The 265287-nt window shown below is 49.3% G+C and overlaps 4 protein-coding genes and 3 long non-coding RNA genes across 20 annotated transcripts; all 7 read left to right on the top strand.

The window, feature by feature from the left end:
• The first annotated feature begins 4519 nt into the window (after positions 1-4519).
• Positions 4520-13141, top strand: LOC149347808 (uncharacterized). The gene is made up of 3 exons (XR_016292216.1): positions 4520-4680; positions 5960-6121; positions 13030-13141. It is a non-coding gene; the product is annotated as an uncharacterized LOC149347808 (long non-coding RNA).
• Positions 13142-23495: 10354 nt separating this feature from the next.
• LOC149347807 (uncharacterized) lies at positions 23496-29259 on the top strand. The gene is made up of 2 exons (XR_016292215.1): positions 23496-23573; positions 29004-29259. It is a non-coding gene; the product is annotated as an uncharacterized LOC149347807 (long non-coding RNA).
• Positions 29260-33793: 4534 nt separating this feature from the next.
• On the top strand, positions 33794-38135 carry LOC149347806 (uncharacterized). The gene is made up of 2 exons (XM_089587458.1): positions 33794-35415; positions 35721-38135. The coding sequence occupies exons 1-2, from the start codon at positions 34540-34542 to the stop codon at positions 37557-37559; spliced, it is 2715 nt and encodes a 904-aa protein (XP_089443584.1). The 5' UTR covers positions 33794-34539; the 3' UTR covers positions 37560-38135.
• Positions 38136-47928: 9793 nt separating this feature from the next.
• LOC149347802 (uncharacterized) lies at positions 47929-214097 on the top strand. 10 transcript variants are annotated; one of them, XM_089587467.1, is made up of 14 exons: positions 154967-155366; positions 158631-158806; positions 162382-162472; positions 166585-166717; positions 170264-170358; positions 171751-171946; positions 173317-173413; positions 184850-185064; positions 197108-197185; positions 203416-203518; positions 206879-206987; positions 210273-210394; positions 213317-213382; positions 213988-214097. In XM_089587467.1, the coding sequence occupies exons 6-13, from the start codon at positions 171847-171849 to the stop codon at positions 213339-213341; spliced, it is 849 nt and encodes a 282-aa protein (XP_089443593.1). In that variant the 5' UTR covers positions 154967-155366; positions 158631-158806; positions 162382-162472; positions 166585-166717; positions 170264-170358; positions 171751-171846; the 3' UTR covers positions 213342-213382; positions 213988-214097. The 10 variants fall into 10 exon arrangements, with proteins under 10 accessions (XP_089443586.1, XP_089443585.1, XP_089443587.1 ...); XM_089587460.1 differs by lacking the exons at positions 154967-155366; positions 158631-158806; positions 162382-162472; positions 166585-166717; positions 171751-171946 and adding exons at positions 47929-48357; positions 56066-56239; positions 56974-57064; positions 58385-58517; XM_089587459.1 differs by lacking the exons at positions 154967-155366; positions 158631-158806; positions 162382-162472; positions 166585-166717; positions 171751-171946 and adding exons at positions 47929-48357; positions 56066-56239; positions 56969-57064; positions 58385-58517.
• Positions 61431-69571, top strand: LOC149347805 (uncharacterized). Of its 2 annotated transcripts, none has more exons than XM_089587480.1 (5): positions 61431-62104; positions 63693-63798; positions 65823-66005; positions 67632-67683; positions 67797-69571. In XM_089587480.1, the coding sequence occupies exons 1-5, from the start codon at positions 62011-62013 to the stop codon at positions 67830-67832; spliced, it is 471 nt and encodes a 156-aa protein (XP_089443606.1). In that variant the 5' UTR covers positions 61431-62010; the 3' UTR covers positions 67833-69571. The 2 variants fall into 2 exon arrangements, with proteins under 2 accessions (XP_089443606.1, XP_089443607.1); XM_089587481.1 differs by having other exon boundaries at positions 61431-62399.
• On the top strand, positions 78975-116537 carry LOC149347804 (uncharacterized). 4 transcript variants are annotated; one of them, XM_089587483.1, is made up of 7 exons: positions 78975-79258; positions 80062-80149; positions 108989-109179; positions 111725-111820; positions 113230-113300; positions 115388-115473; positions 116331-116537. In XM_089587483.1, the coding sequence occupies exons 2-5, from the start codon at positions 80079-80081 to the stop codon at positions 113256-113258; spliced, it is 387 nt and encodes a 128-aa protein (XP_089443609.1). In that variant the 5' UTR covers positions 78975-79258; positions 80062-80078; the 3' UTR covers positions 113259-113300; positions 115388-115473; positions 116331-116537. The 4 variants fall into 4 exon arrangements, with proteins under 4 accessions (XP_089443609.1, XP_089443610.1, XP_089443608.1 ...); XM_089587482.1 differs by having other exon boundaries at positions 79065-79258; positions 113155-113300; XM_089587485.1 differs by lacking the exons at positions 78975-79258; positions 80062-80149 and adding exons at positions 106369-106477; positions 107408-107485 and having other exon boundaries at positions 108999-109179; positions 113155-113300.
• Positions 118621-122860, top strand: LOC149347803 (uncharacterized). The gene is made up of 2 exons (XR_016292214.1): positions 118621-118875; positions 122730-122860. It is a non-coding gene; the product is annotated as an uncharacterized LOC149347803 (long non-coding RNA).
• Positions 214098-265287: the final 51190 nt, after the last annotated feature.

The raw sequence follows: 265287 nt of genomic DNA, 5'->3' as shown, positions 1-265287 counted from the left end.
CATAGGCCGTCGGCGTGCATTGTGTGTTCATTGGCGTTGGCGGTGAAGGTTTACTCTCCGATCATTTTAAAAGGAAGTGAGCATAACTGGCTCCCTGGGTAAGTAAACGCCTGAATCGCGCTTAGAGGTACGTGAAGTGAGGAGCAAGGAATGTGGGCTCCATGCATAATTAGCACTGACAACGGTGAGCGAACTCTCGCGATCAACCATTAACTGCTGCCTGCCGGGGTGGCTGGGTGGGTGGGGACTTTAATGTCAATATAAAGACAAACAGGAATTCCTTACCACTTATGCGGGTGAACATCCCGCTCTTCTCACTCGTAACGGCTCCCACGGCTGTGACCTCCTCGTGAAATACTTGCTTAGACTTCCTCTTTGTGAACCAGGCATTGGTGCAGCAAGTCGAGCACATATCCATTTTTCTGACCAGCTTTCTTTATGATAATCATGATCTGTTAGTGTCTTGCGGAAGTTATATGTATGAAAAGCAACAACTTGCCTGTAATTCTACATCCATGTCTTGCTTGAATTTTTTGCCTCAATCGAAAGGCTGAAACAGCTGATGAGCAGCGCTCAAATTTCGCATTCAGAAGTAACGTAATCGTCGGCAATTTTTTCTTGCGCTGATTACCTCCGGCCGCTAACAGTCGAAAAACCATGTTTCTTTTTCCGGCATATCAGCTTAGCATATCAAAAAACTACCTGTGGTATCCTCGTTGAAGTGATCGAGTAGAAGCTGACCAGTCTCTATCTGAATGGAACCCAGCTATCTGCACAATTGGATCATGAATTCTTTCCTTTCGACAATACTTTGGAAAAGAGCTTTTGGGCCTTTCCCTTCAGTGAGCATAGTCAGCGTGATGATGCCCCTTGGAAGCACCATGCGGCTTCAGGTAGTGTATTCTTGTGCAGATGATGTGGCGCTGAACCCGGTCGTGTAAAACCCATTCGTCGCGCACCCGGAAGCCCTCCTCGCCGTCCCCAAGCAACAGTGACTCCTGCTCTTCAGGTAAGCGACAGTTGGTGTTACAAAAGTTGTGGGTTGCTGGATTCATTCATGCGTGCATGAAGGAAGTGGGAAAAGCAATAAGCAACGATGAGCGACGAGGCAGCGATCTACAAATTGCAACACATATAACACATTGGACACCTTTAGCATACCTTATCCCGTGTGAGCGGCACCGTTACTGGAGTACCGGGAGCCCGCGGCCAGTCAATGGGCACGCGCAAATCGCCTTGACGGCGCCAGATGTCGCCAGGTACCAGTCAGCTGCGCGTGCGCCTGCAGCATCACGACCAATCCGCGCGTGCTCACCGCCGGTGGTAGGCTCCCGGTACTCCGGTAACGGTAACACGGTACACGGTATGCTAAAGGTGTCTATTGTATTTGTCGCAAGACCTCTCTAGTCAGAAACTTTGGTGTTTCCATGTACAGCCAGTAAGTTAGCTGCCACAGTCTTATTTACCTTCATACTATTGTTTTTGTCGCAAGACCTCCCTAGTCAGAAACTTTGGTGTTTCCATGTACAGCCAGTAAGTTAGCTGCCACAGTCTTATTTACCTTCATACAAAGTCTGCGAACTCTTGTATACCGGATGTCACAGCTAAGTAACCAAGGTTTTAAACAAGGCGGAAATGCCGTAGACCATGTAAACCATGCGTGTCGTAATGAGACGCGTGGCCTAGTTTTCAGCAACATTCACATCTGCAGGCCACTCCAGATTCACTGTTCTATGGTAGTGTGATATGGGTGGATTGGCGGGGGATAAGAATCTCAGCGCGCGAGTCTGCAGTGCAGTGCCTCGGTCGCCAAAACGAGCGGCTGACGCTAACGGAAGATTGTCTAGAAGCTTCCCTCTTCTTTCAATCCCACTTCCTCCCTTCCTGTACGGTGAGGTTCGGGGGTCCACCGAGGTCACACTGACCGAGGTGGCAGAGAATTTCCTTTCCTCAAAGAGCGTTGCGTTCAAAGGGCAAGGCATCGTGCCATACGGGTGGTGGCGCTCCTCCCTTCCTGTGGTTCGGGTGTCCACCGAGATGACAGACAATTACTGCGCCGTGCCTTGCCCTTTGAACGCACCGCTTTTTGAGGAAAGAAAATGGCGCAGTAATTCTGTCACCTCGGTGGACACCCGAACCGACCGCTAAGCGCGCCGCGCGCGACAGGAGCGGGAGTTAGGCGTCGCTTGGTAGCTGCGGCCTCGCTACGCGACAGCGAAAGTTGGAGCCCCGCTCTGGCAGCTGTGACGTCAGACCGCTAAGCACGCCGCGCGTGGCAGGAGCAGGAGTTAGGCCACGCTGGGTAGCTGCGGCCTCGCTACGCGATGGCGCGAGTTGGGCCCCTGGTTTTTGCGGCAGATGGCATGACGTCACAGCAGGGGGTCATGCTAAAGCTAATTGGTATAGCTACCGGCCTCGCTACGCGACGGGCTGAAAGTGCAACTAGTATTGCTTTCGCAATAAAATATCCCGCTGCGGGTGATCTTTCGAGCTCTCCACTACTGGATCCCTGGTTGACTTCCAGCTCTTCGCTTATGCGTAACGTCTATTCGAAATATTCAAAGTCTCGGAGAGTGATAAGTATGACAAAAATGATTCCTTTTGAGTCAATGGCATTATACAGAGTATTGGAACACCTCAAACATATCTCCAGCTTTCCTAAAGAAAAAAAATTGAATAATGAAATATTGTAAGGTACTTTGTCGAAATATTGATGATGATGCCTCATTCTTCCAATGTTGTTTTTCCATTGCTCGCATTGAGTATTTAAGACTGCCAAAACAATCCAATGGGGTGAATTTTTCATGATAGCAAAAATATTATTAGCTAGAATGCAAGCCTGCAGAGGGGAGGTCTGCGGAAATATTTATACAGTGATATCTTTCAAAATAAGAAAACATTACTTTCATCACCTCTTTCCACTTTAAAAATGCCTTTGTCCAGATTTTCCGGGTGAGTGCGCTCAAGGCCCAAATGCTCAAGTAAAGCCGGGTGAAAAGGTACTGCGAAGGGCTAGTTTTTTTTAGCACGGCACAAAGGAACATCGCGAACACAAGTCAACGGAGATGGCCGACACAGGCTCTTAGTAACCAGTGAAGTTCATTGGAAGGTGCAAACACGATGTGTAGTCTCGCGGTAACTAATCAGCTGAGTCAACGTCAGGAACGGTAAACAGCCGAGTAAAAATTATAGATGCTTAAGTTTTTCCTTAAGTGATCCTTTCGCGGTGCCCCTAACACACAAGTGGAGGCGCTGATTCTCATTTGTTTAAATTTTACTTAACTCATTCTCTACTTTATTTAATGGTACGACGAAACTGCTTTGATGGACTGGACGGAAGAAGAGACAGGCACATGCGCTGAACTAAGAGCCAAATGGTTTATTGTGAAAAAAAGGAGGGGGGGGGGCTTATAAAGCAGCAGGTCAAGCCAAGGCTCAGAAGGGAAACAAATGCGGGACGAACATGATGTGACACATACGGGAGCTATCAACGCATTACAGATCAAGAAAGGCGAGCTCCTGTGGGAATACAGCCACCGATGGTTGGCTTACACATGAGTTACCAAACTCGTGAATGTGAAATGCCTCCGATATCAGGTGCAAGGTATCTCTATACTTCACGATGGTAGTGGTGTGGTTCAGAAATGTCTCACTCTTTGCAATGTGCGGAATGAATGACAATGTTATTTCGGCGTGACTGGTTTGTGATATCTTTCGTGTGTTCGCGTAGTCCTTCATTTACGCACCATCCGGTCTCTCCGATGTAAAAATGGCCGCATGACAGTGGGACCTTGTAGACTACACCACAGAAACAGCTGAGAAATTTATTTCGGTGTTTTTTTCTGACACGCTTTTTTTCCCCTTTCCTGGTTCACTCTCCTGCACAGGCCTCCCAACTTCAGAATAGCCAAAAAGTATCAAATGACGACATCACCAGCAGTCAGGATCACTAAAACATACCAAATGCTATTTTCAAGTCTTTACATATGATTTCGGCACGCTTGTGTCGCTTCTATCAGCCGAACTCTGGGTAACATTCCAAAGTTTGCGGAAAAACTTTCCATCAGTCATCCTTCCAGAATTCACTTTGTACGAACTCGCTACAAGCGTAAAAAATTCAGGCACCTCCCCACAATACACATCCAGTTGTTAGTAGCCAAAGTTGAAAAAAAAAATGCAGTAGTGCTACAGGCGCAGGCGCCGACCTTTTCGTGATGAATTTTTGGTGCTTATGAATAATTTTTATGAACAAAAATAATTGCAGATCCCCTCTTTCCAGTCATCAGGTAATGACATACAGAATTACTAGGTAAATCTAAAATGGTCGGTCGGTCGGTCGGTCGGTCGGTCGGTCGGTCGGTCGGTCGGTCGAAGAATCGAATCGGCGTTGGCAAAATAGCTCCCCCCCCCCCCCCCCTATTTGGTGACTGCGGTCTCTTTTTCTCTTTCTGTGGTATCGTGCAGGAGACGCCTAGCCGCTCCTCCGGACCCCTGCACCAGTTGTTGTTCGACCACCTTGAGTACATTCGGGGAGCGGCTCCGGTGGCTTGACCGGGCAGCGGGCGTCTTCCAACTACAATGGAGGCACATCTACACTTCGTCGCCCTCCAGGGATGAAGACTGTGCCATGTTCATGAAGCGGCTTTCTCTTCGTGCGCGTCTAGTGCTATGTGTGGAAAGGTAGGAAAATAATGATGACTTTGGCACTAACGATCACTGTAATAGAGATAACGTTCACTCATAACATGATAACATGCGTTGAACACGTACGGCGGAGTTTTTTTTAAGTAATGACGCTGAAACGTGGACAAATTGCCGACACGGCTGCCGACCCGGCTGTCGACACGACAGCCGACACGTCTGCTAACGACAGTGTGAGGCATTAAAGGCTTTCTCGTGAATAGAGATAACGTTAACTCATAACATGCGTTGAACACGTACGGCTGGTACGGGCCCATTTGCTCGTTACACGGGGTCCCAGCTGAAGGAAATCGAGGCTTTTAAAAAGGCAGGGCGCTCAGCACGAGCGAAATTGGCAGTACCGTAGGGAGTCAGTCCCTTGGCCTAGCCTGCCCAGTATATTTACAGCCAGCCTAGTTAATACTGAATAGCTAGCTTTTCATCTCTTGGAAGACTGAAGAGCATCTTTAGGGGAAGGAGATTTTTGTTCCACCTCCCGTAGACGCGCGATGCACATTTATGACCGCCGCTTCCGCTGCGGTCTGACAGCAACGCGTTACGCGGGTCCACTTTCGAAGCGCAACGCGTCAGCAGTTGCTGCCGCATCTCCCGCGGCAAACTCCAACGCCCGTCGTGGACAGCGCTTCTAAGATGGACTTCTTTGAAAGCGCGCATCGGAGCGATGCTGTCACGTGGTGTGTTTTTCTATTTCGCAGGCGGTTTCTTACAGGACGCAAAAAAAATAGCAACAGAAAGCATACCTTGCTGTAAACATTCCAGCTGTTTGTTTTCCAAGGTTGTCTACAACTTTCATACTGACACTTTCTTCCTGAAGCCAGTAGTTAAAAACTTTAGCTAATCACACTTAATAATGAGATATGCTGACTGAAAATAAAAATAATGTGGACATCTAACAGCGACTACTAACAGCACTCGGTTGGATGTAATCGCGTAGAATGCTCTTTGTTTTTAAACTTCATTTATTTTTAGCCGGAACACCCTGTATGCAACGCTTCGCTTCCACTCACAGACAGGCTTGTCCAAGCAGTTTTTTTTCTTTTCAGCAGATTCGAATGCAAATGAAACTCCTGAGGGAGTAATCGTGAAATAAAGAAGGCTAAGCAAGCAATAACTGAACAAACAATTGAGGACTCGTACCTTGCCGAACCGCAACCATATTTTGACATCAGTGTGGGGTGTCATGAGAGTCACGCAATGGTAGTGTTGTAAATAGCACATGTCTTCGGTGTGGCGTCCCTTGTACCCATCTTGTTTCCAGGCGTGGCAGGGCAGCAAGGAAGGCCGGATTAAGAACTGCCGTACGCGAAACAACGCTTTCGCGCTGCCTTGGCCACGACCAACATCATAGACCTGGACAGCTGGAGGGGCAAGCCTGCAGGCCACGGATTCAAGCTTAAGATGTTCCCAAAAGATGTCCTAGGTCAGTTGTGGGTACCTCAGCTATCTCCTCTTTTCTGCCAAAGCGCAATTCCTAAGCTACTCTGCCTAAACGCCATGATCGTCGTCATCATCATCATCAGCCTGGCTATGCGCACTCCAGGAGTAAAGATCACAGGTTCTTCTTCTTCTTCGTTGCACCAGGGGTGCCCCGTCGGAGACGGTTGGTTCCAACTGGAAGACTGAAGCTCTTCGCGCCAGGGGTGCCCCGTCAGAGACGGTCTTGTGTTCAGTTGAGACGCAGGGGTAAGGCGAACACTTCAAATTTTATGTACAGTATTTACAATAGATACAAGTTAAGGCACTAGAGACAAATTAAAACAGCAAAGGACAAACAACAAAAAGGTGGAACTGGCTAATACTAGGGGAGGCCCCTACTCGGCGTAGCCGAAGATGCGTAGCATCTCACCTTAGCGCAGAACCCCGCTTCCAGCTCCGGGGCCCGGTTTTAAAGACCTAAAGGCCCGGCCCACATTTGGTGGCTTCCAATCACGTTACGATGTTGACATGATTGGTTTATCGTGAGCCTGGCTAACCCTCCAGCTTCCGTAGGGCAAAACGCCCTTTCCACAAACACAAACGCACGGTCGTGCCAGTACGTGCAGAGAACATTCCCTCCACCACAAAATAAAAAAACAAACACAAATACACATCCGTGCCAGCACGTGTGCGAATCGGTACCGCGGTTGGGGGGACACCCGTATACTTGCCGGCGCGTTCGCGAGCGGCCGCGTTCCAAGAAAGGAGACGCTTCGCTTTGAGCACCCCCAGCTGCGTTCCGATGACCCCGCGTACACTAACGATCCCTTACACGCCCTTCCCAAGATTCTACAAAGGGCTCAAATGGCACTTTTAGAATTAAAAACAAAAGGGATCGGTGTCTGACACGAAACTACCCTTCGGGTGACATAACATAAACAAAACGTACACATTCAAATGCGCGTTTCACACCTGTAAATCCAGCGCATTCACCGAATTCCAAGCAGTCGCGCTGCGACCAGTTGCACCAACAAAACCAAAAACAAAAAAATGCACACGGGCACCAACACAACATTAAGAAAATGCACACTTAAATACACACAGTGGCATGCCTGCCGTGCGCCGTAACACAGCGTCCAAGTTGGTGCGTTGCACCCAGTTCACCACCTCCAATTGGACACCCTCGTCCTGCTCGCGAACGAGCACACACACACACACACACAGACACTCGCAACTTGAGCGTTCAGTAGCACTCGCACGACGTCCGTAAGTGGCCACGTGAGCCTCCTTAGTCGCACCGAGCGTCCTTGTGTGCGTTCGAGCCACTACGCGTCTCAACACAACGCCTAACTGCCACTCGGCTCATTAGGCTGGTGCCACAGCGGGGCAAGAGCTTAACAGCTGGTGCCCTCCAGGATCAAACACGTCATGATCCTCGATTGGTCCAAATATTTTACCATGCGACGCCCATAAGGGCACGCTCTCGTCGGCGCGCCTGTACGGACGGCGTGCTGCGTAAGGAACATATATCTTGCCCAGTTCAACTGTAACAGGGCGGCCGGCTTCGCTGCCCATAATTTGGCGTACCGCCGCACGGAACGTACTGTTCCAAACGCCGACTTTCAGTGGGAAAGCTATGTGCTTGTCTCCTGGTGCTTTGGAGCGTTTGGAGCTATTTGCACTGTTCCGGCACGGACAAACATTTAAATCGCCGCTCCCTGCTTGATAGGCGCTGTCCGGCTGCGTGGCATCATCTGCAGCACGAGCTGACTCGCCATCGCTTGACCCGAGCTTGCCTTGTGGCAAGTCGTCACGCATTGCCTTCTCCTCGAAGGACCTGGTCGGACGCCCATCGGGTGCGTTCGACAATTCCGTGGCGCTCTGCCCGATAGGCGCAACAGGCCCACCTCCGTTCTCTGCCTCAGATGAAAGGCTCTTGCCATCAGCAACGCTACGAGGCCCTTCATGCCCTATGACCGACACAGTGTGCCGTTCCAGCAACGTTAGCCTTTCTCCTGTCACTAGCTCCGTGTCACAGATCGCAATCTCATCCATAGAGCCTGCAGGAATTAGATCACTGTCCTGCTTGGTTTCGGACAATTTGGTCTCGATTGGCCCTAGACCATCAGAATTGGGCTGCTTTTTTTCTTTGCTAGCCGCCCGCAGTGGCGAAGCTGTGATCCCCTCAGAAATCTCGTTTTCGCTCTCTGCGGCATTTCCCAACAAAGAGGCGTCCGCGCATATCGGCTGACTACCTATAGCGACCTGACTGCTCTTTCCTCCACCTGTGTTTGAGCAGCATACGTCTTTTTCTTCCAGCACAGGCGGCCTCACCTCTGGGGACTCGGAGCAGTTCTCCCTGGCTGACTGACTGGCTCTTCTAATCTCCTTGATCTAAGAGATCTCGAGCTCTACCTGCTGGCGTCTTGCTTCTATAACCTTTATGACATACTTAACATCCTGAGGTTCTTCCTCGCGAAGCAGCGCCTTTCCGCCATTTACTTTCGCAAGTTTAGCCTGAAGGTCCGCTAAGCGCGCCTTCGCTAACTCAACCTGGTACCTCACATCGAGTGAGGGCCGGCATGGATAACCGTCCATACCGCCGTCTGTACCCCTCAACTGTCCTACCAGCTCGAACACAGGGACGTGAACAATGCGACCAAGGAAACTCACGGTTTCGATGCGTCGATCCGCATTGCCAGCTCCTTGGCGTCGGAGTCCACCTCCACTTTCACCGCACGCTGCGATGAGCTGTCGGACGCCGCTGGTCCTGTGCCCGCTGCTGTCGCCTTGCTTCGCGACGCCGGTGACTGTCCAGTTATCGACGCGCTGCTTTCCTGGACCGTATGCAGTCCCACGTCGCTGTACTACTGCCGTGGTCCTTGCATCCTTGCCGCCGTCTCTCCGCAGGTCCGTTCTCGAACGCTGACCTGTTACCTTGTCGTCGCCTTTCTCCCTGCCTTCAAGTCTTCTTCCTGCGCCGTCTTCCGATGGCCGCAGGATCCTGTCGACTGCGCCAGTAAATTTTCACAGGTTCTTCTTCTTCTTCTTTGCACCAGGGGTGCCCCGTCGGAGACGGTTGGTTCGAACTGGAAGACTGAAGCTCTTCGCACCAGGGGTGCCCCGTCAGAGACGGTCTTGTGTTCAGTTGAGACGCAGGGGTAAGGCGAACACTTCAAATTTTATGTACAGTATTTACAATAGATACACGTTAAGGCACTAGAGACAAATTAAAACAGCAAATGACAAACAACAAAAAGGTGGAACTGGCTAATACTAGGGGAGGCCCCTACTCGGCGTAGCCGAAGATGCGTAGCATCTCACCTTAGCGCAGAACCCCGCTTCCAGCTCCGGGGCCCGGTTTTAAAGACCTAAAGGCCCGGCCCACATTTGGTGGCTTCCAATCACGTTACGATGTTCACATGATTGGTTTATCGAGAGCCTGGCCAGCCCTCCAGCTTCCGTAGGGCAAAACGCCCTTTCCACAAACACAAACGCACGGTCGTGCCAGCACGTGCAGAGAACATTCCCTCCACCACAAAATAAAAATAAAACAAACACAGATACACATCCGTGCCAGCACGTGTGCGAATCGGTACCGCGGGTGGGGGGACACCCGTATACTTGCCGGCGCGTTCGCGAGCGGCCGCGTTCCAAGAAAGGAGACGCTTCGCTTTGAGCACCCCCAGCCGCGTTACGATGACCCCGCGTACACTAACGATCCCTTAAGCCAGGGCAAAGGCCTCTCTTGTGTCTCCCCAATTAACCCTGTTCTTTGTCAGCTGCAGCCACCGTATCCCTCGCAAACTGCTTAATCTCATCCGCCCATCTAACTTTCTGCCGTCCCCTGCTACGCTTGCCTTCCCTTGGAATCCGCTCCGTTACCCTTAAGGAACAGCCCTGTCCAAGCCCATTTTTTCCTCCTGATTTCGACTAGGATGTGATTAACCCGTGTTTGTTTCCTCACCCACTCTGACCTCTTGCGGTCTCTTAACGTTACAGCTCTCATTTTTCTTTACATAGCTCGCTGCGTTTTTCGTTAGCCTACACGTTACTGCCCCGTAGGTGAGTACCGGTAAGATACAGCTGTTATATACTTTTCTCTTTGGGGATACTGATAAATTGCCATCCATGATGTGAGAGGACCTGCCAAATGCGCTCCACCCCATTCTTATTCTTCTATCTATCCCCATCTCATGATCCGGATCAACAGCCACTACCTGCCCTAAGTGCCCGTATTCCCTTACCTCATCCGGCACTTCGCTACCAATTATAAACTGCTGTTCCTTGGCGGGACTGTTGAACATTCCTCTGATCTTCTGCATGTTAAACTCCTACCGTACTGCTCTGCCTGTCTAACTCATTGATCATGATGACGCTATGATCATGACAGTTTTAAAGGTTCTAACTATAAACGAGGCAAGCAATATTGGATGATGGTGAAGCTTAAACTTGTTATCATGACTCGCTTTCATTTGCAGTTTGTGGCTGAGTCATACCTTGATCCCTTGTACTTTTGGTTGTTGGATGTTTCTTGCGGACAATGTATTTTGCTCGTATTGCTTCTGTTTGCTTTGTTCTTTTTTTCCCTCGAGATTGTGTCCTATTTTGGCTGTCCTTAGTTTTGATGTCAGATGCTTGTCATTTATCTTGTTTCAAGACCCCTAATTGCGGTTTGCTTTGCCGCGCTGCATGCGTGAAAGTCACGAGTCCATGTCAGGCGCCCTTCGTCTCAGATGTTTGCAGCACTATGAAAGGTAGAGCTCTCTCATCCAATCAGGGCTCTGTGAACACGAGAAATAGTCCCTGGAATATTTGAGCAGTGTAGGACTATTAATCAAACAGTGAGCACAGAAACTGAAAACATAGTTTGGACTGGTAGATTTAGATGGTAGAGAGTGCTTCAATCACTGATGAAATGTACTGACATAGCCCGTACGTACACAGCTCTGCGGAGGCCTTCTGCGAGGTAGTGGTGCGTCGCCATTTTCCAGCATGGCGTCGGCCTAGTCAGTTGTCGCCTGTGTGCCCTACCTCGTCAGTGCGCTTGTTTTCCCAACCAAACGATCGCAGTTGGCTTCTTGAAGTGTTTCGCGTTGACAGCGGGGCAGTTAAAATACGAATGCGCTCATCAAGAGGACGGCAAAACTCACCCAGGTGAGCGAGCGAACGCTTTACCAGTGGGCAACACAGACGTTGAAGGCGGGTCGGATGTTGATCCCGAAGGCATCGTTACAGTGATTGACAACGCGCCGTGTCATTCTGTGAAGCAGGATAGAGTGCGTCGGGTGAGTAGCCTCAAAAAGGACGTACAGATTTGGCTGTCCGGACAAAGTGTCGCGTGGAGCAGTGACATGGTTAAGGCCGAGCTCATGAAGCTTGTCAACAACGTGAACACAGGTAGGGACCGATACTTTATGAACTGCATCGCCAGAGTTGCTGACCGTCTCGTTGTGCGCTTGCCACCCTACCACTGCCAAGTGAACCCGACAGAGCTTGTTTGGAGCCATGTCAAGCGTTTAGTGGCCAGTCAAAGCAAGACGTTTAAGCTCCAAGACGTGGAGCCTCTGGTTTGGCAAGGCATCATGGAAACGACTGCTGAGAAATAGAAGAATTACGAGCAGCATGTTATCAATGAGGAAAATGTGTTCAGGAAACTGGACCACGTCTTCGACGATGTAGTTGACCAAGGACTGGCTATTGTTGACAACCTAGAGGACGACACAACCAGCAGTGCTGAATAGAGTTGTGATGAGGACGATGAGATGAGCTCCATTAACGTGCTAACCAGCGCGCGAATGTCGGGACCATTCAGTACTGTCGCTGTAAGAGTAGCGAAAATGAGAACCACATCATCTTTCATGAGATGTGCTAGACGCCGTAATGGAGTGCTCCGAATTAATTTTGACCACTTGTGCGCTGGCTTTCGCGCAGCGCATGGGGTTGTTTTGCATTTCGCCACCATCGACATTCGGCTACCCCGGTCTGCATTTGAACTAGCATAAATAGTGTATTGACAACGCTGGAAGAAATAGATTTATATACACTAGGCAGGGACATTGAAAATAACCGTGACGTAACAACAGAGGAACCTATACAAAATGTGGCGGCAAAAAAAAGAAAAAATTGGGGCCAGTCAGTCCCTTTCGAACGGGTGTCCGCGGGTCCAAAAACAGCTGAAAGAATAAAAAGACATGAAGCGCACCTGCTCGAGGTAAAAACAAGCTAGCTACTAATACGCCATTTTTCACATGGATGGAGCCGCCTGTCAGCAAATGGCGGGGCGGCAGGCGCGTAGGAACACACTAATGTAGTCCGCACCATCCTGATTCGACGAGAGTGCACTACCTTTAGTAGTGCTGCAAGCATCTTTTGAGACGAGGTAATGACGCCTTTTGCCTCAGGAGTCTCAGCAGACCTAATCCCAAAAACTGTCACTTTTTACTACTTGTACTCCAATTTCTGCTGGAATGAAACCTTCAAGCCAAACCAGAACTTCCATTCAGAGTGCAATGCAATAGCACTAGAGATCTCTCCGGCGCAAGCACTCCTTCTGTTTGATAGATCGCGGGGAGTTTTCATACCAGTACGCGGCAGTGGTGCAGTTTAAGCGATGCGTCACTTTCCTTGCAGGGGGTTGTTTCATACGCAGCTACCGGTGGGGCTTATGATGTCCAGGTTAATGGTTCTGCGCGGATGGTTCTTCGGGACTCTGTCCATCTCTCGACCAGTGAACTGATGCGCAGTCACACGGTTCGTGCCGCTCGTAGGTTGCGCGGCACAAATGCTCTTGCCGCTGTATGTTGACAGTTTGAGGAACAGTCATTTTAATAGTAAGTTCTTAGCCTATCTCTGCTCCTTATCAAATGCTTTGCTTTAGACTTAAAACTCGCGCTTCGCTTGCCTTTGTAGCACTGCGGCTTTCCGTTGGATGTGGTACCTCTCGAGCTCTGTCATTCGGAAGCGAGACGGTGCAACTCGGCGAGACCGCAGATGCATCGAGAATCTTCTCGGTGAGTGCACAGCGGCGAAATATCGGACGTTAAACACTCATTAATCATGAGCTTCGTAAACGCTCACACAACGCAACGCTTGCAGAGCAAAGGAGCCTCTTGAACTTAAGCTAGCGGATGCAAACTTTTGTACAAAACTTGAGTTTCAGACAGAGTGGCGCAGTCTATCAGGATTAATGACAGACAGTGGTATAATGGTAGCGCGGTGGACCATATGACAGGTGTAACGTTAAGAGACGGGAAGCGGGAGGAGTGGGTGAGAGAAAAAACGCGGGTTAATGATATCCTAGTTGAAATCAAGATGAAGTGGGCTTCGGCAGGGCATGTAATGCGAAGGCAAGACAACCGCTGGTCCTTAAGGGTAACGGAGTGGATTCCAAGAGACGGCAAGCGTAGCAGGGGGCGGCCGAAAATTACGTGGGCGTATGAGATGAAGAAATTTGCGGGAATATGGTGACCGCGGCTGGCGAAGGACAAAGTTAATTGGGGAGACATGGGAGAGGCCTTTGCCCTGCAGTGGGCGTAGTCAGGCTGATGATGATGATGATGGTGGACCATATGGTCTCTAAGGGAAGAAATGGGACGGAGCAAGCTCTGCCTTCAACTCAGCTATGTTGCAGGAAGAGCGTAATTTATATGTGGCCAAGCTATAAAAAACAAACAACACTCTGCAATGCTTTTAACTAGCCATCAAGGCAGTGCACGTGTCTAAAAAGAAACTACATCATGCATCCCTGGCCTGAGGATGAATCCCCTCGCAAACTCTTTCCATAGTTATAAGCCGTGACAGGCACTGGCTATGAATTCACACAGTGGTTGTGCGACTGGCGCAGGCTTCTTTGCTGATAAGAATTCAATATGCTTCGACTGTTTCTCTGGCCAGCTGGTTCTTATGCCTGAAATAAATGACAGTGCGTGAAAAAAAGGGGGTGCATTTGCACTAACGATGGCACAAGGGGAGATGTCTGGACGAATTCGAAGAATCACTGTCGCATGAACCGATGTTTGAGTGTTAGGAAGGCTGGGTACCATGACATCCTGCGCGATTCGAAACGGTAGAAGACATGCGAAACCTTCGCTCATTTCGCTGAAACCTTTGGTTGTGAAGCTGCATTATCGCATTCAGCAACTGTGCCTCGTGCGTGTAACGGGATGACAGCCAAAACACTAAATCCTATGTAAGCCATCGCTTAACGTACACAGGACTCCTAACTGTAGTTACCCCACTGCGTTCCGTAGAAACCGTTCCTTGACCTTCCAGCCGAGGTCTCGCTCACCCCGCTCAGTAAGGACACTGCTATCAAATCCAAATACGCACATAAGCATCGAAATGGCGTTGGCAAAATAGCTTCCCCTCCCTCTTTGGTGTCTGAAGTCTCTTTTTCTCTTTCTCTGGTATCGTTCAGAAGATGCCTAGCCGCTCCACCGGCCCGCTGTACCAGTTCTTGTTCGGCCATTTTGAAAACGGTGCATTCGGGGAGCGGCTCCGGTGGCGGGCAGCGGGCGTCTTCCAGCTAGAAAGGAAGGCACGGCAACGCTCGGACAGCCTCCAGGGAAGAAGACTGCGCCATGTTCGTGGTGCGGCTTTTTCTTCGTGCGCGTCTATGTGTGGAAAGGTAGAAAAATAATGATGACTGTGACACTAACGGTCACTGTAAAAAAATTCAGGGGGCACTTAGGCTCTCTAAAGTGCTGCAAGGCGAAAGTGTTTCCTGGTGCACTTTTTTTTTTTACTTTTTATTTTTCATATTTTATTTTTATTTTTGCTCCTTTTCCCATTTAATTGTTTCTTTTTTATATTTGTTTATTTTCTTATTTTAATTCTTTATTTTTTATTTTGTTGATTATATTTCTTTATACTTTTTATTTTTTTTATGAAACCCATGCATTCACTAGATGCGCCTTTATTCATGCTCGAACCTTGAGCCTTCGTGGCGAAGTGGTAGCGTCTTCGCTTCAAATGCCAAAGGCCCTAGTTCGAACTCCCACATTTGGCGCAGTTTCTTTTTAAGCAGTGACGCCGAAAGGCGGACAAATCAGCCGACACGGCTGCCGACGCGTCTGTCGACACGGCTGCCAACGCGGCTGCTAACGGCAGTATGAGGCATTAAAGGCTTTCGACTCAATAGAGATAACGTTAACTCATTACATGCCTTGAACACGTAAGGCCTGTACCGGCCCATTTGCTCGTTACCCGGGGATCCCAGCTGAAGGAAATCGAGGCTTTTAAAAAGACGGGGTGTTCAGCACGAGCGAAATTGACAGTACCGTAGGGAGTCAGTCGCTTGGCCTAGCCTGCCAGTGTATTTCCAACCAGCCTAGTTAATACTGAATAGCTAGCTTTTCATCTCTTGGAAGACTGAAGAGCATCTTTTGGGGAAGGAGATTTTTGTTCCACCTCCCGTAGACGCGCGATGCACATTTATGACCGCCACTTCCGCTGCGGTCTGACAGCAAACCGTTCCGCGGGTTCTCTTTCGAAACACAACGCATCACCCGTGGCCACCTCAAACTCCAACGCCGTCATGCCCAGCGCTTCTGAGATGGACAATCTACTTCTTTGAGAGCGCGCGTGGGGGCTATGCTGTCACGTGGTGTGTTTTTCTATTTCGCAGGCGGTTTCTTACAGGACGAGAGAGAGAGAGAGAGACTCTTTAATGAAGAGCAGAGAATTTAGCCGGCGTTTTAAAAATCGCTGGCATGCTACTCTGCGTAGGGAGGGGAATTTGGGAGATAAAGACAGAAGGAGAGCAGAGTGGAAGAGGTAAAAAAAAACGAAGATAAAATGCGGCCATGAAATGGGTACTAAGGATGCAATGGCGAGTATTGATGTAACCTATGGAGTGATGGAGTGCATAGTCCGTCAAATGGGCTGACGAAGTTCACTGCATGAAGAATGCATGAAGGTGACGTGCAAGTGAATTTAAAGCTTATCGAGATGTGCAATGTCTTTTAAATATGTGAATAGAAAAGTCATTGCAAGTCTCTGTTGCCTAAGGCAGGCTAAGGGACCTAAAACTTTGTCCATTGTAAGGGGCACTGAGCAGAGCTTCTGCATGCAATGTTCATAGTACGCACGCTCGTTAGCATATGCAGGGCACTCAAGCAAGATATGCTCCACAGTTTCTATCGCGGCACAGTTGTCACAGTGCGGACTGTCCATTTGTCTAAAACGGTATCGTAAGCCGTTTGTATATGCAGCATTAAGACGAAGTCGATGATAAAGTGTTTCCAGATGTCGAGGAATTCTGGGTGAGAGTCTTGATCTAAGATGTGGGTCGATTGAGTGAAGAAATTGGTACTGATATGTCGGCAAACTCCAAAGCCGATACATTTCTTCGGAAGCAAAACTTTTGGCCACCTGGGACGCATCAGATTTTGTAAAAAAAGTTCTAATGTATCTCCGATGTTGATGGCCCTTACGGGCCGCTTCATCTGCTTTTTCATTAGCCTGAATGCCACAGTGAGCAGGTACCCACTGAAATGTTATGCAGTGGCCTGCGGCAATGCTAAATGATGTAGATATCCGATGTCCAGGGAAACTGGCTGGTGATTCGTTTTCTTCAGCAGGTTGGCCAGGATCTGGAGAGATGCTTTCGAATCGGTGAAGATAACCCAACGGTCGGCGGTTCGGCGCAGGATGTAAGAAACAGCTTCCTTAATGCCGTGAAGCTCAGCTGTCGTAGAGGATGTCCTCCGCTGCAGCCGGTAAGAAAGGGCATGGCCTGTTGAGGGCACATAAAGGCCACATGAAGAGGTTTCTTTAGTAGTTGAACCATCGGTGAAGATATGGGTGTGCTGCCTATATTCCTCCGTTAAGTAGGCGAGAGTAGTTTGCAGAAGCGCTGCATGTGGCATGCGGCTCTTTGCATTCACACCTGGAACAAACTTCTTCACCTTTAGAGGAGAGAGTGTCCATGGAGGAAAGGCCAGAGGTAGTAGTTTCTGTGGCTGATTAATAGTAGGGATGGGCAGGAGAGCTGCACTGCCTGGCCAAAGCTAGAGTTGCTGTGAGTTAGGTGGACACGGTGCAGGAAGTGCTTCTTCCCTTGAAGAACGTGGCGGAGATGGGTACGCATAGTTTCCTGGGCGGCAATCACCTCTAGTGGGAAACATCCTGCCTCCGCTACTGTTCCTGATGCAGAGGAACCCTTTGGGAGGCCAAGGCATATTCGCAGGCAGTTGTTCCGTGCGGCAACGAGAGACTTATTGCTTGATGTAGATAATCTTTGAAACACTGGTAGACAGTAGCGCAAGGTTCCTTCAACGTAGGCTTTTTCAAGCAGAAGCATTGATCGGCAGTTGCTACCCCACCTTGTTCCCGCCATGAACCTAAACACTTGCGATGCTGCAGTGATCCTCTCGCGGAGTTTTTTGATCTGAGGTGTCCATGACAGATTATAGTCGATTACAACTCCCAGGAATCGCTGAGATCGTACATATGGTAGCGATCGTCCGCCTAGGAGCAGCGGATATCGGGTCATCGTTTTTCTTGTAAACGCCATTGCAACACTCTTTTCTGGCGAGAGACGAAGACCTCTGGAAGCCAGGTACATCGAAATGTGCAATAGCGCTCTCTGTAGACGTTGCTGGGTGATATAGCGCGAGCGTGATGCGGTCCAGATGCAGATATCATCAGCATAAATTGTTATACGGACCCCTCGCGGAAGGTTTCTTCTTATGTGTATAAGGGCAATATTGAACAGGAGAGGGCTGAGCACCGCTATCTGTGGTACGCCCCTCTCTACTGCGTGAAAGCGCGTTGGACCGCTTGGAGTGGTCATAAAAATTTGCCGTTCTTTCAAATAATGCCCAATCCATTTGTATAGCTTTCCTCCAAGGCCAAGACTGGCAAAGGCGGCGAGAATTGCATGATGAAAGACATAGTCAAAGGCGGCCTTGATGTCTAGGAAAACGGCTGTCGGGATGTACCCAGCATGAAGGTACTCCTCAATTGATGAGACGAGGGCGATGATATTGTCAGTCGCAGACCTGTTTTGACGGAACCCGTTCATTTCTTGGGGGAACTCATTTCGGCTTTCTAGGAACCAAGTTATGCGTTTGCAGATCATGCGCTCCATGAGCTTACCTACGCAGCTCAGTAGGGCAATGGGCCGGAATGATGCGTAGCTTGTTGGCTGCTTACAGGGTTTCAAAACAGGCACAATTTTCGCCAGCTTCCATTCCGTGGGGACCTCACCAGTCATCCAGGAAGATTTGTAATACTCCAGGAGTCGAAGACGGGAGGTGTGGGGTAGCTTTGCAATGGCTTCATAAGTCACCTCATCATGACCCGGAGACGTGTGTCTATTTGTCTCCGCGATAGCTGTGGATAGTTCTTCCATTGTGAAAGGCAGGTCTAACGCTGGCACTGCCGCCTTTGGGATGCCTGATTGACCATTTGCGGAGAGTGTCGAATGCCCTGACCCTGCCGACAGTAGCCTGCAGTATTCTTCTGAGACTTCTTTTATAGATTTTTGTTCGTGAAGGGAGAGTGCAGCGAAGGGGTGGAGTTGTTGAGGCGGCGTGCGCATACCTCTAACTATCCGCCAAATATTGGTTACTGGTTGGCGCACATCCAGCGTGGAACAAAAGTCACGCCACTTTTGCCGACTGAGTTTATCCATATAGCGTCGAATGTGACGTTGTGCCCGTCGGCATGTACGTAGGTCATCGAGGCTTTTTGTGCGCAGAGCTTTCCTTTCAGCTCGCCTGCGTATAGCGCAGAGCCTTTGAAATGTGTCATCATTTGAAGGTAGGCTATTATTTTTAGTTGTAATTTGTGTACTCGCTCTCAGGCAATACGCCATTGTTGATGCTAATTCCTCATTGCGAGTTGCCGCAGTAATTCCTCTGCTTACAGCGCCCTTGTATGCGTCCCAGTCTGTAGATTTTGTAAGGAATTTCTTTGGGTTCCTCTGCGCATGGAAAGCCGATATGAGGATTGGGTAATGGTCGCTTCCGCGTGTCTCCAAATCAGTGCACCAGCCAAAGTTGTGGGCGAATGAACTTGTGACAAATGTCACGTCAATGCTGCTGGTAGTCGTCGGGCCTCGGAGGTAGGTGATGCTGCCATCATTCAATGGCTGAACTGAATGCTTGGAGAGAAGTTTTGCAAGCTTGGCACCTCGGGCACATGTATGTGAGCTGCCCCAAATTTCATTATGAGCATTGAAGTCTCCGCAAATAATATGCGGTGAGGGCGTCCTTGCTATCAAGTTATCAAGTCTCATAGCATCAAATGGCGTGCCTGGCTCAATATATACTCCAATCAGAATGTACTGTTGTCCGGCAATAACTGTGACAGCGCACACGTATTTGTTGTCGCTGTGAGGCGGGACATCAACCGATGAGGCCGGGATATCCTTGCGAAAGCCTATCAGCAATCTGCTGATGTTATCTGGTCGTTGTGAATGATGGAAATAGTATCCGTGGAGTCGGAAAGTTTCCTCGACGCGTGATTCACAGATGACTATGAAGGGGAAGCGGTACGCTCGCACGAGCTGTCGGAAATATGAGAGTTTAGAGCGTAGCCCGCGAGCGTTCCACTGGAAAATGGTGCATGTACGAAAGATGTTGTGGATTGTCAGCTGCGGCGAACTTCTCGCTGTTGAAGCCATGATTACTGAAGTGTGGTATTACGCCCCTGCGGAGCGTAGGAGACCGACACCAACGGCTCCATTGCAAGGACAGCTTCTACTTCTGGGAGTCCTCCTGACGAGGGGTTTGCACGGATAAGAGCCTTGATGGCTGCAAACAGCATCGGAATGAGTAGGCTTGTGATATCTTGTTCAGAGTTTCCGGTTTGCTTGTCGCTGATCTTCCTGTTATGTTGTGGCGCCTTAGGCTCAGAGCGAGCGACGCTGTTTGTCGGGTCTTGTGCAGTGCGCTGCAGCAGCTTTGATGAAGGAGAAGAACCAACGGACTTCCCACGCTTCTTTTTTACTGCATCTGCGTAGGTCTTGTCAGGTGCTTTCCCACGCTGTGTTGACTGATTCTCGGAAAGAGCTTGCGTAGTCGTGAAAACCACGTCGGGGTTAGGTGGTGGTTCATGGCGCTTAGGGGGTTTCCCTTGTGTTTGCTCTGCCGTGCGAGCAACTGTGGCTGCTTTCTTTTTATAACACCCACCATAGGAAGCAGGGTGAGGGCCACCGCAGTTAGCGCATTTAGGTTGTGCTCTCGAAGTGCATTCTTTGTGCGAGTGGGGGCCAGCACACACTTTGCAGCGCACGGGACCGTTACAATATCTTGATATGTGGCCATGCCTCTGACATTTATAGCACTGAGTTGCTGCTCCGACGTATTCAGTTACAGGGTAACTACAGAACCCAAGCGTTACTCTTTTTGGTAGCGGCGCATCTTTTGCGAATTTCAATATAACTGCGCGACGGCGTACCTCTTTGATCTTTCCACCATCCTCAGGAGTGTAGGCGGTTAGCCTCCTTGCTGAAAGGACACCTTGGTCATGTAGATATTCCTTCAGATCTTCGTCTGTGTAGGTGACAGGTACATCTTGTATTTTGCCATAGCTTGCCATGTAAGAGTATGGGACTCGGGCCTCTACGGCCACTCCAGCCAGCTTAGTTACCGTGAGTAGACGGTTGGCGGCGGGCAGCGTCGATACTGTAACCATCAGGCTCCCATCCTTGTGAATGCGATGGCTGAGGACTTTTTCTTGTGCCGATGCTACAACCGCCGAAGCCACAGTGTTGGGGTTGGCTTTCCATAGGCTTCCACCTTCCTCGGTGGGCCTGAAGACTACAGGAACACCGGTAGCTCTCTTTTTCTTGTACGAGACAACTGTGAACGATGCTTGGTCCATGTCCTCTGGATGGTCGGTCAGAGGCTCGTTGCTGGCTTGGTCGTCACGCAGCCTCTTGTTTGCCGGGCCCTGGTCTGTAGCCGCAACTACAGGGGCCGCTGGACCCGCCGCTGCCGCTGCTGCCATCAGTGCAGCATGGAGTTCAGCTGGTGGTGATGTTACGTGTCGGCGTTGATACGGCGCACAGCGCCGAGGAGGTCGCTTGACGTGCTTTTGCAGGCGGCCAGGGACCCCCAGGTCGTCGCACGTCGAGAACACACGCCACAAAAAAGTGAAAAACCTCTGAAGTGAGAAAATAAAGCCGAAAATTACGGACCGGTGTCAGCCAGCCGGCCCACTAATCATCGTCTTCCTTACAGTACGCAAAAAAAGCAACGTAAAGCATACCGTGCTGTAAACATTCCAGCTGTTTGTTTTTCAAGGTTGTCTACAACTTTCATACTGACACTTTGTTCCTGAAGCCAGTGGTTAAAAATTTAGCTAATCACACCTAATGATGAGATATGCTGACTGAAAAAAAAAATGTGGACATCCAACAGCGACTACTAACAGCACTCGGTTGGATGTATTCGCGTAGAATGCTCTTTGTTTTTAAACTTCATTTATATTTAGCTGGAACACCCTGTATGCAAGGCTTAGCTTCCACCCGCAGAGAGACTTGTCCAAGCAGTTTTTTTTCTGGAGATTCGAATGCAAATGAAACTCCTGAGGGAGTAATCGTAAAATAAAGAAGACTAAGCAAGTAATAACTGAACAAACGATTGAAGACTCGTACCTTGCCGAACTGCAACCATATTTTCACATCAGTGTGAGGTGTAATGAGGGTCATGCAAGGGCAGTGTTGTAAATAGCACATGTCTGTAAATGCACATGTTGTAAATAGCACATGTCAATGCCAACGTGCTCAAACGGGGCTGTTGGAGGTGTGATTGGCCGCAGTTTGCCCGGTGGAGTTGAAGTCGGCAGCTTAAAGCGCTGGCATTGCACACAGCTGTCTACATAGTGCTGGATGGTTGAACGCATGTTAGGCCAGTAAAATCGTTGTTGTGTGCGGTGGAGTGCGCGTGTCACTCCCAAGTGCCCAGACGTAGCGTCGTCGCGCATCATTTCAAGAACTGTGATGCGTAGGCTTTCGGGTACAACAAGAAGCATGCGTGCTCCTCAAGAAGCGAAATTCTTCTTATAAAGCAAACCGTCGCGAATGCAAAAAGTATTCTTTACAGAATCTTGAGCGGCATCAAACAAAGAGGTTAATGTTTGGTCTTTGTGTTGCTCAGTTCGGAAAACTTGAAAATCGGGGAAGGCTTGTGAAAGTGACGCCAAGTATTCATCAAGGTTGTCTGCGTCGTCATCAGTCGTTTGAAGCGGCAAACCGGAAAGACAATCGGCTAGTGTTGCAATGCATACATACATAACCATGTGTAGTCCACTTAGTGGACCACCTTTCACCTTCAACTTTGACCCTTACATTTGACCTTGAACTACGACATTGAATTTTCGCTTTGAAGTTGTCGACAGACGTAGTAAGAAAGCCAGGTGGTAATCACGTTGTCACGTGATTGAGTTCACAGTTGTGACACCACGTATGGGGCGCATATAACCAGAGCTGTGCGCTTTACTTAGACTGTGGAGGAAGGAGAGCGCGCTGAGGAGCGTACGTGTAGTGAACTACATCTTCGAACATTCCGGCAACCCACTCCTGACCATCCGGCAGACCACTGGCTTATCTAGCTTTCGCTACGTGAAACTCGTTTCGGCAGAGTTGAACCGCTGCCTAACTTTTAGTATCCGATTGTAATCCGCATGCTATTTCGAGACTTTTCTCATTAAAAAAAAGGCATTGAATTCCGGTAATTACGGTAAGTGATCAGTGCGTGTGTCACTAAGTACCGAGATATACCATTTCCTGATAAGTCGTTTGAAATAGGCATTAATGATGAGTGCTCAGTATATAGCGGGCAATTTTTTTAACGTTCACAGATTTCCTTTGAAAATGATACACATCGGTACGGTCTGTGCATGTCCATTGTACATCAGGATGGACATTACGTGCGTCAAGATAATAGTGCAAAACTGAAGGACGTCGGCATCGAAGATGAGCACAGTTTTTAATATTTTTTTTTATTGGCAATAACGTTCGAGATATATGTCAAAAATACATATTTGAAAGCTCACTGAGTTGTATTTCTCGCGTCGCACATTTATATAATGGTGTGACCAGAATTTATAAAGCAACAAATAGAAACACCACTTACGTATTTTGTGACGTAAAAGTAGTTAACATGATATCGGCGATGGTGCTACGCGCACGGAAATTTTATAAATATGCGTGAAAGGCTATCCATCAAGCATTGAGATGCATAAGTTTTGATGTTCGACATTTCGAACCCCACTGGCCTCTATGGAAAATGAACAAACTCTGCTCACCTTCGCGGTATAATCTTACCGTTTAATCAAACAATAAAAGGTTATTAGTTAATTTGCTACTTAATCATCTAAAGATTGGGCTGTGTCTTTCTCTGTGTCCGCCTTGTTGCTGCACAATCCAGCGCTATCCTCTGGACGTGGTACCCTCGGTTCGGCGAGTCGTGCTTGGCGTTGCCTTCCGCTGAAATGCGAAGGTGAGTTTGCAGCTACTTTTGCAATCCACCATTGTAGGCTACTACAGCGTGTTAGCAGTCGCTTATCTTTCAGCTGGGCATGCTTTCATGTATGTGCCACATCCAGTGTTGAACATCGTGGCATTTTTTCATGCACTGTAAACAGGAATACGCCTGTATGAGAGTAAAGCTCCTTCCATACGCTGTCCTCCCATATGCTGTCCTTCCATACGCGCAAATATCTAATGGGAACGCCGCACTACTTTTTTAAAGGATGCTGGAAACAAATTTATTGATGTCCAGCATGCTTAATGTTTCCAGTCACGTTTCGAAAAATTTCGTTCACAAATAAGTTCTGGACAAGTGAGTGGTTTCAGCCAATTAGACTTTCAGCAACCACCGTGGTGGCGGCTGCCTATCTCAAGGTCTCGGGTTCGATCCCGCTTGCAGTACGGCGTAAGTACACGTTGAAGAGCCTCTGATGATCGAAATCAATCCGGAGCTCTCCATTACAGCGCTCCTCGCCCATGTGTCACTTCGGGACTAAACACTGCATATATCAAGGCCGTTCAGGAGCAGCAGCTGTCTTGCATGTGTTTGCCACTTCATCTGCATTCGTGTAATAGGTTCTGTTTGTGAAGTTAAATACCATTAAACCAAGTCATTGACGCGTGTACAACTGCTTCGGTGTTCGTGTTTCGATGCAGATAAGCGACCTTAGGCCTCACTCGCTATCATTTAACTCACTTTTCAGTCACACTTCGGAATTAACCTGGATAATAGTAACGACCAGTCTGTCTTAGTAAGCTTGCACTCTATTTGCACTGTTTATGCAGTTTAATCGGGCTGTATACACTGTATACATGTAGGTCGTGCCGTCACTGCCGCAGCCGTTGGTCCCCGCCACCTCGCCTCTACTCCTTCGTCGACCGCCGCAACGACTACGGCCCGCGCCGCTTCACACCACGTCCCGATCCGCTCCGTGACGAGCCCGCTCCGTACGCTCGTGGGTCCAGCCGCTCACCTTCCCCATTAGGCCGCCGCTCCCGTTCTCCTACCACACGCCGCAGCCCTTCTCCTTCGACCTCCCGCCACTTCTCGGAAAACTAGCCGATGCAGCCCCCGGAGGTGACGCTGCATCATTGACCCGGCCTGAAAATCCTCTCTTGACCCCCGCTGCCCAACGTAATCTCCTGAATGTTCTCGTGGATGGTGTCCCGGTCCTTGCCCTCATTGATACTGGCGCCCAAGTGTCTGTCCTGAGCTCTTCTTTGCGCCGCCGTCTGAAGAAAGTTTTAACGCCTGCCGCCATGTCCACGGTTCGCGTCACCGATGGCAGCCCCGCTGCCGTGATTGGAATGTGCACTGCGAGAGTCAGCACTGCCGGCCGTCGTATACCCGTTCTGTTCACCGTCCTGACCAGGTGCCCTCAGGATATAATCCTTGGCCTTGACTTTTTAACTGCCCATTCAGCTCTTATTGACTGTTCCTCAGGCCTTCTCCGATTGGATCTGCCCCTGTGCAATGACGACTCCACCAGCTCACCTCGCCTTCAATCCACCGAGTTTGCTCGTCTCCCGCCACAAGGTGCTGTCTACATCCCTATGTCGCCTTCTCCTCCCGTCCCTGATGGGGACTAAGTCGCCTGCCCTCTCACCGCTGTCATTCTGAATCGTAACGTCCTCTTTCCCCACACCATTGTCCACATCACCAACAACTGCACCTGCCTCCCTGTCCTCAAATTCAGCCTGTCCCCTCAGGTACTTCCGACCGGCATTTCACTTGCTGATCTGTCCCCATTGACCGATTGCACAGTTTCTATCCTGGGTCCTGACCCAACGACTGCCGTCTCCAATGTCCCTACATCGCAGCCCTCCTGTGAGGATTCTATTTCCCGGATGATAGCGGCCGATCTGCCTTCTGCTGATTCTACAGCTCTTCACAGCCTCTTGTCCTCCTACAGTGATATTTTTGACTTTGATGACCGTCCCTTGGGTCAAACCTCTGTTGTCGCCCACCACATTGACACGGGCGAGGCCCCCCCTATTCACAGACGGCCCTATAGGGTCTCCCTCGCAGAGCGCCGTGTTATTCAGGCAGAGGTGGACAAGATGCTGGCCCGCAACATCATCGAGCCTTCGAGTAGTCCTTGGGCGTCCCCTGTCGTGCTTGTTAAAAAGAAAGATCAAACCTGGCGATTCTGCGTCGATTACCGCCATCTGAATGCCGTCACAAAGAAAGACGTCTACCCTTTGCCCCGAATTGACGACGCTCTCGACTGCTTGCACGGCGCCAGTTACTTTTCCTCCATCGATCTTCGCTCAGGGTACTGGCAGATCGCTGTCGATGAACGGGTTCGGGAGAAAACCGCCTTTGTCACCCCGGACGGCCTGTACCAATTTAAAGTCATGCCTTTCGGCCTGTGCAATGCCCCTGCGACCTTCGAGCGCATGATGGACTCCCTCCTGCGCGGTTTTAAGTGGACGACATGCCTCAGCTACTTAGCTGACGTGATTGTTTTTTCGTCCACATTCCAAAGCCACCTCCATCGCCTTTCAGCCATCTTTGCCGTCTTCCGCCGCGCTGGTCTTCAGCTGAACTCGAAGAAATGTACCTTCGGCCGCCGTCAGCTCAAGGTCCTTGGCCACTTGGTCGATTCTGCTGGGATCCGACCCGACCCCGACAAAGTCCGCGCCGTGCGTTCATTTCCTACTCCGCGCTCCTCCGGTGATGTGCGCAGCTTCCTCGGCCTATGTTCCTATTTCCGCCGGTTCATCAAGGACTTTGCGGAAATAACCCGACCTCTTAATACGCTCCTCAAGAAGGACATCCCGTTCTCTTGGGGACCCCCCCAAGCTGACGCCTTCAGAGCCCTTATCAGTGCCCTCACTGCTCCACCTGTGTTGGCGCACTTTGATCCTTCAGCCCCTACGGAACTTCGCACCGATGCGAGCGCCCATGGCATTGGTGCCCTACTTGCTCAGCGGCAACGCAACAAGCTTCGGGTTACTGCGTACGCCAGCCGTCTCCTTTCTGTGTCAGAGTGCAACTATTCTATTACCGAGCGGGAATGCCTCGCCCTGGTTTGGGCTATTGCAAAATTCCGCCCTTACTTGCTTGGGCACCCTTTCTCTGTTATCACGGATCACCATGCCTTATGCTGGCTTTCTTCGCTCAAAGACCCTACTGGCCGGCTGGGGCGCTGGGCTCTTCGCCTACAAGAGTACACATTTTGTGTCGTCCACAAGTCCGGCCGCTTGCACCAGGACGCGGATTGCTTGTCCCGTTACCCTGTCGATGCGCCCTCCTCCAACGAATGCGAGGCTGACGCCTGCGTCTTATCCATCTCGGCCTTCCGCAACATTGCACAAGAACAGCGCTTGGATTCTTCGCTACGTTCCCTCATCGACCGCCTCACTGCCAACCGCTGTGATGCGTCCCTCACCCCGTTTGCTCTCCATGAGAACGTCCTCTACCGGCGCAATATGCGGCCTGACGGCGCTGACCTCTTGCTCGTGGTCTCTCAACATCTGCGCAGCAGCGTCCTTGAGCAGCTTCATGACGTTCCCACGGCCGGTCATCTACGCGTGTGCCGCCGTGCGTGCGGTGCCGCTTCTTTTGGCCCGGTCTTTACCGTTCTGTCCGCCGTTATGTGGCCGCTTGCGAGCTGTGCCAACGACGGAAGACGCCCTCGGTTCTTCCTCCCGGACACCGTCAGCCGATTCCAATCCCCGTAGACCCGTTTTCCCGTGTCGGCCTCGACCTGCTCGGCCCTTTTCCAGTGTCTGCTATGGGAAACAAATGGACCGCGGTCGCGACGGACTACTCCACGCGCTGCGCTATTACTCGAGCGATCCCAACCAGCTGCGCAACTGATGTCGCTGACTTTCTTCTACACGACGTCATACTCCACCACGGTGCTCCCCGTCACCTGCTCACCGATCGCGGCCTCTGCTTTCTTTCCAAAGTGGTCGCCGAACACCTCCGCTCCTGCTCCGTCCGTCATCAGTTCGCCACGGCCTACCATCCGCAGACGAACGGCCTCACTGAACGTCTGAACCGTACCCTCGCCAACATGATTTCCATGTACGTCTCAGACCATCACCGCGACTGGGATATTAGCCTCCCATTTGTTACATTCGTCTACAATTCTAAGCGTCACGATACAGCCGGTTTCTCCCCTGTTTACCTTCTTATTGGCCGCGATCCTTTGCTGCCCTTCGACAGTGTACTGCCCGCCACCGCCTCCACGAGCCCTTACGCTCGGGACGCCATCGCTCGCGCCGACGCTGCCCGTCTTGTCGCCCGCCAGCGGCTGTCGGCCTCCCAAGTCAATCAGAAACGACGTCATGACTGTCGCCGTCGTGAAGACACCTACTCTCCTGGCTCCCTTGTGTTATTCTGGGTCCCTTCCCGCCGTGTGGGCCTTTGTGAAAAACTGCTCCCCCGATATACAGGCCCTTTTCGGGTCGTACGTCCGGTGACCGCGGTGACGTACGAGATCACCCCGCTACATCCGCCATCCCCGGCCGCTGCACCCCGCACCGACATCGTCCGCGTGTCCCGCCTCAAACCTTACAACTCGCCGTCTAGCAGGCCTGTGTAGTGCGCACCGGGACAGTGCTTTTGCCGCGAGGGGGGGTCATGCTACGGACGCTGGAAGGACGACGAAGTGTTTTGTAACGACGACGACGCTGAGGTGCGCGCTTGTGTGCTGAGAGACTACTCCAAGCCGTCGGTCCCTTGCGTAGCAGGCTACCTCTGCTGTTTCTACTGCTGCTTGTAGCCGCCACGTATCATTATGAGAAAGTTTCAGCATTCCTTTTATTCCTTCCTACATAATATGCGTGGCAAGCGGACCTTTTCTGTTAAACTAGTTTTCATCTTTGCCTATAATATCTAAACGTTTACCAGATTTACCGAAGATGTAACCAGAAATCAATTCTTGTGCATAAAATTTCTTTGCTTCTCATTTTTCTCAACTACTGTACACAGCACACATGACCGCGTTATGTGATCTTGGTAATAAAACTGGTTAGAATGTCCAATGAGCTGCAGCTTTTCTCAACACCCAACTTATAAATTGCTTATATGGAGGCCCTATAGATGTACAAAGGTGGTCAAAAGTTCCCAGGCCACAGGGTCTGCTTTGTACAGTCAGGCCCTTAACACCGCTTTGAATCTAGCAAGGTTGTGAAAGGTGAGAATGATGGTTCTCCTACCCCGTATAGATATATTCATCTTCATGGACGACGTAAATGCCCAGCTATGTAGCTCAAAACCAGACCATGTGGCCTGGAAACTTCTGACCAATCACGTACATAAGGTGGAGTACAAGTGCTTCTACGGGCAGTTTGTGGGAAGGCGTATCTTTTGCTGCAGCAATGTTCTTTTTAGTGTTTCCCGTTCTAATAATCCTCATTTCATCCTCGACGACGACGTGGTGTCCAGGACGAGCTTCAGCAGCCGAGAAGCACGTGCAACAGCGACAGCCGGTGTACAGTGTGCAGAAGAGTGCGAGCAAGTTGCTTCCGCCAGCAGTCCTCTCATCTCGAGGAACACCACAAGCCGATGAAGGCCCACGAGTGCCTCACATTCTCATTTAAAAGCCGCCTTTCACAACGTGCAGTCGTAGGGGTGTCTACAGCAATGCAGTGTTGAACTTACTGCCAATCAAGCATGGCATAATAAAGGGCGTGCTAAACGGCGTGTCGTACTGAATCTTGGTTTTGACATTACGGCGGCCGGGAACCCATCATCCGAAAGAAGCCCTGGTGACCTATTATGCTGAGAACACTAACTAGATGTGCTGAAGGCTGATCATAGCCTGAAATTGCCCATCTTCCTGCACAACGGCAGTCTTCACTAATGCCACTTCGAATAAAAAATATGGCGGATACTGCTATACCGGGCCTGCAGCACACACAGTGCCAGCACCAGATAATTTTTGGCAAGTATTCTTAGCACCAAACTACCTTTCTGAAAGCCATTGTTCCTCCCATTCTACGCACTTTTGCCACCATGGATACTAGATAGGGCACAAACAAGCCTGCGGTGCAGTCAACGAGGCAGCGGTTTGGAATGTGCTCTTGAACATCGCCGAAACTCTATACCGCCTAGCTTTGCTCCTGCGCATGCTGTACGGTCTCAATTTTTTAGTCTACAGAGATGAAAATTGACTTTGGGAAGGGCGCAGTCTCATTTTCGCAGGCAGTGGAAGAGTGGATTTGGGCACGTTGGATTTGGGGGAGTATGGTGAAAGCTTGGAAGCACCCAGTCTTTAGTGATCGCCATGTAAGGCTTAGCATGCCACAGCGCCACTTGGACCCATAGGGACACCTACGGTGCATAAACGTACGTACGCTGACAGCACACTGGCGCCTTTTTGAGCTTCGCTTCCAACGAAATGCGGTGCCTGCGACAGAGATCAAACCAGAGACCTTAGGATCAGCAGCAGATATGGACTTACAACTTTCAACCACAGTAGGCGGGTCCACCAATTGTGTAGATACCGTGATGTCGCAACACTGTGGGCACCCCTGAAGAATGCTAATAGACCGATTTCACAAAGCCTACTGCGCATGCGCGCGTTTACGGGAAGTAGCCAGCCGCCATCTTGGTTGTAGTCCTTCGTGGCGTCGTCTGCACGACAGCCCACATTACTTTGCGCCTTGACAAGCATTATACCCGGCCGCACTTTCCGCAGTTTCGTTTATTGTGTTGAGCTCTACAAAGGAAACAGAGGCTCCACGACGGAGTTTCGAGGGGTGCAATGCTGATCGCGGTAGGAGCAGCGCAGAGAGGGTGGTCAGTTCCCCCTTGAAGTGGAGTGAACGTGGTGGCGACGCTGCGCTTGTTACTAGAACCTTGCTTTGGAAAATGCGGCAGGTGACGATGCAAATGCGCTTGACCGCCGCTTTCGTTAATTTTGTCAGGAGAATATTTCAACGCATAGCGATGCACGCGATTTTATTAACGTCTTCGGACAGTATTTACATTTCTTGCCACCACATTTAGCTGTTCCAGTAATCGCTGTATTCATCTAGGCATTCGCTATAGACGTGTCACACAGCGTTTGTTGTGTTTATTTTTTCGTCATAGCCCTTGCTGAAAACTGGCCATGCGATAGTTTTTTTTATTCACATAAACACATAAGTGTATTCACGACGTGCTCGGCGGGTCACCAGCAGGAAAGATGAGCATTCGAGCGAGCTATGCCGTTTTTCTAAATGGAGATGTGACAAATGCTTGTGTTCAGTACAAAATGAGAAAAAGACAAGCCAATCGGGGAGGTTTTGAGTACGCTTAATTAGGGTTTAGGGGTTTTTAATTTCGTGACCAACAGTTTTATTTTGATTATTGCTACACTAATTACTTTTTTATTTAGGTTAATATAATCTTCTGCCAGGGCGTCTCCCGTACGACTCACTCTCGCTATTTTCGCAGTACGAGTACAGTAGATGGCCTTTTTTTTCGAAAACAACGGGCAAAATGTGGATGATATCCCGGCATAAATGGTATGTGGCTGATACTGGAATGCCACTTATGCTCAACGAGCAGTGAGCTGGAATTATTCCACATTTCTACAGTTTTATAGCCTCGCTTTCTCATTCCGTGAAATAGAGAAAGCATTATCGCTAGTATGGCAGCTCGAGACATAAGGAGTGAATATGTGTATCAAAAGAACATTGTGGGTTCCTGAATATGACAATAAATCTGAGCACACTTGTTCCCTTACAACCTTGCACCGGGCAGAAATCTCTGCAAGGACGGCTTGACGACGCAGCACGAAGGCAAATCCGATCGCCTTCTTTTTAACAATTTAAGGGACCGCCTCAAAGCTGAGCGGCGCGTAGAAGACATTTCATAGAGCTTCAGAACTTGAAAATTTTTCAATGTCCACTGATCAACAGGGACAATACGGCTAAATGCACTGAACAGGACTTCTTCCCCTGCCTTTCGTGAACAGCTTCTACGCAATGTCTTGGGTACTTTTTCTCTTCTATAAAACAGAAAATCCGGGACCCTCTGCTTCGCACAGTTGTCGGAGCTCATGACACCCCTCAGGTGTCTACAGTGCCGCAAATCTAGCATTCATGCAGAGAAACATAGTGTGGCGACGCAAACAGGGCTGCTTCTTGCGCGTGCGCCACGCACCGCGCCGACGCGGCCGCCGGCCGGAGTACCACAACTCCCAGAGTGCATCGCGGCGGCGGTGGCGTAGCGAAACTGCTTGTGAAATCGGTCTATTGAAGTTCATGGCTGCTCGGCCGAGATATCCTGCCTTTTAATGAAATTTCAATGAATACTCTTCCATAGTATGTTGTGCGGAACCTTCCCTAAGCGGCGTACAATGTATAAGTGTTCTACCCTGTATACAAGCTCATATTTTCATTTGTCACAAGAATAAACAATTAAGCTTCCTCATGCTCAGCCAGTCTCTGCTTCAGCGATTGTCATCCGATTCCAAAAACCCCAGGTGGTAGAATTTTCCGCAGCCCTTCACTAAGGCGTCTCTCATAGATTGAGAGTCTTTGGGATGTTGAACCCTATAAACCAACCAACCAAACCGCAACGGCTCGATGTGTCACCTGATGAACGCTGCTCTATCAATCCACTGTGGCTCGCGTACAAGTTCATCCAGCGGTGTGCAATAAGTCCTTGCTCCGTCACAATCAATGAAGCCGCAATACCTCCAAACGCAAGCGAAACGAAAAGCCATTGGCCTGAACACTTTACATAAAAGCAGCCAACTGCACTAAGTGCCCCTGTTTGGCTCCAAATGGTAAGATGACCGTATCAAAGCCGCTCTCTCTGGTTGCAATAAACAAGAGGGCGACATAGGGTGTATTGCAGAATAGTGGATACCAGTGAACGTGCAGAGAGCAGTTACTCTAGCGGAAATTTTAAGCGCATGCACACTGATGCCAGATATATCCCTGTTCCCCTAACCGATAGGTCCCTTATTCTAATACACCCTAAAGACTGTCTTACCCTAAAGACTGTCTTAACATACTGAATTGGGGATCACAGTCGTTAATCACCACTCATTTTTCCTTCTGTGCTAAGAAGGCAGGTACACCCGGCCGGCTCTTGGAATACTTGAGATACTTCGAGAAGGAGGTCGCTAGGAGGGAGATGAAAAAATTATGGGAGTTGCGTAATCTTACGTCCAGTATGCAGGCATCTTTGCTCCCCCCTGCAGACCATCGCAAGACCGGGTGACACATTATGCGATGACGGCGCGCTCTGCAGCAGCCGGGGTTTCCGCCTTTGGCCAATCCCTTCGTCGCCAGCTCGCCGGCCACTCCTAACCATTTCGTACACAGCTCTGTGGCACAGCGCCTGTCACTATGCGAACCCTCACGCACGCATCTACACGTGAGGCTCCTTCTTGTAGCTGTTTGGCCTTTACTCTTCGTCTTCCAGACGTCGGTCTGCTGGTCCCCACACTACTGAGCACTCTTCTACAGGGTCTTTCTTTCGTCCATATGCGGGGCTGATCGGTGGGCAGGAACGACAACCTACTATAAGGCCTCAGAGTCGTGACAGGCTCGATATGGTCGGTGTTGAAGTGACGGCACTTCATAACTGCGCGCAGCAGCTGCAAGCAGCACCTTTGCCAAGGCAGATGCGGGACGGTTGGGTCGGAGGGCGGGCCCAACCCAACCCGGGAGGACTGGGAGGCGACCCTGCTTGGCTGCCACGACTTACAGGCTCAACAAGCCTTCGTCGGGCGCGCCCGGGCGGCGGCCACCGCGACTGGGGTCCCGTACTAGGGACCTCCAACTAGTGTTTGTAAGGATCAGTCTCTTAAGAGGGCTCACCAGCTACAAGGCAACTCAGATTTGAACTTTTTCTGTCGATAGATGGCAGCACCTGAGTACCCCAAAAAGGAGGGAAGTTCTATTCCCCCTCCAGGTGTGTAAACTACACCGCGACACGAAAAAAAGTATTCGTTCTTCCGCGTACACAAAGTAGAGCCCAGAACTATCTGTAGGTATGCGGCCAAGGTTCCAGAGACCGAAGCACAAAAAAGTTGACCCCCCTCTCAAGCCATTGAGCACAGAAGGATGTGGGGGTCATACAATGGACCATTTCCCAGTAACCCACCAATTTAGCGTTTCTGGTTTGGGTCGCCTAAGCTTCCTTCAGTCTTTTCTGCGAAAATTCTTTTACAATGGTAAGGTGGGGTGACTGGTTTCGCCTGAGCAGACAGGTGTGGTCTAATGGCTTGGTGCATCCGCAGGACATTACCCGGAAAAGGTTCCATTGTGTTGAACACCTATGTAGTCAGTCTCTAAATAAAAGGAAAGAAAGGAGCTCCTAGCACTGTAACGGACACGTGTCGTGTTCGTATCAGTGCCGCGCATCAGTGATTGCATCGCGCCGATGCGCAACAGTAATGCGCAGTAGGTTACAGCGTCCCGCTCGGCTCGCCCAGAACGCCGGCGCGCGTCCCGCTCGGCTTGCCCAGAACGCCGGCGCGCGTCCCGCTCGGCTTGCCCAGAACGCCGGCACGCGTCCCGCTCGGCTCGCCCAGAACGCCGGCGCGCGTCCCACTCGGCTGGCCCAGAACGCCGGCAAGCGTCGTCCCTCCGGTACAGCGCTCTTGCTCGTGCCTATAAAAGCTGTGCCTTCAATAAACAGTGGTTCATTCTTGCACTGACCATGCTGCTGTAAGCGTCGTCCCTCCGGCTGGTTACAAGCACAAGGCTCATGGCTGGTCTTCTTCCCTTTCTCGCGTAGCCTTCTAGCTGCAGAAGGATGTCCTCGATTGTAGTGACAGCGTGCAGCTTACTTTGCCTAGTCTCGTACGAGCGTTCCCAGGGCCGGACACCCATCTTCCGCTTCTCAGCACCAACAAGGCTTGAGTTTGGCTTGTTCTGACGGTAGCCATCATCTTGTGGCACTTTTGTGCGCCATACTTTGTTCCCTGATTTGTCTCAAGGTGCTTGAATACCAGTAGGCAACAAGTCAGCAGAAAATGCCAGCAAAGAATTTCAGGTACGGGAAGCGTAAACGTGCAGGTGCACTGATTGCGAACACCAGAAAGAGGCAAGCTCGTGATAACGAACCTCCTACGTGCAAAACACACTATCCCCTCTATGGTGGCGACCTTGCCCACCCTGCTGAAGATTCTGCGTCCCCAGAAGTCAACGAGCACAACCCAAGGCCGGCAGACGTTGAAGCCCCCATCAAAGAATCCGAGGTGTCAGGAAGTGCCCTGTCATCTTCAGTGATGAGCACAACAGAGTCGTGCGACGAAGATATTGCTAATGGAGGTCCCGCGATCACCACCGTAAAGAGCGGCAGTGCAAATGCTGGAATTCAAGGGCGGCGCATTGTTAGCCTTCAGTACCTGTTGACCAGCTTGCAAAAGACCGCCCTCCATGTTCCCTTCAACTGCACTTTGGCGGATATGGACTGTGTGTCTGAAAGAAAGCAAGGTCTACGAAGCACGTTGACTCTTGTATGCAGGATGTGCCGAAGGAAGGATGTCATCCACACAGACCCGCCATCTGATGCGCAAGCTTCCAGCGGCTGCGGCGATATAAACACATCAGCGGTGTATGGAATAATGTCAATTGGCTGTGGCTTCTCAAACCTTAACGAACTGCTTGCGTCTATGAACATCCCAAGAATGTCATCGGACACTTACACGAAAATAGAGGACGACGTTGGCAACATTATCAATCAAGCCGCCTGGGAGGAAATGGAAACAGCGGGCGCAGAGGAGGCAAGGCTGGCAAGAGAATGCGGCGACATTGACAGTGACGGTACACCCACGATAGCAGTCATCGCAGATGGTGCGTGGTCAAAGAGATCCTACAGGAACAAATATGACGCTCCGTCAGGCGTGGTGAGTGCACGAATTTATTTAGTTGCCATAGCGGTAAAAAGCGCTGCATTTTGTACTTGAAATATTTCACACTTGTTCTTTCGGCTAATTGGGGAGGTATGGAAAAGATCCGCGCTTTCATAACCTAGCTGCATGTACACGGGGCTATGTACCGTTGTGATCGAAAGGCATCAAACTGCCTAGAGGTAGTTTTAAAGTAGCACTTGAATAGCAGGCATGATAAGCTGAAATACCTATATGTTCGAGCGATTAGCAGTGCAGCCAGTAGGGCAGCTTCTTGACTAATATTGGTCTTACTCTTTCAGGCTGCTATCGTTGGTCACAGAACTGGAAAGGTCCTGTACCTTGGCGTGAAAAACAAGATATGCGCAATGTGTGGCCGGACTCCACAAGGTGCCACCCCGAAACAGCATCAGTGCCACAAGAACTGGCAGGGAAGCTCAACAAGCATGGAGCAAGCTATTGTGGTGGAATGCTTCAAGAAAAGCGTTGAGCTACATGGCATCAAATATACAAAACTTATTGCTGATGGCGATTCCAGCACTTACAGATCTATCGTAGCAGCAGCACCGTATGGCAACCAGCGGGTTGAAAAAATTGAGTGCAGGAACCACCTACTTCGAAACTATGCAGCAAAAATAAGAGAGATCGCTCAGAAGAAGCGCCTAGAAAAAATTCCTCCTAAATTAAAGAACTCTATTCTCCAAGCAGCTGTTCGCCTACGGCATGGAGTTGCAACAGCAATAAAAGTTAGAAGCTCTGAAGAGGCATCGTTTTCTGAAAAAATAGACCGTCTTGCTCATGACATAAAGAACGGCCCAAATCATGTGTTCGGAGACCACGCTAACTGCGCTGATTACTTCTGTTCCGGAAGCAAAGCGGGAGAAGAAAATATATTTCCTGAAATAGTTCAAAAAGGCATCTTTGAAGAAATTTGTGTTGCCATGAGCAGAGTGGTTGCAAACACGGCGAGCCTAATAATGGACGTCGATAACAATGCTGCCGAACATTACAACTCCATTGTGGCGAAATTTGTAGGAGGAAAGAGGATAAACTATTGTTTGAAAAGATCCTACGAGACAAGGTGTTTTGCAGCCTCCTTATCGCTCAACTGCCGAGGAACATACCACGAAAAAATCGCGCGCAGGATTTCGGGAGGGCAGCTTGGAGGATGCACAGAATCATTTGTGAAGGCGATAGTTTCTAGGAGGAATTCAAAGCGAAAGCTACCGAAAAAGAAGATACCAACCACTTCACGCTGCAAGCGCAGAGAAAAGGAGCGACATACTGGTGCCGATGCTGATTACGGCTTACCAGACATGGAGCCAGGTGCTTTTCAATCTACTTCCGACACCTTCCTGAAATCGCTTTCGCTATCAGCAACCAACATCGAAGACCTGCAGCGAGCAACGTCGAAGCAGAGTGGATGCACTCTGTGGAAACAAGAAAGGCGAAAGAGATTGACAGCATCATTGTTTGGTGCTATTTGTAAAATGAAACCAACGACGGGATGTGGGCGGACAGTTGGCGACATCCTGTACAAGGAAATAACTTCCGAAGCGATTCGGTATGGAAAAGACCACGAGTGCTTAGCACTCAAGCAAATCGAAAATGAGTGCAACGTCGTGGTGAAGGAGTGCGGCCTGTTTGTTGACCAGGAGAACCCCTTTCTTGGCGCTTCCCCGGACGGACTCATTGGGGAGGACGTTCTTGTTGAAGTCAAGTGTCCTTACTCAGCGAGGGACCTTACTCCACTAGAAGGAGTTCGCGCCAAAAAAATAGTCTGCTGTGAGGAAAACAAGAGCGGGAGATTGCAGCTGAAGACAAAAAGTAATTACTGGTACCAAGTGCAAGGACAGCTGAATATTGCTCGCCGTAAAAAGTGCTTGTTTGTGCTGTGGACCAAAAAAGGCATCAGCACTGAAGCAATTTCCAGGAATCAATCGTTTTGGGAGGACGAGATGTTGCCGCGGCTCAAAAAATTTTATATGTACTGCTTGCTGCCTGAGCTCGTGGACCCAAGGAGGAGCCGTGGCCTTCCAATTCGTGAGCCTGATTACATTCTCGAAGCACAAAAGGCTCGCTCGCTCAAGCGACCTTTGAAGGAAACGTCGGAAAATGACGATAGCCAAGAAACCGCCTAGAACACCCATTCTGGCTACAGCGTGTGTTTCGCTTTTCCTTCTTTCACTGTGTCCCGCGCGACACACACGAACTGCGTTCACTGTGCAGCTGACGCAAGCCATCCTGCGCTACAGTATAGGTGCCGTCGGACGATGACGCGTTTCATCCACAGATGAACGGCCACATGCAGCGCTTGAACAAAACCATTGCAGACGAGCTCGGCATGCATGCCGACGCAGAACACAAGGCCTGGGATGTCTTCCTTCCGTACGTCATGTTCGTCTACTACAGCGCACTTATTGAGACCAGTACTATGTGACACATTTTAGGCTCATTTACGGCAAAAAGTAACCACAACGCTGGACGCCATGCTGCCAAACGTCACCAATGAGGACATACTTGACGTCACCGCCTGCTTGCAGCGTGCAGAAGCTCTACGAGTTGCCCGGCTACGCATTACAGACCAAGAGCGAACGTACGCCCAACGCTGCAATCTCCGCCGTCTCCACGCACAATACAAGCCAGGTGACCGTGTGTGGGTGGAGACGCCTATTCTACGGCAGCCCAATAAAGAGCTTGTTTCAGTACCACGTTAATCTGCTCGTCTGTGTTTTCACGTCATTTTCACCACCTCGTGAAAATATTTAAATTATAACAGATTTACTTGCTTTGATACCTCCTTCCCTGCTTATAATTCCACAAAGAAATAAATCAGAGTTAGAGAAAACTGAAGAGGACGGGAAGTGTGGCTCGCAAAAGCACCGAGAGCGTCCTGCAGCTATGCATGGTGGCCGGACGCAAACTTTGTCATTGCATAAGCGAGTTCTTGCTTAGCCCTGTTTACATGAACCAATAACGTCAGGTTGAGTCGGGCTGCGCAAGGTCAACCCAACTCGACCAACGCGTGTTGTTAGTGGCTATTTATTGGCAGTGTTGTCAGTAACGCGTTACAAGTAACGGCGTTACCGGCAACGCGTTACTTTTTTCGGTAACATAGTAACGTACTCGTTACCATTTCGAAATTGTTACGGGTAACGTACTTACGTTAACATTTTTCGGTAATTAGAGGTGTCATGTTACTGGTTACTTCTTAATTCAATTGTCCCTCTCCGCCTCTCTTTCAGAAAAAAAAAACGCCAAAAATAGTATTGCAAATGAACAAAATCTACCGGTGTTCTTGACGACCCTTGTTGCGGCTCGCATGCATGCCAAAAAAAAACCTGGGCCGGCTTGCACGAAACAAATAAGACCGGCTTATTTCCAGTCTAATCTTATTCGCGGTCTAAAAGCTCTCTCGATTTTGAGAAAAGAAAATGCGCATTGATGGTTCACTTTGTCGGTGAGTGCCTCAAGTGCGCACGAACGCCGACTAAAACATTGAGTTACTGAACTTTCAGTCGGAGTTCGTGGTGCATTTGAGGTGTCCACTGACAAAATGAACCAGCTATGCGCCTTTCCTTTCTTCAAAACCGAGAGAGCTTTTAGACCGCGAATAAGATTAGACTGGAAATAAGCCGGTCTTATTTGTTTCGTGCAAGCCGGCCCTGCCCTTGACGACGCACTCAACTAAAAAAAAGCACGAACACGCAGTCACAAACTTGTCTTCGCCCCCAAACCACTCACACACACATCTCTCTAAAGAGTGGACGCATGCCAAGCCACCAATGAACCATTTGCAGAAATCTGTAAGTCAGTGTCTCGTTCCCAGGTGACACTCTCGCATTCTTTGTGGAAGAAGTTCCCTCTTCTGAGAAAACTCAGGAATGTCGCCAGTTTACTTCAAGATGGCCCTAAGAGAGCCGTGGAAAGAGTACAATGGTACAGCACACAAAAGGGGATCGCAGTCAACCAGCTGTTTCTATCTGCAACTCCGGCTACGTTTCTCGTTATTGAGCTCCTAAGCGAGCGAAGCTGACCTTGAACACCTTGACGTAAACACTCGCATTTTTGCGATAATTACGAAGGTTCAAGTAAAAAAAAAATTTTTTATGTGCGCAAATATATTTTTTCAGGAACTATGACATTAACATTTCTTTGTTGCTACACAATTTCCGCGTAATTTCGTAAGCAGAAGCACACCAGAATTACTGTAAATTTGCTCAGTTCAGCTATGTTTTCTTTGTGAAGTTGGAATTATATGAGGTATGAGCTTTATAAAACTGTTATCTTGAGTTCTTACAGCAAAGACGCACTGATTAAAATTTATGGCCATGGAGTGACGGCAAAGTAACGTGCGATACTTTTTTTCGGTAACGGTAACGCGTTCCTTTTTTTTAGTGTAACGAGTAACGTATTTAGTTACTTTTTTTCGGTAACGCCTACAACACTGTAATTATTAAGGCGGAAGCCTTTAATGTCTCATCGTTGTAAGCAGCAGTTGTCGACAGAAAATGTCACGCTTTTCAATTGGTGGCAACGGTCGTGACGTCACAGTGCGCGAATTTCAAACCGGGCCAATTGTACTTTGGCTAGTAACAACCATGCAACCAATTGAAGGCATCGTATAGTGATGCTCCAAGTAAGGGACTGAGCTTAGTTAATTGCTTAATTGCCCAATTAGCCCAATTAGCTTTACTAGTCAGGCCATATAAATAAATAAAACCGATTAAGAAATTGGTCGAGCTCAGGAATCGAACCCCGGTCTTCGGCGTGAGAGACGAGCATGCTACCCACTCCGCCATGCCTGCTCGATGGTTTGGAATGAACAAAGGCGCGTCTAGTGAATACGGTGTCTTCACTCACTCTCATCCTCCTCCATTCCCTTCCCGCGAGGTTTAGGTGTCCACCGACAAATGCGAGACAGATACATTTCCTTTCCTCAAAAACCAATTTACTGACGAGCGATGCGTAGAACCAAATGGGCGATGGCGTTCTATGGACTCCTTGGCAGCGTTGCAAGACGCTGTCGCGTTCCACTCTTAGGGGCATCAGTGACCACACACTAGGTCAAAAAAGTGCCCCCCTGAATTTTGTGAGACAGTTACTGCGTAATTTCCTTTCCTCAAATACAATTTTCATTTTCTTCATTACGGCTCCTCTTTATCTTCTTTCACTCCCACTTCCTCCCTTCCTCTACGGTGCGGTTCAGGTGTCCACCGAGATGACAGAGAATTACTGCGCCATTTCCTTTCCTCAAAAAGCGTTGCGTTCAAAGGGCAAGGCATCGCGCCGGGTGGTGTTCCGTGGACTCCCTGGCAGCGCTACAACGCGCTGTCGCGTTCCACTCCTAAAGGCGAAGCCTCATTAATTAGCAGTTGATTAGTATTCAGGCATTAATCAGTAATTAACCATTAATAAGTGATTTGTCATCACTTAGTAATTAGTACTCAATTATATGTGACGCCACCGGTGCCACAGAAACAGCGAGGGTGGTGCGGAAAACGCTTCCGCCTCTACCCACTTTAGACAGTCAAAGTGCCCCCTGAAATTTTTGGTAATAAGAAAGTAAAAAGAAGGACCAGACGTCGCGTGTTTGCATAAACTCGATTTTAGCGAGTGAAGACCGGTTCAACTGCAGCGACACCAAGCTTCGAGCCTCGCATTGCAAGCGAGCAGTGGTAACATATCCAAGATTGAGGCACGCCACCGCTGCTTCGGAGATGCGACGGTGCAAGCAAAAACAATTTCGCGCTTATCCTTTCCCCTCCGTTTTTTCGGCTCGACAGCGTTTACAAGCACATCGGGGCAGGGAGGAGTTGAGTCAACCTACCCCTTTGCGCGGAGTTGACTGGTCCCGACTCCTGACCCGACACGGCGCGTTTACATGAACCCAGTAACCGGTTTTTGGCCGGATAACTCGACACACCTGCGTTTTGGTGCAAACAGTGCCTTACTGTGTGTGTGTGTGGGGGGGGGGGGGGGTAGCTTGTAGGTGTGGCCTTGCATCTCACTTCTTTTTAGCACCACCAGCTCGAGAAAAAAAGAAAAGCAGGAATCTTTTAGAAATACAGCCCAAGCAAGAAAAAAGGAAAGAAAGAAATGAAGTTCGTCCGGGTTCTAAGAAAAACGCATGCGCACGAACACAGACAAGCAAGAAGTTGGTGGTAGAGTGCAGTAGCGACAAAATATTCTGTCGCCAGATGGAGCCACGCCGCGCTAGTAAATTTTGGCGCGAAATTCAAATCCCCTCAGAAAATACATACACAACTTTCAGAGCCTGTAAAAGGCTAACACTAACTTCGATATGGATAAAAATTGTGTCTTAACAATCAAGAAAGAAAAAGGGAGGAAATGTTGCGGACGAAATTTTGATTTTTGGCTTGGTTTTTTCACGAGATGACATGAAAGACCTACATATCTAAAAGCACCATTTTTCTGGAACTTTGCGTCTAATTGGTAAAAAAGTGAAACTTAAACAATAAAATCTGCCCGCAACATTTCCTTTATTCATTCAAGAAGAAAACGCTGCCACAAACCTCATGAAAATCGAGCCATATTTAGACACGGTATAGCGTCTGAAAGTTCCCATGTATTTCCTATGGACACTGCCACTGGTGAACCCTCTTAAGGGCTGCTCCAAACATACCTCCTGTCCCTCTTTAATAAATTTTTTTACCACCAACACCACCCCACCGTCAGACCAACCGCAGTTGGCAGCCAAGATTCGGTGTGCCCGTAGGATAAAGCGTCACCGACGGCTTAACAAAGCTGTAGATGAAGCAGAAGGCGAAGCCAGCAGGCTTCATCATAAGAAAGAACACCGCTGTCAGCCCAAGGCTGCTCACAAATGCAAGAAGGAGGCTTCTGACCCAGCTGTGCCCAGTCACGCCATCGCAGCTGCGGGAACAGCTTTTCGCCGAGATGTTTGCGTTATTCAATACCTTAGCCGATGCAATTTTTTTTTGCTGAGTAAGAGTTCACACGGATCCATACAAAAAAAGAAAAACAGGTGTTTTACTTTTTCGGAGCACTTCTTCAGTGGTGGCAGCATTAGGTGACAAGAACGCACACTCTACTTTTTCCCTGTAAGGAGACCAAAACAAGAAATCAGGAAGCGATAACAAAACACAATATCTGTCAAATAGAACAAAGAATATCAATCCTAGGACAGCTTCATATCAGGAAAGCCATTATGAAAATGATAGAATAGCTATGCATGCATTAGTAATGACTGCTACAGCCTTATGTACCGCACAGTGTCACTATCAGTGCTGTCATAATTATAGAATTAATAGTTACCACAAACTACCCGCACCGAACAGTGTTTTAGGCAACCCTGACACCTCAACTGTGCTCCTCTTGGAAATATTGACTCACTGGCGGGGGTGAACCCACCGCGGTGGCTGTGTTTGCTTGTTCGACTGCTGAGCAGGACGACGCAGGTTCAGTCCCTGCCACGGTGGCCGCGCTTCGATTGAAGCGGAATACAAAAGACTCCGTATGCTGTACGCTGTCAGTGGTCGTTCCTCGGTGGGCCAACTTCATTGCATTTATTAACCCGAAATTAATCCGAAACCGTCTCTTCCTGGTTCTATTCCCTCACTCCTCAATTACATTTCCACACGGATTAGTTTAGGCGTCCACCCCTAGCGCGTGTATTTTTGCGAACCGCTTGTTTTTTTTTTTTGTTCTGCAGGAACTTCATCATCTCGCTTCCTACTTCAGCACGCATTGTGCACACACCCACGTTTCTATATGGCGACTGCGAGGCGACTGAAAAACTTCGAACGCTTTGGGATGGAGGCGAAACGAACTCCCGTGTTCTCAGCGTTTTTAGCGCTTAAGAGCCGCGGTTGGTGCTATTAATCCGAAACCCTGCAGTGCGGTGTACCTCAAAGAGTGTATGTTGCTTCTGCACGTTAATCCCAACGCTGCAATTTTTTTAAAGCATAAGCTTTACTACGTCCTGATACACGTTTCGCCGACTCCTTGACCTTAAGCCGCTCCGATGAAGAATGGACGCTTCGAAAGGAAAGGTAACGAGCATCACTGACCCTCTGGAGCAGTGGGCACCTCAGTCGCTCTTTAAGGTACGTGGCGGTAGTGACAGATGTGCGCTGCATGCGTTGGCGTTGGCATCACTATACGATCCCTTTAATTAGTTGCATGGTTACTAGCCAAAGTACAATTGGCCCCGTTTGAAATTCGCGCACTGTGACGTCACGACCGTTTCGACCAATTGAAAAGCGTGAAATTTCTGTCGACAGCCCCTGCTTACAATGATGAGGCATTAAAGGCTTCCGCCTTAAACAAATTGGCTTCCTGGTTGGGCCCTTTCATATCGGAGGGAGTTTTACAGGTGCTCACAATGTGAGCTGCAACATTGACAACATTGTGCCAGGAACTCGGCGATGACGCTACAGGCCTTGGGCTTTCGTTGTGTTCATTGGCGTGTACAGCGTTTTACACTCCGATCATTTTAGGGAAAGGGACTGCACATAACTGGCTCCCTGGGACAGTGGAGGCCTGAATCGCGATTACGTGGGGTGTTGAGAAAGATATGGGCTCTATGCGTTAGCGCTGACAACGGTGAGCGAACTCTCGCGATCAACCAGGGCCCCCTTCCAGGGTGGCAGGGTGGGTGGGGGCTTGTGTAGATCAGAAGACAAATAGGAATTCCTTAATACTCACGTGGCAGAGCATCCCGTTCCTCTCGATCGTAACGCCTCCCAAGGCTGTGACAACCTCGCGAAATACTTGCATAGACCTTCTCTTTGAGAATCAAGCATTGGTGCAGCAAGTCGAGCGCATATATTTATGTGTTTCTCCGACCACAAAGCTTCCTTCATGAACATAAATAACTGTTAGCGGAGTGTTCCGTGAGGAATGAATATGTGTGAAAAGTAACAAGCTGTCTGTCTTGCTCGAATTCTTTGCCTCAATATATCGAAAAGCTGAAACGGCAAATGTGCTGCGCGCAAATTTCCCATTAGAAAGTAACGTAAACGACGGCATATTGTTAAAGCAAAAGCTTTACAGAGCCATGTTATGCGTTTCCACGACTCCTTGAACTTCAGCCGCTCCAAAACGGCGCCGAAAGCGATGAACGGGAGCTTCGAAAGGAAACAAAATGAGCATGACTGGCCCCCTGGAACAGTGGGCACCTCAGTCGCTCTTTGAGCCACGTGGTGGTAGTCACAGATGTCTGCTGCATGCGCTGGCATTGTCAGCGTTGTGGCGGGAAGGCAGCACTGAAGCCATAGGCCATCGGCGTTCATTGTGGTGTTGGCGTTATATATAGCAGAGGTCTCGTGACTAACGACAAAAGTATCTGTCCTCGCTTCGGCGACCGCGGCTTCGGCATAAATTGGTAAATTGGTAAATTGGTTTTTGAGGAAAGGAAATGGAGCAGTAACTGTCTCACATATCTCGGCGGACACCTGAACCGCGCCGTAAGGGAAGGGAGGAAGGTGGGAGTGAAAGAAGAAAGAGAGAAAGAGGTGCCGTAGTGGAGGTCTCCGGAATAATTTCGACCACCTGGGGATCTTTAACGTGCACTGACATCGCACAGCACACGGGCGCCTCTTGCGTTTCGCCTCCATCGAAACGCGGCCGCCGCGGTCGGGTTCGAACCCGGGAACTCCGGCTCGGTTTTAGAGCGCAGCTCTTTGGCGTCCGTTCCTGGGTTTCGCGTCGGCGTCGGCGTCGGCGTCGGCCTCGTAACCAGCGCCGCCCCCAATGTAACGCTTTTCAATTGGTCGAAATGCTCGTGACGTCACAGTGCGCGAATTTCTAATGGGGCCAATTGTACTTTGGCTAGTAACCATGCAACCAATCAAAGGGATCGTATAGTGATGCTGCAACTAAGTTGGACTGAGTTTAGTTAATTGCTTAATTAATCAATTAGCCTAATTAATATAGAGGAGAATGAAGAGGTCAGAAGAAAAGAAAAGAAAGACGCGCGCCGCAGCGACAACAGCGTCCGCGGAAGGAGACGCTGCTGAAAAAAACAAGTACGAAGCCGCGTTCCCTCCACCACCACGCACTTCCCCACTCAGTAAGACGTTGCTCGTTTCATATACGTTGTGTCGAACATCCTAGACAGTTCCAACAATTGACAGGTTAATGACAGAACACGATGGATAGACATGCAATAATATAAATATGAAATAGCCTAATTAACCTTTCTAGTTAGACCGCATAAATCAATAAAACCGAGAACGAAATTGGTCGAGTTGGGGAATCGAACCAGGGTCTCCGGAGTGCGATACGACCACGCTAGCCACTCCGTAATGCCAGCTGAATGGTTTGGAATGAACAAAGGCGCGTCTAGCTAATACGGCGTCTTCGTTCACTCCCATCTTCCCCCTTTCCCTTACGGCGAGGTGCAGGTGTCCACCCAGATATGCGAGAGAGATACATTTCCTTTCCTCAAAAAATAAATTTACCGTCCAGCAAGGCGTACAGCCGAATTGGCGATGGCGTTCTGTGGACTCCCTGGCAGCGTTGCAAGACGCTGTCGCGTTCCACTCTTACAGGCGAAGCTTAACATGTTAACCACACATCAGTAACACACACAGACAGCCAATGGACGCGTCATTCGCTGGCAGCACTTGATTCATCATTCACAACCACATTCTTAACGTACGCTCCCTTGCCGCTCATGCCAAGGACGTACACCACGATCACATTCTGCGCCATTCCTCTGTACTTTGCTTTGCTGAAACCTGGATGGATCCCGAAGAGCCTCTCGAAATCAGAGATTTCCTATACTGCTGTGGTGCTCGCAGAGACCACAACAGAGCGGCGGGAGTCGCTATCTACTTGCGCACAGGTCTCTCTGCAATACCAGTCGAAATGTTTGGCACGTCACATGAAGTTGGCGAACTGTGCGCCGGAAAGTTGCCCAACGGCTTGCTGGTAGTAGCTGCCTACTTCGCCCCTACCGCACTCACGAAAGACGTCGTGCACTTCCTGCAACTCGCATTAACCGTCCATCGATGCACACCGATGTTAGTGGTGGGAGACTTTAATGTTGACATAAAGACAAACAGCAATTTCCTAACACTTATGCGGGAGAACATCCCGTTCCTCTCGCTCGTAACGCGTCCCACGGCTGTGACAACCTCGCGAGGCACTTGTATAGATCTCGTCTTTGAGAATCAAGCATTGGTGTACCAAGTCGAACATATATCAGTCTATTTATCCGACCACAAAGCTTCCTTCATGACTGTCAAGAACTGTTAGTGGAGTCTGTGTTAAAGTAATACGTGTGAAAAATAAAAAAAAATTCTGTGATAGCGCATACTTGTGTTGCTCGATTTCTTTGCCTCAATCTATCGAAAAGGTGAAACAGCTTATTTGCTGCGCTCAAATTTCGCATTAGGAAGTAACGTAATCGTCGGTAATTTTTTTTAAGGCGGAAGCCTTTAATGCCTCATCGTTGTAAGCAGGAGTTGTCGACAGAAAATGTCACGCTTTTCAATTGGTCGAAATGCTCGTGACGTCACAGTGCGCGAATTTCAAATGGGGCCAATTGTACTTTGGCTAGTAACCATGCAACCAATGAAAGGGATCGTATAGTGATGCTCCAACTAAGTGGGACTGAGTTTAGTTAATTGCTTAATTAATCAACTAGCCTAATTAAGACAGAGGAAAAGAAAAGAAAGACGCGCGTCGCAGCGACAACAGCGTCCGCGGAAGGAGACGCTGCTGAAAAAAACAGATAAGTACGAAGCCGCGTTCGCTCCACCACCGCGCACTTCCCTACTCAGTTTGACGTTGCTCGTTTCATATACGTTGTGTCGAACATCCTAGACAGTTCCAACATTTGACAGGTGAATGACAGAACACGATGGATAGAAATACAATGATATAAATATGAAATAGCCTAATTAACCTTTCTAGTTAGACCGCATAAATCAATAAAACCGAGAACGAAATTGGTCGAGTTGGGGAATCGAACCAGGGTCTCCGGAGTGCGATACGAGCACTCTAGCCACTCCGTAATGCCAGCTGAATGGTTTGGAATGAACAAAGGCGCGTCTAGCTAATACGGCGTCTTCGTTCACTCCCATCTTCCCCCTTTCCCTTACGGCGTGGTGCAGGTGTCCAGCCAGATATGCGAGAGAGATACATTTCCTTTCCTCAAAAAATAAATTTACCGTCCAGCAAGGCGTACAGCCGAATTGGCGATGGCGTTCTGTGGACTCCCTGGCAGCGTTGCAAGACGCTGTCGCGTTCCACACTTACAGGCGAAGTTTAACATGTTAACCACACATCAGTAACACACGCAGACAGCCAATGGACGCGTCATTTGCTGGTAGCACTTGAATCATCATTCACAACCACATTCGTGGCAGAATGCTGTACTCAGGCTTTCGCCTTGCACCACTTTAGTCGCCAAGGTGACTCCTAATTTTTTTTAGCAGCGTCCGCTCCGGGGACGCCGTTGTTGCTGCGACGCACGTCTTTTCTTTCCTTTTTCTCTTTGCTCTGGTCTTTTAACTCTCCTCTATCTGCCCGTGGCAGCGGCGGTGGCTTGGCTCGAGCCAGTAAGCAGGCCCGTGCAATTTCCTCTTCATCCTTCTCTCAGTCACAACAACAACAACACAACAACGCTAACGACAAAGATATCATCGCCAGGGGGAGCACGAGACCAGTGAGCGGAGAGAATTGAGAGCGCGTGCATGAGCGTGAGTGGCTCTGGTGACGTGACCTTGCGCCAAACACGACGTGTCTCCCGCATCAGTGCAAGAGAAGCAGAGTGCCGGGTGTCCATGGCCCAGATAGATCTTCATGAGAAGGCTCTGTAGGGGTCTCCTTGAAGTTATCGTCGGCGCTTTGGAGGCCCTCTGGCATTTTACTGGAACAATCGCGACCGACAGCTGGTTTCCACAGCGGCGGCCTCTCCGGGCGATCAACACATCATAGCACAAGGTGAGGCATGTAGTCCACTTATACATTACAACGCTATTGCGTCTCCGAGGACAGGGAGGGATAGTGCGTCTCCGAGGGCAGGGATGGTAGTCGGGCAATTTTATGGCCAGGCAAGGTTTCTGACGCGAAGTCTAACAGGAATTTTCGGCCAGTAATGGGACTTCTGGGCATCTTCGCAGCGGTCACAGCGTTCTACTGCGTTCGGCAATTACAATCGCAAATTACAATCGTTCCCTGTCAGTTTTGTCGATGGACTATCTACATTCGAGGATTTGCCAATGAACGAGCCTTTCCGTGCGCGAGCTGGTTCTCGATTTCTAGGCGATATGTAACTACACACGAACCTAACTGCCAGCGTCTTCCAAGCTTAGTTCCGAAACGGGTTCGTCCCGAGCGTAGCCTCCTGGAAGACTGGCTCGTGACACACCAAGTCTACCTCGCACAAGGCCTTCGAGCCACAGAGGTGACTCACTGGCTGAAGTACACCCACTGCCGTGGCTGCGTTTGCGTGTTCGACTGTTGATCAGAACGGCGCAGGTAGTACAACCCCTGCCATGGCGGCCGCGTTTCATCTGAGGTGGAATACAAAAGACGCCGTATGCGGTACGCTGTGAGGGTTCGCTCCCCGGTGGGCCTATTTCAATGCATTTATTAACCCTAAATTAATCATCAACCGTGCTTCCTGGTTCTCTCCATTCACTCCTCAATTTCATTTCCACGCAGATTAGTTCAGGCGTCCACCCTGAACGCGTATATTTTTGCGAACCGCTTGCTTTTCTTTTTATTCTGCAGGAACTCCATCTGGCTTGCTACTTAGCACGCGTTGTGGACACACCCGCGCTTCTGTATTGCCTTTTTTTCGTTGGTATATCGATGGTTCCGAGGAGGCGACTGGAAAAATCCTCGAACGCATTTCGCTGGAGGCGAAATGGACGCCCGAGTGCTGAGCGTTCTTAGCGCTTATGAGCCCCGTGTGGTCTAATTGATCCGAAACCCTCCAGTGCGGTGTACCTCAAAGAGGGTGTGTTGCGTTCCTTCGTGACGTTAATCCGGAGACAGCAATTTTTTTCAAGCATAAGCTTTACTACATCCTGTTACACGCTCCGACAAGTAGACCTTCAACCGCTCCGAGGCTGCGCCGAAACCGATGAACGGGAGCTTCGAAAGGAAAGGAGCAAAACTGGCCCCCTGGTAGAGTGGTGACCACAGTCGCGCTTTAAGCTACGTGGCGGTAGTGACAGACGTGTGCCGCATGCGTTGGCATTCACAACGTTGTGGCAGGAACGCGGCACCGAAGCCTTAGCCCATCGGCGTTCGTTGTGTTATTGGCGTCGGCGTTGACATCGTTCTAGACTCGCATCGCTGGCTTCCTGGATCAATGGACGCCGCAATAGCGTTTTCAAGTACATGGCGGTGGTGAGAGGTAGATGTGGGCTCCATGCGTTAGCACTGACGACGCTGTGGCAGACAAGTGGCATTGCAGGAATAGGCCGCAGCGTTCATTCGGTGAGTAAACTCGCGATCAGCTATTGACTTCCACCTGCCAGGGTGGGCGCGCTTTCTATCCAGTGTCCGGAACGCATTTAACGTTACTGACGCCAAGGCGCGTCTAGTTGCCGGATACGTCATAGCTTTCGCTCTCTAACCGGGTTCAACATTAGTTAAACCGCAGCTATTAGGGCGAAAGCCTTTAATGGTTAATTCTCCCGTCCGTCCGCCGGCGTTACATCCAGCGCCTGGGGTGACTCATCACTCCCACTTCCTCCCACCCTGTACAAACAGATGACGGGTATTCACCGAGATATGCGAGACAGCTACTGCGTAATTTCTTTTCCTCAAATACAATTTTCCGTCCCCTGTTTCATCTTTCACACCCACGTCCTCCCTTGCTATTCGGTGCGGGTGTCAACCGAGAATTATTACACCAATTCCTTTCCTCAAAAAGTATTGCGTTTAGGGGTGCTTCCAACCGGCAAGGCATCGCGCCGAACGGGTGCTGTCGTTCCGTTCGGTGGACTCCCTGGCAGCGCTACAACACCCTGCCGCGTTCCACTCCTAAAGGCGAAGCTTAAGTAATTAACTAGCAGTATATTCATATTTTATCATTAATCAACAATTAGCCTTTAAATAGTAATTGCCATTACTAAGAAATTACACATTTTTTCTGATGTCATCCAGAGGTGACGTCACCAGTGCCACAGAGGCAGTCAAAGGGGTGCGAAAAACCTTTCGATCACGGCCGCGGAGGCCCAATTTTGATGGAGGCAAAATTCTAGAGGCACGTGTACTGTGCAATATCACTGCACGTTAACTCCAGGTGGTCAATATTTCCGGAGTCCTTCACAACAGCGTCCCTCATAGCCTGAGTTGCTTTTGCACGTTAAACCCCAATAAAGCAACCAACATTTCGCCTCTACACGCTTTAGACAGTCAAAATGCGACCTGAATTTTTTCCCTCTGTCACTGGCATCAGTACGTGTTCATGGCCTCCTTCCCGTATCGTTTATGGCAGAGTTTTACCCCGCAATGTGCCTCAGGCTATGAGGGACGCCGTAGTGAAGGGCTGCGGAGAATTCGACCATCTGGGGTTCTTTATCGTGGAACTACATCGCGCAGTACACGGCCTTCTAGAATTTCACCTCCACCGAAATTCGACCCCCGCGGCCGGGATGTAACCCGCGTATTTCGGGAATGAAGCCCAGTGCCATAACCAATGAGGCACCGCGGCGGCCGAGGGCGCTCGACTAAGCCGGAGTTACATGGTTCGAACCCGGCCGCGGTGGCTGCGTTTTGGTGAAGGCGAAATACAAGAGGCGCTCACGTGCTGTGCGACATAAATGAACGTTAAAGATCCCCAGGTGGTCGAAATTATTCCGGACCACAACCCTCTCCCCTCTCACTAAGGCACACCTTTCTTCCTTTCTCTCTCACTCTCTTGTTTATGCCTTTCGTTACGGCGCAGTTGATGTCCACCGAGATGCTAGTTACCACGTGGTTTCCTTCCCTCAAAACAATTAGCAGTGGCTTAGCTCTGCTATGCAAGGATATAATTAGCATGAGGTGAGGTCGAGGTGTCCAGCATGAGGTGAGGGCGAGGTGTCCACATCTCGGTGGACTCCTGAACCAGAGGGAAGGCGCATAACTGACCTCTCGGAACAGTGGACACTTCAACCATGCTTTAAGCTAAGTGGTGGTAGTGACAGGTGTGCGCAGCGGGCGTTCGCATTGATAACGTTGTGCCAGACACGCGGCGCTGTAGCCATAGGCGTTCGTTGTGTTCATTGGCGTTGGCGTTGACGTCTTACACTCCGATCATTTTAAGGCAAGGAATTACGCATAATGGCTCCCTGTGTCAATGGATGCATGAATCGTGCTTATAGGGGCGTGGGGTAATGAGAGTGAAATGTGGTCTGCAGGCATTGACAAGGTTGTGCCAGAAAAGCAGCGCTGAAGCCATGGGCCGTCGGCGTTCATTGTGTTCATTGGTGTTGGCGTTGACAACGTTTTACACTCCGGTTACTTTAACCCGCCGGGGTGGCTCAGTGGTTATGGTGGACGGCTGCTGACCCGAAAGACGCGGGTTCGATCCCGGCCGCGGCGGCTGAATTACGATGAAGGCGAAATTCTAAAGGCCCGTGTACTGTGCGAAGTCAGTGCACGTTAAAGAACCTCAGGTGGTCTAACTTATTCCAGGGCACCCCCCCGTTTTCCAACTCACTACGGCACCTTTTTCTTCCTTTGTCACTCCCTCGTTTATCCCTTTCGTTAGGGCGCAGTTCAGATCTCCACCGACATGCGACAGTTACTGCGCCGTTTCCTTTCCTAAAAAAAATGGCTGAGGCTTAGCTTAGGTTAAGCCTAGTCAGATGCGAAGCATGTTGTCGCCGAGTTGCATATCGAGCACGCCGCTTGGCTAGACGTTCTTCACGCTCTTCATCAGTCTCTAGCACGCCGCAACTTTTGCTTCTCATTCCAACGAGCAGCCCTGTCTCCAGGAGGCATCTCTATCCCGTGTAGGCCTAGCAGAGGCAGGCGCACCCCCTTGTATACCGCCGCTCGAGCATCACGTGTTCACTACAGCGCACCTAGCGGCAGAAGCAGGAAACACATTCCTCGCGACGCCCCCGTTTCTTCTATGTCATTATGTCATGCATCACGTGGTCCTCCTTGGTCGCGACGCCTCGCGCGACGGCGCGAGCTGGGCCCCCGTTTCTCATCTGCTGTGACGTCACGCACCACGTGGTCAACCTTGGTCACGACGCCTCGCGCGATGGCGCGAGTTGGGCCCCCGTTTTTCATCTGCTGTGACGTCACGCATCACGTGGTATGACATGGAGGTCACGAAAGGTCAATGGTAACGACACCGCCGCGCTCGAGGAGCTGGGTTGGGCTATTTTAGTATGCTTGGCATAATATCAGACGTCTCGTGACAAATGAAGATATCGATGCCAGAGGGAGCACGAGACCAGTGAGCGGAGAGAAGGAAGAGCGCGTGCGTTGCGTGAGTGGCTCTGGTGAGGTGCCCTTTGCGCCGAACACGACGCATCTCCGGGTTCAGTGCAAGCGATGCAGAGTGCCCGGTGTCCATGCCCCAAGCAAGGTCTTTATGAAAAGGCTCAGTAGGGGACTCCTTTGAAGTTATCGTCGCGACCGACAGCTGGTTTCCACAGCGACGGCCTCTCCTGGCGATCGACACGTCATAGAATAATGTGAGGCCTGTGGACCACTTATAAAATGAGAAGCGATGGCGTCTCCGAGGGCAGCGAGGGTAGCCAGGTAATGCAGACAGGGTTTCGGCCGGTAATGGGGATTCTGGGCATCTTCGCAGCGGTTGTAGCGTTCTACGTTCGGCAGTCGAAGCGTTCTCTGCTCTGCCATCGCAAACTGTAAGCGTTCCATGTCGGTTTTGTCGATGTACTGCCTACATTCGAGGCTTTCCCAATGAATTAGCATTTGCGTGCTGGAGCCGCTTCCCGATTTCTAGGCGATGTGCAACTACATACGAACCAAACTGCCTGCTTCTTCTAAGCTCTTTGCTTCAGTTTCGTAACAGGATCGTCCCGAGTGTAGCGTTCCATAAGACTGCCTCGGGACACAGCAAGTCCACCTCGCAGAAGGCCTTTGAGCCACACTCTATGCCACACTGGTGACTGACTGGCTTAGGTAAACCCACCACTGTGGCTTTATGTTTTGCGCATTAAGGCGAAAGCCTTTAATGGCTCATACTGTCGTGACCAAGACGTGTTAGCGAATTTCTCCGCTTTTCAGGTTGGTCGAAATGGTCGTGACATCAGTGCGCGCGAATTTTGACGGGTGTCCACCGATATATGAGACAGCTACTGCGTAATTTCCTTTCCTCAAATACAATTTTCATTTTCTTTATTACGGCCCCTCTTTCTCTTTCTTCTTTCACTCCACTTCCTCCCTTCCTGTACGGTGCCGTTCAGGTGTCCACCGAGATGACAGAGAATTACAGCGCCATTTCCTATCCTCAGAAAGCGTTTCGTTCAAAGGGCAACGCATCGCGACGAACGGGTGGTGGCGTTCCGTTGACTCCCTGGCAGCGCTACAACACGCTGTCGCGTTCTACTCCTAAAGGGAAAGATTAAGCGTCATTAATTGGCAGTTAATTAATGCACCAAAAGAATGTGAAGTTAACAATCGCGTAGCAGAACGCAGCACTCAGGCTATCGCCTTTCACCAATTTAGCCGCTAAAGTTCCTCGTAATTTTTTCGACTGCTGAGCAGCACGACGCAGGTTCAGTTCCTGCCACGGCGGCCAGGTTTCGATTCGGGCGCAATGCCGAAGACGCCGTATGCTGTCGGCTGTCAGTGCTTGTTAAAGGAATGCACAGGAGGGGCACTTTGATTGCATTTATTATCCCGATATTAATCAGAGGCACATATTTGTTTCTCTTCATTATAGCTCCTCCATTCTTTTGCCCCAGGGATATGTTCAGGGGTCCACCCTGAACACGTATTTTACGTGAACCGCTTGCCGTTCTTTTTATTCTGCAGGAACCCCTTTTTCTCACTTTCTTGAATAGCATTTCAGCTCGTGTTTTGGACGCACCCTTGTTTCTGTGGGCTTTTTTTCGCTGCCGTTTGTATGCCACTGAGGAGGCAACTTCATTTTTTTGCGGCAACCGCATTTTGATGGAGGCGAAATGGACGCCCGTGTCCCGTAGTACTTAATCGTACCTCATAGTGCATGTTACTTAATCGTACCTCATAGTGCATGTTACTTAATCGTACCTCATAGTGCATGTGTCGCTGCCGGACATTAAACCCGGCATTACATTTTTTAATCTGATTAATATGGCAGTCTGTTTCTTCATGGAGCGTCCCAGAAATATGTGCGCATTTTTTCCACGAACGGGGACGCGTATAGGCAACCTTTGCTGTCCTTGCCTGTCAGATAGCCAGTGTCAGATGTTCACCGAGATGCGACAGTTACTTCGCCGTTTCCTCTCCTCCTCCAAAAAAAAAAACAGCTGAGGTCTCGTGACAAATGACGAAGACCCGTGCACCTTTCTACGCCTTGCTAGCAGGAGCACTGCTGCCGGCGTGGCAAGGAGTTTAAGCCAAGATTAGGAAACCGGAAATAGGGGGTCAACAGGCGCCAGGCAGCTGTCCCTCCGCTTTTCTGCGTCCAGCCAATCGATGAGGACCTCTCAGTTGGCGGTTCTAGAGTTACAGGCTTAGGTGTGGATGCCGCTGCCTCGCGCTCGTAGCTTCCGATCGACGGCGAAGAATCCGTGACTGACCTTCAGTAATGTGTTCGTGGCGGAGACGGGGGCGCGTCACAAACGTTGTATATAGATGGCGAGCCGATATACAACCTTTGCCGCAGAATAGGTGGCAGCATAGAAAGCTTCGCAGAGCAGCCGCTGTGTTTGCAGGACCCGTGCAGCACATTCCAGGAAGGATTATACCCACTCAGCCGGGATTTTCTTCATCGGCCTTAGCGCTGCTGTCAGCAGCCTTCTCGCTTCTATGTGCATGCAACCACCATTGCCGATAAGATGGGGCGCTTGGTTCTTCTATTCCTAAACCCTTCCACCTTTATACGTGTTGCTGGTAGGAGCGCTGCTGCCGCCGTACAGAATGACCATAGGAGGCACGAAGCGCCGTCATGGATTACCAGTATTCCGGCCTTAAACCTCTTGGTGTAAGCACGTATCGTCGCCTGTGCTTCAGGAGACCATGACGACCGGCACTGTAAATTCTTAAATTTAGAAAGCGTATAAGACTTGATTTGAATGTGAAAGCATGATTTTTAGCTTTTTTTTCTGATTGCCATTAGCATGTTGTCGTAAGGCAACACATACAATAGGTTGTTTTGTTCGCCAAAACGCAGCGCTATTTTGTTGCCTATGAGCTGCGGGCTCGCCTAACAATCTGAGAGTCCTGGGTTCATAGCCCCGCACCTACGGAAAATCGCTCTTCATTGATACCGCGTGGACATCTACGATTTTTCGGACCTCTGATGCAGGTCTACGCCGACACCGGGTTCCGTTGCCGATGAGGCGTATAGTAATGCTTTCGCATTAATAGTGGCCGATGTTTACACAATGGCAATGTCCAAATCAAACCCTCCGGCATTGCTCCAAGACGCCGAACGCAGGGACTTCACATTGCCAGCGAAGGGATACGCCTGCATCTGTCTCATGATCGTTGCTGAGCGCGATTTCTTGTCAACCTGCAGGCGGCTGATCCCGTCTCTCGTCAGGCTCGTGCGATCCCAGCGTCACTGAAAGATGCGGAGGAATCGGGAGGCTGAAGAAGCGCAGTGAACGTCTGCAGCGCTTTCGCCGCGTGGGTGTCAGCTGCGTCGACGCACCAGCTTGGTCAGAGGAGACAAGGTGCGGGCACGGAACAGGTATGTATGTACCCTGTGAGGAAGCAGACCGCAACCAGCGTTACGCTGAAGTAGATGCACTGGCGCTGCACTGTGTGGGTATCCTGCAGGAAAAATTGGACGCTTTTAAGCTTCCTTTAGTATTCGAACGCGACAGCGCGTTTCCGTGCTGCCAGAGAGTCCACGGAACGACATCGCCCGGACGGCGCGACGCCTTGCCCTCTGGAAACACCTTTGAACGCAACGCCTGTACAGTACTTTTCTCACACATCTCGATGGACACCCGAACTGCACCGTAAGGGAAGGGAGGAAGGTGGGAGAGAAAGAAGAGAGATGTGCCGTAATGCTTAGCTATAACAGTTCAGCAACTGGCTTGTTGGTGAGTGAGACATGAGTCAGTGCGTGGTTTGTGCTTTTTTTTTTGTGCATATTTGCACGGAATGACTGCTAGTTGGCTACTTCCAGCGTACATTGAGATGGTGGTGAAAATATTTTAATGAAATGGTTTAGGAGGTAGTAGCGGTGGTTGGAGCCCTCAGTCCGGAACCCCATTGGCGTAGGCTGCTGTCCGGGCTCTTTCGATGAGTTGCTTTTGACTCTTTTCGTCCGAGCTGGACAGAGTTGCGAGCGCAGAGACAAGGTTCGCTCAAGCGAAACGTGACATTAATTAAACCAATGCAGACATCGGTAAGCTTGCCTGAGCGTTGTACGCCGCTTACTAAATGCAAAATCATCTTCCCCTCCTTGCAGAGCAGAGCACGTGCTCTCCGTGTATTGTGGTACTTCTGAGGACCCTCACGCTACTGACGAGTGGTGTCCAGCGGTGCCTCTGGCTGAAATGCAAGGGTGAGCTCGCAGCTATATCTTCAAATAAGTATCCAGGCTAGTTCAGTGAAACTTGCCGCTAATCTAGCCGCCGCGGTGGCTCAGTGGCTATGGCACTCGGCTTCTGACCCGAAAGACACGGCTTCAATCCCGGCCGCGGCGGTCGAATTTCTTTGGAGGCGAAATTCTAGAGGCCCGTGTACGGTGCGATGTCAGTGCCCAGGTGGTCGAAATTTCCGGAGCGCTTCAGTAAGGTATCCCTCATAGCCTGAGTCGCTTTGTGACATTAAACCCTAATAAACCAAACCTAATCTAGTATAGCAGCCCGGGCAGTGACACGTCGGGGGGCATATACAACAGGTTGCGCAAATAAATGCGCGCCCTAGACATCCCATCTATAGTAGGATAAAATATATAAAAACGGCAGTTGCTAACACTAGGCCGCGGTTCTCTGCGTCCCGTATTACTACGCTTGCCAATAGCAACGGTAAACGAAATCATTTCTTTAATGTTTGACTATATTGTCACAGACAGAATCGGAATCAGAAGGGCTAGGTACAGGCCATATCAAAGAATCCACACATCAAAAGTCTAGAGCTCATCATTTTTTTCTTGGGATAAGCTTCTTGCTTATGTAACAAGAAATATTTATGCAACCGACCACTTTTTCTTCATGGAGGAATTATGTGCATGAAGGCTGATGTGGGCGGAGCTTCACTGCACACTTACGTTGTAACTGACTATAAACGGGCACATTGTTCGAGCGAAAATTTCGCACAGAAATGGCATTTGGGCGGCAAAATTCTTTTATACCACGTTGGTCTGGGTTACTTACCTGATTCGATCAGAAGTCATATATTCACACCGTCTGCGGCAACAACGAAGGAAATTAAACCTCTCTGTCAGCGATCGCACCGGTGGCGCCATCTCGTTTTTCGGCCGAGGAGATTTGCTATGGAGGGGAGTCCGGTTGTTTTCCGAAAGGTTTCAAGACGCTTTTTCAACTGCTTTATCGATGATCATAATAAACGTAGTTTGGCCAAAACCCCACTACATTTCAAGTCTTCGGTGGAGTCTTCAAGCAATCTGCACGGTCAACAAACGAGATGGCCCCACCGGTGCGATCGCTGACAGAACGGCTTGATTTCCTTTGTCGTCGCTCTTGCTCGTCGTCAACCCCATTGGTCTTGCACAATGGGGTCGACCGGCACACGCACTACACATGAGGATGAACCTCGAGCCTCTCGGGCCCAGGTGCGCATGCGTGGCACGGCCGCCAACAGGTGTGAGTGGTGGCACTATGCGTTGTGCTGAAGCTCTCCGGTGTATGCATTTTTTCAGTCTAAAGAACGCAAGGAGCCTCAGCCACGTGATGAGTCACTCGTCGTGTGGGTGTCTGCGATGTCCTCAACGCCAGCATGCCCCTCGTCCCGACCGAGCGGATGGGGCAGGAGACGGAGAAGCGCCGCCGCAGGTGAGGGAGACTGCTGGAAGAGCGCACGTTAATTCACCTTCGCATTCTATCAGAATCACTGGTGCCTGACCATGCGTACAAACCTGCTAGCAAGCAAATCACTATTGAACGCCTGTGGCGAAAAGTGGTCGTGTGTGTGTGTTTTTGTGTGTGTGTGCATATTTGTACGTAATTCCCGGTAGTTGGTTGCTTCCAGTGTACACTGTGGAGTGCAGAGACAAGGTTTGCTCAAAGGAAAAGTGGGAAAAGTAATTTTTATTAGACACGGACAGTGATCAGTAATCTTGCATATGTGCAAAATCTCCTTCCCGTCCTTGCAGAGCAAGAGCTCTCCTTGTATTGTGGTACTTCTCTGAGGACCCTCAGGCTACCGGCTGAGTGGTGTCCAGCGGTGCCTCCTGGCTGAAATGGAAGGGTGAGCTCGCAACTATATCCTCAAATAAGAATCCAGGCTGGTTCAGTGAAACTTGCCCCTAATCGAGCATACCAGCTTGGCGCAGTGCCACGTTGGTGGCCATATACATATGGTCATTCGTACACTTTCGATCCAGGCCCAGGTAGTGCGATCGAATACCGGACTCGGCGGCTGGATTTCGATGGGGCAGAAATGCAAAAGCGCCCATGGGCTCCGCTATATGTCAGTGCATTATAAAGAAGACCATGTGGGGTGAAATTAATACGGAGTCTGTAATTGACGACCTCTAGTCTGATGGCCTTGAATCTCGCACAATATATAACATGCAAATAGACTTTTACTGGCAGGGTGTGACGACTGTGCGCACCTGGTTTTCCCTCCAACTGGGTTTCTATGCTATCACATAATAAAAGCATAGAGTGTGAGATGCCTAGCACTATGTTTTGAATCACTGCCTTTTTTCTGTCTAAACAGGAGAGTAAAGATGGCAAAACTGGGAAGACTTACTAATGCAACGCAATAAACAATGGAACCATGAAAGTACAGGCTTTGTCACAAGTTTATAGCTGAGGGGTTTGCCTTCTAAGCTGTGTAGTGGGGCTCCTGTAGCGTTCGTGGGATTCGTACCCATCGGAGTGGCCAGAACCAGAAATCGTCTTACCTTCAGGCGTGTTGCAACGCTGGGGATAGAATACGAGCCACACGGTGCAGCTAGGAAGAATACGTTTGACAAAAGTTTTATGTATTCTGCCCCACTGACCATGAATACGTCCTTCTCTAGACAACCTTTTACGAAGCAACGGTATAAAATTGTCGAACATTCACACATTAACGCTGTTCGGCAGTGTTGTCACGAACTGTATATCGTTCATGTCTTGCATCTCCTTTTTGTTAGTTCAATATTTTATCACTTGCATTGGCACATGCAATCAACAGCTCGAGTACAGCCGACCGTTTTGTAATTTCCGTTCGGCTTTTTTTGGCGAGCATAGCTTTCGCACCACTATGCCATACAAACGGTCATTCTGCTTGCGTGGCGTCTTTTCGGCTTCTCCCAAAAATCATGGGCGGCTGCACCTCCTGCCGAGGACTCGATGCTTAATGTATTCTTGCGTGCGAATGTAACAAAACACACCTCACTGGATGGCTCATTGTGCTAGGGTTGTAGCAAGGTGTCAAAATGCAGGACATTGACCGTGGCAAGAGAGGGACACTGTCGCACCTGTTCTGTGTCAAACTGCAGGGTGCCCGCTACTGTCTCCCGTCAGGCTCGCACATTCCTCGCCGCAGAAGCACGGGGCGACTCATAAAACTGGAGAAACCCCGGTGAGCGCCTGGGATGCATTCGTCGCGTGGGCGTCAGCCACGACGCCGACGAGCCCACGTTTTTCGCCCAGACAGCGTGGGTCGGGCGGCGAAGTGGAAGCCATTCCTTGCAGGTAGGACTGCCACCTTTGTTGCGCACGTGACCTACCCACGCTATTCGAAGCTTCAGTGGACCCACTTTTCCCCATCACTGTTTCAGAGCGCAGCTCCTTGGCTCCCGTTTCTGGGTTTCGCGGCGTCGCAGTTTACTGTTGTCCTTCGTAACCAGTTTCGTAGTTATTTCACCCTTGTGATTCAGATCTGGGGCCACTACCTGCCCTGAGTAGACTTAATTCCTTGTCAATTTCAGCTCCTCACTACCAACTGTGAACTCATTTGTGTTTTTACTAGGGGGCGGCTCAAAGTTAAGGTGGGCAGATGAGATTAAGTTTCTGGGGACGGCATGGCCGCAGCTTGCACAGGACAGGGTTAATTGGAGAGATATGGGAGGGGCCTTTTTCCTGCACTAAGCATATTGAGGCTGATGATGATGATGAGGTGCAGTGGTTTGGAAAAGCAGCCATTGCGAGCACCAAACGGGCGAGTGGAGTGGTGCCACTCTACAGCGCCGAAAAATTTTTAGTTGAGAATTTCTCGAGGGATTATGTGCTTTCGGCGTATTCGCAGCCCACTTAGGCTCAAAAGGCCGGGCGAAATTTGGAATCTGTTCGCTCGTACGCTGCAATGTGCTTCCTTTTCTTCCAAGAGATTTGGTAGGTTGGTGTTCCACTACAGGCTGGAAATTGCATATTGCTCTCGCGAAAATTGTTTCGATTCAGAAGTGGGCAGTAATCATCAGTAAGAGTTGAGATATGCTTCTGTACCACGTACCTTTACTTGGACGCTGTATCTCGCTGCCTTCTATTTACCTCCCAAATGGACAAGTGGTATCTTTCGCTTCAGTTACTAATAACTGACTGTTTTCACAGCTGTTTAGGTTAGGTTAGGTTACGTTACGTTACGTTAGGTTAGGTTAGGTTACGTTAGGTTAGGTTATGTTATGTTAGGTTAGGTTAGGTTAGGTTATGTTAGGTTAGGTCAGGTCAGGTCAGGTCAGGTCAGGTCAGGTTAGGTCAGGTTAGGTTAGGTCAGGTTAGGTTAGGTTAGGTTGTGTTAAATTGGGTTGGGTTGGGTTACGTTGGGTTGGGTTAGGTTAGGAAGTGGCATCTTTCGCCTCAATTTCTAATAAGTGGCTGAGTGGCGAAAATTCATCAGCTACTTGTTGATAACAACACACTTGAGAGACGCAGGTGCGGTCTGGTTCTACAAGGAGCCAGCTGCGCGTGTGAAATGGAAGGAGTGTGCGTTCTTGGCAGCTACCGCCATCTGTCGCATGAGCCTGTCACTAGCTAGAACTGGGCATGCGCAGTAGGAGCTGGTGGTTTTCTATTCAACCAGTGGAGCTGGAGGAGAGGAGGAGCGCAGGCGCAAAGTGGTATTGTGGAAACGACGGACTCTGCTCAGTTTTTGTCATGTCTTGAAATCATGCCATTGAGCCCATAATGCATTCTTGTTAACTGCAATGCTTTGGGGGTGATCAGCAGGGCAGATATGGTTGTTGTTGATGTTTGAACATGATGCCATTGCTTATCACGTTCGCACTGATGCTCCCAGTAAGTTTCAATATCCTCGTGCACTTGATATGCGATTTTACCGACGGATTGGCATTGTCGCTGGCGTACGTTTGCTGCTAAAAGCGCAAGGTTTGTAAGCATGATGCTTCACACTCCAACTCTCCCTTCGCTTGCACTTGCAGGCCCCTGGCGCTCCTTCGGAAATGAAATGGTGCAGCTTGCCGAGAGTACAGGTGCATTCCTAAGACCGGTTTTATTGTCCGCTTCGCGGTTAAACAGAGTTAAGCAGTAGTTTGTCTCCGCCTCCATAGAGGTGACATCTGCGATTGTCGTGGCTTTTTTTCTGGCAACAGTGGATAAAGTTAGTAAGTCTGTTTTTGTCATCAATCCCAGTTGCTAATTACCTCGATGTGCACTTCGCCTTTGCAGCGGAGCTATCAGCGCATTGGATGTGGCACCACGTCGGAGGCGGCCAGGAAGTCGGACCATCCTGGCCGCAGCTCCGGAGCCTCTGGGCAGGCCAGGAAGGTTGGCACAAATCAGCCTCTCTGATACCTCCCCACGTATCCTGAAACCACGAAGTAAACAAATGAGAACATTATGTGTGCCATTCGGGGACTCCACACTGGGGCGCCCAGAAGTACACTAAACGCAGGCGACTTAGTTGAGGTGCCCTTGGGCTGCCTGTATTGTTCAGGCCCGCGGTTACCGGCTCGGAATGATGGTGTCGGACTTCGTTACGAACAAGACTGTTCAGTATATATATATATATATATATATATATATATATTACATTTTTATAGGAGTGAATCGGCAGCAGAGTAACAGAGCATCAGCCCGTTGAATACATTTAGTATTCCCTAGATCCCCTGCTGGGGAATAAAGTTTTCTGAACGATGTCCAATCAGGTGTGCTGTTGACACTTGGGTAACCTCCTGCCCTTCTGATGCACTCTCGCAGCCCGGTAGACTGACGTATGGGATAACGGTAGGGGATTTTCTAGGGATCTAGGGGTCTGTAAAACTCTAAATAATTATGCATTATGAAATTGTGCCTGTCTCTCTCGACCTTGGGCTCACAAGCCGAACGCGAGAACCATTGAGCCATGGGGGCGTCCCATCAGGAATCGGTACTAAGCTGTAGTAGTTAGTACAGGAGTCCGGCTGTTGACTGTTAGCTCGCTATTTCCATCGCAGCATCTCACTGAAAGTGAAATTAAAAAACGGCTGAGCAGGAAGATTTCAGAGCACCTTTAGCATCTTGTGCTGAGTACCAGCGTCTGTTATTACCTTATTTGCACGATTATATACTGCGTATACGGCACAAGTTATTACCGATTACATGTGATGCGTTGGTATTCTCACTCACTGATGCCAGATTAGGCTCTCTTTCCTCATTTCTCCCTGCACTAGAACTGAGTTCTAAGGTGCCCATGTACTTTGCAGTCTCATGTACTGTAAAATGTCATGGCACGTTAATGTACCCCAGGTGCTCGAAATTTTCCGAGCCCATCACTACGGCGTCCCTCATAGCCTGTGTTGCTTTGTGACGTTAAAACCCATAAACCAACCAACCAAAAAATGTAGACGCGAAGCGACATCTAAAAATTCCTCCTAAATACAAATCATGAGCCAACAGCTGGTCCGCACTTGATCGGAGATTGTGGAAGTGTAGAGGGCTTGATTGTTCACGATACAACTGGGCATTTTCTTGTGATGGCATTTGATAACTTTAGCCACAAAATGCCACCTGATGGCTCTTTGAAGCCTTAATTTCGAACTGAATCATGGTGTAGGCTGACATAACATTCTCCATGCGCAGGCCGGCAGGCGTCCAAGCACACCGGGTCGCATGAAATTCCTTCGTCGCGTCGCGAGTGGAGAATCGCGGAGCCAGTCCAACGCCGAAGCCTTCTTTTCACTACGCGGTAAGTTGTCATTGTCGAGCGAAGGGACTGCTGGCGTGGCATGTCGGTGATAGCAGTGGTCAGTCCATGAGCACTAGGTCGCGCGTTCGACCGTTTCAACGGCAATGGGACTTTGAGATGCAAAAACGCCCGCGCAGTGGGATTTTCGGTGTACTCTTTTATAGTAACCAACACATTAAAGTCATAAATGTGTATTGTAATCTGGAAACGGGAGTGAGAATTACAAGAGAAGCTTCTGTGGTTTTGTTCTATTGCTTTTTCTCCACTTCCTTATTCGTGGCTGAAATAAAAATACTGATTGATTTACATGCCCTGCAGCCAAGGTGCCTATAAATCACAAGTATAAACCTCTGCGCACAAAATGAGAGTACAGCAATACAATCTTTTAACATGCTAAAAGGAGGTAAAAAAATCCCGCTGGGAGTGATCTTTCGAGCACAACACAACTGGATTCCTCATTGACTTCCGACCCTTCGCTTATGCGTAACGTCTATTCAAAATAGTCAAACTCCGAGCGTGACAAGTATGACAAAAATTTCTTTTTGAGTCAGCGGCATTGTAATCAGTAGCGGAACGCCTTGACCACATCTGCAGCTTTCATAGAAAACAAATTTGAATATTGGAATATTGTGAGGTGCTGTTGTCGGAATATTGATGATGGTTCATACTTCCGATGTGGTTTTTCCAATGCATCGAGTATTTAAGCCAAGGGAGTATTTAAGGCCGCCAAAATATCCAGTGGGGCGAATTTTTGATGATAGCAAAAACATTATTAGCGGAAATGCAAGCCAGCTGAGGGGAGGTCTGCAGACACATTTTTACAGCGATAGCTTTTGAAATAAGGAAACATTATGTTTATCACCTCTTTCCTGTTTAAAAATGCTTTGGTCAAGGTTTTCCGGGTGTGCGCGCTCAAGACGCAAATGCGCAAATGAGTAAAGCAGGGTAACCAGATACTGCGAAGGGCTAGTTTGTTTAGCACGGCAGAAAGGAACATCGCGAACACAGGTCAACGGGGATGACAGACACAGGCTCTTAATAACCAGTGAAGTTCATTCGAAGGTGCACACACAATATCTAGTCTCGCAGTAACTAATCAGCTGAGTCAAAATCAGGACCGGTGTAAACGCCGAAAAAAATTAAAGACGCTTAAGTTTCTCTTTAACTGATCCTTTCTCGGCGCCCCTTAACAAACAAGTGGAGATCATGATTATCATTTGTTTCAATTTTACTTAATTTATTCTCTATTTTAATTTAATGGTACGACGAAACAGCGTTGACGGACGGGACGAAAGAAGAAGAGACAAGCACATGCGCTGAACTAAGAACCAAATGGTTTATTGTGAAAAAAGGGAGGGGGGGGGGGGCAATATAAAGCAGCAGGTCAAGCCAAAGCTCATACGGGAAGCAAATGCGGGACAAACAAGATGTGACATACATACGGGAGCTATCAACGCATCCCAGATTAAGTAAGGCGAGCTCGTGTGCGAATACAACCACCGAAAGGCTGGCTTACACATGAGTTAACAATTTCGTGAATGTGAAAAGCTTCCAATATCAGGTGCAAGGTTTCTCTATACTTCGCGATGATAGTGGTGTGGTTCAGAAATACCTCAGTCTTCACAACCTGCGGTATGAATGACAATGTTATTTCGGCGTGACTGGTTTGGAATATCTTAGCGATGTTCGCGTAGTCGTTCCTTTACGCACCGTCCGGTCTCTCCGATGTAAAAACGGCCGCATGACAGTGAGACATTGTAGACTACACCACAGCAACAGTTGACAGATCTATTTCGTTGTTTCTTCTGACACGCTTTCTTTCCACTTTCCTGGTTCACTCTCCTGCACAGGCCTCCCAACTTCAGAATCGCCAATAAAGTATCAAATGACAGCATCACCAGGAGTCAGGATCACTAAAACATACCAAATGTTAATTTTCAAGTCTTTACATATGATTTCGGCACGCCTGTGCCGCTACTTTTAGCCGAACTGTGGGTAACATCCCCCTTGTTCTGCCGCTGCAGGGTAGTTTTCCGCTGGTCAGTGGCATGGCACTGGAGCCTTGTTTCCACTGCCCGAGTGGCTACACCGCACGTCGACCTGGCCAGCACCTCTCCACAGACATGCTTCGTGTGGCACACTTGCATCGCGTGTGGACGCCTGCCTGGTGATGGTTGTGCCGTCCACGTTTCCAGTGCAGTGGCGAGGTGAGAGATATTTGCTGACAGGATAGTTTTATGGTTTTATGGGGTTTGGCATCCTAAAGTCACTCGGGCTATAAGGGACGCCATAGTGAAGGGACCCGGAAATTTCTATCACCTGGGAGGATAACCTGTATCAATATATTTATACTCTATGCCTGTATGGGTAACCTGTATGGATACCTGTATTGGCAGCCTCTATAGGGGACCTGTGGGGATGAATGGGGTCCAGAAAGCAGTATAAAAATCTTTAAACAGGAACCTAACCGGCCGTATTGGTTTTTTTTTTTGTGCCGATTGGATGTTACATAAACCATGGTGTGTTAAACAACTGCATTAAACGATTTGGTTACGCGGGTGCAGAAAGGTGCTACGATATTTAATTTTTTAGGCTTACTCGGGTATGGTGCTCGGCTGCTCACCTGAAAGACGCCGGTTCCATCCCGGCCGGCGCGGTCGCATTTCGGTGTATGTACTGCGCAATCTCAGTACGCGTTAACGAGCTCCGGGGTCGAAAAGCCCCCCACTATGGCGTCCCTCATATCCCGAGTACCCCATTAACACATAAACCATAAACATCTTATCTGCCCCAGTGTTCTTTAGAAAGGAGCTCTGATATATATTCGTTCCAAGCCATTTATTTTGTTTTCGATGAAATTATCGCCACATTCCACAGCCACTTATTCACTGTATAGGTCTTCAGCAAGACAAACATGAAATCGTGTGCACAGATCTTGTGCCCCGCGGTGGCGCAGTGACTTTTCGGCTGCGCCAGTTTCGAAACAGTGAAAGCCACAGCACCGGGGGGCACTGTGGCTTTAACACCACCACCTAGAGGAAAACTACGTTTTTGGGAGAACGGACAATAATGTAAAACGGCGAGTTGACCGAGTTGGTACATCCTGAGCGCCTGTCCCGTCGTCTTGTTTTTTTGTGTCCCTGTTCCTGCGCTGTTTTTTTTCTCAGGACAATAATGTGTTTAAGGAGTGTACGTTTCCATTGCTTCTGTTGCACAACAGATTGGTGTTTCCATTTCCAATGCAAAAGACAGCAGTTAAAAACCCTAATCTCGGTCACGGAGTTTCGATGACGGCGAAACGTGAAAGGCGCTAGCGCACATTCACGAACCGAAGTTGGCCTAAATTATTCCGGAGTCCTCCACTGTGGTGTTCCCACACAGCCCATTTGTCGCTTCGAGATTGAACCCCGCAATTTACGGTTTTTTTCTTTCCGCAAAAAAATATTCGTTTCCACTTGGTGTGTACTATATTTTTTAGATTGCATGGCAAGATGTTTTTACTCCATTGTTTTTCATAACAATAGTTACCAGCACGCAAAGCATTTGCAATTCACTTTGAGTGCCTGCTACCCTGTTACCTCGCACACTGAAGTTTCAAAGCTCACACAGAAGCTGGGACGTTACACCGGAAGTAGCTGCTATATAAAGCGGCAATAGGAAGAGAATACAGTCGCCAACCAAAAAGATGTGGCTGTTTGAAAGCAAAGTCGAGGTAAAAATCCATGCTCTCCTAAAAAATAATGCAAAGGAAATGCCTTTATCACTGCAACGAATGGATTCCCTTCGATTTGTTTATATCATCGCTGACCGCCGTCTCGCATGTCAACTTGCAGGCAGCTGCCCTGTCTGCCGTCAGGCTCGCACATTGATCCCTCACCAAAGCAGGTATGTGGATGATTTCAGAGAAATCGAGAGCCGCTGGCTTTTAGCGGGGCAGCAGATGACGGAAAGGCCGTACAGCACATTGTCCCCGTTCTCCTTCTGTCTCTTTTATGAAGTGGAAAGAAGAGGCGTCCAGGCAGTGCCCATGGTAGCCTTGCGAAGAGAGCGGCCAAGGCCTCCGACCACCGCGTCTGAAGTGCGTTCGTCGCGTGGGTGTAGCAACCAAGCCGCCCGCACTCAGCCTCTTCTACTCTGCAGCGGGGAAGGGAAGAAATGGTATGTGACACCTGGAAGAGGAACTACCCTCCAAAATGGCGCATACTTTGTACCGGTCGCTGTGACTGAGCAAGCGAAAAAAGAAAAAAGTGCTAGTGTTTTAACGTATTTAAGAAGAGTATCACGTGCGAAAGGACTCGAGGCAACACTGGCTCAAAGGCAACCGCATGCAAGATCAAGGTCAAAAGTTCAAGGGTCAGAGGTTAAGGCTAAAGGTCAAAGGTTGAGGCTTCAAAAGCTCCACGTTTTTAACGCGATAGCGTTAAAGGCCCCATTACGCAGAAAATCTGGCGTCGGCGTTGTGAGCGAAAAATCACGAGCATCAATGTCACGTGGTGCCCAGAGAGCAACATTGGAGGCAGGTTGGCCACCTAGGTGGCGTTACCTTGCAGTGTCATCACAACCTGCCCACCGTGGCAGGTGGCAGATAAATTAACGATTGGCCGCTCGGGAAGAGCAACCTGGGTCGTACAAAGGCCCACCGCAGGGAAAACCTGCCATCGAAGGGCTTAACCACTGCACCAATGCGCCAGGAGAGCTGCAAGGCCTCTCAAGGGACCTATGAATGTAGAGAATGATCTTTTGCATATATGGGAACTAAAACACTACGCTATCGCATCATAGCCTTAATGCGGAGCGTAAGTGTCCCCTCCAATGTTTTTCAGCTTTTGTTGTGAAGGATCGCTTTCACAATAGAACATATTTCTGTAACACGTTAAATTGCCAGGGCACCTCCAAGTTTCCAACTGTTGTCACACGCCAGGGCTACCTTCTTTAACTCATGGACTCTGCCTCTTGATGAGTGCGGGTTAGAAGTGGTTCTGCATGTCGTTTTACTTGTCATAGGATTTCATAACCATCTGGACTGGGTAATATGATGCCTCTTCAAAGCCCAAAGCCTAAATGCAGCCTTTGGTTTGGTTTGGTTCGGTTTTGTTCATGGGGGTTTAACGTCCGAAAGCGACCGAGGCAATGAGGAACACTGTAGTGGATTGCTCCGGATAATTTCTTTCAGCTGGGGTTCTGTGACTTGCACTGACATCACAAAGTACACGGTTCTGTAGAATCTTGCCTCCATCGAAATTCGACCTCCACGCCCGGGATCGGACCCGCGTCTTTCGGGTCAGCAGCCAAGCATCATAACCACACATAAATACGAAACGTACCGAACCTAACTTAAAATCTAACCTAACCTAACCACTCTGGTGGTTCTCATGGGTTTTTGCGATCTCTCCCACGTACGCGTACTGTGCGATGTCGGCGCACTTAAAAGAACCCAGGTTGGTTGGTTAGTTGGTAGCAACTTTATAGTCTTGCAGAGCTTTCTTCGACGGGGCCTTATGTCTCCCACGTGGGGACATCGAGGCGTTGCCTCGCCGTCGCCTTGCTGGCCTGCTGGACGGCGCAAAGTTCGTCACAGAGGCTGGGGTCTGCGCAGGGCAGCGGCCAACCGCGGCGAGAGGGTTGCAGAATTATCACCATGCATGCAGGTTTTTGTTACAGTGCCAGAGCATGTGAGTTAAAGTGGTTATATTGCCATTGCAGACCTTGCATATATTTGTCGGGTATGTACCGAGGTAGAGCCTGTGTATAGTTTCGGGTTGGGTACGTGAGCGTCTGCAGCTGTCTGAGGGTCACCGCGTGCGCCCTGTCCAACTTATTTATATTTATTTATTTATTTATACACAGTACCTACAGCGCCCTCACTGGGGCATTATTGTAGGGGGGAAACATCATAAATAAGAACAAACATCTAGTACACAATAAATTAGGCAAATGATGCGGTCTACAGAGAAAATACAGAAAACCATTGTAGAAAGGCAAACATACCGTAATCACACACACACACACACAAAAAAGATACATTTTAAAATACAGCACTGCTTAAAGAATAAAGCTTTAGGAATAATCAACTTTGTAAAAATTTCAAAAAAAAAAGCAGCATGATACACTCGGACAAGAATTATTGCACTTATATTGACAGGTGGCTTTGCAAATCGGCCAGAAACGATGTAGGAGGAGCGGTAGCGACCCGAGAAGGGAGACAGTTCCAGTCATGCACTGTTCGTGGGAAAAAACTATATTTGAATACGTTTATACGGCTATTGTACTCGCGCACCTTAAGTGGGTGGTCAGTGCGGGCGGAAATGTAGCTGGGTTCATTAATGTATTTCTCTTTTGGAATTCCAGTTTTATTCCAGGGAAAGTTCGGCGGGCCACGCAGAGGTCCTTGGTAATTTCGTTGTAGCTGGTCAAGCAGTCTGGTGCTATTCCACGAACGACGGTCGCCGGCGCGGTTCGCGAGCTCGCGCGCCTTGGCGTGTGCCGTCTCGTTTCGGTTGCGATACGTCTTCGATACTTCTCCCATGTGCGCCGGTAACCACTGAATTCTGGTTTGAAATTCTACCTTCTGCTGGACTTGTCGATTGCTCAGGTCTCGGGCCGCTTTCTGCGATATCCATCCTTTGGCGAAGTTTCTGACCGTCTGACGCGAGTCGCAGAGAAGCATGGTGCACGTCGGATCAATGAGGGCGAGTGCCACCGCCGCTTCTTCCGCCTCTTCAGCACGGTCTCACGCTACACTTGGGTTGCCGTTAAGCACGTTTTTACACACGAATTGACGCCCAATGGGTAGGGCGTTCCCTGGTCTCCCCGGCATCGCGTCAAGACGCTGTCGCATTCCACTATTCAAGGCGAAGCTTAAGCGTCCTCCAAAATTATTCTTGCTTCTTTTCTTTTCCTTTCTAAGGACAGGCCTAGTCTTTAGCATACAGCCGTTAGTCAGTGCGTATGCTATGTTCAGCTTTGTTCGACAAGAAGCAACGTGGTTTTGCGCCCCATGAGTTGCTTGCCCGCCTCGCAGAACGAAAGTGCTTGTTAACCTCCTCGCGCCTTCCGAAGAAATTTAAATTTTCATTAACGGCGCGGTGACGACATCTGGGATTTTCGAGACACCAGCTGCTGGTCAGAGCCGACGCCGCGTTTTGTTAGCGATGGGCCATGCACAGAATGCTTTCGCATTAAAATGTGGCGTCGATTTCAAAGAGAAGGCTTCAGTGCGCCATGTTGCGCGAGTTTCGCCGACTCCGTCGATTTGACCTTCAGCCGCTCAAGAGCTGTGCCGAAACCGATGATGAGCTACTGAGCCGGAGGACCCAGGTTCGAACACCTCTTCCGGTTTTTTTCCACTGCCTCCTTTATTCTTCTTTCTTACGGCTCGGTTTGGGTGCCCACTGAGATATGTGCGACAGTTACTGCGGCATTTCCTTTCCTCGAAAAAGTTGTCATTTTCAGCAAGAGTTTCGAAAGCAAAGGAAAGGCCCATAACTGGCCCCCTTTGACAGTGGACACCTCAATCGCGCTTCAAACTACGTGGCGGTAGTGACGTCAGCTGCGTGCTAGCATTGGCAACGTTGTGGCAGAAATGCGGCCCTGAACCTATAAGCCGTCGGCGTTCATTTATTGGCGTTGGTAGCGTTCGAGACTCCGGTGATATTGAGGAAAGGAAGGGCGCATAACTGGCTCCCCGGGTCAGTGGCCCCCTCAATCGTGCTTTGAGGCACGTGGCGTGGTGAGAGATATGGGTTGCATGCGTTAGCGATGACAACGTTGTGGCAGACACGCGGCACTGCAGCAATAAGTTCAATAGTAGTTAAACCGCAGTTACTTTTACACCTAAATTACGGTTGGAAATCGATTTTCATCCAAATCGGCCAGGGTCAATTTTCGGGGTTGTACTGGGCAAAATTTTTACAATGGGCCGGGTCACATTTGGAGGTCGCCGTCATGTCGGGCAGGCCCAATTATGGTTGAACATCGATATTTGTCCAATTGGCCGAGGTCAAATTTGGTGGGTTTCCCGGGCTAAATTCTGACCGCTTGACGTCAGAGTTGCTATGGCAACGAGCGATGCACAAGCAAGGTGCCCAAGTAAGATGACAGTGCTTGACCGCGCCCGACACGATGGCTAACAGGAAAATTTGACCCCGGTCATTTCCAAAGATTTTGTTCCGGGCTACCTCTGAAAAAGTTTTAGTTCGCAGATTTGAGATTTGTGCCATCTCGTTGTTGTGGTGTCGCTTGTGGCGTTACCATTTATTTCGTCACAGCACTTTCGCACGTCACACATCGATTTAAATGGAGTTAAATCCCGGCAAACTTTTTTACGCGTAAGGCCCCCCTCACCTGATCTCAGGTCTTTTTTGAATAAGTTCCTCGCCTACTCCGCCTATACGTCCCTTATTTTGGCTCACTGGAGCCGCTATGCAGAGATAATGATGACTGGCCCTCACTGCGCGATGCAACATATCCCACCATCAGCGCTGCTGCCCTGGCTTTGTCACGGCACTTTCCGAGACCTCACCCTGCCGTTTCAGCCATACCTCGGCACCATGACAGGTGGCTCAATCATACTGATACGCATGGCCATTCGCACTCACACACACACTCACTCACTCACTCACTCACACTCGTGTCCACTCGCATTCACAGACGTCAGTGTGAGTGAGGTGAATATGAGTACAGTCATGAGTGAGTGTGCCGACTTATGGTTTCAACTAGCACTCATGTCCAAATGGTGTTCGCAAGATGTGGCTCCCATGGTGACCCGATCAGAGAACCGTGAAGTGACTGACAATCGCGCAAACATGGAAGACTGTGTCTGTTCCTCGTTACCCCCTCCCATTACCATGCGACTTCCCTAACTAATAAAAAAAATCTCCAACTCAACTTAGATCTTTGTTAATCGTCGAGACGAAGACAATACCGTGGAGCTTAACCCACTCCTTTAATTTCAGCACTCCTCTAGGGCCGGAAGATGATGCCGCTTCGTCGTTGTCATGGAAACAGCCGACAGAGCCGCCTGGTGGATCGCCGTTCGCTGGTACGTTTTTGCGACGGCCACTTCACGACACCGGAGGCATTAGCAACGTTCTGTCGCTCCAAGTTGCCCAGCACGAATAACATGTCCGAAGGCACCAGTCCCGAACGCCCACTCAAGAGCTAAGCACAGCGTCGCCGGTGGTGAGTACTTGGATCACTAGACAAATAGGCAAGGTGTTTGACCTCAAACTCTACACAGTTTTTATAAGTAGGCTTTTTGTGTTAGAACAGCGCTTTTTGACATTGCATTGTCAGCAGCGTAGAACATCAGTATGCAGCTAACCCATGCTAATTGTCAGGCAGGTTAACAAATATTGAATAGTTACCCTTTTAAGTGTTACTGTTAGGCGTCATAATTTAATGAGAGGCGTGTAGCCCATCGTAAGTAATATCCATATCACTTTTTAGAAAATTACCCGCCGCGGTGGCTCAGTGGTTACAGCGCTCGGCTGCTGACCCTAAAGACGGCGGTTCGATTCCGGCCGCGGCGGCTGAATTTCCATGAAGGCGAAATTCTAGAGGCACGTGCACTGTGGGATGTCAGTGCACGTTAAAGAACCCCAGGGTGTTTAAATGATTCGGAACCCTTCATTACGGCGTCCCTCATAGCCTGAGTTCTTTTGAGATGTTATACCCCGATAAACCAAACTTCTTAGAAATTTGAAAACCCGGTTATCCCCGGCGCAGTGGCCCAACAAACTTTGGCTGATTTGACGAGTTACACCCACTGGTGAGGTTGATTTCCCTGCAAGCTTCTCGAAAGCACAGGTAGTTTGGCGCGTTTTCTATTGTAAGCGCCGAAACTCTTTTGTTCTTGCGGGACTGGCCCTTCTTTGGATGCAGTATATCCCCATCGACCAATCAGTGCTCGCAGACCGTGAAACCGGCGTCTCAGGCTACACCTCGTGCGTGAGCTCGCTACAATTCCTGCTGTCATACATTCGTGCAGGGCTGCAAAACGCAAACCTAGCAAAAGTATCTCGCAGCTTGTTAACCAGGCGCTCATGCCGTGCATTGTACCAGAGTCACTGTCTGAGAGGCGCATTAATGGTTAGATTTTCTGATGTAGTTCCTTGAATTGCTAAATTGCACAAGTGTACGTTTGAGAAGTGGAGCTATTTTAAATCTATCTTTTCGCCGTTCTAAAATTGCCCTGTTTGAGGCGTCAAAGATACTTTCTATTTAAGGCTCTGTGAGAGTGCTTGAATTAGATCATCCTGATTTAACAAAAGAGGTGGCATTTACCGGGCATTTTTTTTTTCACACGAAACACACGGTGAAACACATTTTTATTTCTTTTATTATTTCTTTCTCGTGTCCCACCCAGGAAGAGGTTCACTATGCTTTAACTGGACTGCATGTGTTGCAGCTGAAATGTCACCTCGCAGCAATTTGACAGCGTAAGAAGCCGTCATAATATTGCCACGCGCCTAACGCGCCGCGCGGCCTCCGCGCTGAGTCGAAGACGACGACGAAGCGGCGGTGGGCTCTCGTGGCGCGCTGTTCTGTTCTGTGTCGTGGAACCTGGCTCGATAATTAAAAGAAGGCTCCCAGTCTTGGGTTCTTCCCGACGTCTACCTTCACGGCTCCTCTGGTCGTGATACTGGTGGAGGTGCGACCGATGCTCCCTACTCCTGAGGACGACTCGACGCGCCCGCCTCTTGTGACCACCCCTGTCTATCGTGCCAGCCGGAGGATCCGAGGCCTGTCCCCCGAGGCCCTCCCTATTGTCAGCGCGCCTTCAAATACCACTCCACTCATGGCGACGCCACTGCCCGCCCTGCCTACGACTGTCCCTGCAGCCAGCCCCACCTATCTCACCCTTCAGACCCCACGCTCGCCTAAGCCCTTTCACGGTGACCTGTTTGAAGATGCCGAAGACTGGTTGGCTCACTACGAACGGGTCGCAACCTTTAACTGCTGGGACGACGCTAAAAAGCTGCGTAACGTGTACTTCAGCCTTGAAGACTCTGCACGCACGTGGTTCGAAAACCATGAGACTACTTTCTCTACGTGGCCGGACTTTCGACGTCAGCTCCTGAGTACGTACGCCAACAGCGACCGCCGGGAGAGCGCAGAGCGTACCCTGTCCTCTAGAATTCAGCTCCCCAACGAGGGCGTTGCCATGTACGTCGAGGATGTGACGCGTCTTTGCCATCGCGCCGATCCGGCCATGCCTGAAGAAAAAAAGCTGCGGCACCTGATGCGCGCCGTAAAAGAACAGCTCTTTTCCGGCCTCGTGCCTAACCTGTCCAATACCGTCGCGGAGTCTCTGGCCGACGCCGTGCACATGGAGAAATTGCTGCAGCAGAGATACCATCAGTACGACCGGCAACTGCGTCCAACGTCGACTCTGTCAACGTTGGAGCGGTTCGACCATGATTCCAGGACGAATCCGGACTCCCTTCGCGAAATTATCCGTTCCGTGGTCTGCGAGGAGCTGCAGCACCTTCAAGCAACCTTTGCCCCCTCGCGTCGATTCCATCACCAGCGTCATCAGCGAGGAAGTCCGGCAGGCACTCAGGGCACAAGACGCTGCAGTTGCGCCGGCGCCGCAACCGACTCCATACGATCCCTCGCCGTACCCGACTCCTGTCCAGCCAGTCACGTACGCGGACGTCGTGCGCCACGCGGCCCCACCTCCTGGGCCTTCGCCTTACACCGCACCATTGGTCGCGGTGCACTCTGCCCAGCCGACTCCTTACTGGGCGGATCGGCGCCAGGCACCGCGGAAGACTGACCTCTGGCGCACTCCGGATCAACGACCGCTCTGCTGCCACTGTGGTGAGGCCGTCCATCTCTACCGGCGGTGCCCCTATCGCGAAATGGGACTACGCGGCTTTTCTATCGACAGACCCCGTCCACGCCCTGGAGAGCGCCCTCAAGACATCGCCGAGTATGTCACCCGTCAGCGTAGTTCACCGTCTCCTCCGCGCCGCGAGTCGCGATCGCCCTCTCCACGCCGGTCTTCGCCCTCTGGGTCCCGTTTCGTCTCAGGACAACGTGGTTCCTCGAGCCCTCGTCGGGAAAACTAGCTCCGGCGGCCTTTGGAGGCCAGGCCGCCGAACGCCGTTCCGACGCAAAGCTTCCACCGCCGCAGCAACTGAATCGCCCCGACGTCGCACGCCGCATCGCTGCACAGTTTTCCCCGACGCGTCTCTCGTAACGCCGCGATGCCGCAACCCCAATCGCCGACCCGCTTCCGCCGCCGCACCGATCCAATCGCCCCGACGCCGAACGCCGCATCGCCGAAGAGTTTTCCCCAACGCGCCGCTTGAATCGCTCCGACAACGCAACCCCAGTCGCCGACCAGCCTCCGCCGCCGCACCGCTCGGCGCAGTAATATGCTTCGCAGTAATATGCTTCGTGTAGTACGAATCTATTAACAGCACGCTCATTTAGAAAAGAAGTATCTACGCATACTTTAGGCGTCAAGTTGGAACAATTCACATATTCAAACCAAATACGTATGACAACGTAGAGGCGCTTTTAAAGTTTCTGTGCTTATCAAGTGCCCAAAAGAGAGGCGTGGATTCTGTGCTGTCAGAGACAGCCTCGGGTGGCATCACGTGGGCTTGGGCGCACCGCATTATTCCTGGTATTAGGGCAGGTAGTGAGCGCTGATCCGGATCTTGAGAGGGAAATAACTGGAAGAATAAGAATGGGGTGGAGCGCATATGGCCGCTTCTCTCAGATCATGAATGGCAGTTTACCAATATCCCTCAAGAGAAAAGCATGCAGTAGCTGCATCTTACCGGTACTCACCTATGGGGCAGAAACGTGGAGGCTAACAAAGAGTGTTAAGCTTAAGTTAAGAACAACGCAGCGAGCATGGAAAGGAAAATGATAGGTGTAACGTTAAGAGATCGGAAGTTGGCGGAGTGAGTGAGGTTACAACCGCTGGTTAATGAAAACCTAGTTGAGATCAAGTGGAAGAAATGGGCGTGGGCAGGGCATGTAATGCAAATGCAAGATAACCGCTGGTCCTTAAAGGTGCACTGAAGAGGAATCTGAACTCGTCTTTTTACCGCGGGAACTCAATCTGCACGTTCCGAGCATACTTAGAAACTTCGATTTACTGCCCTGTGTGGCCGATTTCCCTAATTAAATCGAATTAACGCCCGGCTCCCGCCTTTTTTTTTTAATTCTGCCTCGTACGGTGGGCGGAGTCGACCAACGCGGGGAGTGCCTTTCACCCAGTCCCGTGGCGGCTTGCCGCTCTGCCATCGGCGGAGTAATACGTAGTAGTCCGTGGAAACAAATAGTCCGCGCGTATTTTTATTTCTGCGGGCTTATTTCGCGGTTATATTATCTACAAATGAAACTATTTATTCACGGAAACCTAAAAAACAATATGAAGCGAAAGCAAAGCCTCCACGGAGCTGGCTGAAAGGCACTCCCCGCGTTGGTCGACTCCGCCCACCGTACGAGGCAGAATTAAAAAATAAAGGCGCGAGCCGGGCGTTAATTCGATTTAATTAGGGAAATCGGCCACACAGGGCAATAAGTCGCAGTTTCTGAGAATGATAGGAACGTGTAGATCAAGTTCCCGCGGCAAAAAGACGAGTTCAGATTCCTCTTCAGTGCCCCTTTAAGTATAACGGAGGGGATTCCAAGAGAAGGCAAACGTAGCAGGGCGCGGCAGAAAGTTAGGTGTGCAGATGGGATTAAGAAGTGTGCGGGAATACGGTGGCCGCAACTGGTAAAGCACAGGGTTAATTGTTGAGAATTAGGAGAGGCCTTTGCCCTGCAGTGGGCTTAGACAGGCTGATGGCGATTATACCTGGTCTTTTCCAGGGGTGTTTGGGATGGTGTCATTGTTGCCAGCACAGCACGATCAGCATGTCAACAGAAGAGCAAAGTCCTGAATAAAAGGTGGTTCACATGGTGAGTATGTAGCAAGCGAAGTGAAGAACAGATACGTGCGTTTTAATTCTTGGAGAACTAATCTGTATACACCAAATGGAGGAAAATGTGGATGAAGTTAGAACACCGTAAAAAGATGTTCGTGGCGTATCACCTATAGAGAGGAGAATGAGGAGATGCCAAGGACTTCTGCTGTTTTCTCAAGCCTGGTACATGCTGACAGTTTTACTACTGAGCGGGCAGCTTTGCGTGAAAGCGAACAACTATTTCTAATTGGATGCAGACAGTCGTCAAATAGCATGGAGCAGCCATAAAGAGTATAATCAACTTATCCTCCTGAACTAAATTTGGCGTCCAGGCATAGCGTCCATTACTGCACAGGTCATCTGAACATTCTGGGTCCAAGCTCGATAAGATAATAAACACCACACACGGCTTTATGAGCGCAGGCTGCGTACATCGCCATTTATAGCGCCCAGTGCGTGCATTGCCGTATACATGAAAGTACGGGTTATACTTGGTAGAATGGATAAGCTTCTTTGGCCAACTGGCAGCAATCCTGCGGAAGTTACACCGACTGCTTGGCGTCTGTATGTGCAATGTCATTTTCCTTTCAGTACATATTTCGCTCTGGTAACGAGATCGCGGGTTAAGCGAAAGGTGGTAAGCGGTCGTAGATGATTTATCTCGGTTACTTCATGACTGCTTCTAGGTCTTTCCTGCTTCCTGATCCGACTGCACTGAGTTTGCATACGTGTGATGTCTCAGTGGTGGTTGCCTATTGATGCTGTTTGAACAGATGGGAGGGCATTTGGTTATCACCGAATAGATTAAGGACTGCTAGGCAAAATAAACCCTTAGAGATCTCACACAGCTGCTCATATCAGCCAACCAAGGTCACCTCCTTTAAAAAAATTTCAGAATCTCACTCGTCCTTGTTAGCCATGTCCACCAATAAGATATGCTTTATTTCCCCACAAATGCGTTTCGCTAATCTATCACATGATCATTTTTCACTTCACATCGCACGCCACACACATCTTGCGAGGCACATTTTTTAAATAAATTTCTCCACAAAATTAATACCTCAAACTTACAAGATTCATATTTGTGTCATATACTGCGGTTTATGGACAATTTTCTCGTGTGGCCCCTGCCGCTCCTTGCAGCTGAAGTTTTTCCTTACAGCGCAATGTTGTTGGTTCACGAAGCGCACTGTAGGCATCATTGTCGTAATAGCAGGATTTTCTGCAGTATTAAGCAGTCTCCTGTCGTAACGACAAAGACAGTTCTGTCGCAAAAATACACAGCTTCGCAATACTGCAGAAAAATCTGTCGCAATGACAGGACGACCGAAATCTCAGTCATATTTTTCGCCCGGATAAAGTTCAAGTTCTGTGCCAACGGAGACTTTTTCTTTCTGTACTGCAGTGCCTTCCTGGCGGGTTGCGCCGCAGACGCAGTGATGGCGTTTTGGCGCTAAACGTAGCGGCCACTTTGCTCGTCTCGTGCACCGAACCAGCACCCAACCACATTCAGTCAGTCGGGCCCCTAGGTACGTACTGGAAGGAACGACAGTGCGTTGTTCTCGGCGACCTGGAGCGAGTCATAAAAACGGTTTAAGCGGCGTAAGCCTAACGCTGGCAACAAACTAGCTTTTTTCTCCAAAAAGCACCAAAAAGGCGTGCTTACTATCGATAACTGTTTCTACTCCTTGCGCTATTAAACATCTATTGTAGGATGCAATTTAAAAGCGAGCACATGCTAAGGCTGTGTCACGGTCCGTGGCGAACTTTGTTACTCCACTGGCCAGTGACAATCGTAAGTGAAATCAACTATTTAATGCTTCACTCTATTAATCATGTCAGGTATCAGATTTGTAGAGCTTGTAATCTTTTTCTTGTGTTTGGCTACTTGTTTAGGTAACAAAGATTTAACAATGGTCTCCTTTTTTGTCGTGGTGGAATACTGACCGGCGGTCTTAAACGTTTGCAGAGCTCCGCTACAGACTTAAGTTTTATCAGACTACACATTTACGGGTTTTCCATATTTAAGCGTAGAGGTCGGTTTATCTGCAAGGCATCTTCGTTGTGCCATGCTTCTGTGGGTACAAAACATGTTGGGGCCAATGGCTCACCCAAAGTTTGACGCTCAGTATTATGACTCACCTGTTGACGAATAAGATCGTGAATTCAATCATGTCATCTGTAAATATAGAGCTCGGAAATGCTCCTAAAAGATTATTTTCAAGCAATTACCTGTTAACACAAGGTATACGATGTTCAGTAAGCTTATACAAGCAGAGATCTTCGACGTACACGGAAAAACGTTTGCCGACGTCCTTTCTTTATTTTCAAGCGTCGCTGTTTCTTTGGATGCGGTACTTCCCAAACCACCACTGCGCGGCTCAAGAGGGGCTTCCTGCGCCTGAATCCAGCCATCGTGGGTGAGTTGATTTATAATGAGTCAGTGAAGCTACGAGAGCCTAGCACCCACACCTGCAGTGCCTGAGAAAATTTTACAGCTTTCCTCTGCAGCCGTACGGGTGGGTTGAGGTTTACGCTAAAAATAAGCACCTTTCTTGAATAAATAAATAGCAGCGCAAGGAGACAAGGACAAGAAGAGACAACAAGGACGGCGCTGAACTTCCAACTTTTATTTCTAACGAATCGTGCGAGCATATATGCACTCTGAACAATCCGGCGTCATCGTCAGTGCATGCGCAGATATTCCAGCTCTTTATCAGAAAGAGTGATAGAAGCGGAGCTAACACATGCTTCTCCCCGATTATAAATCAACTCTGATTCAATGATTTCCCGCGTTACACGTTGATTATTCTTTTTTCTAATGACGGTGCTAGCAAGGTCTGGGGAACATTCTTCACAGGTAAGACAGTGGGCGGCCAGAAGTCCTTCAAAATCTTTTCCTTTCAGGGCATTATCTACATTTTTGGCATGTTCCCTCAACCTGTCATTCACGCATCTCCCAGTTTGGCCGACATAAGTTTTGCCACAGATTAAAGGAATTTCGTATACCACGCCTTCTGCGCATTCAACAAAGGGCCGCCGATGCTTCTTCCCACAGTTCTTTTGCTTCGCTGTCTCGGGATCTGTCATCTTGCACAGCTTTGACAGCTTGTGAGGAGCAGAGAAGACGACTTGCACGTCGTACCGCTGCGCTACCTTTTTCAGATTGTGTGACAGCTTGTGAATGTAAGGTATCACAGCTACCTTATGCCTACGCTGCGCGTGGGCGTCACAATTACTCACGTCAGTGCGTAACTTGTTGAGTAGGCCTTCAACTGCTGCTAGAGAGATATTGGGCACCTTTGGAACAGTGATGAGGCCTCTTGACCTAACCCACGAACTCCCAGTGAACGGCCAAATTAGATTTTTAGATATTAGGCTTCACTTTAAAGATGATGGTGTCTGCTGGGGCTATGATCCGCGCGCCAATAAACCGCTTCTGCCTTTCAACTCTGCGCACTCAAAGCTCGTTAAGCGAGCCATCGCCACCTCCTGCTTTAAAAACGCCCTTAGCAAAAGTTGCCCGCATCTCGCCGCAGAAGCGTTCAACCATCAAGCCGATAGGCTGAGCAGTGCCGGGTATCCGCAGCACCTTCTCATTTCGGTTGCTGAAGGCCTACTCAACAAGTTACGCACTGACGTGAGTAATTGTGACGCCCACGCGCAGCGTAGGCATAAGGTAGCTGTGATACCTTACATTCACAAGCTGTCACACAATCTGAAAAAGGTAGCGCAGCGGTACGACGTGCAAGTCGTCTTCTCTGCTCCTCACAAGCTGTCAAAGCTGTGCAAGATGACAGATCCCGAGACAGCGAAGCAAAAGAACTGTGGGAAGAAGCATCGGCGGCCCTTTGTTGAATGCGCAGAAGGCGTGGTATACGAAATTCCTTTAATCTGTGGCAAAACTTATGTCGGCCAAACTGGGAGATGCGTGAATGACAGGTTGAGGGAACATGCCAAAAATGTAGATAATGCCCTGAAAGGAAAAGATTTTGAAGGACTTCTGGCCGCCCACTGTCTTACCTGTGAAGAATGTTCCCCAGACCTTGCTAGCACCGTCATTAGAAAAAAGAATAATCAACGTGTAACGCGGGAAATCATTGAATCAGAGTTGATTTATAATCGGGGAGAAGCATGTGTTAGCTCCGCTTCTATCACTCTTTCTGATAAAGAGCTGGAATATCTGCGCATGCACTGACGATGACGCCGGATTGTTCAGAGTGCATATATGCTCGCACGATTCGTTAGAAATAAAAGTTGGAAGTTCAGCGCCGTCCTTGTTGTCTCTTCTTGTCCTTGTCTCCTTGCGCTGCTATTTATTTATTCAAGTCATGTACCAACACGCCCAATTTTCCGCGTTAATCAAGCACCTTTCCTTTTGAAAATTGTCTAGAGAGTGCATGGATTTATTATAGGCTCTATTGCCTTATTATAGATATTTCTCTTTGTCTATACATAATCTATAAACTGCATATTTCTCTTTGTCTATACAGAATCTATAGACTGTCTATATGTTAAAAGTGTATGTCCATAAATCTGTAGATTGTCTATAGACTGTCTACAGCAATTAAATTGCCTATAGGCCGTTCCTTAGGATTTGTCTATAGAGAGTCTAAGACTTTATAGACAAAAGTCTATGGACATTATATAGAGTGTATACAAAAATTCTGAGGGTTAATTGAGATCTACTGCACCTTGCGGCTTGCTCCACTTTCCTGAGTCCGTCGCATCGAATGTTTAAATTTACTGCACATGTGCACAAGCGATCTGAGTCAGTTGCAAACTATTTTAAACATTCGAAATGAGCAGTAAGAAGTTACCACGAACTAAACATTTCACCTTTCACTGCTTGCTCGCGCTGACTTATGTACTGTGCGCACTGCACAGAGACTTGTAACTCCTGGCCCTATACCTGTGCTCTTACTTTGATTTAGCGCCATGTTTTTGCCCTGCGTTTCCTTGTTTTCAAAGTTTTAAAGTTTGTTCAGAAGTAATTAAATATACTATGTTTATACAGAACGTAACAATGAGCACTATGTTTCCCATATGCTGCTGATTGTTACCATTTGGATCACATTGTTATCCCCACTTCTTTTAATTCCTGCGAGGCTGCGCTATGTAAAAACGAAGAAACACTGGACCTCGTAGCGCTGTGTAAAAAAACGCAGCATAACTGCCCTAATGAATGTCGGGTGCTTGAGCTATCCTGCGGACGATAAAGAAGACGCGAACAAGAGGTCGAACTTGACGCTTTGCACATGAGTCGCCCGACGCCCCGAGCTAGCGAGGGCAACATTAGCTTCGGGACAGAAAGCATGTGAAGTGCGCATAATGCGCATATAGATAGAGAGGTGCGCGAGCTACTAACAACTTAATATTTTGGTGCACATGGGTCCGCCAAGTTGCGAAAAAAAGCAAGGCAACAGGATGAAAACGTTTACCTTTATGCGCGAGCAATGGCATGAGGACTCCCGAGGTACTGTGAATATGTAAACTTGACAATGGAAAATTCCGCATATAGGGGTATTAACTCTAACTCCATCGCGTCGTGCCCTTAAGGTGGAGCTTAAGTGTCCAGTTTTTTTCACGAAGCTTGGAGAATTTAGCCATTTTGGTAGAGATGAATTGCCTTGCAGATTTCTGGCTCATACAACAGTACAATAGAAAAGTGGTCTCCCTTTTCTAAACTTACTAGAACGCCTATACTAGTAAAAAGGTTTTCACTCCAAGCCGCCCATGTTATAGGTGTTTTCGGGGCAGTCGGCGCTTCTTCGCTGTCATGGAGACAAGCAACATGAGTACTTGGCACCAGCAGAGTGCCGCTGAGACTCGCGAGCTCTTGTGCCTCCCCGTTGACGCTCCACTCAGTCCAGTGCGAACAACGTGTCCAAGTGGACCCGCCACGGCAGCCAAGCCAACTACGACTCGATGAAGAAAGCAAACGGTGAGTACGTGGCTCCTTCTTGAGGAATAGACCACCATGCTCTCGCATCTCTTCAGCAATATACACAAGGAAGAAAACGGTGGCTACTTGCTGACAGGTGGCAGTAACAGGTGACAAACATGCTGTAGCATTCACATGAACAGGACAGGGCATGGGAATTTGCTTCTCTGTCGCACTGATGCCAAGCAGTATTTGGCTTGAGGGTGTTCACTTGTTGACGAATAGGAAGGGCGCATTAACAGCCTGATTTCTTGTTGGACCCCTTAACTGCGCACAGAAGGAAGTGAACGAAGGGAAACATTTTCACACTTTAGTTGGTTCATGATCTTTGAAATAAGTGTGCGCTTGAATAGAGGAAGGATGTTGCTCCCACGGTACGTCGTTTCTGTTCCTTTTATGTCTTCGTAGTGGAGGGACCCGGGATAATTTCGATCACCTGGGGATCTTTAACCTGCTCTGATACCGCCCAGCATACGGGCACCTTTTGCGTTTCGCCTCCGTCGAAACGCGGTTGCCGCGGCCGGAAACGAACCCTGGTACTCCCGATCAGTAATCGATCACCCTAACTGTCCCAGCTGAGCGTCACTGAGCCACCGCTCTAGGTGAACTTTATTTCGTTGATCGCCGCGTTGCCCAGATCGCCGCGGAGAAGGACAGGAGTTGTGCATTGGAACACGCTCACCGTAGCAGCCTCGCTCGCATTAGGAATTCTTCGTGCACAACATTAAGTTCTTTATCTTTCTTCTCTGGTTGCTCTGGAACGCTTATGACTAAACGATGCGGCCTTAATGCAGGGTACGTGTCTTTGAGAGCAGGGTCCACTGGCAAGGGCCCACATATCGAAAACCACAACTGAAAATTGCCTGTTGTCATAACATACTTTTCTGGAGTATTTTGGCACCTGACGACAGAAATCCTTGTCGTAACAACAGGATTTTCTGTAGTATTAAGCAGTCTCCTGTCGTAACGACCGAGCCAGTTCTTTCGCAACGATACACAGCTTCGCAATACTTCAGAAAAATCTGCCGCAACGACAGGAAGACCGAAATTTCAGTCATATTTTCCGACCGGATCAAGTTCTGTGCCGACGGAGACTTTTTTCTTTCTGTGCCCCAGTGCTTTCCTAGGAAGTTGCGCTGCAGACGCGGTGATGGCTTTCGGCGCTAAACGTAGCGACTAACAGAACCACCTCGTGCAGTCGGGCCCCTAGGTACGCAGTGGAAGGGCAGTCCATTTATCTCGGCTACCTGGAACCGGTCATAAAAACGGTTTAAGCAACGTAAGCCTAATGCTGGCAACAAAGCATTTTTTTTTTCTTGAAAAAGCACCAGAAAGGGGCGCTTATTATCGATAACTGTTTCTACTCCTTGCGTTATTGGACATGTATTGTAGGATACAACTTAAAAAAGAGCAGTTGCTAAGACTGGGTCGCGGTCTGTGGTGAACTGTATTATTCCACTGCCCAGTGACAATAGTAAATGAAATCAACTTTCTAATGTTTCACTATATTAATCAAGTCAAGTATCAGAATTCTAAAGCTTATAATCTTGTGTTTAGCTTCTTGTTTAGGTAACAAAGTTTTAACAATGGACTACTTTTTTGTCGTTGAGGATTTCTGTGCGGCGGTCTTGAACGTGGGTGGAGCTCCGCTGCAGACAAGTTTTATCCGACTACGCCTTTACGGGTTTTGCATACTTAAGCGTAGAGGTCGGTTTATGTGCAAGGCATCTTCGTTGTGCCATGCTTCTGTGGGTACAAAACATGTTGGGGCCAATGGCTCACCAAATGTTTGACGCTGAGTATTATGACTGACCTGTTTACGAATAAGATCGTGAATTCATTCATGTCATCTCTAAATATGGAGCTTGGAAATGCGCCTAAAAGATTATTTTCAAGCAATTACCTGTTCACACAAGGTATACGATGTTCAGTAAACTTATACAAGGAGAGATCTTCCACGTAGCCGGAAGAACGTTTGCCGACGTTCTTGTTTATTTTCAAGCGTCGCTGTTTCTTTGGATGCGGTACTTCCCCAACCACCACTGCGTGGCTTGGGCGGGGCTTCCTGCGCCTGAATCCAGCCATCGTGGGTGAGTTGATTTGCAATGAATCATTGAGGCTACGAGAGCCTAGCACCCACACCTACAGTGCCTGAGAAAATTGTACAGTTGTAATCTGCAGCACTATGGGCGCGTTCAGGTTTACGCTAAAAATAACCACATTTCCCTTTAAAAGGGGTCTACAGAGGGTGTATGAATTTATTATAGGCTCTATTGCCTTACTATAGAAATTTCTCTTTGTCTATACATGGTCTATAGACTGTCTATATACTGAAAGTGTTTGTTCATATAGAAAATCTATAGACTGTCTACAGCAATTTAAAATGCCTGTAGACTGTTGCCTAGGATTTGTCTATAGAGAGTCTAAGACTTGATAGACAGAAGTCTATGGACAGTCTATAGACTGTATAAAAAAATTGTGAGGGTTAATTGAGATCTACTGCACCTTGCGGCTTGCTGCACTTACCTGACGCCGTCGCATGGAATGTTTAAATTTACTGCACATATACACAAGCGATTTGAGTCAGTTGCAAACTATTTTCAACATTCAAAACCAGCAGTAAGAAGTTACCACGAACGAAACATTTCACCTTTCACTGCTCATAATGACTTCCGTATTGTGCACACTACAGAGATATTTGTAACTCCTGGCCGTATACTTGTGCCCATCCTGTGGTTTGGCGACATGTTTTTGCCATGCGTTTCCTGGTTTTGAATGTTTGAAAGTTTGTTAAAAAGTAATTACAATGCTATGTATAGACAGAAGATAACAATCAGCAGCTATGCTTCCCATATGCTGGTGATTGTTATAATTTATATGTACACTGTTATCCCCATTTGTCTTAATTCCTGCGAGGCTGCGCTATGTAAAAATAAAGAAACACTGGACCTCGTGGCGCTGTGTGAAAAAGGCACCGTAACTGCCTGAATTAATGGTGGCTGCTTGAGCTAACCTGTGGCCGATAAAGAACACGCGAACAAGGTGTCGCACTCGCAGCTTTACACATAAGTCGCCCGATGTCCTCCGCTAGCGAGGGCAACACTAGCTTCTGGACAGAATGCATGCACGCCAAGTGCGCATAATACGCATATAGACACAAAGATAGGCGAGCTACTAACAACAGAATATTTTGTTGCCCATGACTCCGCAAAAAAAGCAAGGCAACAGGATGAAGAAGTTTACCTTTATACGCGAACAATGGCACGAGGTCTTCCGGGCAACTATGAATGTGAACTTGACAATGAAAAGTTCGGCATATATGGGCATTAATTCTAACTCTGTCGCGTCGTACCCTTAAGGCGGAGCTTAAGTGTCCAGTTGTTTTCACGAGAGGCGCAGAATTTAGCCACTTTTTTAGAGATGAATTGCCTTGCAGCAGATTTCTGCCTCATACAACAGTACAATAGAAAATTGCTCTCCCTTTTCTGAACTTACTCGAACGTTTGTATGAGTAAAAAGGTTTTCACTACATGCCGCCCATGTTTTAGTTGGTTTCAGTCAAGATGTTGGTTCTTCGCTGTCATGGAGACAATCATCAGAGCCACTTGGTACCAGCAGAGTGCCGCTGAGACTCGCGAGCTCTTGTGCCTATCCGTAGACGCTCCACTCAGTCCAGTGCGAACAACATGTCCAAGGGGATATCCCGCAACAGCCAACTACGACCCGATGAAGAAAGCAAACGGTTAGTTCCTTGCTCCGTCTTCAAAAATGGACCACCATGCTCTCGCATATCTATAGCCAGATACACAAGGACGAGAAATGGTGACTACTTGCTGAGAGGTGCTAGTAACAGGTGACAAACATGCTGTAGCATTCATATGAACAGGAGGGGCCATAAGAATTTGCTTCTCTGTCGCACTGACGAAAAGTAGTGTATGCCTTATGGTGTGTTCACTTGTTAACGAGTAGGAAGGGCGCAGTAACAGCCTGATTTCTTGTTGGACGCCTTAACTACGCCGTGAAGGAAGTGAAGGAAGAGAAACTTTTTTATTCTAGTTGGTTCATGGTTTTTGAAACAAGTGTTCGCTTGAATAGACGAAGGAAGTTTGCTCCGAGACTACGTTGTTTCTGTTCCTTTTATGCCTTCGTAGTGGAGGGATCCGGGATAATTTCGACCCTCTGGGGATCTTTAACGTACACTCATACCGCACAGCACACAGCCGTCTTATGCGTTTCACCTGCATCAAAACGCGGCTGCCGCAGCCGGGAACGAACCCTGGTGCTCCGGTTCAGTAATCGAGGGCCTTAACTGTCCCAGCCGAGCGTCACTGAGCCACCGCTCTAGGTGAACTTTATTTCGTTGATCACCGCGTTGCCCAGATCGTTGCGGAGGAGGACGCGGGTTGTGCACGTGGACGCGCTCGCAGTCGCAGCCTCGCTGGCCTAAGGAAGTGTCGCTGTACTACATTGTTCTTTATCTTTCTTCGCTGGTGGTCGGGAACGCTCATGACTAAACGATGCGGCCTTAATACAGGGCCTTATACAGGGTACGTGTCTCTCAGAGCAGGGTCCACAGGCAAGAAACAAACAACACATTCTAGCTCTCAGCCTAGCCTTATTCGCGATATAAAGCGTCTCTTGGTTTAGAGGCAACAAGTCACAGAACTGGCTCACTTTGTAGGTGACCACATGAACCGCGCAATGAGGAAAAAAAGAAACTCTGAGTGCCATCTGAGACTTCTGTCTGCATTCGTTTCTTTTTTTCTAGCGATGGACGGGGGCAAATAGCTTAGGGAGAATCATGGGAATAGATCCTTTTTCTATAGTAGGCCCCGCCGCAGTGGCTAAGTGGTTACAGCACTCGGCTTCTGACCCGAAAGACGCGGGTTCGATCCCGGCAGCGGCGGCCGAATTTCGATGACGGCGAAATTCTAGAGGCCCGTTTACTGTGCGGTGTCAGTGCACGTTAAAGAACCCCAGGTGGTCGAAATTTCCGGAGCCCTTCACTAGGGCGTCCCTCATAGCCTGAGTCGCTTTGGTACGTTGAACCCCAATAAATCAAATCAAGTCAAATCAAATCCAATCAATCAAATCTTTTTCTATAGTAGCGACCTCAAAGCACCGAAAACTCTGACAAGATGGGTTGCGGCGACTTGCCGTATCTTTGGAAGGCATATCCACGATTGTTCTGGTGCCCTTTGTCCGCGTGATAGTGTTTGTAAGGGCAGAGTTTGGCTCGTTATGACCCATCGAACCACTAAATAGCGAGCGCTACAGTTCACTGAGAGAGGCATTGCAGGCGTTTTTATAATATATCCGTGCTATTTTCTTGTTTACATGTGCTCAAAATCTGTTGCTTTTTTCTAGTTTTGTCGTTTTTTTTTTGATGTAGTACAGCAGCACAAACCACTTCAGGTTTTCAGCGGTTGGTTCAAGTGATTACTAGCTTGCTTTTGCTGTTAATATTTACTAGGTAAACGCAAAAATCAAATGCGAATATCTTCTACCTTACACACATTTTTCCCACACACTTGAACAACTGATTAAGTACTGTTAGTGTGATTACTCGACAATGCCATCCGTCTTGCCCACATGGGCTTGACGCTAAAAGAAAAAAAATAGACCGGAGACTGCAGATGAAAAGTGTTGCGACTTCCGTTTTCAATTCATCCACAACCGGGACAGGCTGAAAACTGCTCATATCGCTTATGTTTAGCAATCTTGACAATCAGTATGAAACTCGCAGCGCCCTCAGAACTTAGAATCGAATAAAATTTAAGCCAAATGTATTTTATGCTTGTGCTGCCCACATCGCCTGTCTGCAAAATATGTCAGGCTATGAAATATTTCTAATATATTGCATCGTATGTTCTCTATTGGCGTGAGTTCTAATTTTTAACCAGTACTAAGCCGAGACGTATCCGTGGCTCCTTGTGGGGCCTTCTTTCTTCTCAGCCAGATTAAAGCGACCAATGCTACATTTTATGCGCGCTGCTGAACGCTTCCACATCCTGTTTTTGTTGGGAACTTCGGGAACGAGGGAGTCGACCATTTAGCCCGCGGTTTTATGAACCGAATTCGGGCCCCCGACGCGCCGTCCTCCCCGGATGGCCTGGCGGTAACTCCCGAGACTGCGCTGAAATTACCAGCCTCTACAAATAACAACGCCCGACATACCCTCCCCCCAACCTCCGCATCATGACCTCGACAGAGCCCTGGCCACCCTGCTCACTCGATTTGAAACTTATTCTCATCACGGTAACTCTCGTTGCCTTCACGGTAACTTTCATTCTCTTCACGGTAACTCCCGTTTGCCGCTTATCACCAACGGTGGCTTCGACCCTTCTAGCCCAAATTGTAACTACGGTCCCCCGGGAAAACGGGATCACACATTATGGGGATGCGCAAAACAACTTCCCCAACACACATATATTGCCAGCTTCCACTGAAGATGGATGGAATAGACTAGACTGCTGACAACCACTGACAAATCGTAACAAGTGGCTCTCACGTCGTGGGCCCAAGCAGTCGCCCCCGCCCCCCTCGGGTCCACGCCGCCCCACTATACTGCACTAATTCCAATTATGGAAATAATGTTGGTTCACTAACAGAACGCCCAGCAGATTCCTATCTCAGGTGACAGCAATTGGTGCATGCGGAAACATGGAAGTCAATCCATTCACTATTAGATTTTGCAGTATTCATATCGCTCAATGCTGCAACTTCATAAAATATTAAACAGACCTGTACTAGCTGGACGAAAGTCGACAAATATGCCCGAAATATGCCCGTGCCTCGACACTGGACTACGCTAAACGTGTGGGCCAATGCGTGCCAACAGGCTTAACCGCAAACAGCACTCAGAATCCTATTTCGAAAAGGATGGTAACGTGAGTGTCCACGCCATTTTATTGGACACTGGAGGATTGGAAGGCCGTGCGGAGCAGCGAATTCTTACACGTGGATTCATTCAAGGCTACATTCCTTCATCTTCAGCACGCTTTGAGTCTTGTCGATGTGGTTGATTTTAAAATACATCGGCGCGAACTGATAACTAGTTAATGGCGTCGTGCCGCACCATTAGGAGCAGCCCCGCCGTGGTGGCTCAGTGGTTACGGCGCTAGGCTGCTGACCCGAAAGACGCAGGTTCGAACCCGGCCGAGGCCGCCGAATTTTCATGAAGGCGAAGTTCTAGAGGCCCGTGTACTCTGCGATGCCAGTGCACGTTTGTGGTCGAAACTTCCGGAACCCTTCACTACGGCGTCCCTCATAGCCTGGGTTGCATTGTTACGTTAAATCCCACTAAACCAAACCAAACCATTAGGAGCGCTGCGTTTTGAAGAAAACTCTTTCAGTCCAACCATGCTGTTTATCAGTGAGAATAGATAAATACTGGTCTGTTTCACAGCCCTCGAAATTCTTTCAATCCTTTCTCGCAGGCGGCGTTCTTTTGGACGCGGTACTTGGTCCATCATGGCAGCCAATCACCACATGGCTGAGCAAGTAGCCGGGCTTCTGTGAACTTCATGGGTGAGTTCGCTGCTTTTAATTAATTTAATCAACGAGGCTTACAAATAAAACGACTATGGATGGTGCCATAAACAAGCTCGCCGCTTTTTCGAGCATGCTGCGAGCCGTAGTAATTTATCAAAGCTTGATTCTTCATGGTAGAGGAGCCATAATAACAAATGCAATATTAACTTATGCGTACAGAGCTGCCACCTACGAAGTTTCAGTGACGGCCTCTGAGTGTAACGTTATTTATATTACGTTCATCTTATGCTGGGGTGCATCTCAGACATTTGCATCCGTACACAACGAATAATGGGTATCGCAAGTGAAGCAAACCTCGTTATGTTTCTTTGTCTTTAAGGCAAAAAAAATGTGACAGGATACCTGACAGGCTACTTGCCGGCTTCGGAGGGGGTCGCGAACAGACGAACCTCTTGGGTCAGGAGTTTGAGCTCACGTGACTGGTGATGCTACGACGAGTTTAATGCGACGTTACGCAGCGCGCAGGTGGTGACTGAAATTGAAGGTTGTATAAAAATTGTGCGTTTAGTCTGCTGTACTGCTTTCTGGTTTATACACTCAGTTACGCCAACAGTTGAAATATTTGTCCATATTGCTGAAACGAACACAAGTATCTAAGCTCTATAGAACAGTAAGTTTAATTAGTTTAGAATGATAGTATAAATGCGTTTCGGCATGAAAATAACAAATTGTGAAAGACTAAACAATAGTAGCTTTCCCGTCGGTAACTTCAGGCATTCTACCAGTTTAGCTCCGGAATAGTTGCAATTTTCAGTGTTGTCTGCAGCAGAAGTGATGCGTTAAATCGCTCGTTCTGAATAGGCCTGCTGATATGTTGGGGCCTTTTATATGCTGGTGAAAATGAACAATAACCCGGTCAAAACTGACTTTCGAACTTCATGAAAACATTTCCGTCCTAACACAACTGTAGCACTCGTTGGAGTTTCAAGCCCATTTTTGAAATTCGAAAACTACAGAGGACTTTGTTTTGGGCTTGTTGTTCACTTCCCCAAACCATGCTAATTTTATCCTGGCAGCTGATGGCCACGAGTGTTCGTTATAGCTTCTAGACTGCCATGCTGCAATCGCTTATTTCAATGGGCTCAGAGTTGAATATTTGGATCTCTGCATTTCTAACGAAGAGAAAAAGACAGAAACACATAAATACAACAAAACGACAGATTTATATTTCTGTGGTCCTTAGCTGCGGTAACGGAACAAAACGCTGTTGTTACAAGTGCTTGGTCAAAAACACTAGACAAAATAAATTTTGACGACAGGAATTTTCACTCGCCCCTTTCTCAGTAGGCAGTTTCATTTGTCTAAGCAGAAATGAGTAAAATGAGTAAGTTCATATTTAGCGAGCTCAAAGGCACACATCAAAGGCACCATTACTGACAGTAATGTAATGCTTTAGGTTGTCGGTGTTTCTTCATCTACCTTAAACCTTCATATTGCAATGAACTGAGCAACCCAGAAGCATGAAGCATAATCGGGGATACGCACACCGTAAGTGATATCTATATCACTTTTTTAGAATTTCGAAAACACGGTTACCCTCAGCGCTGTGCCTTGACAGATTTGGGCTATTTCGACGAGTTACGTGTTCAAGAGTGGTTACTTCCCTGCAAGCTTCTGGGAAGCGCGCGTATTTTGGAACGATGTAGTGAAAATTTGTATGGCCACAGCGCCAGCGGTAACCCTGTTTTCGAAACTATAAACACTGATGTGGGTATTATTTACGGTAGGCTGCACGATTCTCAGTAATTGAGCAGCCTAACAGTAATAGTTATTAAAAAGCTAACTATTCAATATTGTTTTACCGTCGTGTTAGTTAGAACGTCTTATCTATATTCTAATGTGCTACAGAGCTGACCATGCTGTGCCAAAAAACTTTCCTTCTAACTCAAAAAGCCCATTTTTAAAAATTGTCCGCAGTCTTACGTAAAGCACCCTGTATATGGGCCGCATATATATGTATGTATGAACTCAGAAAGGCTATTTTTTAAAATTTCATAAAGTTAACGTCCCGAAGCAACTCAGGCAATGAGGGACGCCTTAGTAAAGGGCTCCGGAAATTTCGACCACCTGGGGTTCTTTAACGTGCGCTGACATCGCACAGCACACGGCCTGTAGAATTTCGCCCCCATCGAAATTCAGCCGCCACGGCCGGGATCGAACTCGCGTCCTTCGGGTCAGCAGCCGAGCGTCGTAACCACTGAGCCACTGCGGCTAGCTCGGATCCTCCCCTGCACGTACTTAATGTATACTGCTCCCCGAAACTGAAGCGAGTGACCTTCGAGGACCTCTTTAGCCGTGCACTTAAAGAGGCGGGTCGCGACCCCCTGCTGATTGTGGGCGACTTCAACGCCCCTAGCCAGCTATGGGGCTATCGTAAGGAGGAAGTGCGCGGACGCATGCTGGAGGAGTTGGCGTCCACACTGGGCCTCACCCTCCACACCGACCCGGCATTTCCTACTCGCGTAGGCAACTCGGTGACCCGAGACACATGCCCGGACCTCACATTCACTCGCAACATAAGACACGCAGACTGAATCAACACCGAGGATACCCTCGGCAGCGACCACTGCATCATCAACACCACTGTTTATACACGGCCCCTAAAGCGCCCTACTACACTAGCACGCATCCCCAATTGGACCACCTTTCGCCAAAATTTCCCGTCCGACACCAACACGAACATCACAGAGCAGGGATACCCAAACTGGTCCCGGTCAGTCATATCGCACCTTCGCTCCCACGAGAAGCAGATACAGCTCACCGAGGTGGTCACGGACGTGGACAACCACCTCCTCCACCTCTGGGAAGCGCGCCGCAGCCTCACGCGCCGCTGGAAGCGCCAGAAATACAACAAGAAGCTCAAAGCGCGCATTGCGGACCTCACCCGGCAGGCAGCAGAGTACGCGGCCCAACTCGCTGACTCAAACTGGGTAGACCGCTGCAACACGGCGGCGAGGCAGATGTCGAGCCGCAACACGTGGCGGCTCTTCCGAGCCCTCATCAACCCAACACATACCCGTACAGAAACGCAGAAGCAACTACACAAAGCCATGCACTCATTCCAAGGAAATACAACGCAGTTGGCACAGGCGCTCCGGGATCGCTACCTGTGCACAACTCAGGACGCCCGCAGATCGGCCTACTCCTACGCTGGCAGAGAAAACTCGGAGTTGGATAAGCCTTTCCAGCTTCACGATCTGCGGGCGGGTCTGGCCAAAATGAAGAGGGGCACCACGCCGGGCCGGGACAAGGTCACCGTCAAACTTTTGGCGAACCTTCCTGATTCAGCATACCAGTGCCTTCTAGAATACATCAATGCGATATGGACGGGGGAAACCCCGCTCCCCATTGACTGGAAAACGGCCCTTGTCACCTTCATCCCGAAGGCCGGAAAACCGATCGACACGGACAACCTCCGCCCCATCTCTCTAACCTCGTGTGTGGGCAAATTGATGGAGACGATGGTGCGGGATCGGCTGTCCGAGTATCTCGAACAACACAACACCTTCGCGGACACAATGTTCGGATTTCGCCCACATAGATCCGCACAGGATGTCCTGCTCCAACTCGACCGCGAAATCTTGAACCCCATTACACACCCCCAAAACGACAAATTAGTCCTTGCGCTCGACCTGAAAGGAGCGTTCGATAACGTAACTCACGAGATCATACTCACACATTTGAGTCAAACTCACTGCGGCACCAATACCTTCAATTACGTTAAACAATTTCTCACGGACAGACTATCCTACATCAGAATACAGGACGAAGAGCACGGACCTTTCCTGCTCGGCACGAGGGGGACTCCACAAGGCGCGGTGCTGTGCCCTCTGCTATTCAACATTGCCATGATGCGCCTACCCGCCCTACTGGGTGCGGTCGAAGGGGTCCAGCACGCGCTGTCCGCCGACAACATCACCATCTGGGCTACGCAAGGGCGCCTGGGGGATATGGAGACCAGCCTGCAAACGGCCGCTAGCATAGTGGACCGCTATGCTCGAGACTGTGGTCTGCAATGCTCCCCGCATAAATCGGAATTCGTGCATTTGCGTCCCTCGCGCACATGCTCGACCCAAATCAATCTCTCGTTGCAAAGCGGTCCCATTCGCGAATCCAAGGAAATCAGAGTCCTCGGACTTTTCATACACAACCAGCGACGCTGCGACACAACACTCGCCAAGCTCCGGCAGGTGGGGGACCAGGTGGGCCGCATGGTCCGCCGGGTTTCCAAACAAGCGCGGTGGGTTACGATGCAAAGACGCCTTGCGGCTGGCGAACGCATTCGTGACCAGTCGAATCTTGCATTCGACTCCCTATCTCCACCTGCGGAAACAGGAGGAGGATGCCCTCGAGGTCATCCTCCTCAAAATCATGAAACGAGCGCTGGACCTCCCGGTCTCTACCTCTACCAGCCGCCTTTTGGCACTGGGGATGGTTAACACTTTTAGGGAGCTTCGGGAGGCCCACCTCAACAACCAATACACTCGTCTCACAAAGACAGGGTCGGGTCGCCGCCTTTTAGCCCGACTTCACATCCAGCACACTCAATTGACAGAGGAGAGATGCCGCCTTCCCGTACACTGGAGACGCGCCCTCCACGTGCGGCCTCTCCCCACCAATATGTCCAAAGAGGATCATAATGGCAGGCGCCTGGCGCGGGCGGAAGCCTTGGACCGCCATTTTCGGAGCAAACCAGGAGTCTTCTACGTGGACGCGTCCGGCCCGGACCCCAGGGGATGGTACACGGCCGCGGTTGTCCACGAGGGTAAAACAGTAGACGCCCTTACTTTCAAGGCCCAGTCAGCAATTCACGCAGAAGAGGTTGCCATCGCTTTGGCAGCCTCTCACACCTCCTCCAAATACATAATCACCGACTCGCGAGGGGCTTGCCGTAACGTCACGCAAGGGTGGGTTACTCCCCTAGCTTATCGCATTTACCAAAATTGTAGCCGAGACTCGGATCCCGCGCACCGATCTCTCGTTTGGGCTCCAGGTCACCAAGGCGTCCACGGAAATGAGGCAGCCGACGCCGCCGCCCGCGCGCTCTCTCTCCGGGCATTTCCCACGGGACCCGACGCCGACCAGGACACTGATTTCAATCCGATTTATACTTTTAAAGAAATATACGAGTATTACAAATCCACGCACCAAACTCTTCCCACCCCGTGCAAAGGGCTGGGGAAGGTCAACGAGCGGGTACTCCTGCGCCTGCTCACCAACACGATGTTGTGCCCGGCAACTCTGCAACATTTCGATCCTCAATTCGACGGGCGGTGCTCACACTGTGGGGATATGTCTGACACTTACCACATGGTGTGGGCCTGCCAGCAGAACCCATCCCTACCCCCTATCCCAAACCCCACCCGAGAGGACTGGGAGGCCCAAAGGGCCCAAAGGGCCTTAACGCAGCGCGCCCGGGCTGCGGCAAACGCCAATGGGGTACCTGTCTAGGCATCCCACCTAGTGGTTGTAAGGGCGTGACCCTTCAGGTCACGACCCCCAACACCTCTCCCTATGATTTAATAAATGTTTTCACCACCAGCACCACCTAGCTATATATTGATACATGCATTCGAAGAGACAGCAGTAGTGCATGCACGCGAAGAGGAAGAAGTTAGTTGGCTCTCGCTCGCGCGCTCGGGCCACTGAGGGACCGCCGCAGTTTTGTCGTCTCAGCTCCGGTGTTCTATTTCGCGTTGCACGCTACAATATATTAAAATCCCCTGTGTTCCTTGGTTTCTATGGCTGTTCGCTTCACTTATATATGTATAAAAGAAGCCAAAAGCCATAGAAATCAAAAAACAGAGGGGATTTTATTCATATTCATTTGTTTTGTGGTTTTGGTCAGTGGAGAATGTTATTGAATATGTTATCACTTAACGATAATTGATTAGAAAAGAAGACGAAGTAACAATATGCTGCCCACGGGAACCGAACCCACGACCTGCGAATTACGCATCCGGTGCTCTTCCAACTGAGCTATATGTATGTATACAGAGTGTTTCATCTAAGACTTTCTGCAGTTGTTTAAAATAAGGTATTTGAATTAGATGCGCGCTTTTTCTGGCATAGCATTGTCAGTGGTGTAGTACATCATAAAGCAGCTAAGACGTGCTAACTAGCAGGCTTGTTAACCAATATTTAATAGTTAACTTTTAAACTATTACCGTTGGGCTCCTTAATTATTGAGAGGCATGTAGCCCACCGTAAGTAATGTCCATATCCGTTTTTCGAATTTCGAGAACGCGATTATCCTCGGCGCTGTGGCCCAACAAATTTTGGCAGTCTCGACGAGTTAGGTTCACTGGATAGGTTGCTTTGCCTGCAAGCTTCTCAAACCGCATGTATTTTGGCACGATGTAGGCGAAATTTGTTGGGCCACAGCGCCGAGGATAATCGCGTTCTCGAAATTCTAAAACCGGATATGGACATTACTTACGGTGGGCTACATGCCTCTCAATAATTAAGGAGCCCAACGGTAATAGTTTAAAAGTTAACTATTAAATATTGGCTAACAATCCTGCTAGTTAGCACGTCTTAGCTGCATTATGATGTACTACATCACTGACAATGCTATGCCAGAAAAAGCGCACATGTAATTCAAATAGCTTATTTTTAAAAATTGCAGAAAGTCTTAGGTGAAACACCATATATATATATACACACACAGAGAGAGAGGTATACCGGGTGTCCCAGCTAAAGGTAACCAAATCTTTAAAAAAAAAGAAAAGACCAGGTGTCCTAGTCCAGTGAAACCAACTCAGGGTTGTTTATAGTCGCCTGGCCTAGTCTTGATTATTTTTTTCGCTTTTTAAAGTTATTTTATTAGTTAAGTTCAATTAGCTAACTTTTTATTTATTGACTTCAGGAAGAAAGTGTCAATGAGAAAGTTTTAGATCGCCTCGAAAAACAGCTGGCAGTGACGTTTCCGTCAAGTTACGATGTACGTACCTTCATTTATTGGCCTTAAAAGAAAGTTATCACGTTACCAGCTGCTCGCTCACTTCTGTTTGTTTGTTTGTGTTGGGTTTATTGGCGCATAAGCAGCTAAGGCTATCATGCGCCAAGAACAAGGTATGGAAAAAATATGCTTGAGCAGAGTTTGAAAACAAAGTGGATGAAAACGTTGGTGTAAAGGGCCTAAAAGTTATTTTACTAACTACCTGATAAAAGACAAGAATTTTAAAAATGTCTGATCGAGCAACTTTTAAAGGTTGGGTTACCTCCGCAGACATCCTTGGCTCGGCAAGGATTTCGAGGCTCCCAACAACTCAGAAAAAGACCTCAGCCTCCTTCTCATGATTGAGAAAGTAGCTGAGGTGTATAACTGTATGCAGTGAAGAACAGGGTGAGTAAATTAGAGTTGATGAAGAATACTGGCTTCCCTTAAAAAGCTAAAAACACAAGGTATACTGACAAGTGCATCTTCGCCTAAAATCAATGCTGGATGAAAAGGAATGTGTTCTTTGTAAAAGGTAGTAAAATGTTTTTTCCTTAGTGATTCAAGTTCTGTACATGAGAATAATATGTGGTTTATTGTTAGATCATCTCCGCACTTTTCACAAAGAGGTTGGTCTTCTTTTGTAAGTAGGAAGTTGTGTGTGAGATGTGTGTGTCCAATACGGAGGCGGCATAAAATAACTTCGATGAAACGTTCTTGGTGGGAGCATGACTTCCATTCTTCTATAAATGGTTTTACTAAGTGGAGCTTATTATTACCTTCAATATTCCATTCAGACTGCCATTTATCTCTGAGCTTAAACTGTACTAACTTCATGCCATCTTTGTAGGGAATGTTCACTTTCTTTATTTCTTTGTTGCGAGCTTTTCCAGCACATTCATCTGCTTTCTCATTGCCAGCGATTCCAATGTGGCTGGGAACCCAGCAAAATTTTATGTCTTGTCCCTGTATTGTGGCGCTCGTTATGTTATGTATGATATCCCCGATTAGTGGTGTCACTGCATTTCTATGGTGAAGTGAGGTTAGTATGCTCAGAGAATCAGTGTAAATGATACTGCTCTGAATGTTCTCATTTATTATTTTTTCTAATGCCAGTAAGACTGCGTAACACTCGGCGGTGAAAATGGATGCACACTCAGGTAGCCGTACTATTTTTTCCCAATAATTCTGAACTACAGCACTTCCCACGTAGTGCGCCGATTTTGATCCATCGGTATAAAATGCTTCGTATTCTCCGTATTTTTCTTTGAGTGCTAAATATTCTTGTAATATCTGTTCATGTGGTGTATGTTTTTTCTGAAATTGTGTTAATGTGAAGTCGCACACAGATAGTAGGCAGTACCAAGGCGGGAGTGGATCAGGTTTGCGGGCAATATTAGGTAATATGTTCATTATGTCTAGTTCTTGGCATTTCTCTTCAAAGCGGAGAAGGAGTGGTCTGATTGCTAGAGGTTTGTTGGTAAATAGTGTTCGAGATGGACACTTTGTAACGAGTGGGTAACAGATGTGTTTAGGCTGGGAACGGATCTTTAAAATGTATGAGCATGTGAGCATTGTTCGTCTGTCTGCAAGTGGTGGTTCATTTGTTTCTACGTAAAGGCTTTTTATGGGTGATGTCCTGTAAGCACCAGTTGAAAGACGCAAACCCATATTGTGCACAGGGTCCAGTCGCTTCAAGTACGACGGCCTTGCTGATCCATACACTATGCAGCCATAATCTAAAACGGAACGTACTACAGAGCGATAAATCTGTAGAAGGCATACCCGATCAGAACCCCAGTGTTTGCGTGAAAGGACTTTAAGTATGTTCAGTGATAGCGACGCTTTCTTCTTTAGTGCATTTATGTGAGGCAGGAAATTAAGCTTTTTATCGAAGGTGATGCCTAGAAATTTGTGTTCCTTTTTTAAAGGCAGTGTGGTTTGGTTTAGGTGTAATGTGGGATCTGTGTGCAAGCCTCGTTTGAGTGAAAAAAGTAAGGCTACTGTTTTCTGTGGTGAGAACTGGAAACCATTCTTTTCTGCCCATGTTGCCAGTTTGTTGATTGTAAGTTGTACTTGTCTTTCGCATGTAGATATATTCGAAGATGTGCACGCTATCTGAAGATCGTCAACATAGACTGAATATGTTATGGACCTTGGTATAATTTTGTTAAGAGAATTCATTTTTACAATAAAAAGAGTTGGGCTTAAAATACACCCTTGAGGCACTCCATTTTCCTGAATAAAATCCCTTGAAAGGGTTGAGCCTAGACGAACTTTAAATGAGCGGTTAGTCAAAAAGTCTTTAATTGAGTTCAGCATTCTGCCACGGATGCCAAACTCAGCTAAGTCCTGGAGGATCCCGAACCTCCAGGTAGTATCATATGCTTTTTCTAAATCAAAAAAGACGCTAAGACAGTGTTGCTTGTGTATAAAAGCTTCTCTGACCGTATTTTCAAGGCGGACTAGGTGGTCTGTAGTGCAGCATCCCTTTTTAAATCCACACTGATGGATATCAAGAAGTTCACCAGATTGAAGAACAAAGGTTAGTCTTATATTTAGGACACTTTCGAAGGATTTGGCAAGGCAACTAGTCAGGGCTATGGGTCTATAACTGCTAGGAGAAGTTGGGGGTTTACTAGGCTTAAGAAGCGGTACAATAATAGCTTTCTTCCAGACTTCCGGTATTTTCCCAGACATGAATATTGTGTTAAAGAATCTTAAAAGTGCGTTCACGGCTGGCTCGGAAAGATGCGCAAGCATTTCATAGTGTATTTCGTCGGGTCCTGGAGCAGTTTTTTTGCCGGCAGATAGTACTTTATTGATTTCTTGGAGGGTAATTAGACAATTGTATTTTTCATTTGTGCCTCCACTTGTTGGGAGCCTCTGTTTTTCAGCTGTGTTTTTGTATTTTAAAAAAGACTGTGTATAGTGAGATGAACTTGAGACTGCAGCGAAATGTTCCCCTAGTATGTCTGCCTGTTCCTCTATGCTTGTTTGTGTGCCGGGTGTTGTTAAAAAAGGAATTGTGAAGGGTGAAAAGTTTCCATTTAATTTGCGAACCTGCTCCCACATTTTTTTAGATGTCATCTGACTGTTAATGGATGAAACATAACTCTGCCATGATGCTTTCTCGGCACTCCGACGGACGTACCGAGCTTTAGCTCTTGCCTTCTTAAAATTAACGAGATTTTCATGTGTCGGATACCGGCGAAATTTACCCCAAGCTCTGTTTTGTACTTTTTTTGCTTCCTTGCACTCTTTTGTCCACCATATTTTATGATTTTGTTGCACCACTCCCGACGACTGTGGAATAGCTGTGAGTGCAGCAGTTATGATACAATTAGTGAACTTTTCATTTATCTGGTCGATGGAGAGATTATCTAAAAGTATATTTTCTAAATTTGCCTTTGCTCTAAAAAGTGACCAGTCGGCGAGGTGAAGCTTCCAGCGCCGTGGCCTTGTGGGGATTATTTCGGGTGGGGATGTTAAAGTGATTAGTATAGGGAGGTGATCGCTGCCATATGGGTTGTCAATGACATCCCATATAAAATCATTAAAAACAGAAGGTGAGCTAAAAGACAAATCTAAAAAGGTCATTTTCCCCGAGGCAGGGGAGCAGTAGGTGGCTTTTCCTGTATTTAAAAGACATACATTGTTTGTGAGGATACAATCTTCGATTATTTGACCCCTAGAGTCACAGTGCTCGCTTCCCCAAAAGGGGGAGTGAGCGTTAAAGTCCCCAACTACTAGATACGGTTCTGGAAGTTCATTGATAAGTTCTTGTAAATCGGGGACTGTTAATGTAGAATGTGGAGGAATATATACAGAACAGAGAGAAATTGTTTTATGGCTGACGACACTGACCGCAACAGCTTCAAGCTTCGTTTTGAGTGCGATTTCTCGAGCAGGGACGCCGCTTTGCACGACAATCGCGACGCCTCCAGAGAGTCTATTTGCCTGTTCACGATCTCGTCTAAAAGTTTTATAATGCTTCAGGATGTTCATATGTTGCGGACCTAGATTGGTTTCCTGGAGACATAAGGCTACGGGTGACATTGACCCTAAAATGTTTTTTATGTCATCGTAATTTCTCAATATTCCTCTACAGTTCCACTGAACTAGAAAAGCCATGTTTATGTTTTGGGGTAGGAGCAACGAGAGGTTTACTTATGTTCTGGGGCCGTTATGGTAGCCCTGCCTTTTTTTCGCTCAAGAGAGCTGTTCCGCCGCTGTAGAGCAGGCGGGCTGGGAGTTTGGTCCATCACCTCGGAAGAGGTGCTGGACGACCGCGAAGAAGCCGCGGGTGTGTGGGTGTCAGGCCTCCCCCGACGGGGGGAAGTCCTGCGGGATGCTGACTTGTGGGTCGGCACTCCCTGGCTTGTAGTTGGCAGAGCAGCTTTCGCTGTCTCTGCCTGGGGCGTGGATGGCACTGCCACAGGCGCGGTGGAAGTGGCCGCGGCAGGTGCCGGAGCGCTGTGTGGTGCTACGCCCCCGCGCACCACATCAGCGAAGTTTGGTTTTGCTGTGAAGGAGAATGAATTGGTAAGCGCAAAACGCCTCCTCGCTTCTTTGAATGAAATGTTTTCTTTAGTCTTAATGGTGATGATTTCTTTTTCCTTTTTCCAGGACGGACACGCCCTGGAGTACGCAGCGTGGTCGCCTTCGCAGTTTGCGCAGCGTAGTGCTGCGTCGCATTCCTGAGACTGGTGGTCCTTCGATGCGCATTTCGCGCAGGTTTTGCGGCCGCGGCAGCTTTGTGAGCCGTGGCCAAACTTCTGGCAATTGAAACAGCGACGGGGATTGGGTATGTAATGCCTTACGGTGATTTTCAGGTATCCAACATCGATCGTTTCGGGCAAACTGCTGGTGTTAAACGTGAGGACCATGTGTTTGGTGTCTATTTCTTTGTTGTCTTTGCGGATTTTGATTCTGTGCACTTCAATTACATTTTGATCGGAAAGTCCTTCAAGCATTTCGGTTTCTGTTAGATGGATGAAGTCAGCCTCTGAGATTACGCCTTTGACTGTGTTGAGGGATCGGTGGGGAGTCACGGAGACAGAGATGTCCCCTATGGAAGCAATGTTTGAGAGTTTCGAGCATTGGATGCTCTCACGGAGTTCGAGGAGTAGGTCGCCGCTGGACATTTTGGATACCTTGTAGCCAGGCCCTAAGGTATCTGTTAAACATTTGGTTACAAGGAATGGGGATATTATTCGAGCTTGCTTTTCGTCACTGTTGCTATGTATCACATGAAACTTTGTGAATGTAGGTTTCTTTTTCGAAAAAAAGTCTGCTGCCTCGTTCCGTACTCTTTTAAGAGAGCGATCAGGTTTTGAAAGGGGGGGAGCCATAAAAAATTGAGGTTTTTCGGTCATGGTGCCAGCCACCCACCATGGAGTCCAACAAGGGGACGCGACAGGAACTTGCGAGCAAGTCCTGCCCACGCCAGCTGTACACCTTAACTATAACCTAATATGACTCAACTCAGGGTAGTTGGTCACACACGGTTAACCCTCGCCGCCAGGAAAAAGAGGAAAAAACGAAGAAAAGAGGAGGATACAGGAGAGTTGTAAGAAAGGAGATAGGAAAGTGAAAGATAGAGGGGAGGATAGGAAAAGGCGACTGCCGATTTCCCCCGGTCGGGTCAGGCCGGAGGTGCCGTCTACAGGAAGCTGGGGCCAAAGTGGTGTGTTGCCTCCGCCGAGGGGCCTTAAGGGTCCAAACGCTCGGCATCGGCTCAACCACCAGGATTCCCTTTTCCCCGGACACGGCGATGCCACGCACGGCTAAGCGCGGATGCTCGGGTCCGTGGTGACGCATTGTTCACCATCATCCCCCTGAGGGGATGTCCCTGCGGATGCTCGGGTTAACCCCGTGGTGTCGCCACTCACCAACGTCTGCATGCTGCAGACGCCTCCCTGCGGGGAGCTCGCTCACTTCTCTGCCCCAATGTGCACCCAAAGTCTCATCGAGGAGAGGACTTCAGAAAAAACGGATTTTATTCTTTAAGGCGCGTCTTGTGTCGTTGAAGTGGCACATTTGTCATGTGAAAGCTTTTTCTTATTGGGCGGGTTATGGTTAAAGGCAGGTAAAAAAATTACTTTACGTAAATATTACTTTGCTGCAAATGTCTCAGTACGCTGTTTCTCAAAGCGAACTACAACTTTTCCATTGGCACTTTGTTCCTCAAGTCAATAATTAAAAAGTTAGTTAATTAGTCAACCTTGAAGAACGAAAAAATACTACAGACTAGGTTACGCGACTCTAAACAACCCTTATTTGGTTTCAGACGGCTAGGACATCCCGCGTTTTTTAAAAGCTTGGTTACATTTAGCTGGGGCACCTGGTATATATATAGAGGACAGGCTCTGTCCGAAACATCGACTGGCAGTAAATGTTTACCTAACTGAATCGTGTTTGCAAGTAGCACTCCTTCATAGTGCAGGTAATGGACCTGCTCGATTGGGTCAGCATAGTAACGAGGTTTTGTACTTACTGCGTTGCTGATTCTAACCAGCCTTTCCCTTTGTCCCTTCATCCCGAAGCAAGCATGAGAACTGCATGGAACGAAGTCCTGCGGTAGCCTACGCCTCCTGGAGTGCCTTCGTAACGTGGGTGCCAGGCAGGCCTCCAAGAACCACACTCGGAGCGCCCGCGCACTCCGGGGTTGTCTTCGCAGACCGGTGTGGTGGGTGAGCAGAACTGCCACTTGGTTCGCTGGATTTACTGGCGCGCGCGGTTCGTCGCTGCTAGCAGCACCAGGCTGGTAACAAACAATCATTTTTTATTGCAAGAACGCGAGGACTTGGATACAAAGCTTCGGAAACATGAAAATACGCTTAAATATGGCCACAAAGTAAATCTCTTCCGCTATTTTTTCTACTAGCCCTAAAAAATGGCTTTCATTATCAAACTGCAAGAAATGGAACAATTAGCACCCTTGGGGGCTTGAAAAGGTGCACTCTTTTTCAAAAATTGCAGGATTCCACTTAAGTCTGCTCAAGAGCGGAAATGCGAGAATCTTTCCCTGTTCCTTTCTCTGCCTGCATTTTTTCCTATTATTTTTTAAAATTTTTATTCATTTCTTTTTCTTTGTTTTTACTCTTGTTTTCACCCGCATTGGAGCAGTGTGACAGCAAAGCATCCGCATACTATATCGACGACTTTGCTACTCTGACGTACAAGTGCTATATTGATGCCCATGGCTATTCCAACGTCTAAGTGTGTTTTTGGCGATTAATTAATTAATTACTCCGCATCAACAAAATTCGGAATATATCGAGATTCTTTCAACCACTCCCTAATGCAATCAAACTTTTTTCACATATCTTTATAGGACGACATGAACGTGCGGACACAATTTGCGGACACTTGTTGATGATGCGTAAATAGCCATATAATGCTCTCGCGTTAAAAATATACAGTCCAAGGTGCTTCGGCGTAAGCAGTGCAGTTGTACTCTCCAGCACCCGTACGAGTCTTAATCCATGCACGAGTGACGATGAGGGTTCTGACCTTCGAGAGATCTGTAAAACGTGGTGGTGGTAACAAGGTACACTGCACGACCCAGAAGCAAACCGAATGAGCTGATAATTTTTTTACAAAGGCGGCATCTAGTAAGCGCGCGCACTTAAGGGTAGACGGTGGCGCAGTTTTTGTCAGCATTTAATTAGATGCGTTCACACACTGTACCGTGGCGTTGCTTATAGCCTGGTTCATGCGCTGCGGTTAGCGGCATTCAAATTTACCAAACTTCACCTTGCTGAGACTCGGAACAGGAGTGGGTGTCTGAACGCACACGCATCTCCTGCAAAGAAAAGACACGAGGCACCGTTTTTTTTCGCCGTCGAATGAAATGTCGCCAACTTTGCACGCTAGCCTCTCAACTCGCAGATCACAGATACCTGTCGTATCGAAAAACACAACAGAAAATTTCCTGTTGTCATAACACATTTTCCTGCGGTAATTTCGAGCCTGACAACAGAAATTCTTTTGGTAGCAGCAAGAATTTTCGCAGTACGAAGCAATTTCCTGTCGTAATGACAGCGCCAGTTCTGTCGCAACGATGCGCACTGCAGCTTCGCAACACTACAGAAAAATATGTCGTAACGACAGAACCACCGATATTTCTGTCGTATTTTTTGCTCTGGATACAGTCCTGCGCCGACGAAGTCTTTTTCTTTGTCCACCGCAGTGCCTTCCTGGCAGGTCTCGTCGCAGACGCGGTGATGGCTTTCCTGCGCTCAGAGTCGCAACCACTTTGCCTGTCACCTGTACTGCAGCCCCTGCAGGCAGTCGGGTCCCTAGGTACGTATTGGAAGGAAAGAAAGAAAATCCGTTGTTCTCGGCGACAAAGAAAGAGTCATAAAATGCTTTAACCCACATAAGCCTAATGCCCGCGACAAAATGTAGATTTTTTTCTCCAAGAAGCAGCAAAATGGTCTTCTTACTATCAATAACTGTTTCTACTCCTTAGGCTGTGAAACATCTATTGTAGGATACAACATAAAAAAATGGCAGTTGCTAAAACTGGGCTATGTTCTACGGCGAACTGTGTTACTCCGCTGGCCAATCACGGCAATAAATGAACTCAACTTTTTATGTTTCACTAAACTAATCGAGTCAGGTATCAAATTATAAAACTAGTAATTTTTTGCTCGTGATGATCTTGTTGTTAAGGTAAGAGAGTTTTAACAACGCACTACTTTTTCTCATGGAGCAATTACGTGCGGGGGTCTTGAATGTGGGCGGAGCTTCGCTGCAGACTTGAGAAGTAGGCGACTATACACCTTTGCGAGTCTTCCTTATTTGCGCGTCCTTTACTTTTGATGAAGTAGTAACAGGTGTAAGTTTTTACTCTGAGTTTCTGACTGTGCGCTTCGCATGCTGTCTGAGTTAACCAAAAAGCAGCTGTCTCGGCACGTTCGATGTTGGTCATGTGCAAGGCATCTTCGCTGCGGCGTGCTTCTGTGGGTGGAAAACAAGTTGAGCCCAAAGTTTTACGCTGAGTATTATTACTGACCTGTTTACGAATATAACCATGAATACATAAATGTTGGCCTAAATATAAATGTGTTCACTAGTCTCTAAATATAAAGCTCGGAAATGCGTCTAACAAGATTATTTTCAAGCAAATACCTGTTTGTGCAAGGTATACGGTGTTCAGTAAATTTATACAAGCAGATATCTTCAACCTAGCCGAAAAAACATTTGGCGATGTTCTTGATTATTTTCAAGCGTTGCTGTTTCTTTGGGTGCGGTACTTCCAAGTGCGGCTTGGGCGGGGCTTCCTGCGCCTGAATCCAGCCATCGTGGGTGAGTTGACGGCAATTTTTGCAGTGAATCACTCAGGCTATAAGACCCTAGAGACCACACAATCAGTGCACTGAGAAAATTGTACAGCTTTCCTCTGCAGCCGTCCTGGTACGTTCAGGTTCACGCTAAAAATGAGGACCTTTCTCTTATAAAAATGGTCTACAGACAGTGTATTGATTTCTTGTAGACTCTGTTGCCTTATCATAAACATTTCTTTTCGTCTATTCATAGTCTATAGACTGTCTATGTACTAAATGTGTATGGCCATAAATCTATATATTGTCTGTAGACTGTCTATATCATTTGAACTACCTATAGACTGTTCTCTAGGATTGGTCTATTGAGAGTCTATAAACTTTATAGACAGAAGTCTATGGATGGTCTATATTTTTGAGGTTGATTGAGATCTACTGCACCTTGCGGCTTACTCCACTTTCCTGACACCATCGCATTGAATGTTTAATTTTATATTGCACATGTAATGAAGCGATTTGAGCCAGTGGCAAACTGTTTAATACTTTCTAAACCACCATTATGAAGCTATCATGAGCTAAACATTTCACCTTCACTGTTCGTATTGACTTCTATTTTTTTTTTTGCAGACTACAGAGATTTGTAACTCCTGGCCGTATACTGTGCTCTTCCTTAGGTATCTTTCTTAGATTCTGCGACTTTTTACGAGATGTTTTTGCATGCGTTTCTTTGTTTTGAAACTTTGAAAGTTTATTCAGAAGTATTACAAATGCTATGCTAATACTTAAGCTAACAAAAAGCAGCTACGTTATCGCAGCTGTGACCTGTGAGCTATGGGCTCTGTGCCCATCTGAGTCATTTGCAAGTCCACTGCTAAAGGACTCGCTGATTGCAGCTCTGCATCAAAAAGTTTCGCGCGTTCACGTAGACACACCGTGCAAGATCATTTGGGATTAATGGCTATGTACACACAATGTAGATTGAACGCGATGGCGTTAACGCTCCTGTTGTGCAGAAAATCTGGTGTTATCGGGCGTTGTGATCGAAAAATAGGGTGGCCCAGGTGGCGCCCCTAGGTCACGTGACCTTGTAGCGTCATCGCAACCTGCCAACCGGGCTGTGAGCAAACTGTCGGCCGTGGCAGGTGGCAGTCGATAATCGATCTCGAGAGGTTGCTCTGGAGGTGCAACAAGGGTCGCACAAGGCCCACCGGTGGCAGCCCCAGCCATCGCAGGCAATAGCACATTCCTTAACCACTGCACCACTGCGCAAGGAGTGGCATATGGACTCCCGGGCACTAATGAATGCAAAGTTGAGAATGACCAAATCTGCATATATGGGCATTAACTCATTAACTCCATCGCATCGTACCCTTAAGGCGGAGCTTAAGTGTCCAGTTTTTTTCAAGAGAGGTGCAGAATTTAGCCACTTCAGTATACATGCATTGCGTTGCAGCATATTTCTGTTTCATACAACAGTACAACAGAAAATTGCTCTCTATAATCTACTGACTCAACGCCTATGTTTTAGGTGGTTTCAGGGAAGACGCTGCTGCTTCGCTGTCATGCAGACAACCAGCCGAAGCACCTGGTACCAGCAGAGTGCCGCTGAGACTCGCGAGCTCTTGTGCCTCTCCGCTGTCCCTCCACTCAATACAGTACGAAAAACATGTTCAAGTGGGCGTGCCGCGGCAGCCCACTACGAGCTGAAGAAAACGAACGGTTAGTACCTGGCTCCGTCTTTGCAAATAAACCATCATGGTCTCCCGTCCATTCAGCGAGATACGCAACGGCGAGAAACGGTGACTACTTGCTGATAAGTGACGCTGTAGCATTGATATAAACAGGAGGGGCCTCGGGCTTTGGGGCTTTGCTTGTCTATCGCACTGACGTCATTGTGTATTTTGCTGATGAGTGTTCACTTCTCAATGAAAAGGAATGACGCAGTTAAAGTCCCATTTCTGGTAGGAGACTTTACTGCGCATTGAAGGAAAGGATTGAAAGAAGTTTGGTTTATTGGGATTTAACGTCTCAAAGCAACTCAGGCTATGAGGGACGCCGTAGTGAAGGGCTCCGGAAATTTCGATCACCTTGGCTTCTTTAACTTGCACCGACATCGCACAGCACACGGGCCTCTAGAATTTCACCGTCATCGAAATTCGGCCGCCGCGGCCGGAAAGAAAGAAGGAGGAAAGTTTGTTTGCTTCATTGAGGTTTAACGTCCCAAGGCTACTGAGGCTATGAGAGAGGTTTGGTTTGGTTTATGGGGTTTAACGTCCCAAAGCGACTAAGGCTATCAGAGAAGCTGTAGTGAAGGTCTCCGGATGTTTCGACCACCTGGGGTTCTTTAACGTGCACTGGCATCGCACAGCACACTGGCCTCTAGAATTTCACCTTCATCGAAATTCGGCCGCTGCGACAGGAATGAAAGGAGGAGTAAAATTGTGTTGGTTTATTAGGATTTAACGTCTCAAAGCGAATGAGGCTATGAGGAACACTGAATTGAAGGGCTCCGGAAATTTTACCACCTGGGGTTCTTTAACGTGCACTGACATCGCACAGCACACGGGCCTCTAGAATTTCGCCTTCATCGAAATTCGGCCGCCGCAGCCGGGATCGAACCCTCGTCTTTCGGGTCAGCAGCCGAGCGCCGTAACCACTGAGCCACTGCGACGAGGTGAAAAAGGGAAGGAATGAAAGAAGAGAACCATTTTCACCCTCTATTGTGTTCGTGATCTTTTAAAAAAGTACGTGGGCGCTGAATTGACGAAGGATGTTGTGCCCTTGTTTCCTCGTTTCTATCTCTTATATGTCCCTGTTTTCCTTTATTAGGAGCATACTTACTTCAAAAATAGTGGAAGGAGAAAGGAAGGAAAAGGTGCCTTAGTGGAGGGACATGAGATATTTTCGACCACCTGGGGTTCTTTAATAAAAAAATTGAAGCCAGGTGTATTTTATGGCTTGTACCGCGCACGTCACCCGTCTGCAAAGTAATCTCTCATCCTACGAAAAATGCGTATAACAGCGCACGCTAGTGAATAAATGTTTTTTTTGTTTTGTTTTTCCACCAGCACTAAGCACCGACCTATCCGTAGATCTGGCGGTGGCGCTTCTTTTTTCTCAGCCATAGATTGAAGCAACCAATGCTACATCCTTATGCGCTCGGCTGAACGCTTCCACAGCCTGGGCTCCTGCTCGTGCTGGGAGCTCGGGGAACAAAGGAGCCGAGCACTTGGCCCAAGGTTTTGCGAACGCATCCTCCTCCCTTAATGCCCCAGGCGGTGACTATCCAAACCTACAATGAAATTACCAACCTATAAAGAGAACACCGAATGTACCCCCCAACCCCCCGTTCCATCCTGACCTCGACAGACAACAAGCCACCCGAAATTTTCCGGAGCCCTGCATTATGAGGTCCCTCATAGCCTGAGTAGCTTTGGGACATTAAACCCCGTTAAGCAAACCAAACCTTCTTGCCAAATTGTCACAATGGTAGTCCCGGAAAACAGGCTCACATCTTATGCAGATGTGGGAAACAACCTCCCCACACACACCCTACAGCCAGCTCCCACTGAAGAGGGATGGAATGGAGTGCTGACAACCACAGACAAATCGCAACAAGTGGCCCTCACGTCCTGTGCCCCGGCAGTCGTCCCCACCTGGGGACCATGCCGCCCAAATACATCCCTCAGTATTTCGTATTCCGGCGATAAAGATTTGTTCACACGCAGAAAGCCCAGCAGATACCTTTCTCCGGTGTCGGCAATTGGCGCGGCAGTATAGAAATCAATCAACGCACTCTTTTATTTTGCACAATTCAGATCGCTGTATTCTGCAGCTTTAAATTTATAAAACGTTGGACTGCTCTGTGTGTGCCAACAAGCTTAACAGCAAACAGCACTCGCAATCCCAGTTCGGAAAGTATGGTAACGTGAGAGTAATGCTGGTTATGAAGCTCTATGCCATATCATTGCACTGTGAAGGATTGGAATGCCTTGCACTGCAGCAAGCCCTTACAGAAGCATTCAAAGCTGCATTCTTTTGTTTTCAGCACGTCTGTAGTGGTGGTCTTGTGGCTTCGTGATGTCGTTGATTTGAACATATTTAGGCGCGTAGCAATAATCAGTTACTGGCGTCGTGCCCCTGCATTACGAGCGCTGCGTTTTGACGACAACCCTTTCAGTAGAACCATGTTCTTTATCAGTAAGAATGAATAAACACTGGTCTGTTTCGCAGCCCTCAAAATTCTTTCAATTCTTTCTTGCAGCCTGTGTTCTTTTGGACGCGGTACATGGTCTGGCATGGCAGCCGACCACCACATGTAATGCAGAGATAGGTGGCCGGGCTTCTGTGAACTTCATGGGTGAGTTCGCTGCTTTTATTGAACTTAATCAATGAGGCTTATAAATTATAAAGCGACTACGGATGGTGCAGTAAACAAGCTCGCTACTTTTTCAAGCCTGCTGCGAGCCGTAGGAATTTATGAAAGCTTGATTCGGCAGAGGTGGAGACGCATATTGAACGGCATAGTTAACTTGTGCGTAGAGAGCTTCCACCTAAGAAGTTTTAGTGGCGGCCAATGAGTGTAACACAATTTATATTACCTTTATCTTTGGTCGGTGTGCACCTGATACTTTTACAACAAGAACTTCTGCATCCATAAACACCGTATACGGCGCACCCCAAGCGAAACAAACGTCGTGATTTTTCTCTGCTTGCAAGGCCGAAAATCTGACGCTATAAATGGCAGGCTACTTGCCGGCTCACGGAGGGGGTCGCGAACAGACGAATTTCTTGGGTGAGCAGTTTGAGCTCACGTGATTGCTGCTTCTAAGGCTAGTTTAATCTCACGTTACGCTGGAGCCGCGCACAGCTGGTGACCGAAATTGAAAGTTGTGGCAAGATTATCCGTGTTTAGTCTGCCGTACTGCTTTCTGGTTTCTATGCTTAGTTTGACCTATACTTGAAATATTTGTCCACATTGCGGAAGCAAACAGCAGCATCCAAGCTTTTTTGCCCAGTAAGTTTCGTTCGTTTCGAATGTTCATGTAAATAGGTGTCTACTTGAAAATAATAAATTGTGAAAGACCAAACGACAGCAGCTTTCCATTCTACCACTTCAGGCATTGTTCCTGTTTAGCACCGGCCAATAGCAGAAATTTTCAGCGTTGTCTACAGCATCGGTGATGCGTTAAATCGCTCGTTCTGAATGGACCTGTTCACCTGTTAGGGCGTCTTACATGCCGGGGAAAATGAACAACTGCCACGTCAAAACAGTCTGTCGGACTTTTCGTGAAACAACATCCATAACGCCTAGGCACTGGATTCCAAGGGAAGGGAATCTTAGCAGGGTGCTGCAGAAAGTTAGGTGGGTGGATGCGATTAAAAAGTTCGCAGGGATAGGGTCGCCGCAGCTGGCACTGGACAGGGTTAATTGGGGAGACATGGGAGAGACCATTGTCCTGCAGTGGCCGTAGTCAGGCTGATGATGGTGATTCGAGCAGTAATAATGAACCAATAAGCAGGCAGTGCCAGACCCTCTCAGTCCTTACAGCAACAATCGGGCGGAAAAAAGTAATGTGAGACTAGTACGACTGCAGCCCCGGAATTATTCGTAAATTGCCCATGTGCTAATTCACAATCTGTGGTATTTCTTCGTGCCGTGGTGCATGCTGATGCAAGATGCTCCTTGTGCAGAGCCAATCTGGAAGACCACCACTGCGCCTGGAATACCAGACACGAGAGTACACCGCAGCAATTTTTGCACTGCAGTGGCTGGGAAAGATTGCCCTGCTGAATGAGGGTGTTTATCCCGGCTGCTGTGTGGACGAAATGACGGAAAGGTACTTCATCCTAAATCATTCCCATAAATGTCGCCGCACAGCGTGATGCTTTGATGCTCGTTGCGGTAAATGTCCTCTGTGAAAACGTTGCTTGAAGTTGTCCTAACACCTAAGAAGGAATCAAGAGCTGCTAGGGGCGGAACGTTTTTAAACCGAGCAGAGGTGCGAAAGCAGGTGTTCATTCTTAAGCTTGGCCTTAAAGGTACGACGTGCTCTCGTTACTGGGTTAACGCCCATATATGCAGAATCGGTCATTGTCTACTGAACATTCTACAGATAGCAGCGAGTCCTAATATACCACTACAAGCGCAGTGGCGCAGCGGTTAAGCGATGCGCCACTGTACTGGCAGGTGGCTGTTTCTATTCCAGCCACCCGTTGGGGTTTTTCGACCAATGTTGCACTTCCCGTGCAGTCTCGCGCGCAGCTGGCCCGACGCTCCTTCGAACTAACCCGAGCCTACACGAATAACTCGGGCTAGATCGGTTAATAGCTCGGCTTGCTAGGCAACGAAGCAAGATCGTTCGTACGTACGGTGAATGTACATTCGGTGACAAGATTCTTGGCCGGTGTTCGGTTGGCCGGATGCGGGGTGTGTTGGGTGCTCGGCTGCGTACCCGAAGGACGCGGGTTCGGCCCAGATTTCAAAATATTTCAGAATACACCAAATACTCCAGTAACTAGTTGTTACATGAGAAATAGGGTTTATATATCAGTAATGATTTTTTCCGCGACAAGGGTATAAAGCTCGTTCGGTCAATAACCCGTCGGCGTAGTCGTAGATGTGAGCACCACGCGTCGGAAGAAGTCATATCATGCCAACCGTTTCCGCACAATATTTAGAATGGTGTCATACAATTCAGCGTTTCGTGCAGCATAAACGTTCTAGCTAAGTTAGAGCCCAGCTCTCTGCAGAGCTTTGAACCAGTGACCTATAATCGGGTCCTACCAGCGACCTATTATCGGGCCTCCAGCATGTGGGGTTAGCATGTCCACTACGACAAGTGCGACTGTTACTGTGTCATTTCCTTTCCTAAAAAATCCAATTCTCAATTTGTCTAACGGGCAAGGTGTCGTACCCAACGGGCGATGGCGTTCCGTGGACTCCCTGGAAGTGCTGCAACACGCTGTTGCGTTCAACTCTTAAAGGCGAAGCTTAAGCGTCCTTCCAATTTTTTTCCGATGGATGCGTGGCTTAAATATTTGGAGATTGACAAGGAGCATGGCTTTTACGGTAGGGCTATTCGTCTTTTATTGTCTAGATGAAAAATGTGAACAGGTGTTATACTCATTCGGCACGTCGTTGAGCATGAGTCCTCTAACAGTACCTTGAGGAACTCTGCACAAGACAGAGAACATTTGGAAAGAACACATGTTAATTTAAATAAACTGCTCTCTCGTGTTGAGAAGGAAAGCTCCGCAATTGATAAGCATTCATAAGCATAGAATGTCATAATGAGCCCCTCATTTCCCTTCTCTTGTCTACTCAATATCTGTACAAAAAGTTCGTCTTGCACATGCATTTAGAGCAGTGACTTGGCAAATGTAAAGCAGAGCTGCGTTTCTAAAGCACGATCCACCAACTTGTACGGAAATTCAATCAATTTAACCGCCTTTCCAGTGTGTGGCCCGCACTACCCCTTGATCTTGTCTCAGCGTCATTCATTGGCCTGCAACTGAGGACAATACTATGACGCAGACGCTGTTTGTTGTAATTCTCCTGTACTACGCGCGTAACGCGGCGAACTGCTGTGGAAGCCCCAAAGCAACTAACACATCTCCAGGCGTTCTCTTCAGGCTCCAAGGAATTCCGTGGCTGCTGTCACTGCCTATAATCATAGCAAAAGACTAAGCAGCACTCGAGGCTACGATAATGTTCTCAGACCGATTGCACCCCTCGTAGAGCACCTTCAAGATTTTATGATGTTCGTATATTTGGAAGGGCTTAAAGCTAATTGGTCGTGTCTTTGTAGAGAAGCAGAGCAGTGGCGTCATTCAGCTCCGCCATTAGTATTTCATAGCAACCCGGGTGATATTAACTGAGGATATGGGTGCACAAGCTGTGATATGAGCACGAAATTCTTCGCAGAGCCGGCTCTCCTCTGAACGTGGTACCTCGCCACCGACAAGAATTACTAGGAGAGTGGTTCCAGCACCTCAAGATTATATGCACTGGTAAGTTAGTAGCAATGTTCAGGATGAGTCAGTCAGGTTTATAGAATGAAAATCAGATATCTCTATCTCAGGTGCGAACAAGTGCTGTGGGCGCATGTCTCCTGTTCATTCATTCATATTTGTATACCTAAAAGGTAATTGATATGATGACACAATATATCGCTACTTATGCGCGAAAGCAAAACTGTTAAAGCAATATGCGAGAAAATTGCACTGTGTCTGTCTTAGATCGTGCCTAGCTTAGCTACACGCCTCTCAGTACCCACATATAGCCAATATTCTTAGACAAAGAGTTTGAAAATTAAAAAATTGTAAGATACTGTCGCAAAAATATTGAAGGTAAAGGTCCATTCTTGTGATATTTAGCAAATTACAGTTGAGAGTGCCATATGCAACCAACAGAGAAGGGTTTTGATGACAGAAAAAACGTTAACGGAAAAAAAAGCACACATTCACAGCGTATAAATTGTTATAGTGAAAACTTGCATTATATCAAAAGCTGCGTCAGTGAATCGTTTCCCGCTGAGAATGATTTTGTGCAAACTTGTTGGGCGTGATTCCTCAGGGAACATAACCCGGATTGCATCATCTATTTGAACGTAGCACATCATAAATTTTTATTGTTGGCAATGTCAGGAATATGCACTTTATGTTGTAGACGTTAACAGAAAGGAGTACAAAGGCAGAAGTCTGCCCTCTAGCGCACTTCCTTCCATAAAAGGGAGTTTGCAAGACGACAGCTCACTCTGTTTTATTCCCGCACAGGCGTATTCGTGTTTGTAGAGTGCAATGCACCTACGATCAATTCAGTCTCTTTGAATTCAACCCGAATATCTTGTCACTTCTCTCGAATCCAGCTTTCCCGAATCTTCAAACGGGGCTTCCCTCCGCGGTCACTCTGCTGTGGCACTGAAGAAGATTTGGAGGTGACCGCGTGTCTTGAACGAGCGCAAGGCTGGCCACGCATGCACTTAGTAGTGCCTTCGTCACGTGGGTGCAAGTCGGGTCGCCGACAGCCAGACCCGCCTTCTCCTTGCAGCGGGGATGCCTGTGTCAGATAGCAGTCACATGTGAGTAAATTTTCCGCCACTATTGCCTGTAACGGTCTGCTCTGCTTCTTTAACGTGGTACTGGAGAAGTAGCAAGCGCTTTTACGCGAGGAATGTTGATGTAAGCCTTTCGAGAGTTGCAAACACGCTCCAGTGTTGCCGTTGGTTTTTATTAGTCAAAAGCACTCTGCATGCGCTCACCAACATGAACCTCCTCAAGCGGTCTTCAGCATTTACCTAGCAACAGATGCCACGTAATTTATGTTCCTTGTGCGTGAAATAAATAAATGATAAAATAAATATTACCACGACAGGGATTCGAGCCTGCGGTGGCGGGAATAAACACATCAGTTTCGCTGGCCAGTGCATCAGACACGCCTCTGTTAAACTGCATGACACACTCGTGCTGTGCAATGCAAATCGTCGTCTTCATCAACTCCCGTCGGCAGCACGAATAACTTAACCTCGATCAGCGCTTAACCTGTCTAATATTAATCGTCGCCACGCGTGACGATGACCCAGCAAAGCAACACCATGAATCAACCAGGCCAAACACATGCTTTCGCACGTATACTCGGTTTAACCCCGTTAAAGCCTGCCATATTTTGTTCACTCCACTGTTTTTGTTCAGTCCACACTTGTATGCAAAAAAAGAACAATCAAGAAGAATAGTGGTCAGGTAGGTTTAAACTCTACCGAGTAGACTGAGGACGAACCGAGTAGACATTCGAAAGCGTGTGTTCATTCTTGAGTTGAACAGGGCATCTAAGCTCAGCCTCAAAGGTGTTACGTGGTGTCTTTAGTGTGGTAATGCCCATATATGCAGAATTGGACATCCTCTAGTTAACATTCATAGTTCGCGGTGAATCCTCGTTCCACTACCAGCGCACTGGTGCAGCGGTTAAACGATGCGCCACTGCCCTGGCAGGAGGCTGTTTCTACCCCGCAGCCACCGGTAGAGATTTTGTGGTACTTCACCACTGTGGGCTACTTAACCCTCTTATTTGCCTCATCAAATAGCTCTTCCACCGCAAGGTGTCAGTGGATGAAATCTACAAAGCCACCTGGAAGCAACTTGCATAAGTGTTTGTTTTAGTGTGCAAGCACGAAACACTATAGGTGCCTCCCTACCGTAAAAAGCCATCTTGTCTGCGGATGAAGCCCCGACTGACCAGCTGCCACCTGCAGCCGTTGTCAGGTTGAAACGTGGAGAGAGGGAAATTGCCCTCCACTTTCAGATTAGAGGGGAATGCAAGTGGAAGAGGCAAGGCGAGAAGCAGAGGAACAGGTGACGAATTCAGGGCGACAGTGTAGAGATAAATAAATACACCTTCTCCTCTTCCTGCGCTAGCACCACGTGGGTCACTAGCGAAAAAGCAGTTATGTGCCCTCGTGAAGTCTGGTGGTCAGCTGGTGAAGGAGGAAACCGGTTTCGCTCAGCCAAAAGGAAAAGATGAAACCCGTGCTTATCAGCTGCGGCCTAGTGAAAACACCGCGTCGCGCCAACTGCTGCTTACGCTGTCTGTAAACCTGTCATAACTTACGCGAATGGTTCGTAGGTTTTGTACTGGCGCATCTGCGTCGTCTTTAGTTTACCGAAGTAAATCGGGGGTTAATGTTTTTTGTTGCGAGTACACATCAAACCTTACCAATAGGCCGTTTGCTAGAATAAAAATACAGAATTCATCAGTATCAAACCTTACCAATAGACCGATGTGCTAGAATAAAAACACAGAATTCATCAGTGACGTCTGAAATTATCACCTGTAAGTTCGTGGAACGATGCATCTCTCTACATCCCCGGCTTTCGTCTTACGTTACATTGTATCGCGGCTATGAATGTAGCCGTTTTCAGCGGGAGGCATGCGTGAAATATGTGCCAAAAGAGTGAGCAGCAAACGCTCTCGCAGTCCCGGTTTGGTAAGGGTCGTTAATAACGGTAAACCTACCAACCTAACTCCTAGAAAATGGAGCTCGGAAAAAATCGGTGACGGTGGCGGTTGTCGGTGCCTAGAACGCCATTAAAAGGTTGAGCAACGCTAAATTTCGTAGTATAGCTGTGCTTTTGCCTCTGTTCGTTTGGTTTGGGCTCGCATGTGTGGGAATGCTTAGTGGCAGTTGATTACTGCAATTGAGCCACTGGAGAGTGAGCGCTGCGTTTACCTGAAACAAATTCATCTCTGCTAAACCTTAGCAGATCGTAGTAAAAGTATATGTAAGCCCCGGTGTACCTTGTAGCTGCAACATCCTTGTCTGGTGTCTTCGCAGAGCTTGCTCTCCTTCAGATGTGGTACCCAGCCGTCCATCGACAAGTGACACTCCCGGGCTTCCAGCGCCTGAATCAACTTCATAAGTGAGTTAGCACCTATTTTTTTGTTATTGAGGCAGGCTTAAGCACCCAAAACAAAAAAATCTAGCTTGCTCATCTACAAGCTCGCTGTTCGCGCTCTTGTGCACTTATTGAAACGACATCTTGGCAGTGTAGCTCTACATCTGAGTGCAAGGGCTGCACACAAAGGTTCGGCATACAAGCACAACACGCTGGAGGGGCACTTCTGAACATCGCCCTTCAATTGGTACACACCCGAGCGGTCGATTGGAATGGTTCATTTGTGCAGCTGCAGGGCATTGCATATATAGTTTATCACTTCACTCCACAGAGGCCATATACAATAAAAGGAAAATTATTTGAGTGTTAGTCTGCTCTGCAAAAACCTTCGGTGCGATTCCTTTAGTCCGAATGCAACTCTGATTCACTGTTGTGGCTCTGTGTTGAGGTGGCAACAGCGCATTCGTATTCAGAAATGTTCGAATGTCAGCTGTGCATTAGGACCGCTCTAAAAGGATGCTCTAGAGTCGCGCACTATTACGTGTTATAGGTCGGCTTGAAGTGTAGACACGCATGGTAACATGGAGAACCCAGTACAGGCGATCCCTGCCTTAAACAACTTCTACATCAAGCGCGCGGTTCTGTACATATACCGTGCATGGATCGGCGTTTTCGCGGGAATTACTTTCACGGTAGGCACACTTAACTGATTTGAGCGTTGCATCGATGCGATTGTCAAAATGTGGAGGTAACGACTTGTCCTCTGCTCAGTCACAATGATGGTTGCCTTTCTTGTGGACATGTTCAGCATTGTGAACCTTGTCGTATTTATTCTCGGAACTATTGTACTTGCCTTTCCACTGCCCACGCCACGTGGCCTTGTGGTTCTCACTTTAGGCTTAGCCTCGTCCCCTAGGGGCTCTAGAGAAATTTCAGTTACAGTTTCAGTTTACTTTCCACCACAAGTAGAGGACATGTACGAGGTGTGGCGAGGGTGACGGGATAAAAGCTGCGTCAAGGGCAGCTTGACTGGCCTCGTCTCCCCGGACAACATGGCAGCAAGCACGACAGTTCGGAAGTACAGTAAATATATATGATGGGAAGAAAAACAAGGAACAATCATTTCATATTGCAAAATAATATGCAGAACAAGATAAGTGCAAAAACGGTGAATCAGGGCATTAGTTAAAATACAATCAAATCGTACAGTATGGGTTAGTTAATAATGTCGAATAATTTTTTTTCTAGGTTAGAACCAAAACATTGGTTAGAACCAAGAACAACCGAAAAGAATTCTCGTGCTAACGGTGGGGCTGTCACTGCAGAAGCCTGCGTCGGATTCCCAGCGGGGTCTCTGGAACAGTCGAGTCTCGTGCGAACTTCTCTCTACTTCCAGCCGTGCTGCCTAGCTGCTGCAGAACAACATCAGTGAGGTAAGTGGGCATTGAGGAATGGGGAAAAACAGGCTGACATCGTAGCCATCTTGCACTTCAGCAAGTGAAAAGAAAGCTGCGAAATATTTCTTTTTCCTTTTCAAACCATGCTGTGTACTTTGAACACAGGAAACATTTTAAGACATTCTTATAATAAACTTGCACATCTCCAACAAAAAACTTTAATTTGAAACAAAACGCTTCGGAGCCGGCTCAGCTCCTTTAAGGATTGGCTGGGAGCAGTACCTATATTCTTTAAGTATGCATGGAGGGGAGCAGGAAGTCACAAGAGTGAAAACTGTGATGCGAATGGTGCGTGGGAGGGGGGGGGGGGGGGGTTAATGCTGTCAGTCACGTTGTCGGGCTTTGGGGAGGCGGACCGTGGCGACTTCTCTTTTTTGAGCTGCAGAGTGAAGTCCCTGGGCGTATACTCCGGGAAGGTGTCCCTTTGTGCAGTTGATGTTGTTCGGAATAGTTTGGAAGTGCCAGGATTCGAGTAAGAACCTTTTTTGGTAAATGGTTTTGGTTTCGAGAATGCTGATTTCGTCGAAGATGATTCTGTGGTCCCAGTCCTCCGAATGTTCGTCTACAGGATTGCGCTCGCTTGCGAAGTTACGGACGTCGTTTTTATGTTGGCGAATTCTTATTTTAGATGTTTGGACCGGCAGATCTGTAAAAATGATTAGTTTTCACTTTCAAGACCTTTAGTTTTCACTTCAAAGACCTTCTGTACTGAAGAGGTAGTCACACACGTTTTCCTGCTAGCTATGACGTCAAACCCTTTTACTGATTTTTGCTTGCAGAGCAGCTCCGTGAGGGTTCACAGATATCAAAAAGGAACCTGCGATTATTTCCTCGTCGATTATATAAAACTCTGTTCGCCTCATTGCGCAATCATTAATCTGCAATGGCGTGACATGAAAACTTCGTGCGCACCCATCATATCGAAAAGGAGGCAAAAGGAGGCAGGCGTACTCTGAGTTTCCCCTCTAGTCCTGATCAAACGAATGGATGCCACACATCTGGGCTTGAGGGCACCCCCTCAGAAACTGTACGCGAACTTCTTTAATAAGTATTAAAAAGCGTGTACCGAATTTTATATTGCACAGCTAATTTATAGACACGTGGGCGCTTTTTTCTAATTTTGTTAAGTAAAGGGGAAAAATTACCAGAGGCGAGCGCAAAAAAGTGCGTTCTAGCAGCACTGGCACACTGGCATCCGCCCACGCTGCCATTTTCTTTCGTCTTAGTTCACAACAGGCTTGCTAGCCACCGCCTGCAACAACAGACGACAGCTTGCATACGCCGCGGTGGCTCAGTGGTTGTGGTGCTCGGCTGCTGACCAGAAACGCGGGTGCGCTCCCGGCCGCGGCGGTTGAATTTCTTTGGAGGAGAAATTCTAGAGGCCCGTGTACTGTGCGATGTCAGTGCTTGTTAAAGAGCCCCAGCTGGTCGAAATTTCTGGAGCCCTCCACTACGGCGTCTTTCATCGCCTTAGTCGCTTTAGGACGTTAAACCCCATAAACCAACCAAACCAACCGGTCGTATGCGCAAATGAGAGTCACGTGGGGCAGGACTCAGGTAAAGCGTTCGTTGAGCGCCAGGAGGGAGACGTGAAGGTAGCTTCGAGTTCCTGACGCTGAACAACCATCAAGGTAGCCTTCACTTAGGGACGTCAGTAAGGAAGGAAGCTTTCAGACTGACATAAGGCAGCATCGCCGCAATGAAGGCTTCCAATAATTTAGCCGCTTTTGTAGGACTGTCGATTCTTAGGACGTGTGGTATTTGACCACGGTGAAATTTCTGAGCATACGTCTGGTTTTAAGCTCTTTAGACTAAATTTCATCGGGATCTTCAGATGTTCAATTCTATCTCGAACTGTAAGACGAACACTGCAAAATGAAGAAACATGGCCTAAAAACAAGTGAAGTCACTGACCCGTGCGGTATTTCGTTCACAACTGAACGAAAGAATAACAGCTGGCCGTATTTATACGTGCGGATCCCAAAACGTAATTTCTCGAAACGTCAAAACTCGGAACTTGCGTTTGTGGTTGGTGGTGTTTGCTGTTGGCGTGTAAAAAACAAAACGAAAACAACTGCTAAGTGTGAATACAATCGCACTATCCAGCACCATGAGAGAAAGAACTGTTGGCGAGTCGCAAAAGATAGATGAACCGTCGCTGAAACTTTGCAGGCTAGAACACCACCGTTGTGTGTACGACTATAAGAAATCCTGACTTGCCTTGAACAAAAAAGGTCGTGAAATATATACAAATCGCTGCAGATGTCATCGAGTGCAGCAGCGGTGCTAATGCCGGCGGTCCAGCTAAGAATTCCAACCCTTATTTTAGTTTCTCGGCCGTACTTCTAGCTTTTCCAACAATTCTAAGTAACATTCCTATTGTTGTATAACTAAGCAGCATTTTCATTTTTTCCTCCCCAGGATCAGCTCAACTGGAACCACCTGCCCACCTGCACAGTCTCCATCCGCGAACCACAAGCATCTAATCAGCTCTTCTGACCACTCCTACCTGTAATCCCTACAATGACAGTAAATAAAAAAAAATTACAGGATTCCACTTAAATCTGTGTAAGAAAGGGAATTCGAAAGCCATTGCTTGTCCTGTTTTTCTCCATTTTTTGCTGATTATTTTCGTCTTTCTTTACTTTCTGTATCCTGTGTTCGGTTTTGTTTCTTTTATTCTTGTTATTATTTATTTATTTTGTTGTTGTTTTTTCTCCTTGTTTCTAGACCACTGAGCGGAGCCGCATTAAAGCAATACGAAATCAAGACGTCCAAATACTTATCGACGTTCGTGGCTATTGTGATGTTCATGTACTATATTGACGTCCATGGCTATTTCGAAGTCCATATATGTAATTTTTCGTGTTTTCTCGCATTTAATTACACCCCATCAACCAAATGTTTCCCACAGCAACATTTTATCATACACTATCTCACACACAGACAGACTTTCACACATTTATCTTCAGAGAACTAGGTAATCGTGCGGACAAAATTGCGGACACACTTGAAGCGAAAAGCTTCACTAGGCTAGTCAACACCAAGGCTAGCGTGGGCCCCGTCGTCAGAAAAACCACAGGTGCAGATGCGCAAACTGCGTGACGTCACGGTGGACACCCGAACTGCGCCGAAGAAAAGGAAACGACGCCTGTCTCTCTCATATATCGGTGGATACCTTGAACCGCGCCGTAAGGGCCTTAAGGAAAATGAAATGAAAGAAAAGAAAATTGCTTTTAAGGAAAGCAAATGCCTGTCATATCTTTGTGTACACCCGAGAGGAATGCGCGCCACACTACATGTCTCTAAAGCAACCTTCTAAGACAGGACCGTATTCACTACACGCGCGGCTCCTCCTGCGCCTTGCCGCAGCTTTTCGCTCCGAGATATCCAGGCTTAACCTTAGCTAAGGCACAGCTATTTTTTTATGCGAAGCATACTATAGCCGCACAACCGAGCTCTTCCTTGCTGCGCCGCGCGCGGCCGCGTAGCTACCACTTGACCTACATCGGCGCACCACGTGATGACGTCACAACAGCTGTGAAAGCTGGAGCTGAACTCGTGCGCTCGCTTGCGGACGCGCAGCCTCCGCCGGCGTTATGCTTCGCATCCTAGGCTTAACCATAAGATAAGCCAGGCCATTTTTTTGCTTACGCGACAAAGCCATATAATAAATGACTGTACTCCACTGATTCCAACTCTTGCTTCGCAAAAGAAGGAGCGGTGCAGCTGGCACTATGCCCCAGGTGACCCGACGCCGAAGGAAAGCGCAAGTGCCGCCGCTCAGCGTCATAAATATTAAAAACAGCCTCAGTTTTCACAGTATCAGATAAATAGAGTGATGTGAAAGGGTACCTTCCAAAAGGTAACCTTGCCACAGGCAACCTTAAAAGAACCCGCTCTCGACAGCGAGAGAGCGGCTACCCAACTGCGCGGGAACGCGGACGTGCTCTGCATGGGCTCCGTGAATCGTCAGTGTTCTCGACCGGAAAACCCCACTTTAATGCAAAGTGTTCATTGGATGTGTTCCGTGAAGTTACGAGGACCATCTGGACACCAATTTTATCTCTGTGAGTAGAATATTTTTCCACTTACGGGACATTGAAATGTTGAGGCGGCGAGAGCCACGCTACACCTAACGCCGACGTAGCGTCGGCCGTGGCCGAAGCAGGAGACGCATGGGCTTCGCTGGCCCTACCGGGGCTGAGCAGCCTCGACGGCGGCATGGCATCAGCATCGACTGCGGCACATATTACGGCTCCGGTTATTGAAAATAACCCGGGTACGGACCAGCCCCAAGCCATGGAGCTTGCAAGCACCAACAACGCTGGAGCTACGAGGGGACCGCAAGAACAACCAAGAGTCTACCCAGTCAACGAGACCCCGTGGCGAGTGATGAAGGAATTAGTGGAGCGCAGAGCCCAGAAGGATAGGAAAGCTAACGGTCAGGCAAGTACACCTTCGGAGGCAAACAAGACTCCAGTGGGAACGAGCGAGCCACAGCAGCAGAAACCTGGGACGCCGGGACCGAACGCCATGGTCCCGAACGCGCCACCGGCGTCCGCTGCAAACAACCAACTGAAGACACTCCATGGTAACAGGCGAGATTTCGTACAGCTCCCGAAAGCAGGATACAAAATCGTATTCCGACAGAAGAGCCACAACCTAAGAGTGGGAGATTTCAAGCCCAGCGATTACATACAAGCCCTGGTGAAGGAATGCAACCTGGTATACATCGGCGACATGCTTGTCGCGGTGAAAGCCATCTCAAACATAATAATAGTCCGGACGCCAGATGGCGCGAAGACGAGGAAGTTGTGCCTCGGAGACAAACAATTCGAGTTCAATGCCTATTTGTTTAACCTATTTCAATTACACATTTGAGATCCTTTCATTTATTTCCTAATTGCTATTATTATCATGATTATTTTATTTTTCCCCACAATTATTTTCTTGTTTAACATTTTGTACACCTATCAGTTGCCGCCTGTGTCTTGGCCAATCCCCCGCAGTGGGTATGCGCCATTTTCTAGAGGACAACAACAACAACAACAACTGCTCCACGGCGGAGGGAACTGTCCGGGGTGTGGTGCATGGAGTGATGGCCGGCACCACGAAAGAAGTCCTAATGAACCACATCCAAGTAGCAACGCCGGGAATTCGTGCAGTCTACGCAAGAATGCTCGGGAAGTCAGAGTCAGCGCTCATCGCGTTCGACGGACCGAGGTTGCCCAAGACAGTCGCAGTGATGGGAGGACTGTGCAGAGTTTACCCTTACCAACCTACGAAGCAGGTGTGCTTCAGATGCCACCTGCAGGGGCACCGATCAGACGTCTGCCCGGAACCAGAACCCATTCCGCAGTGTCCTAGATGCAAACGTGCCAACGTCGACGGACACGAGTGTGGGGAGCCCAAGTGTGAGTGGTGCGGCGAAGCTCACGCCAAGGGCGATATAGGATGTAAGAGACGTCTCAAGCGGAAAGGCCAGCAGAACCAGCAAGGCAAGAAAAAAGAAAGCAGTTACCACGGTGGCCACAGGCCGCGGTGGTTCGACAGCGAGGAAGCCGAAACGAAAGAAAAGAACGGATCTTCGAGATCTGCGTCTCGGAACAGGCGCGACGGCAGCAGAAGCCGAACGCCGTTCTTCAAAGAGGGAGACTTTCCGGGGGTAGCAGACGCGAGAACCACCGACCACGGTGGCGACAACGCCTGGGTTCGAGGGAATGCTCATGGCGCTTCCGCATCTAAACAGAAGACCAAGCAGTCCAAGAAGGTGAGTCAGTCTAGGAGCGAGTCTCCAGTCTATCCCACTGCTCTAGACTATTCGATACAGGCTAGATTCGAAGCTCTAGAAAAAACAAACAGGGAACTTAGAGAGGAAAATAAACGACTAAAAAGGAGGCTCTCGTTTATAGAACAGCGACAACAAAGAGAACAAAATGATACAAACCGAGGAAAAGTACACGGAGTACAATCGCCCACGACGAAAACAAGCACGCAGGGGCCAGCAGCCGTACAACCGCAAGTAAGGGAAGAAATAGATGCTACTATACCACTACACCAAATACAGGAGCAACAGAAAACAGTCTTGACGACGCTGGAACAAATCATGAGCAGACTGAACGCGACCGATCAGAGATTGGCAGAACTGTTCAGGAGACAAAACAAGAGAGCACCGGAACAGGTCGACCTAAACGAAAGCGCGAAGATCTTCGCGGCGCAGCAGTAGTGTCACATGATGGCTAACGCAGAAGAAAAATTTACAATATGGCAATGGAACTGTAGAGGATTTCGAAAAAAAAAACGATTTCAACATACGTGTAATGCAGCATAAACACCCTCCCACTGTAATAGCGCTGCAAGAAACTAACACTTCGCCGAAGATAGTCGGCTACCACACCATAGTAGATAAAAGATTTAAAAAAGTGGCCATTTTATGTCAGAAGGGGGTCACTACGCACAAGCACACGACACCAGAAGAAGATATAGAACATATTTTAATAGAGGTAATACCTAAGAAGCGCGGGGAGAAGAGCCTATTCGTACTTAACATATATTCACCACCGCGCAAGAAGAGACATGACTTCAGAGAAATCATTAGAGCGGTGATCGGCCTGGTAAAACAAAACCACCTTGTGATTGTAGGAGATATCAATGCTCCGCACAAAGAGTGGGGCTACAAGATGAATACAAAGAAAGGAAAAACCATCCTAGATGGAGTGGACACGCACGGGCTGGAAATCGTTACCGATAGCAGATACCCTACTAGGGTCGGAAACAGCGTTTCAAGAGACACTAGCCCTGATTTGACCATAATAGGAAATATCCTAGACTACGAATGGTCTAACACCGGGGAGCAGTTCCGAAGTGACCACTACGTAATTCAAACGCAAATTAAACTTACAAGGTTCAGCACAATCTAGAGAAAGACAAAAATCACAGATTGAAAAAAATTCCGTGAACAGTTGGAGAATGAAGCCCGAAGAACTGCGATAACGGACATCGAAAAGTGGACCAAACGACTACGGGAGGTCCACAGAGACGATACTACGGAGCTAGAGGTCACCGATGAATTTCCACGTGCGGATAAACGATTGCTACATCTTTGGGAGGCTCGTAGGGGGCTGACGAAAAGATGGAAGAAACAAAAACATAACAGGAAATTGACTCAGAATAGCTCAAATCAATAAGGAGATAGAAGACCACACTGCAAACTTACTTAGAGATAATTGGCACCAAATTTGCAATGAACTAAACGGCAACTTGGGTAGCGCTAAAACATGGGCGCTGCTCAGGCACCTCATAGACCCGACAAAATCGAAAAGAGAAAACAGCAAAACGGTAGAACGTATCACGCACAATTTTCAGGGAACGGACGCCCAGATTACAGATTTTCTTTGGTCCAGGTACGTCGGAAGCACGCAGGTGCCACCCTGCACCATGGTATATTCAGGGACAAGGAACTCGAAGCTGGATGAACCGATAAAAGACTACGAGGTATACGCGGCTGCCAGGTCATTCACAAGGAACACAACACCGGGAAAAGATCAAGTAACAAATGCAATGATCAGAAACCTCAGTGATGACCAAATCGAAAGCCTGACTGGACTAATCAACGAGCACTGGGAAAGGGGCACGGTCCCGGCGGAGTGGAAACACGCTGAGATTATCGTGATACCTAAACCAGGGAAAACACCCAGTTTGGAGAACCTTAGGCCCAGTTCACTAACTTCATGCCTCGGTAAATTATACGAGAAAGTGGTCAAGACTAGACTGAGCATTTACATGGAGGACAACGGTCTGTTTCCGGAGACCATGTTCGGGTTCAGAACGGGGCTCTCCACGCAAGACGTGATGCTCCACTTAAGAGACACGGTACAAAACAAATATCGGGCACTCGAGAAGGCGTAATCTTGGCCGTAGACCTCAAGGGGGCCTTCGACAACATCGGCCACAATGCCATTCTCACAGAACTCTCGGCAACAAACTGTGGGGAGAGGATCTTCGCATACGTAAAGGCCTTCCTGTCTAACAGAACAGCAACGATCGGCATCAACAACATTAGGCCAGAAAAGAAGACGACGCCAAACAGAGGGACGCCACAAGGATCCATCATCTCACCTTTGCTCTTTAACATAGCAATGATTGGACTAACTAGGAGACTGAAAAACATCAAAGATGTAGAACATTCTATTTATGCGGACGACATAACAGTGTGGACGACAAAAGGATCGACGGGAAACAAGCAAGAAATACTGCAAAGAGCGGCGGATGAGATCGGTCAATTTGCTTTATTTAGCGGGATGCAGTGCTCCCCAGAAAAATCAGAATTTATTAGACTTCACAAAAATAAAGAGGACAGGGGGACGATAGAATTAGAGATAGGTGGACAACCCGTAAGAAGGACAAATAAGCTTCGCATCTTGGGAATGTGGCTGCAGGAGAAAGGCAAACGGGACCATACCATCCAGCCAATGGGAATATAGTTACTGGTGCATCAGTGCGCACAAGGACAACACAAACAGCGGAAGAGATCGCCATAGCTCTAGCCCTGACTGAAGCCAATCGGCAGGGACTGAGTTACTGGATAGCCACAGATTCTCAGGCTGCAGCAAGGGCATACAGAGATGGAAGGATCGGCCGAAAAGCCGCGAGTATTCTCTTCCAACAAAAACAACACAGACATGGATCAAACAATACAAACATTCAACACACCATCATTTGGGTCCCTGACACTGGGGTTGAGGGAAATCTCATGGCAGACACCGTTGTCCGAGGGTTCACGAACCGGAGGGCGGGTTTGCCTGTCGAACCCTTCAGCACGCCAGAATCTTATGGGGAGGCAATGAAGGCGTTGGGAGTGCGCAAGAAGTACTCGGCTCCGGCGGATATCCTCGACAGAGAGCAGGCCACCACGCTCAGACGACTACAAACAGACACCTACCCAAGCAGAGCCATGTATCACAAAATGTGGCCGAACAGATACGCGAAAGAGTGCGTTTGGTGTGGGGGCTACGCCACAACGTACCACGCCACCTGGGGCTGCGAAAAAAGCCCTTTACTACCAAAGGTAAATAGCCCTAGTCTAGAGCAGTGGGAGGCCCTCCTGGCTGACTCCGACCCGAGCACACAGCTTATGCTGGTGACGAGGGCCAAGGCAGCGGCGGAGGCCAACGGGATCCTGGACTAGGGAAGACCGACCACTGAAGCTCCACATCTATCTATCCCCATCCCCCTACTCCCTAACTCTTCCTTTTGAAAAAAAAAATAAATGTTTTCACTACTACTCGACAGCGAAACAAAAAGGAAACTTCCCGTGCGTTAAAACGATTTGTGAACTTCGACGAACATGCACCGCCTACAGCCAGCGAGTGGCAATGGCAAACAGAGTCACTCTGCACTTTATAAAAACATTGAATACAATTTTACGAGGCAATGTAGACTTAGAGAAAGCAGCTGACGAAGGGTGTCTTCTCCGGCGCCATGCTAAAACGCTGCTGAAGACAGAAAATGGACACTTCAGTCGTGAAAAATGTGGTGCTTATTATGAATAGACATGTGAATTTGTTCTTTCAAAATGCTTATTTCCTGCAAGCACACTTTTTAGGTCCTTACTTACACATCACTTCGAGCAGTCTTTGATGTTTAGTTTAGTTTATGGGAATTTAACGTCCCAAAGCGACTCTGGCTATGAGAGACGCCGTAGTGAAGGGCTCTGGAAACTTCGACGCGATTAAAGATATAGTAATTTGAGACAATCACATCGAGAAACCTATATTTTTACTCCAGCGCTTAATTGCTGCTCGCAGAACTAGACCGGATATTCTGTATTTGTACGTACTGTATATTGCCGCTCTACCGCTATCCAAATTTCAAGCACCTGAGAGAGACGCTTCGGGTGTCCACCGCGAGCGACGTGCTCCGCATGGGCTCCGCAAATTTTGACCAGCCAGGCCCGATCATCTCAACGGACCTCCAAAAGTTTTGTTGGAGCTTGAAGAGGAACAGAAGCGGACCACTTGGACAGCAAATTCGAAGAGGTGGGCCCATTTTTGGGTTTTCTACCGGACTTTGAATTTGCCGAGCGGCGGGGTGCGAGCTAAGCCTCGTTGGCCTAGCACGACTACGGGCGTTCGAGGACTCTCCGGCCTCGTCAAGAGCGACGACGACGATGGCAACGGTCCCCTACCCCGACAACCGACCCAACATCGAGAAGGCACAAGAAGATTCGCCAAAAGATTTCATGGAAACCCAGGAGATGGAAGAAGACTGCCACGTCAGCACTCGGCCAACGGCCGAGGCGGGAAGCGAGGCGGTTTTCGCGCCTCAAGAGGCCGCCATGCTGGGCCCGCAGGGAACGCAGGGCGGAATCGAGCAGGACGACGACCAAAACTGGGAATTAGCCACGTCGAAACGCAAGAAGAAACCCCGCAAGGAACGGAAAAACCCCGGAGACTTCCCGCCTTCCGCCCAGGTGGATTTTGGCGCGCAAATCCCGGGGAGCGCCTCGACGGCAGCTGGCGCGCCAGCTGCGCCGAAGCAAGACAAGAAGGAAGCGGCGCGTCGGCCGGGCCCGAGATTGCCGCCGCTCCCGAAAGACGATTTCAAGATAATCCTGAGGCCGAGGGGCCTCGTGGTACGATCGCTGCAAACTCATCAAGTCGCCCGAGCCGTGGTCGCGGCGACCAGTGCAAAGTGCAAAAGTGAAGACTTAATCATAAGACTACGAAACGGTTCGAACATCATCATAGTCAGCACGGACAATGAAGATGCAGCCCAGAACGTGAGACGCATTAACTATCTAGCGTTCGGTGACAAAGTGTACGAAGTCAACGCCTACGTGGCAGCCCCCGAGGGCACTCAGCGAGGCGTGATCCACGGCATAGAACCGGGGACATCATCCGCCGAGCTCAAAGCCAACTTAAGGGTGCGGACCCAGGGAGCCAAGATTCACAGCGCCCGAATGCTTGGAAACTCAAGCTCAGCCGTCATCACGTTCGACGGACCCACCACCCCAAGACAAGTACTATACTACGGAGGGGAGATGTGGTGCTACCCATACCGCCCAACGCGGCAGATTTGCTATATCTGCTGCCAACAAGGACATAGATCGGACGTCTGCCCCAACCCGGAGAGCAAGGGGGAGTACCAAGGAGCAGACAATCCCGCAATGGACAGGCCGATCACAAGAAAGGAAGTCCAGGCGGCGATAAGTGCGACAACAAGAAATACAGCAGCCGGCGCAGACAAGATCAAGAACGCCTTGATCCGCAACTTCAGCGACGAGGCGATCGACCAGCTCACGGCGTACCTCAACACGATGTGGGCAGAGGGAGTGGTGCCGAAGGAGTGGAAGCACGCTGTCGTGGTTATGATACCCAAATCCGGCAAGAAGCTTCAGATTGAGAACCTGAGACCCATTTCCCTCACGTCGTGCCTTGGCAAATTGTACGAGAGAATCGTCACCAGGCGAAGTCAACAATACCTGGAGGACGAAGAACAGTACCCGCACAGCATGTTCGGCTTCCGGGCGAACCTGTCGACGCAAGACGTCCTGCTGCAGATCAAGGAAAAGATCATAGACACGGCACCTAGAACTGGCGAAAACATTATCATGGCCCTGGACATCAAAGGGGCCTTCGACAATGTTAGCCACGAGGCCATTATGGAAGGCCTAAACAACGCCAACTGCGGAAGAACCCACGACTACGTAAGATCCTTCCTGTCAGAACTCACCGCGACAGTGGGATTGGGAGACCTGCGAAGCGACACGTTTACCACCCCACGTAAGGGCACGCCGCAAGGATCCGTAATCTCACCAGTGCTTTTTAACATTGCAATAATCGGACTGGCCAGAAGACTCAGCAAGATCGATGGCATCCAGCACGCGATGTACGCCGACGACATTACGGTCTGGGTGAATCGAGGCTCGCTAGGACAAAAGCAAGATAGACTCCAAGAAGCAGCAACGTGTGTAGAAGAGCACGTGAGGGAAAGGGGCCTAGCCTGCTCCACGGAAAAGTCGGAACTTCTTAGGGTAGGGTCCAACCCTACCAAGGAGGAACTGACAGTAAAGTTAGAAGGCCAAAATATACCAGAAAGGGATATGATACGCATCCTGGGCATGTGGATCCAAGGAAGCAGGAGATGTACCTACACAATTAGCCTACTCAAGAAGTCAACAGAACAAATAAGCCGCATGATAAAGAGGCTATCACAGAGCAGAAGCGGGATGAAAGAAAGCGACACGATCCAGCTCGTCAGAAGCCTGATAGTCAGCAGAGTCACGTACTCGTTGCCATACCACCGCATGACCAAGAAAGACAAAGAACAGACGGAGGCGCTGCTAAGAATGGCGTACAAGACGGCACTCCACCTGCCAAGAAACACATCAAATGAAAAGCTGCTACAAATGGGCCTAAACAACACATTCGAAGAACTAACGGAAGCCCAGCTAAGTGCGCAAATAGCCAGGCTCCAGCAGACAGCCACCGGCCGCAAGCTCCTAAAGAGATTAGGGCACAACGTAAAAGAGATCGTAGATAGAACAGCTAGCATTCCAGACGAGGTCCGCCAGACACTGGACATCAGCCCTCTGCCGAGAAACATGGATCCCAACCTCCATGCCGCTAGAAGGCAAGCCAGGGCAGACTATGTGAAGCGGAACCTAGCCACAATGGAAAACACAGTATACACAGACGCGGCCCTGTATCCATGGGACCACAGGACCAGAAAGTTCCGAGTCGCGGCAGCAGTGGTAGACCACATGGGGGAACCAATTAGCAGCGCGACATTAAGAAACTGTACGGTAACGGAGGGGGAGGAAGCTGCCGTAGCTCTAGCGGCGGCCGAAGGTTACCGTAGGAACAAGTCTTTGATAATCCTAACAGACTCCAAAGCAGCATGCAGGAACTACATACAGGGCAAAATAAGCAAGGAAGCGCTCAAATAAAACCTTAAGACACAGGATATTCTGGATACCGGCACACACCGAGATAGAGGGTAACTCGAGGGTAGACAGCCTAGTTCGCGAGATCACGAGCCGAGCAGGGCAGTCAGAAACCCTGGAGGACCCCATGACGGTGGAACCAACGTATGCAGAAATATTAAACTACTACAGAGGGCGGAGATTCAAATACCCACCACCCCACACGTCATTAACACAGCACGAGGCGGTCTGCTGGCGGAGACTGCAAGCAGGGACTTTCCACAATTTATACATACTACATAAGATGTTCCCTGCACAATACAGGGACACATGTCCGTGGTGCGGAGCAACCCCCACGCTATATCACATCACATGGGAATGCGAACGTAACAGAGCATTTCACAAACTAAATGACCCGAATGCGGAACAATGGGAGGGCCTGCTGACCAGCAGCGAGCTCACGGCCCAAAGGGCACTGGTGCAGCACGCCTGCGAAGCAGCAAGACTCAGCGGTGCCCTGGAATAGGGGCGCCGACCTTGTGAAGAGGCCGAAGACATGAAGACATCGGCCCACCGCTAAAACCTGATTTTTGGAGCATTAAATGTTTTTCACTCACTCAAGCACCTGAGCTGCGGCTACCGGGAATAAAAGGACAGGAAGAGGGAAGGAAAGGGGGAGCGTTAGTAAGGTTTGGTTTGGTTTGCTTTATTGAGGTTTAACGTACCAAAGCGACTCAGGCTATGAGGGATGCCGTAGTGAAGGGTTCCGGAAATTTTGACCACCCGGGATTCTTTAACGTGCGCTGACATCGCACAGTACACGCGCTTCTAGAATTTCGCCTCCATCGAAATTTTAGAGGCCCGCGTACTGTGCGTTGTTAGTCCACGTTAAAGAGCCCCACGTGGTCGAAATTTCCGGAGCTCTTCACTAGCGCTTAAGCTTCGCCTTTAGGAGTGGAACGCGACAGCGTGTTGTAGCGCTGCCAGGGAGTACACGGAACGCCACCAACCGTTCGGCGCGATGTCTTCCCCTTTGAACGCAACGCTTTTTGAGGAAAGGAAATGTTAGCATGGTCAGCTCTTGACGGGTCAGTGACACATCTCGTCCCGAATTTCAGCCTGCTGAAGATTTCCAGGTTTCAGCGGTTCCAACACATATCAGCCAGGTTACTCGAACTCTTACTAAATGACAGGGTCCGTAATGAAGAAACTGAAAATTGTGCTTGAGGAAAGGAAATTACGCAGTAACTGTCTCACATATCTCGGTGGACACCCGTCAAAACGCAGACACATCTGCCGACACATCTGTCGACACTGCTGCCGACACGGCTGCTAACTACAGTATGAGGCATTAAAGGTTTTCGCCTTAAAACATTGCCAGTAGAGAATCTTGGGAGATCCTGCTATGAAGCCCGGTCCCTGAGCCCCAGCGCACCACCATCCATGTGCCGAAAGAGGCCGCTACCAGTCAAGGACTGCCAGCCAGCCTCTAACTGCGGACGCGCAACTCCCCGCCTCCCAGGCCTCTGCGTGCCGGGGGGAAGGATAAGCGTATTTCATGATGGAAATAAAAATTCAGGGGGGCACTTTGTTGACCTAAAGTGCTATGAGGCCAAAGCCTTAAGCGCAGTGTTGCTACTTGTGTCACTGATGTGTGGTTAAGATGTTAAGCTTGGCCTCTAAGAGCGGAACGCGAAAGCGTCTTGCAACGCTGCCGGAGAGTGCACAGAACGCCGTCGCCCGTTCGGCTCTGCCCTTGCTCGACGGTTAATTGGTTTTTGTGGAAAGAAAATGTATCTGTCTCGCATATCTAGGTGGACACCTGAACCTCACTGAAACGGAAGGAAGGAAGATGGGAGTGAACAAAGACGCTGTATTAGCTAGACGCGCTTTTATTCATTCCAAACCATCGAGCTGGCATGGCGGAGTAATTAGGGTGCTCTTTTCGCACTCCTGAGACCTTGGTTCGATTCCCCAACTCGACCAATTTCGAAAGTACCTGGTTTTATTAATTTATCGGGTATGACTAGAAAGGTTAATTAGGCTAACTGGTCTTTACCATTGATCTAATGTCATCCATCATGTCCTGTCACTCACCTGTCATGTGACGGAACTCTCTAGAATGTTCGACCCAATGTGTAGGAAGCATCTAGAAACGTTTAACCAATAATGATGGTTAATTATAGTTCAGCATGACTCTCGTTATACTTGTTAATGTATGATTAGTGATAGCTAACGTCACCTTAACTAGTACACTGATTAATTGGTGTTAGTTAAGCTACAGGCGCAGTGCGCAGTCCCACATGCCACTTAACTACTGTCGAAATTTCCGGAGCCCTTAACTACGGCGTCCCTCATAGCCTGAGTTGCTTCAGGACGTTAAACCTCCATAAACCAAACCAAACCAAACCTCTAATTACCAATTAGTCATTTAGTCATTAACTACAATGATATAATCATGAAATCACTTTATATCATTTTCCGATGTCTTTCGATTGCACCCAATTAACTATCGATTGGCTTTTGATTGGCACATGCCCATATAAGGCTTGCATCCGAAACGCGGACACAATTGCTAACACGTCTTGGTGACTACAGTATGAGGCATTAAAGGCTTTCGCCTTAAAAGTTGCGCAATCATTCAAATTCTCTCACAGCGCGGTTGAGTTGTCCACCGATTAGAGAGAGGGCTGCTGCGCTTTTTGCGTCTCTCAAAATCAAAATTAATTTAAACGCTTTCCTCGGACGAGCGACGCCTCGCTGTGCTGGGATCTGACACTCATCGTATGTGTCGAATGGCAGTGCAGTATAAGAGGTTAAGCGTACTTTGTTAACAAGCTTTCGCTGACATTCATAGTCTCCTTTTCCTTAGCAACTGATAAAAATTACTGAGGCAAATTTCGAGATGAACCGATCCCTTTCAGAGTGTCCTATCCTGTAGCCTCTTTTAGCTGCCCGCCTAAGGATTGATTGTATAAGTGCTTTTTCATACGATGGATTGCTCTGATGTACGTACTGTGCGGTATTGGTGTAAGCTTGTTATTAGCTTGGTTTCCACCCTGTGAAACCTTCAAACTTGTAACTATGACTTAATGAAGACGAGGCAATGTGCAGTATGAATTGTGAAGCGTTTAATTATTTCGAATGGTTTCTGTTCTCCTCGTTGGTGGAGCCGTCGGCGTCGCTGAAGCCTTAGGCCGTCGGTGTTCGTTGCGTTCATTAGCGTTGACAACGTTTTACACTCCGATCATTTTAAGGAAAGAAAGTGTGCATAATGGCTGCCTGGGTCAGTGGGCGCCTGAATCGCGCTTATAATGACGTGGGGTGATAGAGAGATGTGGTCTGTAGGCACTGACAAGGTTGGGTTAGAAACACGGCGCTGAAGCCATAGGTCGTCAGCGTTGATTGTGTTCTTTGCCGTTCGCGTGTTGTTGCGAAAGCAACGCTACGCCAGCCATCTCGGCTCGTCGCGTGGTCGCCCTTCAGCCGTATGCCGTGGCCCACGAACGACCTTGAGCCGCCGTTGCCTAGCAACACCGCAGCCGCGCTCCAACAGATGGCGCGGCCGTCGACGCCGCTCCCTCCGCCAGATGTGCTCCGCTGGGGTAGAGGGAGAGGATGGTTTGGTTTGGTTTACAGGAGTTTAACGTCCCAAAGCGACTCAGGCTATGAGGGACGCCGTAGTGAAGCAGAGGAGGTGTCGCCTCATGGGATGTATATATAAATATATATATTGAAAGGGGGTTTCTGCACAAATGGTACAAGGCGTGGTGTTCACAGCGGGCGACACAGAACGGCGAGCAGACCGGCGGGCAGCGCAGAAGACGGCCAGTCCAACCCAAGCGATCTCGTGCAGCGCGGCGGCACTTTTGTCTTTCAGCGACGCTTCGTCGCCGTCGGCGCTCCGGCAGCGATCGGCCTAGGCGGTATCAGGCGCGACGTCGTGGTTCGCTACAATTGCCCCGGGAACGAAGATTAGCCATCCTGGCGACTTATGGCGAGGTCAAGAGGAGCGGGTCATAGTAAGTCTTGAGGCGGCTGATGTGGACGGTTTCTCGGCCGTGATGGCGCAGGTCCGAAGATGGTTTATGAAGATGGTTTACGGCGATGAGCGCCTTCCTGACTAGGGTTGTCGTTCTTCCTTTCTCTTGAGTCTCGTAGCACGTATATCCTGCGAGTGTTGGTGTTGTGCCCGTCTCTTGAAGCGCTATGATGTCGGGTGGTCTGTGTTGCGTATGGACGTGTTGTTGGAGTAGGCCCTGCTTGCTGCGGTAGCCTCTGCACTTCCATAGCCATATGTCTAGGCAGCCCTCGCCAACTCGTCCACAAACAACACTGAAGCTTAAATATGGCCAACAAAAACTTAGGCAAGCGCTGACGACGTTCTGGCAGACAGGCAGCACTGCAGCAATTTCCCGCAGCGTTCATGGGGCGAGTAAACTCTCCATCACCTATTAACTGTGGCCTGCTGGGGTGGCAGGGTGGGCACCCTGTCAATCCAGTGTCCTCGGAAAGCACTTAACGTTAAAGAGGCCCGTGTACTGTGCGATGTCAGTGCACATTAAAGAACCCCAGGTGCTTGAGGGGATGTTTGTAGCGCGACAAAAAATGACAAGGGACAGAGTGAGTGAGTGAAAACTTTATTAGCTCTAGATTCGGATTGTGTTCGGCGGTTTTGAGATGGCTTCGTCCATCTTGCTCAAAGGTCGGTTGCCCTTAGTCCAGGGCTCCGCTGGATGCTGCTGCCAGTTTTGCTCGCCGAATCAGACCTTCTTGGTCGACCCGACGATCGCTGGAGAGCACTCCTTCCCATTGCTCCGCACTCGGGTTTGTTATCACTGGTACCACGCTTATCCTCTGTCATGCCCACGTTATGTGGTACAGCGTGGGGGGTTCTTGGCACCAAGGGCATTTGTCATTGTATTGTGTTGGATATATTTTGTTGAGTACGTGTAGGTTCGGGTAGGAGCCCGTCTGTAGCTGTCTCCACGCGACAGAGTCCTCTCTGCTAAGGGAGTTGTCCGGTGGTGGATACCGCTTTCTGCAGCCCTTGTAATAATTTAGAATCGCCGAATAATCTTGGGGTACAGGTTCGTTCCCCTCGAGGTCGCCTACGTTGGATGCTCGGTAATAAGTTTACCCTCGAGCTATCCTGTCCGCCTCTTGGTTCCCTGTTACTCCCGTATGTCCCGGCGTCCATACTATCGTATGCCTGATTGGTTCTTCGTTTGTTTGTCGTTGTGTTATGTGGCCCCCAGAGCGGAGTATGCGGAGCGCTCTGTGCCCTATTCTGCCGCGTAGGTAGTTGCGGCATGCTGTTTGTGAGTCTGTAAGGATTTTTAGAGACCGTTTAGACCGATAGCCCTCCGCTGCCGCTAGAGCGACGGCCGCTTCCTCAGCCTCGACTATCGTACAGTCTTGTAGTGATGCGCTGGTGATCTCGCGTAGGGTTGAGTCAATCACCGTTGTTACCGCATTGCTGTTGTGCTGCCCCGCTGTTCTGGTGTATGTGGCTGCGTCCACGTATACCGTCGTTTCTTGTGGTGCTAATGTCTTTTGTAGGTATTCAGTCCTTGCCTCTCTGCGTGCTTTGTGTAGGTTGGGATCCATGTTCCGGGGTATTGGCGTTACTTTTAGTGTGTTGCGATATTCGTCCGGAATTGTTTCTGTCCTCTGTATTTCTTGAATTTGATCGGCGCGGCCCAGTTTCTTTAGGAGCTCCCTGCCAGATGGGGTCTGTTGTAGTCTGCGCAGTTGGGAGACTAGTTGTGCCTCTCTCAATTCATCGAAAGTGTTGTGTAGTCCTAGGGCTAGGAGGTTTTCAGTTGAAGTGCTGTGAGGAAGGTGGAGTGCGGTTTTGTAGGCTTTGCGTAGAATCACGCCCGCCTGTTGTACCTCACTCTTGATGGGATTATAGTAGGGGAGGCTGTATGTCACTCGGCTGACTACCAGGCTTCTGACCAACTTAAGTGTGTCCTCCTCTCGCATGCCATGACGTCTGTGTGAGATGCGCGTGATCATGCGGGCCACTTGTAGAGTGGATGCTTTGAGTAGGGCGAGAGTGTGAGTGCAGCGTTGGTTTGACTGTATCCACATCCCCAAGATTCTGATGAGTGTTTTTTCCGGTATCGACTTCCCGTCGAGGTAGACGTTCAACTTTAAGTCGTCGCTAGTGGGGACTGTGCGATTTTGTTTTCCTCTCCAAACTCTTAGGAGCTCTGATTTCTCGGTGGAGCATGCTAGCCCTCTTTCTCTGACGTAGTTCTCTACGCAGGTGGCTGCCTTTTGTAATTTCTCTTCTTTCTCTCCGAGCGAGCCTGTGTTGACCCAGATGGTGATGTCGTCGGCATACATGGCATGGTGTATGCCGTCGATTGCTTTTAACTGTTTTGCCAAGCCAATCATGGCTATGTTGAAGAGCGTAGGGGAGATGACCGATCCTTGAGGTGTTCCTTTATTTGGAGTAAGAAATTTGTCTGATCTGAGCTCCCCCAGGCCAATCGTTGCCGTTCTATTTGAGAGGAAGGCTTTGACGTAGCCGTAGATTCTCCTTCCGCAGTTCAGGTCGTTCATGCCCGTAAGGATAGCCTCTTGACTGACATTGTCAAAAGCCCCCTTGATGTCCAATGCCAGTATTATGTTTTCTCCGCTCTTGGGGACGTTCCCAAGTACTTCTTCTTTGATTTGAAGTAGTACATCTTGGGTCGATAGTTTTGCTCTGAAACCGAACATGCTGTGGGGATACAGTTCGTTGTCCTCCATGTACTGTTGTAATCTCAGCGTCACCACTCGTTCGTACAGTTTTCCTAGGCACGATGTGAGCGAGATCGGTCTGAGGTTCTCAATTTGTAGTTTCTTGCCTGGTTTAGGAATCATGACAACCTCCGCATGTTTCCACTCCTCGGGGACAGTCTCCGCTTCCCAGTGTTTGTTGAGAAAGTCCGTTAATTCTGCGACTAGCTCATCACTGAGGTTGCGGATGAGTGCGTTATTGATCTTATCTGCACCCGCGGCCGTATTTCTGGTTGTGTTTCGAATCGCTGCGTAGACCTCTTCTCGCGTGATGGGTCTGTCCAAGGTGTCGTTTTCACTTCCTCGATAGCGCTCTGCGTAAGCTGCTGGGTGTGTGTCCCCGAAGCACTTAACGCGTACTTTTTCCAGGAGTGCTGAATCTGGTCCCTTGAACTGGTGGATTAACCGGTAGATGGCTTTGTTGTTTTCTGCCTTGGTTTTTGTTGGATCTATGAGAGCCTTGAGTATATGCCACGTCCTCGATGTGCTCAAAGTTCCGTTGAGGGAGTCACCGAATTGTTGCCAGTTTTGCCTTGCCAATTGCGCCGCGTACTCTTCTGCTTTCGCTGTGACTTCTGCGATCTTAAGTTTTAGTTTTCTGTTGTACTTTTGTTTCTTCCACAGAAGACGAACGCGACAAGCGCTTCCCGTTCGTATTCTGTCCCTTGTCATTTTTTGTCGCGCTACAAACATCCCCTCAAGCAAAATGAACCAACTCACCAAGCAAAAAATTTTATTGAACCCCAGGTGGTCGAAATTTCCGGAGCTCTTCATTACGGTGTCCCTCATAGCCTGAGTTTCTTTGGGACGTTAAACCCCAAAAAACCAATACGCCAAGCCAAGGCGAGTCTACTCGGCCGATATGTCATAACTTTCGCTCTCTAACCAGATTCAACAGTGGTTAAACCGGAGCTAATTTTCCCCCTGTCACTCACTGTAGTACGTCGTACGTGTGTGCCACGCGTCCATATAGACCATATGCGAAATGCACTGCCATCTAGCGGTCGCCGCGCGCGTTCCGCCTTCAATATCCTCACATATTGCTCATTGCCTTGCTGCACGCAGAAGGGTCGCAAAGAAGCCCAGGGAGAAAAGGCTAGAGGGCTTGATTTGAGCGCATTTCTATTTTTGGACTGTGATCCCCGACGTCCGCGGCACAAATGTTGCAGAACCGTCGCTAGATGTCGAGACATCGCACAACACATTTCGTTATCACCATGTAGCAAATGAAATTAGAAATAAGCTTTGTAGGCACGAAGAAAATATCACACAAAAGCTGTTTTTCTGCTGCGATTTCTCGTGAAGTGCTGCAATTATCGGCCTCGCAAGAGAGTAATCGTGATCAGCTGTTCAGTGGTACGGGTCGCGCTTTGTGAGAACCGTCGCTCCTAGCGTTAACCGCTGCAGCGGTTACACGCGTTAGTTTTTAGTGCGAATATTTGTTTCGACGGAAACACTATCAAGGGTCAAGTGCCCGTGGCACAGAACGTTTGCGCTCTGTAAGTCAGTCAATTGTTTCTGTTAGACCAGGGAAAAATGCCTATTTTGTGGTGCTACGGCTTGTATGCGTGTAGCGATTTCACTGAACCGGCCGGTTTCCACGAAACCGTGTGTTGTGTAAAAAAAAAAAGAAAGGACCGTAAGGGCAGCCGCTCAAGCGGTACCACAGTTCCAACTAGTAGCGGGAATGCATAACGCGTGTAGAATCCTCCAAAAATACCAGTACACAACTGCTTGCTCGTCGTGGTAAAACCATAGACACTGCTGCATTCACGGGCTACGTGTTTTTAGCGGCGCGATAGTCCAAGAATGGTAAGCACTTGTGTAGTGGGGTCGTGCGGCGACCCAGGGGTCTATGTGCCCGGTAATAGTAATAAAATGTTTTCTCTCTCGGTCTAGGGCACTAGGGCAAACTAGGGGCTCTAGAGCACTACGGCAAACAAACAAATGCTGTATGAACTTTTCAAGGACAATGAAAAGCGTCGCATGTTGAGAGGCCACTTTTTCGACACTACCAACAAGAGCGTGAAGTTTACTATCGTTTGCTTTCGGCGCCTACACAACACACAGAAAACGCAACCGCAACAACAGCAATTCAAGCAGCACGCCCGCGCGCAAAAAGTATCGAACCAAATAAAAACTGATTCAAACTAGACCGAAATGCGCACATTTATAGCTGTAAACAGAAATTACACTTGCTTCATACATTTCTTGGTGTTCAGCGTCGGCAAACTGACGTAGGACTCCGTGAAAAACTTGTAGCTCCGTACTCGGTGGCTTTCGGAAAGTGGTTTGGACGCGTAGTAAGTGTCTGCGAAGTCACTTAGAAACTTGGGAAGCAGAAACACGTCGACTGACCATTCAGTCATGTTTACAGGCTCAAGTGACCGTAAATAAGATTTTCGAGCCAGCACAGCAGTAAGGAAGCTAACGCAGGGCACGCCTAAATCCAGACAGCAGAGGCGGAACGAGCTTCTGTCATCCTCCAACATGGCGCATTTCCACTGGTTCTTCTTTTCTCCAATAGATGGCAGCAATTTTGCATAAGGTCTTAGAGGCGGAACGCATATTAAGCCAGTCTCTAGGGCGATAGCAGTGCACGTCAAAGAACTTCGGGCGGTCGAAATTAATCCGCAACCCTTGACTGCTGCGAACTTTTGACTGCCTTTTTTAACCCTCCACCATTCTCACGCCGCGCTTTTGAAGCATCCTTTATGGCAGGGTTTTACCTGGCATAGCGACTCAGGCCATGAGGGGCGCCGTACTGAAGGGGTCCGTAAATTTCTATGATCTGGGGTTATTTACCGTGGAATGACGTCGCGCAGTATACGGTCCTCTAGAATTTCACCTCAATCGAAACTCGACTGCCGCGGCCGGGATCCAACCCGCCTCTTTAGCGCTTAACAGCCCCGGGTGGTCTAATACGAAACCCTCTAGTGCCAGTGCAATTTACCTCAAACAGCGTGTGTTGCGTTGCTTCAGGACGTTAATCCCGACACTGCAGTTTTTTACATGGCACGTCTTTGGTGCCCATTTCTGCGTTTCGCGGCGTTGCCGTTGTCCGTTGTAACCAGCAGCGGACACCTTTGTCGCGCGGCCATCACCAATGAGGTGCCGCTGTCTGAGGCGGAGTTCCCGGGTTCGAACCCGGCTGCGGCGGCCACGTTTTGATGAACGCCAAATTGTGCTGTACGATGTCAATGCACGTTAAAAATGCCCAGGTGGCTGACCGCCCACTACGGCACCCTCTTCCTTTCTTTCTCTCTCATTCCCTCGTTTATCCCTACGGTTACAGCACCGTTTAGGGGAGGCGCTAGCGTCGGTGACGGGAGCGGTCGCATACCGCGTCGGCTCCGTGACAAATCGCAATCAATTGCGATACACCAACTTTTTCCCCTGCAAGCCTGGTATTATCGTCGCCAGGAACCTCAGAGGCACCCGTCTAACCACGTTTGTTAAGGTGGGGCCAGTTTTTGACCACTTGTCGGTCATTTGAAGCTTTCGTCACGCCGCGGTGGTGCTAAGCCTAACGGCGCCGGGGCCTGCGATGGCCCCGGTCGGGGATCCCTCGGCTCTGGCGGCTCCAAATCAAGTCACCGGATACGACCCGCAGTCATTGCAGATCGTAACAATGGATACCCATCAATCCGAGGATACGACTCAAGGCGAAGATCAACCGAGGACGACTACCTACAAGATATGGTTCGCGTCTGGCGCGGAAAGAAGAACGCGGCAGCGGCAGCGAGGGACGCTGGTGCTGATGCCACCCAGCAACAGGCACCGGCTAGCTCTGCGCATACGCAGGGCGGAAGTGCGCTGAACGCAGCCTCGAAGCGCTCCAAGCAACTCCGGTGGCGGCCGCACAACACGCCGCGCATTGAAAAAGATGACATCGTTGTGGTGCTGAAACCAAGAAACACGGTCGACCTCAAGGCAACGTTTGGTCCTGGACAAGCCGGCGCTGCAGTCCGCAGCATCCTCGGGGACGACGCAAATGCTGGACTTGCGGTGTGGCCCGTTTGGGACCAAAACGTCCTTGTATGTCCACTGAAATCAGTCGACGCCGCGGAGAAGCTACTCCGGGATATTGTGCTGCGGGTAGGGGAACGCGAGCTACCGTTCCGGGGACACCCTAAACTCTCCGGTGCGTTCTGTCGAGGCGTCGTGACTGTTTCGCCAGACGAAACGTTTGAAAGCGTTAAAAGAAAACTCAGTGCGGAACAAAATGTGGTGTCTGTGCGCAAGCTAGGGGGAACCCCGGTTGCGGTGATCACCTTCGCGGGGACTAAGGTGCCACGGACGGTGTTGTACAGCTACGAACGGCTCCCTGTCGCCTGTACAAGAAAACAGTGCCAGCATGCCACCGCTGTGGCACAGTGGGCCATCGGGCCGATGCGTGCCCGCGACCGCAGCCGGGACGCTGCAAACGCTGCGGAGTGCAGGTTCCCGATGCCACTCCTGACGGCCTGGCGGAACATGACTGTTCCGAGCTGCCTCATCTGCGGAGGCGGCCACCCTACCGGAGCTCCTGGCTGTGCTGGGCGGTTCCGGAAAGCCATCAAACCGAGCTCCCCATCCGGATCGAAACCGAAGACAAAGGCGGAGCCCAAGCAGGCTCCTCCGCCCAAGGCCAAGAAAGCGCCAGCCGATCAGGAAATCAAGGCCAAACCCGGCACATCGAAACTTTTCAAGTCCGCGACCCAGGCGGTGCCCCCGGTCTTCAACGCCAGGGACTTCCCGCCCTTGGCACCCGTGCAATCACAGGTGAGCAGTTGGAGTAGGACAGTCTCTGGGCCCCCTACCCGTCCCTTCCCTACCGAAACCGCCCTACAGCAGCAGGTAGAGGAGCTCAGGCGCCAGAACCAAATTCTAGCGCGCAAAATTCAGGAATTAGAGCCCAAACAGGCCGGGTCATCTGAACCAATGCAAGAAGCTGAGCCAGATGACGAGGATGACGGATCATCCGTAACATCTTGCCTCACTAGCGTCTCGCGGCAGAGCGGGGACACGGTAGTTGGATCAGCTGGTCGCGTCGCCGGCCTAGAGGCACTGCAGCGCCAAACCGAGCAACTGGAGGAGCAAGTGGCGGCCCTACCGAATCAAATCATGCCAGCAGTCCGCGAGTCCTTCCAGGACATGTTCAAGGCAGCATTAACGCAAGCACTTCCCGACCTTATGGCCCAGGTCACTGACTCGGTCCTTAAAGCCGTGCAGCCCTGGGTCAGCACCCAAATTCTAAACGCCACTAGCTCCGATTCCCCTCACCTCAAACGTAAGACAGCCTCCCGCCAGGCAGAGAAGGAACACGGTTCAGGCTTGGCAGCTGTTGGGTCGGTGCGGCCCCTCGCTGGGGTTGCGCTGGCTCCCGGCCAGAGCTAGACTGCTCCCCCGTAAATAAATAGAACAAGATGGCTAGCACATCTAATAGGAATGATAAAAACCTTGAAAAATTCCAAATCATGCAATGGAACTGCAGGGGGTTCAGGGCTTGGAGAAAACGGTCACACCTCCAGCTCTACCTGCAGTCCCTAGGTGACATGCCGGCACTCGTTGCCCTGCAGGAGCCCTGCATAGACGCTAAATTATCAGGTTACAGCACCTTTCAGGGGGGCCCCTCTACGTGCATCCTGGTGAATAAGGCTTACACCGGGGTTCAGGCCGACTTAGACTTGAGTACCGAGCAAGAATATACAATGGTCCGGGTACTGCCTCTCAGACGCCGCGACCCGTCAATACATATCCTCAACATATACTGCCCTCCGCATAAGCCGCGCGTAACTTTTAATGAAATCTTCCTTCGCGCGATAAAAATGGCAGCCAAAGAGCCACTAATGATCGTTGGAGACTTCAATGCTCCCAGCCTTCATTGGGGCTACCACTTCGAACAGGCAAGAGGACGTAAGCTGGCGGAGCTCATCTCCACCTCAGCCTCGCGTTGCTCACGGACCCGGCGTATCCTACCCGAGTGGGGAATTCGGTAACCCGCGACACGTGTCCAGACCTTTCTCTCGTTAAAAATGCTAGAGCGGCTGCTTGGGAGAACTTCGGAGATTCTCTAGGCAGCGATCACCTCCTTCTCCGGATTACACTCATGGCAAGGCAGCGCGCAAAAAATGGGGTCAGGCCAAGCTGACCGATTGGCACAAATTCCGAAATCACACTATCCCTCCCGTACTATTTTCCGGCGGCTACGCGGAGTGGGCTAACCACATATACAACATTTAGAAACAACACGTCACAACACTACAAACCACCGAAGAGATCCCCGCAGTGGACACCCACCTCCTGCATTTGTGGGAGGCGCGCCGGAGATTAACTAAACGGTGGAAAAAGCAGAAAACTAATCGCAAATTACGCGACCGCATAGTCAAACTCACAGAGCAAGCTGCAGCGTATGCTGCCGAACTCTCAGATTCAAATTGGATAGCACGCTGCGACGCCGCAGCTCATCAGATGAGCTCGAAGGGGACGTGGCGTCTCTTTCGCAGTCTAATCGACCCCTCTCAAACGAGACGGGAGACGCAAAAGCAGCTCCGGCGGGCTCTGCAGGGGTATCAAGGTACGACGGCGCAACTTGCGGACACTCTGTGCGACAGATAACTTAGTCGTACGGAGGACCCGCCTGGGCCTGAGTACATGTACTCTGGCAGGCCTAATGAAACACTTGATGCCCCTTTTGAGTTGCACGACCTTAAGGCGGCCTTAGCAAAAATGCGCCGGGGTACGGCTCCGGGACGGGATCACATAACAGTGAACCTGTTGGCGAACCTACCGGACTCAGCCTACCTCCATTTATTAGAATACATCAACCAGATCTGGGACGGGTGTCCACTCCCTCCCGAGTGGAAAACGTCACTTGTGACGTTTATCCCTAAAACAGGTAAGGCCGTGAATACGGACAACCTGAGGCCCATATCACTGACCTCATGTGCGGGCAAGCTTATGAAGACGATGGTTCGGGATCGCCTCTCTCCATACCTGGAGAGTAAGGGCTTCTTTGCAGTCATCATTTTCGGGTTTCGCCCCCACATGTCTGCACAGGATGTCCTTCTCCAGCTGCACAGGGATGTAATACGACCCACAACTATGAAACACAGTGACAAAGCCATCCTCGCCCTTGATCTGAAAGGGGCTTTCGACAATGTTAAACACGGAAGCATCCTGGCCAACTTGAGTTCTACCGCTTTTGGGGCTAGGGCCTACGCGTATGTAAGAGATTTCTTGACTAATCGCCAGGCCTTTCTTCGGATTGAGGGCGAGGAATACGGCCTTCTACATGATGGGAACACGGGGTACCCCTCAGGGAGCGGGGTTATCACCGCTCCTGTTCAACATAGCTATGATGCACCTCCCAAGCCAACTGGCCCGGGTGGAAGGCATTCAACACGCGTTATATGCAGACGACATTACAATTTGGACCACTGAGGGGAGCCTTGGGGACATGGAGGCCCGCCTTCAGCAGGCCGCTTCCATAGTCGATGCGTATGCTATTGACTGTGGGCTCCAATGTGCTCCAGCGAAATCAGAGCTTTTGCATGTCAGAGCGAACACAAAGGATAGGACAGCAATTCATATCTCTCTGTCAGGAGGTCTTATTAGAGAGGTGGAGGAGCTCCGTATTCTGGGCATTTTCATTCACCACAGACTCAGACCGGACTCCACCATTCTGAAACTCAAGAGAGTAGGCGAACAGGTAGGGCGCATGATCCGCCGCGTTTCCAACAAGCGGGGCGGTCTGCGGGGCAGGGACGCGCTTCGGCTCGTCTATGCCTTCGTGACTAGCCGGATCCTCTACGCCGTGCCATATCTCCGCACTACTAAGCAAGACGAGGCGCGAATAGGCGCCGTCATCCGCAAGGCAACTAAGCGAGCCCTGGATCTCCCGGTGGCTACCTGTAATGCCAAACTCAAGGCATTGGGGGTGCTAAACTCCTACCAGGAGCTGCGGGAGGCCCACCCCGTGAACTAATACACGCGGCTCATGCAGACGGCCCCTGGGCGCCGCCTGCTAAACCGCTTACACATCCAACACGACTGCACTCCAGAGGAGGCGGAGCGTATCCAAGGACTGTGGCGCCATATGCTCTGGGTATCCCCGCTCCTCCGTAACATGGACACCGACATGCACGTAAACAGGCGACAAGCGCGGGCTCGGGCTCTTGAGAGACAACACGGCTCCCGACTTGGTGTATATTATGTAGACGTAGCAGGCCCATCGCCCACGGGATTTTACACGGCCGCTGTCGTTCACCAGGAAATGCACGTTGATGGACTCTCTTTTCGAGCCCCGAATTCAATGCGAGCCGAGGAAGTAGCGATAGCGCTTGCTGCCGCCCACGCCAATTCGAGAATCATCATTACGGACTCCCGAAAAGCATGTGATCAGTACTTGGCAGGGGAGATCTTCCCCTTAGCTGCTTGTATTCTAAGACGGACTGCCACTGATCCAACACCCAAAAGAATCATTGGGGCTCCTGGCCACCAGGGCTTACGAGGTAATGAGGCCGCTGACGCGGCTGCCCTAGCGCTTACTCACCGGGCTCCTCATCCCAGCTCTTCTGGCTCGGAGACTAACCAGCCGCTGCTGCGATTCAAGGAAATTATAACGCATTATAGCGACATCCACCGTCTTTTCCCGGCCCCTGCAAAGGGGCTGGGTAAGACGGAGGAGCGAACTTTAAGGCGCCTGCAGACAGGTACTCTACTCTGTCCTGCAATCTTAAAACATTACGATCCTAACACGGATGGGCGATGCCCATGCTGTGGGGAGACCTGTGATATCTTCCACATGGTGTGGGCATGCACTCAAAATCCCCACCTCCCCCCTTCCCCTACCCCTTCCAGAGAGGCATGGGAGACTGCCCTTCTCAACTGCTGCTCGCTTGAGTCCCAAAGGGCTCTGGTGAAACGGGTTAGAGACGGGGCATTGTCATGCGGTGTCCCGGACTAGGGACGCCGACCATGTAGCGGGGCCACTCTGTGGCTCCCAAACTCTATTTCAGTAATTAAAAGTTGACACCACCACCACCACCGTTTAGATGTCCACCGAGGCGCGATGGTCAATGCGCCGTTTCCTTTCCTCAAAAAAAGAAACAAAAAAATTACCGACGATTACGTTACTTCCTAATGCGAAATTTGAGCGCAGCAAATAAGCTGTTTCACCTTTTCGATAGATTGCGGCAAAGAAATCGAGCAACACATCTATGCGCTATCACAGATTTTTTTTTATTTTTCACACGTATTCCTTTAACAAAGACTCCACTAACAGTTCTTGACAGTCATGAAGGAAGCTTTGTGGTCGGAGAAATAGAGTGATATATGTTCGAATTGGTACACCAATGCTTGATTCTCAAAGACGAGATCTAAACAAGTCCCTCGCGAGGTTGTCACAGCCGTGGGACGCGTTACGAGCGAGAGGAACGGGATGTTCTCCCGCATAAGTGTTAGGAAATTGCTGTTTGTCTTTATGTCAACATTAAAGTCCCCCACTACTAACATCGGTGTGGATCGATGGACGGTTAATGCGAGTTGCAGGAAGTGCACGACGTCTTTCGTGAGTACGGTAGGGGCGAAGTAGGCAGCTACTACCAGCAAGCCGTTGGGCAACTTTGCGGCGCACAGTTCGCCAACTTCATGTGACGTGCCAAACATTTCGACTGGTATTGCAGAGAGACCTGTGCGCAAGTAGATAGCGACTCCCGCCGCTCTGCTGTGGTCTCTGCGAGCACCACAGCAGTATAGGAAATCTATGATTTCGAGAGGCTCTTCGGGATCCATCCAGGTTTCAGCAAATCAAAGTACAGAGGAATGACGCAGAATGTGATCGTGGTGTACGTCCTTGGCATGTGAGGCAAGGGAGCGTACGTTAAGAATGTGGTTGTGAATGATGAATCAAGTGCTGCCAGCGAATGACGCGTCCATTGGCTGTCTGCGTGTGTTACTGATGTGGGGTTAACATGTTAAGCTTCGCCTGTAAGAGTGGAACGCGACAGCGTCTTGCAACGCTGCCAGGGAGTCCACAGAACGCCATCGCCAATTCGGCTGTACGCCTTGCTGGACGGTAAATTTATTTTTTGAGGAAAGGAAATGTATCTCTCTCGCATATCTGGGTGGACACCTGCACCTCGCCGTAAGGGAAAGGGGGAAGATGGGAGTGAACGAAGACGCCGTATTAGCTAGACGCGCCTTTGTTCATTCCAAACCATTCAGCTGGCATTACGGAGTGGCTAGCGTGCTCGTATCGCACTCCGGAGACCCTGGTTCGATTCCCCAACTCGACCAATTCCGTTCTCGGTTTTAGTGATTTATGCGGTCTAACTAGAAAGTTTAATTAGGCTATTTCCTATTTATATTATTGTATTTCTATCCATCGTGTTCTGTCATTAACCTGTCAATTGTTGGAACTGTCTAGGATGTTCGAAACAACGTATATGAAACGAGCAACGTCTTACTGAGTGGGGAAGTGCGTGGTGGTGGAGGGAACGCGGCTTCGTACTTATCTGTTTTTTTTCAGCAGCGTCTCCTTCCGCGGACGCTGTTGTCGCTGCGGCGCGCGTCTTTCTTTTCTTCTGACCTCTTCATTCTCCTCTATATTAATTAGGCTAATTGATTAATTAACTAAACTCAGTCCAACTTAGTTGCAGCATCATTATACGATCCCTTTGATTGGTTGCATGGTTACTAGCCAAAGTACAATTGGCCCCATTTGAAATTCGCGCACTGTGACGTCACGAGCATTTCGACCAATTGAAAAGCGTGACATTGGGGGCGGAGCTGGTTACGAGGCCGACGACGACGCGAAACCCAGGAACGGACGCCAAAGAGCTGCGCTCTAAAAAATATAGCAGTGGTCTCGTGACTAATGACGAAGATATCGACGCGAGGGGGAGCACGAGATCAGTGAGCGGGGAGAAGGGAGAGCGCGCGCATCAGCGTGTTGCTCTGGTGACGTGACCATGCGCCAAACACGACGTATCTCCCGCATCAGTGCAAGAGACGCAAAGTGCCCGGTGTCCGCGCCCCATACAGATCTTCATGAGAAGGCTCGGTAGGGGACACCTTGAAGTTATCGTCGGCGCTCTGGAGGCCTTCTGGCATTTTCCTGGAAGAATCGCGACCCACAGCTGGTTTCCATAGCGGCGGCCTCTGCGGGCGATCGACACTCCATAGCATAAGGTGAGGCCTGTGGTGCGCTTATACAACGCAGCGCGATGGCGTCTCCGAGGACAGGAATGGTAGTCGGGCAATTTTTTGGCCAGGCAAGGGTTCTCACGGGAAGTCTAACAAGAATTTTCAGCCGGTAATGGGGATTCTTGGCATCTTCGCAGCGGTCGTAGCGTTCTACGTTCGGCAGTCGAAGTGTTCTCTGCTCTGCCACCGCTAACAGCAAGCGTTCCCTGTCGGTTTTGTCGATGGACTATCTACATTCGAGGCTTTGCCAGTGAACGAGCCTTTCCGTGCGCGAGCCGGCTCCCGATTTGTAGGCGATATGCAACTACATACCAACCTAACTACCGGCTTCTTCCAAGCTCTTTACGTGAGCTTCGAAATGGTTCGTCTCGAGCGTAGCGTCCTGAAAGACTGGCTCGGGACACACCAAGTGTACCTCGCACAAGGTGGTCTAGCCACAGACGTGACTCACTGGCTGAAATAAACCCACCGCCGTGGCTATGTTTGCGTCTCCGACTGTTGAGCACGACGACGCAGGTACTACATACATATAACTCCTGCCATGGTGGCCGCGTTTCGACTGAGGCTGGAATACAAAAGACGCCGTATGCTGTACGCTGTCAGTGGTCGTTGCCCGGCGGGCCTATTTAATTGCATTTATTAACCCGAAATTAATCCGCAAACGTGCCTCTTCCTGGTTCTCTCCATTCGCTCCTGAATTTCATTGCCACACAGATTAGTTGAGGCGTCCACCCTGAACGCGTATATTTTTGCGAACCGCTAGCTTCCTCAGCACGCGTTGTAGACACACCCGCGTTTCTGTATGGCCTTTTTTCGTTGACATTTCGATGGCACCGAGGAGGCGACTGGAAAAATGCTCTAACGCATTTCGATGGAGGCGAAATGGACGCCCCTGTGCTGAGCGTTCCTAGCGCTTATGAGCCCCGTGTGGTATAATTAATCCGAAACCCTCCAGTGCAGTGTACCTCTAAGAGGGTGTGTTGCGTTCCTTCGGGACGTTAATCCGGACACAGGAATTTTTTTCAAGCATAAGCTTTACTACGTCCTGTTACACGTTCCGACGACTCGACCTTCAGCCGCTCCGAGGCTGCGCCGAAACCGATGACGAACGGAAGCTTCGAAAGGAAAGGAAAAGAGAATAATTGGCCCCCTGGAACAGTGGGCCCCTCAGTCGCCCTTTAAGCTACGTGGCTGTAGTGATAGATTTGCGCTGTATGCGTTGGCATTGACAATGTTGTGGCAGGAACGCGGCACTGGAGCCCTACGCCGTCGGCGTTCGTTGTGTTACTGGTGTTGGCGTTGACACCATTCTAGACTCGGATGTTTTTTGGAAAGGAAGGCGCATAGCTGGCTTCCTAGATCAATGGACGCCGCAAAACGTTTTCAAGTAAACATGGCGGTGGTGAGAGGTAGATAAGGGCTCCATGCGTTAACGCTAACGACGTTGTGGCAGACAAGTGGCACTGTGGGAATAGGCCGCAGCGTTCATTAGGTGAGTAAACTCGCGATCAGCTATTGACTGCCACCTGCCAGGGTGGCAGGGTGGGCGCGCTGTCTATGCAGTGTCCGTAACGCACTTAACGTTACTGATGCCAAGGCCATTCTAGTTGCCCGTGTACTACGCCTTAGCTTTCGCTTTCTAACCAGGATCAACATTAGTTAAACCGCAGCTATTAAGGCGAAAGCCTTTAATGGTTAATTCTTCCGTCTGTCCGCCGGCTTTACATCCAGTGCCTGGGGTGACTCATCACTCCCACTTCCTCCCATCCTCTACAAACAGAAGACGGGTGTTCACCGAAATGTGTGTCAGCTACTGCGTAATTTCCTTTCCTCAAATACAATTTTCCGTCCCCTCTTTCACTTTCATCTTTCACTCCCAGTTCTTGCCTTCCTATGCCGTGCGGGTGTCCACCGAGATAACAAAGAATTACTGCACCAATTCCTTTCCTCAAAAAGCTTCGCGTTCAGAGGTGCTTCCAAGCGGCAAGGCATCCCGCCGAATGGGTGGTGGCGTTCTGTTCCGTGGACTCCCTGGCAGCGCTACAACACCCTTTCGCGTTCCACTCCTAAAGGCGAAGCTTACTAATCAGCAGTTAATTAGTGTTCTGTCATTAATCAACAATAGCCTTTAAATAGTAATTACACATTAATCATTATCTGTGATATCATCCAGAGGTGACGTCACCAGTGCCACAGAGGCATTCAAAGTCGTGCGAAAAACCTTTCGATCCCGGCCGCGGCGGCCGAATTTCGATGGAGGCAACATTCTAGAGGCCCGTGTACTGTGCAATGTCAGTGCACGTTAAAGAACTCTAGGTGGTCGAAATTTTCGGAGACCTTCACTACGGCGTCCCTCATAGCCTGAGTTGCTTAGGGACGTTAAACCCCAACAAACCAACCAACCTTTCGCCTCTACGCACTTTAGACAGTTAAAATGCCACCTGAATTTTTTTCGCCTGTCACTCGCTGTAGTACGTCGTACGTACCACGTGTACATGTCCTCCTACCAGTATCGTTTACGGCAGGGTTTTACCCCGCAATATGCGTCAGGCTATGAGGGACGCCGGAGTGAAGGGCTCCGGAAATTTCTACCATCTGGGGTTCTTTATCATGGAACTACATCGCGCAGTACACGGTCATCTAGAATTTCACCTCCATGGAAATTCAACCGCCCCGGTCGGGATCTAACCAGCGTCTTTCGCGAATGAAGCCCAGCGCCATAACCAGTGAGGCACCGTGGCGGCTGAGGGTGCTCGACTACTGAGCCGAGGTCAAAGGGTTCGAACCCGGCCGCGGCGGCCGCGTTTTGGTGAAAGCGAAATGCAAGAGGCGCTCATGTGCTGTGCGATGTATATGCACGTTAAAGATCCCCAGGTGGTCGAAATTATTCCGGACCACTCCCTCCCTCACTATGGCACATCTTTCTTCCTTTCTCTCTCACTCTGTCGGTTATCCCTTTCGTTACGGCGCAGTTCAAATGTCCACCGAGATGCTAATTACCACGCAGTTTCCTTCCATAAAAAAATTAGCAGTGGCTTCGCTCTGCTATGCCAGGATATACGTAGCATGAGGTGAGAGCGAGGTGTCCACATTTTGGTGGACTCTTGAGCCTGAGGGAAGTCGCATAACTGCCCTCTCGGAACAGTGGACACCTCAACCGTGCTTTAAGCTAAGTGGCGGTAGCGACAGGTGTGCGCTTCATGCATTGACAACGTTGGGCCAGAAACGCGGAGCTGAAGCCATAGACCGTCGGCGTTCGTTGTGTTCATTGGCGTTGGCGATGACAGCGTTTCACACTCTGGTCATTTTAAGGTAAGAAAGTGCGCATAATGGCTCCCTGCGTCAATGGACGCATGAATCGTGCTTATAGGTGCGTGGGGTGATGAGAGTGAGGTGTGGGCTGCAGGCGTTGACAAGGGTTGGCCAGAAACGCGGCGATGAAGCCATGGGTCGTCGGCGTTCATTGTGTTCATTGGCGTTGGCGTTGACAACGTTTTAAACTCCGGTTACTTTAACCCTGCGCGGTGGCTCAGTGGTTAAGGTGCTCGGCTGCTGACCCGAAAAACGTGGGTTCGATCCCGGCCGCGGCGGCTGAATTTCCGTGAAGGCGAAATTCTAGATGCCCGTGTACTGTGCGATGTCAGTGCACGTTAAAGAAACCCAGGTGGTCGAAATTATTCCAGAGGCCCCCCCCCCCCCCCCCCGTTCACTACGGCACCCCTTTCTCATTTCTCTCTCATGCGGTTCTCTCTCGTTAGGGCGCAGTCCACCGAGATTTGACAGTTACTGCGCCGTTTCCTTTCGTAAAAAAAAAAAAATCAGAGGTCTCGTGACAAATGATGATATCGACGCCAGGGGGAGCACGAGACCAGTGAGCGGAAAGAAGGGAGAGCGCGTGCGTGTGCGTGAGTGGCTCTGGTGACGTGCCCTTTGCGACCTACACGACGTGTCTCCGGCTTCAGTGCAAGAGATACAGAGTGCCCGGTCTCCATGCCCCAGACAAGGTCTTCATGAAAAGGCTCAGTAGGGGACTCCTTGAAGTTATCGTCGGCGGTTTGGTCCTTCAGTAATTTTCCTGGAAGAATCGTGACCGACAGCTGGTTTTCGCAGCGGAGCCTCTCCGGACGATCGACACGTCATACCATAAGGTGAGGCATGTGGCCCACTTATATAATGCGAAGCGATGCGTCTCCGAGGACAGCGAGGGTAGTCAGTTAAATGTTTATCCAGACAAGGTTTCGGCCGGTAATGGGGATTCTGGGAATCTTCGCAGCGGCCGTAGCGTTCTACGTTCGGCAGTCGAAGCGTTCTCTGCTTTGCCATCGCCAACTGCAAGCGTTCCCTGTCGGATTTGTCGATAGGCTATCTACATTCGAGGGTTTGCCAGTGAATTAGCCTTTGCGTGCAGGAGCCGCTTCCCGATTTCTAGGCGATATGTAACTACATACGAAACTAACTGCCTGCTTCTTCCAAGCTCTTGAGTTTTGAAACGGGTTCGTCCCGAGCGTAGCGTCCTGGAAGTGGCTCGGGACAGAACAATTCTACCTCGCACGAGGCCTTTGAGCCACACTCTTTGCCGCGGTGGTGACTCACTGGCTGAACTAAACCCACCACAGTGGCTTTGTGTTTGCGTGTTCGACTGCTGGGCAGTACGACGCAGGTTCAGTTCCTGTCACGGCTGCCGCGTTTCGATTCGGAGGCAATGCCGAAGACGCCGTATGATGTGGGCTGTCACTGCTCCTTAAAGGTTTTTATCGGTTTATTGAGTTTTAGCGTTCGATACCAACTCAGGCTATGAGAGACGCCGTAGTGAAGGGCTCCGGAAATTTCGACCACCTCGGGTTCTTTAACGTGCACTGACATCGCACAGTACACGGGCCTCTAGAATTTCGCCTCCATCGATATTCGGCCGCCGCGGCCGGGATCGAACGTTAAAGGAATGCACGGGAGGGGCGCATTGATTGCATTTATTAATCCGATATTAATCAGAGGCGCTTATTTCTTTCCCTTCATTATAGCTCCTCCGTTCCATTGCCACAGGGATTAGTTCAGGGGTCGACCCACCCTGAACGCGTATTTTACGTGAACCAATTGCTGTTATTTTAAAGGCGAAAGCCTTTAATGCCTCATGCTGTCGTTAGCAATCCGTGTCAGCAGCCGTGTCTGCGTCCGTGTCGGCAGCCGTGCCGACAGACTGTTACTGCGTAATTTCCTTTCCTCAAATACAATTTTCAGTTTCTTCATTACGGCCCCTATTTATTCTTTCACTGTCACTTCCTCCCTTCCTGTACGGTGCGGTTCGAGTGTCCACCGAGATGACATTTCCTTGACATTTCCATGACATTTCCTTGTCAGCGTTGCGTTCAAAGGGCAACGCATGGCGCCGAACGGATGGTGGCGTTCCGTGGACTCCCTGGCAGCATTACGCTGAGTAGCATGCCAGCGATTTTTAAACGCCGGCTAAATTCTCTGTATTTCATTAGTCTCTCTCTCTCTACAACACGCTGTCGCGTTTCACTCCTAAAGGCGAAGCTTAAGCGCCATTAATTAGCAGTCAATTAGTGCTGAGTGATTAAGCAGTAATGAATCGTTAATTAATAATTTGTCATTACTTCGTCATCAATTATGTGTAACATCATCCAGTGGTGATGTCACCAGTGTCACATAGATAAAGCGGTGCGGAAAACGCTTCCGCCTCTAGGTACTTAACTCAAAGTGCCCCTGAATTTTTTTATTCTACAGGAACCCCACCCCTTCTTCTCACTTTCTTGAAGAGCACTTCAGCACGTGTTTTAGACACACCCACGTTTATGTGTGTGCTTTTTTTCGCTGCCGTTTGGGTGGCACTGAGGAGGCAACTTGATTTTTTTGTGGCAACCGCATTTTCGTGGAGGCGAAGTGGACGCCCGTGTGTCCCGTTAGTACTTAATCGTACCTCATAGTGCATGTGTCGCTACCAGACATTAAACCCGACATTATAATTTTTTTATCTCATTACCACGGCAGTCTGTTTCTTCATGGAGCATCCCAAAAATATGGGCGCATTTTTTCCTCGAACGGGGACCGCGTACAGGGAACCTGTGCTGTCCAGCCTGGGCTGCGGATAACCAGTGTCACATGTTCACCGAGATGCGACAGTTACTTCGCCGTTTCCTTGCCTCAAAAAAAAAACAACAAAAAAACAGCTGAGGTCTCGTGACAAATGACGTAGACCCTTGCACCTTTCCACGCCTTGCTGGCAGGAACACTGCTGCCGCCGTGGCAAGAGGAGTTTGAGACAAGATAATGAAACCTTAAATATAGAGGGTCAGCAGATGCCAGGCAGCTGTCCCTCCGCTTTTCTGCGTCCAGCCAACCGAAGACGATCTCTCAGCTGGCGGTTCTAGAGTTACAGGCTTAGGCGTGGATGCCGCTGCCTCGCGCTTCTAGCTTCCAATCGACGGCGAAAAATCTGTCACTGACCCTCAGTAATGTGTTTGTGCCGGAGACGGGGGCGCGTCGCAAACCTTCTATATACATGGCGTGCCGATATGCAACCGTTGTAGCGGAATAGGTGGCAGCATAGAACGCTTCGCAGAAGAGCCGCTGTATCTGCAGGACCCGTGCGGCGCCATCCAGGAAGGATTATACCCACTTAGCCGTAATTTTCTTCATCGGCCTTAGCGCTGCTGCCCGCAGCCTCGATCCTCGCGTCAATGTGCGGCTGCATACAACCACCGTTGCCGATCAGGTGAGGTGCTGGGTTCTTGTATTGCAAAACCCTTCTACCTTTCTACGTCTTGCTGGCACGAGCACTGCTGCCGCCGTGCAGAATGACCATATCAGGCACGAAGCGCCATCACGGATTACCAGTATTCGGGCCTTAAACCTCTTGGTGTAAGCACGTATCGTCGCCTGTGCTTCAGGAGACCATGACGACCGGCACTGTAAATTCTAAAATTTGGAAGTCGTGTAACACTTGCTTTGAATGTGAAAGCATGATTTGTAGCTTGATTTTTTCTTTTCTAATTGCCATTATCATACAGTCGTAGGGCAACACATACAATAGGTTGTTTTGTTCTCCAAACCGAAGCGCGATTTTGTTGCCTATGAGCTGCGGGCTCGCCTCACAGTCTGAGAGTCCATGGTTCATGTCCCCGCACCTACGGAAGATCGCTCTTTTTTGATACCGCGGGGACACCTGGGATTTTTCGGGCCACTGATGCAGGGCTACGCCGACAGCGGGTTTTGTTGCCGATGAGGCGTATAGTAATGCTTTCGCATTAATAGTGGACGAAGTTTACAGAATGGCAGTGTCCAAATCAAACCCTACGGCATTGCTCCAAGAAGACGAACGCAGGGACTTGACATTGCCAGCGAAGGGCAATCTGTCTCATGATCGTTGCTGACCGCGATTTCTTGTTAACCTGCAGGCGGCTGATCCCGTCTCTCGCCACGCCAGGCTCGTGCGATCCCAGCGTCGCTGAAGTATGCGGAGGAATCTGGAGGCTGAACAACCGCAGTGAGCGTCTGCAGCGCTTTCGCCGCGTGGGTGTCAGCTGCATCGACGCACCAGCCTTTCAGCGGAGAGAGTGCGGGGACAGAACAGGTATGTACCCTCTGAGGAAGGAGACCGCCACCAGCGTTGCGCTGAAGTTGATGCACTGGCCCTGCACTGTATGGGTGTGCTTCCTTTAGGATTGGAACGCAACAGCGCGTTTCAGTGCTGCCAGGGAGTCCACGGAACGACATCGCCCGTTCGGCACGACGCCTTCCCTTTGGAAACACCTCTGAACGTAACGCATTTTTGTGGAAAGAAACTGGCTCAGTAATTTTCTCACACACCTCGGTGGACACCCGAACCGCACCGTATGGGAATGGAGGCAGGTGGGAAAGAAAGGAAGATGTACCGTAACTCTTAGCAATAATAGTTCAGGAGCTTACTTGTTGGTGCACCTTTGCTGAACAAATTATTAATGAAAATTTGATTTGAGGAAAGGAAAGAATGTAGTAACTGTCTCGCATATCTCGGTCAATACCCACAACCTCCGATTATAGGTCGCCGGTTCGAATTCCTGCCGCAAGCTGTGCTCAAACTTTGCCTGTAAGTTTATGCTGCACGAAGCGCTGAATCGTATCACAACGTCTGTAGCATTCTACAGCAAACTGGTGGCATAAGATTTTTTCTTACGCAGATTTTTTTTCCGTCCGTACGGCGTTACATTCAGCCCCCGGGGTGACTCATCGACGATAACGGGTGTCCACCGAGATGTGTGTGAGTTACTGCGTAATTTCCTTTCGTCAAATACAATTTTCATTTTCTTCATTACGTCCCCTCTTTCTCTTTCTTCTTTCACTCCCACTTCCTGCCTTCCTGTACGGTGCACTTCCGATGTCCACCGAGTACAGGGAATTATTGCGCCATTTTCTTTGTTAAAAAAGCATTGCGTTCAAAGGGCAAGGCATCGCGCCGAACGGGTGATGGCGTTCCGTGGACTCCCTGGCAGCGCTACAACACGCTGTCGCGTTCCACTCCTAAAGGCGAAGATTAAGCGTAATTAATTAGCCGTTGATTAGTATTACGCCGTTAATTGAAAATTAGCCATTAATTATAAAATTTGTCATTATGTGTGACGGCATCCAGTGTTGACATCAGCAGTGCCACAAAGGCAGTCAACGTGGTGCGGAAAACGCTTTCGCCTCTACGCACTTTAGACAGTCAAAGTACCCCCTGAATTTTTTAAGCCTCTGAATCGCCCCCAGCTAGGGGAGCGAGCAACACCTCCTTGTGGCAAGTGGTCCGATTTTATGCTATCCGTGACGCGTGATCATGGCGACCTTTTCATGAGTTTCGGTTAGAAAAATTTTGCGAGCGTTCCCTAAAGCACTCGCTTATCTTACAAATCCTATCTTCCGTTCTTAAGTTCCCATGCTACGCATCACGACCGGCTTTATTACTCTGCGTCTTAGGGATAAGGGAGAGAGTAAAAATTTGGGGGGGGGGGGGCTTTTCGCTAACCTAAAGTGCGGTTAGCGATATTCCTGTACTGCGTTCTTTCTGTACGCTCTCTACCCAGATTTTATGTCTGTCTTGCGGTATGTTTGTATCACATTTTATATGAGCAAGTTACTGGAATGCCAACTTCTGGCAAGCCGTGTCCAGATTCGACGCAATGTATGAGTTCCGTCGAAGATGCGCTCGATCTTGTTCGAGGGACGCTCAATGGATGGATGGTTGGATAGGAGCGTCCCCTTTGAAACGGGGTGGTGGCGATTGCCACCATACTCGCATCTGTACATGCAGCGCCCCCTGCTGTGCTCCTCGCGCTCTACCTCCTCTAGCTGCCACCCTGCTCCCACCAGATGTGTGCAATAAAGCCGGTCGTGCTACGCATAGTAGATGCGGGTGTGAACGCCAAGCAATTGCACACATCTGGTGGGAGCAGGGTGGCAGCTAGAGGAGGTAGAGCGCGAGGAGCACAGCAGGGGGCGCTGCAAGTACAGATGCGAGTATGGTGGCAATTGCCACCACCCCGTTTCAAAGGGGGCGCTCCTATCCATCCATCCATCCATTGAGCGTCCCTCGAACAAGATCGAGCGCATCTTCGCCGGAACTCATACATTGCGTCGAATCTGTACACGGCTTGCCAGAAGTTGGTATTCCAGTAACTTGCTCATATAAAATGTGATACAAACATACCGCAAGACAGACATAAAATCTGGGTAGACAGCGTACAGAAATAACGCAGTACAGGAATATCGCTAACCGCACTTTAGGTTAGCAAAGAGCCCCCCCCCCCCCCCCCCGAAATTTTTACTCTCTTGCTTACCCCTAAGACGCAGAGTTCCCTTGATAAGTGGGGCAAACACCCTTGGATGGTTAACCAACTACACAAAAGAACTAGTGAACACCCTTATGGTGTTAGTGGGTTAATGGAGAGCATAAGGGTGTTTATGAATACCCCACAAAATGCTAGCCCTGGGACACTCGGCAACAGATTTGTTAGACATTTATGCTCTACAATTTTCATGTTTTTCACGAGACGCCAATACCATGTCCACTCCCCGCGGCAGTCGATAATGCATTATTGGGTGCTAAATTAATGGCATTGTCTTGTCGACAGGGCCGCGTGCGGTGACGCCACAGCAGGAGTGCAGATCATCTCATTTTTTGAGGCACTGGCCGAAGCCAAACGTAACGTCCGTACGAACCATCAAAGCGCTGGCGGTCGAGCTTCAAGCCAACCATGAAATGGTCCTCAACAAGCAAAAGGCATTACAAGCAAAGGGTTCGCGTGAAAGACGCCAGGATCACCACATTTTCACCCTCGAGGCTGAAACCCCCCGTGAAAGACACAGAAAATGAAATTTTTTCGATTTCTACAAAACTCTGAATCACGACATCAGTATTCGGAAAAATCAAATCGCAGGGGAAACCAGCTAGCGGTCATAAGCCGCGTTATACCGTGAACTTCTAATCTTCATGTATTTCTTTCGAATGAACAGTTCTTTGTTGCCTTAGGCTTATTGCACACTCTTCGCGACGTCAAAATAGCACGTCTTGAAGCATCATGCTCAAAACAGCACAGCATAGCATACCATACCGTACAATGCTATACCATTTTTGAGACGGCGTCTTGAGAATGCTCGATAAATCAAGCTTAGTGTAGATGCCCTTAGTCGGCTAGTTTTTGAACAATTGTTTCCGGTACCGTGCATAACAGCGCAGTCAAGGATGTTGAACACAAAATATGTTCTGCGAAAGGTTCAATGCTTCGTTCAATGCTTGCGAAATTTGTTAAGTACTCAAAAATGGGCTAAAATTACAGCCGCGGGATTATTTAGGCACCTTTGGTTTTGCACAAAAACATTTTCCGCTGGTGCGCGGGCGAAAAGAAACCGGCTGACTTTGTTCCTGAAGAATACTCACTGATCACACGACCAGAATGAAATATTAAGCTGAGTAAGACATGAGTCAGTGCATGGTTTGTGCTTTTTTTTCTGTGTGCATATTTTCACGGTATTAGCGCTACTTGTTTACTTCCAGCGTACATTGAGCTGCGCAGAGACAAGGTTCGCTGAAGCGAAACGTGATTTTTATTAAACCCTGGCAGTCATTAGTAAGCTGGCCTAAGCGCTTGTAAGCGACTTAGTAAATGCAAAATCATCTTACCCTGCTTGCAGAGCATGAGCTCTCCTTGTGACGTAGTACTTCTGAGGACCCTCAGGCTACCGGCGAGTGGTGTCCAGCGGTGCCTCTGGCTGAAATGCAAGGGTGAGCTCCCAGCTATATCCTCAAATAAGTATCCAGGCTAGTTCAGTGAAACTTGCAGCTAATCAAACCACCGCGGTGGCTCAGTGGTTATGGCATTCGGCTGGTGACCCGAAAGACGCGGCTTCAATCCAGGCCGCGGCGGTCGAATTTCTTTGGAGGCGAAATTCTAGAGGCCCGTGTACTGTGCGATGTCAGTGCACGTTACAGAACCCCAGGTGGTCGAAATTTCCGGTGCCCTTCACTACGCTGTCCCTCATAGCCTGAGGCGCTTTGGGACATTAAACCCGAATAAACCAAACCTAATCTTGCATAACAGCTCGGGCAGTGGCACGTCGGTGGCCATATACAACATGTTGCGCAAATAAACACGCACCCTAGATATCCCATCTATAGTAGGATACAACTTGAAAAAACAGCAGTTGCCAACACTGGGCCGCGGTCCTCGGCGTCCTGTATTACTCCGCTGGCCAACCGCAACTGTAAACGAAATCAGGTCTTTAATCATGATTTTGTTCTCAGCACAAGTACGGGAAAGACGAAAGAGTGACACAAACAAGCGCTGATTATCAACTAGTTTTTATTGAAGAACTGAAGGGGTATTTATAGAAGCACTTATCAAACACACAAAAGTTTTCTGGAAGGCACGTGGGAGTTTAGATACCTCAATTCCCTCTCGGATAAGGCAATGGAAGGGCTGCTGATACATAAAGGGCCTTTCTGGTGAATATAAAAGGCCTCCATTATCTCGCGTGTTACCTTATCGCTGTGTCGGAACAGAATAAGCGTGTTCGTATAATCGGGTACGCATTTGCTCCCCTTGCATAGAAACCTGGCCTGGACAAGGAGGTCACCTTTTCCTCTCCTTTCTGCATGATCTTTTACATGCTTGCATTGGCAGTTGCTGCAAAGGGCGCCTGTGTGGGATAGATGTTCGTTTTTCCTCGTATTCTCATGCTCCAACAGGCGTTTTTTAATTTTTTTAAGTTTTGAAGCATGAAATGCTTTTAGCTCCCGTTGCCGGCAATGTGGTGACGACACGCCGAGACCGAGAGCCATCATCCGGGCACTGAATTCCACTCATCCGGGCTCTGAAACGAGAACATCCGGGCACCGTACGAGACTTATCGAGATTCAACGAGACTCTCTAAGCCCTTCTACGGGACCGTCATACAAGCGCCGGTTGCTCTCCAAACGAGTCACAAAAAATAACTGCTGCCGGTGTCTTCTCAATGTTTATCAAGATATCAGTCGAGCTGTGCATTTGATAATGCACGGAATTATAATTTCCGATTTCTAATAACGCGTGCAAAAATTTTAGCTCCCGTTGTCAGCAGTGTGGTGACGTCACGCCGAGACCGACCGCCAACATCAGGGCACTGAATTCCACTCATCCGGGCACTGAAACGAGAACATCCGGGCACCGTACGAGATTTAACGAGACTCTCTAAGCCCCCCTACAGAACCGGCATACAAGCGCCGGTAGCTTCACGCCGAACGGGTGGTGGCGTTCCTCCCTTCCTGCACCATGCGGTTCGGGTTTTCACAGAGATGACAGATTTACTGCGCCATTTCCTTTCCTCAAAAAGCGTTGCGTTCAAGGGGCAAGGCATCACGCCGAACGGTGGTGGCGTTCCTGCCTTTACGGGGCGGTTCGGCTGTCCACCAAGATGACAAAGAATAGGTGAGGTGCGTTTCCGCCGTCAACGCAGAGAGTCATGGGAAAATCGTCTGCTAGCTACTTCCGGTTCCAAGTTGCTCAACTGATTGCATGCATCGCCCTATTCACCGCGTAAGTTGACATCGTTTATGCGATAAATAACTCTTGGTACTAGTCACTGATTGCACTGAAGCATCGAACGAGAAGCCCGTACTACGTATCTGCATGACTGAGCGCAGAAATGGACAATCTAGAGAGGTAAGAGTATTTTTTCATGGTTGATATATGCCGGCCGCCGTAGTTCACGTCTGTTGTGCATATGCGCTGAGGGTGATTTCGTGTGCGTTTCCACATGATTAGCGCATAAGTCATTATACAGCCGTTTTTTGCGGCACTTTGGTAAACTGCAATCTGTGCAGCTGATTAGGCGACGCTCGTATTTTCCTGACAGCGTGTAGAGCCGCCAGTGTGCTAGCAGACGACCCATATATGCCACTGCGCGCGGCGCGCGTCTCAGCACATCGCATGGTGCAGTAATAAATCGCCTTGTCGCCTTTTTGTTATTCCAGATGAAGTGCAGGTGGTATTTAATGTGAGAACACGCAGGAACACGCCGCAAAGGAGAGTAGAGGCGTTAGATTATATATGCCACGCTGTGTTGTACGGAGCTGCGTGAATAAAATGAAATCATGGCTTGCCCGCGTGTTGTGGAGCAGAAATATTTTATCGAGCACTTACTGCTTTCAGTGATCCGTTGGAAATACGTTGCATGAAGTGAAGGTCACCACGTTACTTACTTCAATCGCATGTGTGATTAGCCCTGCGCTGCGCAACGTACCATATTAGAGCGAAAAGTGCGTTAGGTACCAGGCTCCCTTCGTCACCCTAAAATCACAACTGCGGCAGGCTACAAGGCGAATCAACTTGCAGACTGCTCATGAGGAGAAGTTGAATTTCTCTTTCGATGCCTTCAGTGTTATGCATTTCGATGCTTCAGAGTTATTTATCGCATAAACGATGTCAACTTACGCGGTGAATAGGGCGATGCATGCAATCAGTTGAGCAATTTGGAACCGGAAGTAGCAAGCAGACGATTTTCCCATGACTCTTTGCGTTGACGGCGGAAACGCACCTCACCTATTACTTCGCCATTTCCTTTCCTCAAACAGCCTTGCGTTCAAAGGGCAAGACATCGCGCCGAACGGGTGGTGGCGTTCCTCCCTTCCTGTACTGTGCGGTTCGGGTGTCCACCGAGATGATAGAGAATTACTACGTAATTTCCTTTCCTCAAAAAGCGTCGCGTTCGAAGGGCAAGGCGTCGCGCCGAACTGGTGGTGGCGTGGACTGCCTGGCAGCCCTACAAACACGCTGTCGCGTTCCACTCCTAAAGGCGAAGCTTAAACGTCATTAATTAGCAGTTAGTTAGTATTTAGTAATTATTCAGTAATTAGTCACTAATTAGTAATTTGTCATTACTTTGTCATCAATTATCTGTGACGTAATTGAGTGGTGACGTCACCAGTGTCACATAGACAAAGTGGCGCGGAAAACGCGTTCGCCTCTTCGCACTTTAGACAGTTTCGAACGCGCTGCATATACATTCTTGTCAGGCCTTCGTCTCGTCGTGTCCGCGTACACTTGTGTTATGCCCGTAAACATTTCATGCTTACTCTACTCTCGGTTACGGGAGAGGCAGAGATTTTTTTAATGTTTTGACTATATCAAAAAATGCACATATCAGAAGTCTAGAGCTCATATTTTTTTCTTGCGATAAGCTTCTTGGTTAGGTAACAAGAAACGTTATGCAACGGACTACTTTTTCGTCGTGGAGTAATTTTGTTCGTGTAGGCTGAATGTGGGCGGAGCTTCACTGCAGGCTTAAGTTGTCTCCGACCATAAACGAGCACATTGATCGGGCGCAGATTTCGCACAGAAATGGCATTTGGGCGGCAAAATTGTTTAATGCCACGTATGTTTGGGTTCCTTACCTGGTTCGATCAGAAGTCTGATATTCACATCGTCTGTTGCGACGACGAAGGAAATTAAACCGCTCTGTCAGCGATCGCACCGGTGGCGCCATCTCGTTTTTCGGCCGTGGAGATTCGGCACGGGAGCGGGTCGGGTTGTTTGAAGGCGCTTTTCAACTGTTTTATCGATGATCATAAGAAACGTAATTTGGCCGTACTCCACTGTATTTCTAGTCTTCGGTGGAGTCTTCATGCAGTCTGCACGGTCAACAAACGAGACGGCCCCACCGGTGCGATCGCTGACAGAACGGCTTGATTACCTTCGTCGTCGCTCTTGCACAGTGGGGTCGACCGGCCCGTGCACTCCACACGAGGATGCACCTGGAGCCTCTCGGGCCCAGGTGCGCATGCGTGGCACGGCCGCCGACAGGTGTCAATGGTGGCAGTATACGTTGTGCTAAAACTATCCGGTGTATGCGTTTTTTCAGTCCAAAGAAAACAAGGAGCCTCAGTCAACTGATGAGTCAGTCGTCGTGTGGGTGCCTGCGACGTCCTCAACGCCAGCATGCCCCTCGTCCCGACCGCGTGAATGGGGCAGGAGATGGAGAGGCGCCGCCGCAGGTGAGGGAGACTGCTGGAAGAGCACACGTTAATTGACCTTCGCATTCTATCGGAATCGCCGGTGCCTGACCATGCGTACAAACCTGCTAGCAAGCAAATCACTATTGAACGCCTGTGGCGAAAAGTGGTCGTAAAAGCCGAAAAATTACTCTAATGCACTTGTCTGCTGAAGAGCGGAAAATGCGAAGGCCTTTCTTTGCCTTTTCCTCTCTTTCTCCCTCCCGATGCGCGTTCGATGCCAGCCGAGGCGGTGCAATTTCGATGCAGGCCAAGTTCTAGAGGTCCGAATACTGTTCGAAATCAGTGCACGTAAAAGAACCACAGGTGGTCGAAATTTCCGGAGCCTTTCAGTATGGCATCTCTCATATCCTGAGTCGCTTTGGGACGTTAAATCCCCATAAACATTTTCAACCGGCTCGTGCGGCTGGATGAGGGCAAGGCTGAAGATGCGCGTAGGGCCAGGGGATCCAGGACGGCGCGCCCCGCCGAGCTCCACCGAATATTGTTGCGCATGGAATTGACTTATTATACAGATGAATACTGGGCCGGCCACGGGTAACGGACCAGCCAGCCAAGCGAACGTCCTTCGCGCGTCTTCAGCCTCGTCCTCTGTCAACTCTGTTTCTGCGTGGCGAAAAACAGTGCTCAATATATGTACTGAGTTAGAAAACTAGTCCGAAAATCTACCGTTGCCCTTTAAGGGAATGCGCATCTTTTGACTATCTTCTCATCCTTAACTTTACATAGCAAGCTGCAATAACTTTGTTATAATCCATTTAAGGGGCACAAACAGTGGCAGCCGTAACGCATTACGCGTAAGGTTACGCCATAAATAAATTGGTAAATTTGTTTTTGAGGAAAGCAACTTGTGCATTATCTGTTTCATATATTTTGGTGGACGCCTGAACCATGCCGTAAGGGAAGGGAGGAAGGTGGGAGTGAAAGAAGAAAGAGATGCCCTACTGGAGGTCTCCAGAATATTTTTGACCACCTGGGGATCTTTTTAATTTCTCATTGAGCGGTTCAAGCATCCTCACCTGCAAAGTGAGCCAGGATTGCTCCTTTTCCTCAAAACCAAGAAAGTGTTTAGACCACAAAAAAATTCTGAGGGAAACTTAAGTCTGCTTGCGTGGAGGAATGGAAAGCCTAAGTTTTCAGAGAAGGAAAGGTTTTTGAGGAAACGTAATGGTGCAATAGATCTCAAATCTATTCAGAACGCTTTAAATATCTTGAGAACGCATCATAAAACATATTAAAAGCTTTCTAAGCTGTCGTAGAGATGGCGGAAGGTGTCTAAAAAGTGCGAAATTACCGCGAGATTTAAATTACAAACGTTTTTTTAAGCTGCGCAAAAGTTGGACGCAATTATCCCACTGCCTCAAAAAGGGCTAGAGCAACTGAAGGTACATAGGTCATCGGAGCCCCTGTCACAAGCTAGCCTCAAACTTATCTCCACATCTCGGTGGACACCTCAATCGCACCTTAAGGAAAAATGTAGTCTCTGAAAGCATGCCATCGAAGGTGCATACGTAATTGACCCAAACCCCTGTGGCAAGCTAGCCTCCAACTTGACTACAAAATGAAAGCTATATGCAAAGACAAATACTTGACACACCACCCGAAATGCTGTAGGACGAACGGTTGCTGAAAGTTTGGTGACTGGTTTCGGAAAAAAACTCCCACCACAGTGAGTTCGACCAGTGGTGACATCGCTTGGATTTCGTCTGTACCTCCGATGTCTGTAGCTCAAGCCAGCGTCGTCGCTTCGGCGGTCGTGGTTTTGCGCCACACGTCTGTTTCCGTCGTTCTCTCCTATCTGAACGTGGCAGCGATCATGACTTAGCTCGTGTGTTAAGTCTTCACCCTCAAAATTTTAAGGCGAAAGCCTTTAATGGCTCATACTGTCGTTACCAAGATGTTTTAGCAAATTTGCAAGGGGTTCCATGGGCAGAGTGAACCTGTTAATAACCTCTCTAGCCCTCAAACCCAGCGGATAGTCAAGACCATTTCTGGCAGTGGGTCAGGACTGCGAAATGAGGGACGCCGTAGTGAGGGTCTCCGGAAATTTCGACTACCTGGGATTCTTTAACATCCACTGACATCGCACAGTACACGGGCCTCTGGAATTTCCGCTCAATCGGAATTCGACCGCCGCGGCTGGTATCGCACCCGCGTCTTTCGGGTCAGCAGCCGAGTGCCATAGGCACTCAGCCACCGCGGCGGCCGCAGTAGATACGAGTGCATTGGGTGTTAAATTAATGGCATGGCATTGTCGAAAGGACAGCGTGCGGTGACGCCACGGCAGGAGTGCAGATCGCTTTTTTTCAGAAGGCACTGGACCCACCATGAAATTATCAAGTAAAACGCAATGCAAGTAAAAGGTTCGCATGAAAGGTTCCCAACGTTCTCCCCCGCGAGGCTGAAACCCCCGTATGAGACACAAGTCAAATTTGTGGTTTAAACAAAACCCTGAGTCACAAGATCAGTAGAGAAAGCGCCGGGAAGCAAGCTAGCGATAATCATCCGCGCTACCGCAATCGTGTAATCTCCCATGTGTTTCTATCAAACGAACAATCACTCACTACTGCCTTAGGGTTATTGCAGACTGTTCCTGTTGTACTAGAGTGCAAAAATTTCTGTCCATCCATTGTTCGAGTCAGTGCCTCCCAAGTGCGCTGTTAATTTTTGAAGTCGCATGCTATAAACAGTGTCAACAAATCATAACATACCATACCATGCTATACCATTTTTGACACGAAGTCTAGAGGATGAGGCCGCCGCGGTGGCTCAGTGGTTATGGTGCTCGGCTGCTGACCCGAAATACGCGGGTTCGATCCCGGCCGCGGCGGTTGAATTTCTTTGGAGGAGAAATTCTAGAGGCCCGTGTAATGTGCGATGTCAGTGCACGTTAAAGAACCCCAGGTGGTCGAAATTTCCGGAGCCCTCCACTACGGCGTCTCTCATAGCATTTAGTCGCTTTGGGACGTTAAAACTCATAAACCAACCAACCAACCTAGAGGATGCTTGATGAATTAAGCTTAGTGCAGATGCCCTTAATGTCTACTTTTCGAGCAATGGCCTCCGGTAACGCGCCTAACAGCGTGGGCAAGGCTATCGGAACACAATATAGAATGTTCTGCCAAAGGTAACTCTTCGTGGAATGCTTGCCGATTTTGACACACAGCTCACAATACTCCAAAAATTAGAAAATCACACCCACAGAATTATTTATTCACCTTTGGCTTTGCACGAAGGCATTCACCGCTGGAGCGTGGGTGAAAATTAACCGGCTGAATTGGTTGCTCAAGAATACTCACAGATCACACAACTGAATCAAATATAAAGCTGAGTGAGATATGAGATTGTGTGTCATTTGTTTTTTGTGCGTATGCATGTTTGTACGCAATTAGCGCTAGTTGGCTGCTTCCAGTGTACACTGTGGAGTGCAGAGACAAGGTTTGCTCAAGGAAAAAGTGGGAAAAGTTTAGACATGGGCAGTGATCACTAAGCTTGCATATGTGCAAAATCATCTTCCCTTCCTTGCAGAGCACGAGCTCTCCTTGCATTGTGGTACTTCTCTGAGGACCCTCAGGCTACCGGCCGAGTGGTGTCCAGCGGTGCCTCATGGCTGAAATGCAAAGGTAAGCTCGCAGGTATATCCTCAAATAAGAATTAGGGCTAGTTCAGTGACACATGCCCCTAATCTAGCATACCAGCTTGGGACAGTGGCACGTTGGTGGCCATATACGTATGGTCATTTGTACACTTTCGATCCAGGCCAAAGTAGTGCGATCGAATACCGGACTCGGCGGCTGCATTTCGATGGGGCAGAAATGCAAAAGCGCCCATGGGCTCCGCTATATGTTAGTGCATTTTAAAGAAGCCCACGTGGGGAGAAATTAATACGGAGTCTCTAATTGTCGACCTGCAGTCCCATGGCCTTGAATCTAGTACAACATATAACATGCAAATGGAGTTTACGGAGTTTCACATTATTGTTTCCGGCAGGGTGTAATGACGGTGGGCACCTGGTTTTCCCTCCAACGCGATTTCTACGCTATCACATACAAAAGCATAAAATGTGAGAAGCCTAGCAAAATGTTTGGAATCACTGCCTTTTTTCTGTCCAAACAGGATAGTAAGGATGGCAAAACTTGGAAGACTTACTAATGCAACGCAATAAGCAAAGGAACCAAGAAAGCACAGGCTTTGTCACAAATTTATAGCTGAGGGGTTTATCTTCTAAGCCATTTAGTGGGGCTCCTGTAGCATTCGTGGGATTCGTACCCATCGGAGTGGCGAGAACCAGAAAGCTTACCCTCAGTAGTGTACTATGCGATATCAGTGCACGTTAAAGAACACAAGGTGGTCGAAATTTCCGGAGTCCTTCAATACGGCGTCTCTAATAGCCTGAGTTGCTTTGGGACGTTAACCCCAATAAACCAAACCAAGCCTTCAGGCGTCTTGCAACGCTGGGGACGCAATACGAGCAATACGGTGCAGCTCAGAAGCATACCTTTGACAAAAGTTGTATGTATTTTGCCCCACTGACCATGAATACTTTCTTCTCTAGACAATATTTTACGAAGCAATGACATAAAATTGTCGAACATGCACACATTAACGCTATTCGGCAGGGTTGTCACAAACTATCTCGTTCATGTCTTGCATCTCATTTTTATTGGTTCAACATCGTATCACTTGTCTTGGCACACGCACTCAACTGTTCGAGTACAGCCGATTATTTTGTAATCGGAATTAGACTTTTTTTGCCGAGCATAGCTTTCGCACCGCCGTGCCCGAGTGACGGTCATTCTGCTTGCGTCGCGTCTTGGCGACTCCTCCCAAAAATCGTGGGCGGCTGCACCTCCTTCCGAGGACTCAATGCTTAATGTATTCTTGCGTGCCATTGTAACAAAACAAACCTTAATGCATGGTTCATTGGGTTAATGTGGTTGCAAGGTGTCAAAATGCAGGACATTGACCGTGGCAAGAGAGGGACACTGTCGCACCTGTTCTGTGTCAAACTGCAGGGTGCCCGCTACTGTCTCCCGTCAGGCTCGCACATTCCTCGCTGCAGAAGCACGGGGCGACTCACAAAACTGAAGAAACCCCGCTGAGCGCCGGAAATGCATTCGTCGCGTGGGTGTCAGCCACGACGCCGACGAGCCCAGCTTTTTCGCCCAGACAGCGTGGGTCGGGCGGGGAAGAGGAAGCCATTCCTTGCAGGTAGGACTGCCACATTTGTTGCGCACGAGACCTACCCACGCCATTCGAAGCTTCAGTGGACCCACTTTCCCCCTTCACTGTCGCACGAGATGTACCCACGCAATTCGAAGCTTCAGTGGACCCACTTTCCCCTTCACTGTTTTAGAGCGCAGTTCCTTGGCGCCCGTTTCGCGGCGTCGAAGTCGCTGTTCTCCCTTGTAACCAGCAGTGGACACCTCAGTCGCCTTTTAAGCTCCAATGGAGCGGGAGCTAGAAAGCAGAGGAAAGGCGCATAACTGCCCTCTAGGAACAGTGGATACCTCTATCGTCCTTAGAGCTATGTGGTGGTAGTGACAGATGTGCGCTCCATACGTTGGCACTGACAACATTGTACCAGAAAGGCGGCGTTGAAACCGTGGGCCGCCGGCGTTCATTGTGTTCATTGGCGTTGCCATTGACGTTTTACACTGCGATCATTTTAAAACGAACTGAGCATAAATGGCTCCTTGGGTCAGTGGACGCCTGATTCGCGCTTATACGTTTGTGGGGTGATGAGCAAGAGATGTGGGCTCCATACGTAATTAGCACTGACAACGGTGTGCGAACTCTCGCGATCAACCATTAACTGCTGCCTGGCAGGGTGGCATTGTGGGTGGGGACTTTAATGTCGATATAAAGACAAACAGGAATTCCTTACCACTTATGCGGGTGAGCATCTCGTTCCTCTCGCTCGTAACGCCTCCCGCGGCTGTGACAACCTCGCGAAATACTTGCATAGACCTCGTCTTTCAGAACCAGGTATTGGTGCAGCAAGTCGAGCATATATCCATCTCTCCGACTACATAGCTTCCTTCATCACAATCAAGAACTGTTAGTGTCTTGAGGAAGGAATATGTATGAAAAGTGACAAGTTGCCTGTGATTCTACATACATGTCTTGCTTCAATTCTTTGCCTCAATCGAAAAGCTGAAACAGCTGATGAGCTGCGCTCAAATTTCCCATTGGGAAGTAACGTAATAGTCGGCAATTTTTTCTTGTGCTTATCACCTGTTCCCGCTAACAGTCGAAGAACCATATTTCCTTTTCCGGCATATCAGCTTGCGAGAGGCAATTCCTGATTGCACTCAGTGATATTCTTGTGCCGACAAAAACGGTGTCAAATGTCACCGCAAAAAACTGCCTGTGGTACCCTCGTTGAAGTGAGCGAGTACAAGCTGACCACTCTTTATCTGAATGGAACCCAGCTATCTGCAAAATCGGATCGTGAATTCTTTCCTTTCGACAATACTTTGGAAAAGAGCTTATGGGCCTTTGCCCTGCAGTGGGCGTAGTCAGCATGATGATGCCCCTGGGAAGCACCAAGCGGCTTTAAGTAGTCTATTCCTGTGCAGATGACGTGGCGCTGAACCGGTCGTGTAGAACCCCTTCGTCGCGTACGCGGGGGCCCTTCCTCGCCGTCCCCAAGCACCAGCGACTCCTGCTCTTCAGGTAAGCGACAATTGGTGTGAGAGAAGTTGCGGGTTGCTGGATTCATTCATGCGTGCATGAAGGAAGTGGGAAAAGCAGTAATCAACGATGAGCGACAAGGCAGCGATCAATAAAATAGGCAACAAATAACATATTGGACACCTTTAGCATGCCTTATACCATGTGAGCGGCACCGTCACAGGAGTACCGGGAGCCCGCGGCCAATCAATGCGCATGCGCAAATCACCTTGACGGCGCCAGATGGCGCCAGGTACCCGTTAGTTGCGCGTGCGCCTGCAGCATCACGACCAATCCGCGCGTGTTCACCGCCGGTGGGAGGGCTCCCGGTACTCCAGTAACGTTAACACGGTACACGGTATGCTAAAGGTGTCTATTGTTTTTGTCGCAAGATCTCTCTAGTCAGCAACTTTGGTTTAACCATGTACAGCCAGAAAGTTAGCTGCTACAGTCTTATTCATATAAGGTCTGCGAACTCTGGTACAACGGATGTCGCAGCTACTTAACGAAGGTTTTAGACAAGGCGGAAACGTCTTAGATCATGGAAACCATGCGTTTCGTATTGAGACGCGTGGCCTAGTCTTAAGCAACATTCGTGTCTGCAGGCGACTCCAGATTCACTGTTCTCTCGTAGTGAGAGATGGGTGGGGTGGCGGGTAGATGAAGATCTCAGCGCGCGACTCTGCAGTGAGATCAGCAGCTCAGTAGCGTTTATGCGATAGTTGGTAACAAAGTTTAATTCGGAAGATGATGATCATTAAAAAAACTGGCTGAAATGCTTGCACCAAGCTACCATTCACACATCTTTATTCCCTGGCCTTGCTAGAGAGCCCGTGAAATAAAGTTCCCACTAAGTACCTGGTGACTTATATCTCCCGCACACACGAAAAGCCCGGTCGGGAACAATGCTCGGGAAAACAGCCGGCTTAGTTTTGTGTTTAAACGCCTTGGGACGGTGAAGCAGCATTTTTTTTTTTCAACTCGAATGGTCTAGGCTTTCAAGACTGTGTACCCCTTCCCCAGTTCTGCTTTACTCGTGACATCAAAATTTAAAATTTTCGCTATTTCGTCTGGACTAATTAATTTTCCAGAACGAAAAATACTACTGCCTGGTCAATATGACTTCAAACCAGCTCTCATTTGGTCATGCTTGCCTAGGACGCTATTTTTAAACCAAGGTTACTTTCAGCTGCGACATCGATACATATATTCTCTGTTTTAGCTCCAAAACGCTGCTAAGAAAATGGTCCTTTGGTTCAAACCGCAAACTCGACCCCTAAGTATAGCATGGGCTGCTGACTGAACTGAACGCCAACATAATATTTTGTCGGGTTTTCGTGCACCCTGTAATGAAATTGACTATGTCGTTCGAAAGGGTGATCTTCCAGCACTGGGGCGGTCAGGCGAAGCTCTAGAAAATCACATTCTATTTAGTTCGTGTCGCCTTTTTGTCCTCTCTCTCGCCCCGCCGCGGTGGCTCAGTGGTTACGGCGCTCGGCTGCTGACCCGAAAGACGCGGGTTCGATCCCGGCCGCGGCGGCCGAATTTCGATGAAGGCGAAATTCTAGAGGCCCGTGTTCTGTGCGATGTCAGTGCACGTCAAGAACCCCAGGTGGCCGTAATTTCCGGTGCCCTTCACTACGTCGTCCCTCATAGCATGAGTTGCTTTGGGACGTTAAACCCCAATAAACCAAAAAACAAACTTTTGGTCCCCTCGTGAATTATTGCCAGATAATTGAAAACCTAAAGCGCTTTCGACACCTTGTGCTCAGATCTTTGGTCGTTGGACCCACCGCAGTTGCGCCGTTATGCCTCTGATGTCGCGATTGCAGGATCGAATCCTGCATTTCCCTTGGTTCAAAATGCTGAAACACCCGTGTGCTGTGTCATGTGAGTACATGTTAAAAGGACCTTATGCAGTCGAAATTAGTCAGGAGCCGTCGTCTGCAGCGCCTCTAGTTTCAGGGCGTTGCACCTCGCCGTCAGAGCTTCAAAAGTTGTGAACATCCCGTCGGAGACTTATGCAAGCGTGTGCAGCCGCCTATGACGGGGGTAGAAAATCAAGCGGGTGTACGGCAGTTTTCGTGCGTGCGTACGGCATGTCTGACAAGCGTCAACCGTGCGCACAGTTGTGACAGAGCGGCGGCGCGTGTTCACTCGTCCACACGCGCGTCGCTGTCAGGCCGGATCACCGACAGCGACCCTGTCGCCCGAGATGAATGTTCGCGAGGCAAGATGGCGCTCGCCACCTTTCTGAACTACCTCGCACACACGAGTAAACAATGCCTGGAGAGAATATGCAGAAAAATTCAGGGTGCACTTTGGCTCTCTAAAGTGCTGCAAGCTGAAAGCTTTTCCTGGCGCAGTGTTTGTTTTTATTTACTTTCTTATTTTCATTTTTTATTTTTTTATTATTGCTGTTTTTCTTATTTTTGTTTTATAGTTTTATATCATATTTATTTTGTTTTTATTTTTGTTTATTTTCTTTAATTTTTTTATTTTTCCTTTCCCTGACTTTATTCCTTTTATTCTATTTATGAAACCCATGCATTCACTCGATGGGCCTTTATTCATTCTCCAACCTCGAGCCTTCGTGGCGGAGTGGTAGCGTCTCCGCTTCAAATGCCATAGGCCCTGGTTCGATTCCCACCCTCGGCGCAGTTTCTTTTTAAGCAGTGACGCCGAAAGGCGGACAAATCTGCCTACGCGTCTGCCGACGCGTCTGCTAACGACAGTATGAGGCATTAAAGGCTTTCGCCTTAAAATGGCGCTAAAAATTCTCCTTATGTTCAATCATTACTTCCTGCCGCGTTGGCTCAGCGGCAATAGCGCTCGGCTGCTGTCCCGAGCTGGCGGGTTTCATCTCGGCTGCGCCAGCTTCGTTTCGATGGAGGGGAAAGACGAGACGCCCTGCGTTTTCTGCGATTTTAGTGCACCTTAAAAAACCCCAGGTGGTCGAAATTAATCTCGAGCCCCCCACCCTAATAGCCCATGTTACTTTGGAACGTTAAACCTCTTAAACCAACCCAGCGATTTTTTAATCATCCAATATCTTTGTTCTGTGGCTTCTTGAAGTTTGCACAATAATATTTCCTTATCTATAAAAGATATGTAGGGGAATCTTGTCTCAGTTAGTGGATTAGTTTGTGTAGAATGCCGCGTTGAATGTTTGTCGTTATAAGCCATTTCTTCTTTAATATAAAGACCCCCAAGGTTTGCGGAAAAACTTACCATGAATCATGCTTCCAGAATTCACTTTGTAAGAACTCGCTACAAGCGTAAAACTCCTGTAAAAAATTCAGGCACCTCCCGACAATACACATCCAGTTGTTAGTAGCCAAAGTTGAAAAAAAAATGCAGTAGTGCTATAGGCGCAGGCGCCGACCTTTTCGTGATGAGTTTTTGGTGCTTATGAATAATTTTTATGAACAAAAATAATTGCAGATCCCCTCTTTCCAGTCATCAGGTAATGACATACAGAATTACTAGGTAAATCTATGTCGACCAGCCACCCACTACATGATCTTTTCTAAAAGCACAGTCATAAGAGCGCACGCCTTACTTATTTTTCCTGAGCGTAGCGCAGAAATAAGTTTTAACGCTTTAATAAATGTGGTTTGATGTAGCATAGAGACTAATTAACTAGTGCAGCTCGAAATAATTGAATGAGCCGCTATAATGGTCAATTCAATGTGCACATTGAATTTAAGCCTGCCGCAGTGGCTGAGTGGCTAAACGGTCAGGCGAGCTACTAACGGTTTCCTGGAATTTCACCATACAGTTCTGGTAAGTGTTAGAACTGGTACAGGAAAACGCACGCACGCACACACACACGCACACACACACACACACACACACACTCACGCACGCACGCACACACACACACACACACACACACACACCACACACACACCACACACACACCACACACCACACACACACACACACACACACACGCACACAAACACACGCACGCACACACACACACAGTGCACTGCACGGGCTCGGGCCGGCCCGAAAGCCCGGGCCCGGCCCGGCCCGCACATGAACTGTGTTGCCGGGCCTGGGCCGGGCCCGGGCCTGAAGTTGCGGGCCCGGGCCGGGCTCGGGCTTAAAGCGGCGGACCCGAGTCGGGCTTGGGTCCGTAGAGAAACTGCTGGCGTCCGATTATTCATTCACTATTGCAGAGTGAAGTAAGTACACAACTGCGGCATTGGAGCAGCGACACGGATGAGCTATGGGTTATAGTACGCGCTGAGAAAAAAAAACTAAGCTTTACTACTTGACTTATTTATTTCCTTATTTCCACGCCGCGGTGGCTTAGTGGTCAAGGCGCTTGATTACTGAGCCGGGGAACCAGGGTTTGCTCCTAGCCTCGGCGGCCGCATTTCTATCCGGGCGGGCAGCATGACAGCCACGTACTTTGCAGTATCATATCTCGTTGAAGAAACCCAGATGGTCGAAATGATCCGGAGCCCTCTGCTTCGGTGTCTCTCACAGCCTGACTTCCCTTGGGCCCTTAAGCCCCAAAAACATAGCGTTTATGTTAGAGCTATATTTTTCTCATGCGAGAAAATTCACAAAGTAAAGCGCATTTGGTTTTAATTTTGATCAGCTGACCGGAACGTCTCGTAAATGAAATAGCCACAAAAGCTCGCGACAGTTTGTAAATCTCATCTCATATCCACATCTATCCCTCCTCGCTTCTTCAGCCTGGTTGTCATGACAAGTGTTTTGCCCTGTAAGTTATCACGTGGTTCGCGCGTTATCTTCTTCTCCACCAGTAAGAGTAAAATTCAACCGGTCTTAATTTCCCACTGATCGTTCGTCCTCCCAAAACATACCTATACACTATTCGAAATGCATTGGGGAAGAACATATTAGTTTACGATGCTTATAGTCTTCCAAACACACACCGTGAAATGCTCAGGCCTTTTAGCTTTTCGTTTCTGCTGAAAGGCGACCAGTTCGGTTATGAGTTCAACCTGTGAGATCGCGTGCACTAAAATTGTCATCCCACTGCTTGCTAGGCAGCTTTAATGTTTATACTTCCGGGCGGCAAAATACAGCTGATTAAAATCATGGGGGAATGCAAAGTAGTCTATCACGCGCGTATGCAGCCCTTTTTATTTGGCTCTCGGAACTTCCTAGTTTATCTTTGCGCACCAACACGAGATCACTGTCCAAAAGACGGGCCTGGCGAGCACTACTCTTAATCGCTTCCTTCTGGGTTAAAAAGAACCAACTTTCTGCAAGCCAAACTGTTTTCAGAACCTTTGTCGGCCAGTTTCTTACCGGTCTAGTAGCAGTCTACTTGCTCAGAGTAAGCAGTTTATCTCAAGCGTAAAGCCTGTTTCACATGCAAGCGAAAATGCTAGCGAATTCTGTCGCGGCGGCGGAAAAACCTGTTTTGAGTCGTCGCTGCGATGAGCGGGGAGGTTTCAACAAGTTGGAAATTTTCGCTGCGACGCGCCGCGCAGTGGCATATATGGGTCGTCCAAGGGCGTCCGCAGAATTTTTTGCAGGGGGGGGCCCATTGGTTGTTGGCGCCGGAGGGGGGGGGGGGGTATATTCGTAGCGAAAAGGCACTATTTGCGGAGTAAATTTATTTATTTATATATAAATAAAAAATAAGTAAAATACACACATGAAAGAAAATTACAAGCAGCAAATTAAAGCGCGGATTGTAGAGATACATTGGAGTTTATCAACAAAGAAACAATTCAAATTAATAAAAATGCAAAAAGATACTATCAATACTCGAAGTGCTCAGTCTTACTGCATACGGGTTCTCGACTCACCCGAATTGATGACCAGCACACAGCGCAATATGTTCACAAACACGCAACTACAGTCACTCAGTCAGTCTTCCTTGAACAGCAACTGTAGGCGCCTCGGATTTTTCTGGGCGAATTGCGTAGTTACACGGGTGATAAATTCATTTCTGTGCTTCATTACACGCTCTCAGTGCACAGTCATCATATATATTGATTGGAAAAATGGTTGAACGAGTACGCTGAAAACAAAAGATGACTATATATACAACGAAAACTTATTTACAAGATAAATGCACGCTCGCAGCTTCATACACCTCGCTCCATCTTGCTCGCGCATCCGCACAGTCGAGCAACCGCACACACACTGCTCGCCGCTCGTCGTTTTCTCGTCCGCTGTCTTGGTTGTTCTCACCTTCGTTGATAACCCGCCACTAAAAACACCGAAGCACAAACACAGAGGCGCGCACACGTGCAAGGGCTTACTTCCCACAATATCCACGAATGCGCACTTTTGGGGTGTAAGGAACGCCGCGCGACTTCCGAGGGGAAGGGACACCCGCAACTAATTCGGCCGGAAAATTTGTTTTTGTGCTTTTATGGGGTTCAGAGCCCCAAAACGACTCAGGCTATGAGGGACGGAGTAGTACAGAGTTTCGGATAATGTCGACCACCTGGGTCTCTTTACCATGCACTGACACGCACAGTACATGGGCGCTGTTGTGATTTGAGGCCCAGCCAGAGGTGACAGGCGAGCCAGGCAGGCGCCATCGGGCTGCGTTGACCAAAGGCGCTGGTTTTCGGAGAAGACGCAAGGAACGCTGGTGTGGGGGCGCCTCTGGAGACTGCGTCGCCGTGAACAAAAGCAGCTAATCCCCTTTGCCGAAGGTTCTGAAAGCGGCGCTTCTACCGCACCGAGCTCTCCCGTGGATCGGAGGAGACAGCGCGCGGCGGCGGCGCCAACTCGTCGCCCGCTTGCCCCTGAGCAGCCCGACAAAGCGGGGGTGGACACGGCTGATTTGTCCTTCCCCCCTCAAGAATTCATCGGTGGCCGCCCTGTGCACTGTCTGCCTCCGTGTCGCTATCTCTCTAGAGATCAAAGAAACAGACACCCATCTCGAAACACATGCTCGCCGGTGCCGCTGCATGTCTGCAACAGGTCGTCCTTCAGCAGAGCTGGCGGTGGCGTGGTTTGAAAACGGCGGAACGACGCGCGCCCGGACGCGGCATTTCGCAGATGTGACCAAGCGTCGAAGCGGGGCTGCTTTTACCCTTTTGGCTGAGCGCACCACCGCCCCTGGCGTGCGGCCATCACTCACGGTTCGAGTGAGTGATTTTCCAGGGGGGTGCAGCCGCCCCCCTTGGCCCCCCCTCCGGACGCCCATGGGGTCGTCTGCTAGCACACTGGCCCGCCGAACCTTCCCTCCGCCCAGCGACAAGCTGGACAGGGCGCACGCGGTGACCCTCAGACAACTGCAGACGCTCACGTACCCCAACCCGGAACTATACCACAGGCTTTACCCCGGTACATACCCGACAAATATATGCAAGGTCTGCAACGCCAATGTAGCCACTTTAACTCACATGCTCTGGGACTGCAACAAAAACCTTCACGGTGCTAATTCCGGAACCCTCCCGCCGCGGTTGGCCGCTGCCTTGCGCAGCCCCAGCCTCGGGGACCAACTCTGGGCCGTCCAGCAGGCCCGCGAGGCGACGGCGAGGCAGCGCCTCGACGTCCCCACGTGGGAGACCTAAGGCCCCGTCGGCGAAAGCTCTGCAGGACTATGAATAAAGTTGTTACCAACCAAACGCGCCGCTCAATCGCTCAGTCGCTTGCATGTGAACCGGCCTTAACTGTGAAACGGGCCGGGCCGGGCCCGGGCTGGGCTTCACTCGAGGATTCAAGGGCCGGGCCGGGCTCGCTAGAGCGATAATTTAGCGGGCCTGGGCCGGACCCGGCCTTAAAGACGCGGGCCTGGGCCGGGCTCGGGCTTCAGGTCTCGGGCCCGGGCTGGGCTCGGGCCTCAGATTGAGGCCCGTGCAGTGCTCCACACACACACACACACACACACACACACACACACACACACACACACACACACACACACACACACACACACACACACACACACACACACACACACACACACACACACACACACACACACACACACACACACACACACACACACACACACACACACACACACACACACACACACACACACACACACACACACACACACACACACACACACACACACACACACACACACACACACACACACACACACACACACACACACACACACACACACACACACACACACACACACACACACACACACACACACACACACACACACACACACACACACACACACACACACACACACACACACACACACACACACACACACACACACACACACACACACACACACACACACACACACACACACACACACACACACACACACACACACACACACACACACACACACACACACACACACACACACACACACACACACACACACACACACACACACACACACACACACACACACACACACACACACACACACACACACACACACACACACACACACACACACACACACACACACACACACACACACACACACACACACACACACACACACACACACACACACACACACACACACACACACACACACACACACACACACACACACACACACACACACACACACACACACACACACACACACACACACACACACACACACACACACACACACACACACACACACACACACACACACACACACACACACACACACACACACACAGTAATCTGCGCCATCGCAGAGTGCGGTCCTTGTTTATCCGTCCGCAAGTTTCCACCCGTTGTTGTGCCTGAACCCTCATTCCGCTGGCCTGTCTGGGAACCAGAGCCGTGCGCCCGCCGTCACGCAAAGCAAGCCCGGACTCTCCGCCATGGCACGGCTTGCAACGAATCATCCTGGCTCGCCGGCGCAGACCCTTCCAACACCTCCTAATTAGCGTCGGCTCGAGCCAATCCGAACGGTGGCCTGTGGAGTGACCTTATTGGAGCAGAGGAACGCCTGGTGCAGGGGAACGCAACGGTCACCGGCGGCTATAAGAACAGAGCCGCGCTGACACGCAGCAGCAGACGGGCAGCAGACGCGCCATCGTGCCAGAGAGACGCTCTCCGCAGGACCTCGTCCAAGCCCGTTGTGCTCTCGGCCCTTGTATATATGATGTAGAAAGCCTTGTAAATACTGTACATAGACGTCCGTTCACTCACCGTCGCATCGACCGTTCTTCGGTTAGCTCTACTCAACAGAGGTAGCAGGCTGAGACGCTCCATGTCACAGCACTGGTGGCAGCGGTGGGATGCCCAAATCACAACACCGTGCAGCCCACAGCGTCCTGTGATCTATTTAAACATAGCGTGGTGCCCTTCCTCTCGCGCAAAGGGTGAATGACAGGAGCAATAATATCGCGCCACGCAGTCAAGGATTTGTACCGCTGCTTTACAGTCACGAAATACGCACATAAGCATCGAATCGGCGTTGGCAAAATAGCTTCCCCTCCCTCTTTGGTGACTGAGGTCTCTTCTTCTCTTTCTCTGGTATCGTGCAGGAGATGCGTAGCCGCTCCACCGGCCCGCTGTACCAGTTCTTGTTCGACTGCCTTGAGTACATTCGGGGAGCGGCTCCGGTGGCTGGACCGGGCAGCGGGCGTCTTCCAGCTACAAAGGAAGGCACGGCAACGCTCGGACGCCCTCCAGGGAAGAAGACTGTGCCATGTTCATGGGGCGGCTTTCTCTTCGTGAGCATCTAGTGCAATGTGCGGAAAGGTAGGAAAATAATGATGACTTCGACACTACCGATCACTGTAATAGTGATAACGTTAACTCATAACATGCGTTGAACACGTGTTGAACACGTACGGCTGGTACCGGCCCATATGCTCGTCACACGGGGTCCCAGCTGAAGGAAATCAGGGCTTTTAAAAAGACTGGGCGTTCAGCACGAGCGAAATTGACAGTACCGTAGGGAGTCAGTCGCTTGGCCTAGCCTGCCCAGTATATTTCCAGCCAGCCTAGTTAATACTGAAAAGCTAGCTTTTCATCTCTTGGAAGACTGAAGAGCTTCCTTAGCGGAGGAAATTTTAAGGCGAAAGCCTTAAATGCCTCATACTGTCGTTAGCAGACGCGTCGGCAGCCGTGTCGGCAGATTTGTCCGCCTTGGTCAAATATTTAGGGGAATCCCCCAAGGGGAGTAGATTTGTAATAAGGGAGTAATTACTCATTGACATGCACCCGAGCGCAGCCATACGGCTACAAAGGAAATCTATACAGCTTTCGCAGAAACTTCGTAGTTAAAGAAAAATTCGTCCTGGTCCGGGGTTCGAACCCGGTACCAGCGCTTCACCGGAGCAGTCCCTCTACCAATAGAGCTAACTGGGACGGCAAGCTTATGGTAGGGCGAGAGCGAATTGATCAATAACTCGACGTTGGAACTTTGTTGGTCAAGTGCTTAGGGGAATCCCCCAAGGTGGAGTAGATTTGTAATAAGGGAGTAAATACCCATTGACATCCACCCGAGCGCAGCCATACCGCTACAAAGGAAAGCTATACAGCTTTTTTAGAAACTTCGTACTTAAAGGAAATTCGTCCTGGTCCGTGGTTTGAATCCGGGACCACCGCTTAACCGGAGCAGTCGCTCTACCAATTGAGCTAACCGGGACGGTAAGCTTATGGCAGGGCGAGAGCACGCACGCACGCACGCACACACGCACACGCACGCACACACACACACACATACACACACACACATACACACACGCACATCACACGAAGTAATCTGTGCGCCATCGCAGAGTGCGGCCCTTGTTTATCCGTCCGCAAGTTTGTACCCGTTGTTGTGCCTGAACCCTCATTCCGCTGGCCTGTCTGGGAACCAGAGCCGTGCGCCCGCCGTCGCGCAAAGCAAGCCCGGACTCGCCGCCAAGGCACGGCTTGCAACGAGTCACCCACCTCCACCTTACTAGCGTCGGCTCGAGCCAATTCGAACGGTGGCCCGAGGAGCGACCTTATTGAAGCAGAGGAACGCCTGGTGCAGAGGAACGCAACGGTCACCGTCGGCTATAAGAACAGAGCCGCGCTGAGAGGCAGTGGCAGACGGGCAGCAGACGCGCCATCGTGCCAGAGAGACGCTCTCAGCAGGTGCTCGTCCTAGCCCGTTGTGCTCTCGGCCCTTGTATGTATGATGTAAAAAGCCTCGTAAATACTGTACATAAACGTCCGTTCACGCACTGTCGCTTCCATCTTTCTTCGCTCACCCCTGCTCAACACAGACAGCGGGCTGTGACGCTCCATGTCACAACAGTGGCGGCAGGGGTGGGATGCCCAAGTCACAACAGCGCGCAGCCCACAGCGTCTTGTGATCTATTTAAACATAGCGTGGTGTCCTTCCTCTCGCGCAAAGGGCGAATGACAGGAACTATATCGCGACACGCAGTCAAGGATTTGTACCGCTGCTTTACAGTCACGAAATACGCACATAAGCATCGAATCGGCTTCGGCAAAATAGCTTCCCCTCCCTCTTTGGTGGCTGAGGTCTCTTTTTCTCTCTCTCGTATCGTGCAGGAGATCCCTAACCGCTCCACCGGCCCGCTGTACCAGTTCTTGTTCGACCATCTTGAAAGCGGTACATTCGGGGAGCGGCTCCGGTGGCGGGCAGCGGACGTCTTCCAGCTACTGTGGAGGCACGGCAAGGGTCGGACGCCCTCCAGGGAAGAAGAGTGTGCCATGTTCGTGGTGCGGCTTTCTCTTCAAGCGCGTCTACTGCCATGTGTGGAAAGGTAGAAAAATAACGACTGTGACACTAACGATCATTGTGACAGAGATAACGTTAACTCATAACATGCGTTGGACACGTAGGGCTGCTGCTGGCCCATTTGCTCGTTACACGGAGTCCCAGCTGAAGGAAATCAAGGCTTTAAAAAGACGGGCGCGTTCAGCCCGAGCGAAATTGGCAGTACCGCAGGGAGTCAGTCCCTGTGCCTAGCCTTCCCAGTATATTTCCAGCCAGCCTAGTTTTTCATCTCGTGGAAGACTGAAGAGCATCTTTAGGGGAAGGAGATTTTTGTCCCACCTCCCGTAGACGCGCGATGCACATTTATGACCGCCGCTTCCGCTGCGGTCTGGGAGCAACGCGCTACCCTGGTTCACTTTCGAAATACAACGCGTCAGCAGTTGCTGCCGCATCTCCCGCGGCAAACTCTAACGCCCGTCGTGGACAGCGCTTCTTAGATAGACTTCTTTGAGAGCGCGCATGGGGGCGATGCTGTCACGTGGTGTGTTTTTATTTCGCAGGAGGCTTCTTACAGGACGCAAAAAAAAGCAACGCAAAGCACACCTTGCTGTAAACATGCCAGCTGTTTGTTTTTCAAGGTCGTCTACAACGTTCATGCTGACACTTTATTCCTGAAGCCAGTAGTTAAAGGGACAGTGAGGAGAGCTCTATTAGTAATTTTTATAGCAAAATCTGATAGTTCGGCATTTCATGGCTTTGTTGGCACTTGGCCGGCAGCGAAAGATGCATTTATTTCTAAGAAATTTGGATTCGAAGTTGAAAAGTGTTTCACGCCGCTCTGATTCAAACTTAGGATTCTCCTATGACGACACAGGACTAATTGACGTGAAACATGACGTGCACATGACGTAACGCAGACTCCGTGATTTCTGACAACCAGCAGAGAGGCCTAGCAGCAGCCGAAGAGAAAGCTACCGCCGCCGGCACGTTGAAGGCATCTATCGGCTATAGCGGCCGTCGCTACCGTCGCTTCGTTTACGTTTGCACCGGCGTTTTGCCGGCGTTACGATGGATCCCGTTCTCGAAGTCGTCAACGAAGTTCTCGCAAATAGACAGCTTTAGCATACCGTGTACCTTGTTACCGTTAGCGTAATACCGGGAGCCCGCCTACCGCCGGTGAGCAGGCACTGATTGGTCCCAATGCTGCAGTCGCGCGCGTAGCTGCTGGGTACGTGGCGCCATCTGGCGACGTCAAGAAGATTTGCGCTTGCATTGGCTGCGCCTGAGTGATTCGTGGCTTCTCGTGTCCCAGTGTTACTAGAAGCATTGATTCTAGCAGCACTGTTTTGTCCTATTACGTCATCACGCTTGTACTTGCGAGTTTGGCCTGTGGCGGCGATACCTGTCTTTTGCGCCATCACCATTCAGCTACCGCGGGGGCGTCCGTGAAGTTCATATTATACACTTTATGAACAGTAATGAGAGCAATACGTAGCGTAATTGTTATATTTTTTGTTGGAAGAAACTTCAAATGCCTTAACCGCATGCCCTCGGTGGGATCCGAACCCAAGACCTCGAGATTTTGCATCCGATGCTATTGGTAGAGCACTGGACGTGAAAGTCGTTTCTCTTGCAAGTAACCGTTTCCTCTGCGTTTTCGCCGTGCTTTCTCATCATTTCTTCTAACGCTTCAAGAAAGGCAAGCTGCCACAGTGCTGCTAGTGGCGCGCCTCTGGTCAGTTTTATTTATTTGTTTGTTTCATTTGGTGGTCATCCCTGTTTCTTTGCGCTCCTATTTGCCATGATAAAAAACATACTTGCCCACACGAAGATATAACCACCCTCCAAGCAGTCCTAATTTGTACGTTGAGTGCTGGTAATGAAGTTTAATTGCTGCGCCATGCCCTTTCCTTGATAAGCAGCTTTCTCTTGATTTATCGGGAAGGAAATGCGCATAACTGGACAACTGAAACACTCAGTGAAAAAAAATGCACAAACGCTAGCTGGCTAGCTGACATCTCTTATTGCTGTAGGTTTTTTTTTTCTAAAGCCATACTTAAGGTGCCCTGCAAACGGATTCTGGCGGTTCAGGAAACCCCGCCAATTATTTTAGGCAGATACACGCTCTTCTCGGCATAGTGATACTACAGTGTTAGCGGATACCATAAAGAGGCGCATCATGTTATAAGGGCTCCGGAAATTTCGGCCAGGGTAAGGTCGCAGCTATATCCTCAAATAAGTATCCAGGCTAGTTCAGTGAAACTTGCCGCTAATCTAACCGCTGCGGTAGCTCAGTGGTTATGGCACTCGGCTGCTGACCCAAAAGACGCGGCTTCAATCCCGGCCGCGGCGGTCGAACTTCTTTGGAGACGAAATTCTAGAGGCCCGTGTACTCTACGATGTCAGTGTACGTTAAAGAACCCCAGGTTGTCGAAATTTCTGGTGCTTTTCCCTACGGCGTCCCTCATAGCCCGAGTCGCTTTGGGAGGTTAAACCCCCATGAACCAAACCAAGCTAATAAAATGAATAACTAATCCACAGATAAGTGAGAGTTACTGCGCCATGTCCTTTCCATGAAGACCAGCTTTCTCTTGATTTTGAGGAAAGGAAATGCACATAAGTGGACGCCAGAAGCACTGAGTGAAACAAAAAAACATAAATGCTAGCTGACATGTTTTAGGCAGCGGTACATGTTTTCTTTCTAAAGCCGTGCTTGAGGTGGCCTCCGGCCAAATCAGCCAGTTATCAAAAACTAGACTGTCATACATACTTAGTGCAAATGGGTACTGGCGTTTCAGGAAAGCCCGCCACTGATTTTCAAAAACAGTTTTTTTTTTAGGCAAATAGACGCTCTTCTCGGCACAGTGATACTGGTATTCGCGAACACCAGAAAAGCTGCACAATGTTATACTGCTAAAATGAATAATTCATCCACAGAAAAATGAGTTACTGCGCGGTGTCGTTTCCGCAGTTCTCTCTTGACATCCAGGCGCTCGTTGAGGAGAACGCGCATGAAATATCATCCATAACAAGCAGGCTTGACGATCAGGAGGACAGGGCACGTCGTTCTAACCTTTTGTTCTTTGGACTAACCGATGAAGAACAAGAAACGTGGTCGGAGTCTGAGGACTCAGTCGTAAATTTCTGTAGTACTAAACTGAACATTGAAACTACACCTACAGACAACGAACGGGCGCACCGGCTGGGAACATTTGATTCTAACAAAACTAGGCCTATTGTAGTAAAATTCGCACGCTTCAAGACTAAAGAACAGATACTTTCTAACGCAAACAAGCTGAAGAACACGGACTACCGCATAAGCCAGGACTACTCACTGAAAACCCGTACCGCACGGAAACATCTCGTCGAATATGGAAAGGCACAACCGAAAACATTTAAGCTGCGTCATAACAAACTCATTATCAAAAACAAAGCGTACATATTTAACCATACTATGCAGAAAGTCGTCCCAATAACCCCGTAGCTAGACCGCAACACCAGCACGACTCATAATACGAATGCCGTATCATTTCTGTACACTAACATAAGAAGTTTACTACCCAAGCTTGACACACTTCGTAGCCTAATGGGCACGACGGAAAGCAAGCTTATCATATTAACTGAAACATGGTTAAACTCAACCATCCACGACACAGAAATTCTTTCATTTCTTCCTGAATTCAATATCTTCCGGCGTGATCGCGAAAATAGGCGCGGCGGTGGTGTACTCATAGCTACCCACCACTCCCTCCACTGCACTCTAATTAACATCACTTATTCTTTAGAAGCCGTGTTTGTAATATGCAACATCTCATACCCACCCATTATTATCGGAACCTTCTTTCGAGCCCCAGACGCAGATCCCTCGTTTTCTGAACACTTCTACAACGCCGTTTACTTTTTAACATCGTCATACCGCCAAGCCTCCATTTTCCTGTTTGGTGATTTTAACTTTCCTGCCATCGCATGGTCTGACGTCACATTAACAACAGCTAAATATAACGCCGAAAGCGATTTCGTCAATTCATGCCTTACATTCGGGTTATCCCAGCTTGTTTCCATCCCTACTAGAGAAGATAACCATTCCGCGAACATACTAGACTTAGTGCTCACTTCCCACCCCGACAACATATCTTCCCTTACGTATCTACGTGGCATTAGTGATCGCAAAATAATATCAAGCCTCGATCTACTGCCAGCTACCTCATACCAAAAAAGCTAAGAAAAAACTAACACTTTATCATAAAGGGGATTACGCAAAATTAAATGATAAGTTATCTGACTTTAGCACGTCGTATCTAGCAGATTTCACCACTCGTTCCATTGAAACCAACTGGTCGCTTTTCAAGCACAAAATGCACGAACCGATCGATGCACATGTTCCCACTATAACCGTAACCGAAAGATCAATGTCCCCCTGGTTCAACAGCTAAGCGCTTAAACACTCCTTCCGCTTGGGAAAAATACTACACCACTGACAAAACGCTTCAATCACTGATCACTAGAACTAAGCGCGCCTTCTATTCAAATACATTGCCTAATATGCTACTCACAAATCCTAGACAATTCTGGAAAATTGTTAACCCAACCCAATCCAATCCCTTATCTCTTCTCGACGAACACAACAATCCTATTCCTGATCCGGCAGTGCCTCAAGCTCTAAATTCCGTATTTTCATCCGTATTTACTAATGAGCCTGATGATAACCTCCCGGATTTCCCGCAATACAATCACCCAGTCATGCCTGCCATTACCTTTGACGCTATTGGCATCGAGAATTTAATAGACAACCTTAAGGTCTCATCCTCAGCCGGTGTCGACGGGATCAACTCCAAACTACTCAAGAACACAAAAAATATTACAAGCCTAATACTCTCGTACATATTTCAGCAATGATTATCATCTGGAGTGGTGCCACAGGACTGGAAGGTAGGCAAGGTGATTCCAGTACCAAAAAAAAGGTTTGCCATCTTCATGCAAGAGCTATCGTCCCATATCCCTCACAAGCATTTGTTCGAAGTTAATGGAACATGTAATTTACTCTCACATCGTCAATTTCCTTATATCAGTAAATTTCTTTCATCCGTGTCAGCACGGTTTCCGAAAAGGTATGTCATGTGACACTCAACTAGCTCTCTTCATTAATGACGTTAGTACTAACCTAGACCTTAACATACCAGTGGATGCATTATTTTTGGATTTTGAGAAAGCTTTCGACAAAGTTCCCCATAGACGGCTTTTTCTTAAACTTTCACGACTGAACCTTAACCCTCTCATTCTTGATTGGATACGAAGCTTCCTCACTAACCGTCAACAGTTCGTACATGCTAATGGACACCCCTCCCCCTTGCACCCCGTTGTTTCTGGTGTGCCACAAGGCAGAGTACTCGGCCCTTTGCTTTTCTTAATCTACATTAATGACTTGCCTACTGGTATCACTTCTAACATGCGAGTGTTTGCAGATGACTGCGTAATCTACCGGCCTATCACTTACACCAGCGATCCCGAAATATTGCAAGCAGACCTGGACTACATCGAATCTTGGTGCAGCAAATGGCTCATGTCTTTAAACACTAATAAAACATCGTTAATTACATTTCATCGTAGGCAGTCCTTTGTTTCACCAAATCACTACATCTCTGGCTCCGTAATTTCCGCTGTTGAATCATGTAAATACCTTGATGTCACCATTTCTAATTCCCTGAACTGGGCGTCCCACATTTCTAACATTACTAACGACGCCAACCGCGTGCTCGGTTTTTTACGTCGTAACCTGCGTCTAGCACCTCCTTCTATAAAACAGCTTACCTACATAACACTCGTCCGTCCCAAATTGGAGTACGCATGTGCAGTTTGGGACCCTCATCAGTCAAATCTTTCTCTCGCCCTGGAATCCATTCAAAATCGTGCAGCAAGATTCATTCATTCGAACTACTCCTATCATTCAGTGTCACTAATATGAAATTGCAATCTAATCTTCCATCCCTCGATTCGCGACGTAAAATAGCCAGACTATGCCTTTTTCACAAGTTTTGCCACTCATCACTTGGAAGCTGTGTCATCGTCCCTGCACATCGAGCCTCTCACCGCCTTAACCACGGCAAAGCAGTCTACCCGCCATCAGCACATGCCACTGCGCATCTGAACGCTTTTTTCGTTCAGACAGCAAAAGACTGGAATCACCTTCCTGCCGAAGCAGTTCGCCACATTCATCCAGACCGCTTCAAGTCATTCATCGAAAGAATAACATCACGCCTGTAATAAGCCCACCCCTCATGTAACGCCCCAACTGGGGCATTTGAGGTATAATAAATAAATAATAAATAAATAACTGGACACCTGCAGTTTTAACTAGAGATATGCACCAGGTTGCAATTCGAGGTTTGTAGCTGGCCATTAGTGGAATGGCCATATTAGTTTTTAGAAAACGAAATTACTTTCGGCACTGTGGCTCAATAAATTCTGGCCAATTCGAGCGCATTTCGAGCTCACGCTCAGCAATGTCCATATAAACGCGTCAACCCGTGGCGCATGTGCCACGTGACACTCCCTGTCCAGCCTGCACTGCGGTGCTCACCGTTCCTCGCTGCACCAGCCAAGGCAGAGGCAGGGGTGGTCACGTGACATGTGCGTCAGGAGTGACGCAGTTTGATGGGGGCTGCACAGTCACGTCATAAATGATTTCACGCTAAAATAGTCTGCTTTGTTCAAGCCGGACAGAGGAAACTACGATCGGAATCTCGGGGGTGGTCTGTGTCTGCTGTCTGATTTGAAACACGTTAATAAAAGCTCGTTGTTATACTGCGATGCCTTTGAACCGTAAAATATCTTCATTACCCTATTCTAACGTGCATCAGATACTCATGAGCAGTAGCTGCACGTGCTGCGCTAAAAGTCTATATATATATATATATATATATATATATATATATATATATATATATATATATATATATATATATATATATATATATATATATATATATATATATATTGTAAGGAAGAGAGTTGGAGTTCGATGCCCCAGCAGCTAGCGCCGGCGAAGGCGAGGAAGAAGATAGGCGAAGCCGACGAAGTTCGGGTTTTGCGCTTGCGAACGCTGGCCTGCTGAGCGGCACCGCTGAGACAAGGACTGTGCCCGTCCACACTAACTGTGCGAGTTTCCACATTACACTTGGTGGAGGTGCTGGGGGAACAAAGGCCAAGAAAGCTTCTGAGTTCTTTCAGGGATGTGGGCTTCGGGAAATCAGCAACTGCGCGGAGCTTGGCAGGGTCCGGGAGTACACCATCCTTGGATACGACGTGGCCTAGTATAGTCAGCTGTCGAGCGCCGAAGCGACACTTTTTCAAGTTCAGCTGCAGGCCAGCGTCACTGAGGCAGCGAAGAACTCTCTCCAGGCGAAGAAGATGAGACGGAAAATTCTGGGAGAAGATGACAACATCGTCCAAGTAGCAGAGGCATGTCTGCCATTTAAGCCCACGGAGGATGTTGTCCATCATACGCTCGAAAGTGGCAGGCGCGTTGCACAGACCGAAGGGCATCACATTAAATTCATACAACCCATCAGGCGTGATGAAAGCTGTTTTCGGGCGATCGACGTCGGCCATCGGCACCTGCCAGTACCCAGAGCGCAGATCCAACGAAGAAAAGTACTCCGCTCCCTGCAGGCAATCCAGCGCGTCATCTATACGAGGCAGTGGGTAGACGTCCTTCCGAGTAATTTTGTTTAGCCGGCGGTAGTCTACGCAGAATCGAATGGAGCCGTCCTTTTTCTTGACGAGCACGACTGGAGAAGCCCACGGACTGTGAGAGGGCTGGATCACGCCGCGGTTCAGCATGTCGGTCACCTGTTCATCAATGATGCGGCGTTCGGCGGAGGAGACGCGATAGGGGCGTTGGCGCAAGGGTCCATGGGTGCCAGTGTCGATATGGTGGCGAACCGCGGTTGCACGACCCAACGGTGCTTGAGGAGAGTCGAAGGATGCGCGGAAGCGCTGCAGCAAAGCGATCAGCTGGGCGCGTTGGTGACGTGGTAGAGCGGCGTCGACAGAATGGGAAAACATATCCGGGGAGGACGGGGCGGCGACGTCGGCTGGAGGGGTGAGGGCGTTGATGTCATGGGTGTCAGGGTCATCAAGGACAGGAGAAGCGTCATCGAGATCGATGACATCAACCGTGCCGAGCGATTCTCCCCGATGTAAAGTGGTGGGGAAAGGGCAACGGGTTCGCGACGTACAGAGCGCCACAACCACCAGAAAGGGTGAGCACGGCATGAGGGAGCAAAACAGACTTGCGGTGCGCACAAAGAGAAGAGGGTGAATAAAGAACAGTATCGTCAGAGAGGGCAGCACAAGTCAGCGGCACAAGAACAGAAGAGAAAGCTGGCAAGTCGACGTCGTCAGCGGCGAGAATAGGCGCGGCGGTAACAGGGGAGGCGTCCACAAGAGCATCACACAGCGGCGACAAATCAATTTGAGCACGTGCACAGTCAATGATGGCGCGATGCGCGGACAGAAAGTCCCACCCGAGGATGATGTCATGAGAGGAGCGGGCGAGAACGAAGAACTCAATGGTGTAGGAGAGACCTTGAATGACGAGGCGGGCAGTGCACGCTGCGAGAGGGCGAATGGGGTCAGCGCTGGCGGTCCGAAGCGAAAGGTCAGAAAGCGGCGTCATCACTTTTTTTAATTTGCGGCACAAGTTGCGACTAATAATGGACACGGCAGCACCAGTGTCAATAAGCGCGTCAACAGGAAGACCTTCAACGATCACTTCAATAACGTTCATAGGAGCGGCGATAGGGCTTGAGACGGTCGTTGACGGCGCAGTTCTTGCCTCCGGAACTGCGGCGCCTAGTTTTCCGCTTGAAGTGGTGGGGACCGGCGGCGCATAGGAGAGGGCGAACGGCGTCGAGGAGACGGTGACCGATGGCTTCGGTTGTAGGAGTCGGAGCGAGGCAGAGAGGGATTCGGAGGCGGCAGAGGAGAAGAGACAGGGACGGAGGGCAATGGAGCGTCGTACGTTGGCGAGCGCCCGTAGTCGTAAGGACCGGAGCCGCGCGTGCGGCACCAGCGGGCCACATGACCAGCGAGACCGCAGGCGTAGCATATCGGCCGGTTATCTGGGGTGCGCCACGGATTGATAGGGCGGGGACCGGTGCGAGTCGAAGGATGCGAGTGCGTGGATGGTGCGAAGGATGGTGAGTGCGTGGCAGCGCAGGGGCGAGCTGCTGCTGAGGATACACGTTGACAGGTGGCGCATAAGTGGGGACAACCGGCTGAGGTCGTGGCCGGATGAGTGCTTCCGCATATGTCAGCGGTGCAGTGACCAGAGGGGGTGGATTAGTGGGCGGCAGGACCTCAGCTACCTGCTCCTGGATGACACGCTGAATTGAAGGCGACAGCGATGGCGAAGGGGCGGGTTGGGAGGTAACCAGCGATAATTGACGAGCCACCTCCTCCCGCACAAACTGCTTGATGTGCTCAAGAAGTGTCGGCTGATCGTGGGCAGGACTGCCTGCTGCCAAGCTCGAAATGGTGGCGTCCGAGCAAGTGGTACGGCGTGTGACATGTCGCTGTTTGCGGAGCTCGTCGTAGCTCTGGCACAAAGATACGACGTCGGTGATGGTTTGGGGGTCTTTAGACACCAACATTTGAAACGCATCGTCCTCAATCCCTTTCAGAATGTGTCGGATTTTGTCAGCCTCGCTCATAGATGGATTGAGCCGCTTACACAAATCAACGACGTCCTCGATATAACTTGTGAAGTTCTCGCCGTTCTGTTGGGCACGACTGCGCAACCGTTGTTCAGCGCGAAGTTTTCGGACAGCGGGGCGGCCGAAAACGTCAGTCAGGCTGCTTTTTAGAGCCGCCCAGGTAGTAAAATCCGCCTCGTGGTTGCGGAACCATAAGTTGGCGACGTCGGTCAAGTAGAAGATGACGCTCGTGAGCTTAACGACGTCATCCCATTTGTTGTATGCGCTCACGCGTTCGTAGGAGGCGAGCCAGTCTTCTACGTCAGTGTCGTCAGTGCCGCTGAAGATCACCGGGTCGCGCTGACGGACGGCACCAGAACAGAGGACAGGCTGGGCAAGTTGGTCCGAGGTGTCGGACGTCGTGGTAGAGCCTTGTAGCCTGGGCATCGTGGCGTAGGTCCACGGGGAGAACAAGCAGCACCTCCACCAAGTGTAATGTGGAAACTCGCACAGTTAGCGTGGACGGGCACAGTCCTTGTCCCAGCGGTGCCGCTCAGCAGGCCAGCGTTCGCAAGCGCAAAACCCGAACTTCGTCGGCTTCGCCTATCTTCTTCCTCGCCTTCGTCGGCGCTAGCTGCTGGGGCATCGAACTCCAACTCTCTTCCTTACAATATATATATATATATATATATATATATATATACGCTGAGCTTTTCGAAGCGTACTTGAGGTTTTGTAGCGAACGCTACACTACTATAGCTGGGGCGCATTTCGCCGCGGTGGCTCAGTGGCTATGGTGCTCGGCTGCTGACCCGAAAGACGCGGGTTCGATCCCGGCCGCAGCGGTTGAATTTCTTTGGAGGAGAAATTCGAGGCCCGTGTACTGTGCGATGTCAGTGCACGTTAAAGAACCCCAGGTGGTCGAAATTTCCGGAGCCCTCCACTACGGCGTCTCTCATAGCCTTAGTCGCTTTGGGACGTTAAACCCCATAAACCAAACCAAACCCCGCATTTCACGTGAGCCTGCGAATGACCATGAAACGACCTCGAGATAAGTCTTGGCTAGTGTTGCAATGCATATACACTTAACCATGTGTAGGCCACTTAATGGACCACCTCTGACCTTCAACTTTGACCCTGACCTTTGACCTTGAACTTTCGCATTAAATTTTCACTTTGTAATTGGTCGACAGACGTAGTAAGAAAGCACCTTGTCACGTGATTCAATTCACAGTTGTGAGGTCAGGTATGGGGCATGTATAACCAGAGCTGTGCGCTTGACTTAGACGCTATGGAGGAAGGAGAGCGCGCTGAGGAGCGTACGTGTTTCACTACATCTTCGAACATTGCGGCAAGCCACTCCTGACCACCTGGCATAGAGCTTGCTTATGTGGCCGTCGCTACGTGAAACGAATTTTGGCAGAGTTGAATCACTGCCTAACTTTTCGTATCCGATTGTAATCCGCATGCAATTTCGAGACTGTTTTCATGGGGAAAAAAAAAGCCTTAATATCAGCCAATTACGGTACGTGATTAGTGCCTCTGTCATTACATACTGAGATCTACCGTTTCCTGAAACAAAAGTAGTTTGAAACAGGCATTGACGATGAGTACTCAGTACATGCCAGCTCATTTTTTTCAACGTTCACAGATTTCCTTTTAAACTGATATACAACAGTGTGGTCTGTGCAGGTGCATTGTACAGCAGGGCCTACATTACATGCGTCAATATTATATTGCGAAATTAAAGGACGTCTGCATCAAAGATGAGCCCAGTTTTTAATGTTTTTTTCTTCATTGGCAAAGACGATCGAGATATATATACCTATCTGAAAGCTCATTGAGTTGTCTTTCTCGCGTTGCACGTTTATATATTGGTGTCACCTGAATTTATAATGCAACAGACACATTTATATAATGATGGACTTGAATTCATAATGCAACACATAGACACGCCGTTTACGTATTTTGCGATGTAAATGCAGTTAACGTGACATCGGCGACGTTCTATGCGCATGGATGTTTTATAAATATGCAATGCGGAAGGCTAACTCATCATGCTTTGAAGTGCATAATTTTGATGGTCGACATTTCGAACCCCATTGGCCTGTAAGGAAAATGAAAGAAAATGTGCTCAGCTTCGCGATATAATCTTACCGTTTAATCAAACAATAAAAGGTTATTAGTTAATTTGCTACTTAATCATTTAATCATTGGGGCGGTTTTCCCCCCTGTGACCGCCTTGTTGCTGTGCAATCCAGCTGCACAGACCACACCGAAGTATCGCTCGTAGCGTTTAAAAGAAGAATCTGCAAACGTTAAAAGAAATCACTCTGTATAGTATATTAGCTTGTGTACGATATAGTCTGCAAATTTCTTGTCACACCTTTTCAGAGTCGGCGCTGTCCTCTGAACGTGGTGCCCTCAGTTCGACCAATGGTGCCCGGCGGTGCCTTCCGCTGAAATGCGAAGGTGAGTTTGCAGCTACTTTTGCAGCGGCAATTGCTGGACATATCTTCGCCAATGTGAGCCGTCAAGGGCGTAGCGTTCTGTCGCTGGCTGAAGTTCTTGCCCGCTATTTGTGGGCTATGGTTAAACTCACGTTATAACAATGTGGCACCAGAGTAAGCTTGCTGCACGAAAGGAGCAGAGAAAAGAGCCCAGTGTGGTGGCTTCCCTTTGCTGCATGTGTGCGTGTGGAAGTCGAACATACATTTATTTTGGCTAGTGAGAACCCTTTGCAGAACCGAGCCACTGGCAAAGCCCTACGCGACTGGAATGTTTGACTACCCGCACCGACAAATTGTCGCCGCCATCTAAATGAGTGGTTCAAGATAATAGCGCATCATTTGGCATTTACTGTGCGTGCGCTAAGCTCTCAGGAACGCGACAATTACGGCAACTGCACCCATCGCTGGGGTTGTTTACATAGCTGTGCACAAACACTACTGCTTGCTTGCTCGGCATGAAATGCAAGACGGGCTCTGGTTCTTAAATATTATCTACAACTGCTCAGCTGTTTTAGTTTTACTCCCTTACACACTACGGTAACACTGCAGTTATCCCCAATCGATGATGCTATCGCCTGATTGGGTAAACGCTTCGCGTACGACCGGCGCATCCGACTAATTGTATTGCTTCCTCCGATGTCACCAATACTTGACGTTAAGTCGCTTTACCTGAATCTACGTTCGGACACCACTTGCGTTAGTGAAAACGGCCTAATTCGTTGTCTACGATTGACGCCGATGACTGCTGCCGGCTGGCGCCTTCAGCACATGCTCTGCATACCGGGTCCCATCGCCACTTCTCCCCTGTTGTACGCGCGCCCTACGATGTAGGCGGTCGTGACTTAGTGTTCACTCTACTTAGCACTACGCTGGACGGCTACTTGCAAGCTCAAAAAACATGAATGCGTGCTCTCCGCAATCGCCGAAATCATAAGCACGAATCCGGCGATCTCGCTAGGCCTCGTCACGAAAAGGGCCGGCGGTCTGCCGTCGACCGAAATTTAAGTATCTGAAGCGATAGCAGACGACGTTGCTCCGTGTATGCCCTTGTGACGTCACGAGAGCATTCAATATGGCGCTCGCTGCCGGTGGGAGGAGTTTACGGTCTCAGTTTTGAGCGCATTTTTTGGAACATACAGCGTGTCCTGGGCACCCAAATTTTAAAAATTGAATCATAGGCTCCTGTATTAGTTCTTGAAGTACAAAATTGCAATATGAAGAACGACCATGTTGTGGCCCCCTTAAAGTGTTTCCATCGATAGCAGCGAACAGTTAAGACTCCCATAGAAAACCAATGGAGAACGCTTTTGACGATGGAAAAAAATGTTAATAGAATAAAAGATTCAAGACTGCCTTTGGGCGATCTGCGGATATATTGATCGCTATAATGAAATGTTAATATCAAAAAATAGTGTTCATAAAATGTTTTCCGTTCAAAAATGCAGTTGTGCAGAATTGGTTGGTATGGTTTCGCTTCAACGTGCTGACCGTTCTCGATTGACTAATCTTGTCACAGAGAATGGAGTACGGAACAGCCTCAGAGCTTACGGAGAAACGAGGTTGGTAAATTGGTAAATTGGTTTTTGAGGAAAGGAAAATGACGCAGTATGTCTCACATATCTCGGCGGACACCACAACCCCGCCGTAAGGGAAGGGAGGAAGGTAGGAGTGAAAGAAGAAAGAGAGAAAGAGGTGCCGTAGTGGAGGTCTCCAGAATAATTTCGACCAGCTGGGGATCTTTAACGTGCACTGACATCGCACAGCACACGGGTGCCTCTTGCGTTTCGCCTCCATCGAAACGCGGCCGCCGCGGTCGGGTACTCCGGCTCGGTAGACGAGCGCCTTACCACTGAGTCACCGCGGCGGTTGTTTATTGTTTTGGGTAATAAATTTCTGGCCTCGCCGTTGCAGCGCCCAAAACATCAAAACTTGTTCCTTACTTTGGAACGACCGCGGGTAGCCTCTGTCTGTTTGGCGTTGCGTGCACCGAGTGACGTGCGTACCCATGGTCGTCGCAGGGAGCACCGGCGTATTGGATGCCGCGTCGTCAAGAGAAGCAGCCGCAAAAACCTGCTTCTCTGCATGGGACTAGGCCGCCTCTGGCGCTAATCGCGCTGGAAATTCTGCGCTTCATGCTGCAAAGCAGTAAGTGTGCTAAGGGCGTCGTTCTGGGCTGCGTTGTAGGAAGCTCTCTTAAGTTTTTATGATGGGTGCTAGCTGATGAATAGGCTCGGAAGAATTGGCGAGAATAACGGGATTGAATTGTTCAAGCGTCCGATTCGGCGCAGCAACCATCTTGTCAGTGTATGGGAATGGCACAGCGAAGCACTAAGACCAACATCGATTTTAACATAGATTTGAACGTGTGACTTGATCTCATAGACCTAATCGGAGCGCAAATATCAGAGCAACAGTATGAAAAGATTTCGGCGGACCAATGGTAGTATTCTAGCGCGTGTGTCAACTGCACTTGTACTACTATTTAAGCAGCATCAGCAGCACATCAATATCAGACGCACGATCGAAAGTGTTTCTTCGAGGCATTTTTAATGGCCCAGTATGTATCGCACGTTAGATTAATGCACTGTTTCTTCAACAGAGTGTGTTCCCTGCTTGTGTCTGCTCCTCTGACCCTTTTGTCTAAGAACCTGCTCTATAGTCGGTTACAACTTAAAAAAAAATAGCAGTTGCTATCCCTGGACCGCGATCCACGGCATCCCGTATTAGTTAACTGCAACAGTAAACGAAATCAGCTATCTTGATGTTTGACTCTATCAAACAATCCACGTATCAAAATTCTAGACCTAATTTTTTTCTTGCGCTAAGCTTCTTGTTTAGGTAACAAGGAAAGTTTTAACAATGGACAACTTTTTCGTCGTGGAGGAATTCTGTGCGCGGCGCCTGAATGTAGGCGGACCTTCACTGCGGACTTAAGCTGTATCCGACAATAGCTGTACCCTTCACTCAGGATATACTAGTAGAAAATTTACTCATTCGATTGTTCTTTTCCATGTCACTAATGTTTTCCTTATACCCATGCATCGCTTTGTTCCGAAGGTCTAGCAGTAGCGACAAGCCTGTATCAAGACAACGGAGTCGGGTGTCCAGTATGCCTTGAGTGCAGTCGTCATGTGGGTCCATTCCAACACAGGAATCCAAAGAGCCTTCACGGGTAAGGGGCCCGCAAGAAAAATTGGCAGTGGCTTACCTCGGCTATGCCAGGATATACGTAGCGAAAGCGAGCGCAACGACGAGGTAAGCGGTGTGACGTCATGCCAAGTGGTGGCTCCGCGGCGAGGCGCGCGGTGTGACGTCATGCCAGATGGCGCGGCGAGCGCGCGGCGTCCGCCAGCTGCGGCGGCTGCTAGGCAACGGCTCAAGGTCGGTCTCTGTGCCTCCTCGGAGCACCGCCACAGCGAAATCGCAAGTTCGTGGCCAATGTAGCTTTCGCTACAAATGAGCACTGCTGACTGCTTGCGCTCTTGAAGTAGCGCACCTGCAAAGCACCGCTGGTGACGTTGGTGCCTTCTTTCTTTATCCTCGATTCAAACTTAATGACATTAATATCAGAGTCCCATGTTCTCTCAGAAGTGTGCTTATACAAGCCCAAAATTCTCCGAGGAAAAAAATTTTCATAATTGGGAAATTGTAAGATAGTGTTATGGAGACATTTAAGTTAATGATCCATTCTTGTAATATGTAGCAATAATTTTTCTTTTAAGATGTTTCCACCGTTCAGATCAGACAGTTAAGAGTGGCATAAAAAAACCAATAAGGAATGTTTTTGACGAGGGCAAAAACATAATAGAAAAAAATGCAATACTGCTGTCGGGTGATCAGCGAATATATCGATTGTTATAGTTAAATATTTCAGTGTATAAAAAGAAACTGGCTTCATAAACGGTTTCTTGTTCAAAAACGATTTTGTCCAGAATTGGGTGCCGGTGTGCTGGTTCCATTGTTAGAAGTGCAAATGTGGGCTTAGCACGTTACGACCTGTTGCGAGTTCCGAGTGATTCTATTTGCTTTGCTTTGACCGCCACTGTATGTGCTCGCACTGAATTCCGTGTTTATAACAGCTTCTAGCGAGGTGTAAAGCAATACCACACTGGCCGCACTCACTAGACAGCAGCATACTTCTTTGAAATAGCTGAGAACTAACTTTCAACGGCACTAAACCACATCCCACTGCTGCCTGCGTATCTGTTGTCTAATATAGTGGACAATTTTTCTAATCCTGAGCCTCAGTATGTCATAGCAAGCAGCGTATCAAGTAATGAGCATAAAATCCACCGTACAAAAAAGTGACCTTAACTTTAAAATCTGTAAAAAAATAACAATATGTACATAATGTACACTTACAGGCACATGGTACAGACACATGACATCATCATCATCATCAGCCTGATTAGGCCCCCGCTGTGCAAAGGCTTCTCCCATGTCTCTCCAATTAACCCTGTCCTTAGCCAGTTGCGGCCACCGTAACCCCGCAAACTTCTTATTCTCAACCGCCCACCTAACTTTCTTCCGCCCCCTTCTGCGCTTGCCTTCTCTTGGAATCGGCTCCGTTACCCTTAAGGACCAGCGGTTGTCTCGCCTTCGCTGTACATGCCCTGCCCAAGCCCATTTCTCCCTCTTGATATCGACTAGGGTGTCATTAACCCACGTTTATTCCCTCACCTAGCCTGTCTGCTTCCGATGTGTTAACATTAATCATTTTTCTTTACATGTCGACAAATTATACAATAAAGATACATTGTTGCTGTCAGGCTTGTTAGCTGCTCAGAAATTCAAATATGTTTTTATACGGTGATAGAATGAGTGACACTCGTGCTCAGTCTTGCAGTTGGCCTCTTAAGAAAAGTCTCTGAAGCACAGCTCACCGACACTTCCAACAACTCTCTTCCTACTCCAGAAGGTTGTTGATACGTGCCGTGTGATCGGGGAAGACCTTGCAGTGCATACTCTACTAAGATCGGTTTCGGTTTAGTTTTTTGGGGTTTAACGTCCCAAAGCGACTGAAGCTATGAGAGACGCCGGAGTGGACGGCTCCGGATAATTACGACCACCTGGAGTTCTTTATGTACATTGACATCACACAGTACACGGTCATCTAGCATTTTGCCGCCATCGGAAAGCGAGCGCCCCTACAGGGATCGAACCCGCGTCTTTCATGTCAGCAGCCGAGCACCATAACAACCGAGCCACCTCGGCGGCTCATGCCCTGCAAAGAAGGTGTACCTTTCAGGGCGTCGTCTTCTTCGGGGCATCGCCTTCTTCAGGGGCCCCGTTCAGGGGAGCTGTTACGGCCCAACTTGAGACCCGCGATGATAACGGTGGCAGATTCAACAGCGGAAATTTCGAAAGGTCGTTTGACCCCCAAGATGACCCCACCAAAAAGAATCACTAGCTGGGAAGTGGTCGATGAAGCTCTTCCCACGCTCGGCTCGGTGCCAACGACCTTCCCTTCTAGAAGCGACCGACGATGGACGGACAAGGGAAGAAAGGATTCTCCTCGTCTGAGAGGACCCGGAACGATTCCGAGGAAGCCAGCGCAGCTGCGGCCGCGGCGCCATCATGTCACACCTGTGTTCGATGGACACGAGCTGCTAACATTATTGTTGCACCGCAGTGCGAAAGAGCTGCAGACTTGCGTCTCCTCCTCGCCAGTTCCCACGCGTGGACTCTGCAACAGGTGTCTTCGTTTGCTGTGTTGTGTAGTGCCGATCTTTGTGTCGCGATGAATTGCCGCCTGGTGAAAGGGCGGAGCCTTGGGCTATTTAACCAGCGCCCTAAGGGAGAACGAACGCTCTGTGCCTTGGGTAAGAGGCTCATCCAGACGCTGGACGCTATGAACTCTTAATTATATGTGTCTTAGTTTCTTGCCATTAAACCTGCTTGTTTTCATATCCCCAACCTTCGAAGCTTCAGACCATTCCCCATCCCGGACGAGCCCCTTGGTGATGCAACAACCGGCCAAGCTACCCGAGCCGTAACAGAGCACACGTGTTTACTGTGGCATGTCACAAAAGCTGGCCAACGTTTACAATACGCACACTAGAAGAGGCAAATGGATGCAAAGCAACCATGCCTCCTGACGAGACGTGTATTATGTATGAGTGTTATGCATTAGATTATGCGCAGATGTATTAAGATTTCTTTTTAATTTTATTCGCTTCTGTACTTTCGCAGTGGTCGTTCTGCGCCGGACCCCGCCTCCACCCACAGGCCCCGCTTTTCCTCAATCGACGGGATGGATTCCGTTGCTCTGGAACCGCTGTCCTCGACCCGGTCTGTAAGTTTACCGATTGCAGAAATCTTATTTTCGGCAGTGTCTGTGGTACATTTGATCACAATGGTCCCGCCCTTAAGGTTCATGCCGGCCAGCACCCGATCCAGAGAAAGAGAGGAAAAAAATTTTTGAAAAGAGGGTGAGAAAGACAACAGGCGAGGTAAATTCCAAGGTTGCTCCCATTCCCGTAAAAGAACTGTGCGGTAAGGGTCAATCTACTCTGCTGTCTGACTAATAGGCTGGCCCTTTTTAACACCATTGCTAGGGTACCGTATGACTGAAGAAAACGCGGCGATTGTCGGCGTTGTGACAGGAAAATCCTGGTTGGTCAAATGGGTCGTGACGACAGCGCCAAGCAATTCCGCTTAAGATAAAAACATGTTTGTCAAGATCTGGAGTCGAACTTCTGTCCCTTTTGTAGCAACCGAAGCCCGCAGTCAAGGAACGCTATCGCGTCGCACTCTTAAAGCGACTATAGACACTTATTTCCTTTTTTTTTCGGGATTTTCAATGGTTGGTCAGCAACAGTGGAAATTGAACGCTTGGCGTAATTAATTACCAGCCCATTTAAAACGGTCACTATCGGTTTCGATGTCGGAGAGCATGGGCATAGCGTGACGGCAAGTCGAAGTACGAGCGTCGCACAAATGCCCCCTGACGGCAAGGCTGTGATCACGAGTGCAAACATTTCAGTGACGCGCACCCAGGCATTGCAGACCATAGAAAGATGTTCGCGATTCGCGACATCCAGCCTTGTGCGTTACGGCGCTCTGCTACGCGTCATAGATATCTGCATGACTTCACGTTGTTTATATAGTACGTCGACTTCTCGTCGCGGAGATATCGTTACCAATCTGTTTTTGAATTGTGAGGTCTCTGTACAGCCTGCAATTAAAACCAAATTAAAATCTCTTCTCGGGCAAATGAAGTGTTGCTACTGCCTGAGAGGCATGTCTCTACAACCAGGAAGGCGGTCGTAATTGTTTTCGAGCTTCGTAATCTCGAGTCTGTCATCCTTTACGGTAAACTCTCAAACTGATAAAATGAGGCCGCTCCCATTTGTAATGCGGCAGATACTGAGAGATTTGAAATGCGTTTCAACATTTTGAACCACAATGCCCGCAAAAGTATTTGAGGTTCCCTTCAGTGTTAAAGGCTATATTTTGCAATATAAGCTCGCTCCTAAAATCGTTTTTAAAAATTTGTCAGTTCATAGCCTAATTAATCAGCGATGTCACGTAAATTTCCCAATGCTTTTGAGATGTCAAACGACTATGTAAACCAGTTATGCACCTCTCCTTCACTGAAAACCAAAAGTGGGTCTAGATGGCGAATAATATTAGGGCTTGAGCAAGGCATGTAATGCGAAGGCAAGACAACCGCTGGTCCTTAAGGGTAACGGAGTGGATTCCAAGAGAAGGAAATCACAGCAGGGGACGGCAGAAAGTTAGGTGGGCGGATGAGATTAAGAAGTTTGCGCGGATACGGTGTCTGCAACTGGCAAATGACAGCGTTAATTTGAGACACATGGGAAAGGCCTTTGCATTGCAGTGGGCGTAGTCAAGCTGATGATGATAATGATGATGAAGACTAGATCGTAGGCTAGACGTTCCTATATGCTTCGTGCAAGCGGGCCCTGCTGTCCGCCTACTATAAGACGTACTGCTATCGCATATTTTCTTTTAGCCGCTTACACCCCTTCACAGACGGCCTATAAAGCTTCTGGGAGGCATCTGGAGCAGCGAAACAACAAGTATCTTTGTTCATCTTGTAACACGTGAGCGAATTTTTTTTTTTGTGGAGATGTGTTTCCTATTGAGACAATTGTTTCCTAAGGTTATCAGAGATTCAATCGTTTTTTTTTTGTTTTATTCCAGGCCTTCACAGTGATGGCCTCTTTCCTGTACATATGGAAAGCTTAACGTCAAGTTTTAGCTTTTCTCAAGAGGTCGCATAGCACCGTGCAGCAACGAACCAATGCCCATCCATATAGCCCCAAAGACAACCCCAAAGGCGAGGTGCCGGACACGTACACCAAAAGAGCAACCTCGAGGCCAGGAATGCATGTCTGCATTAAAAAGCTAGGCAGGGTTTAACCACGGTTATACCCAGAGGTCGAGCGACAGCCGTGGCATAGATAGACGGTCCCGACTCTTCTTCCATGCCTAATGAGGCAAGCGCGGCTACGCGGCGTTTTATATGTACTATCAGCAACGAATGAAACGCCAACAAGAAAGCTGAGGTGGCAACACAAAAAAAAAACGTATTAGCTCCTGTATTGGAAATACAAGCACGGTTCAATAACACTTCTCAAGAAGAATCTTCATGCCTTCGAAATTAAAATAGCAGGAGCTAGTATTAAGCTTCCACTCGCTAAGAGCTGCTTATTTTGCAGTGTGTGGTTCAGTTGTCTTGCTCGCGTTTCATTTCTTGCTGATAGTACGCCCTACGTTGACGTCTCGACGAAAACCATCTAAGGTGAAATGTCAAAGGTCGACCGTCAAGGTCAAAGAACAAGCCACCATTGTGTACATTTAGTACACATTGTACACCGTAAGGTTTTAACTTGGTTAAGCCAAGTTTAAAGATCGGCTACAAATATCTAATTGCACAGTAAGGCATGTTGACGGGCTAGTTGGCTTTGCATCTTGAAATTTGAAAAAAAGAAACCACCTGCAAATAACTTCATAAGGACAAAAGAGACGAGGATACAACAGACAGCCGCCTGTCCGTTTTCTCCTCGTCTCTTTTGTCCTTGTGAAATTATTTGTGCCTAGGTGGTTTTTTCCAAGTTTCAAGATCGAATTGCTACAGGGCGCCTAACTCTAATAGTTAATTATTAGAAATTAGCCAGTTATTGAAAATTCGTTAGCCGGCTTCCTACTTAAGGCGATTCACCTGTTTTCTGGTGTCCACCTACAATAGTAATACCATGCTGAAACCCGTATTTTGAGCTAAAAAAAACTGTTTTTGAGATTAAAGTCTTCCTTGAAACACCTGGTATATCACCGGAACACCGTAAAATATTGTTAGGTGCAATAAAATATCATTCTTTACAGGCTTTCTCCTGCTTCCTCATGCTCCGCATTCGGCTATGTAGCAAATGGAGGACGGAAGAGGACACACTGGTGACGGAAGTTGCGTCTTCCGTCGTCGTGTTTTTTGCGCCAACTTCTGTACGGCATGGAAAACCAGCTAACCCAAACACACGTTCTGACAGCGATAGAAACCAAATGCAACGACTTAGCTCAGCATGCACAAAGTTCGTGCCGAAAACCGGGGTCTTAGCTTCTGACTAAATGGCAAGGTGGTTAGCGACAACTTAGAGCTGTTCTTGCACGTAAGTATGATTGTTCTTCGCAGGGTGCATCGGCGCATTGGATGTGTCACCGTCCTTCGGAGATGTGGCCACTGGTGTCTCTTCCGTCCTGTGCTAGTCGGGCTGCAGAGTCCAAGCCAGAGGCTTAAAGCAGTAAGTGTTTTACGAACACCATGCTACACTTTTGTCTAAAGCTTGCGATTAAGACGGCGATTGGAAAGAGCAAACGAGCAGTGTGCAATGGCATTCGCTCCTCAGGAAAAGTGAGGGCAATTTAGGTGCAATGGGGGCGATATATTCAGGCGAGAATAAATTAGAAGATGGCAATTAAGCCTGCTTAAGAGCGGAAATGCGTAAGCTTTTCCCTGTCCTCTCTTTCTGCCCGCATTTTTTTTTCTTTTATGTCGTTACCTTGGCATATAGACCTATCTATGGGGCGAGAAAGTTGTCAGAATTCCTCCTCTCTGGACTATTGGAAACCGGTTCCACAGCCAGCGCGCGAAGTGCTCAGGACAGTCCCGTGACCAATACGGCAGCGCATGTTATTATTTATTGCTTATTTTTGTCTCGTATTTTTATAGCTTTTGATTTTTACTCTTTTTCTTTAAGAGCTTTTTAAGCGTGTTTTATTCGTTTTTTTTCCAAGAAAGGACTGCTTAACCAGTTTAGCCAATGTATGTATTCCTATGTGGATAGTCTTGGATTGGCTACAGATCTCTCTCGTCGGACGAACGCCACTGATGAGCCAATAAAAGCTTTCGCATTAAAATCTCTGTAGACTGCACGGCGGCTATTCATCCTCAAGACATGCGTGTGGAATACGCGTTAGGTAAGGTTACAGAATATCTCGGCTGTTTTTCATTGCACGTCAACGAGAGGCATGTGCAGTGTTCAACGGAAAAAAGACTTGCATAAGGGTTACTGGAAACCGTCCCAGTGACATACTGTTAGCTAAGTCACTCGGGGGAGGAGTAGCAGCGCTCATCTGAGGACCTGAACTCATGAACACTGCAGCAGGATTAAAAGCGAGACTAAAGTGATGCTGAGGAGTGTGCGAATAGAACAGTGAGTTATTATTGAAAAGTTTGGTTTGGTTTATTGGGGTTTAACATCCCGAAGCGACTCAGGCTATGAGAGACGCCGTAGTGAAGGGCTCCGGAAATTTCGACCACCTGGGGTTCTTAAACGTGCACTGACATCGCACAGTACACGGGCCTCGCACAGCACACAGGAATAAAATTTACGCGGAATGAATTTCAAAGTGTCTCAAGTCATGAAGACCTGCTTACCATTGTATGTCAAGAATAATATGGCGATTGGCTTCTATAGAAGGATACAACTTTAAAAAAAACAGCAGTTACATTGTTCACACTGGGATACAGTTTGCGGCGTCCTGTATTCCTTCGCTTGCCAATCACAACAGTCAGTGAAATTAGCTTTTCAGTGCTTGGCTTTAATCCAGCTGTCATGAGTCCAGAGCTTATAATTTTTTTCTTGTCATTAGCTTCTTGCTCAGGCAACAAGAAAAGTGTTAACAACAACGTAAAACTTTTTGTCTTCAAGGAATTCAGTACGACGGTCCTGAAGGCGGGTGGAGCCTCACTGCAGACTTAAGTTTCATCCGACTTTAGTCAGGGCCCAACTGCTGAGTGGAAACTTCTAAGAAGCACTTGAACCTGCAAGGTCACCCGTCAATGCTCTGTCATCAGTCATCACGTTAAGTGTGTGAGCGCAGATGTAAAAAAAAAACATTTACCTTTGCCGTGCGGCTGCTTTCGAGAGCAGTCGTATACACCGGTAACGTGAACTCCGTTAGTCAGTGTTGCGGAATGAAATTGTCACCGCCTCTGACAGCGAGAACTGCTTTTGGCAGCGTCCAGCTTCATGGAAGGAACCCTGTTGTCTACGCAAGCCAATAACGCAGGGTGCAACGAAGAGCAACACAAATTTTAAAGGAAGCCGCACTGTAAACTTTCCTATTTGCTTGATGCACAAACACAGAAGGCGAAGCAGCTGGGACCAGAAGCAATAAAAATAAAAGCTGTATTGTTGCAAAATATTTGCAAACATTCATGTTGAGAAGGATGTGTAAGTTAGTATGGGTGAGCAAATAGGATTATGGCACATGTGAGTGAGCTTTATAGAATTAATGTCGCAAAGCGACTCAGACCATGAGGGACGCCGTAGTAGAGGGCTCCGGATGATTTCGACCACCTGGTGTATTTTATAGCGTGCACTGACATCACACAGTGCACGGGCCTCTAGCATTTCGCCTCCATTGGAATGCGACTTCCGTGGGCGGAGTCGAACCCGGGACAAATCCGCCGCGGTGGCTCAGTGGCTATGGCGCTCGCATGCTGACTCGAAAGACATAGGTTCGATCCCGGCCTCGGCTGTCGAATTTCAATGGAGTCGAGACCCGTATACTGTGCGGATATTATTGCACGTTAAAGAACGCCACGTGGTCGAAATTTCCACAGCCCTCCAGTACGACGTCCCGCATATGCTGAGTAGCTTTGGCATGTTAATCTACACTTCCAAGCTAATTGTGTCATAATCCTATTTGCTGACGCATAGGAACCAATAGAGATTTTTTCAGTTCACAAAAATGACAGTAGAAAAAGCGCTAAAAGAACTAGTAAAACCCGCGAAAGCTTTTTCCTGAATTATTATCAACGCAATCGGTTACCACAACATTTATCGACTGCATCGTATCTACTGGAAGAGGCTACGCACACAAAGATCGTTTTCTGAAGTTACTTTTTGCCGTCGTCGAGTATGTGGTGCCCTCTGGGGAGCATGCGAGAATCCGCTTGCTGAACAGGAATCTGCCTCAATACAAACGCACCAAGGCATCGCAGATGCTATCCGCTTCCACCAGAGGTTAACTGTATAGCCTGCATCATCCCTGTGTATAGCGCTAGACTGGCACACCTCTCTGGATATAAAGTGACACCTCGTCGTAGCTTCTAGCTGTACAGGAAATGGTTTCGTGTCTTGCTGAGCCACGCAGACCTGCAAGCAGTATGAGCACAACTTTGGCGGGATATCGTGGCGACGCAGTCTGTACATGCGCACTGTAAAAAGTGATCGTTGCAAAATTGCGCATGGTTTGTTCAAAACAAGTGCAAAAGGTGAAAGGAGCACATCTGCAGAGTGGCCATGAAGGAAAGGGGAATCGGCCATACGCATCTGACTGGCAACTTCATTGAGTGAAAACAAAAAGGAACTTGCGGGTAAGACTTAAGGTAGTCGCAATCAAATGGGAGACATGGAGACATTTAAGCGGCCTTTGTCCTGCAGTGGGCGCAGCCAGGCTGGTAATGCTTTAGCTGTAAGCTTCGCTCAAGTGGTCCTAGCAGAATGTTTCCTCATTCGATTACTGTTTGGAATGCTGATGAAGTTCTCCTAATGCAAACGCATCGCTTTGCCCCGAAGCACCAGCGGCAGCCCGCGGCCAGAGGAAGACCCAGTGTGAAGAGGTCCAGTGTGTCTGGAGTGCAGTCGTCACGTGGGTACGAGGCCGGGACGTCAGGAACGGATGGCTCGCCGGAAGAATCGTGAGAAGCATAGCAGGCAGCCTTATGCTCTTATTAGATACCTTTAGCATACCGTGCTGCCGTTACTGTTACCGGACAGCCGAAAGTCCGCGGGCCATCATTGCGCTAGCGCAGATCGCCTTGAGGGCGCCAGATACACTGCAGTTGCGCGCGCGTGTCGTAACAGGGCTAGAGATATGAAGGCCTAAAAAAAACACTGCTATTTGGAAAAAAAAAAAACGTTTTTTTTTTTCGTTTTTTTTTCAGACGAGGAAAAATAAAAAGGAACATCGAAAATTTCACAATGCAAATTCAAGGTTTTATAATTGCTTGCTTTTAGTTTAGACTTTTGATTTTGCTTTGAAAACCATTACAGTGTGCATAGTTGAACGATTGGAGAGCAGTCGTCATCGCCGGTGCCAGGTAGGGCTTTTAAAACGTTCGTGCTGCGAAAACGCGGGCTGAAGGCCAGGTCACATATAAGATCCTGGCTTGACTTAAAAACACACTAATACTTGAACTCACGGCTCAAGTAAAACAAAATGGCTGCAAATTCTACAGCGCGGCACACACGGCATAAATAACATAGGCTGCTGTGCGCGTAAGCGGTTTTAGCCAAATACAAGCCTAGCTTCTTGATTTCCAACATAGCAGAGTAGAGGACATCCGCAGGAATTTGATCCAGGACAGCGGTCTGGGACTCAGCGATGCACGTGGCCTCATCTACCTGGTGACCAGCCGCTAACTCGTCTGGCTTGCCGACTGCTACCACAATCAACCGCCAACTGCGAACGAAACTGGTCACGTTTCGGAAACGTGCCAACAAGGATTCGCAACAGGCTTTCAGGGAAACGCGTTCGATAGTTTGTGTATGTGCAGTCGAACGTAGCTGTGGACACAATACAGAGAGAATTACGAAATTTCTAAAGCACTCCATGTTCGTACAAATTTGTGCTTTGGCGCGAGGATTGCCTACGACTTTGACCATGTTTACCAGGTAGCAGCAAGGCTCAGAACGAAAGCCTATAAAGATTTTTTTATGCCACTAAACCTCCTTCCATGGACGACTGGCCTGAGGCTCTCTTCTGCAGTGTCACGGATTAATTTCTCATTGCCAGGTCTCAAGTAGTTATTGCGCTGACGGCGGATACATCCTCTCTGGTACTACATTCTCTTGGTGACTGGATATGCGACAACTAATGTTAGCGGACTTTCAAAGCCTCGTAAAAGAATCTTGTGCCACATTGAGTTTTTTTTTTAGTTCATAGTGCGCACCGACAGTGCATGAACCCCGGCGACCTTTTTCTAACTATGCACAATGAGTTCGTCGTTCCCCGTACACGCCCGGCCCTATTCACTTAAAATGCGCAATATATCAATACCACTTGCATTGTGTGGTGGCTCGACGAACGCGGGAGTTGAGTAACGACGAATATTGCCGGTATGGACGCAGTTTGCACAAGAGTCTCTCTCTAACCGCTAACTGTAATCACTACGCATTTTAGCGGGGCTAAACTAGAGAAGGTAACTTTGACCATAGTGGACTATGCAATGTGGACTATGCTTTCACCTAGGTACAGTCGGGGACAAAAGTCTCCGGACCACGTGTTCCACAAATGAAGCTTATAGCTCTACTAACAGACAGCGGCTGGAGACCGCACTTTTTGAGATGAAAGAACAAAAAATTAGCTTTTACCTCCACAACTTTGGTCTCCAGAGTTATAGGCTTCGTTAGAGGAACACGTGGTCCGGAGACTTTTCTCCCCGACTGTACATGGCTCGATCGCTTTATTTTATGCAGTCTGTGAAAGTGTCAGAGTCGACGATGTATAATGCTGGGGCAAAAATATTCAGGATAGTCAACTTCGTCATATGGAGAAGTCGTAACCATGAAATGTATTGTAGAAAAGGCATGGAGCTTCCTAGAACTACTCACAGACGGTAGCCACACGGTTCTGGGGTCGGGGGAGGGGGGGGGGGGTATTAAGGGGGATAAATACGTTCTCCCCGCTCAACCACAGCTGACACAGTTCAAAACAGCCGACATCGTGATCGTGAGCGTTACTGAACGCACGCCGATCACGGCGAGCCTTGCTGTGAGGTGCGAACAAAAGAACAACACACTGGCTGACACAGACAAGGCATTTATTGCGCTAACAGCAATAACGCCAGCTAGCAACAAAATATGAATCAAGGTCATCCGACTCCCCAGCAAGGTTACGAGCGAACGGCGGCCCACGCAAGGGCAGAGGAGAAGCTCCGAGGCCGGATGGGACGAGCTAGAGGGGAAATTACCCCCGTAGGCCTTGCCTCGCTGACGGAGAGCGGAGTGCCACGCCGAAACGTATCTGCGTCCCCTCACTAGTTCCCCAGCCGAAGAGCGAGAGCTATCAACCGCGTGCGCGCGCAGCAGTGGCGCTGTTCGTGGCACTCGTGTCGCTGCGACGCCCTCCTTTGTTAGTTATAGTAACTAGAAACTAGGACCCATCGCGGGGAAGTAAACTTAAGCGGACGACTCCTCTCAGCCATGCAACAAGAACAGAACAACAAGCACAGACCCCAACTATAACGGCAGATCTTTTGGCTGTAGCACTTTTTGCTGATCTCGCCCGCGTTTCCAAGTGGGCAGATAGTTGGCATCCGCCGCCGATTAGCGTACCGCGGAGCTCACATAATTGGTTTTGAACGAAACACTGACTATTTCGCTCTCGGTGTGCACCTGAACCAAGCAGTGAGGAAAGGGATAAGAGAGATCAGAGAGAGAGCAGCTTCTTTCACTGCTCAGCGCACCTCGCGGGTTTTGCTGAATCATTCGTCACAGTGCTCGCCAGTTCCTGGGTCGTAGCGACGCGTTCGGCGCCATGACTGTGTTATCACACTCCAGATGCAATGTTTTCATTGGTTTTATTTTATTCGTTTCAATACTGTTTCTCTCCCTTTTAGGTCGTGGTTCCCTCACTTGGTGTGATGTCTTCTGCAGCTCGGGATTGGACGTCTTCGAGCCGATCGGTGAGTACACAGCTAGTTTTTTTTATGAGTTTGTTAGCAATGATGGTCGCGGTTAAGCCATCCTGATCATTCCGGGGCACCATTGCCAAGTGAAAAATATTAAGAGGGAACGCACTTAAGCTCCGCCCTAAGGGTATGACTTGGTAGCGTAATGGGTTAATTCCCATGTATGCAGGTCATTCTCTACATCTCATTTATAGATCCCTGGGATTCCTTGTACCCCTCCTGGCGAGCGGTATGAGGACTCTCTCATCTGCCACTTCTTGCAGCATTTCCTCACCGCTCCCTTACGCATATTGCCGCATCGCCCTTTCCCTCGAAGGAACGCTGAATTAATCTGTAAATCTTGCGGGTCAGGTGAATAAGCAGCCACATCCGGTATGCTGGACGTATCAGTGTTTTCAATAAGTCCCGAGAGGGGGCGCACCAGGTTGGTGCGCTGTTGTTGAGGCTCGGCGTCTTTCTGTGTGTGGTGCTTCTGCGCAGTATTAGGACACGTACCAATGACAAATAACAACCTTGAGCGTGTCGATGGTGCGCAAGCGACGTCGCGGTCCTTTGGAATCACGTCTATTCCTCTTCCTCCCCACTCCCTTTGGACGCAGGAGCCGGTCTGAGTCGCCAGCACCGACGCATCCTCCAGCGGCGACTGGTGTCTCGCGGTCTCTTCCGACTGGGAACGAAGTATCAGCTATTATTTACCGCGGCACTTGCTACAAAAACACTCCGGATGCTACAGCCAAACGTACACCCGCTAAACACTAGAAACTCATTCATGCCAGCTTTTAGGCATCAACAGAATATAGAAGCGTGATCCGTCAAAATCATATGTATAATAAAAAAAACCTTAATTCGCGTCTCTCATGTGTGTACTTTAACGCGGCACCAGCTGTATTCATTCTTTCTACCTGGAGAAAGTGAAGCGCTCCGGAAATTTTTACCACCTGGGGTTCTTTAACGATGTCAGTGCACGTTCAAGAACCCCAGGTGGTCGAAATTTCCGGAGCCCTTCACTACGGCGCCCCTCGTAGCCTGAGTTGCGTTGGGACGTTAAACCCCATAAACCAAACCAAACCCATCATTCTTTCTACCAGAGCTAGCCTCTACTTGTCTCTGTAAATATGAAGATGTATTCATTCTTTCTATACATCCAGAGCATCTATTCATTCTTTCCATTCTGCCACAGAGCTTCCGCTCCTATCTGAAATAGTGGTTATTCATCTACTCAGCCAGATCTAGCATGCGCTTCTCTCTGGTGTAGTGAAGGCATACTCATTCTTTCTATTCATCCAGAGCTAGCCTTCACTTCTCTCTGGAGTAATGAAGCTATATTCTTTCTGTAAAGCCAAAGCTAGCCTCCCAGAGCTAAACCTAAATTTTTTCTTCCACATTTCCGCAAGCAACTTGTAATGCTGAGTCTTGTAATTATACTTACGATCGGGATCGCGCTCCTCGCGTAAGACGTCGTCGACCTTCAAGTACTTTCGCACCGCAGCCCAGCAGTAGTCATTGAGGCAGTCCAGCTGGGTGCGGTGGTCGTGCCTCGGGAGGCACTGGACACGGTGCTTGACCACGCCCGCCATTCTCATGTACTAATCCAGAGACTGGGACTGACGCAGCGCTTTCCGCACGAGCCAGTCTGCGCCTTGCTGACCGAGAGCTGTTTACACAACTCTTCCATCAATGTGGGATAGTGACTAATAGTCTCCAGTGCTCCGAGTGCTCCGATGCGTTGCCTGTGGCGAAGGAAAAGAAAATAAGCACTTAATTAAAGGGGCCATGGGGCGCCGCGGTGGCTCAGCGGTTATGGTGCTCGGCTGATGACCCGAAAGACGCCAGTTCAATCCCGGCCGCGGCGGTTGAATTTATTTGGAGGAGAAATTCTAGAGACCCGTGTACTGTGCGATGTTAGTGCACCTTAAAGAACCCCAGGTGGTCGAAATTTCCGGAGCCCTCCACTACGGCGTCTCTCATAGCCTTAGTCGCTTTGGGACGTTAAACCCCATAAACCAAACCATAAACCAAACTAAAGGGGCCATAACGTACCCTTTTCGTGCGCGCTCTGCTTACGATTCCTCGAAAACTCAGTGGATTCGGTGTAGTGGGAATTTTTAAAGCTATTCTTTGCGAACAGCTTGTTATTCTGACAACTTCTGATCACTTACGTCACAAGGGCGTACTTTTGATAGTATAGAGGACTGGGAGACCCTGCCAAAAAGGCCGGACCCTGAGCTCTAGCGCACCGCCATCAATCTGGTGGAAATGGACGCTGCCAGTGAAGGACTGCCAGCCAGCCTCTAACCGCGGACGCGCAACTCACCGTCTCCCAAGCCTGGGTGCCGGGGACGGGGATAAGCGTCTTTCATGATAGAAATAAAAGTTGAATCGAAAAATAAAACATCCCCCACGTCCTTTGCTCCACGCTGTTCGGTGTATTGAGGTGCTTACATACCCGCCATGCACTTGAAAGTTTTTTTTTCCCCCTTAAAGAAAATGCGCTTTGAATGTTTTCTTTTCGGAGGCCTTCAGCATAGTACGAGAGGTTAGGGATCCTTGGGAATGTGGACTTGTTCCAAATCGGTGAACCCATACAGCATTACACATATAAAGAAAAAAACACAAGAAAGGAAAACAAAAACAATACGTAAAAAGTAAAATATAAAAAAAATCTAATAAAAATTAAAACAAAACAAAGAAAAAGAAATAAAATGAAAAATCAAATGAAATATGAAAAATAAAAAAAAGAAATAAGTGCCGCAGGAAACGATTTCGCCTTGCAGCACTTTAAAGAGCCAAGTGCCCCCTGAATTTTAACCGCGCCGATTTCCGTCTCCTCCTCCGCCTCCGCACAGGCAGTGTGTGGACGGCCGAACGCCTCCACCGTTATCGTGGTGCTCCCAGTGCTGTGTGCGCGAACTGCGGCCGCCATGATGTCAAACCAAGCGTAACTGAAGCTTTTCCCTTGTATATCCGGGCTTCACGGGAGCTAAGCCACTGCCTAATTTTTGTGCAAAGACGGTACGTGACGGGCTCGCCATTTCTTGCAAGGAATCTCCCTAGAATGTTTGAGCTTGAAGAGTCAGCCTTCAAGCTCGCCCCATCTGTCGACTGACATCATCGGGGTAGCGGATGCGTGGTGACGTGTGCGGACCTAATGGGTTGCGGGCTGCGGCGAACGACGAATTTTAAAAATTATTTCTAAATTATTCCTACAGCTGATGCACCCGAAAGTACTCGTAACTCCCATGGCGGCGATCCGCAAGCGATCACAAACCTTCGCCTTTATAGCTGTCACCTGTGTGATGTTACCTTTTCTGCATAGCTTGAATCACGCAATAGGTACTAAGTTGTACCTAGTTGTACAGGTAATTCCAGCTCTTGCACTTCTCAGTAACAGACATCACACCTCATTCATTAAACGATACGAACTACAAGTCAAGTCTCCGCCCACTGTTCCCCGGAGCGGAAGGCCCCAGGTTCTGAACCCAGCATTTATAAGGTCCAAGAAGAGATTCCATATTTGACTCGAATACCCACAGAGGCTACCTGTACGTATTTGTTGGACTAGATTGCGCCCGTCGAAATCATTCCTGGCCATTGGATTTCTGGCCTTCATGCTACGATAAGCTTACTTTAAGGCGGCTGCGGCCGATCAAAGCAGTACGCCTGTGGTCAACCGGGAGCTTCCTCCGCCGTCCAAGAATTGCCTCGTCGACCAACTAGCGGAGTCCATGGAGCGAAGGTTTACAACTGCTTATAACGGAAATAATGCAATCCCAAGTGCACTTACCATTAGGTGCAGTTGCGTTTAGCGTACAGAACAGCGCTGGACAAAAGGAGCCTGTTGTTGTAGGCATGTTTTCGGAGAATGTACCACTGACTGGCTGTCTGGCTACCCAAAGTGCCCTCCAGGGTGACCTCCAGCAGCGTCCGGTTTCCCCCGATGTTGGCAGAGAGGGCACGGACGAAGCCGCTTCCTTGCGTGTTTGGATAACTCTTGACAGTCACGCTGCGCACACTTCGGCTGCGGACGACCGCTGCGCCCAGACACTCGGCGTCCAGCTGAGTGAAGAACGGCGAAGCGATCCTCAGCTCCCCAATAGTCCGCTTCTCGAAACACTCGTCCACCGCATACCACTGGTCATCGTGGCACAGCCATACGTCTCTGCGCCACGTTGAAAGAGTGACGACCCGAAGGGAAGGCGACGCCTCGATAAACTGCGCGACTATCGCCACCTTCGCCGCGGACAGCTGCACCTTGATAGACAGGGACACTCTGTCGTAATTAAGTTCCATGCTCCCGCAATAGCTGGCCTGTGATGAGTCGTCCACCGTTTCGGATTTCGACCCGACCGTGTCGGCAGCTGGCTCCATGGCCGCGGTCGGGTATGTTGTCAACCAGGAGATCCTGTGGTGTCACCTGTTTGATGAAAGTGGGGAAAAAGGTAGTGAGCGAGAGTTAAATATATGAATAAAGACGTCCGTAACATCAAGCAGTACGAATCGGGAGTTGTGATTTATCATTTAATGATAGGTCTTCCTAGCCGACTATAAGACTCTCGCATTTCTTGGCTCGTGAGTGGCGTCAGCAGGATGTGTCCGAAGGTTGCGCGAGAAAAAAGTGACCACACCATTAACGATCGCTAATCAGTCACTAATTAAGAATCAATAATTAGTAATTGAAAACAAAAATAAAAACATAACGTAATTATGAAAATAAATATAAATAAACAAGAAATGAATCAAAAAGAAAAATTAATGGAAATAAACAAACAACTATCGAAAAGCAAACAATAAAAATTACAATAACAGAAATAATGACCAAAAATTAAGAAAAAATAGAGGGAGAAAGAGAGTACGGGGAAAGGCTTTCGCATTTCCGCTGTTGAGCAGGCAATCCTTTAATTATTCCTCCCGACCTCTTCACTCTGCGCTTCGAAATGCCCGGAGCCAGTAGTGCCCTTCCGTCACCGTGAACTTGAGTCGATTGAATTTAGGCATACAAAGACGTAATTACGTCCTCCATGACAGCTGTTTGTGCCCGCACACAAAGCTGAGTGGGCGGCCAAGCGCGTTACCGTCGCCAGAGGAGTACGGGCGAGCGCTGCAGCGCGTCAAACAGCGAAAGCAGCGAAAGGGGTCGAGCGGACTGTCGATCACAAAAGGCAAAAGTGGCCTTGCACGCCAGCAAATACAGCACCCATGACTGCGATGGAAGGCTGCGAAAGCAGCAAGGAGAGCGTGCGAGATGCACACCACAAAGAACAGAAGTGCGCCGAGACAGGGGCACATTCGACACCCACAGGCCGTGGTCATCTCATCTATGGCCTCTGACGCCCTTTCAAGTACCGCCAATCATTGACAAGTGACGCTACTTTCTTTGCGCATAAGCGTGTGGTAATTCCGGTTCCGAAGTCGTTTATTTTGTCAGAATGGCTGTTCGGGCGAGTTGGTATGTCATGACAAAACTTTTAGCATTTGTAAACGAGGACGAGCATGAAGTATAGCGCACCTATTATCTTCTTCAGGTTCGTCCTGGTTTGCAAGCGGTAAGAGTTTCTCTATTTTGTATCCGCCGGTATCCGCGCCTCGCCGCAGCATACTTCAAGGTTCTATACGCGGATAACACATCGCGGGATAGTTGGTACATCACAAGGGAGAACAGCTTAACCTACCCAGGGACAAGAAACCCAGGGACAAGAATTATTTGTGCAGAACACAATCTGGTCACGGATCATTGCGCCGCTCAGTGTTGTGAAGTTGCAACTCTGGGCTAGCTTTCGCAGGTCGCGTAGAAATTGTTCAAAAGGTTCGCCTTCCGCTTGAATCCTTGAGCGAAACACGTATACCTCTCGTAGACCTAATTCTGCTGCTCCTGACAGTACGCTTCAAACTTTCTCACAACCGTTGCATAATCATTCTTGCTTTCTTCAGCCGAAAAAGTGAAGTTATTAAATACCTCAAGAGCGTCACCGCCGGCAACACTCAGCAGCAGCGCCGTCTTAGCAGCCTCCGTCCTTGGCTCCTTGGTCGACGCTGTTGCTTCCAAAAATAGCTCGAACTTCTGCTTAAACAACGCCCACTTCTTTGTGATGTTCCCGGTCAGAAGTAGCTGGTCGGGCGGCTTGAGTAGCTCCATTTTTCCTGGCTTGTAGGCGACGCCCTTGCGTTTCTTGTTCAAGCCACTGCTTGAGAGGCAGACAGTCGGCCCACTTCTGACACCATGTAACGACCAGGTCAAGCAAGAACAGAATGAACGTTTATTGATAGCAGCTGCTCTGTTTTATAGAGGCAGGTCGATGTAGGTCCGTGTTCGCGTCAACGGCAGCGGTTGGTTCGGGATGTGGCTGGCACACACAGCGCATGTGTATCATGTACGATACAAAGTCTGCAGTTAAGCTCCGCCCACACTCAGGACCACCGCGTATAATCACACCACGACAAAAAAGTAGCCTGTTAAAACTTTTCTTGCTTGCCGAAACAAGGAAATCACACGAAAAATTTAAGCACTAGAATTTTGAAGGGCGGCCTCTTTAAAATCATGTCAACATTCTCTTGACAAATTCTGAAAATGAGAAAATTGTAAGATACTTGTCATGGGGACATTGAAAGTCCATTCTTCTGATATGTAGCAAAAGCTTTCTTTTAAAATGTTTACATCAATTTTATCGAACAGTACAGAAAACCAATGGGGAATGCTTTTGACAATAGTAAAATCGGTTAGCAGAAAACAAAAATGCAACACTGCCGTCGGGTGATCTGAGGATGTATTGATTGTTGTAATGAAATCTCTCATTATATAAGTATTGGCCGATGATCGCATCGGCGCTTCCTAGTTTGTTGCACTGCATAAACAATTGTTTGCACGGGTACAACTGATACAAACGTTAGTCGCTTGGTCAAACACGGGGCTAGGAACTAATACAAATGAGAAGAAGAGGTTACTCAATATATGTAAAGCGCAGATGGTGTGCTATGTCGTGCAGACGAGCTCTACTTGTTTGTGCACAGCGATGTAAACAAAAGTACTGCAATGCAGTCGAGGCCTCATCGGCGCACTGGACATTTAACACTCACCCGGCAAGTACGATTATCTTCAAGCACTCGTTTAGCGAGCACACGAGCTATGCAGCAGAAAAAAACGAGCAGTGGATATCGGAATCGACCGCCATTGCAAGAACCCAATCAGTCGCTGGGCGAAGCTGTGGGTGGGGCGAAATATACGGCGATGGTTATTGGTGCGCTCTGTGTTTGCTTTTGGAAGCCATTGCAAAATTCGAAATTCACGAAATTCACATCCACCCCGGACCAGGACGAATTTTTCTTTAACTACGAAGTTTCTGAGAAAGCTGTATAGCTTTCCTTTGTAGCCGTATGGCTGCGCTTGGGTGGATGTCAATGAGTAATTACTCCCTTATTAAAATTCGAAATGTATGCACTGTGTTCCGTCGACTCGGAATGTCATAAACCTAACGCCGTTGGAAAACTTCATGTCCACGTCCCCCGCCACATTCACCGCGAACTACTTATTAAGCTTCTCCCAAAAAAATGCATCCCACCTACCACGAACCCTGCCCCAGAGCTCGCGCAAGGGCACTCCACAAACACTATGGCACGGAACCGTATGCCGTTTGGGTGGATGCCGCATGCATGGGTGAGGACGCGGTTGTAGCCACCACGAACCCCTCCCTCCAGCCGATTGCCACCCTTCACATATCCCCAGCTGCCGCTTCGGAGGGGGAGGCCGAAGAGGCCGCCATTGCCCTAGCCATCACACGTACAGAGGCCCGATATATTCTATCTGACTCTAAAACTCCATAACAAATTTTGCTCGCGGGAGAGACCTTTCACGTCCATGCATTTCGCATACTGAACTCCTTCGCTGCACACCCGCCCCGCCGCATGGAGCTGATATGGGTGGCTGCCCACTCCGGGAATCCAGGAAACGATGCCGACCACTCTTTATAGCCCGAGGTTCTCTCAACCGGGCACCGGCGGCCTCCGATCTGAGGTTCTCGCAGCAGCGCATGCACACTCATTCAGTGAAATGACGCAGGCCTGCAAACCTATCCCCCACCCCATCCCTCCCTCGACAATTATTACCAGACACTTCGGAGATCTCCACCAAGTCCACACAAACCACTCCAGTACCCTCTGCCACCACCCCAAAGCCACTCTCGACTATATTCTTTTCCTCTGCCCGTTGTATCCTCCCCCAAGGGGCCTAGAGCCTTACCGCGTGGGAGGTTTGGGAGACCCTACTGCGCTCCGAGGACCCGGCCAAGCAAGCCATTGCCGCAGGCCGGGCGGCCAGCGCCATGAGCCGCCGGGACATGAACGTTTGAGTGCAGTGAGGCCGTGCTTTGGCCCATGGACCTATGTGTGCCAAACTCCCCTGTCCCAAATAAAGTTTTCACCCCAACCATCACGTGGTGTCTGCCTTCTGGATACTCAACACTGGAAAAACAGTTTCCACATACCTGAGTTAAGTGGGCGTCAGACCTCCTGCTGCTGGTCCCATCGCCTGGAGAAAGTACAATCGTCAGCGAAAACAACCTCCTCCGTCGGTTGCACTCCATTGCAGCAAGGCTGGTGCAAAGTTCAGCCGCTGAAGTCGTCGCCTGTTGGTTAAACACGGCTTCTTTGGGCGCCGCGCAGTTAGTTTCCACAGGCCTTCTTCACTGCGGCGTCGTCGTATAGTCGACGGCCACACCTCAAGCACCAAGGTCCCGTGCATGTGCTGTGAATTTAGGATAGCGTCCGCCACAACACCGGCGACGATGAGCCTGTCTATCTCTTCATCGCTGTCGACCGCCCCGCGTCTATCTGTACAATTCTCCCACATTCTTCGCGGTATGCGCCAAAAAAATGTGACTAACCGCATTTGGTGGACGGCCAGTACGCTCAAGTTACTGCAGGCTGAAGCACAGTGCGGGCTGAGCTCGCTCACCCTTTGTCTATCGTCGACAGGCACAGACAGCGACATTTTGTAAAATGACAGCGCTCAGCATGAAAACAAGGCTAAGCCAGCAGTTCAGCCGAGCATGATCACGTGAGAATCGCGAGCATCGAGTAGAAGACGATGATTCAGTCCTTGTGCGCAACATGCGGCCAAAGCTTCGCTGCGATAGCGGCTCATGATAAATATCTATTGATAAGATGGGCTCACCCAGCCAGCCCGCCACCGCGAAATCTCAGAACCGCGCCCTGCGGCTTTTGCGTGACGAAATCTCTCGTCCTGCGGAAATGCCTAGTTCAACACGTGAGCAATATAAGGAAGTGCGCAATGCGCATATATAGTCGTGCGCCGTCAGATGTCATTAACAAGGAGTTTCGCAACAGGTCTTTTGGTCTCGCCACTTTTGCTTCCCTGCGACCTGGAGCAACTCTGTGAACAAACGAACGACAACTTTGTTGCGGTGTAGTGGCAGTAAAAATTAGGGTGGGCGAGTAAAAAGGCATGACAAATAATAGCGCCCGGCCCGCACTGCTTAGAACACAACGGGCTTCGTAGTGGCAGACAGTCGGAACTCGGGATCTGAATCGAAAAACCACCCATTGAAATGCGCTTACATGCGTCAGGGGACGAAAAGAGTGCGCAGACAAGTTCGTAGCTTCACCTTGTATAGCTCCAGTTCAGTTCAGTTTCAGTTTCAGTTTAGGTTCAAACCGCCAATGATAACCATGTTTTCCAAATTAGAAAAAAAATTACGGCTATGGCTTACGATGGGCTAAGCGCCGCTCAATAATTGAGGAGCCTGACAGTAATTGTTAAAAAATTTAATTTTGTAGTTACCCAGCCTGCTAGTTGCCCCGTCTTAACTTGTTTCAGATGGACTGCACCGCTAACATATTTTAAATAAGATATGTAAAGTCTTTGATAACTCAAGCTGCACTAATGCAGTTTGCAATCTCATGTGCCCCGCCGCGGTGGCTCAGTGGTTACGGCGCTCGGCTGCGGACCCGAAATACGCGGGTTCGATCCCGGCCGCGGCAGCTGAATTTCGATGAAGGCGATATTCCAGAGGCCCGTGTGCTGTGCGATGTCAGTGCACGTTTAGAACCGCTAATGGTCGAAATTTCCGGAGCCCTTCCCCACGGGTCCCTCATAGCCTGAGTTGCTTCGGGACGTTAAATCCCAATAAACCAAACCAAACCAATCTCATGAGGAGACGTGTAGAGGGCAAATACCGCAGACATTAGGTTATCATTCTTTCACTCCCTCCTTCATCCCTTCCTTACGGCGCGGTTCAGGTGTCCATCCGAGATATGTGAGACAGTTACTGCGTCATTTTCTTTCCTCAAAAACCAAGTGGGTCGTCGACGAACTGGGTTCGTTGGCGTTGACAGCGTTGTAGAGTTCAGGCCATCGCCGCCAGGGGGCAACGCGGGTCGGACGCTCTGCACATGGGCTCCGACTAAATGTGTGTGTTTCTCCGCAAATTTTCTTCACAGCGGCCAACCAACTGTCCAAGCCAGCGCCAAACATCTCCAGGGATTCGCAAGTCCAGGTGTGTGATATGAACTCTTCCTTTCCTTGATTCCGGCCCGGTTTTGTGCAGCCGCGGAACGCCACCTAGATAAGCCTGACGGCAGCCTCACCAACGCGCCATGCCGGCGAGCCGGGCCTCCCCATGGAGATCCAGGTGGAGGGACGCAGCGTCCCAGAACACGAACTTCAGTCCGGCGACTGGATCGCCGCGTTGGGCCGTTCATACAAGACTCGGGCAGAAAGGCAAGCGATTGCAGCAATTACCCCTAAACCGCTTCAAACGCCTGGCACCGCCGGCAACGCTCACCCAAACGGCAGGAACGCCCAGCTCTCCGCCGCGACAAACGCCGTTGCGGCGCCGCAACGGGCGCCGCCGATCACACGTGCTTCACTCGTCTCCCAGCGCAACAGACGAATACCGCCCCTGCCGTTAGAGGCAATCAGGGTTGTCTTCCGGCCGCGAGGTGAGCTCCTGCTCTCTACCATGCCCGGAATAAAATACGAGCTGCAGTTCAAGCCCAACTAACAAAGCCTCTGCCAGCCGACGCTGTGCTTCGTATCCACCCAACCAACAATACATTTACCATAGCCACAACGCACACCGAAACCGTTCAACACCTGATAGGAGTCACCCACCTGTCCATCGACGACACACGGTACGAGTGCACAGCTTATGCGGCACCGCCCCCGGGCGCCACTAGAGGAGTACTGACGAACGCCTACTATCAAGAGACGCCCGAGGAAATCTACAAATATATCGTGCAAGGGAATCCAGACCACACCATCTTGGCTGCACGCAGAATGGGGAAGACCAACTCTATCCTCATTACATTCGACGCGGACAAGGTCCCCTATGCCATCAACTATATGGGCACCATCTACAGATGCACGCCTTACAGAGGTAGCCCAGACGCCTGCACGAACTGTAGGCAACCGGGCCACCGTTGCGACGTCTGTCCCTTACCAAAGACTCATCTATGCCCCAGATGTGGGACACAACATCCCAGTACTGACCCACAGTGCATACCTAAATGTATCCACTGCAACGGCCCGCACCTCACGGGCACAGGATCCTGCAAGGCACGGAACCCAGGCACAAAACGGCTTCAGTACCCTGCGAAGCAAGCCATCAAACAACTAGACCAGCATCCGTCGTCTTGGCCTGCACTTACCCAGCCGCAGCAAGACCTCACGGGGTCCGCCGCAAGCAAGCAGGATACATGGGCGCAGAAAGTGGCGCAGTCACTGCGAGGCTCTACACCGCTGGCGCACAGCACAATACAGCCAACCTCAACGCCGGAGAATGCAGCACAACGGCGGCTGCAAGAAGAAAACGCCATGCTCCTCCAACGCATCGCATTTCTGGAAGCCAACCTAAGTGCTACCTCTGGGGGACCATCCCCTTCTTCCTCACTTCCTTCCCCCACTTCTAACCCCACTCACGATCCTGTCTCACCAAATCAACAAGACACTAACCCTCAAAGCAAAGACCATCCCCCCACCGCACCCATGCATGAGGACCCAGAGCCCGATCTCGAACCTTTACCCTCCCCGAGCAATAGCGCTAGAACAAGCGTAGCTCTCTCGGATGCAGACCTCCAAGCAGTGGCAGATCGCCTTGAAAACATTCTCTGTGCTCGGCTAGAAGCTCGCCTGGTCGAACGTATTGAACACACCATAGTAACTAAGCTAGAAGCAGCGCTTTCGCAAAAAATCGATCAAATGTTCGTCCAAATCTCCACAACCTTCCATAAAGCGCTGGAAGAGCATGCAGAACGCACAGCCCGCAGATTTCAGGAAATAGAAGAGCATCTGGCTGGATTTGACAGTCACCCCTTTCGTAAGCGCAAACCAAAGACACCAGAGCATCAGGACCCCCCAACCCCGACCATAAGTCATACTCCTCCCACTTTAACGCAACAGGCACTCCCATCGCTGCCACATGATGGCGCCCTCTAAACCTTTATGCACGGTCTGGCAGTGGAACTGCCGGGGTTTTGGGAGAAAAAGAGGGATCCTCCAACAACTTCTACAACGTGCTTCAGGCCCGGATGTCTTGGCGCTACAGGAACCGATTAATCGCATTACCCTGCCGGGATATACGCCTTATTTACCCTCATCGGAGGCACCACACAACGTAGCATTTCTTGTTAAACGTACATGTCCCGTATTGGTGCACAGCCTCCCCGTTTGCGACATTGACCATATCTGCATTGAGCTTGTACCCAATAACCCAAAATTCCACAGTCTCTTTATTCTCAACATTTATAGCCCCCCTAAAAGGGCTCTCCCAAACTTCGACCGGCTTTTCTCACTTGTCAAACAACATGCACATAAGCGACCCTTGCTAATTGTAGGGGACTTCAATGCCCCACACACAGCATGGGGGTACCCTACAGACACTCCAAAGGGCCGCCGAGTCTGGCTGTCCGCACAGCAGGAAGGCTTCACACTTCTTACTGATTCCGATCACCCCACTCGTATGGAAACAAGTGTGAGCAGGGACACCACACCAGATCTCACATTCACACACTCCATTCCTGATGCAAAATGGTGCAACACTAATGAAAATGTAGGCAGCGATCACTACATTATAGAGATTACGCTCCATAGCCAAATTGGCAAACCCTCCCCTAAACACCCAACTATCACGAACTGGGAATCTCTCAGAAAACGCCGAAGCAATAGAACGCACACGTCCATAACGGACATAGAGGCGTGGACCACAAAACTACAACAGGATATACGAGCAGTTACTCGCACTACCCCCCCCCCCCCCGGATTGCCCCAGTGAGGCGGTAGACACACGCCTCTTGCGTTTGTGGGAGGCAAAAACGGGCCTTGAGCGCCGCTGGCATGAACAACAGTGGAACCGAACTCTTAAAAGAAGACTTTGTAGACTAAATGCAGAAATAGAGAAGCACGTAACCACTCTGATGAGGCAAAATTGGGAGACCTTATGCACTCGTCTCAATGGAAACATGAGTCTCTCTCAGACATGGCGCCTATTTAGGCATCTTCTAGACCCAACGCAGTCCAAAACGACCCAGAATCATAACCTCACTAAACTCATTCATGGCAGCACAGTTCAATCACAGGACCTCTTATAACAGCTTAAAGACCTCTACCTTCCACCATTCCCTGCCCAAACTCACCCCGAGTACGAAGGCGCCCCAAACGCACTCTTAGACCAGCCCATTACAGAAGCTGAGGTAAGGGCAGAACTACACAAACTGAACACATCCTCCGCTCCGGGACCGGAGACCCCCTCTATCGAAGTCTTAACAGCCTATTTCAACGAATGCTGGCAAAACGGTTCCCTACCTCCTCAGTGGAAAACAGCGAAAGTTGTATTTCTGCCCAAGCCAGGCAAGCCGCTTCACCATACTAATCTCCGACCCATCTCTCTTACTTCATGTGTAGGCAAGCTCTTCGAGCATGTCATTCAGACGCGACTCAGCAACTACTTGGAGGATAATGAGCTCCTCCCTAACAGCATGTATGGTTTTAGACCAGGATTGTCAGCGCAGGATGTATTCCTCCAACTACAACATCAGATACTGGAACCCAAAACAAAGGATACGAAAGCCATATTAGGAGTAGACCTCAATAAGGCCTTTGATTACGTTACCCACGCGGCTATCCTAACGAACCTATAATCCCTCGACGTTGGACAACGCATGTACAACTGCATTCGTGATTTCCTCAGTAATCGCACGGCCCATCTCTCATTCGGCCCGCGTTCCTTAAACGACATCAACATCGGAGCACGAGGCACCCCACAGGGAGCGGTCCTCTCTCCGACTCTCTTTAACATAGCCATGATGGGATTACCTAAATTACTCAAGTCGATACCCAACCTACACTTCAGCTTCTATGCCGATGACATTACACTATGGACATGCCGAGGTAGAGACGCGGAGATAGAACACCGCTTACAAACAGCACTAAATATCATTTGCACGTACGTCCATGATAGAGGGCTCTCATGCTCCACCACGAAATCGCAACTTTTCATATACAAACCCCACCGAATGTCTGGCACACCACCGAATATTCAGCTCGTTTTGGGCAAGGAACCGATTCCCACAGTGCCAAAAGTTCGCATACTGGGAATGTTTCTCACTACTTCTGGCTCTCACACTGACACGATCCAAGCGCTACAAACGCACACACAACAAGCCACTAGGCTCACCAAACGTGTGGCACACAGAAAATCGGGCCTACGGGAACCAAACACGCTTCGACTAACACAGGCTTACATCACCAGTAGAATAACATATGCACTACCGTATCTGCCCCTCTTAGCGAAATATAGAGAACGCCTAGACGGCCTTATTCGGAGCAGTACGCGCACAGCTTTACGCCTTCCCCCATGCACTTCCACAGAGCGCCTTCTTCGACTAGGAATACATAACACTTTCGAGGAACTCTGTGAGGCCACCAAAACGGCTCAACTAGCCAGACTCACACGCACCCCTGCAGGACGAGCTCTGCTGCAGTCTCTTCGCATATCGCCTGTCGGCGTTATACCCGGCACTGACACAATCCCCACTCCCATAAGAGCTGCAGTTCAGATACCACCCTCCCTAAACACATGCACCCGGAGCACGATAAAAAGCGCAGAGAGGCCCGGGCCTTAGCACTACACAGAGCTTACGGAGAGGATCCCAATGTAGCATATACTGATGCCTCGCTGTACGCATCAGGCGCACAGGCAGCTATAGTGGCTGTTCGCAGTGACGGCCGCCCCATCACGGCAGGAACCATTCTTACCTCATCCATAACCACGGCAGAGGAAGCGTCTATCGCTCTAGCCATCTCCTCTCCAACCTCTACCAAAATTATATCTGATTCGCAAACAGCAATCCTAAATTATAGCACTGGTCGTATCTCTCGGCAAGCCAGCAGCATACTCCGACGCTGGAATCCCTCCAGAACCGTAACGCTCATCTGGGCGCCAGCACATGCCGGACTACCCGGAAACGAGGAGGCGCATGCCCTCGCCCGAAATCTTACCCTCCGGGCGGGTGAGCACACCGCCTCCTCCGTCGAAGGGGAGTGCCTGTTAAATTTCAGTGACATCCTACAACACTATCGTTCCAACAGACAGATATACGCACCTCCTCACCCTTCGCTATCAACCACGCAATCAACTTTCTGGCGCAGGCTTCAAACTCGCACACTCCCATACCCGATAGTCATGCACGGATGCTTCCCTGACCTATTCTCCTCCTCCTGTCGACTATGTGGCAAACCAGGCGACTTTCTGCATGTTCTGCTCACCTGTTCCACTTACCCGCACCCCCCTCCCCCAGAGGTGGCACTCACTTACTGGGAACAGCTGATGTCCAGTTCAGCACTCCAAGACCAACGACTCGCCATGGCCAGTGCCTCTAACAGGCTGGCCCTCCAGGGTCTGGCACACCATTTGTAAGGGAGGAACCCACTGTGTGGGCCACTCCCGCAGGCCATGAGGGGGGCTCTGCCCCCCACCTGTAATTTGTCGTGGCCAATAATGTTTACACCACCCACCACCACCACCACCTTCCCCGCTGGGCCTATTTATTTGCATTTATTAACCCGAAGTTAATCCGCAACCGTGTTTCTTCCTGGTTCTCTCCATTCGCTCCTCAATTTCATTGCCACTCAGATTCGTTCAGGAGTCCACCCTCAACGCGTATATTTTTCGAAACCACTTGTTTTCTTTTTATTCTGCAGGAAGTTCATCTCGCTTGCTATTTCAGGACGCGTTGTAGACACACCCGCGTTTCTGTATTGCCTTTTCTTTTCGTTGACATTTCGATCGCGGGTTCGATCCCGGCCGCGGCGGTTGAATTTCTATTGAGGAGAAACTCTAGAGGCCCGTGTACTGTGCGATGTCAGTGCACGTTAAAGAACCCCAGGTGGTCGAAATTTCCGGAGCCGTCCACTACGGCGTCTCTCATAGCCTTAGTCGCTTTGGGACATTAAACCTCATAAACCAAACATTTCGATGGCACCGAGGAGGCGACTGGAAAAATCCTCGAACGCATTTCGATGGAGGCGAAATGGACTCCCGTGTGCTGAGCTTTCCTAGCGCTTATGAGCCCCGGGTGGTCTAGCTAATCCGAAACCCTCCAGTGCGGTGTACCTCTAAGAGGGTGTGTTGCGTTCCTTTGGGACGTGAATCCGGACACGGCATTTTTTTAAAACGTAAGCTTTACTACGTCCTGTTCCTTTACTACACGTTCCGACTACCCGACCTTCAGCCGCTCCGAGGCTGCGCCCAAACCGATGACGAACGGGAGCTTTGAAAGGGAAGGAAAGGAGGATAACTGGCCCCCTGGGAGAGTGGTCACCTCAGTCGTGCTTTAAGGTACGTTTGCGGTAGTGACAGGTGTGTGCTGCACGCGTTGGCATTGACAATGTTGTGGCAGGAACGCGGCACTGAAGCCACAGGCCGTCGGCGTTCGCTCTGTTATTAAGGCGGAAGCCTTTAATGTCTCATCGTTGTAAGCAGCAGTTGTCGACAGAAAATGTCACGCTTTTCAATTAGTGGAAACGGTCGTGACGTCACAGTGCGCGAATTTCAAACGGGGCCAATTGCACTTTGGCTAGTAACCGTACAACCAATTGAAGGGATCGTATAGTGATGCTCCAAGTAAGTGGGACTGAGTTTAGTTAATTGCTTAATTACCCAATTAGCCTAATTAGCTTCACTAGTCAGGCCATATAAATAAAAGCGATTAAGAAATTGGTCGAGCTCAGGAATCGAACCCCGGTCTTCGGCGTGAGAGACGAGCACGCTATCCACTCCGCCATGCCAGCTCGACGGTTTGGAATGAACAAAGGCGCGTCTAGTGAATACGGTGTCTTCACTCACTCTCATCCTCCTTCGTAACTAGTCGAGTATTGTACTCGACTCCTTACCTCCGCTTACGGAAACATGACGAAGATCACTTGGAGGTTGTACTCCGCAAAATTTTCAAGAGAGCCCTCGACCTCCCGATATCCACTTCCAACGCGCGACTCCTCGCGTTGGGGGTGGTGAACACCTATCGAGAACTCCGCGAGGCGCATCTCGTTAACCAATACACGCGTCTCGCCCAGACCGCGTCCGGTCGCCGCCTCTTGGACCGGTTACATATCAGACATGATCACCATACCATGGAACGGGTTCGAGTGCCAGAACTGTGGAGAAGCGCCCTCTACGTTCGACCCCTTCCGACTAAGATGAACAAAAAGGACCATAATGGCCGGCGCCAGGCGCGGGCGAATGCCCTGCACCGCCACTATGGCTCAAAAAACACGTCTTTTACGTCGACATTGCAGGACCCTACCGCTCCAGGGGGGAATGGTACACGGCTGCAGTCATACACGAGGGAAAACAGGTGGACGGCCTCTCGTTCAGAGCACCCAATTCAACGCATGCGGAGGAGGTGGCGATCGCCCTCGCAGCCTCCCATCCCGACTCTAAATTCATTCTAACAGACTCTCGCGGAGCCTGTCGTAACTTTGAGTTCGGTTGGATCACTCCACTCGCTCAAGAAATCTTACACCGCAGTACTCGCGACGGCGATCCAACTCATCGCTCAATCATATGGGTCCCCGGCCACCAAGGCATGCCAGGTAACGAAGCCGCCCATGAGGCAGCCCGCGCACTCACTCACCGGGCACAGGCGTCCCTTGGGAGGAGCTTAACCCAGATCACAGCCCTCTCCTTTCTTTTAAAGAAATTACTGAGCACTATCGTACCGAACACCGGCGATACCCAGTTCCTATGAATGGACTGGGTAAAGCTGGCGAACGAATTCTCCTCAGGCTCTATACAAACACCCTCCTGTGCCCGGCGGTTCTCAAGCACTTTAATCCTTCTTTTGACGGCCGCTGCTCATTCTGTGGGGAGGTGGCCGACACCTTCCACATGGTTTGGGCATGCAGAAAAAATCCTTCTCTCCCCCCAATCACCCCTTCCCCTACCCGAGAGGACTGGGAGGCGGCCCTGCTCAGCTGCCAGGAACTATCGGCCCAGCAGGCCCTGGTTCGGCGTACTTGTGTAGCGGTCTCGACCAACGGGATCCCGGAATGAGGGACTCCGACTAGTATTGTAAGGGGTGAGACCCACTAGGGGCCTCTCCCCGAGCACCTCTCTGTACATTACTAAATAAATGCTTTTCTCCTCCTCCTCCTCCATTCCCTTCCGGCGAGATTTAGGTGTCCACCGACAAATGAGAGACAGATACATTTCCTTTCCTCAAAACCCAATTTACCGACGAGCGAGACGTAGAACCGAATGGGCGATGGCGTTCTATGGACTCCTTGGCAGCGTTGCAAGACGCTGTCGCGTTCCACTCAGGGGCTAAGCTTTACATCTTAACCACACATCAGTGACCCCACTTTAGGTCAAAAAAGTGCCCCCCTGAATTTTGACGGGTGTCCACCGAGATATGTGAGACAGTTACTGCCTAATTTCCTTTCCTCAAATACAATTTTCATTTTCTTCATTACGGCTCCTCTTTATCTATCTTCTTTCACTCCCACTTCCTCCCTTCCTCTACGGTGCAGTTCAGGTGTCCACCGAGATGACAGAGAATTACTGCGCCATTTCCTTTCCTCAAAAAGCGTTGCGTTCAAAGGGCAAGGCATCGCGCCGAACGGGTGGTGGCGTTCCGTGGACTCCCTGGCAGCGCTACAACGCGCTGTCGCGTTCCACTCCTAAAGGCGAAGCTTAAGCGTCATTAATTAGCAGTTAATTAGCATTCAGGCATTAATCAGTAATTAACAATAAATTAGTAATTTGCCATCACTTAGTAATTAGTACTCAAATATATGTGACGCCACCACTGCCACAGAAACAGCGAAGGTGGTGCGGAAAACGCTTCCGCCTCTACCCACTATAGACAGTCAAAGTGCCCCCTGAATTTTGGCGTTGGCGTTGACACCGTTCTAGACTCGCATGACTTTTTTTGGAAAGGAAGGACGCATAGCTGGCTTCCTGGATCAATGGACGCCGCACTAGAGTTTTCAAGTACATGGCGATGGTGAGAGGTAGATGTGGGCTCCATGCGTTAGTGCTGACGCGTTGTGGCAGACAAGCGCCTCGTTTATCTCTACGGTTACGCCACCGTTTAGATGTCCACCGAGGCGCGACAGTCAATGCGCAGTTTCCTTTCCTCAAGAACAAAAAACAAAAAAATACAGCAGTGGTCTCGTGACTAATGACGAAGATATCGACGCGAGGGGGAGCACGAGATCAGTGAGCGGGGAGAAGGGAGAGCGCGTGCATCAGCGTGTGGCTCTGGTGACGTGACCATGCGCCAAACACGACGTCTCCCGCATCAGTGCAAGAGACGCAAAGTGCCCGGTGTCCGCGCCAAAAACAGATCTTCATGAGAAGGCTCGGTAGGGGACACCTTGAAGTTATCGTCGGCGCTCTGGAGGACTTCTGGCATTTTCCTGGAACAATCGCGACCCACAGCTGGTTTCCATAGCGGCGGCCTCTGCGAGCGATCGACACGTCATAGCATAAGGTGAGGCCTGTGGTGCGCTTATACAATGCAGCGCGATGGCGTCTCCGAGGACAGGGATGGTAGTCGGGCAATTTTTTGGCCAGGCAAGGGTTCTCACGGGAAGTCTAACAAGAATTTTCAGCTGGTAATGAGACTTCTGGGCATCTTCGCAGCGGTCGTAGCGTTCTACGTTCGGCAATCGAAGCGTTCTCTGCTCTGCACCGCTAACTGCAAGCGTTCCCTGTCGGTTTTGTCGATGGACTATCTACATTCGAGGCTTTGCCAGTGAACGAGCCTTTCTGTGCGCGAGCCGGCTCCCGATTTGTTGGCGATATGCAACTACATACCAACCTAACTACCGGCTTCGTCCAAGCTCTTTACGTGAGCTTCGAAATGGTTCGTCTCGAGCGTAGCGTCCTGAAAGACTGGCTCGGGACACACCAAGTCTACCTCGCACAAGGTCTTCTAGCCACAGAGGTGACTCACTGGCTGAAGTAAACCCACCGCCGTGGCTCTGTTTGCGTCTTCGACTGTTGAGCAGGACGACGCAGGTACTACATACATACAACCCCTGCCATGGTGGCCTCGTTTCGACTGAGGCTGGAATACAAAAGACGCCGTATGCTGTACGCTGTCAGTGGTCGTTGCCCGGCGGGCCTATTAACCCGAAATTAATCCGCAACCGTGCCTCTTCCTGGTTCTCTCCATTCGCTCCTGAATTTCATTGCCACACAGATTAGTTCAGGCGTCCACCCTGAACGCGTATATTTTTGCGAACCGCTTGCTTTTCTTTTTATTCTGAAGGAACTTCATCTCGCTTGCTTCCTCAGCACGCGTTTTAGACACACCCGCGTTTCTGTATGGCCTTTTTTCGTTGACATTTCGATGGCACCGAGGAGGCGACTGGAAAAATCCTGGAACGCATTTTGATGGCGGCGAAATGGACGCCCCTGTGCTGAGCGTTCCTAGCGCTTATGAGCCCCGGGTGGTCTAATTATTCCAAAACCCTCCAGTGCAGTGTACCTCTAAGAGGGTGTCTTGCGTTCCTTCGGGACGTTAATCAGGACACGGGAACTTTTTCAAGCATAAGCTTTACTACTACCTGTTACACGTTCCGACTACTCGACCTTCAGCCGCTCCGAGGCTGCGCCGAAACCGATGACGAACGGGAGCTTCGAAAGGAAAGGAAAAGAGCATAACTGGCCCCCTGGAACAGTGGGCCCCTCAGTCGCGCTTTAAGCTACGTGGCTGTAGTGATAGATTTGCGCTGCATGCGTTTGCATTGACAATGTTGAGGCAGGAATGCGGCACTGAAGCCCTACGCCGTCGGCGTTCGTTGTGTTATTGGTGTTGGCGTTGACACCATTCTAGACTCGGATGACTTTTTTCGAAAGGAAGGCGCATAGCTGGCTTCCTAGATCAATGGACGCCGCAAAACGTTTTCAAGTAAACATGGCGGTGGTGAGAGGCAGATGAGGGCTCCATGCGTTAGCGCTAACGACGTTGTGGCAGACAAGTGGCACTGTAGGAATAGGCCGCAGCGTTCATTAGATGAGTAAACTCGCGATAGCTATTGACTGCCACCTGCCAGGGTGGCAGGGTGGACGCGCTGTTTATGCAGTGTCCGTAACGCACTTAACGTTACTGACGCCAAGGCGACTCTAGTTGCCCGTACTACGCCTTAGCTTTCGCTCTCTAACTAGGATCAACATAGTTAAACCGCAGTTATTAAGGCGAAAGCGTTTAATGGTTAATTCTTCCGTCTGTCCGCCGGCTTTACATCCAGTGCCTGGGGTGACTCATCACTCCCACTTCCTCCCATCCTCTACAAACAGAAGACGGGTGTTCACCGAAATGTGTGTCAGCTACTGCGTAATTTCCTTTCCTCAAATACAATTTTCCGTCCCCTCTTTCACTTTCATCTTTCACTCCCAGTTCTTCCCTTCCTATGCCGTGCGGGTGTCCACCGATATGACAAAGAATTACTGCACCAATTCCTTTCCTCAAAAAGCTTCGCGTTCAGAGGTGCTTCCAAGCGGCAAGGCATCCCGCCGAACGGGTGGTGGCGTTCTGTTCTGTGGACTCCCTGGCAGCGCTACAAAACCCTTTCGCGTTCCACTCCTAAAGGCGAAGCTTACTAATCAGCAGTCAATTACTGTTTTGTCATTAATCAACAATTAGCCTTTAAATAGTAATTACACATTAGACATTATCTGTGATGTCATTCAGAGGTGACGTCACCAGTGCCACAGAGGCAGTCCGACGAAATTTACGCCACGTGTCGGCCGCGCTGGCGCGCATCTTGTGCAGTCGTCCTCGACCCGCTGCTTAAAGTGGTGCGAAAAACCTTTCGATCCCGGCCGCGGCGGCCGAATTTCGATGGAAGCAAAATTCTAGAGGCCCGTGTACTGTGCAATGTCAGTGCACGTTAAAGAACTCCAGGTGGTCGAAATTTTCGGAGACCTTCACTACGGCGTCCCTCATAACCTGAGTTGCTTAGGGACGTTAAACCCCAACAAACCAACCAACCTTTCGCCTCTACGCACTTTAGACAGTTAAAGTGCCATCTGAATTTTTTCCCTCTGTCAGTCGCTGTAGTGCGTCGTACGTATGTACCATGCGTCCATGGCCTCCTTCCCGTATCGTTTATGGAGGGTTTTTTCCCCGCAATGTGCCTCAGGCTATGAGGGACGCCGTTGTGAAGGGCTCCGGAAATTTCTACCGTCTAGGGTTCTTTATCATGGAACTACGTCGTGCACTACACGGACTTTTAGAATTTCACCTCCATCGAAATTCGACCTCCGCGGCCGGGATCTAACCCGCGTCTTTCGAGAATGAAGCCCAGAGCCATAACAAATGAGGCACCATGGCGGCTGAGGGCGCTCGACTACTGAGCCGGAGTTTCAGGGGATCGAACCCGGCCGCGGGGCCGCGTTTCGGTGAAGGCAAAATGCAAGAGTCGCTGATTTGCTGTGCGATGTAAATGCACGTTAAAGATCTCAGCAATGTCGCCGCATTTTAGCTTTATTTTTTATTTTCTAATTGCCATTAACATACAGTCGTAAGGCAACGCATACAATAGGTTGTTTTGTTCGCCAAAACGCAGCACGATGTTGTTGCCTATGAGTTGCGGGCTGCCTAACAGTCTGAGAGTCTTGGGTCCATTGCTCCGCATCTACGGAAGATCGCTCTTTTTTGATGCCGCGGGGGCATCTGGGATTTTTCGGACCACTGATGCAGGTCTACGCCGACCCCGGGTTTCGTTGCCGATGAGGCGTATAGTAATGCTTTCGCCTTAATAGTGCCCCGAAATTTAGACAATGGTAGTGTGCAAATGAAACCCTCCGGCATTGCTCCAAGTGGACGAGCGTACGGACTTCACATTGCCAGTGAAGGGATACGCCTGCATCTGTCTCACGACCTTTGCTGGCCGTGATTTCTTGTTAACCAGCAGGCGGCTGCTCCCGTCTCTCGTCAGGCTCGTTCGATGCCAGCGTCGCTGAAGGACGCGGAGGAATCTGGAGGCTGAAGAACCGCAGTGAGCGTCTGCAGCGCTTTCGCCGCGTGGGTGTCAGCTGAGTCGACGCACCAGCTGGTCAGCGGAGACGAGTGCGGGCACGGAAGAGGTATGTACCCTGTGAGGAACGAGACCGCCACCAGCGTTACGCTGAAGTTGATACACTGGCCCTGCACTGTATGGGTGTGCTTCCTTTAGGATTGGAACGCGACAGCGCGTTTCCGTGATGCCAGGGAGGACACGGAACGACATCACCCGTTCGGCACGACGCCTTGCCTTTTGGAAACACCTTTGAACGCAACGCATTTTTGAGGAACGGCAATGGCGCAGTAATTTTCTCACACATCTCGGGGGACACACGAATGCACCGTAAGAGAAGGGAGGAAGGTGGGGGAGAGAGGAGGATGTACCGTAATGATTAGCTATACATAGTTCAGCAACAGGCTTGTTGGTGCAGCGTTGCTGAACAAATAATAAAAATTTGATTTGAGGAAAGGAAAGGACGCAGTAACTCTCACATATCTCGGCCAATACCCACATCCTCCGATTGTATGTCGCCGGTTCGAATTCCTGCCGCAAGCTACGCTCTAACTTAGCTTGTAAGTTTATGCTGCACGAAGCGCTGAACCGTATGACAACGGCCGGAACATTCTGCGGCAAACTGTTGGGATAAGATTTTTTCTGATACGTGGTGCGCACGACCGCATCTACAACTACTACGATACCGACGGCTTTTTCACCGAACGAGCTGTATATGCTGTCACGTAATATGCATTCTAACCGATCACTTGCGATTGGTGACGAACTGCTACGTCTTTTCATTATCTTTCTCTTTAGGTTTTTTCTTCGATTTTAAGGAGTTTCACATTTTGTTGCTGGCGGGGTGTGACGATGGTGGACACCTGGTTTTCCCTCCGACGGGATTTCTATGGTATCACATAACAAAAGCATAGAATGTGATTCCTAGAACCATGTTTGCAAGCATTGCCTTTTTTCTGTCTAAACAGGAGGTATATAAGGATGGCAAAAGTCGGAAGACTTACTAATGCAACACAATAAACAATTTAACCAAGGAAGTACAGGCTTTGTCAAAAGTTTATAGCTGAGCGGTTTGCCTTCTGACATGTGTAGTGGGGCTCCTGTAGCATTCGTGGGATTTGTACTCATTGGAGTGGCGAGAACCAGAAATCTTCTTACCTTCAGGCGTGTTGCAACGCTGGGGATGCAATACGAGCCACACGGTGCAGCTCCAAAGCATACTTTTGGCAAAAGTTGTATGTATTTTGCCCCACTGACCAAGAATACTTTAGACAACCTTTTATGAAGCAACGGTATAAAATTGCCGAACATGCAAACATTAACGCTATAGGCAACGGGCAGTCGTCAGGAGCCGCCACGATCGCTGAACAACCAGCGCCATCTAGCGGGCAGGCGGGGAACATATCGCAGGATTGCTCCGCCGTAGCAGACGGCATGGCAGCCTTGCGCGAGGCTGGTAGAATGGCGGTGGAAAGCGTGCCGATAGTTATATCGGCGGCATTTCGCGATTTGGATGATTTGAATTCCTTCTTCCGAGGAGCGAACTTGAAAAAGGGCAAGCTTTTGCTTGAAGCTGGTCACGTGCACAACGTGAAAGAGCTCGTGCTTTCAAGCGGCTCCGAAATAAGGGGGAAATGCATGGCGCAGACCCCTGCTACACGGACGTTTCGAATGCCTTCCAACCGAATGTCATTCGACTCGACTGCCGAACTAACGCTGCTACACGAAGTTTTTAAACGGCATTCGGTTCAGATGACATTCGAGTCGACGGAGCTCCGCGGAGACGTTCCAGATTTTGGAATGCCTTCGAAACGCGAACACAGCCCGAAGCGACCAATAGCCGTCGCTGCCGCCGTCGCTTCGCCCCGTCCACAGCCGCGCGACTGCTTTCGGCTCTGTGGCTGTTCATTTCGATACCCGCTACTCGCTTTTTTCTGATGTTTGTTTAGCAAATAGTTCATGTTCCGTCTAAGTGAGTGCTTGCAAATAATAGTACACCAACGAACATTTACCGCGTGGGCATGAAATTTCCCGAGGAGTGCGCCGATGAGGACGACTGTACTCATGCTGCTGTTTACATCGCTGCGTATGAACAGCTTGTACTGGTTTGCAAGACATAAAACGAAATATGCGCTTTAGTTCTATTAAATAATCTCTTCTCTTCTGTACCGGTTCTACCCGTGCCTGCTTACGTAGTGCGACAATCTGTGGGAAGCGCCGACACGATCGCTCGCCTGAGAAACACTTGACAGCCGGGTTGTTGACATCGCGTAGGACCGGCGCTTCTCGCTAATTTTCCCGGCTTCCTCCGACATGCCCCGTACTTTATTTTAAACTACTTTATCCAGAAGTATGTTTGGTGACCGTTCGCGTTAACTGAAATGGCTTAACTTGATACCCACAAGCTAGCGACGGCGACGACTGCTGCTGGCCGTAAAGCACTGCTCGGCAGCCCGAGTCACACCGCCGCTTCCCGTTCATCGTATGCGCGTCCTGCGATGTAAGCAATAGTTGATTTCATGTCACTTTTGTCAAAACTACACTCCTTGACCATTTGCATTCGCTAAAACTTGTGAATTCGTTCTTAACAATCACCAATCCAACCCTGCGGGCTCGCTAGGCCCAGTCGACGTCGCTGAAGGGAACGGAGTCGTCGTCGACTGAAATTAATTTGGCAAGTGGTTATCGCTAGTGAGTTTCCATGTGTGCACATGTGAAACATAGGCGCTCGTTTCGCTTATTTCCAATCCGCATAATGTATAAGCGCGCATGTATTCGCACCGTCACCTCATCAGCGCGTTTTCGCTCAGCCGCCGAACTCCCAAGGGCATGAAGCTGACCGTCCGCTGATCGGACTCGTCCGTGTCGTTTAGCCAAAAAACTTGTGCCACTACAATAATATTATAATAAACTAGATAGTTCACTATAATCATATGCTACTGTTCACCGTGATAGTGCCGTTGTCGGACTAGCGTGACCGTAGTCGTCGTTGTACACTGAAAACGAGCTGAGAATTTCGAATGCGTTTGGAAAGTGCCGTGTAGCACCGCGGGAGTCCGTCGAGTTCGAATGCCATTCCAAGTCTCGACTGCCATTCGACTCAGATGTCATTCGAAAGTACCCGTGTAGCACAGGTATAAAATCAACGCGCCGCCGAAGAGCGTGGATATCGAGGTAAGCTACGTCTGTTCGTCGCTTGTATTTTTCTGGCTCGCATCTCTCATTGTTATTTCAGATTGACAACAGCAGGAGAATCATTCGTATTTGACCCCGGCATTCTTCGCAAAAAGAGTACGGAGCCCAGCCGCGGCGATCAGATTGCATGCGGAGCTGACTGCCAATGTGTGCGACGGCGAGCGTATCCTGTCTCCGGTGCGCTGCTCGCCGCGAGAGGCGCCTCCGTCGGCGCCGGAGTTACGTTCGCCCGTTGCCTATACGGCAGGGTTGTCACAAACTATATGTCGTTCATGTCTTGCATCTCGTTTTTTTAGTTCAACATCGTACCACTTGCCTTGGCACATGCAATCAACAGCTCGAGAACAGCCCATCGTTTTGTCATTGAGGTTGGGCTTTTTTTGCCGAGCATAGCTTTCGCACAGCTATGCCCTAGAGACGGTCATTATGCTTGCGTCGCGTCTTGACGGCTCCTCCCAAAAATCATGGGCGGCTGCACCTCCTTCCGAGGACTCAATGCTTAATGTATTCTTGCGTGCGAATGTAACAAAGCAAACCTCACTGAATGGCTCATTGTGCTAGAGTGGTGCAAGGTGTCAAAATGCGGGACGTTGACCGTGGCAAGAGAGGGACACTGTCGCACCTGTTCTGTGTCAAACTGCAGGGTGCCTGCTACTGTCTCCCGTCAGGCTCGCACATTCCTCGCCGCAGAAGCACGGGTGACTGATAAAACTGAAGAAGCCCCGTTGAGCGCCGGGGATGCATTCGTCGCGTGGGTGTCAGCCACGACGCCGACGAGCCCACCTTTTTCGCCCTGACAGCGTGGGTCCGGCGGGGAAGAGGAAGCCATTACTTGCAGGTAGGACTACCACGTTTGTTGCGCACGTGACCGTCCCACGCCATTCGAAGCTTCAGTGGACCCACTTTCTCCCTTCTCTGTTGTAGGGAGCAGCTCTTTCGCGCCGGTTTCTCCGTTTCGCGGCATCGCAGTAGGCGTTGTCCCTCGTAACCAGCAGTGGACACCTCAGTCGCGCTTTAAGCTCCAATGTAGACTGAGCTTAGAAAGGAGAGGGAAGGCGCATAACTGCCCTCTTGGAAGAGTGTACACCTCAATCGTCCTTACAGCTATGTGGTGGTAGTGACAGATGTGCGCTCCATGGCAACGTTGTACCAGAAACGCGGCGTTGAAACCATAGGCCGTCGGCGTTCATTGTGTTCATTGCCTTGGCGGTGACGTTTTACAATCCGATCATGTTAAAAGGAAGTGAGCATAACTAGCTCCCTGGGTAAGTGGACGCCTGAATTGCGCCTATAGTTCCTTAGGGTGATGAGCAAGAGATGTGGGCTCCATGCGTAATTAACACTGACAACGGTGAGCGAACTCTCGCGATAAACCATCGACTGCTACCTGCCAGGGTGGCAGGCGGGTGGGGACATTAATGTCGACATAAAGACAACAGGAGTTCATTACCACTTATGCGGATGAACATCCCGTTCCTCTCGCTCGTAACGCCTCCCACGGCTATGACAACATCGCGAATTACTTGCATAGACCTCGTCTGTGGGAACCAGGCATTGGTGCAGCAGGTCGAGCATATATCCATTTCTCCGACCACATAGCTTCCTTCATGATAATAAAGAACTGTTAGTGTCTTGAGGAAGGAATATGCTTGAAAAGTAACAACTTGCCTGCAATTCTACATGCATATCTTGCTTGAATTCTTTGCCTGAATCGAAAAGCTGAAACAGCTGGTCACCTGCGCTCAAATTTCGCATTCGGAAGTAACGTAATTGTCGGCAATTTTTTCTTGCGCTGATGACCTCTGCCCGCTAACAGTCGAAGAACAATATTTCTTTTTCCGGCATATCAGCTTAGCATATCAAAAAACTACCTGTGGTATCCTCGTTGAAGTGAGTGAGTACTAATCGGATCATGAATTCTTTCCTTTCGACAATACTTTGGAAAAGAGCTTATGGGCCTTTGCCCTGCAGTGGGTGTAGTCAGCACGATGATGCCCCTTGGAAGCACCATGCGGCTTCAGGTAGTCTATTCTTGTGCAGATGATGTGGCGCTGAACCCGGTCGTGTAGACCGCCTTCGTCGCGTACGCGGAAGCCTTCCTCGCCGTCCCCAAGCACCAGCGACTCCTGCTCTTCAGGTAAGCGATAGTTGGTGTGAGAAAAGTTGCGGGTTGCTGGATTCATTCATGCGTGCATGAAGGAAGTGGGAAAAGCAATAAGCAACGATGAGCGACGAGGCAGCGATCTAGAAATTGCAACACAAGTAACACATTGGACACCTTTAGCATACCTTATCCCGTATGAGCGGCACCGTTACTGGAGTACAGGGAGTCCGCGACTAGTCAATGCGCATGCGCAAATCGCCTTGACGGCGCCAGATGGCGCCATGTACTCGCCAGCTGTGCGTGCGCCTGCAGCATCACGACCAATCCGCGCGTGTTCACCGCCGGTGGGAGGGCTCCTGGTACTCCGGTAACGGTAACACTGTACACGGTCTCCTAAACGTTACTGTTGTTTTTGTCGAACGACCTCCCTAGTCAGCAACTTTCGTTTAACCATGTACAGCCAGTAAGTTGCCACAGTCTTAGTTCCCTTCATATAATGTCTGCGAACTCTGGTATACCGGGTGTCCCAGCAAAGGAATCACGGTTTTAAACAAGGCCGAAATGTCTTAGATAATGGAAACCATGCGTGTCTATTGAGACGCGTGGCCTAGTCTTAAACAACATTCGTGTCTGCAGGCGACTCCAGATTCACTGTTCTGTGGTAGTGAGAGATGGGTGGGGTGGCGGTTAGATGAGGACATCAGCGCTCGAGTCTGCAGTGATATCAGCAGCTCAGTAGCTTTTTATCCACAGTTGGGAACAAAGTTTAATTCGGAAGATGATGATCATTTTGAAAAACAACTGGCTGAAGTGCTTGCACCCAAATTCTATTCACACAACTTTATTCACTGGCCTTGTGAGAGAGACCGCGAAATAAAGTTCCCACGCAATACCTGCTGACGTATATCTCGCGCACAAACGAAAACCCCCGTCGGGAACAGCGCTCGGGAAAACAGCGGGCTTAGCTTTTTGTTTAAACGTCTTGGGACGGTGAAGCAGCATTTTTTTTATACTCGAACGGTCTAGGCTTTCAAGGCTGTGTACCCCTTCCCCATTTCTGCTTTACTCGTGACATCAATATTGAAAAATTTCGCTACTTAATCTGGACTAATTAATTTTCCAGAACGAAAAATACTACTGCCTCGTCAATATGACTCAAAACCAGCTCTCGTTTGGTTATGCTCGCTTAGGACGCTTTTTTAAACCTAGGTTACTTACAGCTGCCACACCCATACACATATGCTCTGTTTTAGCTCCAAAACGCTGCTGTAAAAATGAAGTCTTTCAATCGTGACAGCGAAAACACACGCTTGCATTGGCTGTTACTGTCTTGACTTAGGGTTCATCAGTTCATCCTTTGCCAAAGCAGGTGTGGGGATACATCCTCACCCAAGCTGGTGTCATGACTAATGATCCTGTGAATCTTTTTTCTATATTGACATCCAACTTACGTTATGACCGCTACACACTGCTGCTCCGCGACAAAAAAACAATGCGCTGCTAACCTCTTTGTACTTGTTTATGAAACTGAAAATAGGGTGTCAGCAGACGCCAGGCAGCTGTCCCTCCGCTTTTCGGCGTCCAACCAACCGAACAGGATTGCCAACTACTTTAATCACTACTTTCACTCTGTTTTCACCACGACTCACGACGACGTTCAGTTTGATTCTTCCCTCCCGGATCTGTCACCTGATTTCATTACGTACGAAGGTGTCTTTAATATGCTACTCAACCTTAAAGTGAAGACCTCTGTAGGACCTGATGGTGTACCCAACGTATTCCTGCGCCGCTATGCGGAACCCCTGGCCCATATTCTTACTCATCTGTTCCAGCTATCATTGCGGGACTGTGTTCTTCCTGACGATTGGCGAATAGCCCGAGTGATTCCAATCTTCAAAAAAGGTGACTGCCTTGATGTTAGTAACTATCGCCCAATTTCATTAACCTCCAGTAAGTGTAAACTCATGGAACATGTCTTGTCCAATTTCATAATCGGATTTCTTGAAAAGCACAGTGTTTTAACGCGTTTCCAGCATGGATTTCGGAAAGGTCTTTCAACTGTTACTCAACTAGTAACTACCATTCACGAAGTGGCATCCTCACTTGATAGGGGCGAGCAAATTGACATGGTATTTCTTGACTTCAGTAAAGCGTTTGACCGCGTCTCACACAGCAAACTAATCTTAAAGCTCCAGAACACTGGTCTTCCTCTACCGATTGTGAAATGGATTCAAGCCTACCTTAATAACCGAAAACAGTTCGTCCACGTCAATGGCTGCTCATCTGGAATTCTACCGGTTGGCTCTGGGGCCCCCCAGGGAAGTGTCCTTGGCCCCATTTTATTCCTCATATACATTAATGACATCGTTGCCTCAGTTGACACCGCATCCGTTAGCATAAGGCTGTTTGCAGATGACTGTGTCCTATTCAAAACTATCCGTTGTACCAATGACCAAATCGTTTTGAACAATAACCTTAATGCTGTGAACCAGTGGTGTAATCTTTGGTCTATGGAATTAAACAGAGAAAAATCTGTCCTTCTTCGGGTAACTAACAAGAAATCTCCGGCTCAGTTTTTGTACAAAATAAACGAATATCCATTAGTTCAGGTCAACGAGTGTAAATACTTAGGTGTTACGATAACTAACAACTTGAACTGGACCAGCCACATTAATAAAATCTGTACATCAGCCCTTAGGAAACTAGGGTTTCTTCGTTTCAAATTAAGGTCGGCCCCTTCCAATGTTAAGCTGCTTGCATACAATACCCTTATCAGACCTCAACTGGAATATGGCTGTACAGTATGGGACCCTCACTTGAAAAAAGACGTAAATAAACTAGAAATGGTACAGAGAAAGGCAGTTCGTTTCATATTCAATTCATACCGCAGATTAGATTCTCCATCGTCTCTAATGAGTGCTAACAACATTTTGACCTTAGAAAGCAGAAGAAAGATTTCCAGGCTGCGGTTTCTGTATCGGCTCTGCAATCACCAACTTGGTATCAACGCGCAATTGTTCATTCATCCACGTGAGGGTCGTCAAACTCGACACACCCATCTTTACAACCTGGAACCAATCTTTGCGCGTACTAACAGGTTTAAGAACTCATTTTTTCCGCGCACTGTCTCACAATGGAATGCACTCCCAATAGAAGTTTTTTCCGCGCATGATGCAAATGTTTTCGAAGAACGAGTACGAAAAGCTCTGGGTTGATGTTACTCTTCGCTTTTTGCTGATTCACTTCTTTTTCTTTCTTTTTCTGTGCTTGCACTGCATGCTGCGCGTTTGATTGCTTTGACTGCTTTGACCTGTTGATTGCTTATGATTGCTTGTTTTTTTTTTGTGATTGCTTGCTAATGGTGGCGCTGAATTGCGTTTACATATGACCTGTATTGCCCTCCTGCTTGGTCTTCAATGACTGCAGTATGTTTTAAATAAAAAAAATAAATAAAATAAACCTAATTGGCACTTCTAGAATGTCAGGCTTAGGTGTGGATGTAGCTGCCTCGCGCTCTTATTCCAATCCAGGCCGAGGAATCCATGACAGACCTTCAGTAATGTATTCGTGCCGGAGACGCGTCGCAAACGTTCTATATGTGGCGTGCCGGTATACAACCGTTGCAGCGGAATTGGTGGCAGCATAGAACGCTTCGCAGAAGAGCCGCTGTATCTGCAGGAACCGCGCGACACATTCCAGGAAGGATTATACCCACTTAGCCGCGATGTTCTTCATCGGCCTTATATAGCGCTGCTGTCAGCAGGCTCGATCCTCGCCTCTATGTGCTGCTGCATACAACCACCGTTGCCGATCAGATGGGGCGCTTGGTTCTTCTATTCCCAAACCCTTCCACATTTTTACATCTTCCTGGCAGGAGCCCTGCTGCCGCCGTGCAGAATGACCATATCAGGCACGAAGCGCCATCATGGATTACCAATATTCGGGCCTCTAACCTCTTGGTGTAAGCACGTATCGCCGTCTGTGCTTCAGGAGACCATGGCGACCGGCACTGTAAATTTGAAAACTAAGGCGCGTAAGACTTGTTTTAAATGTGAAAGCATATAGTTTTCGATTTTCATTTTTGTTTTCTTTTTGAATGACCATTAGCATACAGTCGTAAGGCATCGTATACAATAGGTTGTTTTCTTCACCAAAACGCCGCGCGATTTTGTTGCCTATGAATTGCGGGCCCCCCTCGCAGTCTGAGAGTCCTGGGCTCATTGCCCCGCACCTACGGAAGATCGCTTTTCTTTGATACCGCGGTGACGTCTAGGATTTTTCAGACCACTGATGCAGGTCAATGCCGACCCCGGGTTTCGTTGCCGATTAGGCATATAGTAATGCTTTCGCATTAATAGTGGCCGAAGTTTAGACAATGGCAATGTGCAAATCAAACGCTCCGGCATTGCTCCAAGTGCACGAACGCAGGGACTTAACATTGCCAGTGAAGGGATGCGCCTGCATCTGCTGCCTCATGATCATTGCTGACCGCGATTTCTTGTTAACCTGCAGGCGGCTGATCCTGTCTGTCGTCAGGCTCGCGCGATCCCGGCGTAGCTGAAGGATGCAGATGAATCTCGAGGCTGAAGAACCGCAGTGAGCGTCTGCAGTGCTTTCGCCGCGTGGGTGTCAGCTGGGCGGACGCACCAGCCGGCGTCCTCGTCCCCCCAGCGGAGACAAGGTGAGGGGAAGGAACATGTATGTGCCACGTGAGGAAGGAGACCGCGACCTGCCTTACGCTGAAGTGGATAACTAGCGCTGCACTGTGTGAGTGTGCTGCAGAAAAACATTGCAGTGGGTGTGCAGCAGAAAAAAATGGCTGAGGCTTAGCTAAGGTCAAGCCTAGTCAGATGCGAAGCATGTTGATGGCTAGGCTTGGTAATACATGGCTTTCCTTGGTTGACGTTCATCCCGCTCTTCATCGGTCTCTGTGGCACGCTGAAGCTTTCGCTTCTCGTTCAAATCAGCCCTGCTTCTAGGCGGCATCCCAACACCTGGCCGCCTCGTAAGTGCCCGGACAGCGACGCAAGCTCAGCTTTATACCGCTGCTGTAGCGTCACGTGGTCAGCTGCAGCGCCTCTGATGTGGAGCCTCCACAGCCGCGGCCGGCCGCGCGAGCCGGCAGCCCATCTCTCCTCTGCTGTGACGTTATGTTGTCACGTGCTCAGCCGCCGCGCCTCTCATGTGGAGCCTCCACCGCCGCGGCCGACCGCGCGAGCCGGCAGCCCATCTCTCATCTGCTGTGACGTCATGTTGTCACGTGGTGTCACGTGGTCACGCTAAAGGTCAATGGTAGCTCCACCGCCGCGCTCGACGGGCTGTAGTGTAGCTCCAGTAATATGCTTCGCATAAAACATTGGCGGCCCCTTGAGCTCCGCCTTGGGGAGTGGAAAGCGACAGCGCGTTGCAGCGCTGTCAGGGAGTTCCTTGAGATAAACGGAAAGTCGGCATCATCTGCCGCGGATTTGCAGCGCTACGTCTCCTCTATAACACAGAAGCAGACGCCCTGAAGAAAATGGTGGTCTCTCCTCCCGCGTGTTGCTTCGAAGCGCTTTAAATTCTTGCGATCGGCGTTCGCGTCACTAACGGCACACGCTTAGAAGGCGTGCCCCCTAACCGTTGTTTCTGGCAGCAATGAAACGCCTCAACTAGAGGTGCGAGCAGCACCTCCTTGTGCCGAGTGGTTCGTTTTTATGCTATCTGCCACAGATGATAAAGGCGGCCTTTTTATTAGTTTAGGTTTGAACATTTTTTGCGAGCGTCCCCTGAAGTACTCGCTTATCGTACAAATGCTATCTTCCGTTTCTACACTTCCCGGGCTACGCATAGTAGTTGCGGGTGTAAACGCCAAACGTTCGCGCATAACCGAATGAAGCACAGTTTGCAGCTAGAAGAGGTAGAGCGCGAGGAGCACAGGAGAGGGTCGAGCGCACTTTAGACAGAACGCCCAAATTGTGTCGAATCCGTACGCCACTTGTCAGAAGTTGCCATTCCAGTAACATGCTCATATAAGATGTGATAGACATAGACTGCAGCAAGACACTTAAAATTTGGGTACACACCTTACAGAAACAACGCAGTACCGAAATATCGTTACGACGCAGCGTTTGCTTGATAAACAAAGGGTTCGCGTGAAAGACGCCATTCTCACCCGCGAGGATCAAACCCCCCGTGAAAGACACAGAAAATGAAATTTTGTGATTTATACAAAACCTGAATCACAAGATCAGAAATCGGAGAAATCAGATCGCAGGGGAAGACAGCCAGCGGTCACGAGCCGCGTTATACCGCCAACATGTAATCTTCATGTATTTGTTTCGAAAAAACAGTTCTTCGTTGCCTTAGGGTTATTGCACACTCTTGATGTGTTAAATTGAAAAGTTTACTCGTTCATGCATTGTTGGAGCCATTGCCCCGCAAAAGCGACGTCAAAATAGCACGTCCTGAAGTCTGATGCTCTAAACAGCACAGCATAGCATACAATACCGTACAATGCTATACCATTTTTGAGGCGACGTCTTGAGAATGCTCGATAAATTAAGCTTAGTATAGGTGCCCTTAGCTGACTAGTTTTTGAACAATTGCTTCCGGTAACATGCATAACAGCGCAGGCAAGGATGTCGAACGCAAAATGTGTTCTGCGAAAGGTAACTCTTCGTTGAATTTTTGCGAATTTTGTCAAGCACTCCAAAATCGTCTAAAATAACAGCCGCGGGATTATTTAGGCACCTCTGACTTTGCACAAACACATTCACCGCTGGTGCGCGGGTGAAAAGAAACCGGCTTACTTTGTTCCTGAAGAATACTCACTGATCACACGACCAGAATGAAATATCAAGCTGAGTGAGATATGAGTCAGTGCGTGGTTTGTGCTTTTGTGTGTGTGCATACTTGTACGGAATTAGTGCTAGTTGGTTACTTCCAGCGTACAGTAAAGAGCGCAGGGACAAGGTTCGCTCAAGCGAAAAGCGACTTTAATTAGTCACAGGCAGTCATCAGAAAGCTTGCATAAGCGCTTGTACGCGACTGAATGGAAAATGATCTTCCCCTTCTTCCACAGCATGAACTCTCCTTGTATTGTGGTACTTCTCTGAGGACCCTCAGGCTACCGACGAGTGGTGTCCAGCGGTGCCTCTGGCTGAAATGCAAGGGTGAGCTCGGAGCTATATCCTCAAACAAGTATCTAGGCTAGTTCAGTAAAACGTGCCGCTATACTAGCATAGCAGCTTGGGGCAGTGGCACCTCGGTGGCCACATACAACCTGTTGCCCAAATAAACGTGGGCCTTAGACATCCCAGCTAAACGGGTGCATTGTTCGAGCGCAAATTTCGCACAGAAATGGCATTTGGGCGGCAAACTTGTTTTATGCCACATTTGTTTAGGGCACTTACCTGATTCGATCAGAAGTAGGATATTCACATCGTCTGCGGTGACGGCGAAGGAAATTAAACCGCTTTGTCAGCGATCGCACCGGTGGCGCCATCTGGTTTTTCAGCAGTGGAGATTCGGCGAGGAAGGGGGGTCGGGTTGTTTTGCAAAAGGTTTGAAGGCCCGTTTTGAACTGCTTTATTGATGATCACAATAAACGTAGTTGGCCAAAACTCCACTGTATCTCAAGTCTTCGGTGGAGGCTTCAAGCAATCTGCGCGGTCAGCGAACGAGATGGCCCCACCGGTGCCATCGCTGACATAACGGCCTGATTTCCTTCGTTGCCTCTCGGGCCCAGGTGCGCATGTGTGCCACGGGCGCCGACAGGTATGATTGGCGGCAGTATGCGCTGGGCTAAAGATCTCCGCTGTATGCGTTTTCTCTTTTTTCCTGAAGCAGCAAGGACCGACTGCGAGGCAAGTCAAAAGCGAAGGAGCCTGAGCCACCTGCTGAGTCTTTCGTCGTGTGGGTGTCTGCGACGTCCTCAACGCCAGCATGCCCCTCGTCCCGACCGAGTGGATGGGGCAGGAGATGGCTAAGCGCCGCCGCAGGTGAGGGAGACTGCTGAAAGAGCGCACGTTAATTGACATTCGCATTCCATCGAAGCCGCCGGTTCCTGACCATATGTACGAATCTGCTATCAAGCAGATCACTATTGAACGGCCTGTGGCGAAATGTAGTCTTAAAAGCCGAAATATTACTCTATTGCACTTGCCTCCTGAAGCGCGGGAAATAGGAAGGCTTTTCCCTTTTCCCTTTCTCCCTCAAGATGCGCGTTAGATGCCGGTCGCGGCGACTGAATTTTTGAGTACGGCGTCATTGGTTTCGCAGTCTTGACCCCATTGCTAAAAATGGTCTTGGCTATCCGTTGGATTTGAGGGCGGGCATTATCTCAAACGTGTAAGCCCCATGTATTTCTTTCGAACGAACAGTTCTTCGCTCTAATAAAACTGACATTCAAGCGAGTTGGTACAGCATGTTGGAAAATTTCCAGCGCACACAGGACAGGGACAAAGAAAACACCACAGCCGCTGAGGTGTTCGCTTGTTTGTCCCAGTCCTTCGCTGCCTTAGGGTTATTGCACACGGTTCCTGATGTACTAAATTGCAAACAGTTCTGTCTGCGCATTGTTTGAGCCATTGCCTCACAAGTGCCATGTTAAGTTTTGAAGTCTCATATTATAAACAGTACAGCAAAGCATAAAACACCATACAATGCTATACTACTTTGAAACGAAGTCTAGAGGATGTTTGATGAATTAAGTTTAGTGTAGGCGCCCTTAGTGGTCTAGTTTTCAGACAGTGGCCTCCGGTAAACGGCATAACAGCCCGAGGAAAGAATATCTAAACACAAAAATATAATGTTCTGGGAAGGGTAACTCTTCGTTGAATGGTTGAATGCTTGCCAATTTTGTCAAGGGCCGCCGTGGTGGCTCAGTGGTTGTGGTGGTCGGCTGCTGACCCGAAAGACGCGGGTTCGATCCCGGCCGCGGCGGTTGAATTTCTTTGGAGGAGAAATTCTAGAAGCCCGTGTACTGTGCGATGTAAGTGTACGTTAAAGAACCCCAGGTGGTCGAAATTTTCAGAGCCCTTCACTTTCGGAGTCTGAGTCGCTTTGGGACGTTAAACCCCATAAACGAAACCAAACCAATTTTGTCACGCAGCCCAAAATAGTCCACAATGAGATAAAAACTCAGTCCCAGAATTATTTAGTCACCTTTGGCTTTGCACAAAGACATTCACCGCTGAAGCATGGGTGAAAAGAAACCAGCTGAATTTGTTGCTGAAGAATACTCACTGATGAAACAGCCAGGATGAAATATAAAACTGTCTCAGATATGAGTTATCTGTGTTTTTTGTGTGTCCATATTTGTACGGAATTAGCGTTAGTTGGTTGCTTCCAGTGTACACTGTGGAGTGCAGAGACTCAATGACAAAGTGGGAAAAGTTCAATTTAATTTTAACTAGACATGGGCAGTGATCAGTAAGCTTTCATATGTGCAAAATCTTCCTGCCGTCCTTGCAGAGCACGAGCTCTCCTTGTGATGTAGTACTTCTCTGAGGACCCTCAGGCTACCGGCCGAGTGGTGTCCAGCGGTGCCTCTGGCTGAAATGCAAGGGTAAGCTCGCAGCTATACCCTCAAATAAGTATCCAGGCCATTTCAGGGAAACTTGCCCCTAATCTAGCATACCAGCTTGTGGCAGTGGCACGTTGGTGGCCATATACGTATGGTCATTGGTACACTTGCAATGGAGGCCAAGGTAGTGCGATCGTTTACCGGACTCGGCGCCTGCATTTCGATGTGGCAGAAATGCAAAAGCCCCCATGGGCTCTGCTATATGTTAGTGTACTTTTAAAAAACCCATGTGGGGTGAAATTAATGCGGAGTCTCTAAATGTCGACCTCCAGTCTCATGGCCTTGAATCTCGCATAACATATAACACGAAATAGAGTTTACGGAATTTCACGTTATTTTTAGTAACCATTTTATCGACCTTTCCACTGGACTTCAACTAAGTCAGAGCCCTGGTGGGGAATTCTTGATGACATTGTTTCCCATTGCCTGTACACAGGCATTCGGCCTTGCGGCTAACATGGACTGATCGCTTCGTGTACTACCTTAGAAGAATGGAACCATTTAGCTAAGTGTTTTAAGGATTAGGTTAGTTTAGGTTAGCTTTCTTTGGGCTTTGTTGAATTTTTGTACTCGCTCCTGCTATGTATGTGCAAATAGAGGGAAGATATCATTTATTGTGGCTTTACAGTAAAAGTGCCCAACACGATGGTCATTTTGAGCGTTAGTGTTTAAAGAGGGGATGTTGCAAATCAGTTATGATCAGCAGTTATGTAGGAAAATATCTTAAAATCAGGCATTTTCGGTAGTCAGACTGGCTGAAAGTGCTAAAAACGCCGACATGTTCTTGTATGCAGGCACCCAGCTAGAGCCGTTAATTCTTACTCGCCACAAGCCTCTGAACTTCATACAATAATTTGCCCATGGCCTCTGCGGTGGAAGCAAAGTTACACCAAGGCTTAAGTGCTGCAAATAATTTGACTAGACGAGTTAGGTGATCACTGTGAATTAGCAGCCAATGAACTCTGATCTTCTAACTTCAATTTTGTGCTTTGTCTCCTCCTTTTTTTGCAATTAGCTCCGTCCAGAATGTGAACTCATGTATGCTGTCGACATACAAACTAGCAATTATTAGTGAACTGCAAGCTCGGGCTTCTATGTCAAATTGTCAGATTGGACTAGAATTGCTGTTTAAGAGGTCGTACCTGGAAGTGCAGTGGGCGTAGTGGAAACTGCATCCTCTCTACTATAATTTCAAGTGCGCAGTGATGAGGTTGCAGAGCGAAAGTTTTCATTTTCAGTGGCTATTTTATGTTGCTTTCATACGCTTGGTGATGAAGCCGGTATTCAATCCGATAGGTCACTTCACAAAAACCTTGCCATGTCGTTGTAGGTTGACCAGTTTGCAAGATCACAGCTACCACGCTTGCTAACGGGCAAACCACCAGTCAGACATTCCACCAGTGCTGCCAAAATAAGCAACATCTAAGTCTACCTGCTGTCGACTCCCTCAAGCATATTACCAATTACCTCTGCATAACGACATCACGTATCAAGAAAGAAATTTCACTTCTTGCAAAAGGCACAGTAAAACCATTGATATGTTTTTTCATTCATTGATTAAACTGATTAGCGGAGAGGCGCATGGGGCCCCATTGGTGCCAGCTACTGTTTATTTGCTTCATTTTTTTCCAACTTCGACAAACTATTTGCACAGTACAGGAACCATCGAGCATAGTGGTAAGGCGGGTAGCGCTGAACTTCGGGCTGTTGCTAATTGCAACTTCGCTTAATCTTCCTTGTTGACGCATACCGTCATAAATTGCTTGTAAAACGTGACTGTGCCTGAGCATTGTTTGTTGCTTTCTAGCTTCTGGGCATGGCGCTTGTTGGTGTGTCTTGTCTCCTTCTTGGTCTGTGTGTGATTGTGCTGCTGAACCATCATTATGAATCTGCTCCAACTAGCCAAATCTGCAGTTCTTCTACAGCTTGTTTGAGGTTAGCTGAAAAGAGGTCAGTCACTGAAACGCGACCACCCAGGTGGTAGAAATTTCCGGAGCCCTTCACCACGCCGTCCCTCATAGCCCGAGTTGCTGTCGGAGGTTAAACCCTTATGAACCATAAACCAAAATTTGTTGCTCGGGAAGAGCAACAGCCCGCAGATGGCACGACGCTCGTGCGAACGTACCCGAGTTACTACCCGAGCTTACCCGTGTAAGCCCAGGTAACAGGTAAGTCGTGTAACTCGGGTAGCTAGGCAACGGCGCAAGATCGTACGTCACGTTTTTGCCAATACGCTTGCGGTGATAGCTTATGGTTAAGCGGTTTAGCTCGTGCCGGCCAGGGAGCCGGCGTGACGTAGCTATCATGAGCTGTGAAACCCAGCGCCTGTGCGAGGATGGTGTCCTCCGGGTGTGTAGGCGACGGGCGGCAGGTGGTGGTGAAAACTTTAATCAAAGAGAGCTTGAGAGTTAAAAAAAAATAACCCTGCTGCATGGTCGGTATCCTTAGTCCGGAACACCGCATGACGAGGCCCCGTCTCGCGCCCGCTTGACCAGAGCCCTTTGGGACTCCAGTGTGGAGCAGTTGAGGAGGGCAGTCTCCCATGCCTCTCGGATGGGGGTGGGGGAGGGGGGAAGGTGAGGATTCTGAGTACATGCCCACACCATGTGAAAGATATCGCAGATATCTCCACAGTGCGGGCAGCGCCCATCTGTGTTCGGATCGAAGTGTTTTGCTATTGCAGGACAGAGAAGGGTTCCTGTCTGCAGGCGCCGCAGAGTTCGCTCCTCCGCCTTACTCAGCCCCTTGGCATGTGCCGGGTAGAGACGGTGGCTGTCGCAATAATAAATTAGGATTTCGCGGAACCGCAGAAGCGGTTTATGAGCTTCTGAGCCATGAGAGCTAGGATGAGGAGCCCGGTGTGTGAGCGCTCGGGCGGCCGCATCAGCGGCCTCATTGCCTCGTAGACCCTGATGGCCAGGAGCCCAGATCACTTTTGTGCGAGTTGGATCGGCGAGAGCGCGTCTTAGAATTTGCGAGGCCAGAGGTGATATTTCGCCTGCAAGATAATGTTCACAGGCCCGGCGAGAGTCTGTGATAACCGTTTTCGATTTTGGATCGGCGGCAGCGAGAGCTATTGCGACTTCCTCCGCTCGTGTTGAATTTGGGGCCCGAAAAGATAGCCCATCGACATTCATTCCCCGGTGGACTACGGCAGCCGTGAAGAATCCCGCGGGCGACGGCCCTGTGATGTCCACGTAATAGACGCCCTCTTTATAGCCATATTGCCTCTCAAGCGTGCGAACCCGCGCTTGTCGTCTGCCTTCATGTGAAGCCATGTCCATGTTACGCGGGAGCGGAGCGACCAGAGCATGTGGCGCCACAGCACCGGGACGTTCTCCGTCCCCTCTGGTATGCATGTGTGTTGGATGTGTAAGCGGTTTAGCAGGCGGCGCCCAGGCACCGTCTGCGATAGCCGCGTATATTGGTTCACGAGGTGGGCCTCCCGCGACTCCTGATAGGAGTTTACCACTCCCAACGCCTTCAGTTTGGCGTTGGAGGTAGCCACCAGGAGGTCCAGTGCTCGCTTTGTTGCCTTCCTGACGATGGCGTCAATGCGCTCGTCTTGTTGTTTGGTGGTGCGTAGGTACGGCACGGCGTAGAGGATCCGGCTGGTCACGAAGGCATAGGCGAGCCGTAGCGCGTCCCTGCCCCGCAGACCACCCCGCTTGTTGGAAACACGGCGGATCATGCGCCCTACCTGTTCACCTATGCTCTTGAGTTTCGCTATAGTAGAGTCCGGCCTAAGTTTGTTATTGATGAACAGACCCAGGATCCGGAGCTCCGCCACTTCTCTGATGGGACCGCCCGACAGAGATATGTGTAGAGACGTGTTGTCCTTGTGGTTTGTCCTGACGTGTAGAAGCTCTGATTTGGCGGGAGCACATTGGAGACCACAGTCGGCAGCATATGCTTCGACTATGGAGGCGGCCTGCTGAACGCGGTCCTCTATTTGCCCAAGGCTCCCCTCGGTGGTCCAGATTGTAATGTCGTCTGCGTAGAGTGCGTGTTTTATGCCATCCACCTGAGCCAGTCGGCCGGGAAGGTGCATCATGGCGATGTTGAAAAGGAGCGGTGATAACACCGCCCCCTGTGGTGTACCTCGTGTACCCATAGACTACGGGCCGTATTCCTCGTCCTCGATCCGGAGGAGTGCCTGACGCGCAGAGAGGAAGTCTCTGACATAGGCGAAGACCTTCGCCCCGCAGTTAGTGGTGTTCAACTTAGAGAGTATGGTGCCATGTTTAACATTGTCAAACGCCCCCTTAAGATCGAGGGCGAGAATGGCGTTGTCGTTGTGTTGCATGGCTGTGGGTCGTATTATGTCCCTGTGTAGTTGGAGTAGGACATCCTGTGCAGACATGTGCGGGCGGAACCCGAACATAGTGTCTGCAAAGAGGCCCTTACCCTCCATGTATGGAGAGAGGCGATCCCGAACCATCGTCTCCATGAACTTTCCCACACACGAGGTTAATGAGATGGGTCTCAAGTTGTCCGTAGTCACGGCTTTACCTGCTTTGGGGATGAACGTTACAAGCGATGCGTTCCATTCGAGTGGGAGCGGACACCCATCCCAGATCTGATTTATGTATTGTAGCAAATGGAGATATGCACAGTCGGAGAGGTTCGCCAACAGTTTCACTGTTATGCGATCCCGACCCGGTGCCCTACCTCGGCGCATTTTAGCCAGGGCCGCCTTAAGGTCATGCAACTCAAAAGGGGCGTCTAAATCCTGATTTGGCTTGCCGGAGTTCGTGTACTCGGGCCCAACCGGGTCGTTTGTGCGGCAGAGATACCTGTCGCACAAAGTGTCCGCAAGTTGCGCCGTCGTACCTTGGTACCCGTGCAGAGCCCGCCGGAGCTGTTTTTGCGTCTCCCCTTTCGTTTGAGAAGGGTCGATGAGGCTGCGCAAGAGACGCCAAGTCCCCTTCGAGCTCATCTGACGCGCTGCCGAGTTGCAGCGTTCTATCCAATTGGTGTCTGTGAGCTGGGCGGCATATGCCGCAGCCTGCTCCGTAAGTTGTGCAATACGAGCTCTAAGCTTGCGATTCGTCTTGTGTTTCTTCCATCGTTTTGTTAAGCTCCGGCGCGCCTCCCACACATGCAGGAGGTGATTGTCCACTGCGGGGATCTCGTCGGTGGTGTGAAGTGTTTGCGTGTGTTGTTTCTGTATGTTGGTGACCTGTGTTGCCCACTCCGCATAGCCGTCGGAGAATAGTACCGGAGGGACGTCCTGAATTCGAAATTGTTGCCAATTGGTTATTTTCGCCTGGCCCCATTTTTTACGGGCTGCCTTCGCCAAACGCGTGATGCGGAGAAGGCAGTGGTCGCTGCCCAGGGTATCCCCCAGGTTCTTCCATGTGGCGTTTGTAGTGTTCCTAACCAGAGATAAGTCAGGACACGTGTCACGGGTGACCGAGTTGCCCACACGTGTGGGGCAAGACGGATCCGTGAGCAACGTAAGACGAAGGGTGGAGATGAGCTCCGCCAGCTTGCGTCCCCTGGATTTCTCGAAGTGATAGCCCCAATGTAGACTGGGTGCGTTGAAATCCCCAATGATCACCAGGGGTTCATTGTCAGCCGACTTGAGAGCACGATAGAAAAATTCGCTGAAAGTAACACGCGGCTTATGTGGAGGGCAATACACATTAAGCACATGTATTGACGGGTCGCGGCGCCTGAGAGGCAGAACCCTCACCATGGTGTATTCTTGCTCAGTCTCCAGATCAAGTTCGACCTGAATCGCGGTGTATGCTTTATGCACCAGGATGCAGGTCGAGGGGCCCGCCTGACACGAGCTATGCCCAGAGAATTTAGCATCATTGCCGGGCTCTTGCAAAGCAAGAAGCGCCGGCATGTCACCAAGGGACTGCAGGTAGAGCTGGAGATGTGACCGTTTTTTGCAGGCTCTGAAACCCCTGCAGTTCCATTGAATGATTTCGAATTGGTCTAATTTTTTAGCTTTCTGAGAAGGTTTGCCAGCCATATTGATGTTTTTATTTTACAGTGCTGGGTAGCCACTCGGTTCGGGGGCCGGCGCAGCCCCAGGTAGGGGTTGCATCAACGCCGCGGCTATCGGCCCGGAACCGCTTTCTTCCGCTGCCTGTCGAGGAGCTATTTTACGCTTTAGCTGCGGAGAGTCGCAGGAGAGAGAATTTTTTATTTGGGAGCTGACCCAGGGCTGCACCGCCTTAAGGACAGAGTCAGTCACCTGGGCCGCAATGTCGGGAAGCATTGCAGCAAATGCGGACCTTAAGATGTCCTGAAAGGACTCGCGGACCGCAATCATAATTTGGTTCGGGAGCGCTGCCACTCGCTCCTCCAACTGCTCGGCTTTACGCTCCAGGGCCTCGAAGCGGCCGGCGTCCGCGGGGGCCGAATCGATCACCGTGTCCGCGGTTTGCCGCGAGACGGTAGTTAGGCAAGATGATACTGAGGATCCGTCATCACTATCCTCAGGCTCAGCGTTCTGCATGGGCTCAGACTGCCCGGCCTGCTTAGCTTCTAATTCTTGAATTTTACGGGCGAGAATTTGATTTTGGCGCCTGAGCTCCTCTACCTGTCGCTGTAGGGCGGATTCGGTGGGGGAGGGAGGGGGGGTGGGCCCAGAGACTAACCCACTCCAACTGCTCACCTGATTTTGGCGCGGTACCAAAGGTGGGAAATCCTCGGCTTTCAGGACCGGTGGCCTCGTCGGGTTCCCGGACTTCACAAATTTTGGCGGCCCGGACTGGGCCTTCTTGGGTTCGGGCTTGGGTCCCGGAGCCTGCTTGGGTCCGGCCGTGGGCGTCTGGGCCTTTTTGGGTCCCGGCGTCTGCTTCTGCTTTGGGGTGGGTGGGCGTCCCGGCTTTACGACCTTGCGGTACTTGCCCGCGCAGCCAGGCGCTCCGGTGGGATGGCTGCCTCCGCAGATGAGGCAGCACGGGGAGCATTGATGTTCAGCTGGGCCACTGTCAGGAGCAGCAGCAACCTGAGCCCCGCAGCGTTCACAGCGTCCAGGCTGCGGCCGCGGGCAGGCGTCGGCCCGATGCCCCACCGTGCCACAGCGAGGGCAGGCAGGGATCGTTTTCTTATAGAAGCGGACGGGGACACGCTCGCAACTATAAAGCACGGTCCGCGGCACCCTTGTCCCCACAAAGGTGACCACAGCAACCTGCGTTTTGCCCAGTTTGCGCACGGATACTACGTTGGGGTCCTCACTGAGTTTTTTCTTGACAGTCTCAGATGTCTCGTCCGGGGAGACGGTGATGACGCCCTTGCAGAATTCGCCGGAGAGCTTAGGGTGGCCCCGGAATAGCAGCGTGCGGCCTCCGACCGGCAGCATGACGTCCCGGAGCAGCTTCTCCGCAGCTTCCACTGATTTCAGTGTGCACACGAGCACATTTTGCTCCCACACGGGCCACACTGCAAGCCCCACACTTGCGGCGTCCCCGAGGATGCTGCGAACGGCAGCGCCGGCTTGTCCAGGACCTAAGGTGGCCTTCAGGTCGATGGTTTCTCGTGGCTTAAGCACCACAATGATTTCGTCTTTCCCGATGCGGGGCGTGTGTTGCGGCCGCCACCGGGGCTGTTTTGCTTGTTGCAAAGCTGCATGTTGCGCGTTCTCGCCCTGCACATGTGCAGAGCGTCCCGCCACCCGTTGCTGGCCGGCGTCCGTGTTGGCGTCCCTGGAGGCCTTAGTCTTCCTGCGTCCGCGCCATACGCGGACCATGTCTTGGAGGTATTCCTCCTCTCTGGGAAGAGGCTCTTCATGTTGAACGGTTTCCATGTTAACGATCCCTATGGAGGTGGGATCGTATCCGGTGACTTGGCCTTGGACCGCCATTGTCGAGGATTCCCAGAGGAAACCCCGAACGCTGCCGCAGGCCTTGCCACCGTCAGGCTTAGCGCCGCAGAGATGGGGCGAGGTCTTCAAAGCACTGAAAATGGAACAAAATTCAGCGCACCTTGGCAAATGTGGTGTCCACGGATGCCGCTTAGGTTGCCGGAGACGATGGTGCCAAGCTTTCTACGGGAAAGAGTTGAGGACCGCAAATAACAGCGATCATTGGTAGAGCCGACGTGGCGTGCGACCGCTCGCGCTGCCTGCCACCGGCGTTCGCCTCGGGCGGCAGCGGCGCCATCTATTGGAGCGCAGCTGAAGCGGCTGCTAGGCGACCCAAGGTCGTCTGGAAGCCGCACCGTCACGAGCATACGCGACAAGCCGAGCTGGGCTCCAGTAGTGTTGCTTTAGCCGCCGTGGTGGCTCAGTGGTTATGGTGCTCGGCTGCTGACCCGAAAGACGCGGGCTCGATCCCGGCCGCGGCAGTTGAATTTTGAGGAGAAATTCTAGAGGCCCGTGTACTGTGCGATCTCAGTGCACGCTAAAGAACCCTAGGTGGTCGAAATTTTCCGGAGCCCTCCACTACGGCGTATCTTCATAGCCTTAGTCGCTTTGGGACGTTAATCCCCATAAACCAACAGAAACCAACCAGTAGTGTTGCTTTCGCAGGCGCTCTTCCGCTGTCAACTGGCTGTCAGCTGTGAGCGGTGGCGGTATGTGCTGTGCTGTAGCTCTCCGTTGTATATGTGTCTTCTCTTTCTTCCTGAATCAGCAAGCACCGGCAGCGAGGCAGGCCAACAGCAGCATGAGCCTGGGCCACCTCCTGAGTCCGCGCTGCATTCGTCGTGTGGGTGTCTGCGACGTCCTCAACGCCAGCATGTCCTTCGTCCCGACCGAGTGGATGCGGCAGGAGAGAGGGAAACTCTTCTGCATGCCGAAGGTGAGGGCGAGTTCTGGAAGAGCGCATGTTAATTGACCTTTGCATTCCATCGAAATCGGCGGTTCCTGACCATGCATATGCAAACCTGCCAGCAAAGAGATTCCAACTGAACGGCCTGTGGCGAAATATGTTCGTAAAAGCCGAAAAACTGCAGTATCGCGCTTGTCTGCTTAAGAGCAGAAATACGAAAGCCTTTTATTGTCTCCTTTGTTCCTTCATTCCTTATTTGATAATAGTTTTTATATTTTCTTCTGTTTCCTTTATTTTCATTTTTTTTTATTTCATTACATATATGTTCCTCATGAACTGTTGCTTAATCAACTTTTTCATTTTATTTACCATTGAACCTAAGATTTGATTGACAATTTGTGCAGACAACTTACGTCCACAGACTTCCGTACATGCCACTTATGAGCCAAGAAAGGCTTACGCCTTAAAGTACCTTACCGTATTCTTGAGGCCACAAAGCTGTCGAGTGCGTGCGCATTTAGCAATTCTAGGGTGCAGATATAGCGCGACCTTTCCATACCGGTGCATGTTCCTTTGCTGGTAGTGCTCTAACATTCTTCTTAACCTAGGGTTGCCTAGTGGTTTGTTATAGTCATTACTCGAGGGAACACCAGAAACAGCGCCATTTACGCTGATTGCCTGAGTTAATAGGAAACATCATACATAAAGTCCGAACACAAAAATGTAACACTGTGGCTAATGAGAAACCAGATGCATACACTGCACAAGCCCGCAAGTGTGAAGACATGGGCAGATCAGGTAAACAGCAGCTGCACTCTATAGACCAGATTTTTTTACCCTCGCACGCAGGCTGCGGACGCGCGCCTACTCTCGACGCCAGTCGCCATCTGTCGGCGCGCGCGGCCCGAGGGACTGCGGGTCGCGCCGGCGCCGCGCATAGAACGCATGTTTACGTGTTCGCTTCTGCCGTTTTGTGCTCCATCAGCTAACGTATGAGGGTGTGTGCTGTGCGTCACTACTCACATTTGCCCTCTTCCAGACAGTGCTGCGGTTATCTTGTGCGCAGTTACTCGTTAACGTGACATCCGAGGGTAGTCGACCAGGTAGTGTACCGACTGGAAACCGGCACTTCTAAGCAGATTTCTGCGCTGTCGTGTCGTTTGTCGTCGCCTTTTACGTGCGATATCATCTATGATAATTTTATGCATCAGAATGTAGATCTATTGATTTGACTCAATGGAGTAGTAACTGGATAGGCGAGCTGCAGACTGAAGGTTGTCCCGACGGAGCGCGTGTTTTCGATCACCATGCACGTGTTCGGCACCCTTGCGCTGAGCTTGCTCTTGTTCCCATTAAACACATTTCATGCAGAGGATTGTAAGCACGACCGCTACCGATTTCAGCTGCTTTTTCCGCACGCATGTTAGAGGTATCTGGGGAAAGGTTTATCTATAGTATCTTTCTGCTGTTGGTATCTACCTTAGCTTGGTTTGGTTTATTAAGGTTTTACGTCCCAAAGCGCCTTAGGATATATGAGGGACGCCGTAGTGAAGGGCTCCGGAAATTTCGACCACCTGGGGTTCTTTAACGTGCACTGACATCGCACAGTACACGGGCCTCTAGAATTTCGCCTCCTTCGAAATTCGGCCGCCGCGGCCGGGATCGAACCCGCGTCTTTTGGGCCAGAGCAGAGAGCCGTAACCACTGAGCCACCGCAGCGGTGCGGTATCTACATTATTCATAGGAAAATATGCGCGATTTCATTACATTTTCCACACTTAGCCAAACGCCTACGCAACGCTCTCACACGCGGCGAGAGCTCCTGAATAAAATAACGCGACTTCGGACCTCAGAATTAGTGAAAGCTGGATTAGCTGCTCATATCTATTCAAGCTTTTATAAATTAAGCGGAAGTACGTTTTTATGCACCAGGTTGCATAAACCATGACAAAATTTGTTTTCTGTTGGCGCTGCGACTCAGTTGAGCTCACAGCGGTAATTTGTTGATAAACTGGCGCGGCGACAAGAAAGCCGTTTGTGGAAGGGGGGGGGGGGGGGGGCTTTATGGCCGGCAGGAAGGAATAAGAGTGCATGGGAATTGGAACTGCATACTAGCCGCACACCTAATTCTTGATATTGAACAAAAAGTTTCTTTGCGGTGGAGCACCAAGACGGAATTCGATTAAGCACGAGCGCGTTCTAAGCGCCGGCACAATTAACTTGAATGTCAAACTAAATGTCATTAAAACGCGTCAGTGTTATCGCTTTGATAACGTAAATACTTCCTGCAACACAGCCACGCAGCGGAAGTATGCTCGACAATGTTTTTTTAGCGCCCGAAGCGCGGCTATATGCAGGCGCGGCCGCGGAACTGCCGCAGCCCCGCAGTCCCCAACGAAACGCCCGCACCGCGGCGCGCCAGTCGGTGCAAAGTGGCCGCGCCCAGGAGAGGCTCAAAAATCTGGTCTATAAAGCCCACTTTAGGGAATGGAAATCGTGTAGGCATCAGGAGCGTTGAACAGAAGTTTTTATGTCGACTACAAATTGGGCACACACACTTAAACCTTACAACTTCCTGCTCACAAAACAAGACAAACCCCTCTGTGAAATGTGTGGTGGTGAACTCGCAGTAAACCACATTAAAATTTTTGTCCATAAAGCTTGAAAAACTAAGAAAAAATATTTTAGAAAACTTTACAATGGTTGTATTCCTTCGCACAACATGTTGCATTTAGGTGCTCAAGCACGTTGATTTATCATGTTTTTTTTAGGTTTCTCAAGGATTCTAGTGTTTGTAAGCTGTAGGTATTAAAAGATTCATCGTTAACAGAAAACACTGTAACACAATATGACTAACCCATTGCGGTGGTGAACTCGCAGTAACCCACATTAAACATTTTGTCCATAAAACTTGAAGAACTAAGAAAAAATATTTTAGAACATTTTACAACGATTGCATTCCTTTACACCGCGTGTTGCATTTAGTTGCTCAAGCACGTTGATTTCTCATGTTTTTTAGGTTTCTCTAGGATTTTAGTGTTTGTAAACTGTAGGTATTAAGTTTCATCGTTAACAGAAAACACTCTAACCCAATATGACTAACTAACCCATTGCTGGTTTCCACTGCCAGCCGCAACTTACGGTTTCAGCCTGATTATTTAGCTCTGGTCAATCAGAAATGAAATCTTTTCTACTGTTTGTCCTGAGGCTTCATGCGCAGTATAGCTTTTTCAGAGGTCGCATTGATGAACTATACATCTTGGACGTATTCGATGCGCCGTGTTTCAGAACAATTGGATAATCATGCCCAAGAAACCCTGCTTCACCAGGGGCGCCAAGAGGCTCTAATTAAGCTCCTTGATTCTTCATAGTTCATCATTGGATTTAGGAGATTAGTTGGCAGTGAACTGCTGTGGCTAGTCGATTGTCAGCGACCGCATATCCAGCAGCCCTAGATGTTAGCGTGGATGAGGCATATTTTTACCATACATAAGCCCACATCATAAAAGTTATTTTTGTGATTACAAGAGATCGTAACACGTGACCTGGACTCGGACTTTCAGAACACGCTAAAGGACTTGTTTTTAGTATTGTGAATCTCTTGCACGAGGGTCTCACATGGAGGCTCAACAATATTGACAGGCCTTAAAAACCCATCACTCATGCCATCACGTAGTGAGACTGGTACGGGCACTTACTTTGATAATGACCGAAGTCTCGGGATGAGAACAAGCTTGTCATTTGTTCGAACTGCGCAGAAAATCTGAAATATGACTTCTAGTTCCCTGATGCCAGCTGTCATTTTTCAACTGCACTGCGTCATTTAAGGTCGAAGGCACATTGCTTCTTTTCGAGACCCATGCTAGCGAATACAGTTCTGATACTCATGCTGGTGTCGCGTTCTTTGCACCCCCCCCCCCCCCCCCTCTAGCTGGCGGACGAGAGATTTCCTGCGTTGCCTTTGGCTGAAAACAGGGATTTCCTCATCCTGCGGATGAAGAAGCCAGTGCTCGTTGGTCATCCGTACAACACGCTGGCCTTCAGACCATTCACTGCGAAGTAAAGGTGAGTTTCCGCTCCTGAAATGCACTTAAAACCGTTTTAAAACCGTTTTAAAACCGTTTTAGGCACTTAAAGGAGAGATGGGAGTCTTAATTTTTTTATAAGATATCTTGCTGAAACTAGCTTGTAGGTATATTATAAAATGTTGAGTTCGAACATGCATTGAGATTTCATATATCTCTCTTGGAAGGAAATACATGGCAAAATAACATATCCCAGTGAGGTAATATCTTAATAGCCTTTATGGAAATTTATCAGTTAAAGAAATCTTTAAAATAAGCAGACATCTTCAAAGGCTCACAGCACATTCTAAAGGTAAATAAAATGCCTAAAAAGTCATCGTCAGTCACTGTAACTTCAGGTGTGCCCCAAGGGTCGGTGCTTGGGCCTCTACTCTTTATAATTTTTATTAATGATGTAGCTAATGTTACTAACGACACCGCAGTGAAGTTACGCCTATATGCCGATGACTGTGTGCTTTACCGCAACGTTGCTAACGCCGATGATCAACAGGAACTAAACAAAGTGTTTTCATTGTTCTGTGAATGGAGTAATGCATGGCAAATGAAAATTAATTTCACTAAAACAGTTGCAATGACCTTTGGTCACAAAAAGAATCCGCTGCATTTCTCTTACAGTAACAACGGTAACTGCTTGACCCACGTCAGCGAGTTCAGATACCTGGGCGTTATATTTTCGCATACCTTA

This window comes from Amblyomma mixtum, chromosome 4, assembly GCF_055824585.1.
Source record: "Amblyomma mixtum isolate Tamu chromosome 4, ASM5582458v1, whole genome shotgun sequence".
Taxonomy (NCBI): domain Eukaryota; kingdom Metazoa; phylum Arthropoda; class Arachnida; order Ixodida; family Ixodidae; genus Amblyomma; species Amblyomma mixtum.
This window is presented reverse-complemented; position numbering and strand designations above follow the sequence as displayed.

Coding starts and splice junctions, on each gene's coding strand:
- LOC149347802 (XM_089587461.1), top strand. CDS start 58,462: ATGCCCCTCGTCCCGACCGAGCGGATGGGGCAGGAGACGGAGAAGCGC. Junction 203,519..206,878: donor CGCTGTCCTCGACCCGGTCT/GTAAGTTTACCG, acceptor TGTTCTTCGCAG/GGTGCATCGGCGCATTGGAT. Junction 206,988..210,272: donor CAAGCCAGAGGCTTAAAGCA/GTAAGTGTTTTA, acceptor TTTGCCCCGAAG/CACCAGCGGCAGCCCGCGGC.
- LOC149347804 (XM_089587482.1), top strand. CDS start 80,079: ATGCGGTACTTCCCAAACCACCACTGCGCGGCTCAAGAGGGGCTTCCT. Junction 109,180..111,724: donor CGAGCTGAAGAAAACGAACG/GTTAGTACCTGG, acceptor TCTTTCTTGCAG/CCTGTGTTCTTTTGGACGCG. Junction 111,821..113,154: donor GGCTTCTGTGAACTTCATGG/GTGAGTTCGCTG, acceptor CTCCTTGTGCAG/AGCCAATCTGGAAGACCACC.
- LOC149347806 (XM_089587458.1), top strand. CDS start 34,540: ATGCCAGCAAAGAATTTCAGGTACGGGAAGCGTAAACGTGCAGGTGCA. Junction 35,416..35,720: donor ATGACGCTCCGTCAGGCGTG/GTGAGTGCACGA, acceptor TTACTCTTTCAG/GCTGCTATCGTTGGTCACAG.
- LOC149347805 (XM_089587480.1), top strand. CDS start 62,011: ATGATGCTTCACACTCCAACTCTCCCTTCGCTTGCACTTGCAGGCCCC. Junction 66,006..67,631: donor GTTTCCAGTGCAGTGGCGAG/GTGAGAGATATT, acceptor GTCAACTTGCAG/GCAGCTGCCCTGTCTGCCGT. Junction 67,684..67,796: donor TTGATCCCTCACCAAAGCAG/GTATGTGGATGA, acceptor TCTTTTATGAAG/TGGAAAGAAGAGGCGTCCAG.